At 39.9% G+C, this 240,255-nt stretch overlaps 3 protein-coding genes and 1 long non-coding RNA gene across 5 annotated transcripts; 2 read left to right on the top strand and 2 right to left on the bottom strand.

Moving 5' to 3' along the window:
* Window positions 1-83,787: 83,787 nt before the first annotated feature.
* LOC306814486 lies at window positions 83,788-94,211 on the bottom strand. 2 transcript variants are annotated; one of them, XR_013777178.1, is made up of 3 exons: window positions 93,936-94,211; window positions 91,729-91,927; window positions 83,788-83,845 (listed from the first exon to the last, which is right to left on the bottom strand). It is a non-coding gene; the product is annotated as an uncharacterized lncRNA (long non-coding RNA). The 2 variants fall into 2 exon arrangements; XR_013777179.1 differs by lacking the exon at window positions 83,788-83,845 and adding an exon at window positions 90,880-91,051.
* MAP1B (microtubule associated protein 1B) lies at window positions 93,630-162,560 on the top strand. The gene is made up of 7 exons (XM_079330575.1): window positions 93,630-94,005; window positions 98,632-98,733; window positions 138,017-138,099; window positions 141,645-141,785; window positions 147,901-154,447; window positions 156,548-156,786; window positions 157,783-162,560. Exons 1-7 carry the CDS (start codon window positions 93,828-93,830, stop codon window positions 157,936-157,938), a joined length of 7,446 nt encoding a protein of 2,481 aa, XP_079186701.1. The 5' UTR covers window positions 93,630-93,827; the 3' UTR covers window positions 157,939-162,560.
* Window positions 162,561-170,861: 8,301 nt separating this feature from the next.
* MRPS27 (mitochondrial ribosomal protein S27) lies at window positions 170,862-213,767 on the bottom strand. The gene is made up of 11 exons (XM_079330041.1): window positions 213,650-213,767; window positions 210,454-210,531; window positions 204,863-204,933; window positions 202,879-202,937; window positions 182,582-182,696; window positions 181,995-182,073; window positions 180,605-180,720; window positions 179,050-179,152; window positions 176,787-176,929; window positions 175,218-175,370; window positions 170,862-171,277 (listed from the first exon to the last, which is right to left on the bottom strand). Exons 1-11 carry the CDS (start codon window positions 213,711-213,713, stop codon window positions 171,038-171,040), a joined length of 1,221 nt encoding a protein of 406 aa, XP_079186167.1. The 5' UTR covers window positions 213,714-213,767; the 3' UTR covers window positions 170,862-171,037.
* Window positions 213,712-229,416, top strand: PTCD2 (pentatricopeptide repeat domain 2; the record flags this gene model as incomplete). The annotated part of the gene is made up of 10 exons (XM_079330040.1): window positions 213,712-213,895; window positions 216,736-216,828; window positions 219,039-219,168; window positions 219,967-220,084; window positions 221,390-221,468; window positions 222,584-222,675; window positions 225,287-225,400; window positions 226,814-226,888; window positions 227,656-227,769; window positions 229,112-229,416. The coding sequence occupies 10 exons, from the start codon at window positions 213,712-213,714 to the stop codon at window positions 229,334-229,336; spliced, it is 1,224 nt and encodes a 407-aa protein (XP_079186166.1). The 3' UTR covers window positions 229,337-229,416.
* Between the last annotated feature and the right edge of the window lie 10,839 nt (window positions 229,417-240,255).

Genomic DNA, 240,255 nt, shown 5'->3' on the forward strand with positions numbered 1-240,255 from the left:
TTCCAGGGGATACAGGAGCTGGTAGCTGTTGTGTGGGAATATTCACTGAAGTGCTGGACAGTACTGCAGCTCAAAATACAAGGGACACAACAAAAACAAAAACAAAAAACCACAAAAACAAAAACAAAAAACCCCAAACCCCCAGCTTATTCTTGGTTGTAGTTGTTGGATTTAGCTACAGTGATCTTCTTGTCCCTGGATTGTAGGGAAAAATAACAGAGGTGAAAAGCCCTCAGCATCAAGAGCCCTCCACCTCTTGTTTCAGAAGTATATTTTATCTGTAAACTACAATTTTCATTTAGATACCTCTGAGGAAAAGAATTTATTGATATATTGTGTGCTTCTGCCAGGAAAAGAGCAGCTTTTCCAAAATAGCAAATTCCAAAATACCTAAAGGAAAGGAAGGCCTGGATTTCTGCTTTAACTTTAGAGAAAGCAAATGAGACAACTGCTACATCAGCTGTGGTCCTTGCTAAACTGTTTGCTGATAAGTGAGGGCAGATGTTTGAATATCACAATTAAATATCTCTCTCAAATATCATGACATCCATGGCTTTTCTTTGAGTGAAGAAGTCTGCAGAAACACAGTCATTGCAGACTTGCTGACTCAAGCCCTCCATGTTCCAGTGTCAAAAGAGAGTTGCTAAATACAACTGTGACTAAGCTATTCAAAGACATCCCCCTCAGGGACTTGTTCTTAAAATTCAGTCTGGGATAATACATGACTGACTGTGGCTGTGATTGCTGTGGCAGTGAGAATCAGTGCTGGCCCACTGGAAGCAATCTCCTAAAGGATGGGAGGAAAGAGCCTGTCATAAGATTTGCTTAGGAAAATGTTCCCTTGTCTCTAAAATTCACAAATTAATGCATTATGTCTGATAGCAACAAGCAGTTTCTCTCTTGTGTTCTGTCCAGAAGATGTGTAGAACAGTGTCCACCTCTTCCTCTGACAAGTGCATGGTTTTGCCTTTGGAAAGATCACAGTTAAAGGAAAAATTGTGGCAAGACGCAAGGAGTAAAGTTTGCAGATGGTACAGTTTTACTGATTCTTCCTGTGGGAGAAAAACCTAGGTGCCAGCTGAGCACTGGCAAGGTGTTCAAAGCCCACAAACCAGGTCCACAACTGTAGTTAAAAGTCTATTAAGGTCTCTTTTAGGTAAGCACAGGGCAATACTTTTTACCAGTTCCAGTTACTGGAAACCAGTCATTGCCCAGTACAGTGTCTGCACAACCAGTGCAGCATTTTTCATTGCAGAGCAAGGTGTTTAGGAGGAAAGTGAGAACATGCCATCTGCTGCAGAGAAGATTTGTACAGACAATGAGATATTCCAAGACGAGAGTTTGCAAACATCCCAGCAATTCCAGGCCTTCCAGCAGGGTGTACTAGGAGAGAAGTGGGAAGCATCCACATCCGAGGTGGATGGAGCTGTTGGTGGAGCCTGTGTGGATGCAGTGTGCTGTGGGGAGGAAAGCCATGTACCCCAGCCACAGAAAAGGGGTAAAACCTGATGCTTCTAGGGGAAAAAGGTCATCACAGCCTGGCCCCTTTACAATGTGGAGAGGGAATTTCACTTTCCTACTGTGGACTGATGGAATTCAGACTGTCCTAGGCATTGGGTACAGAAGGTGATAGAGGAACAGTCTGTAATGTTGAGTGCATGTATTTTATATGTGGCTGGTTCTAATGTGAATTCTTAATTCTTCTTTGCTGCCTGCTCTAAAATACATATTTGCCAAAATATAATTTCTGTTCTTCAAAAATGGAAGTTCAATAATTGTAATTTCCATATTACTATTTCAAATGGTACTTTGATGGATACAAATGGTGCAAAGGTCTTAAAAGATGCATACACAAGCAAACTGTGTTTCTCACAATATTATGGATACAATATTATGGCTACAATATTATGGACATAAACAAGTGGTACCAAACCTCACGGCAAACTTGAGACATTGAAAGGCCATAAACTTTTCCTACAAAATAAAAAATAGGATAGCATAAAGAAAGATTAACCTGTTTTGATTGCTAACTGTTCATAAAGTGCAATCAGGCCTGACACTGGATATATGATGGAGTGAAATCACTTTCCCGTTCTCCACCTGATGACAAGATGTTTGCTCTCAGACAAATACTTTCTCAACTCTAGAACAAATCAATGTGCTGAAGCAATTTTTGGGCCCCAACTTTTTCTTCAAGGAATGCATTGTATGTGTATGTTAATGCTTGTAAAGTCAGATTTCTAATTTACCTGGTATTCAGAAGTAAAATATAATAGCTGATAGACATGCTTAGCCTTTCAGCAGCAGGTTGAAGCCATAACTGTCTTGTGAGAGGATGCTTTGGTATTCAGGCATGTTCACATTTGATAAAATGAATTTTTTATCACTCTGAAACCCTTTTGGCAGATGAAAAAAAAAAAATCAGAATATGTTATAGTCTTGAGGATTAAATTATGACTATCTATGGTGTATTTTGCTGCATAGTTTATCATCTAAATGGAACAATTATGTAGAAGTAAATTTCACCCTACTTTTCCATTAATCTCTAAATAGATAGCATTTCTCATGCTGTGTTCCAAAATCATCTGCAGCACATAATCTGTTGTCAAGATTCAAGCTGTTTGGCCGTAGCACACTCTTTACAGATAAAAAAGTTCATAATGCAGCACTTTTGTTCTCAAAAAACCCCAAAGCAGCAGTCAAAAACCCTACCAGCTCCTGGGATTATTTATTTTTAATTCTGTAATAAAAACCAGATAAGCAAAAACTTGGTTATTTTTAGGGTTTCAGTGAAACTGTGCCCATATAGATAACTATGTACACCTGAGATTAGATCCCAGATTTATCCTCTTCTAAAAGAGGAAGTACTATATTGAGAGTAGGAATATAAATAGCATTATAATCCAGACTTCCTGCTTGAGTCACTTTGCCATCATCTTCTGCATTTTCACATTTCTTTGCAAGAACCCGTTCACAAGTTTTGCTAGAAGATAGGCTGGAATGTCTTTTATCACCTGCTCCATTTTCATGGTGCCTTATGGTCGAGAAGTTTCCATTAAGCCTTATGGCAGTTATTGTTATCTTCATAGACCTGTGCAGAATCACTTCTCCAAACCTTCTAGGTGTAGAATATCTTTTTTAAAGGGGCTGGTTTGAGCTGCTGTGACAGATTACTGACTGTCACACTCAAGATCTATGCTCAGATTAATTTGATCACTTGAAAATACATAAATAGAATTTATGCTTAACATTAGGTCATTCTCACTCTCTCTGTTCTCTACACTAAGCATTGCAGATTGGCTTGATGCAAGCAGTAAGTAAATCAGGATAAATATATGGGATATAACAAGCCTGAGATGCCAAAAGGTGGAATTACAGAGGTTAGTTCTCTGAGATTTCTTTTAGGCAGGCAGGAGCTATTTGGGAAATACTTTTCAGATATTGGGATGCTGTGGTTTTGGGTTTTGGTTTGGGTAGTTTGTTTTGTTTTTAGATAGAAGCTATTTCCCTACAAAAGAGAAAAAGGCCAAAAGGACAAAAGCATGTCCTCAGCTACTAAACCTCACCAGAGACCTCCACACAAACTACAAATCCATGCCCTCTGCTCCAGGTTTGCCTTTGCAGCCCAGCAGCATGACAGTGTAACAGGTGTGTGATGCAGTGCAGTAAGCCTCTGGGGCTCCAGCCTTCCCTTGCTCTCTGGCTGCTGCACCTGGGCAAGTATTTGCCCTGACTCTGGGAAAGTCTCTCTGGAAGATTGAGAGCCTGCTGCAGGCAGCTGGCTGCAGCAATGGTCACGTTCCTGCCCACTCCTGCCTGGCAGCCTTCTCTCTGAGTCATTTCCACTGAGGTGGAAATTTCCCTAGCAGTTCCCTAGCACCCACAGTGACCCAGCCTGTAAGTCTTGTCCTCTGCATACCTTTCCAATATGACCATTCAGATGCAACAGCGGAGGTACAATGCCTCCGTAGTCAAAACTTCAAATAGTGTTATTTAGCTCTGCTCTAAGGCTCAGTTTCTTTATAGTGAAGACTTTCCAGCCTAAGAAATTAATCAAAGAAATATAAGACAGTGATCTAAGACAAGGGGTGACTCATCTGCCAATTGAAGCTCAGCTCTAAATACTTCAGGCCAAGAAAAATATGAACTGAGAGAACTTTTATATTTTGGTTGTAGCACTAATGTCTTCAAATAGACTTTTTTGGTGGTTTACTTTTTAAAATTCAAAACCAGTTACATTTAGCATGTAGTAAAATAAGTAAGCAAAAATATTTCATTATAATTATGCCTGTACAAAAATAACGTGCTGCAGAAGTTAAAAAGTATCCTAAATATTTCACATCTGTAAGAACACTAATTAATTATTTGTATGGTAGAAATACTGAATGAATCACTAAGAAATGTTTATGAAGGAAGGCTTTATACAGAGGCTTTGTAGACAGAACCATATAGTCAGTTCAAGCATTTCTGTGTGATCAGATACATTAAAAATGGCAATCTGGGTTTTTTTAAGATAATCTGATAATTAGCCATTTTTGCCAGTAGGGTTGCTAGTGTTAAATTCTTAAATATTGAAGAAAGTGTGATTTTGTCAATGCACATTTTCATGAATGGCCAAGGCAAGCATCTTGCAGCAGCTGCATTGCCAGTACCAGGGCATGCCACTTGATTACCTGGGGAAGATCCTGAAGCAACTTCAATTGAAATGGATGTTTCAGTGTTGATTAATGTCTTGAAAGTAGTGACCTTGTTAGGCATCTTCATGCTGGGATGGACATGGTTTTGGGAAAAGAAGGGGAATTTATTGGCTGAGTATATATTTACTAATATGAGCATGTTAAATATATCTATATATCCAAAAGTCAGTCTCTTTAAGCAGAATCTAAGATGGTTTTGCATTCTTTTTTATTATACTTGTTTGGAATGGGAGCTTGAAAATTGAGATAGTGGATGAGTTTCTGATCTAAATCAGTATTCTGCAATGAATGATGCAGCTTTGAGACACACATGAAAAGGTTCTGATATGGGCAATCATAAATTAACCTTTCCAGAAAAGGTTTTTTTATAATCCTATTTAATGGGAAGCTGGTGTGTGCCATGAATAATAAGAGCTTATAACATTGCCAAAACTCATGGCTTTTTTAATTAAATGTTTTACCGTAATGATAGGTTTTATCTTTCACAATATAGTTCAGTTATTGTGATAACTGGATTCTGTGAAGCTCTTTCCCTTAATGGTGGAGGAGCATGTAGCTCCTGGATAATGCCTTTTCCCAGTAATTTTCAAAGCAGTTCTAAAGAAGGTCACTATAATTAAAATATTCTCTTTTTAAAACTTAAGCTGCATAATGAGTCTTATGAGATAAACTGCTTGAGAAATGGTTTCACAATTTAAAGTATGTCATTCTTTATGCATGCATAGGAGGGAATAAGCAGAAAATCTACCCTATCATCCATCACTTGTTTCCAGTTATTTTTCTCAGTATTTCCACTTGGACCTTACATAAAACATAGAGAATGAAATTACTGCCAGAAGCATTGGAGTCCATGTACTATCAGGAGGTTTGGGTCTCTCTTGTGAATGATCCCACTCTATATTTGGCTCTCTGATAATTTGAGCTCAGGTGAATATTGGCAGTATTTTGCTATACCTCAGTCTTGGGACACCAAGACTCCCTACAGCTCCCATCTGTGGGTCTGGCAGGTATCCCTCGAGCTGAGCATCTGTGCTTTGGGCTTTCCCGCTTTTTGGCAATGAGGAGCAGAAGTGTGTGTTATCCCTCCTTTCTGTGTCTGTCTGGTAAGCTTTGTGGTGCCTGCACAGGAAATCAGGTGGACAACACACAGCATTACACTGGGAAAACCATCCTTCTCCAGCTCCAGCTGTCCCACTGGCTCATCCAGTGGAGGTCCCCAAGGTGGGGGGCAGTGATAGACAGCCTGTGGGGCCTGAGATGAGCTGCTGTGGCTTCTGATTACTGGTTCTGAGCAGCACTTCTTGGCTCTGAAAATGGAGGTTATGCTCCGCACTGCAGATGTGCAAGGATTATGTCAGTAATTTGCAACAGTGTTGGGAAACTGCTTTTGAAATTATTAAACGGATGAATTTGCTACTGAGTCCAGCCCTCGCCATGACCAAAGCGGTGATTTGGGCTCATTAGCTGGATGAAACAGAGCAAAACAATTTTGAACAGCAGTTGTTACAAACTGTGAGTTATTTCTGAATAGCCTGCATTTTAGATGAGTCCTGGGTTTCTGGTCAACAGCATTAAAGAAAGGTGGTGTACTGAACAGCAGTAAAGAAAGCTGTTTGTAACCCACACAGCTGTGTGATTTATATGTTTTCAGACTGAAGGTGCTCCCTCCCATGCTTTTCTTCCTCCTTTTCCTCTTGGTATGATGAAACCTTAGTAGCAGGTGCCAAACAATTATACATTCCCTTCAAACATAGCTTTGTACTTCTCAATTCTTCTGTGTAACTGAGCCAGTGTTTAGGTATCTTCCTTGCCCTCATGGAACACTGAAGTACCAGAAAGCATAAACTCTTACCTTACATTTTTTAATAAGTTTCTAATCTTTACTTGGTGAACTTGCACAGGTCCATGGCAGTATACCAGCAATGAATAGCAGGAAAGAGGTGTTCTTGCATCGCTCACTGGGGAGGCAGCAGCTCCTGCACCCTGGCACAGACTGGCCCATCTGGCCCATCCCTGAACGTTTAGGGCACCTGGATGCTCCTGGGGACATGAGCCATGAGCAGCAAGGTTACTGGGCCATGCCTCACTCCTGTCGGGTCACCATGCCTGATCATGCAGTGATAGGTATGCGTTCTCTACTCCTTTGTCAGAGTGCAAGTTTGTGCACTAAAATAGCAGCAATGAGAGTATGAGACTGTTTTCCCACTAACAAAACTGCTGAATTAGGCAAACTGTGAACAAAAAGAGCAGTGCTGCAGAGAGAAATCTTCTGCAAAATCCATGTTCTACCCCAACAGTGATCAGATGTTTAGCTTGTATAATGTTTCACTCTCCAGACAGGATTGTTCCAGCACCATAATTCTGATTCAATGTCTGGCATCTAATGCTTTATTAATTTTTAATTTTCTTTACTCGCTTAAATGTAAATACCCAACTAGCACTAGAGACAAATAGAAAATTCTTACTGCTGCCTCACACATTTCATTAACCTTCCCTCTGCCACTTCTTCCTTAAAGAATTTCCTTCCAAGGCTTCACTGTAATGTCAGGAAACTATGTTTCTCCCTTTTATGGAGACAGGGGCGTATTTAAAACATGATGCTCCTGAAGTGCTCAGGCATGTCCAGCCAAGAGATGCCAGGCACCATGGCCTCATGTTAGGACAGTCTGGGAGATCATTAAGATGTAGCAGCCAAGACAAGCAATTATGTGTGATTTTAACCTTGTATGTGAGTAGCAGAAATTATTTTTGTAGCTGAGCTTAGGCATAAAAACTCTCCAATGGGCCAAATTTCAGGAAGCTAGCCTTTCCCCCTGCTTCTCCTTCCCTTTTTCTTTATCCTTGAGAAAGTAAAAAGGCGTAAGGACAGAGATAAAGGGATGAAAACAGGTACTACAGGATGAGAACAGGTACTACATTGTCCTCTTAGATGAAGGCCTAATCATATGGTTTCTGTCTGTCTGTGTGTTCTTATTATCAATCTGCTGTTGAAGGCCTCACATACAGAGGGAAATAAGTAGATGATTAATTTGCATGAAAAAGCTTAATACAGGTCATTGCATTTGACGGGAGAAAAATACCTTAATTTAGGATCTGTGAAGGCATCAATGGAAACAATAACCGAACACAACAAATTCGTCAGTGAAAACCTCTGTCTGTGTCTGCAGTGGGAAGCTTGCCTGTTCCACAGCTCTGGGAAGCTTGTCCAAAATGCAGTGGAGTGGATGAGGGGCTGATGGTCTGGGGTGGCAGCTGAGGAGGCCCTGGAAGAAGGTGGCTGTCTGTCCTTTGAGTCAGCCCAATGCCATGGTTTAGCCCCAGCCAGCAGCCAGGGCCCCACAGCCACTCACTCCTCCAGCAGCAGCACTGGGGAGAGGATCAGAAGGGTAAAAGCTGGAAAACATGGGTTGAGATAAAAAACAGCTTAATAGGGAAAACAAAAGCTGCACATGCAAGCGGAAAAAACCCAATAAATTAATTCAGTGCTTCCCATGAGCTGGCAGGTGTTCGGTCATTTCCAGGAAAGCAGGGCCCTATCACACGTAACAATTACTTGGAATGACAAAATTCTGTCACTCCAAATGTCTCCTCCTTTCTTCTTCTCCTCACTTTACACACTGAGATGATGTCACATGGTTTGGGTTATTCCTTTGGTCAGTTTGGGTCACCTGTCCTGGTTCTGTCTTCTCCCAGCCTTTCAAGCACCCCCAGCTTCCTTGCCAGAGTGGATTACAAAAAAAAAAAAGCCCACTGAGCAGGCTGAGCATTGCTCAGCAACAATAAAAACATTTCTATATTATTGACCTGTTTACAACACAAGACCAAAACATAGCCTCGTACCAGCCTCTGTGCAGAAAATTAACTCTACCCAAGACAAAACCAGCGTATCCAGGATCAACACACTATTTGTGTGACACTTTGGAGCTGTAACTCATAAAAAAAGATTTTGGGATGGGAAAATGGCAATACAAGTTTCATACAGTGCATGAAATGTTTTCCATGGCTCTACAGCAGTTTTCTAACTTTGCCCCCTAGCTACTGATTGAACATCCTTGTGTCAAGAGGCCCTTGTGTCATTCACTCCCTCCTTCCTCCAGCAGCCCCAGCATCATGCTATGATAGGGACCTGCTCCTATCCCGGACCTGCTCCTATCCCAAGCCTGCTGTTGCTAATGGCTCCAGCAAGGGTCCCACAGCAGAGTCCTTAATTTGCAGAGAAGCTGTGGGAATAGAACAGGGCCAGATAGTCTTTACTTTCACAGCCAAATCAATGCTGAAAGGTGTGGAGATTGGATTAGAAACATTATTATTACAGACAATAAAAACTAGCATTCCTCTACCCCAGGAGCATCGTCCCAGAGTACTGAGTAAATTGAAGCCTTGGCCTTGCAGGTGTGCATGGGTGAACAACAGATGTCTTCTGTTTTTCACATTGTGAATGCTCTGATCCTCCATTAGGACAGGCCAAAGATGGAATAAACCTGTGCTGAAGCACCACCATGGTCCACCCAAAAAACAATGTGCATTCCTGAGCAAGGGAAATGTCAAAGTTTCATGAAGGATAGAGAAAGCAACACTTTTGTGGAAATGTCTCTGAGGGAGTGAGTAATCCCTCTTGCCCCACTGGTAGCCTCCAGAAAGGCAGATCTAGTTGTCTTCTCACTGTCCCTTCTCAGCAACCTCCAACATCTACTTCTGGCCTCTCTATTTGGCCCAGGTGTCAGTACTCCTTTATTTGACTTCCTACTGCCACAGTGACTCTTGTGAGTTAACTTCTGAACATTTTGGAGCAGCTGTAATGTTTCATGTCTTTGGGGTTGCAAATATGACGCCTGGGGATAGGGTAAGGAAAGACAATATGGGAAGCTTATATGTGTAATTTTACATGGCAGGATTACTAAGTTTGTGGGAAGTAAATTGTATTGTAGCTGAGGGATATGACTATTCAATTTCTTCACTGGCAAAGCTTTCTGTCTCCCAGTAATTCACTGTGTCAAAACAGATCCTTGTTGTAAGCACTAAGCATCAAGATGAAGGTGAGTGGTGATGCAGGGGGTTGATGACAGGATTACAGGGTTCAAAAAGATAGAGACAATGACATTGGCTCTCAGGTGTTTTAGATGGTTTGAGCTGCTTGATTTTGTTTTGTATCAGTACAAGTTGTTTTTTAACACAATTTTTCTCCCAGAGCTATGCATTCAAGCAAGCGGGGAGCACTCATTGTTTGGGACTGTCTTGTCCAGAAACGATCTCACATTTCAGCTGAGGTCCACATTCCCTCCAAGTGCAGGCAAAGCAGGTCCCTGGTGAAGCCTGGCGAGGCAAACTCTCAGTGCACAGGGTGTTTGCTTTGGGACTTGTTGGGGTGGGGGCCGTGTGGGGGTCTGCAGTTGAGAGCACAGAGCAGGGGCTCACTACTAACTGGCAGGGAGCTGCGGCTGCTCCACAGTCCCCTGGCACGTATTCCAGCCCAGTTTTAATTGGGAGCAGCTTGAATTTGCATTCTGCCTTTTTTGACATTCATCATGTGGGTAATAGATGCACACACAGGCTGTCTCCTCGTACAACAAAGAAGGTGCAGAGCTAATTTAAAGGCGCTTGTGAAAATTCCAGCTTCAGAGGGCTTATTAAAACAAAAGACCCCAAACTGCTGGGTGTATTTCTCTGCAGTGAAACTGGTTATTGCTGAGATTCACCCCACCTTACCACAAGCTGATTTGTGTCTTTCTTCTTCAACACACATATGTGTGTAAGAGAAATACATATGCCATAGCATTGCCATAGAATTGCACTTTCCAAATGCTATGTTTACACACAAATAAATGTTTAGCATTTCAGATTTTAATACATTCTTTCATGCATTCATTTTTTCAGTTTTTTGGTATATTTTCCTCACAGCAATACAATTGGTTCTTTTTTTTTTTTTTTTTTTTTTTTTCCTCTCAGCTTGTGGGTTATTTGTGTCTCTGCTTTTATCTGCAAAAGTCAATACAGTGGGCCAAGCTCAACTTTGGTGTAACTATATTGAATTAAATGTGCATCACTGACACAGTTCTATATTGCATTTCAATATTAATTTTTAATGTGTGTACCTAGTACATTGATTTAAAGGACACTGTATAAGTTAAATGCTCGTCCATAAGATTAAAACCATTCCTGGCCACACTGAGTGACACTGCAGAAGTATTCAGCTGCTCTCACCAGAATCCTTGCCAATTGCAACACTGTTTGTCAGACACCGACGCAAAAAACCTGCAAAACCATAGTCAACAGACAGCAGTGTGAAGAAATTCAGCTTTCCTGGAGCTCTGCGACTTGCTCTGTGTGTGTAAGTATCACATGCAGTGGGGAGAAAATGATGAGACACATACAGACAGAAATGTATATTTTCAAATATAAAATTACATACTTCAATGTACATTTTTACTTGGATGGCACTTCTCACTTACCCTATCTGATTTTATAATCTTCAGAAAAACAATTGCATAGAATCAAAGAAGAGCTTGGATTGGCAGGGAACTTAAAGATCACCTTGTTCCAATCCCTATCATGGACAGGGGCCTCTTCCACTAGACCAGGTTGCTCAGAGTTCCATCCAACCTGGCCTTGAACACTTCAAGGGATGGAGCATCCACAACTTCCCTGGGCAACCAGTTCCAGTGTCTCACCACTCTCACAATAAAGATTTTTTTCTGTAATATCCAATCTAAAACTCCCCTTCTTTCAGTTTGAAACCATTCTGCCTTGTTCTGTAACTACCTGCCCTTATAAAAAAATCCCTCTCCAGCTCTTTTATAGCCCTTTTTAGGTACTGGAAGGCTGTTAAAAAGTCTCTTCAGAACCTGTTCTCCTCAAGGAACAACCCCAAGTCTCTCAGTCTGTCCTCCCAGGAGAGCTGGTCCATGCCTCTGATCATCTTGGTGGCCTCCTCTGGACTCCTTCCAACAGTTCCATGTCATTCCTGTGCTGGGACCCCAGAGCTGGGTGCAGCACTGCAGGTGGGGTCTCACCAGAGCAGAGGGGCAGAATCCCCTCCCTGGCCCTGCTGCCCACACTGCTCTGGATGCAGCTGAGGATGAATTTGGCTTTCTAGTATAGACAAACTTTTACAGTTTTGAGAAACCTGCATGTTCAGGAGAGGGTTTTTTTCCCCACATGTGTTTCATTAAGGGGTGCATGGTAAATGCTTGAGCCCAATCCCTTGCTTTACTCCAGCTTCACTGTGTTCCCAGCCATTATTGCTCCCCAGGGGTCACACAGCTCCCAGGCCAGCCTTTCTGAAGGCTGTTCTACAAGGTGTGGTATTCCCTCTCTGTGTTTCGGTGACAGACTCTGAGAGCAGGCAATTAAATATCCTGAGAGGGAAAAGGGCATTAATCCCTCAGTGAAATGTTGTGGCAGTGTTGGCAGCTCTTGGTGTAGCAACCCTGGAGGAGCAATGCCTCTATCCCTTGTGTCAGTTTCAGGATCCTGAGTTATATCTTTTAGCAATCTGTGGTCATCCTAGCAATTTGTTGTCAGCATTAATTATGTCTGAGATGATCATCCCCTTTTTGATGCAGGCACATATATTAATAATAGAGATATTGTCACTGGCATTAAAAATCAATATTATTGGGGAATTCTTGTTTGTGTTTATCGGTGAAGTGAAATGATACAGCTTAGTCCAACAGTATAAATGTTGTGCTTCTCAGAACAGCTGAAAAAATAAGCTATGAGTAAAATAAAACTGCTGGTAATTTTTTCTATTTCTAGACCTAAAAAACCTATAGAATAAAGAGTTGGTTTAACACTGTCCTTTAACATGGTTTTTAAACCATTATTTAGCAATTCACTGATATATCACAGGTCACAGAATATTCTGACTTGGAAGGGACCCACAGCTCTTAAGGGAATGGGCCATATCAAACCTGCAATCTTGGTGCTGTTAGCACCATGCTTTAAACAACAGAGCTAATCTCTGTTTGCAACAAAATATAATCATGGCTGCATTTGTCAGCAAAAGCTTATTTTTCTTCTAAGTGGCACAAGATATGAGTGTCCTTTATATAGCTCAGCTGTAGGGGAGTGATGTTTTGCCTGGGTGCTTCAGCCTGTACAGTAACATGTGCAGAGTCCAAATCCTGTTCTCATAAATAGCAGCAGCTGGGGCTTGGGCCATTAAATCTGCATCTGATGGTTTGTGCTGTGTGATGTTGGGAAAAGCCCCTTTTGCAGATGAAAAAGCCATGTGTTGGGCTGGTGCAGGACTCCATGGAGTTTCTGTGTAGCAACTTCTCCCCAGGGTTTTATATGCAGAATATAGTTGTGCTGGTGAGAGAAAATAAAGATATGAAATGCCCTCTGGTTGTATGTTGTGTGAGACAGTAAAAAAAAAAAAACATTCACACTTCGTGTTGATGCTGTGCTTTTCCTTTTCCTTTGCTGCATTGCCATATTTTTTTCCACGTTCAGTTTTCAAAGAGAAAGAGTATATTTACACATTCTTCTTTGATGGATAAAAAATACAAAGAGAAAGACTGTATTTACATTTTCCTTTGTGATGAATAAAAACCCAAAAGCCAATACTTCCCGTCACAGAGACTCTAATTTATACCAGATGGATTGATCTACAGGAACACAGAAGATTTGCTATGCATAAAATATGGGACTGTCACAGCTTGTGCTCTATCAGAAAGGAACTGGTCTACAGATTATATGGTGTGCAGCAGAAAATGTTTTTAAGTTCTGTGCAGATGGCTGACCAGTTAAAACAGCTCTTTAGCTCTCTGAAAAACTGCCAGAGATACCACAGCATGTTTTACTGACCAAATTGCTTGGGATTCTTTAATGCCATTTTTCTCTTTCTTATAGGCCTGTGTACTATAGCATCATTATACATAAGATATTTTTCAACTGCTCCTGCACAAGAATATAAAAAGCAAAACTTCTGAAGCTGATGAAGAGAAATAAGATTTATTTTGCATACATGGACATGGAAAGTTTGGCCTCCAACCTGTGCTGAACCTGTACATGCATTTACCTTGTTGCACAAATGTGCTTTCCAATGCGTGTTTAGGTAAGAGGTAACAGCCATGCAGACATACATACTCTTTATGTGTGGATATGAATATAGGGCAATGTGCCCTTTAGCTGCCAGAATATCTTCAACACATTGCCTGATTCATCAGAGCAGAGTATAAATTTCATACTTTTTCATGTAGGTTTTCTGAACAGGATGGGCAAAAAGAAACCCCAGTTATACTGCTAGGTACTCTTGCTCTTTATAGCATTAATTTTATTTCAGCAAATTTTAGAATGGCATTAACAGCTTTGCGTGCCATTAGTGGCTTCATCCAAGAGACTTTGAGTTCTTTATAATCAATTACATTTCTAAACAAGGCATCAAGTACAATACTTGCATTTCAGTACAAGGCATAAAATATTTTGGAGAGGTCAGGCTCCTGTCTGCAGTCTTGGTTCAATGCAGTGACCCAAGGATGAACCGAGCTGGAGCATTCTGACCCTTAGGCAATTTTCAGCCATTAAACCTTAGTCCGAAGCGGAGACCTAAGCAAATGCTATCAGCTGGAAAGCAGGCTTTTGAAAAGAAAGGGAGGGGATGTCTGGAGTAAAGGGGTGTCCTGCACATTTAGTCACCTGCAGGTTCAAATAGCTGCTTCATGACTAATCTTCTACATCACTGCAAGCAAGGCACTAATGGCAACAATTTAAAACAATACCTGCATTTCCATTTCCCAAAGTGCTGACTTCCAATGAGACAGAGACCTAAGGATGTAACTCTGGATTTAAATCTGCTGTATGAAGTTCAAGCTTGGTACATGATATTCTCTTGTAAGTGAGGGTCTTCTGTTTCGCAGTTTCTGTGGTTGTAGAAGAGGATTGTGGTGACACAGTACTGCAAGTGTCACCATTTATCATGGTGACAGTGCATGCACCTTAAGCAGGAAGAGAACATGTGTGTGGTTATCTTCAGCACAGGGAGGACATGAACCTGTTGGAGCAAGTCCAGAGGAGAGTCAACAAGTTGATTAAGGAAGAAGCTGCTACAAAAGGCTGAGGGAATTTTATTTTTCCAGCCTGGAAAAGAAAAGGCTCAGGATGACCAAACTATGGCCTTCTAGTGCCTGAAGAGAGCCTGTAAGGAAGCTGGGGAGAGTCTATTTACATGGACAGGTAATGACAGAACAAGGTGGAATAGTTTCAAACTGAAAGAAGAGGAGGTTTAGATTGGATATGATGGAAAAAAATCTTTATTGTGAGAGTGGTGAGACACTGGAACTGGTTGCCCAGGGAAGTTGTGGATGTTCCATCCCTTGAAGTGTTCAAGGCCAGGTTGGATGGAACTCTGAGCAACCTGGTCTAGTGGAAGAGGTCCCTGCCCATGGCAGTGGGATTGAAACTAAATGACCTTTAAGGCCTCTCATTCTATCATTCTCTGATTCTTTTATTCTGTGATTTAGAAGAGAGGTGGCTAACACTGTTCCTCGCATAACATTGGCTGTGATGAACCACCTTGATGAGAATTTCTATGCTGTTGACTTAACAGAAAGATCATAAAGTATTTTAAAATATACTAACCCAACAGGCTGAGAATCCATCAAAGCACTGGTCTTATCCAAATAAATAATACTCTCAAATGGCCTTCACTTTCACCTCAATGAGATAAGGCTTGCAATTTGCCTACCTTGGTCTGTTCTATTGGTATAGTAGCCTGTCAATAAAAGGGAAAGCAACTGTTTCCTGCACTGAACCTCAGCCCTTCCTGAATTACCAAAAAATCAATGTAACTACTGTCCTTCACTGCTGCTACACTGCACAGCATGTCTTCTGAAGGGCATAGAGATGTTTGAATTATCTACATTTAATGCAGAATGATTTCCAGATATTGTTTTTCTAAGGCATGTCCTTGAACAAGGGCATCCTGTCTAGGATTTCTCTTGTTTTGAGAGTGGGACAGTTGTGTACATCCAAAGATCTTAAAGGTCTCTGCCCAGTTCCCAGGTGGCACATGGGTTTTCTGGATGACATGAAGATGCTAAATCTGTTCAGAAATCTGTGTGCTTCAGCCTAGCATTGGTTAGGGAAATCTGTGCTTAGACATGCTTGGGCATTAGCCTCATCCATTTTCTCTTTTCCAAGAACAAATATTAACAGCAAATCCCCTTCTATGAAAACATTCACTTATCGTTACAGAAAAGCAACACAAAGACAATTTTGCCTGTGTTTATGATCCATACTGGTGAGACACACAAGGAGCTGTGCAGACACCTTTACCAAGGTAATATTCACATGGAAGGCTACTGTGGAGCTACTGTGAATAGGGATGGGGACCTCAGCTCCCCACAGGCTTAGCCTGGAGCCTGATGAACAGAACTGCAGGGAAGCAGCTGGAGCTCTGCCTTGGGAAGGATGAGGAGCAAGGTGACATTTTATGGATTGGGAGTAAAGGGCAGGCTAACAAAGGTGACACTGCAGTGAGTGTTTGCTGCAGGCCCTCTGATGAGGAGGAGGAAGTGGATGAGCTCTTTCACAGGCATTTGGAAGTAGCTTCACAGCCATGAGTCCTGGTTCTTGTGGGGAACTTCAACCACTCTAATGTCTGTGAAAGGAAAAGCACAGCAAGGCTGTGATAACAACCCCTGAGGCTCCTTTCAGGTCACCGCTGATGTTAACTTTCTCCTAGAGGCTGTGAAGGCTCCAGCAAGGAAAGATGTATTGCTGGGCCTTATCCTAATTAACAAAAAAGGCTGGAGGCAGCCTTGTGCAGGGACTATGGAGTTCAATATCCTGCAAGGATGAACAACATCAGATTGCAACCCTAGACTTCAGGGGAACTAATTGCAGCCTCTTTCAGAGAACTTCATGGAAGAATGCCATGGGAGTGGCCTTGCAGGAAAGTGAGTCCAACAAGTTGGTCAGTATTTCAAGATTTCTTCCTCCAGATGCAAGGAAGGTATATCCATCCCCATGGGTTAGCAAGTGAGAAAAAGGGACAGGAGACCTGCATGGATGAACAAGAGAAAACCCAAACATGGGGTGAAGCAGGGACACGACCCGAAGGATAAATACACGGATATAGACAGTGTTTGCAGAATTGCAGTAAGGAAGGCCAAGGCATAGCTGGAATTAAATCTGACTAAGGACAGGAAGAAGAGCTTCTTCAAATAGAAAGTAATGAAAAAAATGGTAGGGAAATTGTATGTCTGCTACTGAATGAAACTCACAATCAAAGTTTTAGGGAAGGCTGAGATACCGAATGCTTCTTTGCTCCATTCTTGACTGCCAAGCCCATCCCTTAAGGAAACTCAGACCCGGGGGACCAGGAAGAAGACCTGGAGAAAGAAAAGATCTCCTTTGGCTGAGAATAATTGGTTTAGAGACCATTAAGTCAAATTTGACATCCACAGGTTTGGACTTTTAGCTCTGATGGGGTGCATCCACAAGTGCTGAGGGAAGTGAGGCTTCATTGCTATTTCACTCACTATTATCTTTGAAATGTCATAAAGACATTTGTGATGCCTGAGAACTCAAACAACCCCAACCTTCAAAACTGGGAAGAAATAGGATCCAGGGATCTACTGGCCAGGCAGTCTCACCTTAATCCCTAGAAAGGTGAAGGAATGGCTCATCCTGGACACCATCTCTGAACAAGAAGACAAGAAGGTGGCCAGGAGCAGTCAGCATGGATTCATCAAAAGGAAATCATGCTTAACCAACTTGATTGCCTTCTATGATGAAGCAACTACATGAATGGATGAGGGGAAAGTAGTGGATGAATGTCCTGAACTTTGGAAAGTCTTTTCATTATGTTTCCCATGGACAAAGTCAGGGATGTGGGCTGAAAAGTGGACAGAGATGTGGAACAAGAACTGGCTGAACCACAGATCCCAGAAGGTCAAAATCAGGGGCACAGGTGGAGGCTTGTTCCCAGTGGTGTCCCCCAAAGTTCATTACTGGTAATTACTAACAATTACCAGTATTGTTAGAACTGCTTACTTGTTCATCCTTGACTGGTAAAAGGTGAAATGTTTCCCGTCAACAGATTCACCACAGAGCTGGGAAGAATGGCCAACACCCCAGAGTGCTGTGCATCCCTTCAGAAGGACCTCAGCAGGTTGGAGAGATGGACAAAGACCCTGTGACATTCAGCAAAGGCAAGAGCAGGGTCCTGCAGCTGGGGAGGAACAGCCCCAGGCACCAGCACAGCCTGGGGCTGACCTGCTGGGGAGCAGCTCTGCAGAGAAGGGCCTGGGGCTCCTGCTGGACAACAAGCTGCCCATGAGCCAGCAGCGTGTCCTGGTGGCCAAGAAATCCAATGGGATCCTGGGGGACATTGGCAGGAGCATTGCCAGCAGGGGAAGGGAGGTGATCCTGCCCCTGCACTCAGCTCTGGTGAGGCCTCACCTGGAGTGCTGTGTCCAGGTCTGGGCTCCTCAATATAAAGAGACTGGAACATCTTTCTTACAAAGAAAGTCTTGGGAAGCTGGGACTAATCACCCTGGACAAGACTGTGAGGATTTATTATCAGTGTGTGTAAGTGTCTGAAGAGGGGGTGTCAGAGGATGGAGCCAGTCCCTCTTTGATATTGCTGAGCAATAGGGTGAGAGGCAAAGGGCAGAAACTGATGCACACCTCAATATGAGGAAGAACTTCATTAAGCATGTGACTGAGCCCTGGAACAGATGGAGGAGAAGAGAGGCTGCAGATTCTCTTTCCCTGGATGCTCCAAAGCCACCTAAACACAGTCCAGAGTCCTGAGGACCCTGCTTGAGTAGGGAGGTTGGAGTATGGGACCTCCAGTGGTCCTTTCCAGCCTTAACCATTTTGTGTTTCTGTGACTCTGTGAATGGAAGCCCTAGCCCTTAACTCCTGCCTACCCCATCAGATAGATATCCTGACTCTGTGCCAGGTCTCAGCATGCAGCCTTTGGGTTTCTGTTGTTATTTGACATGTGTTCTGGTGCCTCACATGACAGTGCTGCCTACATCTCCCAGAGGAGCAAGACATAATTTCCTGGAAATCATTTAGGAGCATCACTGTGGGGATCTGCTGAACTGGACTGTTTTCCTCAGTGCAGCAGTTTTGAGGATTTGCAGCTAGTGAAGAAGATGTTGACAGCAGAGCCTGTATCTGTCTTTCAAAGGTTCCCACTGTGAGCCTGGCAGTTTCTTACCTTAAGGAAAAAATGTAGTCTTTGGATTTCACAGATTTTCAAAGGCTCAGTGTGCTTTAAGTACATCGTCTGAATGTGCAGAATGGCAAAATGGCAGCAATAGGTTTGAGGGACCATAAGGGTGAGTTTGGGTCCTGCATGCTGTCTTTGGATGAGATGTTCCATTGACAGGAGGCCTAGATATTTGCCTTGAAGAGTTAAGCTTTTAGGAGAGATGTAATGTATACTTTAGTGTGCCACTGTAAATAATTCACAAAATGTCAGCTGATGTCAAGAAATGGAAACTTTTGAATGCAACTGAGATGATCAGTCATGTTTTTGCTTCTAAAGCAAGGCTGGAATTATGCAGGAGCAATGCAAAGTACTTTAAATATGCAGACCTTATAAACTGCTCATCACACACATTAAATTGAAGAACATTCTCTTCCTTCTTCCCCTACCTTCAAGCAAATCCTTTGGCAGAACTTCTTGTCTTGGTATCACATACAGTTGGCAAAATCCTGGTGCTGTAAAAATTTGATAATGCAGGGAAAAAAATCAAAGGACAAAAACCACATAAAAGTGACTCTTTAAGCCTTCTGCCTGTTTTTAGAACAACACTGTCAGGCACTGATTCACACATTTGTCTTTCACCCAAGTGAAGAATTCTTTTTTTTTTTTAATTTTTTTTTAAACCTGGGAGAAGAAATCAGTTCCCAGCTTTCAGGCCTCTGCTTTCTCTCTTGGATGCCATATGGCTGGGTGCTCTAGCAGACTTGGGCCTGAAGCAGCACGAGCCAAGGCTCAGTGGTCAGAAACCATGGGGAATGATTCTGCAGTCAGCATAAACCCAGAATTGATCTGTTTTGTAATATGGCCACTTAGACTTTTGGCATATTTTACCAATCACATCCACACTAATTATAAACTCTTAAGCATTGTATTCTCTGCATTTCTCTGCCCCTGAAAACTATCAGCCCTCCAAATGGCTGATACCATAGGGGTTGGGCAGCAGATTTCATTCTGTCTGTTAATATCCCTTAGAGAACAAAGTAAAAATAGTTTTCAAAAATTTAGGTTATTTTCTTCCTTTCAGCATCAGAAGACAGTGGCAATTCTGTGAAGCAAGGATCATAAAGTAAGGCAATTTTAAAATACTGCAGCAAGAAGCAATATTTTCAGTCAGGCTCCTGCAACACCAACATAGAAGTGGGTTTTGTCAAATCTGTATTATGTGTCTCCCACATGCTTTGATAATCCACTCTGAATCTGTGCATTTAATTTCTGTAAACATTAAAATTCTGCAGGAGGCTTTCATATAACTAGGGTTGTGTTCTCATTCACCAAAAGGGCAAAACTGAACACATTCCTGGGCTCAGCTGTTTCAGCTTCTGCAGCATCTCCATGCCAGCTGCTGTGAGACCAGATCAAGGCTGTGCCAGGGTCTGTCCTCAGTCCTCCGGGAATGGTGGCACTGTCCTTGTCCTCCTCCCCTGGAGGGACAGGCATGCACGGGCTTCCCAGCCAGCAGAGGAACTGGGAGAGCCTTTGCCCCATCTTGCCCCTTGAGTTGTAAATGATTAATTGTAAATGAGCTGCTTGGGAGGACAAAAGGGCAGCTGACTTACTGACCCACTCAACCAGCGTTAGCAAACGCCTCCCAGGCGATGCATGGAGTCGTGATTGCCCTGAGAAAATGGACCCATCCTGCTTGTCTGAAGGCAAGCATGTTTGAGGTGAGCAGACACAGACTGGAGAGTCTGTGTTTCCCCCATCCTGACCTGCTGGATGGAGGTGGTGCAGATTCAGTGCGGAGGATTGGCTGCACAGCCTTCTGCAGGAGCCCTGGGGCAAAAAGGGAGCAGTCGAGGCAGAAACAAAACTCTGGTGGCTGCTAATGTGACATGAGGGAGTTTTTCTCAGAAGGAGGTGATTCATAAAACTCCCTGCAGCATAGTAGTGCAGAGAGAGGGTGAGGATGTGGCCCTGCAAACCTTGTGAGAAGTCAAGGGGCCAAAGGGGCCATCTAGATCTCACTGCCTACCCCAGGCAGGGAGCAGGAATCTTGCCATCACCACACACCCTCACAGCTCTTTAAGAAAGGCTTGTTTGCTGTGAGAGTGCATACGCTGCATCTGAAGCAGCAGCTGCAGGGCTAATGGAGTTACTGTACCAGAAGATGTTGCTCAATGATGCACGGCATTTTTTACCGCTCTGATCAATGGCTATCAAGAGAAACTGCAGAAGCTCTTTGAGGGAGGAAAAAAAAAAGGATCTGCATAGAAACATACAAATGAGAATTACTGGCCTGACAGTAAATTCAGAAATTCAGTAGAGTTTCTGAGAAACTCAATGCTGCTGGATTGCATTCTTATTATAATCTTGCAGGAGCTGCTAGAGCTAAACCTGGTTTCTGAAAATACTTAAAATGTTAAAATTGTGTATGGATTTAATAGTAATGAAGGAGCAGTGAAACAGTTTTTCACTGTGGCTTTTGTTTCTACTTATCAGAAAGGCACCAAATCCCTAAGAGCTACAGCCTGTGTAAGATCAGTTGCATTTCTGTATCTGTGTGATACATAATTGCCATCTGGAAGACAAATTACCTGCTATGTAGGTACTGTCAAGATAACTGAACAAAAATCAGCTATGTAATTGTTCTGTATTTTTCTGAAAATGACCTTTTGATATCACTTGAAAATTTGGCTCATTATGTTTAAAATGGAAAATATTAAATGATATTTTTTTGGATGTCTGGTATAGTAGAAGAAAGAATACAATACATTTCATGGACTTGCATTAACAGCACAGTAATCTTTCATTTGCTAAGATACATTAGAGCAAAGCAACACTTAAATCACATTTCAATTCTTTGTGGTTTAGGAGATCAAATAGTTTTTGTGATTTAACATTTGCTTCTAAAATTCTTCACACTAATTTGCTCTTACTTCATGCTCCACCTGTGTCTTTTCATACACTAGTGAGTGGTCTGTAATCTCAAGATGTGGTGGGACCAATATTAAAACCACTACATATCACCTACCATTTCCAGTTTCTACAGGAGTAATTGTTAATAAATACTGGTCATATACCAGAGGAAAGGTGCATCACAGTGACTGCACTAATGAACAAGCTGGCACTGAAGAGCACTGGGATACTTTTTAGTGACACATATTGTCTCACCCTTGGGAATGTACAGAAAAGGCTTGGAGACCACCCTACCACCATTCCAGTGGGCTTAGTGCTGTGCATTTACTGACTTATTTTTAATCCTGACAAAAGCCCAAGCTTTTAAGATTCCCACTTGTCTCAAAGGCTGAAAACAGAAAAACAAGGAAAATTTTTGCTGTGGAAAAATTGGAACAGTGGTAATACACTATGGTGCAACAAAATCCCTCTGCTACTTTGCTCTCTCCCTACAGTGCTTTCCTGATCCTTCTCTTTCCCACCCGACCAAACTGGTTACTTCCCTCCAGCCCTTTGGCAGCATTATCTTTTCTTCACCTTAAGTCCATAATTACCTTTTTTCTTAACTATTCTGGTGCAGCTTGGCTTATCTGGCCTCCTCTGGTGTATCTTTTGCTTGCTTCTTGCTGTTGTTCTGTGGGGTCTGGTCTGCCTTGTCTTACCCCCTTGCTATACCTGTGGGCAGCCTTCACTGTGTGTTACACCTGGAATATGCTGTGGGATGCTTATTTCTTCCTTAAAAGCAGTGCAAGCTTATCTGAAGGAACAGAGTCTTGGGATTCATTAACTGATGCAGCAAGTGTGTGTATAGGTGTGTGCCCTCTGAAGGATAAATACTTTAATGAATAAACAAGATAAATCAGTGCTCATGAAGCATGTAATCCTGTCTGTGGCCTTCTCTGACTGTTTTAGTTTTTTGATTTGCATTCTGCTAATTTATTCTAGCCTAAATCTGTGAATTAGGTTCATTGGCAAGAATAGCAATGATAATAAACACTGGCCTTCCAGCTAAGTTTTCCTCCCAGATTTTTACAGGCTTTTACCTGACTTCCCACTCAATTACTCTCTCCTTCTCACTCCCTGTTGCCCATCTGCCCCGCAACCCTATGGAGAAAGCAAGTTAGGGGTTGTTGAATGGAACAGGGTACATTCATGGCCAGCACTGACCACTAGCAATATGGGCTAGGGGCAGTGTCTGTGTCCATTTGCTGAGTTGTAGGATCATGCCATGGGAATCAGCCTGGTAGAGAGCTGGCCTGCAAAGACTGATGGTGGCAAGGCAGAGCATTATGGACTCATAAAATCCATTTAGAAGCCAAAATGTAAACTCTTGTTTAGAATCAGCTAAAAAAATTGGCTGACTTGTGATGATGAAGATAAATGTAGGTCAGAAACGGGTCTTAGCTCTCCCCCACCATTTTATAGTGAGGCATAAAACTAGTAATCCACAAGCATATGCATGGAGATCACAGATGGTTTCTATATGAGGTACCCCTAAAAGAGCCTTAGCACTGAAACCACTCTGGCTGCTCTCAGTGTGATATTTTGCCTCTAGTCCTGGGGCTTGGTCCAAGAACTAATGTTTTATCAGCACTAAGCAGCAACAGAAGAGATCTAGAAGGAGGACTCTGCATTTGCTGTGTTCTTCCAAGGACAGATGACAATAATTTATCACTTTTTTTATCCTCTTGATACACTAATAGAAGGGACATCAATATTCTATTACTTTTTCCAACAGTGTCACTGTTTTGAATCCATTTCAGTATATACTGTAGCTGGCTGACCTTTGAATCCTTTTTCTGTCAGCAAAATGCGGAATTTTGGAGTCGCAGTCAATTTTACATATGGCTGTGTTTTTTGTGCAAAGGACAAAGTAAGGAACAAATGGGAGAATAACATATTTCTCTACCTGAAGTCTTTTTGAAATATGTAGAATAAAATACCTCTAATGAAAGATTTCTAATGCAGATCCTTGTAAAACTAATCCCCTTTCAGAAACAAAGAAATTTGAAATTACTGTGATACACTGATTAATGAAAACCTAACAGGAAGCTCAAGTTCATGAGGAACATGCTCCATATAGTACAGATCCTCTACCATGGCAAAACATAACCAGAGACAGCTGGAAATTTCCACCCTTGGATTTTTATTTCTGCATAATAGGTCTGTAGGTAAATGTTTTTCATTTAAATGGTGTTTTTTTTAATTTTTAAAGAAGATACCATTTTAGAACAATAAAAGAAAATGGAAATAGCACTTGATAATTTGTCATCCTTGACCATTTTTGCATCTGTTTAATGTTTTGCTATTATAATTTATTTGTAAATGAAAAATAACTTTTAGAATTGCAACAAAAGTAGAAAAAAGATGCAGACTCTGCATGTAGCTTGTAAGGGGACTGGATTGATTGTCTGTGATTGTTTTAATTCCTTTGGTTCTCGTAATGTAAACTCATTATTTATGTGCATATCTAATTTAGAAAAGTGAATAATTTAATTTAGAGGACTACTCACACATTTAAAGTTAATCTTGTGACAGGGTATAATTTAGAATCAAAGAAGCAAATCTAAATGTGTGTATTTTTTCTCATTAATAATATTTTCAGTATTTTTTCAGTGGGGAAAAAAAAATACTTCTTTAATTCTATTGTTTGAATGACACATAAAAATTTGAAACAGAATTGCTGTTTTTATTTACAGAAACCATCTCAAAGAATTTGTTCTCATCTAATCTATCTAATCATTATTACAATGTAGGGAAGCTAGAATGTACCAAGGAAATAAAGCTTCAGTACTTCTGTATTTCCAGAAATAAGGAAAAAAATCCATTTACTTAAAAGAAGAAGTCAATTTTTTAATCAATGGTAGACAGAAGATTTGCATAAATATCCAAACTGACCATCCAAAGTTCCTGAGACAAGAATTGAATGGAACACGTCAAAACCCCGTTTTATTAAGCAAATTAATTATTTTCCTTTGCCTGGTTTCTAATGCTGTTGAAAGGACAGAACCTAGACCTGCAACAATAGCATGCTGCTCTATTCATTCTCTGGATTGCATGCATAATAAATCAAATAATGATTTTGTTAGTCGTGTATTTTTTTAAATCACAAAAATTTAGCACTTTAGTAATCCATTTTAGTAGTCCCACATGCAAGTTAATATCTATATTTACAGCCAAGGTACTTAGAAATGGTTATTTTTCTGCTACCTGTTCAGTTTGCACACTGTCTGCATGTGTCACACACAGACACAAGGTAAATAGCATTGTGAATATTCACTGCTTTGGCAATCTGGTGTAACTGTATTGACGAGTTACTACAAACTGAGTGACCACATGACTATGACCTTGCAGTATTTTCCTGATTTAAAAAATTCCTATTATCACAAAACTGTATTTTGAAATACTTCTTCATTATTTGCCGATGCTGACAAATGTCTTCAGGGTGATCTTGAAGTACTCTTCTAAGCTCCTAGCAACTGAGGAAATGTGTGGGATTAGATATAGCCAGATGTGTTCAAAGCTGATGGAGCGACTACCTTTTGATAACCCTGAAAGTACTGCAGAAAAAAAAGTTACAGATATTTGAATGCCTTTGCTACAAAATCTCTTTTGTAAACATTTTGTTTTCTTCAACATTTTATGCCCAAGATCCTAAAACATATGTTAGTACATTAACTGAAATTAAATACTGTACATTAATTGAAATTAAATGTTATCAGATGCTGTCTTCTGCACTATTTTCAATGTTGCCTGCAGTTCTTGGTTGCTCAGTTGGTTGTTCTTTGTCTGCTTTCACAAATTCAAACAGTTGTTTCTAGCTTTATCCCCTTCAGCTCATGTTTGCAGAAAATTATATGGTACATTGACTTATCTTGACTCTCTGACATATTTAAATTACCACTCCTTTGATTTTTCAAATAATGTTTTAATAGTCCCAGCTGCAGGAGGAAATATAAACTGTAGTGCAGTCCTGCCTGGATCACCTCTTACAGAGTATTTCAGACGCTCACACGCATCTTTGAGAAATTATTGCTCTTCATGTGTATTTGGTTTGTGTGGCAAGGATTTTGGTAGTAGGAGAGGGCTAAGAGGGGAATTGTGGGATGGTGACCAAGGAGCCAGGAAAGGGCTAAGGCATCCTATCTACAGCCTATGCTCTGTACCCTCTACTTTATCTTTGAAGACAGAGGTTTGCACAGTTTACGTTAAGAACTAGTCAACTGAAATTAATTCCTGTTTCTCATAGTGATGCATTTTTTCACAGCACTATTTGAAGTGCCTATCTATGCTGACACCAGTGGTGAGTTCTTACACCATCAGATGTTGGTATTTGCTTTCAGATGGAGAATAAAAAACAGTTCAGTGGAGGGATGCCATTGTCTTTCTTAGTATGGATTCTAACTTATGTAGTCTGTTTCAGTTGGCAGTCACTAAAAAGGGAAAAATATGATTGTTTTTTAATAGATGAGTATATTCTCTCTTTTAAACCAGAAAAATGCACTACCTGCTTTTCCTTGTTAAAAAAAATAAGACAGCAACATGGAGCTAGTAGATAATAGCTGTATTATTACTGGGATCTCACATTGTGCCCTAGATGTTTTGATGGCAGGAGCATTCTGTCAGGTACAGCTGCTGCTCCTTTGTCTTTTGCCCCTGCAACCCCTGCTCCTCCCAAGCAGCCCACACCCAGTGGGGCTGGGCTGCTCCCCATCTGGCATTCCTGCTGAGCATCTGGGCACCTTGGCAGCTCTGACAGGACGCAGAAACTAGGAGGAACTGGCAGTTGAAAGATTTCTGGCCTTCAAAAAATAAATGATGAGCTTTTCAATTGCTCTTTCTGGCTGGGATGCACTGGGGAACCAGGAACACATCAGGGGATGGGAGGATGCAGGAAGTGCCCGCATCTTTTCCCTCGTGTCCATTGCATTGTGAAATACCATCACTTTTGGTAGCAGCACTTAAGCCCAGCAGAGCTTTGGGTTTGCCTTTGGGGTCTGTTATTTTGATATATGAGCTGACTATCAGCCATTTTTTTTGCTACACTTATAATGACTGAATGACATTAGATGTTAAAAAATAACTGGAAATATGTTGTCATCATTGCAGTAGCTAATGTTTATGCTACCTCAGTGGAGAGTAGTTCTGCATTTGATGACATATCACTCTGATGATTTTTATTCTGGTTTTGTTACAGCATTTCTGATATGGTATCAGTAATCAACACTACATCTTTCTTGCCATTTAGTCTTTAAGTCTCTCGTGTGTAGGTGACTTTTATCTACAACATCCCTGGGATGTTTTCTCTTGGATTACTGAGTTACAGCCTACATACAAGTGAAGATAAAGTTATCTGTGAAAATAATTGTAAGTGAGGAAGGACATAGTATTTGTAGCATAGCTCTCAGAAAGAATTGAGCTAAGGGAGGTAAAATATTCCACTCACCTCTTAGGACAATAGGAGTGGTGTAGTTGTTGTTCTGCCTTGACAAGAATATTGCAATTGAAGCCTCACTGTTAAAAAAAATAAACTCAGTTTGTGTTTCTCACAGTTTTACATTAAATCTCCAGACTGAAGCACACACTTACTGTAAACAATCTCACCCAATGTCATCTACATGCCAGGCTTTCTTGCTTCATAACTTGTATGGGCAACTAATTGTCACAGTGGAAATCAATCCTTCATTAGTTTTGTGCCTTTTGGGATTTGTGCCAATCTTCTGTGTGAAATAAATCTAGGCAGAGTAAACAAGAGACTACAGAGATTCAGCAGCGCAGTTACACTGATGAGTATTTGAACAACTTAATGGTTAATACTGAACAAATAAATGAAGAGATAGTAAGGAAAGTTGTTAGAAGGTAAAGGCATTAAGATATCTGTGATACCTGTACACAAGAACCTAGCCTACTGGAATTATAAAGGCTTCTGAAAACTGCCATCAACAGTTTACCACAGGAAAGATGTCTGGGAGTGGTTGACCTTCTGCCCACATCTCTTGTTTCTGTCTAGATGCAGATACTGTGCAGGCAAATGAGTCAGCACTACTACAAACTCTATAAACAAAGGGTTTATGAGTTTGGGTGCCTCGAGCTGTCCAACTTCACAGATTGCAGAGATCTGATCTTGCATAGGACAGTGATGACTCATTTTTGAGAGAGATACCCAAAATGATGCCTGCTCCTAGAAGACCAAGGTGAGCATTCTGTATTCACTCAGAGAGATCAGATGTGGACTTGATGTCCCACAAAACAAATCCACCCAATGTCAGTGCCACAAAGTGCTAGGCAGGTGGGCTCCTGACACCCTGCCAGGCAGCATCATCCTTCTAAAGCACGAGGCCAAAAAACCACTGCAGGCCAAGGTGAGTGAGGGAAATCAGATTTCAAAAGATCGCAAATGCAAAAGCCAAAAAGAGGAACAGACATTTTCCTGCTGAACCACAAGGTATGTCTTATCCTCGGAGCTCTATACACCCATGTGATTAATAGCTGAGTGTTATAGCTAGTATGCCAATTACTTGAATTCCTCCTGTGTTGCCATTAAGAGTCCAGAGTGACAGATCTTTGGTGCTGGCATATGACCTGTTGTCTGGACAGCTGCTGAGTCAGACAGTCACATCTGATTGTGCCCAGCCAGCGAGCCTGTGGTGAGCACAGCAGAGATGCTACATTTTCTGAGGAAGCAAATGGTGCATCATTGCCATGACACAGCACTGCATCCTTTTGCCAGGATGTACACACAAATATATCTTGATAGCATCATTTTGAAGATCAATATCTGCAGCAGCTCTGGGCTCTTTCTGTTCAGGCACTGGAAACATTCTCTGTTAGATAAAATGTGCTATGATGCAGCATCTGAAGTTGGTGGGGATTCCCTCCAGAAGAGCACACTGCTGGCTGCCTGTGCACAAGTGATTCTCCCAGAGCACAAGGCTTTCAGCGTGTGTAGTATGATCTGCAGTGCTGGAGCTTGCAGCACACCCCCCTTTTCCTAGTGTACCTTACACACTGCATCCAATCTAGCTCAAGAATAGCCTTCCAGCTGAAATTGTCTGAAAAATGAGGCACTTAAATAATGATACCAGTGCTCAATTCTGAGCTGACCGCAGAGTGCTTGTATGTCCTCGGGTGAGAGATTCACTCTCCTTTCCTCAATGCTCTGCTTGCAAATCAATGCCTAATGTGCCTAATGTGCCCTAAGAGATTAAGAGGGTGCATCTGAGGTACATGGAAGCTATTGTCTTCAAACAAACAAACAAACAAACAAACAAAAAAATCTTCCATCAGCCCATCTGAGACCCAGATGTGTTAGGCCTTTTGCACAGAGACATGAGGATGCATAAAGGGTGCAAGGAGTTCCTGGGGGGATCAGGCTGGTAGATCCTGCCCTGAAGTCTGTGTCCTGCCACAGGGGTAGGAGAAGTTTATGAGGCACAAATGTAAGCCTCAGCCCTCCCTCTCTTCTCCTTCTGTGACTCTGTGACTCTTGTACCAACATATGTTGGTGAAGATATCTCTGAAACATCCTGTCTGTATCCTGTTGCAGAACTACAGTCTAAAACATTTCCCACCATGCTGATGCCTTCTATCCCAGATCCCCATGGCAGAAAATTACAGAAGTTACTAACTGTTTGGTGAGCTAGAAAAAAAGGACTGTGCTTCATGTGGTTTAGGCTTACCTACTACTGATGTTATTGCATGTTCCTTAATTGTCTGACTGCCTGACATTTGCAGGGAAAGGTGGGACCTGCCCACCAGAAAAGCAGGTCCCACAAATCAAATACCTCGGCCAAAGTTACCTCTGCCAACTTGAGTGTGGTTGAGGTCTTGTTGCCAGCAAATCCCCTCTGACCCTTGTGCAGGTGGGCTAAGGTACCTCCCAGGAGATCCAGCAGCTGTCTGATCTTCTTGGTGCCTCTCAGACAGTATTTATGCCAAGGCATACATAAATGCCCTGAAGATGCCTGGATGAGTAGAAAGCACAGGATAAGGTTTCCCATGGGCAAGGTGGTTTAGTTGTTTCACATCTCACATGGAAGAACTGAGAAGATTGGTGAACACTCCATGATCAAGACCCAGCTAGGAAATTCTAGTCAACACTTTCATTTTCAGGTTGTCATTTTAATTGGTCTCTTTATTTCATCTAAAACAGAGAGAATACCCTTAAATTGTTATCTCCATTTTCCCATTTGTTTTTATTTTCTTCTTTTTTCTTGCTTATTTCTTGTTCTTTTTTTTTTTCCTCTTTTCTCTCTCCCTCTCTTTTCTTTTCTTTTTTTTTTTTTTTTTTTTTTTTCTCTCTCTTTCCTATTTTCTCTTTTTATATTTTCTTTCTTTTTTTTTCCTTTTTCAGAAGCTTGGTCTTACTGAAGCATATAATGGAAGGGCTTGGCAAGACTTTCTAACCTGCTCATTTAGTGTCTTAGCCAGTACAAGAAACACAGTTTCCTTAAAGTACCAGACCATTCCTTGGGTATAGGTTCAATATGTCCAAGGTATCTCAAATGCTTACCTGAGGATTTTTTTCCGCACTGCCTAATACATCCTGTTCATTTCTAAAAACATGACTCTTCTTCTAATCAAATATTATTTTTACAGTCACTGGCCTCCCCCATCATGTAAATCTGCTTGTCAGATGATCCTTGCTGCCTCTGGAGATTTGGAGTAGGGAAACTGCTTTGTGCATCACTACCACAGGAAACTGGAAGTCCACCAAACCCAGCATGCTGTGGGAGGAGCAGATCTGCAATATGAAAAGGACAGCATCTGTGCTCCCAGTGCTCAGCAAGGAGGTAGGCCAAGAATCACCAGGTTACCCCTCTTCTTCCCTCTTCTAATCTGAGCAAATGAAAGGAAACATGAAAGCAAATTTGTCAAGCAACACTACATGAATTCTGCAAGCTTTGCAGATACTTGTTCTTCTCATCTCAGTTAAGTCATTTGAGGAAAACCACCTGAACTCAGAAGTGAGACTTACATAAAGTGTTGGCATCAGTCCAATTGTCATGGAATTTTGCTGACTCTACAGTCCTGGTGACACCAGAGGTTTAATTACTGCATTCCAGGAGGGGTTTCCTTGTGTTTTCATACTGTTTTACATTTGGCACAGTTTAAGCATATACTTGCTCTTATTTGAAACAGCTGCTTACATTCTGCTTTGCAAAGAACTCATAGTTGTAGCCATGGCTTTCCAACCTGTCTTTGCTGCTACAAGGATTTCTTGTAGTGCTACAGGGCTTGTGGTAGCACCACGAAACAAGAACACCATGACCTTAATGTGGAACCTGTATTTATAGGGCTGCTTCAGATTGCCCAGTGCCCCTGCCGTGCAATCACCTTGTTACTGGCAGTGGTAAACTGCATTTAAAGTACAATAAATTAGTGCAATTTTTTGAAGTACTGAACTCATTAGAAATCTGAAGAGAAAGCCTTGCTATCCTTGTTTCAAAATCATGGGTACTCAATTTGTGATATTTTCTGTTATGGAAGGAGGTTAAATTTTATGTGCTGATTCATAGAAAAGCAACTTATTTTCAAGATTGGGCTTTTACTAGTGTCCTGGTGATTTGGAGTTACCATAGTGTCAGTTCCAGATGGATTCACACCTGAAAAAATGTTTGTTTGAAGATGAAGGGCATAAGTGTGCTTTTGGAGGGTTGCTTTGCTCATGGACATTGATTCTGTGATGTGCCCCCATCCTGCAGTAAAAGCATTGGCTTGCTTGTCACAAACAGCTGGAGCTAAAGCAAGAGATGTCTGTACACTGCTGGGAAAAACTCCTTGAAACATACTATTGCAATGAGCTCTGCTCCCTCTAAAGAGAGGTGAACAGGGAAGCAAAAAACATAGAAGCGCTTGCTGTGCATCTCTAAATTGTAAAAAGGTTTTAAGGTCTGAGCAGATTTTAATTTTTTTTCTATGTAGAAGCAATTTATATGAATTCAACAGATAGTCCTGCTACTAATGTTTAATCTCTGACTGTTCTTAGGGCTAAGACTTCTTACATTCCTCAATCCTTATGGGTTTCAAGGGAATCTTCCTGTTACACTAAGCACCACAGAGTAAGAGCTGCTATTCCAAAGAAGTTTCCTTTACTGTAGATTGAACAGTGCATGTGCAAATTCCTCAGTCATGGAAGATTTGGTCCCTTGCATCCCAGAGGGCAGCAGCCTGAACTGTATTAATCAGCCTGATCCCTGACTCATGCACACAGATGATCAGTGGATTCTGCAAATTCTGCTTCTCCTAGAAGTGTGACTGCATCAGCAACAGCTAGATCACATATTAATAGAAAGCAATGTGCAGAAATCTGATCCCATGAAGGCTACAGTTATTTTGGTTGGATTAAGAAATGAATATTTTGCATAATTGCAGAGCAAACTCTAGCTGTTTTAAAAGATACTGAATCGTGTGAAATGCCTGACATGAAACAGATGAATAAGGCAATCACAGTAGATCAGGAATGAATGAAACTACAGACAGCAGTTGCAGCAGGGCTTTTACAAAGAGCTACAGTAGTATCTTTTAAACTGTTTTCTCAGTTTAAAACAAGCAGAATAATAGCCCTGAAAATCTACAGCAATAAAATTTGCATGAAAATTCTCAGCCACTCAGTAACTGTACCATGTTGCAAATAGACTTTTCATTATGTTTGGGTTAGAAACTCTCTCACACAACACTGAAGGTTACTGGGTGTCCCAAAGGAGATGTTCATGCACCCTCGTGTCTCACCATCAGGCAAAGGCAAAGGCTAGGGAAGAATGTCAGCTCTCAAGATTGGTCCTGGGGATTGCCTGGACTGAATCCACTTGGATGAAATGTATGGGAGCTATTGGTGGCAAACACATCTGTGCTAACACAAAGCAGTGCCAGGGCTGGGCAGCACATGGAGAGGGCAGATGTGTTTTTGTCTCTGCTACTTCTGAACAAGTCCTAAACTTTCCACCTCCATCTGGGGTGGTGTGGGAATGAACCAAGCTGGGATGCCTGATTTCTGTCTGTGTGGAGGGCACTGGTGCTGGCTGTAGACACAGACCTCTCAGCTTTAAATGCTACTCTAAATGCCCACTCCTTCCCTTCAGATGTTAAACAATAAAAAGTAATTCAAGCTTGAAGCCACAGATGATGGTAAGATAAGGGAAATTAAAGCACCCTTAATCAGCCAATCTGAACCAGGACTACTAACTCAAATAGTGTAAAATGGTAACCCCAAATTGTTCAGGAAGTTAAGGACAGCAATTCAGCTTGACTGCTTTGTGTGTGATTGCCATAAGCAAAGTAGGATGAGGTGCTGTAATTAATACCCATGTATGCAGAACTGAGAAATGTTGCAAGGACAAGCATCAGTGACATCCATTTGAAAATTCATGCTCAAACATTCCCTATTTCTCGTTCCAGATTTACTGATTAGTTAATAACCTGTTCTAAAGTTTACTGTTCAGCCAGAAAAAGGAAGCCAGGTCCTGTTACAACCATGATCAATCACATGTGAGAAAGTAATGGCCTGACTGATCTTGTACCCAGTACCAGAAGTGAACCTCTGGGACTTCAGAGAAGCAGTATTTGTTGGAGAGGACAGCTGGATGCTACCACAGGACTGCAAAATGTTAATGACCTCCACTGGTGCACTGGGGAGAGACCACAGAAAGGAGATCTCTGTGCTGTGTTCTCCTTTAGAAATGGTGTTTATCATCAATTTGTCAAGTGAAGAAAAAAAGTTTCTTTTTTATTTTAAAGCAGAGTCTCATTTGTTTTATTGCAGTTAAAAATGTAGAAGACAGCCAGAAATGAATATACAAAGTTAGAATAGGAAAAAGTTTCAGTTGACCTAGATAAAATTTTTTTCTGGAGTTATAGTTTGGGGAAGGCAATGAGGTTTTAATTTTTGTCTTGGAGAAAGCTATAGCATCATTAAAAGTTTAAAACTGGAGAAATTACTCCTTGTCCCATTGTTCTAGCACCCTATCCACCCAAGAGCAAAGATGGCTAGCTTTTATAGGACAGAAGAGAAATCAACTGAAATGCAATTTCTTTCTTGTTTGTCACTGGTGGCAAGATTTGTGCTATGTGGGAATGATGAGAACCAGAGCTGTTCCTTTGTGTGGTAGATCAACTTCATGTGGGAAGTGGATTTTTTCTGCACCCAGTTCAACACTGGCAAAACAACAGGGTGTTTGTTTAACAAGACTAAATCCATGTCTGTTCTCCTGCCCAAAAATATCTCTCACAACTTATCTTGTGACTGAGGTCAGCTTCAGATAACTGAGTCCTTGTCTGTGCCTCACTATGGTGCGAATGAGCAGGCAGGGAGGAAGGTTTGCATTTATTCCCCAAGTTCCCACTGGGGTCCCTGTGGCCTATGCAGAGCAAATATGTCATGTGCCCCTAAGCCCTGTGGTGAAATTCTTCACTATTCTTATTTATCTAAGCCCCCACTTCTTTTCAAACACCACTACTCTCACTGAATTCAATAAAAAACACAGGAAGCCTCTAGCTCTTACCTTCTAACAATGCTGCAGTAGTGCTGGGGTATTACAAGCATGGCAAAAAATAAGGCACCAGGAAAATACATCTGCTGCTTTAGCTGATAATTTTCAAGAAATTTCACCTTTGATTTTTTACATGGGCTTTTTATAGTCATACTGAGTAGCAAATAACTTCTGAGTACATGCTGCAGAGATGTGAAAGCACAATTTCTTTTTAAACACAACCCTTCAAGCAGAACACATATGTGGAAGGAGCTCCCTAATGAAATTCCTCTACTGAGCTACATAAGTAGATAATAATTGTGGAGTTATAAAGCTGCTACAACTGAATGGTGATTATCTTTTTTCATTTTGCATTAACAACAGCAGTATAGAATAAGTCAATGTAGAGATCTTGGCTCCTGTTTGAAGAAATCATGTTTCAGATAGCATGCTATGCCTAACTACAAAGTTTGCCCACTCAGAGGGGGATTGTAAGCAACTTGGTAGAGTGCTGTAAGTCTTTATAAGCTTGAAAATAGGATGAAAGACCACAGAGACTTTGGAACTCCATGCCTTTCTCATCCTTAATATCATGTCCAGTCATCTACTTGGATGGCAGTCACGTTTGCTAAGCCTTTGAGATAGTCAACTAAGACACTGTGTGGTATGCTTTACTTGCCTGTGCATTTTTGCTGGAGGTAACTGTGGAGAAAAGACATCTTAAGGATGGATAAATAGATGGGAAAAGGAAGTAATCAATTCACATCTTGGCATGTAGCCCTAAAAGGCAATGGCTGGGGAGGTCTTTGCCTCCATTACTAGCCCTTTCTAGTTGTAGAGGGACTTCAAATAATTGCAACAGAGATTCCCTGACACAATTTAGGCTCCTCTCCTCATTCACTTCTACATGTAGTTTATGGTATCTGCCTTTTGCTCACAGTGAAGGAAATGTAACTGCAACTTAGCATGAGCATAAACTGGTATGACATTGTTGGCCAGGATGCAGTTCTCAGGACCTAGACAGTCTGATTTTTCAGTTTAATGTCACCAAAATCCAATTAATGATTTCATATTGTCTGAAACACAAGTACAGTGCTGAGCTGGGTTCAGTGCTTGGTAACAAAAAGTGCAGGGTAGTTCCTATGAATAGCATGCAGGCTGATCTTCTGCTAACTAGCACACATGTTCAGACAATATGTTTGTCATGCTGCACGGGTCAGTTCGGTCCAGCTTCTGATGTGCTCATTTCTTTGATGATATTACATTCACTTGTACAAGGATGGAAATTTCTCAGAGGAAATGGGATTTATCAAAGATGACAAGGTTATTCCTGGGATTTAATGGGAGATCTAGAGCTCAGGCCATTCCCTTTCATTTCAGGAAAAAAACCCCAAACAATTACTGACTTTTATGAACCCATTTCTACCTTCTTTTTCAACCAATATATCTTTCGCATAGCAAAATGTTACATAACTTTCAATTCTGCAGAAGATTTCTGCTCTGAAATTCTTTAAATACCTCTATACCGGAATGTTCTTCCTCAAAAGTCTGCTGCAAGTGCTGAAGGCCTCAGGGTGGAAGCCCTCATTTCTTAATGCACTGGAAGTGATCAGCAGTGGACCTTTTAATGGACGAGAGGGAATGTTTCAAACCTCTCTCATTACTATTCACAGACTGTTTTGAAAGGTAAGTACAGAGTGGCTTGCTGTCCAGAAGGGCACATACCCTTATTCTCTTGCAAATCTGCCCAGGGAGCATTTCACAGGACACCAGCCTGAATTATATTGCTCCTGACAGTGATGTCAGAATGAGCAAACACTGAGGTCATCGACAAGAAATGCTGTCAGCATGGCACAGCAGTGTTCAGCTTGTAAACCCCTTCTTTCCTTGTCTTAAAAAATACAGACAGCAGAATAACTGCCTTTCAGCCTCACAGAGTAACTGCAGGAGCCTCTGGCTGCAAACAGGCAGGGCTCCCTGGATGCCTGCCTGGGCCTGGGGCTGCTTCCTCCTCTTGCTGCCAAAGAAGTCTGATGCCTGTGGGGACAAATGACAGGGTGGGGAGAGCCCATGACCCCTGGCAAGGCTGTCTACAGCCCTGCTGCCTTTCCTGGGGTTTCCTCCTGATACTATTGATATCTTATGTCTGCAGGAATTGAACCCACGTTTAGTATCTCCTCTGTTTCCTGAGTATTTTTGTTGCCCTGAATTTCAAAGAAATTGAGAAAGGATCTTCTTTGATTTTTCTTTGACATGGGACTCTGCTTTGTGAGTGACCACTGATTAAGGTGAAGTTTGCCCTCCAGGAAAGACATCAGTAATTTTAAAATCTCTTCATCACAGCACCATACTACATAAAGTACAGATCAAAAATACAGGTTCCAAACCCTGCACGTCCAGATGTTGCTGGGAAGCCTGGTATTGCAATGTTCAAAGCCCAATGAAGCAAAAACTACATGAGGCTGAACATCTGGGTACAGAGGTAGGGTCATGGGCATAGAATTGACTGTCACCCGTGAAACAATGGCTGTGCAACACAGCAAGGTGTATTGGCTCATAAAGCAGTAGTTCCCCTGAAACAAGCCATGCCCACATACAGAGATAAAAGGGGTTTGAGACTATACTGGAGAGGTAGAAAGAGGCAAGGAGAAACACCCTCTTAGGTCATGGTGAGAAGTGCCTTTCTCCCATAGGCCTGTGCAGGCACATGTTAATGTCTTGAGTTTGATTATTCTGCTTGTTGTTCCACCCCTGTTCCACCCCATCACCTTATGCGTACCCCTCCTAGAATGAGAGATCCCTCTCCTGACCCCCACTGTCTGTGCTCTGCTGCAGTGCTCCAGCCCTGTCTCTCCAATGGTTTCCTTGGTGGGGTGCCCCTCCTCTGCAGCACTTTTCCCTGTTCCCACTGGCCCTGGGCCCTCAGATCCACCGCTTCTTCCTTGTATGTATACCCTGTGCCCTCACTCTTTGCCCCAGACCCTCTTCAAGACCCAATAAAGCTTCCATTGGATTTCCATACAAAGACCTGCCCTTTGCCTTTTTCGTCAGCCAGCTTTCTCTTAAGCAAGTGTGCTCTGGGCTCTGAAATTGCAGGCTGCTCCCAGAGGAGACCCACTGAGGCTCAGTGCTTCACCCACAGTAGGAGCAGGAGCTCCAAGGCTGTTCTCCTGTCAGCTTCAGGGACAGCAGAGCAATGGAAGGGAGGCATTGTGCAAGAAGAGAGGAATGGGTTTCATCCCTTCTTCTCCTGCCTCTGCTTGATTTCATTCACAAGCAGAGCAAGCACGTTCTCTGCACAGATCTGGCCTGCTGGTGATGGGTAGATGTGTCTGCTAAATTTGGGTGTTTTGATTATTATCCCAAAAGGGAGAGGAATTTTCATCATAAATGCAAAGCCCCACTTTACTGCAGATCAGGGAGAGAAAGATCAGTGGACTTTATGGAAAGTGCATGGTAACCACCATTGGCATTTGACAACTGGTGAAAATCCTCAGCATCTCCGACTGAGCTGCTTTCCGTGTTTGAGGCTGCATGTCACAAAACCTACAACATGGAAATTTCAAGTACCCACTGCAGTGAACCCATTTATATATTTCCAATACTTTTTCACAGCTAGTTTTTATGCTGGAGAAATCTAGCCCACCTCTTGTTGTTCTTTGCTTTCCAGCATTCTTAACATTTCCTTGCTGCTTCTGTGGCGTGAAGACAAAGTTAATCCTTATTTTTCCTAATGCAAAGCTGGTCCCTGAGCATCCCTTTGTCTCTCCCTGCTTCTGCTGTGTGGTCCTGCTTCACAGCAGGGTACCACTGTTTTGATATAGAGGAAAGTTAAAGGCCTTGCCTTCCCTGATGAATCTGGCACGGTCTGTTGTAAATTTGAGATTGACCTAGGGATGCTCTGAAGGAGAAACTCCTCCAGATAATAAAAATTTACCCTTACTAAAGGGTAAATTTACAGGCAATAGAAAAATTACCCTTAGGGAAAATAATTGCTAGAATTTGTAGAAGAAACAGGAGTGGATGCATCTCAAGGTTTCTTTCATGTTCTCAGAGGAGTGGGAGCAAACAGGTCTAGAGATAAACTGTGGCCTGGTGAGGTCAGACATCCCTTACCGAAATGAGGGAGCAGCACTTAGCTCAGGACATGCTGTCTGCAGGACTCAGACTCTGCAGTTGAGAGAGGGTTTTCCTTCCCATGCTAAAAAGCACAGTGCTGTGAACACTTTAGTAAAAGCTCCAAAATTAAGCAGTTTATGTGTATCTACATGGAAGCATTCCTTACGTGGTGGTGGGACTTGCTTTTCTGGAGCTGCAAACTGCTGTCTCACTGGTGTCCCACTGCTGTCCTCTGCAAGAAGGCACTCACTACCTCCATCCTTAGGTGATTTAACAAACGCAGGCTTGGTAGTATTCTGTTTTACATGGGGAATTATTTTTCTGCCTTTGGCAAGAAAACAACACTACATTATTGAATATGCTCTCTAAATTTAGCACAGGCACCTGGAGTACTAGTGCTTTACATCTCTGAACTGATGCAAGTCATGTAACTGAGAAGTCATGCCAAACTGAATCTGCTGTTGAAGCTGACGAATTAAGTGTAACAAATACCCCCATATTCTGAAGGAACCAAGTCCACTGTCTTCCATTCTCCATGTTAGACATAAATTTAGAAAGTCATGGAGGAAAACATGCCATCCCTGCATATCTAAAGTGTTGCTTAATACTGCTTTTAAAATTAAAATTTTTAAAATTTTAAAATTAATTTTAAAATACCGTTTCAAATTCTTCAATGTAGATTGAGACAAGAGAAAGAATAGCATTATTTTTGTTTCTGTCAAGATACATCCTGACATTTCTCACGACATAGTGGGTCACTTGTGACCTCCAGCCAAGGCCAGGGTCTCTGTTTGCTACCTGTAGTACAAACACAGAGTAACAGCATTTGTTCTGATTAGTTTACATGTAGTGTAAATAAACAATGCAAATAAAAGATTTAGAATGAGAGCACAATTTTATGGCCAGCTATCTGAGGCACAGACAAGTTAGTTGCCCAAGGTTACATTGGAAGTCAGCTGGAAGGTGAGGACAAGTGCAGCTTTCAACAATACACATCTAAATCCTCTGGGGAGCACCCAGTGAAGGCAAGTGGCCTGTTTTGTCACATCTGCTGTCCTGAATATAATTAATGATTCTACATATGGAAACTGTTTATCAAATATATCATTTATAAGTACTGTGAACAGTCAATCTTTGGCTGTTTTGTGTGTTCTTGATTAGTTTGGAGGTTGGGGTTCTTTGTACTTTCATTCGAACTGCATGGTATGCAAACAAAATTCTTGGTTTTGCTTTCAGAGTCCAGAGACTAGCAGTGTAAAATCAGGGTTTATTTCTGTTGGTAACAGCAATGAGTCTGCGGTTATTGACGATCCTCAAAATCTCCTCACAGTCTTGGTGCTTGATGTTAGCAGCTCCCAGTCAGGGCCTTTCAGGTTAGTAGACAACTGCCCTTAGTGTTGCTAAGTTGCCCTAACCTGCAGAGAGTGCACAGCCCTTCACAAGCCAGCCACCTCTTTCTGACATGTTTGACACCTTCTGGGTGAAGAGCAGTCCGTTACTCAATTTCCTGGAGTCAAATGAAAGAAAATACTAAGTATGCTGTTTTCTATCAACAAGGCTCAAATATTATGCTGGCAATTACAGAGAAAGGTATGAAACCAGAAAACCATAGTTTTCTGTTCTTACTAAGAAGGGTCTTTTCTACCACCTTATTTACCCAAGGTGATAAAAGGTGACTCCCTGCCAGAGGAAGCCCAGGGGACTGGCATGTCCAGGGGGAGGGCAGGCAGCATCATTCATCCTGTGTTGCTTCCAGACAAGCTTCCTTCACTGAAAATGACATTTCTCATTCCTATTTTCCTTCTAATTTGTGCTGTTTGTGTGCTAGGACAGGCATTTCTGCTTCATGTCTTCATATTTGATTAGTGGATACCTCTATTCCTATGTTTACACCTTTTATTTCTCCCTGGCCTCTCCTAGCACTATGATCTGGTGGTGGAAGTCCCATTTGTACATTTAGTAATTTATTTTATAAATCCTGTGGGTTTCATTCTTAAACAAACTTCACATAAACATGTAATGTGAAATACCTGATGGTGAGTTTAGGTAGCTGCTGTATGCAAGGGGATTATACAGGGAGGCTTCCTCTGGAGCCCTCTCCCAGCACACTGAGGGAAGAAACTTTTAGTGGAAACATTTCTGTTCAGTGTGGAAGACTAGTTCTGAAGCATACCTAAAGCACGCTGACTGCAAACTATACCTATGAAGTTAATACCCCTCTCCCTCCTCACCAAGACTGAAGATTGGATGCCACAAAGGAGTCTGTTTATCAGCAGTGCAGCGAAACTTGGACCAATGCTTGGTGATCTTTTCCAAAATGGCATCAATTCAAAGCCAGCACTTCCATGTAGCTCCAAAGGACCTCAGGCTTCTGGGTAGTGAGGTGGGTTGCTAGACAATTGCTTTCCCTCTCTCTTTTCTTGGTGACATCTCCTCAAAAATTAACTGCTTTGTTCTGGATGTTCAAAGGGAGACTGAGAGCAGCCCTTCTTGCTCGTTGTGCTATAAGTCAATGTAATTGGCTACACAAAAGCAGATTCAATCACTGCTCTCCTTTCCACCATATGCTGCTTAAAGAAAGGGGGTAAATTGTCTGATTCCATCTGGTGTGGGTATTGCATTTTTTATTAAGCTTCACCATGTAAGATCAATGAAACATTTTAGGCAGTAAATGCAAAAAAATAGACCACTTCAAAATCATTTTGTTTTTCATCTTGGCTGTGTAGAGGACTATATGACCTGTGAACAAGTTCCTTAGGATCTAAGGTGAAGCCAGTTTTTACAAAATTTTCAGTGTCAGGCCCCATTTTGATGTTATGTGTACAGATTTTCTTCACCATCTTCACTTCACCGTTACTGCTTTGTCTTGCCCAATCTTTTGTACTACTATATGTCAGGAAGCATTTTGCTTAGTGATGTTACTATTACTAGTTTATAGAAACAGTAGACATCTCCAGACATCTAGCTGGAGCCGCCTAAGACCTAGAAAATCTTCCAGGTTAAGGTAAGAAAGCCAAGTCTAAGTGAATGATGCCCTCACTGAGCAGATCATATATATAGTGTTTCAGCTGGCACATTTCATGGATGAGTTCAGCTGAAAAGAAATACATGCTTGTGCTGAATAACATACACTCATTGGTACCGGCACATCAACTAACACTACCAAAGTGCACATTTCAAAGTGTTTAAAAATCACAATCAGGGAGATCTTACTGAAAACAAATTGTGCATTTCAGTCTGAGTTTAGCGAATAAATTGTCTGTCTGGGAGAAATTTAGCAAAGGTGGGTGGACTTCTTGCTGTACTCGTAAACAGGTGTGTATTCAGTGAAGTATAAATTAGACATACCAGATTACAGGATAAATATTGAAATGTCAATCTTTTTGGCCCCTCAAAGATAATGAAAGAAAGGTATTGCTGTCTCAGTTGATTAATTTGAATAAAGGTGACAAATCAAGGAAAACATGGGTGTCAAAAACATATGTAATACATGTGTTTTTAAGAATTGGTAGAATTTTTTATTCAGTTGACTTGATACTGGTACTGATACTTGATATTAAGTACTTACTTAATAAACTGTGTATTTTTTATCTCATGTGCTAGATTTCAAAATTGTGTTTAGATATGTAAAAGTACTTGTGTGAGCAGGATCACACACATGCACCTCAATATAAACACACATACAGACCTAGGTAGATAAATATATTATTTATAGTATTAGAAATTATTCCCAAATATAATATGGCAGAATGATGTTAATGGCAAACTATAACAGAAATATCCAATACACGTTATGAAACACAAATGTAGCAAAAATGTAAATGAGACATTATAGGAAAATCATTAATGCTTTCTATTTCTGTCTTCAGAATATGAATCCTGCCTTGCTCTGGGTCTGTTTTTCCCAAAGGTTAGTGAAGTGCTAATTACAAAGTGTGAAGAACAATCAATTTCCTAACAGATTTTATTTTGAAATCATTTTTACTCTGAGCTTCCTATCTACTGTCTCCACAGTTTACCCTCTTCAGTTGTTCCTTCATGTTTTTTTTGGAAACAGTCTTTTAAGATTAAGAAAGCTTTAGCAAAAGAAACATTCTGAAGTACTAAAGCAACAAAACATTTCTATCCAAAGAAAGAAAAAACTCAATCAATTAATGGACATGGAAAGCATAGTAAAAATAGCCTAGAAAATAAAAGTGCTTCAAATAAAACTTTCAGGGATTGAGCCCATAATTATTTGTTTAAGCAGTAGGTTTGGTGACTGAAAGAAGAGCAGAAACAGGCATAGAAATCAAATCATAAATATGAATCTATGATCTACAGATCTACAGATCTACAGTTTTTTGATTTTGTTTTGTTTTGTTTTTGTTTTTAATAGGTCATAGAATATAAACTGAAGTTAATAAACTGGGGACTTTGGTCTCATGGAGAATGTTACCTGGGGAGGGACAGTCTGAATTCTTCAGATACAGCAAGGACACACTCAGTAAAATGAAGGAAGAAACTCCAAGTCTTGAATCATAGTCCTACTTAAAACGCTGAATGCTGTAATTGTGTTGCCTATTGTTGCTAACGGTGGTGAACAGTGGCAGAAGATGTGACGATTCACACGTGAAGTGGAAAACAATGAGTAAGGGAGAGGAAAATTCCCACAGCATACAAACAGCAATGCAGCAATGAAAATGCATGTATGGAGTAAATCATGCTATCCCAAGGTTAATCAAGAAAACTGGAAATTACTGAAGATGTGTAACAAAACACTTTGGAAAGAAAAATTTAACTATTGAAGACGTTCTAAAAGAAGGCAGGATAATATCAAAAAGCTTTTTGATAATTTAGACTTTATCGCACTGAGTCTATAAGAGATGTGTCATCCTACCTGGGCTATGTAGAGAGAGCAACCACCAAAATAATACACTAGGAATTTGTCTCCCATCAAATGTATGGTTATACAGATCCCATTCCTCATTTACAAGTGACATTTCACACAGAAGTGACTTACTGAAAAGTAACCTCCTGGGAAAAAAGCTTCATGATCAGTGATCTGAGTGTGCATAGGCACAGCAGGCAGCTAAAAGGGTGTTATTCAGAAATATATACTACTATTTAAAAGAAATTAGCTTTGTGCCATCTTTGTCACTGTGAAATATAACAATATTTCTCTGACTTTTTGTTTTAAGTAGTATTCTGATATTAAGTAGTATTCTGATAGCTAGTTAGGCATTCAGACAAAATGTTTTATTTTTTTCTTACAGATAGCTCTCACACCTGCTCTTCCCCTTCTCCTCCACCAACTGTGAGGAAAACCTTACATAACTGCAGCATGTAGGGATGTTTGGCTTTGCACAGAGAATGGCAGCTCTCATTTCCTTTAAGGAGACTACACCCACTTTAATCATCTGCACTTTGCTGATATATTTATGTGTATGTTTAGATTAGACCAGAGAGCATATTTTATTCATTATGAAGAAATTAGAACCCAGGTGTGATATTTCAGTTCTTACCTGGAGTTACAGTGTGTCTCTTGGCTATTTTCTTCCAGTAAGGTGGATGCTTGCCTGGGGGAAATCTTGCTGAAAAGTCAGGACCTGCAGGTATTCTGCCTCCAGTCCTTTGGTCCCAACCAGATCTCAGGCCCCAGCCCTTCCATTTCCTGAAACCATTTTGGGGGTCATGTACCTTTACTGCCCTGATGGAGGCAGAGTACACAGAGTGTGCTTCTTGCACCTCGGTAGACCTTTCTCCAGGAACCCCAAATAGGAGTGCTGGTTCTTTCCTTGATAAAACAAAAATTTAAGTTTTTAGCTGAAAGTCTGGCAACAAAAATGTACTTATAAAATAAAATTTAAATCACAATTGTGATTCAAAATGGAAGATGTATTTAACAGTCTGTTAAATAATACTTGGCAATACATGAGGGGCTGAATCTTATAGCTGTCTGAGACTACAAATTGTTGCTCTATTATGAGTTCATCAGCAAGCTGTTCCCTGGCCTGACAACATAATGCTTGTCAGAGGAGCTAAAGGCTGCAATTATCCACATGGATTAGTAAAGCCATGATTTCTGATAGGTAACCTGTGTGATATGGAGTCCACAACTGACACATGAATGATGCTAAGGACAGTCTGATCAGCAATGTACTTTGCACCAGCATGTTGAATCTTCTAAGTTCAAAATACTGTAAATTCAGGACGAAGGTTTCACACAACTAATGCATGACTACATGGAATGCTCTTTTCAAAAAAGCAAAAATGTTGTAATTCCTTTTTTAAAAAAAAAATTAACCCTCCCAGAATCACAAAATCTAGAGTCTACTTGTCTGTTTCTCTTGAGCCATGAAAATCTCAGCCTTTTTTTAAAAGCCCTGGGACATTCTACTCTAATAATGCACTTCTTTCAAGCAAATCGTCACTTCCACACACCTCTAATTGTGTCTACAGAGAGGCAAGCACGAGCTGCCATCCCGTGTTCCTAATTTCCCACAGCAGGTGACAGTGGAAGTTCCTGAGCCCTGGCTGTGACTTGTGGATGTCCTTTTCTCATTGCTGCCCTTTTTTTTTTTTTTTTTTTTTTTTTTTCTTTCATGTTTTTCAGTGTCTTTTCCTTAGGGACAAATGCATTTATTTAATAAGCACTGGATTTAGGGAATCTTTTGTAACCTCCTCAAAGGGCCTGGAGCCTGATGCGTAAAAGAATTGATAATCCCTAGTTCATCCTCAATGACAAAGGCACATGCATCTTTTAGAACAGAAATTACAATCTAAGTTTAAGTGAACAGGAAAAATCATCTGAAGAGACTGTTTAAGTGTTGCAAACTCATTTTCTGAACTGTATGGGATCTTTCTAATATGTGTGGGGGAAAGAAAACCACTGATGAGATTCTGACCATGAAACATTCACAAAATTACATTTCATTCAGAAAGATGAAAACACACGAAGATGAGTGTTTCAAATGAAAGTGACTTGTTTTCTTTCTGCCCTGGAAACATTTCTGGTGAACTTAAAAACTCCATGTGTGCATGTATCCAGCTAGAGTTGGATATGTGTGCATACACACACTGCACACACTCACACACACCTGCTCAAATGAGTACCTGACAGCCTTTCCTTTCTGCCAGGTAATATCAAACTGGATACAGAGCAGTTGTGACATGCTCACATCTGGCATGTAGGTACAGGCAGCTGACATGATATTCTGCTGGAATGAAGAATGAAGTGGAGTTTTTCTGTCTTGAGGAACTGATTTTTTATGGGAAGGCTTTTCTCTCTTGGGATCATGTGTGCAGTCTGTAACATCTAGCATGAATTCATGCCTGAAAACTACTATCAAGGGTTTTGTATCTTGCTGTTGGTGCTCAGCTTTTCCATAGACACAAATACTATGATTACCTTTCCTTTGAACAGCACCTCTACGTTGATCAGGGCAGCTATTTCTGCCAAGCAAGCACAAAGATCAATGAGCAGTGTACAGGAATTGCACAATCATTAAAGAAATTTTCATGAGGTCTTCTTGAAAATAAAGAAACACCATGATCTTTTACTGTAATGTGTGCCATATTAGTTGGGAAGATGCTGAGATTTCACAAAGTTGTAAGCACATCCAGTGCATGCAGTAGCCTTTGAGAACAGCAGCCTCCTACACCTTCAGCAGCCCTGCAACTATGCATTTCAAAAAGTACTTTCCAAGCTCCCTTTAGTCTTCTCCAAACCTCCCAGGTTTTGAAACTGAAGTAGTTAATCAGTTAGTAAGTAATCACTCACTAGTAACATTTTATCAATACCTTCTCATACCAAATCTTCAAAACCAATTGTAAATGATAGCTTTGCTTCAGTCGTGGCTCTTGAAATGCCTGTGAAGTATGGACTCCCCTGAGCACTGCCTATGTTGGGTTGATGGGGCCAGATATATGTATTCTATCTGTTAAAACCAGGTGGGGCAGTGATTCCTTATCTCCGTGGCACATACTATCTGCTAATGGGCCATCTTTAAGACAAGATGGGGCAATAACCTTTATCTTCTCCACAGCCCATCCTCCCTCCAGGAAGATATAAGGCCCATTAAGTCCCACTGTATGACTGATAAAAATTACATCATCCCATTGGGAGATACTCCACCCAGGGGGAGGAACCAAACATTTCCTACCTAGATTAAAATGGAGCTGTGGGACAGCAAGTTACCCTTCTTTCCACTGGATTCCAGAAGAGAAGCTGGACCTGTCTACATCATCCCTGGACTTTTGGAGGAAGGCTGCACCCTTCTACAGGAGCACTGCTTCAGCTGAACCACATCTGCCACTGCAGCCACCATTTAATGGGACTGCTACCAACACCCTGACTGATGGGGTGTCAGGCTGTATTCTGACTCTGTCAGGGTTGGGATTGTTTTTTGTAATACTGTATTTTTATTTTAATTTTCCCAGTAAAAAACTGTTATTCCTAATTCCCATATCTTTGACTGAGAGCCACTTAATTTCAAATATATAATATTTTGGAGGGAGAGGGTTTACATTGTCCTTTTCAAAGAGAAGCTTCTGCCTTTATTGGCAGATAACAGTCCTTAAAAAGACAAGAGCAAGGTTGCTGTGAATGGTTTTATCTCTGTTACTAACAAGTTTTAGAGGACTGTGTGCACTCCCATGCTCCCAATCACTTCTGCAAAAGCATTTTTTTGTGTTTGTCCTGTGTCTGATGAACTTTTGGAAGAAAGTAAGTACCAGCAGCAGAAAACATGCTTGTCAGCAAATACTGCTTGTATGAAAATAACTCGTAATATAGATCCCATTCGCTCAGATGTTTCCTAGTGTCCTCTCCAGTGGCATTATATGATGAAGGCACATCACATACTGGATATTATAGCCACAGTACTATGAGGAGCTATGAATCTGTTTCTGGTGCTGGGTGAGGGTGCTGTGCAAGGAGATCAAGAGGCACTTCTGAGGGTCTAGCTGAGACTTCAGGTCCTAAGGCACATGGAAAGATGGAAGGAGATGAGGTGACTTGGTCTGCAAAGAGGAATCTGCAGTGCAGTCTAAGAATTGCCTGCAGTTGTGCAAAGGGTGACGGCCAAGGTGGAAGGGTACCACCAACCAGTGAGATGAGGCCCCAGTGTTGCAGTTTGCAAATTCAGGACAGGCATCCTACTCCCTAGGAGGGGATGCAGCACTTCACAGAGGGCTCTCCAACCTTACAGGCTTTAAAGGCTTCGCTAGGCAAAGCTCCACCAACCTGTCAGAGATATGGAGAAAGTCCTGCCTCAGACAATGTACCCTTTTTGGACAAGAGGAAAGACCTCCAGGGTGCCATCCCAGCCAACACTTCTGTGATTCTCTCTATGAACATATGAACCATGCCACTATGCTTCAGACCTTAAATGTACAAAGTATTTCACCTTCTTATTTAAAAGTTCAATTCATAAGCACTTTTTTGTGCTTAAATTCACAGATGTTTTCTCCAGTCCTCACTGCAGGAGGTGTACAGCAATCTGATCCTTCTGCCTCTCCTCAGGACTATTGTGTGTGTTCCACCAGATGACCCTGACAGAGAAACTTGCTGTCCTTTTAAGGTTCACCCTCTCTTTCTGATCTTTCAGATCTGTCATAGTTGTGGAGCTCTTTTAACACTCTAAATTTAAGCTGAAGATAAATAATGGTACAGCGTAGGTGTAACTTTTCTTCAGAGCAGTGAGGTACCTGCAGCTAAATCTCAGCAGCAGAATTCATCTGAGAGTTCATCAGGCTGACACAAGGTTCTCAAGCAGAAATGAATCTTTTTTGTGTACTAGGGAAGAGAGTAAGGAAGGAGGACATTATGAAATAGTAGAGAAGCACATCTCTAGCATCTCACAAACCAGATTGCACAAGATTTCTGAGATGCAGAAATTAATCTGCAGGGAAAGTGATGAAGCAAGATCACACCAAGCCACAAGTGGAAATACCACAAATATGAGCAGAGAGATATTTATCTATGCAGAGACATATTTATCTATTAACCATCTATACTTTCATAGTAACCTCAGAATTACAGTCCATCTAATGCCTGCACCTTGACTGCTAAAAATCACTCTTACTTCAGACAATTAGCTTTTGCAGCTACCACAGCACTTTAATATGAATAAGCCATGGTGGTTATCCACATAAGAATCCCTAAGTCTGCCTGCTTGTTCATTTCCTTTTATAATTTTTATGGGAGAAAATGGGAGAGTCCTCTGTGAAGACATGTTAGCTAGAGAGAGGGAAAATGAACATGTTAGAGAGAGGGAAAATGAGAATAATCACCAGTGGGCAGTATTTCAGTTTCTAAAGTTAAAGGGGATTAGTTAAATTAAATATAGGGCATACAAGAATAGCAACCAGGGTCAGTGACAGGAACAAAGTGATGGGAGGTGGCTTCTCATTAGCAAAGCAGTAATGAGAGAGGAGAAGAACATAGTGGCAAAGATATAAGAAGTGAAAGGCACCCCTTCAGAGAAGTGTTTGGGTCTAACCTGCCTTTAAAATTGTCACTATGCAACCTCCTAAAGTCATTTATTATCAGTTAAGAATGCCTAATCTTCCTTAGGTTCTATTTTTGATGATGATTTTCAGTTACTTCCCAAACTGATGTGATTATTTGCTGCCCTCCTTGTTTTCTAGTGTTTCCAGTTTACTTCATCATACTTCCTTTTTTAAAAATAATTTAAATAAACACAAAGTTTTCAAATTAAATCCAGGTGACTTATTGCCTTTCATCCTTTCTGGTAGGAGTACATTCAAATCCAGTACATGTTCTTTAGGACTTAACCTAAAAGCAGCAGGCATCTTGCAATGGAAGGTAGCGATAACCTATCATGATTAATATTTATGCATTTTTCATGTATAAGTTTTTCAACTCCATCTGCATTTAAACATGTAACACTCATCACAAATGTCAGCCAGTTCAAAAAAAAAAATTCCAGAAGAAAGAAAAGAAATTCCTCTTTTCCATGCTTTAGCTCTGTAAGAAGAGATTCTCTTGTCTGTTCCCTTCTTATTATTAGCTCTGAAACAAAGAAAATTCTAGGCTGATGCTTAGACCTCACACTTTTCTCAGAAAAGCCATCCTATTACCTTTCACAGATTGATATGTGTGCTCACAGCACCAGGCTTTTTTTACAAAACTTACAGCAATTTATTCCTAAGTAAAAGTACCCCACATATGAAACAATGACACCTTAGCTTTAACCTTGTTTTTTACCCTAAGTTACCAGTCACTACATAATTTTCTCTTTGAGTTTTGGTTATACTTCTTGTGTACCCTACCTTCATGGCAGGAGTCTGCACAGCTGTTACAGGGGTGTGATTGCAATGAGACACCTGCATTTTCTGCATAGTGTGTGCTCTTACGATGGAATTTCAATATGTTCCAGAAAACACCACCTCAGTTGAAGGGTATGGAAAAAACTCTCTTACTTTATAAGTGGATGGCTATTTTAGCTCTGGCTGCTGTCACTAAAAGGGTCCAGCAAATGTGCCTCTAAAAATACAGAGATTATTTTTCACCTATAAATAGATGCTTTGAGAAATGAATACAAACCTCAGGGAGATTTTAGCAGTCACAGGCACATGTAATGGCTTGCCTGTGGTAGCTGTAAGCCACCTTGCACTTAGAGCTAGCAGTAAGAATGTACAGCTGGGTGATGGATAGCCACTGATGAGCAGCGTGCTGGGCCCTTTTGCTCAGTATCCTTTGTGTATCTGGCCTGAGTCTTTTGAGCCAAACAGAGCTACAGGCTTCAGTCAAAGACAGCATTCAGCCCAGCCAGTGAGGGTGAGGGTTAACTCCTCCAGGCCATGAAGGCTCAGGCTCATAGTATACCCAGCCTTTCTGAACCTGCATGAAAGTCTGGAATAAGCACAAGGCCAGTGTTTGCCTGCTGGTCTATGACATCTCCTTTACAGAAAAGGTCAGATAAATCAACCAGTCACAACCTGAACTGTATTTTCATCTCTTGCTGTGGTTTAGAAGTATGCACAAATTTTCATAAGCATCTATCTCCAAGGTAATGAGCAGTGTTTTCTCCTGAGCAAGACACAGACTCCAAATCTCAGATTAGTATTTGAGAATCTCCTTTTTATTTCTCAAACAACAACAACAACAACAAAACTGCCAAGGAAGTAAATATGCTGCTCTTTACAGGAATTGAAATAACCAAAATTTTAAAAATAACCATGCTTTCTATTTTTACACAAAAATGCAGGTATGCCAGGAATTCTTGAGAGTGCATGAGAGATTTTGCTAGAACTTGTTGATTTATGTGGAAAGAAATGAAATGATAGAGCCTTACAAATGCCTCAGATCGATACCGAGCTTGGCTTGCTGAGGTCTACAAAGGAAGGTGGGGTTAGAAAAAACAGGAGCTGCTGAGTCCTCTCTCTGGTGCTAAAGTGCTAGCTCATGTGTTTCTATTAACATCAGTAGTATTTTTAGAAATGTTCCATGTTACTCTTTTCACTTACCCTTTCAAACATATTTGTTTTCTCTTGACCTATTGGCTAAACTGTAGTTACTGTTTTCACCTTTTACAGAAAAATTACTGAATTATAGAGACACTGCAGCTTTCCTCTTGATATCTCCTGACTGTAAACTCAGGGAAGCCTATAATAAAAACGGTGTCTGCTGTCTTTTCTTCTGATTATCACTGTTTTTTAGTCCTTAACTTTTACTAGGCCAATTAATTTTCAGTGTCATGTCTGATGCAGTGTGCTCAGAGAGGATGTTTTGTGCTTAGAAATATTTTAATTAAAGGTTAACTCAAATATCAGGGTTTAACAGCCTCTAGAACTCAATCTACAATATGTCTGACCTGACTAATCATGCTGTGGGCTAATTAGCAATATGACAGGCATAGTGCTAGTTGGAGGAATGATGGAAGAGGGAGAGGAGCTGTGCCCTGTGTAGGGAACCCAGTTTGCTCATCCCAGTTTGATAATGGGAGAAGCACGGCTTTGCTTGGGGTAGAAGTCAGTGTTGTGAAAGATCAGATGCAATGAAACTCATTGTTTAGCCTAGTGTCTGTGAAAGTTTCCTTCCTGAACCAGCTGGGATTTTCTTTCAGCAAAGCCTCCCCTTCTTTATGAACATCTTCTGGATTGATAAAAGTATGAGCTTTTTATAGGAAAGGGAAGATTTCCCTTAGTTTATGGACTGAAGACACTATTGCTATATCCACTAGGAAATGAAATGGTGGTTTTGGATTAGATCTTTGAAAGCATAAAAAACCAGATGCGGTCCAAAAAATGCAAATTTGCTTCAGATTGAAAATAGAATACTAGAAAGGAGGATAGGACATATCTGCTTGTGATGCTGTGTAATTCCTGATGCCCCCAAGTGCTGATTGTTTGTGGCATTCTGTTTCCATGTCTCAGCAGGGATATGGCAGAAATTAGAAAAGCCCATCAGAGGCAGGAGATGACCAGAGGAAGGGCAGCCACTTCCCAAGGAATGAGAGGGTTTTACCTTGGAGATGAGCTGACAGAACATCATTGAGAGGGCTCTGTAGACACTGAAAGACACAGGTGTGTGGGCAGAGAGAAAAGAGCTCAATGCCTTTTTCATCACATGCTGTGCCACAGGAATGTGGATCTTCTCAAGACCTGCAGCTGAGCGTGGGAACTCCTGGGCACAGGACTAGTAGCAGGTAGGTGCTAAATTCCCACAGTAATGTGAAAGGCAAAGCAATAGCCACTGGAAGTTGCTACCCAGCTGCCCTGGCTGACAACATCCTGTGCTGCCTGTTCCTCCCAGGACTGTGTTCAGGGGCAGCTCCTCCCCACTCTCCCTCTGCCTGCCCTGAGCACTGGATTTTGGCATCTGCCTATGATGGGACATGAGATGAAGATTTAGTCTAGTCCAGTACCCCATTTGCTATAAAATAACTTCTTGAAATTCTTTACCTGTTTTGTTTTGGTGTTTCTCAGCAGAAAATGTGCTCTCCAGAGAGAAAGGTTTTGTTCCGAAGAACAAGGCTGATTCAAAAATAAATAATAGCTGAAACCTCAGTGAATGTTCAGAATTTACTCTTAGCATATTTTTTCCCCAGCATCAGGGAGATGCTTTGAGCAGGGCAGTCATTGGGAGAGCCCTCATTGCCTGCTTAGTCAGGCAAGTGGGAGGTTTCTGAATTCCTAAACACTTATGTTGTAAAAGCCTATTAAAAACTGTTCTAACTCTTCTTAGTAAGAAAGGTTTTTCCACAAAGGACCACAGTTTTTTCAATGGGAAATGGAAACCAACCATTCTCCCTTTAAAGAGCTTTTTCAAAGTACTTAACTTTTTTCTACATACACAGTATTAAACTGCTACCAGCTGAACTGCACCTCAGACATGCAAATATAAGACACAATCAGCATTATATCAACAGCTGTGTAAAACATAGAATACAATGTCTGTATTTTTCTAAAAAAATTGAACTTATAGGATAGCCAGTCAAGAATTTTGCATTGATTGTAAAAGGGAAAAGAAATCTCTCAAGGTGGAAAATCCTGTATTCCCTATGGAGCCAAACCTTTTTTTGGAACTCAGCATACACAGAGAGGATAAGGCTCTAACTCCTGTTACAGTGGGTTGAAGACAGTTTTACTATATATTTACTATAAAGTAAATTACTTTTTAGTAATTAGTGTACATTTACTAAATTTAGTAATTTAGTATACATTTACTATAAAGAATATTAATGAAGCTATCAAAGATGCAGATCATAGAGTCATACCAGGCTACCTTTGTGGCAGTGGGCACAGCTCAGGATCTGGAATGAGCTACAATCAGGGAAGCTGTTGGAATAAGCTGTGGATACTCAAAAAGTGTAAGTTCCTAAATTTAGCTAAAGCTACTCTCAAATTGATGAGAGACAAGAGATGGGATCAGATGCTCATATCCTCATCAACATGTTTTCTACAGGCCTGGTTCAAGGAGGCTGCTATTTTCCTTTTGGAAAATTCCTAAGGGAGGGTGAGAATGGTAAACAGCACCTGCTTCAGCACAGGGACAGGCCAGGCAATCCCTGTGGAGTATAGCCTGCAATTAAAAGCCTCTGTGGCTGTTGAAGGGGAACTGAAATGGCTCTATCTGACTGTACAGAGTACCCTGCTTTCACAGCTTATAAGAAACAGAGCTGCACATCTTTTAAGGGCCAAAGGATACTGCAAGGTTTTTGACTGCAGGCATGCAAACTGTTGAGGCTCTCATTTCTTACTCATGTGAGATAGGCTCTGCTGGGAGTGCATTCTGTGCTGACAGTAGCAAAAGCCACGTGAGCAGGTATGGGCTGACCTAGGAGTCCAAATCTTCTGGGATTTGCTGCAGTGAGGTGATCTGTGGATAAGTCTTCTGCAAACACCACCAAGTTTGAATGCACAGATCAATGATGAAAATCTTGTTGGTGCATGACAAAATTCACTGATACTCTGAGGGCAGGTGGTCAGCTGCCCACAGAAGCACGAGGCTGTAGCCTTGTCACTGAGATTTATGGCATTAACATGATGGGTGTTTTTCTGAACCAGAAATAGATAGTTGCCAATTGCAAAGAGAAGGGAAAAGCCGTCCTTCCTAATAGAAGCAGAATTTTCTTCTGGTAACATTTTTGCAAGAATTAATGATGGTTTTCTAGACAAGTCTCTAGTTCAGTTACCTGCAATTTTGGGAGCCATGCAGAACACTTTGTTCCCCTGCTTAATGTCTCAGTACTGATGGTGTTTTATGTTTGCATGTGCGTAGTCTTTGCTCCAAAGAGCTGATGGGTTTATATGTGAAAAGTGCAAACATTTCGTTTTTCCAGTGAAGAAGGGCACTCAGCTATAACGTTTCCCAGATATGTTATATGACACCATCTGTAGTCCTGATAACTGCTACAGTCTTCTGGCTACCTACAACACCTGTTTTTCTTTTCTGATGTAAATCTGTTTTCCCTTTTGGTTTCCTTGTTGAACCTTTTTATTTGGAGGGATGGGGTGGTTTGTGGGGAGGGAGGGTTGGGTTTTTTTGTGGTTATTTTTTTTTGCTAACAAAGTTTTTCATATTTTACAGCACTGGATAATTTCTAGTTTCTTATTCCTGGCATTGACTACACTTTGTATATATTTCCAAGACATTTTTATGTTAGGCTTTTGGAAGCTCTGTGCTAGATTTTCACGTTTGCCAAAAGCCCCTGTTGGGAAGAGTCTGTTTGGAGACTACAGCTCCTTGAAGGAATGTGGCTTTTTCCAGCAAGTATCTACCTGTTCCTGGTGACCCCGCAACAGGGACAAATAGTGCTTGATTTGTATGCTGTACTCTTTGTACACTGCACATTGCTCATTGCTAAGAGGTGTGGGGGAAGGAGGAAAACTGGGAAGACAGTGATAATGAGCAGGAGGAGGCCTGACGAAGGAGAGCTGGCAGGTGATAATGACTGGCACCATTACAGTATGGATGAGGGAAAAGGAAGGAAATGAGGGAGCATCTGGAGGTGGTCTGGCACTTTTTTACAGCTGGGTGTCTGGAGCAATGCTAGTGTTTGTTGCCTGCAAACAAAGAGGCCCCAAGGGACCCCAGCAGCCACTGCTGGTCTTGAGGGCAGGTGGCCTCAGGGGAGGAGGAAAGTGGCTGAGCTCTGCAATGCCCTTGGCCCAAGGTCCCAGCAGGGAGGGTTCTCCTTCCCAGACTCTCACTGTCTGCTGAGCTTTCCTTAGGCTTTCTGGTTTGATCTTTCTCCTGGTGGTGTTTCTGTTTGCTGTCTGTTGCTGGCAGGTTGAGCCTCGTGCCTCTTGTTGTGGTGCACAGAGGGTAGCAGCCTGCTCCAGGGATCCAGCTCTCTTCAGGCTGGCTCCTGGCACTGTCAACAGAGGAGACTGGGGAGGCTGTCCTGTGGGAGCACCGTGCTGTGCCCAGCCTCTCTCGCAGCCTTCCCCAGGCACCCACACTGGCCTCTCCAAGAGTGTGTTACAGCACCTGGAAGTCACATCTGCACTGCTGTTGTCATGATTTTAAAGTAGGCCATAGGAATTAAATGAGTTGTTCCTACCTCAAGAGCTTAACTCCTGACACATCTTCAAAGAGAAAAAAAAAAAAAAAGGAGTTTTGATATAAAACACTGAAGTGAGAACATTGGCCCAGAAAATTGCTCTATTGGTTACTGTTTTTTAAACAGAAGGGGTTTTTTACTGTGAGTTCAGTAGGCTTCTGCTTCTAGCCATTTGATCTTGAAAAACCCTGCCTGCTGAAGGGCTCTCTGCTCATAGTAATTACCTGCCCATGCAGCAATTCCTGGACAGGGAGCAATTCGCCTCTCAACCTTTCCTTGGCTAAATTGACTAGACTGTGCTTCTTCAGTAAATAGCTTCTCCTGGGCTTCCTGTCATTCTCCTTGTTTTGCTCTGACCTCTTTTCAATGCTGTCATGTGTCCATCACTGTGGCTCCCAGCAGAGGTGTGGGACTCCAAAGTTTCTGCACAAACGCCACTCATAACTTTGAAGTAACACATCCCTGCTTCTTCTGCTGATAGTTCTGTGCTTATTGCTTGTTTTCCTAGGTATGCTGGCAGGGCAAGGTCTGTGAGTTAATCTGATTGACCCTGAACCTTTTTGAATCTCATGTTTCCAAACTATTCCTGTATTGGTGTGTCCTATAGCCTTCAATCCGAGATATGTTAGTATGAAATTGTCTTACTACTGGAATACAGATCTGACAATAGTCATGCCCTCATCTCTTCACCAGCCCACCCATTCTGCTTCAACTTCCAACTTTTCCAGCTGTATGTTTGTCATCATCTAAATGAAAATACATTAAATAGCATTGGACTGTGAACAGACTCCTTTGGCCCATTGGCATAGGAAATGCCTCCATTTATAATCTATCATTGCAACTTCAAGGTCTAACAGCAGGCAGACATCCAAATATGAATCTGCCAAGCTGATACACAAAAGCCATATGGACCAAGTTTATATTAGTGGGTAAGAATCCAGGATCTGCATACTTCTTAATTCATTCCAGTCTTCAGACCATGGTCAGTCAACTATGGTTGATTAACAGCAACTTTCCAGGAGTTAAACAAAGAAGTATGTCATGGAGGCATTATTAAAAAAAAAAAAAAAAAAAAAAAAAAAAAAAAACAGAAAAAGAAAAAAAAAAAAGAAAAAAAAGGAAATGCTAGCTTCCTAGGCTTCCATTTCTGTGCAAGACAGAGACACAGTTTAGGCCAGTTGGTCAGATGCCCTATTGATCTGACCTGCTTGCCCAGCTGCCGGGACGACTCACACCCAGATATCTGAGACCAGCAGTGGTGGTTAGTTCTGTCCCCTCTGCCCTCCAGCTCCATCATATGGTCATGAAGAATCAAACCTGGTCCCAGGAATACTTCTCCCTCCCCGCTGCTTTCTGCACTGTGCACAGAGGGTATAACAGGCAACATGCAACTTTGGGTGACAATAGAGGCTTGGTAGCTCTTGCAGGACTAAAAAGAAGGACATAAGAAGGACAGCTGGCGTACTGGAGAGTTTGAGGATGAAGAGGGGCTGGAAAAGATAAGCAAGCAGCAGTACACACAGAGACATTACTATTTCCTCTAACAGGCAAGGAGGCTTGAGCCTGTGTTGAGGAGCAGTAGGGCATGAGGCTGAGAGAGCAGGCTGGATTGGTGGAACAGGATGTTTTGAGATGGAGTGTTGAAGGAGTGGAAAACAACCAGAGAGTCTCATTAAAGAATCCTGTACTGCAGAACACGTAATTCTTTATTCATGCGCATGTCCGAAGAAACACTTGACAAAAAAAAAGGGCTTTCACTGTGGGAAAAGAGGCAGCCCAGACAGCATATAAGAAACTTCTGACAAAAGTTCTCCATTGCTTTCAGTGAAGAGAAATAAAAGAAAAAACAGATTCAGCTACTGAGAGGTGAAAATTTGAACAAAGGCGAAGTTCAGCGGGTTTGTGCCATTGAATGATTTATATCTGCTCAGATCTGTCATGGTGAAGATAATAAAATATAAATAGGTCACCATGGATTGCAGGGAAATTATCACTGGAAGGTTACATTTACTGTGTTTTTCTTAATGTATTTACTGAGTGCTTCACTGACTCAAGGGATTTTGCACATATCAGTGCTTCTTATGATGTTTTACCTTTTATGTGACAGCTCAATTACCAATAAAGTCAATGCAAACAGCTAGTGCTTTTTTCCTCTGTAGGCACTGAGTTTTGAATCACTGGTCACCAGACTGGGACCTGCTGGACTTTTATGCATGTGATCTCTTCACCTCTCCTTCCCAATGAGCTGTGGGCTGACAGCTATTTTTGTACTCAGTTTTACTACACCTATCCTTCAATGTAAGTTCTTCCACAGTGATAAGATATTGCTTCTGAAAATGAATTTCAAACAGAGATTCAAAGCTCAAATCTCTGAAATGACTGGTAATTTCTCACTTGAAACCAGTTTCCAAATAAACCCTACCCTTGTACTCCATTCAGTAATGGAAAAGCAGACTGAAGAAATAAAAAGAATTTTTAAAAAAAGCAACAAAATACAAAAAAAAACCCAAAAACCCAAAACCCAAACAAAAACTCAAAGAAAAAATCCCCAATAACAAAAAACTAACCAAACTTGCACACCCACACACAACAAAGCCCAGCTATTTATTGAACAGTGTATTCTAAAGGCAGGAAAAAATACAAATTTCTTATTAAAAGATATTCTGTGTCTCAGAAGCAACACAAACAGCCATATGATGGTAGTTTCTATAGTGACAGCTTGCTTTCCTTTGAAAGTTTGCTAAGCAATCAGACAAAACCAGAGCTACTGGCTGTGCTGCTGTGTAATTATTTCCCCTCATCGTCCCCCCCAAAATACTGAATACACAGCTTTTCTACCCTTGAATTGGAAATGCCCCTCCCTATGGAGCAGCCTTTGTTGCATGAGAGAAAGGAGGGGGAGGTATCAGAAACAGCTCAGCCGTGCTGTGGAGAGCAGAAAATCATTCATGTTGCTGAACTGGCTTCTGGCTCCTGGTTTGGGCATGTGGATGCTCCAGCGGGACCCTCGGTGGGAGCCTTTCCCTTCCCTTCCCTTCCCTTCCCTTCCCTTCCCTTCCCTTCCCTTCCCTTCCCTTCCCTTCCCTTCCCTTCCCTTCCCTTCCCTTCCCTTCCCTTCCCTTCCCTTCCCTTCCCTTCCCTTCCCTTCCCTTCCCTTCCCTTCCCTTCCCTTCCCTTCCCTTCCCTTCCCTTCCCTTCCCTTCCCTTCCCTTCCCTTCCCTTCCCTTCCCTTCCTTCCCTTCCCTTCCCTTCCCTTCCCTTCCCTTCCCTTCCCTTCCCTTCCCTTCCCTTCCCTTCCCTTCCCTTCCCTTCCCTTCCCTTCCCTTCCCTTCCCTTCCTTCCCTTCCCTTCCCTTCCCTTCCCTTCCCTTCCCTTCCCTTCCCTTCCCTGACACAGAGTGCAGTTGCAGACCTTGAGACACAGACACATTCTGGTAGTTTCATGGAGAAATAAAAGATGGTAGTTTATTGTGTTAGCTTGGGTTTTTTGTTTATTTTCTTTTTTCCCCCGTAAGCCCTTTGTTCTCTTCCAGCATGTTTGCCCTAGTTTAATTTGATAGGTGTTCAACAGCAATACTTTTCTGTTTTGTGATATGAGTGCTTCTACAGTAGAGCAGTGAGTGAACTCACATTCTCGACTCCTTCTGCCACTCCTTCTGACTTTTATGAATGCCTGGTTGAGCACTAATTCCTAGAGAACTGAGAATCAAAACCAGGCTCAGCAGAAGTTTAATTCTTTTCCCCCCACAGTGGCTGTCCTTTATTAGTAGTGTTCCCCTTGATGTTGTCACTTTACACTTCAAGACCCAGCAGACAATTCCCTGTGGCTGACTGACAGGAAACAAATATAATCACTTAAGTCATCAGGAAAATCTCAAACTACTTGGTCTCCAAAGAAATATGACTCACCTGACAGCACAGATTGCAGTAGCATTGAGTTTAACCTCCCATCTAAAGCAATACATTTCCAAATATGTTCTGGGTAGTAGAGTAAATAATTCAGCAGCACATTATTTATTTTATTTTTTTTTCAGTGCTCCTTCTTCTTCCAGAATGGTAGTGAGACAATCCTTATTTTCTGTCCTTGAGCTTCTCAGTAAAACTTCCCCCTTATTCCTGAACTCTGGATTTATGGCAAACGTTTGAGAACTCAGTGCTTAAGACTGAAATCTGTTGACTAGACCATCAGTCATGGGGCCCTGTTCCCTTGGGTTTAGAACTTCATGGCTTTTTTGAATAAATATAGTTTTGATTAAAAGCTTGGGAGATGATTTTGTTTGGAGAAAAGTGCTCTGGGTATCAAACCTGGGAATTTGACACTCGTTCTCTTTAAGTACCATAAAAAAATGAAATTGCTCCAATAATCATAGAAAATTAGCACAAAGGTAAAGACTGTACTCCAAGGAACCATCAGAGAAAAACATCTGCATACCTTTGTTAGTGGTACTTTAAAAAATAAGTTGGCACACTGACTGTGAACTGTTCTTGTAACAATTAGTTTTATTTTTGATGAATAATGTTCTGATACTGAAATGGAGTGCAATTATGCTGTGACTTTGGAAGGACACTCATGGTGTTGATGTATTAATATTGTAACACTGAGTAAGACAAAATCTTTGAAAAGGAAAGAATTATTGCAGGATGAGTTTTTGGCAAACATCAAAATTGTTATTCTTAACATACTCTGAATTTAGATAATGTTTTAATTAAAACTAAAAAAACATGCTAGCAAAGTAGAATTTAACTGCCTTTAAGTTGAGGAGATTGAGTTGTGGATGAGATTATGGTCTCAGTAATTCATCTTCAGTCTGATGTGATATTTTGCTTTTGCACCTGTGACAAATCCAGCTGTTCTAGACACACTTCATAAAGAAATACCATAAATTAACATGGTGTCCACACATAAATATTGAAGAATCGGCAGCAAGCTGATAATAATAGTGGTTGCAGCAATTAGGAAAGCCAGTTTTAATATCTCACTCTGCCATAGACTGTCTCTGAGACCTTGAAGAGGCCCTTTAAGCTGGGTCCACATGAAGTGATCTGTGGTACATGGGCTGCAGCACTCTCACTGATGTAGCCATCCATAGGGCAAGGTCCAAAGTTAGTCTGGCATAAGGTAATTTATATCTGAATGGCTTATTGCCTTCTCAGTGAGGAATATTCCTTATAGGTGAGAACAATCATGTTCATGGCTGAGATTCTCAGTATTTGTCAAAGCTGACCTCATTTCCTTCTGTGGGGTCAGAATCAAAAGTAATGCAAGCTGGCTTTGAAAGTCTAGCTTTACCATGTAATTTGAACACTATTGCATCAACTGGTTTGTTTGCAAGAGCAATAGAAAATGCCATACTCAATATTTATGTGATTTCTATATCATCGTTGTAAGAATTTTGGGAGAATAGAAATAAATTGTTTCATAGAAAATTTTATTGATTTACTACCAGGCAGGATTTGTTTACAGATTGTAAGTGGATATACTAAGGAAGAAGTCAGCCTTGTGATTTACTGAAATGTTTATCACCTCAACTGACTTCACCTTTGAGGACAGAAGTGCTTGTGAGATTTACATGCAGGCTGAAGAGAAACTTGGAGAATTTTTTTTCCTTTTTTGTTTTTTTTTTTTTTTTTTATGCACAGGCGGGTTTTGTGTTTGTTTCAGAGATCCCCATCCTGATACATATCCAGTCTTCTCAGGAGACAAGAGCAGTGGCAGACCTTGCTGCTGTGACTCATGTGAACAGCTCTGTAACCCCATGCTTTCCACAACCTTGAGTGAGCTGTCACTCCAGCATTTTCTGTGCTTGCAAGGAGTTGGGTTTCCTGGCATCTTTCCTCCCAAGCTGCAGCCTGAGTCCCTCATGCAGTGCACTGCTGTCACCTAGTAGTCCCAGGAAATGGTGGGTTGTGTTCATTTTTCTCTTGCTATTTCACCCTGGCTGTACTGATTAGAAATGCAACTACTTATTTCTAACATATAAGGGAGGAGCATCTCCCAGGGTCTCCCAGGGGTCTGCTTCATTCCACCCCAGGGTAATGACCCTTCCATTACATTTTCACATCTTTCATGCTTCATTTTGCACATACAAGTGCTCACTTTCAGTGAAAGCTCAGTTACTTCCCTGTTGTAGAATTGAATTTTAAATTGCCTGCAAGATTTTTTCTGTCTTCTGAAATCAGAAGAAAGGAAAATTATAACAAGATTTTTTTCAACTTATTAAATATGCCTCTGCATGTCACCCAGTGCAAGTATGGCCTTTCACCATGGGCAATAAGTTTGCAGCAACCTTACCAGAAGGTCATATGGGATGCAAAGCAGGCAGGGCTTGCTTCAGGCAAGGGCAAATTAAGGTTGTATATACTCTCTTGATGATTTATATCTGGCAGCAAGGAGGAGGATTCATTATAAGAATGCTTTCCTGAGATGCAGGTGAGCTGTTGGAGCTCTCTGAGGTAATTGCTGTACCATGTTGTATGTCACTAGAAGAAGCCTGAGGGCTAAGAGTCATCAAATGATAAACTGGTAAGAGACAGGAGGCACAGTCACTGCTATGAAAGTGTAGGCTGTAGGATATGGAACTGGCCTGCAGGTACAAGAGCCCTAAGGTATTATATCCCAAAGCTCTCTTTCCTGAAGTATCACAAGACAATCTGATACACCTGTTATTAAAGAGACACCCAAGACTATAAGATATTCTGTTTGCAATGACATTATCCTCATGCAAGTGATTAAAATGCCATATTCAGGAAAAAAAAAAATCTTAGCATCAGAAAACAGGAAAGCAGTAGTAATTTTCTTGGATTAGATGGAAAGATACAACTGAAAATTTCCTGGTAACTTAAGAAGGAGTTCCCAAATTCTTAATGAGACATTATTTGTCTCAGATGACAATACTGCCAAAAATTGTTAACACACTGAATTTGCAAGAGTATTTTATAGCTAACTGTTGCTCTCTGTTGATACCTAAACTTTCTTAACAATGATGCAATATTGTTAGTTGTTGTTGGAGACATAAAAAATTCACCTGGACATACTCCAGGCCAACATTCTGCCCCTTATCCTGCTGGGATCAGGGCTAGAAAACTTCCAGGGGTGCCAGACAGTCCGTAGAATTTTGTGATTCCTTTTTTGCTTGATGCTAAAGCTGCTATTAATTACTCTTGTTTCTCTCCTTTCCTTGTCTCCCCCTTCCCAAAGTAAAAGATTTGAAGAATCAGTGGCAAGCTGACAATAATAGTGGTTGCAGCAATTAGGAAAGCCAGTTTTAATATCTCACTCTATCATAGACTGTCTCTGAGACCTATCACATCTGTCTTCTGGGCTTAGTGAGCAATTATAAATTAAACAGGAATTTTGAAGAGGGATAAATAACATTTTCAACTTAAAAATATGGGGCCTGGAAAGAAAACCAAGGCTGAAAACAGTAGGTTTTTGCAAAAAGACTCAAAATTACATAATTTATTCATTGAAAAATGCATTAGAACATTTGAATGCTAAGTCAGGGTAAAATGAGACAGCCTGAGATGGGCCTGGTTGGTAAAGCTGAGGCCAGATGTTTGGGTTTTTTAAAGAAAGGCAATGTTCCCCTGTAGACAGAGGGCATCTCACAGAGCCCCACAGAGCCAGCTGCTTTGTTTGTTGCCATCCCAGCTTTTGAGATACTGACCTAACTGCATTGTTCTTTCTCACCAACTTGTCAAACTGGCCACATCCAGGTATGGGGGAAAACAGCATGGCATCAGGATTGCAGGGTAGGTCAACCTGGTTAGTCCTTGAACCAACAAAACTGCTGTTGGGTGCAGGGGTCTTCCCTCCAGTAATGCATTGTTGGGATGGCTGGAGAAAGGAAGGCTGAGTCCCACCATGCCATCCATTAATGTGAGTTAACTGCATTGCTGCTCTGCTCAGTGCTGCTGCCAATGCTGCAAGCAGTTAGGATTGTTGCAACTGTATTATTTCAAATTTTAGCCCATGTGATAAAGGCAACCTAAAGTCAAATCAAATACTGCCCTTAATTCAGCATTTAAAAAAAAAAAAAAAAAAAAAAGTATGGTTCCTTATATGTAGGTGCTTATTATAGGGCTTGCAAAGAAATAGATTGCACAGGAATTCTAAGGAATTTCCTGATTGCTAGAGAGACAAATTCTCATGGAACCACTTCTGAAGTTACTGGAGCCAAAGTAGCTGGGGTTAAATATTTGACTTCTTGCTGATGGTACCGGTAGTATGTGAGATTTGTCATTTTCCTTGCACTAAGAATAAAATACAAGGGGATTTAATAATCTTGATTAAAATCCCACCCAGAAGCAAGTTCAGACATTTGTGATTTCTTCCTGTTCAATCTCTCTGAAAGGCCACCTGCTCTTTTATAATTTCTCAGTTTTCCAGGACAACATTTTGTCTGTATTGGCCAAATGAGAAATGCCTTTGAATGACTCTTCTGTATACTGAGAAGAGGCAGAACTGAAGTAGCTGTAAGTAAATCCATGTGCTGGAATAAATGCTGCACAGAATAAAATTTCTGTGATAAGCTGTCCACAGCAAAACAGACAGCAACAAGTCTAATGCAGTAGCATTCCTTTCAATGAGATTTTGTTGTGGCCAGATGTCCCAGGAAGAGGACAAAAATAAAAATGGCATTCTGTTATTCTTGATATTTACAAGATATTTGCAAGGAAAAAAATATTCGTGGGAATTAAAATAGGAAACACTGAAATGCATCATAAAATTTTTAAAATCAATACTAATAAATAGAGGAATGCTAAAAGGGATCACACAAGTGGTTGATGCAGGCCTGGCACACCTCAATTCAATTCAGATAGCAAGATGACTAGTAGACCTGAAACATGCTGCCAACACCACTTTAATTAATTTGCCAAATCCAGCCCTTCTCTTGCTCTGGCATCTGTGCCCAGTCCAGTAGCCAGAGAGTGGATGCTGATGCCATGGGAAGAACAACACTGGAGGGCTTGGCTTGTGACCATTCCTCCTGCACAGCTAAAGTCTCTCTGAAGAGTGGCTGGAGAGTGGAGAGGAGGACAGTGAAAACTCTCATCTGTTCTGATAGCAAGATTTATTGATTCTTGAGAATATTGCATTTTACAGTGATCTGCCTTTTCCAGTTAATGCAACTTGAATCTGAACTGGGAAAATTTATTATGCTTTTTTAGATCAATGCAAGTCTGCCCAGAAGTATATCATTTACACGGTGACCAAAAAATTGAGAAAATACAAGTTATGTATTTCAGCTGCAGAACAAGGAATAATAAATATGCTTTGGAGATGAAGCCTGGTTTTGCTATGAAGTAATCCAGCTGTTTGAGACATAAAGAAGAGATCAAAAATATGCTATTGCCTACAAGAATTCTTGTGTAACTGCAGACAAAAATTTTGGGGATGGTGATGTGCAGCACCAGGAACTGGACTTGACAATCTTTGTGGGTTCCTTCCAATTCAGCATATTCTGTGATTCTGTGAAGAATTGTGTAGATGCAGCCCTTCAGTACTTAAAATGGGTTTATAAGAAAAGACAGAGAGACTTTTTGGTTTGTTTTTTTTTTTTTGGGTGGGGGGGGTTGTTTGTTTGTTTCTTTGTTTTTGTTTTTTCATGGGCAGATAGTGATAAGACAAAGAGGAATTAGTTTAAGCTAAAAGAATGGAGATTTGGTTTAGATTTTAGGGGGAAATTTTTTACTGTGAATATGGTGAAACATGGTGATAGGTTGCCCCAGGACATTGTAAGTGCTGCATCCCTGGTAGTGTTCAAGGCCAGGCTGGATGGAGCTCTGAGCACTCTGATCTACTTGAAGGTGAACCTGCCTGTTGCAGGGGTATTGGAATTAGATGATCTTAAAGGTCTACTCTAACTCAAACCATTCTAAAAATCTCAAGGGCTCCGTACTTTCCTTTGAGTTCAATTCTTTTGTTTCAGTAGAGTTTCTTCTGTCTCCCCACCCCTGCTTAATCTCGATCAGCTGGGTTGCTCAGGGCCTCTAGTAAACTCTGGTAAGCATGGATTGTATGTTTTCCTGGAGTGCCAACTTAACTCTAAGTTGTATGGATGACACATAAATGCCACTGTCACATCCTTCACTGTGGTTCTTGATTTTTTTTTTCTGCAGAAATGTGTTCCAAACATACTACCTCAAAGCCCTCTAACTTCAGGTACAATAAAGATGCTGTTGTTCTGACTGGTGCCAAGGTCATTAGAACTTGTATGAATCATCAGCAATTGACATAGAGCTAGCAGGACAACCTAAGTACCAGTTCAGTAGCCAGGTATATATAAAAAGGTCTGTGCCACTGACTTCTGGCCCATTTTTCATGTTTCAGCCCTTTGCCACTCTTGAAAGCTGTGCCCATGTAGGGGAAACCACCACAAGGTTCCCATTCTGCTGCACCCAGAGGAATGAAACTATCCATCTGTGGTCTGTGATGGGAGCAACTGCACAGGACCACTACACACTTGCAAAGTATTACCAGTGGGTAGTGGATAGTAGGCAGGAGATTTGCTTAACTGTGCTTGCCTTCCACAAATTATTTAATCCAGTTTCAGGTTCCATCTAAACCCCTAAAAAACCATGAAGTCCCCTAAGTGGTGCTATCAGGTAGAGCTTCTTTAGCTTCAAGTCTGGGTGCAAAGAGGCCCTCTTAGGAATATCTGCAGCAGTATCTGCAGCAGCAGCATACAAGCAGTCTCATCCAATCCTCCTGATAAATCATTCCCTTTGTCAAAGGCACTGGTGCAAAGCTCATCCTGCTCCTCTCTGAACACAAGATGCATGCATTTTTTAGACTGTAGCATTCTTTGGGCTGCTGGTAAACAATGCAGATGTTTAATGAGTTGTCAAAATTAAAGCAAAGTGGGGTTTTGCCTCTGTTTTGTAACATGCCGTGGCCCAGCTCTGCAGCGTGGACCTTGCTGCCAAACACTGCTGAGTTTTGGAACTCACCCAGTCCCCATCTGGATTCTGAAGCATTTCATGCAAGTACCTAGGGCTCACTGAGGAGAACAGTGAGATACTAAGAGCAGTAAAGATATGATGAAAATTGCAGAAACATTTATAGAAGAGACAACAAGAAATTGTATTAGGGAAGCATCAAGATAGTCATTCCTAACAGGCCTTTTTTTTTTCATTTCAGTGAATGAAATGTGCAATTCAAAGGCAAGTTAGGCTCACCCAGAATAAACTCCTCATCTCAGGCATTTTATAGTTTTCCATCACTACTTTCCCAATACAGTCGCAATGGATTGCAAAGCATTTCACAGATGCCAAGCCCCTGTGATTCAACCCTTTTGCCTGACATTCTGCAAACAAATGGTTCATTTTCAATAAAGGTCATAAGTTAAAGGGAAGCAGGAGAGCTATAAAATGAAAATGTATGCTATCTGAAACACTGTGACAGAAGCAATATAGTTCAGATATTGGAAGTGCAATGTAAGCATGGGATGTAAGTCCAGTAACAAAGCTAGAAAAACAGCATTTCAGCCAGAAAAACCCTGAAAGAAGAACTAGAAGTCTGAAAAGGGGTTTTAAGCTTGTCAGCCTCTGTTTTGCCCCAATGGTTTGAAATTACAGCAGCGGGGGTTCTTGTTTACAAAGGACATCTTTCATCTCCATGCTGCCAGAGACAGTGAAAGGCACAGCACACTCATTTTTTTTCATGGACACTTTGAACAGTGAGGCAAATCAGAAGGGAAGGTGTAGCAAGGGTCTTTGTAAAAGTAAGGGTGAAATGCTATGGGATAATAGGTAGTGAGCTGAAAATGAGCTTGCAGGCCACTCTTTACAGAGCCAAACCTGCTGCATTTGTTGCTGCATTGTGATGGAGTGGCATTTCCCCAGGGAATATCACATGTATGTGTATGCATGTGTGCGCTCTTGCTTTTCTCATTCAGCTTTCTCAGGAGTAGCCCACAGATGGCAGCTGAAAGGCCCTGGTGAAGATCCTGATTAGTGTCCCAATTTTAATTGAGGATGCTCATTTGCCAAGGCTAGCCTTTATTTAAAATATGATTGAGAGGTTACTTGTGTTTATTAGAAGTTATTTGATGTTTTTAAGGGTTAGACACAATGAAGTGTGCATTTAGACTCAGCTGAAAAAGTTTAGTGTAGAATTATTAGTTTCCTTGGTTTGTAAAAGAATGTTGGCAAATCTTCAGTTTTACTTCTCCAAATGAATGCTAATTGTGTTTGCTGTGTTTCAGTTTGGATTAGTAATACTTTGTGTTTTCATCCCAAATCAATCTGAATTAGCTTCATTCTCTCAGTGATTAAACAATTGCCTCATTTCAATAGCATCAGTTATTGCTTATATATTGGATGAAAATAGAGACTTCCCCCCTTCTTATTTCTGCCCCTGAGTCTGAGCTGGTGAGTGGAAAACATCAAAATGCCAGCAAGATTCAAACTAGTATTTGAGTTCACGTGTATGTATGCCGAACCTTCCTTTATATCTGTTTTCAGAATGGGGATTTTTGTATGTATACAAGGCCAATCTGGCAATGAATGCATGAATTTGAATGAACGAATGAATGAATGAATGAATTAATTAATTAATTAATACCCACTTGCATTCAAAAAACATGCCTGTATGTGAAACATACAGTTTTAGAGGAAGGAGTTTAAAAACTAGTAGTGGGAAAAGAACCTTAAGGTAGGTGGAAGTAGCAAAAAGATGGAGGCAGCTTGATGTGATGACTAAAAAGAACTGCAGAACTGTCATGAAGAAATATCTATGGTACAAAAGTTGACTTGAATCAGGGTGAGTGATAGCAAAATTACCATGGGTGGTTCAGTGTAATGAATTTCAGGTTTTTAATGCTGTGTCGGTGATGGAGTACATTATTACATGGCCAAAGGAGGTTGATATGAACACTTATTAAGTCTTATGACCCTTCAAGCAAATTCAATATTAGAGCTGCAGCGTGCCAAATCTGTCACTGAGTGTTACGCTAATCTCCCATTGACTTTTGTGGCAGTTTCCTTTTCAAAGTGATGGCAAGAAGCCAAGGGCTCTGAGGAAGGTGGCAATGTCCCAAAAAACAATGTAAGTGGAAAAACAAGAAAATTTTGTTATCAATGAACTTTAGGCATGTTGGGATACAAACTGCTCTGCTATCTTTCAATGTGTCTTTATGAAGCATACTCTTGAAAATACAGTTGTAAGACTCTCCAACAAGGAAAGTGAGCAAATCAAAGTTTTTGGGAGATGATACAAAATATATTGATATATTGATGGAAAAAAAAATTAGGACACCAAAAGTTAAGTACAGTGCTTCTGAATAAGAGGGAGAAGCATCTGAGAGGGTAGGGCAAGAAATAGGAATCACTTGCTGCATCCAGGCACTGAGTGAAAACTGCCCAAGCAGTGTCTGCTCTGAACTTTTACAGTACAAATCCTTTGCCTTGGAAAATGCTGCAGCATCAGGCTTAAGATCCTCCCTTTTCATTAATTTGTTTTTGAAGCTTGTCCTGAGATACTAGTTTGTTTCAAGCAACTAGAGCCTCCATTGTCTTGATTAGTTGATTCAGTAGAGTCGAGATTGTTATGGATTTATATCTTCAAAGGCAAAGGCAGCTGCTGGTTGCTCTAAGGTTGTTTATTGTAAAGGCACATCAGTCTCAAAAGACAAAGAGTCCCAAGTGTTAAAGTCCATGCTGGAAACTTTCTGGTATAGAGTCCCAAATAGAAGCAGCTCCCTGGTATAAAGTCCTGGGCAGAGGCAGAAGCTGCAGCCTGGTAGAGTCCTGACCAGAGGCAGAACTTCTGTGGTCTTTCTTCTTCTGTTCTTCTCTTCTTGTTCTTCCTCTTCTTCTCTCATGTAGTGATAATGATGGTGATTGTGGAGGGAGAGAGTGAGAGAGCTCTCACTTGAATATATGGATTTTTATTTACAAATTACCCAATGAACTAAAAACAAACCTGAAGCATTTCTTCTAAACCCATTAGAGTTCTATTTTATAATATGAAAGTTTAAGCATAACTTGAGCATATAGCCTGTCTGTTCTATCTGAGTAATATAAGCAATATTCTTACTGTTTTTTTATGTCTAAAACTATGTTTTTGAGCTCTCAGTGAAACTTGATTTGAAGCTTGTTTTTTACATTAGATTCTAAGGCTTTTGCTCTTTAAGGCACTTAAAACATATTTTTACTTAAACTTACATAAATTTACATTTCTATTTCATGTATGAGTAGCTTAACATATTTTAATTTCTCTGAAGGTTTTCAATTCAGCCCCTGCATTCTGTTCTCTGTCTGAGGGACTCGGAGAGGCCTCTGTTTTCACACTTCAGCAAGTAGAGTTCAGGTGCTCCTCACACACATCATGCTTGGGTGGAGGGCATTGTTTCATTACAGCTCCACTGTGAAAGACTTCCAGTTTCCTATTTTCTTGCATTTCTTCTGAGGGCTGTGTAGCTGATTATTTAAGGGCCTTCTTATTAGCAATTATTCTCTTGTGTTAAGCAAACAGACTTTATTAGATATAAATTGCTCTATAAGTTTTGATAATTAGAAAGCCATTAGAAAGCATAGACAGAAAAAAAAAAGTATGTTAAAAAGCTCATTTAGCAAAATGGGAATATTATAACAATCATTACAAAATGAGGAGAAGAGGTTTGATCAATTTTGAAAGTCCCCGATTGACTGGAAACTGATGTTTTTGTGGTCACTTTCTCCCTAGAGTAAACATGCAAAGAAATAGATAATGGCTGGAAATTATGGTGAAGACACTTAAAAGCATCTAGTTAGGAAACAGAACAGAGTGAACAGAGGAACATAGTGCTGAGAGGATATGAAAAATGGATTGAACAAAATTTAAAAATCGAGCACAGAAGTAAACAGCAGAGATGAGGAAAACCTGAGGCTTTCCTGCAGGCAGAGACAATCTAGGAGGCTGCTGGAGCAGAGGGGGTGGTCCCTGCAATGCATCACAGAGCTCACCTACTTATTTATATGCAAGTGATGAACTCTGCTCCTCTCTGTTGTCAAGTGATGAACAAGGAGACCAGCTCTCACCTGAAACCCACACAGGCCTGTGCAGATATGGTGCCTCCTGTAGCCTTTCAGATCTTAATATTTTTCCCACTCAGGATTTTAAATGGGATTTTTTTTGGACATGGATGAATACCTTAGGGAATGAATAGTGTAAGAGGCAATAAAAAAAATAAATTAAAAAAAAAAAAGCAATCTCTGATTGCTTATAACAGAAGAATTTGAGGCAGTATCTTTGTGACCTTGTGTTTTGTGGGACCTTTGTGTAGACAAAACGGTTCTTGTGGAGTATAAATTAGCAGTGAAACCTATAGATGGGGCCATTTCTGAAACATAATAAAACTAGGGAGCCTGAATTGCTCAGCTCTGTGTTTTTCTTTTGAAGCTCATTGCAATGCATCATGTTTGCTTATGAAAACCCTAAAGCTATGAAAATACAAATATAGAGCTGGGATACCACAGTGCTCTTGAAGACCATTCACTTTCACTGCTTATCAGCCAATGCAATTGGAAACAAATCTGGGTTATCTGCAGGACTGAGAGATCCTAACATGCTTGTGATCCTTCCAGCTCATTAATGTTTTAGGTTTACAGGATGCTTCTCTGTACTTGGGAAAGAATAGCCTTCATAGAAGCTTGGTGGGGTGATAGAGATGTGGGTTGGCAGAGGGCAAACTGACTGTTCAGGGCAGGAAAAGCCCTTTCCTCTGGAAGCCAGCTGCCCAAGAAGCCACAGGCCTAGCTCCTCCTGGGAGAGTAGTGTGAGTCCAGTTCTGAAGTCTGAAAACAATAGCAATAGGAGGAAAAATGGCATAGTCTGTTACCTTTTTAGTCATAATTTTATTTTAAGCAGCAACTAGCAAATATAATTTGAGGTCTTTGTCAGTGTAGTTGTTTTCTTCTAATACAAATCCAAATAAGTAACTCGTGCATTAAATTATATTAAGACGTTTAAATTTTTCATTAATCTTGTGAAATTCTATTTTCCCTATGGGCAAGCTGCTTATTGTAATAGTTAATAGTAAAGGTGCTGAAACCTGAGTTTGGATTTCTATTACTCTCTTTCTCATGAATGTCCAGATATACACTTCTAACATACTTCTCAAATACTGTTATTCCTATGGAACTTTTAGATGAATACATTTAGAAAAATATGTAGTGTGTGTGTGTGTACTTGTGCACACATGTAAAGATAGCATGTGCATGCAGATGCACCTATTCATTTTTCTGTGTGGCACATATGTAAAAATATACACATAAAGAACCACTGCATAGCTCATGCTTTTGTAGGAAGAGCCAAGAGAAGGATATTTTCATCTGTGTGAAGTAGTTACTGTTGTTTTCTTTCAGATTTCTGCCACATCTGTCACCAAATCGTTCACCCTGGAAGTGAACTAGTGGCCAATGAAACAACACAAATGAATAGTGATAGTAATCATAAAGTATACCTGAGTGTAAATGAAGCAAAACTGAATAATTCAACAAGAAGTACTTTTTCCCAAGGAAGGTACATGCTTCTAGCCAGGTGGTAAGTAAACAAAGGCCTGTGACCTCTGTGTGAGAGTTTCCCTTCTCTACATAGCACAATGTGCTTGTTTCTTACATTAGTAAAACATATTTTCTTTATCCTGGCAGACTTTCTTGAAGACTGGGAAATTAAGAGGCTTAGGATTTTTGTGTGGCTATAAATTTCACAAAAATTTTTTATTCCCAGTTTTTTTGCAATAGATATATTCTCTGAATTTTCCCAGATCATGGGGTGGGCAGCATCCCCACAAATATACACATTAGACTAGGAGCTGGCCTCATGCCCTCAAAAAAAACCAAGGAAACACTGCCTGGAAGTGTCAGACTTCCAAATGCCCAGTGACTCCTGGGTGCACAGTCCAGGGAGCCTGCAATACATGATGGATCAGGCATCACCTCGTGTCATACCTGGCACTCTGTTTTTCACACTATTGGAGCTTCAGCATGGGTCATGGTGGAGGGAAAATGGCTATTGTCCAGGCTGGCTGCAGCTGCAGGATGAGTACAGGGGGATGGACAGGGGCCACTGGGGTCTCCTGTGCTCCCAGACGTGCCTGGGGCTTGTGTGCATGGATCTGTGATAACACAGAGCATGTTTCCATACCTCCCCCTCCTCAGTCTGTACAACAAAGCACAAGCCTGACTGCAGATACATAGCAACTCAGAGGTGAGGGGAAAGGGATAATCTTGAAAGGCTGTAGTGTAAAATGTGTCTGATACAGAAGATGGATATGGTGTGGCAAAAAAGTGAATATAGGACAGCTATTTTTAAGTCTTTAGAATCACACTGGAGCTATTAGAAGTAGGCATACTGTATATAAGATGCAGGCAAATGATCTCAGTTCTGAAGGGTTTTTTTTATTTGTTTGTTTTGGGTGTGTTTTTTTGTAAATGAGATGGTTTCTGTGCTAGAAAGGCCCTTTGAAGTTAATCAAACTGTATATAAAAGGCTGACACATATTTCATCTTAATATGTTATCCTATTCTGTATTTACAACACTTCCCACATAGCAGGCAGGATGCTGATTTCCTCCCTACCTGTACACATCCAGAATAACTCCACCAGCTTTGGTGTCAATACATGGCAATGGCTATCTGACAGTGCAGCGCACTCATTTATTTGCCAGCCATCACCTACTAATCTTTGGCCACTTCTAAAATATTGTGTAGCCTTAAGAGCAGCAGGCCCATTCCAGTCAGTTCTGTGTCCTTGGGTCCAGGATTTGCATATGTGCAATGTGTACACATGCTGTACACCCCTGATGGACCTCTGTGCCTACACAGAAGGGCTCTGCCAGCTTCTCAGTGAGAACTGCTTCTGGGCACCACCTCAGCCTGAGCTGCTCTACCCATACCAGGCTCACTGACCCTGCCTGCTCTGGGACATGCAGCCATCATCAAAGCAAAAACTAAGCACATGCTGTAGTGTAACCTACAAACTGATGGGTGGGGGTTTTTGGGGGGAGGGTATGCATGGAAATAAGATGGCACAGAGTAGAAGAGGCTCCTTACCAAAGAAGAAGAGATTTAAACATAGCAGATAGCTAAATGCATATTATCTTGGTTCAAAAGGCCATTATTGTCTGAAGCCCTTAAATTCTGAAAAGCAGGGTTCAGTCACCTCTTCAGAAATCTCAGTTCAGAGCCCCCTTTATAAAAATTCTGGCAGATGGATTTTCTCTGCCCTGTATACTAGGTTTTTCTGAACCTCTTCTGGCAGCTCAATGTAGTCTCAGAATAGCATCATGAAGTGGAAACTCAGCACTGTTTCTTATTTCATGAATAAAGATTTGACAAGTGATCTAGATATTAAGATCAAATCCAGTTTCATCATGATTCTTTCATGAATTTTCTGACCCGACTGCTACTAAACTTTGTTTGAGTATGCAATTAAATAATGCCTGCGCAAGGAATAGGATTAGTAAATAAGTATCTATCAGTGCAATAAAGAAAAAGCAGTGGCCAGTCTTACGCTGATGTGATTGGCTGTGGACAATAAGACAGTGGCAGTGTTTTTTCTGAGAGAAGAAAGACTCCTTTGTAAATTGGTTCCATTCTAGTGCATCCAAATGCTCCCTGCCTCCTCTTGCATCAACTGAAAAGCAAGTTCTTTTACATAACTTAATAAATAAAAGATCTGGCCAGTATTTTGGAATCCAAACATTTCATTTATTTTCTATTACTTTAATCCAAACACATGTCACAGAAGCTGTAGTTGCTGTGAATCAGCGTGTTACTAGAGACATGAAGCATATGTGCCTGTGCCTTGAAAGAAAGCACCACTCCTTTGTAGATGTTTTAATTTTGTGAGTTAAAAAACTTTTAAAAAATGCATTAAATCTAAAAGGTAAACACTATTTATCAGTAAAACACAATATGATCATCCATTTTGATAGCTGAGTGATATATCTTATTTACAGGCGGATCAGTGTATGCATCCAACCTCTTTTTTTTATTATTGTATTTCCAGCATTGCCAGCTGAGGTAGGAATGTGAAACCCAGGGAAATGAAGACCTCTGAGTTTTGGCAAACTACATGAAAGGCTTTACTACATTGGTACTGAATAATGAATCATACCACTGAAGAGTCTGTTAATGGCCTCCTTTTCAGAAAAAAAAAAAGTCCATAAAACAGTGATTAAAGAAATAAGGAAAAAAGACAAGTATTATGGTCTCATAATGGTTCAAATTTATAATGAAAAATAAACAAATAGTCTGACTTTTTTCTTAAAAGAAAAGGAAAAAAGGCACTTGTAAAGGCAGAAGTATGAAAGTGTTCCTTTCTGTGACCTCAGTTGATAAGAGTGTGACTGCTGGGTATAAAAATCAAAACTGCAAGGAGCGTCATGCCACAAACAAGAAATTCCATCACCAGCCTCCTGGGATATCATTACACTGATGGACAACAAAATCAAAGTGGTCTGGGTAGTTTTTTTCAGAGTTGTACTCATGGCATCCATCCAACAGCTCCAGTATTACCCAGGATGCAAACAAAAGGGGAGCTGTCAAATATCTTATGGAATCTTAAGTCATTGTTTTGTGTTAAAAGTCTGTAACTATACAAAGTACAGTGCATTTCACTTAATTTTTTAAAAATGTTGTACACATATATCAAGCATGCAGACAGCCTTAAACCACATTTTAGCTAGTGCATCCATCACCTGCTTTTGGTCTTTTGGGTTTTTGTTTGTTTGTTTTTGGGTGGGGGGAGTGGAGTTGGTTCAGTTGAAAAGAAGGAATAATAGTTATGAAGGCTTTAAGTGAAAGCAAAGGCATATGCCCCTTGTTTGTAATGAAAGAATAGAATATTTCTTCAATATTTATATTGTTACTGTAATATAAGTTCTATATTCTCTTCTATAACTGCATTAACAGAAAGAGGGCTAAGGAGAATCTCCATCCTTTTTTGGAAGCAGAGAAAACAGCTCGAATCCTGTGTACAGTTTTGGGCAACTCACTATAAGAAAAGAGGTGCATGTCCAGAGAAGGGCATGAAGCTGGGGAAGAGTCTGGAACACCAGTTCTGTGAGGAGCAGCCGAGGGGGCTGGGGGTGTTTAGCCTGGAGAAGAGGAGGCTCTGGGCTGGGTGGGTGTGAAATGTGACTTACCACACTCTACAACTACCTAAAAGCACTTTTCAGGGACACGAGGGCCAGCCTCTTCTCCTGAGAAAAGAGTGATAGGACAAGAGGAAATGGCATCAAGTTTCACCAGGGGAGATTTAGATTGTACACTAGGAAGAATTGAAAGGGCTGTCAGGCATTGGAACAGGCTCCCCAGGGTAGAGGATGAGTCACTATCCCTGGAGGTATTTAAGATGTGTAGATGTGGCACTTAGAGAGGGATTTGGCTTAGCTGAAGGTTGTAGCATTGGACTTAATCCTCCTTAAGGTCTTTTTCAACCAAACTTTCTATGATCATTCTATGTATTTTCCAGTTTCAGGTGTGATTTTCAGGAATTAAAACTAAACTGCTTTTCTGTATATCATGTGTTCTGATTACCAAATACTATGCTGGACGTGCTTGAATTATAAATTTACAGGATTACAGATTACACTGGAAAATACAAGTAACCAAACATGCGTTTAAAACAACATAGGAACCATCTTCATAATTTATCTAATAAAGCAAAAAATCAGTTAATGTCCCTTTGCAATGTCTCTGCCAAACCATTTCCATCCGAGGCAAAATATTGTATTGATCACCATGGCATCACTCTTATTCTCTAATGGGCCTGGAAATAGCTCTGGTCCTCATCTTGGGTAAAATGTGCTTACCCAAGCCTGCAGTAACTGTTTCAGAAATTCAAATCTGTTACTTCACCAAAACTGATTCTTTGTTGAAAGTTAATCCATGAAAGAAATTGTTGTGCTTTTATTAGGAATAAATAATACCCAGTTACTGAAATAATCCAGGATAAGAGATCAGAGTTAGAGATATTATTCCTTCTCTTTTGGGGATGAAAGAGTCCATGACAATACAAAACAAAGAAGCTGTATGGCTCCTACTTTATTTGTGTCTTGCCTCTTTTTCCTGTTCATTTTGGTGGAATTTGGAATGTAGTTATCTTTTAAGTTCAAGATGCTACAAGAACATTACCAAAAAGAGATATATGTTCCCAAAGAGAGTATTCCCAAGTGAAGGTCTGGGGCTTTATGCACTTGGTTTTTGGATGGGAGTGCACAGATTTGACATTTTTTAGCATGTTGAGGGAACTGTATGTAACCCGAGGCTTTGTCTGGAATATTAACCATTACAGAATGATTTGGTTTGGGAAAGATCTTAAGGATCAAACTTAGTTCCAACCCTTCTACTATGAGCAGAGACACGTTTTTGCTAGACCAGGTTGGTCAAAGCCCCATCCAGCCTGGCCATGAACACTTCTTGAACACACATTTTTATTGCTGCTGAGTAGCAATGCAGTCATGCCATGTCAAAGCTGTGCCATGCCTCCTTAGGTGTAGAGTGAGGGTCACATCCTCCTGTGGGGCTGCTCCATTCCAAGGCCAGTTATATTCCTGTGTGCATCGTACAGGCTGTGTGTTTCACAAATGAGATGTTGTAATGATTCTTTCTGTTCTAGCTGCAATAATCCAAATTAGAGCATTCAGTCTAAAAGTGAATGTGAGCTGTGAAGATGCATGATATTGGGTTTAAGTGAGTAATATAACAGTGTTGGGCTAGAAATTCTAATTTTAACAGGGGACTGTTTAAAATTAGAGGGTAAACTATTTCCAGTGTGCAGTAAATTGTGAGAAGTGTTCTAGCTATAGAGAAAACAAGGAACAAACTACTATCAGGTTCTGTGAATGTTCTTTGTGTCTGTGAATGTTCTTTGCCAGAACTCATGGTTTGTATTTCTTTTTATGGTGACCTCAATGTCAGGATTGCTTTGATTTTTCTCAGGTGTTGAAATAAACAGATAATATTCCTTTCTGCTAGTAACTACAGGGAAGCTCTTAGCTCCTTTTATCAGGCTTCTCAAAAATCCCTTTGTCCAAGCTCTGCCCTAGAAAGATGATACTTAATTTTTAAAAAAAGTTTTTTTTAAGATTTGGTCATCTTTACTCTTTCCTAAAATTTATTCGGCTAATTACTCGGCTTTTATTATTTCTTTGTCACTCTGAACAGAGTATTTCTGTTCTCAACTTATTGGTGACCTTACCCTTAGTCTGATTTCTATTTTACCAGTTTGACACTGCTATGTTCAGAAGTAATTGGGGCTACTGTCCAGTCTCAGATCAAAACTCTGCTGGAGGCAATAAAATTTACCACTGTTGTAGCACTTCTAGGAGATTTTTTTTCAATGTTGAATTCAGATAATAGCACTCAAAAGTTATGATATTTGAAAAATCCAAGGGAAATTGCTAAAGAAATTGGCTCTTGCAGGAGAAAATCTCTAACTCATGGCAAAATCTTTTTGTCATCTGAAATATAAGTTAATAGCATTTAAATTATCATCTGGGGTACACCTAGATGCATTCATTTTAACAATTTATTTTACAGGGGTGGATACATGATCTTTGTGTGGACATGGATTTTAAGTTGGATCCTGTGTAAAAAATACAGTGCAGAAAAAAGGACTGGGAGACAACGACAGTCTGCAGCTCATCAAATATTTATATTTTTCAGAACTACAAAACCAGTGATTCACTGTGTGGTGGATCAGAAAAGAGCTGGGGCTTGGCTCGTTACACCTTCCAGGCAGTAAGTGGATGCTGACAGTAATCAGCAATTGGTGGGGAGCTTCTGAGCATGCCTAGTGGAGAGGCTTATTGTTTTCAAAGCCCAGTTTCTATCTTGAGAGAAGGAGGGAGCTGAGTTGTGCTGCATCACTCTCCTTGCAATCTGTTCTGGCACAACTCCCTGTGTGTGTGAGGGAGTTTAGCCATCCTCCAGCATTGCCTTTGGATAAGAGATAGGACTAAAAGAGTCTGAGGACTCAAAGCACCACAGCAGAAAAAAAGTGAGAATATTGATGAATATTTAGGTGGTGAAGAAATAGAATTTTGTAATAGACAGTATTCTGTTTTGTACAAGACTGAAGCTGGAATGCAATACTAACCTATTTTCTTAACAAGGTATGCATTAGAAGTCTCAAGGTCCCCCATTTCTCTGGTTCAGGTAAAATGCAAGAAAAATGAGCAATGCAAAGGAAACCTTGAATACTGCTGTTTGAGAAAAGCAATTTTCCTTAGCTACATCAGAGAGACTACTCTTTGTCTAGCTGAGCTGACTGTTAGCTTTGCTTTATCATCACTGCTGAGCCTTCAGTTGGATGGGGTCCTAGTGCTAAAAGCCTGAAACTTGCAGAGAAGGAGCACATTTGGCAGCAGTTGCTGATGGTATAGCACCTTTCAAGGCAACTTGCTTATAATCAATCAAAGTGGAAATTTCTTTAGAGCCAGGTGGTACAGACTGTGCTTGTCATCTGCAGCCACCTGCACAACTCTGGTTTTAACCAGCTCTTAAGCCTATCACACCACCAAGGAGAGTAGCACAGCAGGAAAATCTGCAGTTGTCTTTTCTTTCCCTAACCCATTCTCATAATATGTTTCATGGAAAACTTCATGGATAGCATTTTCCTTTAGGTTTCCAACAGCAAATTAAAACTTAAAGCAGGGAGTTTTCCCTGTGCTCTCCAGTGTTACTCATTGTGGCAAATGTTTTGATAACAAAGAGAAGCCACACTGGGCTGGCACCAGGCTGCATTTCTTTTAAGCTGTCAGGGAAGCAAGAAGCAGCATAGCTATTCATGACAGGTCTAGAGCTGCAAAAAGCAGAGTTGTGATAGCTACACTTACTGTGTCCAGCTCTGCTCTTGGGAGCACAGTTCATGAGCCTCTGATGGTGGTGTTTCTACAGAGATAATGCCCTTTGCCATTCCTCCTTTCACTTTGCTGTCAGAAACTTCCATGAATGAAGTTTGCCCACAGATTTCTGCTAAGTGTTTTCTCCAAGATGGAGAGTGTATATGGCATTTAATGCACATTCAGACACCCTTCTTACTAATAATTACACTGAAGTTTTCCAGGTTTATGATTTCCCAAACATATTCTATAAGTTTTCTCTCACACAATTGATTTAAGCAAGAGGTTAATACTTTACACCTCCAACCTGTGTACAGGCTCACAAACTCTATGCCTGCAGCACTTACCTATTTTTATCATCCCAGATCCTGATCAGTTATCCCATTTTTTTGTTGTTTGTTTGTTTAAAATTTATTTTATAGTAATCCACCAGACCAAGGCCTGTGCAAGAGAAAGCCATTGGTTAGACAGCTCCTAAACTGGCCTACCAGGCAGCCAGGCAACTGAAATTACAGGCAACTGCATGTTACAAATTCCCTTTTGTGTTAGAAAATGGCAAAGACTTGTGGAATTTGAGCTCCCTTTCCAGATGGGTTTCAAAGTGCGTGGGACTGTCATGATCACACTGTCTGTCTGAATTTTGTGTTTAACACATTTTCTGAATTGTCATTCTGGAATGTTGAGAATGTAGTACAAAATGATGTTCCAGAGGCAACACTCAAAGCACAACTGCTTAAAGGCCCATCACGTACGAAGAAGAGAAAATTGATTTTCCTTCAAACACGTCATTGGACAGTTAAGTTTAGATGAAACTCAGCAATGAAACCACCGAACAAGTGACAAACTGTTCGTTTTCTTCAGTTCAGTTACTGTTCTAGTTCCAGCCAGGACAGGGTTAATTTTTCCAGTAACCAGGAGGAGGCATGTCTAGGAATTGGAGGTTATTCTAGACCACTTCACATCATAGCCAGGGGTGGGGAAGAGGGACTCTCTTCTGAGGAGGAGGGGTTCTTTCCTGATAAGGAACATGGCAGAGGAACAGTGGAGTAGTGCTGGCTCCAGGACAGACGGAGCAGCTGAGTGGCACCGGTTTGGAGCTGGGTGGAGCAGTCGAGGTGGTGTGGCTGTGCTCAGGACCAGCTCTACAGTGAGCATTCTGCAAGTGAATCACTCTCTCTTTTGTACAGTTTTGTTATTAATATTGTTTCTCTCAGTGTTTGTTTTCTTATCTCATTGCTGTTTCCAATAAGTTGTTCTTATCTCAACTCTTTATTTTTTTGTCTTCAGTTCTCCTCTCCATCCAGTGCAGAAGAGAGGGAGGAGGTAGGGGAGCAAGAAAGGAGCAACATAGTTTGGAAAATCTCAGTGGAAGCACTAAACTGGGGAGTATTATTCCTGACTCATGACATGTACCAACAACATTCAGTATCTTCTAAGAAAAAATGAGTTGTCATCAGCTGAGCAACCAAACCTACTTCAGCCCTCATACAAAACTAGTAACTCAGTTACCTTCCATATACAACATAAAATTTAATATAAGCTTAAATTATTTTTTTTCAAGTAATTTTATTTTTGCATTTTATTTAGTGTCCTGAATGATTCAGCATCCTCAATTCCCACTATAACAAGTGGAAGAAAAGGGATGCTCCTGCTCTGTGCTTCTTACAGCATCCCAGTTAGGCTTTTTGCTCTGAACACCATCTTCTTCTCTCCTGACAATACAGAGAACAGAAATTAGGGAGAATTTATCAGGAATATATAAAAAAATTTCCTTCCTAATTAGAAGCCGAGGTTTAGTGCCTTTCTTAGAGAACATGACAATTCCTAATATTCATGGTGCATTTCAAAGTTAGCCTGTCATGGCTGTTGTTGGGAAATCCTGGCATCCTTGTTACCTAATGTACATGTATGCAATATTAAATAGCAATACAAAAGGACTGATCATTGTATTCTTACAATGAAGACAAGAAATTAAGTTGTGATCTGGACTAAAGAAATACTACAAATTTTAACCTGGCAGTATCTCGAAGATGCAAAACACAATAATTATAATTCCAGTAAAATAACTGTGATTTTTGCTGTGACTTCATCATACTACAGATTAGTCGCAGAGTGAGCAAAGGCTTGGAAAAGTACACAAATAAATTATAAAATCAAGACAATAATTGATTAAACTGGTCATGGAGGATGAAGTATCCAGACTGAGGATATTTAATTTTCTGGAAATGTAACCTATTAAGATAGTTTAAGTTATTTGACTGAAAAAAAAAAAAAATACTAGAAGCTACTCAGATAAATTTACACATATTTACAGCTATGAAATGTTAAGAACATTTACAACTTGTGACTCATGCACACCTTATCCCTTAGGCATAGCCTGTGCCTGTACAAAAATTCTGCTTTTTTCTTCCTCTTCCTTCTGAAACCTGAAACACCTGCAGCCAGTCTTAGCTTAAAACAACCCCCACAGCTGCATCTGGGGCTCTGCCTGCTGATTAAGGGCCTGTTGTTAAGCCTTGGGCCATGTGTTTAGCTCCATCAGTCATTAAGGCAGCAGCAATATTCACCCCTGGTCATTATCACTTAAGTCAATATCAGTTTAGTTACTCAGGAGATGAAATCTCACCAGCATGATTAGTGTGTGATAACAGCAGAACTGCAGGCCCATCAGACCATTCCCTAACACTACCCATGATAGGTGTAAAAACAGTTCTTCCAGGTGGTTCAAAGCAGTTGGCTCTGTGCCTAACAACTCACTGAGGCATTGTGGGATTGCATAATAAAGTACTGCTTGTCATGTAGTGTTTTAATTATTGTTATCAGCTTCCAGAATTTCAGTAAACTGGGCGTGCTGCATAATGACTTTATACTATGCTGGAGGCATTGTATCACCAGTAAAAAGGGAGCTATGCTGTTATATTTTACTGGATATACGATTATACCAACAGAGTAAACTTCTACTGTCTCAGGAAAATATACAAAAACCTGAGTTTAAGGTAGTCTTTTCTTTAGCATGCCTGCATCTTATAGTCCCTGTGAATGATTAACTCTCAATATGATAAACTCGTTTTGTTAATGTTATCACAGCCTGCTCTAGAATTTATCTGGAGAGTAGATAAGATGACTCCTCAGGTTAGGAGACTGCAAAAGGAGGACAACCTTTTCATGTTACATAATTTCACCTTCACTCCCTTGCATATGGACATCTATTTTTTTCAATCAATGACATAAAGAGCATAAATGCTTAAGGTAAAACCCTCAAAAAACTGAGTAACACTAGCAGAAAATTCCTTCAAATCAAGATACACACAAAGGAAATTGGGCAGCAAAAAATTAGTACAAACAAAAACCCAAAGAAGAAACACTTCTTGGCTGTTCTGGAAGAATTTACATCCACCTTTTCAAACAGCTTTCCAAAGCCAAGAAAATCTGTGGTTTATAAATGAGAAAACAGAAGAACAATGAAGACCAACTATATGATTTAATATAAATACATCTTTATGACAAAGGTAAAATACATGGTTTCCCTTGGTTTCCTTTGAATATTTTAGAATTATTTAAGCTTACATTGCACACTAAAATAATATTTTATTAATTTTTACTGCCAAGAACAGCAGAGGGCAAATTCAGTTATTGGAAGATCAGCTGGTTTTATTCTGGTTTATTTATCATAAAAAGAACTGTTAATTAAATACTCAGTGCAAAATATCAGTATAGATGCATCAACCCAAAATAGCACAGGTTGGCTTTCAGTATTTATTAGATTCTGGTGTATGTTTTCCTGCTCATGCTCAGAAAAAAACAAACAATTCAACCAGAACAAACCAACAAATCCCTAAAAACACAACCAACAAACCAACCAAGAATAAAAAACCCAAGCAAAACAGAGCACAAACACTAGGAAAAACTTCTAAATGGGATTTATGCTGAAGACACTGAAAAGAATTCTCATGGAATGAAAATGTTAGCAAGGCAGCACCAATTTGGAGATATGCTGGACACCAGCCATTAGTCCCTCTGCACTTGCAGCTGTTGCTAACAGTAGATGCACAGGCCAAGCCACCAGTGGCACAATGCAGAGATAGAGGGAGGCAGGGGTCTGCAAGCAATTTTGAGAAATTCCTCTCCAAAGATGTGCAATTCATGAAGATCACAGTGCACTCCAGAATCCAGAAATGCTTACTCACAGAAGCACGCCCATTAGCTTCTGGCCTTGGACCCAGAGCATGCTGGCACTGCTGGAAGAGAAGCTGACGGGCAGCACTCTGTATAGCAATCCTGCAACATGATGCCACGTCCTTGCTTCAGACAGCCCATTCTGTTGGTTACAGCAAGGGCTGCTGAGTCCTCTGTAGGTGCATGGGAACCTTTAGGTGTCCTCTCAGTGCTGGCTGCATGGCCAGTGCTCTGCTCCATGGGGAACATGGACAACCATGGCTGCAAGAAATCATTCTACTTGGAGGGGATGCCAGCGCACACCTTGACTTACCCTTTGTGCAATGCCCTGGGTTTTGCAGGGCTGAAGGGAGATTGGGCCAGAACCAACCTTCTTCCTCTTCTTCCCCAAATGATGAATTCCTACTCTGTTACTTGCAAGAAGAATGCATAGGAAGAGAAGTGATCATGTTTAGTGTTTGTTTCAATACCTACTGTATCTGCCCGAGTCTTTTCCTACATCATCTCATCTTTATTTTTGTAATTACTTTCCAATTTCGATTGACATTATCATAGCCCCCTTGCTAGTCACCTCTTGGCTCTTATTCTACTTTTTCTACAGTGCTGACAGCCTGGAAGGAGGCACTAATATATATTATAACATTAGGCTGCACAGCATCTGGGGCATCTTCTTCAGCCAAAATAAACATGACTCTTTCTTGATTTTATGTTGTTCTTATTCAGAAACTTTTTCTTCTAAAAGTACTTCACAGTCTTAGTATTTGCCCCTTTTATATGCTGGATGCTAGCAGAACATGGGCTTAGTCTGCCAGCAATTCCCTTTGGAGCCAGACTGCCATGCTAGCCTCCTAACTAGCAAAGCCAATGGCAAAAAAATCTTACCATCAACCCTGATCATCCTTAAAAGAATCCAAAAAAACCAGGGCATTACACCAAAACCTAGACTTCAGAAAAATATTCTAAGGAAGAAAATAATTCCCTGTCCATTTTATTATTACTTCACCAGTGTTCTTTGCACTTCATCTCTGTCAGGTTTCATCCCAGCTGGCAACAAAGCCCCACACACTTGCTCATTCACTCCCTCACCAGCATGATGGGGGAGAGAATTAGAAGGGTAAAAGCAAGAAAATTCATGGATTGAGATAAAGACAATTTAATATGTAAAGCAAAAGCCTCATGAACAAGCAAAGCAAACCAAGCAATTAATTCACTGCTTTCCATGGGCACAGTGTCTTCAAGGAAAAGCAGGGCTTCATCATGGAAAAACAGTGACTCAGGAAGACAAATGCCATGGTTTTGAACATACCCCCATTCCTTCGTCTTCCCCCGGCTTTATATCCTGAGCATGATGCCATATGGCCTGGGATATCCCTGTGGTCAGTGGGGGTCAGCTTTTCCAGCTGTGTCCCCTCCCAGCTCCTGTACCTCCCAGCCCTTTCACTGGTGGAGTGGTGTGAGGAGCAGAAAAGGCTTTGGCAGAAAGCACTGCTCAGCAATAATGAAAATATCTCTACATTATCAACACCATTTTCAGCACAAATCCAAAACACAACCCCATAGAAGCTACTGTGAAAAAAGAAACCGAACCTCTATCCCTGCCAAACCAGCAGCCTCCCAGTTTTCTCTTCCATTAATTCCTCAGTACTTTGCACCATAAGGTGATGGCTTTAGCAGTTTTCTTCTAGATGGAGATTTACTCATCCTTCTACCACAGCTTTAATTTATTTTTCTATAAAAAAGGCCATTGACAGCTACTTTATGCTCTCCACTGAATTCATTACTATCAAATCAGACTAAGACTTTAACTGAACCCAAGGAAAATGATGTGACCAAACTGGAAGATTGAGCCTATAGCTTTAGATCTTGAAAAAGCAAGAAGCAATCAGAGATTTCTTTGGAGATAAACAAACATTTTCATTGAATGAATCATCTATAATGACTTTAATGATGTTAAAAATACAATGTATAAATGTAGGAATATAGCAGTGAACAATTTCATGACCCATGGGTCACGGGGATTTGTGTGAGTGCTTTCTCTCAGTGATGACTGTATCTACTGTCTACTGTGGCTGACTACTTAACACAATACCTCCAAAGAAAACATACAGAGCTGGTAAGGATATCCAGATAAAAAACTGTTTTCTCAATTTATTAGTAAACCTATTTCCTAATACAGAGTTGACACTTGGTGGTTTGTGGAACCGGGATTTTCTCAGAGAAATATGGAAAAACAGTTCTGACCATGTATTGCCAAAATACAGTGCCTTTATATTACTCAAAAGTGGAGATTACATTCTATCTATGCAATATATATCCATTACTTTGCTTGGAAAAGATATATTCATTCATGCATTTTCACAAAACTGAGTGCAACAGCACTTTGTGTTATCCCAGAAATAGCAATATTTCTGTGCAGCTATGGAAGAAGATATTCCTGCATGTAAAAAGTAGTATTTCCAGTATTACTGGGAGGAGAAAGAGGTTTTTCTTGTATCATTTACGTGATATACACAAGTATATACTATCGTCCCACCTAATGACAATATAATAGCTATTTTCTCATAAGTATGCCTGCAGTAAAATAAGTTAGGCTGATACGATTTTGCCTTCCTTGAGTGTTGAAAAACTGGAATTCAAGATGGTTTTGGAATCAGCATAAGGAGAAGCTGGACAAAACCCCACAGTTAAAGAAGCTCATGCCATCTTAGGGAAAACTAAACAGAATATTTAATGGAACCATAGGATAACCTAACTTGGAAAGGACCCACAAGAATCATTTGGTCCAATTCCTGACCCTACACAGAACAACTCCAAAAACCAGACTACAAATATTTGGAAAAGAGTATTTTAAAAAATGCTTATTTTCTGCATTTTGTAATGTACTTGGTCATGGATCTATATTATTGCATTTGTAATCATACTTTTCAGCAATGGCTTTTAACATTGTTGCTCTACTGCCTTTGCAAATAATGAGAAATAACAAAATTTCTCAGTATATCAGAAATATAACACCGCTCTAGAATTGCCCAAAGAGGTTATAATGCAATTTCTGACAAGAAAATTGCATTACAACCTGACAAAATTCGGGACAATTTTTAGGAGGAAATCATGGCAGACCCTGTCTATCCCAAAGCATGCTTCCAGCTCCACAAGGACTCTTGGGGTACTGCCATGGCAGGACTCAAGGCACACTCTTGGGCACAAAGCAAACACTGATGGTGAACTTTGTATCAGAATGCCCAGTGGTGGTTGTCTCTGCCAAATCTCAAAACACAGGACCTTTAGTAAAATGCTCAGCTTACTGAGCTCTCTGGGCACTCTACTGTACACCCTTCACTCAGGCCCTTCAGTAAATTCTGCAGAGCAACTCTTAGTCAGCACATCCCAACCTACAGCAAAATGCCAATGACTAGGAATGACTTATTAATTTAAAGAGCACCCTTAAATCATCTTTGCTTTGTGTCAGCCTATTGGAGTGCCTGGGGCAGACAAATAAATAAATCAGAAAACAAAGGGAAACAAACAAACAAACAAACAAAAAAGCCAAAATGATGCTGCAAAATCTACAAATGCTAACATTGCCAATAAGTCAAAATAACAAAGTGTACAAAAGGAGAAACAAACCAGATGGTCAGTCATGTAGGCGGTCTGAATGAACAACTCTGGAATTTGTTTTGAGATACATATAAAATTAAGTTAACCATTTCTATCATTTATGCTGTTTGAGTATCAAGTTCTATGGAAAAAGTATGAGGCTTTCTGGTAGCTGAAACACTTAAAGGACTGGATGATTGTAACACTAAGACTAAAGGCTACATCAGTAGAATGGCTAAACACTTTAGGCAGTATCAGAGTCACAAACCACTATTTCAGGAAGAGGACTCATTGTAACTTTCTGCGTAGTAAGAGCGCTAGAATGAAAGGCTGCATCAAGATCTTTGCATGCACACAAAGTCCTGGGCAAGGGTGCAAAATGATGCACTACTCTGGTTGCAGCTATGCAATACATTAAATGCTGTAGCCTTGAAGAGTTGTGATGCCTGGAGTGTAGGACCAGGACCTTTCCAGTAGGAAGATGGAGCATTTCCCCAGATTCTGTGTTCAGAAGCCTGTCAGCACACTGTATGAAATGATGCTTCCTATTCTCTTTGCTGTATCAATTTGCCATTTCTATTATAGTGTGCTTGAGAGAACAGGACCCTAGTAAAATAATAATAAAAAGCAGCTTCAAATCCTACAGAACTAACAGAGCTAGCATGTAACCTCTGAAAAGTATTGTAAGGCACATCTTAAAACTACATGAAAATATTATTTGTTCTTTGGTTCCCAGAGGCAGTTTTAGACAATTCAGCTTGGAGAGAAAACAACAAAAACAACCAACCCACCCTTTTCTTTAGAGCACCTCCAAGTGCTTTTGCCACCTGAGCATCAGCATGTGGCCAAGAGCCCTTTGGTACTTTTCTCCTTTGTGCCTGTAGTGAGTTGGGGCACTAGCACCTTGGCTGATGGTTCTCCTGATGGGCACGGGCAGGGTATGCTGCCAGGGCAGGCAGGGTTTGGGCAGCCAGGCTGAACATGAGTGTCACAGCAGCCAACAGCCCAGTGCAGGAACTCAGCTTCCAGCTACCCCAAACTAGGCCAGTGATAGTGTACTTACTCATCCTAAACCCATAGTTTGATTTGTCTCCTCTCCTAAGTCAAGATTAAGCTCTAAAACTGGCTTGAAAGGAAGTAGATATGGGCACTCTAGACCACTGGGTTCTTCAGGTTGCTGTGATAGGAGATAAATTGTATTTACCCCCAGCACCCAAATGAAATTAACTTGAATGTAACTTGCAGTCCTTCAGTAAGAATTAGAACCCTGACAAACTCATCTCCTGAAACCCTATGTCCTATATCAACAGACCATTCTGTCTCTTGTTCAGAAGGGTTGACAATTGAGCCCTGAGCTCAAAGGATGCTCAAAACTACTGCTTGATGCCAACAACTTTGTCTTACCATTGTTTTTGCAGCTGATGATGTTTTAATTATCCATCCAGCTTTGTAGTACAATGGGTACCATTGCCTTCAATGCTTTTATTATCATTTATTGCTGAATTTTAAGTATCATCCTAATTAGTAAACATGATCTAATTACCTAAAACTGCTGTATTTTCCCTCCAACAGTGGAGAAACAATAATTTTATTTTCACGAAAAGCTACATGTTCTTTTCAGAGCAAATGTCAGGATAAAATTATGCAAAAGAATTATTTTTTAATTTGTCTCTTTTTAATAGTCCAGTGGAGGATCTTTTTCTCTTCATTTAATTCTCATTGCAGTTAAATAAAGTTTTTTTTTTTCTTTTTTTACTTCTATTTTTTTTCCACTAAAGAGGGAAATTACTCTGATAAAAAATAATAAACGTTTCTACTGGGAACTAAGGCAAAATGTTACTTGGTGTTATTTTATTCTCACTTCAAGACAGAAAGCTAAAAGTGAGAGAAAATGTTATTTTTAAAAGCAATAGTGTTGCTTTCTTCACTTTTTTTTTTTTTTTTTTTTTTTTTTTTTTTTGTGAAACTTAACTTATTTTCTGTGGAGAACGTGGAAGGAGTAAGAAACAGGTGAAATACCAATTGAACTGGATATTTCACCATGAGCAAATAAAAGCTTTCTCTCCTTTGCAATTTAAAAAGTAATCAATAAAATTCAAGTAATACATTTAAAATACCTGAAATTAATGTTGGTCAAGTAATTTTTATTTTCCGTGTAGTTAAAGACTACCATCATAAAATGTAAAGTATTTCCCCAGAGTCAGCTCTCTGGTGACCCTGGCTATTGCAATGTCACTGCTTCAGGAGGAGCTTCTCTGGCAGTGCCAGCTTGAGGATGTTGGAGCTGAAGATGCTTCCCTGCCTAAAAAGTGGGGGAAGGCAGGAGGAGCTGTCTTCATGAACCACACATCTGGGTGTTGGCAGGGAAGGGCTCGTTCCTAATCACACCATGGCCAGCAGCTGCAGGGTGACACTTCTGCCCTTCTGGGGTCAGGGTGATGTGCTGGCTGTCCCTCTGCACCTGTGCTGCTGCTGCTGCATGCTCTCCAAGTTGTCCCAAAGGAGCAATGCCCTGAGGAGGCTCTGGGAGATAAAGCATGGACCACTTGGGGATGGTAGAGCTTCTGATTGCAGGAAATGGGGGGTGAGGTGGAGTGGGGTATTGAGAATGATGGTCACATTGAGAAGGCATCTGGTAAGGTACACAGTGTTACAGGTATTATCTGCTATAGTATTGGCTGCACATTCATGATTCATCATGCATCAGAAGTAGCCCAGAATGGGGGTGGTCTCCATCCATGGAGATATTCAAACCCTGCTGAACACTGCTCTCAGAAATCTACTCCAGGTGGCTCTGCTTGAGCAGGAGAATTAGACAAAATTACTTTAGAGTTCCCTTCCAACCTGTCATTGTGTAAATCTGTGACCTCAGGTCTAGGCTGGCAAATCTCCATCTCTAGAAGTTAGGTCTTCCTGCTTATCCTTAAGAAATTCTACCCACCTGAGGAATGCCCTTCATGACACATTGTGCAGTCCTCAGACTGGCATTTCTCTGAAATAACAGCCTTCTGAGATGCTTCAGTTTCAGTAAAGTTCTTAAATTCAAAAAAATCAAAACATATTCTGAGTTTGAAGGGATCCAAGGGGATTACTGAAATCCAAATCCTGGCCCTGCACAGGACACGCCATGAATTACACCATATGTTTGGGAGCATTGTACAAATGCTCCTTGAACTCTGTCAGGCTTGATGCTGTGACTGCTTCCCTGGGAGCCTCTTCCAATGCTCAGCCACCCTCTGCTTTTCCTGATATCTAACTTAAACCTCTCCTGACACAAATTCAGTCCATTCCCTCTGTGGTCACCTCACTGGTGACCACAGAGAGATCAGTGCCTGCCCCTCCTCTTCCCCTCACAAGGAGAGGATGTAGGCTGCAGTGAGGTCCCCTCAGTGTTCTCCAGGCTGAACAGACCAAGTGACCTCAGGTGTTCCTCACACAGTTCCCCTCAAGGCCCTTCACCATCCTCATGGCCCTCCTCTGGGCATCCTCCAATAGTTCTATATCTCTCTTTTATTGTAGCAGCCAAGACTGCCCCCAGCACTCAAGATGAGTGCAATCTGAAGCAATCCACATGGACATGTATTTATTTTATGCTAGGGATTGACCTGAGACAAAGGGCCAACCTAAGGGCTTATACATAACTGAAGCTTCATTTAAAATTTGAAGTTTGGACTTGAATGAAGCTTGAATATTAGTGAGCAACAAATGGCACATATTACTAAGAAACATGTTTAAAAATTCAAGCACTTTATTTAAATTGCCTCTTTAAAAAAAACCTCAACATCTAAAAAAATACAGCTCTACATATAGTATTTGACTATATTCAACTCTGGGACTCCATTTTGGTATTGAACATAATAAAACCACAAAATCAAACCAAAACAATAAAAAAGGTGTGGGTCTCAATCACTGTCTCTTTGAAACAGTAAGATATATTCCATGGTCCATTCCATGAATGCTGCTGTTTCTTCTACTGAAGGGGCATATCTGTGTGATTAAGCTGCAGATAGGCAGGTGGTATCACTCTAAAACAGTGAAGGTCACAGGACACTAAGTCAGTTTTATGCAGCATATCACCACCTTTTACTCAGCAGTGAACCTGATGCTTTATATTGCAGAATATAAATTCGTTTTCAGGCAGGGTCAAATCTACCTGACTGAAGTACTGACAGAGCAAGTCACAGTGTGAACAGTGGCTGTAGAGCTGGGGTCCTGCAGCTTCCTCAGAGGTATGTTCAGGAGGATAAAGAGTCTTTCTTGTCCACCTTCCATCTCAGATGATGCAGCATATGCCTGTGAATAGACAAGGCCAGAGGTCTGCATCCTTTGAAGAGTTTAGCACAAAACCATTTTTCTCTAAAGAAAACCTCTTGTCCTTAGAGTTTTAATGTGTGACACATCACCCAACACAAGACAGTTTGACTGTAACAATTCATCTTTCACCATGCCATGTTCTAATTGCATGTTGCTTTACAGTGCAGTATAAAATAGAGGACTATCCGAGCAGGCTATTTCACATGTAACTGTATTACCTACATGAAGGTAAGCATTTTATTCTCTGATAAAATTCATTCTTTTCAGGTCTTACTTTTCAAATTCATAGGCATCTTTTCAGCTACTGATTTCTTCACTTTTCCTTAAACTAAGAAAGTGCTTAAAAGCACATACAGTGCTGTGCTTGTGAGGCAAGTAATTGTTTTACCTTTATGTCCAGGACCCAGATTCTGTCTATTCTGCAAACAACTGGCAAGTCCCTTAGGCAAATCCTTTCCATGCTTGAGAGACTAGCTGCTCTTGGTGGTGATTGAAATAAAGGCATATCCCAAAACTATAGTTTGCAGTGATGGAGGCCTGCAGCCTGCTTTCTCCAGTGGGCACCATGTGGCATATCTTGAAGGTATCTACAATTATAATAAATTATTAGGAAGGGGATCATATAGGAAAAGGCAACAGGGGATGGACATTACTTCTAAGTAGGCACCTTCACCATCCCTGGGAAACTGACAGGATTAGCAAGGAAACAGCAAAGTGGGGCCAGATGAACAGGAGTATCCAAAGAGCAACATGCGACACCTTTGAATACCTTGCAAACCTTAAAACTGCTGCTAGTTCTTCTGCATCTATGCCATGGTATTTATTCTATCAGCAGTGTCAGCTCTAGTGAAGAATGAGCACTGCTGCCCTTTACCGCTGTGTCATCTCAGCCACCTGACATGGATGTGAAAACTCTTGCCTGCACTCTACAACCTTCAGAATAACAGCAGTTCAGAAAATGTCTGCTTTGGATGCAACATCCAAACACACCACACTATGTAAGCCAAGACTCTGAGAGCTGTATTTATGCAGAGGAACTATTCATATCAAAACCACTAGCTGCTATAGACAGATACAACACTATGGGCCAGCACTTATAAAGATCCTGTTCTAACTTTGTGGGTTAAAACTGTACCCTCTAGGCTAGTAAGACAAAAAAAAAAAACTTAGTAGTGACAACCTGAAATGCCTGCAAATTAGTCCACTGTGCCTTGGAACAAAATACAAAGAAGACAAGGGTTATGTACTGGTTCAACTAGACAAGCACTCTGCTCCTGAGCAGTAAGCAGAGAATTTGCACACCCAGCACTGTAAGAAGCTGCAGACAGTGGAAATGTTTTCTCAGTTAGAGACAAGAGATTGTCTTAAAAACAAGCTATAAAAGTTTATATTCTTTCCTGTGACACAGTGATATTCATCCCACATCACTTGAGCCATATAAACAAGAGGCTTAGTGGAAATGAGTGGCTTACTTATGTCAGTAAAGCAAGAGGAAGATATCAGACAGATTTGACTTCCCTATCCTCTATTAGGAGGGAGTAACACACTTTTCAGAGGTGGTTATCACTGAGCATTGGGGTGTAGATTAGTATCTATGAGAAGAGAAATTAAACCTTTGGTTCTGTCATTGTGTAAGTTTTTTGCTATCATTGCTCTCTGGAGTTGCTTGAGCCTGGTCAACATTACTTACCAAAGCCCTTTGAACTTCATCTTTGAACAAGCTAAGAATAGGGGTTTCAGCACGTTGTCCAAAACCAGTGTTTTTCTGGTGTTTTATCTCCATGGACATTGAACATGTGCAGAAAGGCTATATGTGAAATATCTTATTAAATGAACTGCTTTCAAATAAAAAAAAAAAATAGCATGAATATTTAGACTGCTAGGTGAGGGTGTGTGCTTAAGTATGACTCAAATTTTGCTGCAGTGCTACAGCAAGATGTAGGAGAAGACAACTGGCTTTGGGCAGTGGCACCGCTTTTTCATCCGCGTCTGGAGTGATGCTGGAGTCCCGATGCCGGCTTTCCCTCATGAGCCGCCCGGGTCTGCCAGGCCACGGTCACCTGCGGCTCCTCGCAGGTTTCGGGGCAGGGAGCCGGACGGGGCTGGGTGCCCCGCGGCGGGGTGACGCCCCGAGGGCACGGAGAACCAGGGGGGCGCGGGGCGCGGCGCAGGGTCCGCGGCCGGGGCAGAGCCGGGCGCGGGGCGCGCTGCTCCGCGTCCCCTCGGGGCGTTGTTCGCCCCCCGCGTCCTTCCTGCTTCCGGGGGCCGCCGCGGGGAGGATTTGCCGCAGATGACATCAGCTGTGGATGCTGGAAAGGCGGCGGCGGTGCGGAGGATGCGCCGGCTCCCCCCCTTCCTCCTCCTCCTCCTCACCAGGTCCCTGCCCTGCACCGTCTCCGTATAAAAGCGCCGCCGCCTCCCTACCCGCCCTCACTCCCTCCCTGCCGCCTGCGGAGCTCAGCGCCCCGGAGCCGCGGGGCGGAGGCGATGGCCACCGTAGTGGTGGAAGTGGATTCGGAGCCCTCCTGCAGCATCCCCAACCCGACCTCCACCTCGCCTAGTCTCTCCCACCGCTTCCTAGACAGCAAGTTTTACCTGCTGGTGGTCATCGGCGAGCTGGTGACTGAGGAGCACCTGCGGCGGGCCATAGCCAACATCGAGCGAGGTGAGGCGGCGGGAGCCGGGGCGCCGCCAGCAGCGCCGCGACACCCCCCGCCGGCGCCCTGTCCCCGCTGGGCGCGGCCGGGAGCCGGGATTGCCCCCGCACCCATCCCGCCGAGCCGCGCTCTGCGGCTCCCTATTCCCCGGGGGTCCCGCCGCCGCCGCCCCCCGTGACCTTGCCCCGCGGGGTGCGGGCGCTGCGGAGCGGGGCTGGAGAGTCGCGGGCAGCCCCTCCCGCCGCGCGGGGCGGAGGGGCCGCGGGGAGCGCAGCGCCCGCCGCCGAGCCCGTCTGCCCGGAGACACCGGCGGGTGGGCGTGGCACGGTCCGCACTGCGGTCCCGATGGCAGCCCGGGGCGGACAAAGGGCGGCTGGCGGTGCGGTGGATGGGCTGGGCTGGGGCTGCGGGGCGGCTGCCGCCCGCATCCCCCGTCCCCCAGCGCCGCGCCGAGCCGGCGGGGCTCGGGGCGTTTTCCCTCTGGGCGGCAGAGGCTGCGCGGGCGGGAGCGCAGCCGCGCCTTTGTGTCTAACTTGGGGCGCTGGGACTTTTCTGTCGTCTGGACAATTTTTCAGGACCCAAGTTATATACGTGTATATGTGTTCCAATAAAGAAAACCCGTATGAGTAACAAGGCTGTTAAACCGAGCGCTCAGCCTCGTTATTGTCCGTCTGCGGGCTGCTCTGACTCGGCGTTTATTTGTCCTTTTCTTAAGACGGCGATCCAGGGTGGTATTGCAAGCGAAATGACAGTTTTATAAGTTTTCCTTCTGGTCTCTGATACAATAGATTGCAGTCTATATGCGGAGAGGTGGGGAAAGAAATAAAAAAAAAAAAAGCCAAGCTGTTGCGGTATTAGTGGAATAAAGCACAAATAAAATTATTGCCGGACCTTACAGTTAGCTAAACTCAGTTGATACCTGATTTTATAACATGTATTTTTTGTTCTGAGCTGGTGAAAACAAAGATTTTAGGAACTGCCATTGTTAAGAGTGGAGAAGAGATCCCAGAACGGGGAATTGGTAGCAGCCTTGTCATGTAGGTGTGGTTCAGCAGTCCAGCTAGGACTTCGTCTGTCTCTATTGTTGATTTCTCAACCATTGTTGCTTTGATTTGGTTATTTCTCTGAATTCTTTTTCATTACTGCTTGAGGTAAAAGGCATCCTCATCTCAGCTAACTAGTTTCATCATAACCTGTTCATCTTTATTGCTACCATTGTCTCTTGGGGGAGAGCTGCTGAGGCAGGTGCTTTGTCATTCAAAGCTTCTTCAGCATTGCATTTCCTTAACTCTATCTAATTTTTAGTTGTGTTAGAAGAGAACTGGCTGCATTTTAATTAAATTGTCAAAGATTATAAAGCAAATTGGTAAAATTTCTTCCCTCAAGACAGCTAATATCCTTCCTCTGAAGAAAGGCTCTTCAGTTTCTTCTTGAATCTCCTATTGTACAGTTGCTGCTGCATAGCTCAGTTGCTGCTATCTCCTGCCACTAAGCATAACACCCACTTACAGGTTTAGGTGTTCAGAGGGAATGCTTTCGCATTTTAATTCATCATTTTGGATTAGAAGTCACCTTGCTGCTTCTAGTATCAGACCATCTGATTGAGATTTTTGCCTCCTAAGAAAACTCCTCGATGAAATTGAGGTGCATTGTTCTGGATGAATACATTGGGAGTCTGATGCTCTATCTACGTGAGGCAATTGTGGGCTCAGCTAATATTCTCTTTGGAAAGTCTGGGAAAAAAACCACTTCTTACTGCCTTTATTCTCAATAGAGCTTTAAATATGTTTTGGTTCTTAATAACTCTGCCTCACTGTCTTCTCTGGTACATCTCCTGAGTACCATCACTGAAAACTGTGGATTCATGCGTCAAACTGCAGAGCAACGTGTCAAAGAAAACATCTGCTGATAACACATCAGTGGCGTGATGCTACGCAACCTGGTGGAATGCAGAGTCATTTCTTAATATATCGTGGGGAGGGAATGGCGTGGCAAGACGCATTTTCAGTAATTACATTTTGGATGTGACTTTGCTAAGGGGGCAATCCTCCAACCCACCATCCACTAAAAGCGAAGAGGGGAGTGAAGAGAAAGCTTCAAGACTTTTCCACTGATTTAGCAGATGCTACTGGGTGTGCCCTGCCTGCTGTCTGATTAGTCCTGTGTCTAGTGGCATTGCACTCCAAAGGCTGCAGAAAGAAAGAAAGAGCTCCAGTTCAGCCATGTTTACAGCAGTTATGTGCACACCCATCATTATGTGCACAATCCATCATTGGATTGACCTTGGATTTTAGTTCCACGTCTACCTTTGTTCCGCCCAAAATCTGATTTAGTGATATCGTTCATTTAATACTCTCTGCTATGCTATAATATGGATGCATAATTTTTGCATCCAGATTGCTGAATCATGCAGTTCCAAATTTTGCATAGTCTACCTAAATTCCAGCTTCAGGTTCTGTGTTCATAAAACATACAGGCTTTTTCCCTTGGCTTTGTTTATTTTTTCCTATTTATTTTGTGTTGAGTCCTGCATTTTGGACCTTGCCTGGCTCAATCAGTCAATGATTGAGCAATATTGACTACATCTAATCAGAATCTTATCTCTACAGCAAATTAGGATTGCACCAAAGGCAGCTAGGGATGGTGGCTAAGTCCTACCATTAGCAGCATTGATGAATCGTAGGCAGGTTGTTTAACTGACCTCCAGAAACCATTGCAGCTTCTCCACCCAGCTTGGTGTCATAGGCCAGGGGAACTGTTTATCTTCAAGCTTCTTGAAGTTCAACACTCATTCATCCAGTGTACTTCAGCTTTGTGATCAACATCAGTTTAATAGTTATTGTTTTCATATGTGCGCTATGCGTATGGTATTATATCATCTTGGTGTTCCTTGCTCTCAAATATTCCAACACCTGGAAAATATTAAAGCCTGTTTAGATGTATTTGCCTGCCAAAATTTGTCCCAAAGATGTACCATATGGCCAAGAGCTTTCTGAGAAAACCAAGTAAGGAGACTTGCAGAAGAGTCTTGTCTCTGAACAATGATGCGTCAGTCAGGAAGTGGAGGTGGCTGGTTATAGCTCAGTTATTTTTCTCAAGTGGTTATGGAACACAGGCAATACTGTATTTTCAAATTTTTCTAGAGATTCAAATGGCAGCTACTTAGTTGTTGGTAGCACACTGCAGTAAGCTTGCTACTGCCTTTACTTGGATGCTGACAAGGATGCATTCTTCTTGCAGAAGCTCCAGGCTCTTGAAATGCAGATGTTCATATTTGCATGGAGAACCTACTCAGAGCTGCAATGGGAGACTGACACTGCAGATCTGGTTTCACTGCTAGTCCTTCTTTTCTCCTCATGCTTCATCCCTGCAACATGGCTTCTGCCAGTCTAAGTTCTGATATTTCTGCTGCCCTGGAACAGAAAATACGTATAGCATGAGAAGTGGCATTGACATCCACAGCCTGAAACCCTGACAGAGTTAACAGCAGTGATAATTCTAGACTCATTCTGAGGGGTTGGACAGACACCTCCTCAGGCATCTTGTTTCAAACCCCAAAGTGGTCTAACCCAATAATTTTATGCAAAGGCATGGTCGTGTGGGGAGGGGCCACAAGACACTTCCTCACCAGCCATCCATTTTATGTTTGCCAGTCCATTTGTGTAGATGAAATGATGGTTTTTTAGGACAAAAAAATGAGTGCAGTTTTGGTTTTCAAAATTGCAGCAGTGCCTAGACTTATTTGTAGTGTTACTGCCTACTTATTATTTCAATACTAGAACATTTTTTAGAACAATTTAAAAATAAAAATTATAGAAAAATCTGAAGTATATTATACTTTTTTTTTCCCCCCAAAAAATTATTCATCAAAATCTTATTAAAAAAAAGCTTGTCTTTTGGCTGCAATGACTTTTTTTATTCCTGGTCAAATTTCAGTCTTTAAAAATCTACATTGGAATAATATATTTTTGGTTCTATAAGTATAACATGTCTCACTTTTTAAGTAGCTGGGGGGAAAACAGTAGGGAACAGAGATGTGCGGTTTGGTTTTTAAAAAAAAGATCAAGCACAGCATTTTCAAATCTCAAAACTAGAGTTCTGACACTTCATAAATAAAAGATCACTTAAATTTTAATTTAAAATATGGTATCCTTCAAAGATACTGAATGAAGAAGTCAGCAATTTAATACTTTGTATTTAAATATTAATTAGCAACATACTAGGTAATGCTGCTTTTTTCTTCTCAAAAGGGCAACATGACTTGTTTTCTTCTCAAAAGGGCAACATGCAAATTGTCCTCTGAGTGATTCACTCTTCTGTTTTTGTAAAACTCTGTATTGCCATTCTAACGTCATGTCAGGGACATTGGTAACTTACTGTGAAGTGGCTACTACTGCATTTCTAAAGCTGGAGCCTTAAAGAATGGTCACCCTTAGGAAAGGCAGATTGGCTTTTTCTGATTCCTGTCAGAATACTTCCAAAAGCGTTTTTAAAAATAGCTGTGTGCCTTGGAAGGATGCGAGGCTGGGCTTGGAATTTAGAAATATGCAAATAGATTGAATGCAAATAGAGTAATTCTCTGTTAAAACTTCCCGTGCTCCTAAGCTCGATGTGTTTTGTATTTCGAATTTTAGGAATCCGGTCATGGGACACAAACTTGGTCGAATGCAACTTGGATCAAGAACTGAAACTTTTTGTGTCTCGCCATTCAGCTCGATTCTCTCCTGAAGTTCGAGGTGAGTTTAAGAGCAGAACTGCTAAACTACACTCTGAAGCTGCCTGGCCCATTAGTTTGAGGGCCTTTTATAGAGTTAAGAAAACTCACTTTTTGATTGGTGCTATATGAAGAAGCTGTTCAGTCTAGTAGTGCAGTGACAGAAGCTTATTGTGGTAGGTAGAGTACATACCAAGCAATAACTGGAAAGGTTAGCTCTGTAGTTTGACAGAACCAAAACTGATGTCACAGTGGTTGCACAACTGCAGCTCAAGCCCGTGTTTCTTCCCAAAGGACTTCAGCTTAGCTGTCTTTCTTGGTATGAGAAACTGAGTTATGGTGAGTCTACCTTCACTCATTGGAACTTTGTTTGGCTTATATGAGGAAATCAGAAATGCATAGGTCTAATAAGACTAAATCTCTTTTGCTGCCTGTTTTCCAAGCCCATTCTTCCTTAAGAGGATTCATTCAATAAAGTGAAACATTTGTTTACCAGTTGTGAAGTGCAAAGTTTGGGTTTGTTCTGGTTTCTTGAGAATCAAGTGTTTGGTAAGTTTTCTTAGATTTCATTACTTTTAATACCATTGCTGAATGAGTGTGGATGAATTTAATCAGGTTTCTCATGTGAACATACATGACCTTTTCAAAGTAGTAGAGGTTTCTGTCATTGGTGTAATCATTGTGGTCATGTGCATGTTGAGTGCTGTTGTGCAGTACAACCCAGTACTGAGGAGTGCTGGAAAGTACAGCTGCTGAAACATCTCTCATGTGTGGAGTAAAAGGGCTATGAAATTTTGTATCACACTGCTAAATGAACTTCCTGAGGTCAGTTGCTATTCATTGTTGACAAAGAGACCCTGATGCCTTGCTAGCATGGCAGCACTGACCTGATGTTTTTGAATAATGTACAAAAATGTCTTGTGTAACTAACTTTTTCTTCTTATGTTAAAGCAGTTTTTGCTGTATCTTCCCATATCTAGAGAGAGTAAAGCACTGCCAGAGTTAAGAAAAAATTATATACTTCTATCATTTGTCCTCTGGTTTGAAAACGAACAGAGCTAATAAAACAATACACAGCACGAAGATTTGAGTAAAGACATGCAGCCCTTTATTTATGTGGATGTAAAATGGGGCCTAGAATACTTGTCTTTAATTTCATTTTAAATGTCATGACGCCTATTCAACTTCACAGTGACATTTGTTGCTTTGCTTTACAGAGAGGAAATTTATCTTAAGGAAATGCAAAATGCAATGAATCCCATTTTTGATTACTTTAAAACCTAAAGATCCTGTGTTACTCCTGTAGCAAAAATAATACAGCATGAGTAGCATTTTCACTGTCTTTTTAGATGATACAGCCTAATACCACTGTGTGAATTAAAATAAAGCAAATACTCTACTTTCATATAATAAGATTGTGCACCCCTTTTTCAACGAAACAATGTAGAATTGTTCAGGAATTTTTCTCTGGGAATTGTATTTTTGATTGATTTTTTTCCCCCCCCTTGTTTGTCTAGACTTTGCTGTTTAATCTGCCATTGTGTTGAATTCCAGCTTAATTGCATGTGACTGGAATTCATCAACATCTCTGACAAGCAGGAATGAATGTGTTTTTCACTACTGCTCAATCTTCAGACAATAAACTGCCAAAATCTCTGCTTAAAGAGCATTAAGGGAGCCTGAAACTTGAATAAAGGCGATATCAAGGGATAAAGCTATCTGCTTTGACCAACTTCTTGTCTAAAATTTTGTGGAGAAGTACATTTGTACCTCCAGAATCCCACTGTACAGATCAGAATTATTTTCTTTCTGCTTTTCTCTGATGTTGAATTCTGCTTGAGGCTCCTTTGTATCTTTTTTGCTTTTTGGCAGAGAGAAGGCTTCTTTGTTACTACATTCTAATAACATATCGGAACATGTAATTTCTGTTACAGCACCTAAATATTAAATTTTGGGTGTTCAACCACTGAAAAAGTCAACTTTGATACTAAAGATATGATTGTAAGTATGTATGCCTTTATGGTCCCAAACTCAGAAATGGAATTTAGGTAACTAGGTGACCTTTTGTCCAAGGGAAGTATTCATCCAAGGTGGTGGGGTTGCCTGTGGAATGTAATTAAACAAGTTTTTTTTTTTTTTTTCCCAGCCCTTTGAGTCTGAAGTCTGTGCAGCTCACATATAGAGACAGTTTACTCTTGAGGAAAACCCTGTTTTTTTCAGGTCCGACTGCTGGCTGGCTGGAGGCTGTTTGATTACCATGTTTAATTATGGTAATTGCAGTGCTGGCTCAGTATATGTTTGTGTGCTTCTCAGAACACTTGAGGATATGGACAGCAGCAATGTGAAGGGTAGGAATCTTTCTGAAGAAGGGAGCTTGGAGGAAATGGGGCCAATCCAGTCCCCATGCTATCTGCCTATGATCTCAAAGGAGAGACTGTCAAAGCATTTGGGTGTTTTCACTTAAAGAATTTAAGGTCTGATTCCCCCTCTCTGTGTAGTGAATAGCAATGCATATACTAGTACTGCAGGGAGCATGATCAGATCCCAGGACTTTTTTTGTGTTCTTTTCAAGGGAATGGGTTCTCACGGTGGTATTTGTGCACATTGTATTCAGATGTTGGGTAATTTATGAGTGATTTATGATTCCCAAAAAATAACATTCAGAATGGAAGTGCCAACAGATCTTTTCTGCTACCTTGTAAAGCAGCTGAGTTAGCAGACTCCTTAATAATAACAGATCATTGATTGGTGATGTTGCCAGGTGCTGGTGAAAAATGAGTAATGCAACTAATTAAGTGGTTGCCACAACAACAGGCAGCATCACTTTAAAGGGGTACTCCAGTGGTGCCTCTGTTTTCTTTGTCATGTACTGATAACTTCCATCTTATGGTAATATGAAAAGGACCAAAAAAATGCAAACAATGTGCAAGCTGGAAAAGGAAATGTGCAGCTGGCAGTGAGGCAGAACAAGTGGAGAGTCTTGGAAGGAGCTCATTTGAAATTGCAGCTGTACCTACCAATCTTTGCTTAATTAGCAAGAAAGTTTCAGCTGCATAAAGCAGCTTCACAAAAGACCCATGTTTTTGGATGGGGGAGGGTGAAGCTGTTGAGGGCCCTTCTGTAAGACTGTACACTCGTATTTTATCCCTTAGTTTCCATCTGGGGACACTTGACTGTTGCACTGGTGCATATTCAAGCCCTTTTCTAGTTAAAATCTATTTTATTTAAATAGGTGCTCACCTCCAACATTCTAATAAATACTGCTCAAGCTATGTATTGTGGCTACTTTTTACTTTGTTCTATGATTATCAAGAACATATAAATGTATTTCCTATCTAGATAATACCTCCTGTTGCCCATCAGCCAGTGCACACACCAACTGCTTATTTGAGTTCTTCTTTACCTGTACCTAAGACTTTTTTATTGCCAACCTGCCTGCAGCCAGAGGGGATCTTGACAAAGTGCAAGACATGTTTTATTCCCTCTTGGCAGCCACCTGCATCATCAGCAGCAGTGAGTTTGCCTCTTTCAGGCTTCCTAAAAAGCCTTTGCTCTATGATACTGTAATTTCCTGTGTCAAAGCAGATCTAAAAGCAGTTAACACTACACCTAGTAGCTTGCCATGTGAGATTGTGGAGTCAGTAATAAAATCCTGAACAGCATGGGTTTTGTGCTGATTTACCTGAAAACTGCACTTCATCAAAATTCCTCGAGTCAGGACATAGGGCTAAACCTATAATTTGAAATGAAACAAAGGGAAAAGAGACAAGAAGTCAAGACCAGATTTGTCAGGGACTATTAGAGTGCCATAACTGCCTAGGAATTAATTTTGCTTAAGGTCTCAGGTAGCCTGGTATATTTAGGTACATGCTTCAAATATGATTCTTCAGGTATTTAGAGACTGTGCTGGTAGCTGGAGTAGCTATTGAGTAGAATCATTTTAGCACATTATATGTTTGGAGAAGTTAATTTTATTTGGCTCCTAGTCTTGGCTTTGTGTCTGTAAGTGTTTGCGCATTGAAAGCAGGAAGATGGAGGCAGACTGGCAGAGACAATTGAGCTGACTCACGCTGCAGTGGCTGCGAATGGTGTCCCTGCAGGGTGACCTGCAGCTGCCACTGGGCCAGTGCTGCACCGGGGAGCTGCCCAGCAGCACAAAGCCAGCAGCCCCTGGGTCCTGGTGGAGCATGTTGATGGCAGCAAATGCTCCTGAGCTTTTGTGGGGAAATGCTAGGATTTCTGTGGTTCAGCCTACAGTGTAATAGCCTGTGTGTTGTCAAAGCCTTCTTTTCTTAGTACTATTTGAAATTTCAGAGTTGGGCTAATAAGTCTTTATCATCTTTTTTACAGTGAGTAAGGTGTTGATGTGACAATCATTCTGGCATTGCCTTCCATTTCTGCTTTTTTTTAGGAAAGATCTCAAAGAAAATTAGCATGAATTTGCATTGCTTCCAAAACACCAGTACCTGCTAATGCTAAGCTGTTAGTATGAATCAGCAATATTAGTGAGAGGTTATTTTTAAATGCCTTGTATCAAAATTAAATGCAGTAATTGTTTTAGAATGGCCCATGTTTTATCAGAACAGGTTTTGGCCTGTGTAACGCAGCTACCAGAGGCACAGGATTAAGTTAGTTATGAATAATGATAGAATTCTAACTGCATTATGAAATTTGAATCCTCATTCCTCTTTATTAAAATGAAAACTAAGCATACCTAATGGTATATTCACAAATATATATTCATGTTGTTAGGGGTTATCTGATAGAATTATAATTCTTAATATGTTGCTTGTGAGATTCCTCAATCTTTTTCATAATAATTTTGTTTATGAGGGATTTCTGAAACTGAAAACTTCAATATTTTATTTCTGACTGCTATATCATTTACAGATGATCTACCTGTTATCTCTTCCATTATGGATTTATGATAAATGCTTAAGCAGAAACTAACTTCTTTTTGTCATGTGCAACGTTTTGTCAGATGTCTGTTTTTCTTAATTTTGTTAAGACTTATGTGCTTCACTTCTGTGGAATTCGTTACCTACTCATCTAATTTATCTGTTTTTCTAGAGAAACATTAAAGGTATTAATTGGATTTTATAATGAGAAGAGGCTTGATCCAAAGGCCTATGAAATGATTGGATTGGATTTTGGATTAGAAAAAGTACTATCTAGTATTTTGAAGTTAGAACAAAGACAAAAATACCCCCATAATTAGCAAAAAAGTGAACATTTTATCTTCTTTCTTGAAAGACAAAACGAATACTTTTTTTGAAGTGAATTGCCTACCACTTTATTCAGGACTAGAACTAGGCCCAGTAAGAGGAGTTGAGACACTCCCTGTCTCCAGACTGGGTGGAATGGGGAGCTCATGTTTGTTCCACTGCCATCTGTAGAATAAGCATTGCCACTGTGGCTACTGATACCAACCTTGCAGGAGCATGAAGTGCTCCAGCTGTCTTCTGCCTTGTAGAGACAGGTACAAGAGGTACCTTTTGCTGGCTGCAAATCCATGTGATCCTGACTGCCAGGAGTATCCCACAGTACCTCACAGTTCCTATGAGCAGGGGAGTTAAACACTGCAGTCAGTAGTAGTCACAAACAGAAAGCTGGATAGTCCTGTAACAAAGGTGCATGGTTTTACATCAACCCCCACAAAAAGATAAGATAGTTTGGGGTTGTAGTTGCTGGTGGTAACCTGTTCCTAGAGCTGAGGAGAAGTGCTCCTGGTGACCTGGATTTGCAGATTTTAATCTGTTAATGATTCAAAACCAATTCCTGGTAAAATAAAAAATTGAGTGTAAAAAATTGTAATAAAATAATAACCAATTTATAAACAAACTTGTGTGAATTTCAGTATTGTTTTGGTGTTGAAATTTTATGTATTTTAGTACTTGAAAGCTTGTCTGTAATGGTGAGATGGTCACAATCCTGTGTCTCTCTGCCCCTGTCTCGAGCATAGCTTGGTGTGGGACATTATGTCCATCTGTAACTCTGGAAAGCTTGAGGTTTTATTTAAAACAAGAAATCAGCCCCACAAAAGACAACCCTGCCCCCAAAGCAAAACAAAATAAATTCTCTTGCAAAAGATTAGCCATATTCTTGGATTTTGTAATCTGAGTGATTCTAAGGAACCACACAGACTTTCACATGGAAGTCAACTCCCTGCTCTCAAAGGCTGCCTTTGAGAGCAGGACAAGTTGTATGGCAGCTGTAGCTCTTCTGGAGAGCAGACTGATCCTGGCTTTGGCTCCCATGTCCTGAGTCATAGATAAGTTTTCCTACACCTTGTAAGCTTGTCATGGTTGAGGATCTCCCACACCCCTGAGAGACTGGAAAGGGCAAAAGTAAGATAACTCATGGTTCCAGATAAAGGTGAAGACAAAACCACGAAAACAACTGAAACCAAACTAATTAGCACAGTGAAGGAAATGGCTCAGCATGTCATGCAGGCAGAATAATGCCCAGCCATCTCTGAATAGCCCCCACCTCAGTAACTAAACATGCCACCTTCCTCCTCTACTTTTGCTTTTGTTGCTGTGCATGATATTGCATTCAGGTAGTTTTGTTCTGGTCAATTTTTTTTTGCTGACACCATTGTTGAGCTTCTCAAAGTAAAGGGGATGAAGTTTGACAGAGCCCTGTGAGTCCAACTGCAGGAGTCTTGCTTCTGGTCTTAAGGCTTGGAAACGGCTCACATCCTCTCATGAGTTTTATGTCCCTCCAACATGCTTTCTTAACCTCAGACTGTGTCCTGTAGTTTTTCTGGTCTTGTAGAACTTGCACAGCACTAAGACAAACTTTAAAAAAAAATAAATTTTTATGTGGCCATTACTTTAAATAGAAAGCAAGCCTTCAAGAATATCTTGGGATAGGATTTCATGCTTGTCGCGAACTAATAATTTAATGGCATTGCTCATAATAATTTTTATAGTGCTATTGATTTTTTCAAACCTATCATTACTAGCTGCAAAGCTCAAATTCTAAAAGTTCATTAGGCATGGAAGATTTAAATATTTTTCAATACTAATTAGGCTTTTGTACACTTACCATTTCTAAGCAACTTTACATATTTTAATCCTCCTGTCCACTGTTTCTGTAATTCTGTTCTTTTTATGTTTCAATCTGCTGTTTTATCTAGCTAGCTAGCTATCTAAAACCTGCTTGAACTTGTGTGAGGTGTCTTTTTTATTGTGTCCTACAGTGTGAATTGCTGAATCAGATCAAAAACATTTCACCTTTCAACATAACACATGAAAAACATCAAAGTTACTCAAAAGAAATATAAATTGAGATGCCATATTACTTAAGTGACCCTTTAAAAAGTAGGGACAGGCATCTTTGACCATAGCACCATCTCAATGGCCTAAATAGTTTGGCTGTACTGATTGTATTCTTGAAGTGAGAATACTTGCTCTGCACCTATCAACCCTCTGTACCTATTAAAGCCTGTAATTATAACAAGAATCACATTTTGTCTTCAGCTTTGGTGGGATAGTGTCATTGCATGTCAAGCAGTGGATTATCTGTGAAAGGAGACTTTGCCAACATACTCATTTTGTGATGAATAGCAGGATCTGATAGTATTAATCTGTTAGGAGCTCTTGAGTGGGGGAAGCCCATTTACTGGGTGTGGGTCATGGGCTCTCCAGACATTTGTAGACACTAATCAGAAGGAGACCAAGGATAACAAGATAGTAGATTTCCTTAAACATTATAGACTTACTATTCAGCCTCTTGAACAGTATAATACAACCATTCATTAGACCCCTACATATCTAAAAAGGTATTGTTTTCATTTCTGGACTGTTTCATGAGGTGTGTGCTCCCTTTGTAATTCAATTGCTTTAAATTGAAAGTGTATTCTGGGCCAAGGAATCAGCTTCTTGCAGAGAATCTGGAAAACACTTACAGATTCACTTTATTTTATGCATCTCTACTTTTTTGTTTTTCACACAGCATATTACATACTTGAAGAGTTGATGCTCCTCTGACTTTCATTCCTAACTGGAGTATGTTTTCATGCAGTGTTGGAGTCAGCTGGGCATCTGTGAAATTACCTCATGCACTCCTGAGAGTGCTCTGAGAATAAAGTGAGTTTTTAACACAGTGCCTGCTGCTTTTCAGATTAGCAGTAGTGCATTGTATTCAGTGTGGTGTATTCAGGGCAATATTCTAATCCTGGCAGATTTAAAACGTTTTGCCTTCTTGTCTTTTTAGTCACAAAAAAACCCCCAAGGATGATGTAAAAGAAGGGGCCACCATAAAATCTTTCTTTCACAATTGGAAGTGAGAGAGTGGCATGCAGGGCAGTCCTGTGTAGAGCTACCCTGACAGCCACAGATGGGCTGCTGCCCACCCAGGAGAGTGCAGTCCTTGGAGAAGAATGGTCTCACCAGCCTCTCAAGGAAGACCCATCAGGAGAGTCTCACCACACCAGCATTTACCTTCAGCACAGCTCTGAGTTAACAGGGTTCTACCTTGTTTCAGAGACAGCTTTGGTATCCCTGCAAGGGACACAGCAGAAATCAAAGGCTTTATTCTGACACTAACATTTAAAACTACTTTTCCTATGTTCCTTTTTTTTTTTTTTTTTTTTTCTTCATTTCTTGAGCTTATTTTAAACCTTATATCCTGTTCCCTTCTTTCCTGAAATGGGTGAAATGCTGTTTTCAATTAGCAGATGTTTACAAGATTTGAGAGAAGCTCGTATGATGACACTTTTCTTCCTTTACCCATGCTCTTCCTCCTGGAGCCTTCCTATATGTCAGAGTAAGTCACAGTAGAATGTGAATGGCATCTTGTCAGCATTGGATCTTCCAGGTGCCTTTCTTGGAGCCACACCACAGCTGACAATAAATAAATGTGTATTTTGTAACAGATGAGTTTAGGAAAACCTGTGGCCAGGGGCAACTCTGCTCACGAATTATGTTTTGTAGTTTTTTCTTTTGTTTCTGTTTTCCCTCTGCTGTTAAATATGTTGGAGTTGACATCTGGCACTTCCTACTTTTTTGTTGGTTTTCCTTTTGAGCAGATGGACATCTCATTGTCAGTGATTTTTAACTTAGTCTAAGCAATAATCACATTATATTTAAACCAAAGTCCTTGCTGAATCCCACAAAATATTACTCCCATGTACTGTCCCATGTCTTGCAAAGATGGGACACTCTCAGAAAACACTAGGGCAATATTAGACCGGTTGTTTTTTGTTAGATAGTTTAGGTAACTTGGTTGGTTGTTGGCTGTGGAACTGGACACAATTAAACACTTCATCAGTAATCACTGAGGGGAAGAAAAATAGAAAGACAAGGTGTTTTCAACCCAGCAGAAACAGTTCTGAAACCAGCAGAGATGTGGATCTGTCTGGCTGTAGTCCTATGGCAACAGTCACATTTTTGTAAGAGGAGTTACCAGACAAGGTATTGTCTACAACTTGTGGTCAAATTGCAAACTGGCAGCAAAAAGCTTGGAATCACAGTTGCTCTAGGTGATGGCACAATAACAAGCAGATTCACTGCTCAGTTTGATTGTGTTTTTTTCAATTTCTACTGCAGATATTTAGACTTTGAATGTTTGCACCAAATAGTTAATGAAATCAGGAGAATTACTTTTGAGATCCTGTGAAATAGGAGAATTGCAGAATCATAGAACTTCATGAGTTGGAAGGGAACTACAAGGATCACCGAGTCCATCTCTTGGCCCTGCACAGGCACCCAAGGAATCAGACACATCAATGTCTGAGAGCATTGTCCAAACACTCCTTGAAAACCATCAGGCTTGGTGCTGTGACCACTTCCCTGAGAAGTATGGTAGACCCTGTTCCAGTGTCCAGCCACAGCCTAGGTGAAGATCCTTTTTCCTGATATTCAGACTAAACCTTCCCTGACTCAGCCTTCTGCTGTTACCTCAAATGCTGTCACTGGTCATGAGAGTGAGGAGATCAAGACCTGCCCCTCTGCTTCCCCTTGTGAGGATGTTAAAGACCACAGTGAGGTCTCCCCTCAGTCTCACCTTCTCCAGGCTGAACAGCCAAGTGTCCTCAGCTGCTCCTCATATGGCTTCCCCTCCAGAAGAACATGAAAGTACAAGCAATCTCAGTCTTTCAGCTCTATTTGTATTTCCTCGTTAGACATGATGTCCTTTAAGTCATTGATATTTTCAAAAGCTAGTCTTCACCAGTGCAAAATCTTCTTTTGGTTCCAAATCCATTCCTACCAGGTTTCTACATAAAATTCATCACATCATGCAGGTAAAACTACTTTATTGAAATAAACTTCACTAATACTATTTCTTGAAAAAATTAGCGGTTAAAACAAACAAACTAACAAGCACATACCAAAGAATGAATCCACATCATGTTTCTTAACCTTTCTGATTTTCGGAAGTTGCCTTACAAGGAATTGTGCTCCCTCATGCTGCTTTTACCAGCAGATGGCATTCTCAATGCCCATGCTCACTGCTGTGCAGTAAATGATCACATTCTAAAGCCAGTATGAATACTTATGTAACGTTTTTAGGTCTCAGTTCTTAATGTGAGACATATGTTTCTATTTTTCTCTGAGATCTTGCTTCGAGTTTAAATTTCAGAGACTTCAGCTCTGTTGGCTGTGAAAAATCCCTCAGTGTGAAATGAGCTCAGCAAACTTCAGATCTCTCACTGTCAATGAAGGAAAAGCTCATTCAGGTCAAGAATTTTCTCAGGTTGAAGACCACAAATAGTATTCATTTTATGAAAATACTTAATGTTAACTTGGCAGAGCTAGCAGGGATAAAAACATTACACACAGCTAGATTTGTGCATAAATTAACACATCTCTAGATACAGATAAGAAAATTAGTCTGACATGTATTCTCTGTATTTTCTGGATATATCCAATAGGCCTGAGCTTCTCTTATTTAGAAGCTGCATATAAACCACAGTAAGAACTGGAGTAGTGCCTCTCTCTCTCTCAGAGCACAGCATGGAATAAAAGACGTAAGTGAGTAGAGTCTGACTCACTTGTCAGGTTTAGTATATCAGTTTTTTCCCTGTCTCAGTCTGTGCTATGACTGCCTGTTAGGAATATAGGAGTACAGTAGCAGGTAGTTTGACAAAGCAAATCAGTATTATCTGTCTAAAAATACCTGTAAATGTTCATACAAGTTAAGTCCCAGTGTGGCATTTTTCCTTTCTCAGAGATGGAAAAAAAAATCACAGCTTTCTAAGTGACTGTAGAACATATGGTGTGAAATAAATCAAGAGCCCTGAAGTTTACATCTTAATTTTTCCCCTGAACTGTGCAAAGACTGACTGGCAGTCATACTCAGATGCTGTGGACAATCCATGATTGGGTTATTTAATGGGAGTAATGCGATAGCATTTAATTCTTTTTGTGTTCTTCAGTTTTCTATCAAGACCAAGTGTGCTGATAGGAAATCTAATGTCAGTGATTTATGCAGTGTGGTTTTCATTAAAATTCAAAATGATGCCACAAACTCTCTTCAAGTAAGCTAGTAAGATACTAGCCAGATGTTAATGTAAACACTAAAGGGATCACTCAAATTTATTTGAAAATAACAGTAATAGAGATGAAAAGCTGAGATGAGCCATTCATGAAATTGTGTAACTCCTTCAGATTTCTGAATTGTATTTAAAAAAAGAAAATGTGAGGATCTTTTTGTTAAACAAACACCTGCATGCATCTGCATGGGCAAAATCTTCTCATATATGCAAATACTGGTAAATGGACAATCAAACACTTTTCATCTCATTTAATTGTGGTGGAGTAGTAGGGCTTTTGATGCTTACTGAAAGCAGTTTTTCGTTACCACTCATTAAAAAAAAAACCACAACCCAAACAACAAAAAAACAGAAAATGCCCAAAACCCTAGACAGCAGTTTGTCTTATTGTGATTACTAAAAAACACTTTGGCAAATTCTGCTTTGAATGAGTGTAAATTACAGGGAATTTTACTAAAAAAACAGGTCTCTCCAGATCTATCCTCTTATATGTTAGGGCAGCATTGGAGTGCTGTTGAAGAATTGCAATTTGTAGATCCAAGGGATGCTGGTGAAGAGCTGCAATTTGTAGATCGTATCTCCAGAGTCTGAGGGAAATGGAGTGGTTTTTAATGGGTTTCTACATATAGTAATATGCAACACTGCTGGGTTGCTGTGACACCTCCTGAAATAAACTATAACAATTCTCTTCTATGTTATCCTTGCAAGTCTGCATGATGCTGGAGCTAGAAATAAATTGTCTTCTATAAGACTTCAGCCTCTGTAGGAAGCTGAGTGTCTCAACAAAAAGTGTAAGCCAAGCTGGTGAAATACTGCCTGCCATCTTTAACAAAGCTCCTTGTCAAGTGGGAGTGAAATGCTTGTAAGTGCTGCCACGTGGCTGTGGAAGTGTGTGTTTTATGAATGCCAGAACATTTTTGCCAGTCCTAAATCCAGGACTGCTTATAATGTAAAAGTTAAAATGTCATGGGGAAATTAAGTAAATGACATTTTGATTGCCCCTCTGAGTTTTGCTTAATGATTGACACAACCTTCAAATCCTGAGGAGAGAGAAGTGGCAAGGAGTAGTCTTTTGTTACCTCAGTTGAGCCATCCCCCCCCCTCTGCATGCCTGCTTATCTCATGGCTGCGGGTTAATTAGAAGAATTTGAGGTTGAGGATGTGGAAGGGAATTTAAATTGCATCTGTATGGATTATGATCTGGTGGAGTTCATTAGCATGCAGGCACAGTTCCTTTCTGCCTCTGCCCAGAGCTTGCAACTTCCAGGCGTTTCCACACTCACTCAGATCTGTTGTGCCTTATGGGCCTGGCCTGCATTTTCATATTAGCACAGTTTAATTAGGCAAGGAGAAATTACTGTGACTCCAGAACGATCTATGGTTATGATAGATCAATATTTATTACTGAGATTTTTTTTTTTTCAAATAAATATCTGCTTTGTTGGATAGGTTTGCTCATTCAGAGGCCCTAGAGTCATTTAGGAAACAATTAAATCCTCTCTGGCATGATGTGGAATATTAAAAAGGATTAACACTGCCATGTGTCCTCTCTAGCATGTATTAAAACCATTCTCTCTTGTTTCATCTGCATTCCTCTGTTTTGCTGTTCTTACCTGGTAGGTAGGTTTGATAGAGGGAGTGGTTCAGGGGCTGCTGCCCTTTCCTTGCAGCAGTGCAGAGCCTCGTGCAAGGATGTCAAATGGGTCAAGGCACTGGCTGAAAATTGTAAAGCCCAGATGTAAATATGTGGCTGTAGAGTAATTTGCAAGCATTGTGCTGGGAAAAATTTCTGTAGTGTAATTCTATTAAACTTATTCTGATTATCCAAATTTGATGTGAAAGGTAAGTGTGACATAGTCTAGTATTCCAAACACTTATGTGAGTGGCTGGGTGTATAGAGCCCATCCATTAAATATCAAATGAGGAGAGCTTGCATGGCCAGGTCATTGTTAGGGTTTTTTTTGGGTGACTTTTCTTCTCAAATTAATTTTAGTGTTTTCTACAAGGGAAGAAGTTTTCCCTTTTGGGAACATGTTAGAACAAGATACAAATTCTACTTATTTATGAGCATTCACAAAGGTCTTGGAACAGAAGCCATAAATCCAAATTTTTCATTGAAAAAGTCAAAGACTTAAAGTTTAGTGCATTTCCTTATGTATGGCATTATTTAATGTATGTTTTAATATATACTGTAAATATTTCTATTGTTCAATTTGCATTTTTCAGGTTATTGAGTTATGAATATTGAGTAATGTAATTTTTTTGAGGTGTAGCCATTTCCAAAAAATACAGCAAAGATCATAATAATAAAGTTAAAAAGTATACTCAATCTGGCTGATACATCTGACTTAACCAGTACAGCATACATGAATCTGCCTCTTTCATTAGCTGGAGCCTTCAAATATGAACTCAATTCGTAGCAAGTAGTGTACGTAAAAAATTTCATTTTGGAAATCAGTCAGAAATTTGTACTTGATCCTGATGAAGGCTGGGTCAACCCTTCTATTGTTTATTTCTCTCCTCCATAGGTAAGTACCTTTGTCTTAAATTAAGACAGAATATTTGTGCACCTCTACAACTTAGAACTACCAACAGGCAAGTCCATACATTAATTCTAGTAAGAATTCTCCTTTAAAGTGTACTTTCCTTAGAAAATTAAGTGTGCCAGACTTAAAATGTATTGTGATTCATATGTAAAAAATTAAAATACTGCAACTCTGCCTATAATACACAAAAGCAGAAGTTTCCAGTGAACTAATGGCAACATTCATATTTGTTTAGTCAAGAGAAAATTATAAAAGTAATGAGATTTCAAAGAAGGAGAGAAAAAATACTGCACTCTTTTATGAATCTTTGGGGGAAAAAATACAACTATGTTGTTACTCTGTTCCTTAAGCATGTCTCTGTTTTGTTTAGTTTTGCTTTGTTTTGTTTTTTTCAGATGATGATGGTGATTCTAAAAGTGTACTTGAATTCTGTTTATTTAATACTGGGAGGATTAAATGTCTCACCAGTGCCAACACTTTGTCATTATAATGAAGTACAGTTCACAAGTGCCTGTAATTACTGTGTGCAGTCAGCAAGATTTCTAAAGGGAGTCTATCACATCTAAAATAACACTTTCTTCATTGCACAGTCTTAATTTCACCTGACATTTTGCCAGCCAGGGCACAAACTTTCTACAGAAAGCAGGACAGTATCCCTGGTCTCCTTTAGCTAAAAAAGGTGGGAAATCAAGTTATTATAAATCTGATTCTAATTATGTTAGTGGATTATTACATCATGTAGATGAACCTGCTGTAGATCTTAGATATTTCTTTTGTTGTTTTAGCAATTTGCTCTATTTGTTGTGCATGAAAAATGTTTTTGATAACCCATATTGATCATACTTGCTAATGAACCAATGCCTACAATTACTGCACTTAAGAATATATCTTCAGAACATACAATGTTAGATAGCTGCTAATGAGCTCAACAGTAGTTGAAGAAACTAATTAATTTAATCAGGGTTGTTTTGCCTGCTAAAGCATAGCAGGATGAATGCTGCCACTGAAAAATGCCTGAGCATTTAACCTGTGGCTGTGTTTTTAAGGAAAAAAATTCTGTCTGCTTCAGAAACACTAGTAATGCAAAATGTTTTCTCAGTTATAAAGGCAGTAGATATTTAGTACCTTACTCAGATCAATTTATTATGAAGCACCATTACACTTTATGCTGTGAATCTTAATAATGCCCAGAGGCCATCACATGAAAATTGCTCATTTAATTTTCACTGGATTACTTTTTTCATATAAAAAACAACAATAATATAAAGTGAAGTGCAGAGCTCAAATAACTTACAAGGGTCCTTTCCCAATTATCTTAAACTATTTTGAAGTATTTATATTTTGAAATGCAGATTCATATTTCAAAGATAAATTTAATTTTATTTTTTGTGGGCCTTACGCGGAAAGTTGGATGTTATTAGTTCTCTTAGTCCAGTCAGAGCACCACCAAAGTATATATAGAATGTCTTTTAAGGAAAAATTTCTGTCAATCCAGCAGCTTGAAAGAACAAGGGCAATAAACACAACTTGAACTATGTCAAAAAAAGGCACCCAGAATAACACTTATATCTATGTGGTTGGAAACCAGACACGTAAAAGATGTACTTTGTCATTGAGATATTGGGTATTGCTAATGGAATTGCCTGTGAGAGTGTTGTCTGCCAGATAATGAACAGATGAGCTCTAGCACAGCCTCTCAGGCTGCAGACACCATCCTCTCAGGCAGAGTGGGAGTGATGTGTTAGTGACAGCAGTTCTCAGGGGAGCAAGACGATAGAGACTGAGGAATATATCAAGGGGGAGATCAGTGGTAAACAGACAGACTAGATGGCTTTTGCTCACCTTCTTGCAATCTCTGGATGTCCCCTCTGGCTATAAAAGAATAAAATGGCAGAAATTTACTGTCATATCATTCACTTCTACATGGGCTGAAAGAATGTCCTTCAGTTCCTAAGGGTTTAATTATGTCCAGGCTCAAGCACTGAATGAGAATGGCCAACCCCTAAGTTGGGGATGGCCAGAGACCCCCTCAATTTTCACAGCTACCAGCTGCTGTCTTGCTCTCCCAGTTATAAGTATACAACATAGAAGCCAAAGTAGACACATGCATTAAAATGATAGCCAAGGTTTCTGCATTTACTGATTGAAAATTGCCAAAGCAAGGCTGCAAGAAAAGAGCTCCAGAATAACTCTGGATGTTGCAAAAAATGCTTGGATTTGTTTCTTGTGCAGCGTTGTTTTGAGATGGCTTTTGAAACAAGACCACCCCAAAGTGCTGGACTTGGTACATCCATCCACCCTGCAGCCAGCCCTAGAAGAGAATGGGTGTAATGCTGAGAGGAGGAGAAGCAGGTGATGCAGGAGACTAGAGGAAACTGTCTTTTCCCTGATGTTACTCAAAGGCTCACTGATAGGGCTTTATTCATTACTAGCAAAAATGGTTAATTGACTACATCGAAGTGCAGTGCAACTAGTATTGCCTTAATTTTGCTTTTTTAAAAATTTATTTAAACTTTTAAAAAGCCCATTATTTTCTGTATGATATATGTCATATATCAGCCCAAAGGAAATCTTGCTGTCTCCAAAGTAATATATTTTTTCCTCTGGAGACAATTCTTATTAATAGCCTATCCTGAAATTCAGACTCGGAAATAGCTTTTGTGTTTCCATGAAAAGAAAAAAGTGCATTATACACTTCATGTTACATGTGCTCTTCATAGATAATTCTGAGGAGAATTTTTATGAAGCTTAAACATTCAGAATTTTACCAGGTGAGTGGCTCCTCACAAGTCAAACAACCTCAGATCAGTCATCAGCATAAAAATATTTGAGGATGGAAAGAGGTTCATAATTATTGTGTTTCTTTGTTGTTGGGTTTGGGGTTTTTTTTGTTAGCTCATTCCTTTGTTAACAGCTCCCTTTTATGGCATGTAGCTGATAACAGAGGACAAATTGCAGGAAATCTTAACATGGTCACATACTTCAGAACACTAAATAGTCTGTTTAATTACAAAGATATTTGCATTTGCTAACAAAGTAATAAAATGCACAAATACCAAATCAGTCCCCAAGAGGGGGACCATGTGTGCACAGGAATGCTTAGTCTGCATAAAGATTTAGCAGTTTATATGTGTATGTATAATTTGTGTAAATTATATAGAGGCCAAAGTTGACATAAGACCCTTGTGAAAAATATTTTCAGTATTAAATTTTCTTCCTTTTTAATGAAACACAGGGGATGGAAAGCCATGCCTCTGTTCTTTATATTAATGGATTTCAATTCTGAATTTCTGCAGAAAGCTGAAAAAATTCTCATAAATATCAGAGGAACTCGTATAGTCTATGCATTATCAAATATGACTAGTCAGTGCTGCTGCACTGACTTGTATATCTGAATATAATTCTCCTGCTGCCACACTGATTGTATGGCCCATATATTTATGGTGCACACAGTGTGGTGCACACTAACAGAAATGAAGGCATAGACAACTTCCCCCACGGATCATCCAGGTGTGTCCTTGTTCTGGATGCACAGGTCAGGGAGTCAGAGCCCCTAGTGTATGTTTGACCTGCTGGAAACCCTTGTTCTCTTTGTCACACTTGCCTGGACTTGCTCACATGTTTCTTATGCTACTCCACATCTTTTGAGTGTTTCCCATCTAGTTAGATTCTAAGCCCATCAGCATAGGAAATACACAATTGTCATAAAAGATCATGGGATTACTCTAAAGGCCAGAACTAGATGATTCACAGGAAAATTTTAAGCTGAGAAGGGTAATTTTAAATGAGATTTTGTGTTTTATTGTATTTATAGAAGAAACAAAAGTAATTTGAGTGCTAGAAATGTAACTGAAAATCAGTGTTTTTGTGGACTTTAATTATTAATTTGAAAATGGTACTGTAGACTTCTAACTTCCCATACTTTTTTCCTAAGGGAAGCAAATTACTATTGTGAAATTATGAAACACTCAGAACAACCTTATGAATAAAACCCCTGAAAATATCATACTTGTGTATGAAATCCTGGGCCATCCCCATGATATGGTTATGACCTAGCTTTGAAAGATACACTACAAATGGTCTTAGAATGTCAGATGAATTTGAATTAGAAATATAGCCAGATCCCAGGAGGAAATAAAAAAATTTTTTTTTTTTGGTCAGGAAATTATATCATGTTTGTATCCTTTCTGTTGATTTCCTTTGCTAGACCAGTTCACCCATATTGCCATGGATCCAGATGTTGTCTTATAGTTTGTTCCTGCTCCACACAGAAAGCAGAGATGGAAGCTCATGACAGGCCTGTGTGCAAGCCTTATTCAAACTATTTGATGTATTGTTATAGAAGGTAGCCAGGATTTTTTTTTTAAGAATCTGGCAGATGTTATACTGAGTGAACATGAGATAACAAGGTAGGAAACTCAGCTACTTCTCATCAGACTTGAGCTCCACACCCTTCCCCAGCTCTGTTGCCCTTCTCTGGACCTGCACCAGCACCTCAGTGTCTTTCTCACAGGTGAGAACACAGGATTTGAGCTGTGGCCTCACCAGTGCCCAGTCCAGGGGGACAATCCCTGCTCTGCTCCTGCTGCCCACACTATTGCTGGGACAGGCCAGGATGCCATTGGCCTTCTTGGCCACCTGGGCACTGCTGGCTCATGTTCAGCTGCTCTCAGCAGCACCCCCAGGTCCTTCGCCTGGCATTCTGCCCCAGCCTGTAGAGCTTCCTGCAGTTGTTGTGACTGAAAAAGAGTACCTGGCAATTTGTCTTGTTGAACTTCACACCATGGCCTCAGCACATAAGTCCAGACATGTTTATCGAGCTTTCACATCCTCCTGTGAAACAAAACTCCCACCCAGCCTGGAGTCATCCACAAACTGACTGAGGCTGCACTCAATGCTCCATGCAGGTCATTGATGAAGATATTAAACAGAACTGGCCCCAGTACTGAGCCCTGGGGAGCACCACTGGTCCCTGGCCACCAGCTGGATGTAACTCCATGCACCACCACTCTCTGAGTCTGGTTCTTTATCCAGTGAACATTGTACCCATCCAAGCTGTGAGCAGACAGTTTCTTCAGAAGAATTCTGTGGGAAATGATGTCAGAAGATTTGCTGAAGTCCAGGTAGACAACATCCACGGCCTTTCCTTTATCCAGTAATTGGGACGCTGTCACAGAAGGAGATCAAGTTAGACAAGCACATTCCTTGGGGCACATTCCTTGGTTGGCTCCCTCACCCCCTGTGCCAGAACATTATTTTCCACCCATCCAGGAACTCCTAGGCTATTTTGTCTCTGCAGACATCCATTAATTTGATGTTCCCCACAAAAACAAGGGTCAGTGATTTTTGTTGCTGCTTATAGAATATTTTGTCTGCTTAATCCTGGCTGGATGGTCTATAACAGACTCTCACCAAGATACCTGCTGTGTTAGCCTTCCCCCTGATTCTTACCTATAAATACTGAACCCTGTTTTGACCATCATTAAGCTCAGGATAATCAAAACTCTTCCCACCCAAAAGCCTCTCCTTCCTTGCCTATCCCTTCTGAAGTGTCAATAGTCAACCATTGCAACATTCCAGTTTCACAAGTTGATTTTAAGGTAACCTGTAGGACTTGTTGCCTTTTTTTCCTCTAGTAACCCTCAAAGTGTCTGAGAACGAGACTAATCACTGGTTGCCAGAAGCACTTGAAATGGTATTGGAAGAACTTGAGAGATGTCAGAAGCAACAGTATTCACCCTTAGGGATAAGAGTAGAAGTCTGACCAGGCAGCATCTTTATATTTAGCAAATCCCTTTGTCTGGTCTTGTAAAGTATTTGTTATGCATTTATTTTTGTGTCAGTTGATAAGCTCTGTGTGGTACGAAAGGAGATCACAAAAGACAGGCATGAATAAAATCAGACATGCTAGCAGGTAAGAGAGGGAAGTGAAATAACTTTCCTTTTCATCTTTCACTTGCCCTTAAGTTGTCACTGGATAAGTATCTGATATGATTGGATTTGTCTTCAACAGCAGAGGAGAGCACAGACTAGAAGGTAGTGTTTGTGGAGCAAAGAAGGGTGCAAATCTGGGTTCTGATTCGCACGTACACTTAGAGAAATAAGATGTGAGAGTTTAAGGTGGTGTTTTAAAATAATTTGCACTTTCACAAACATTTTTCCTTAAAGCACATTTTCAACAGTAACCTAAGGCACAAAAAAAACCTAATATATGCGATGAATAGGTATGAAATCAAGAGATTGTCTTCTGAAATTTTTATAATAACTTTAATATTATAAAAACTATAACTATAAAATTCTGCTACAACATAGTTGGATCTACTTCTGAACTTCTTACTCAGGTGATTAATTCCATGGTCATAGAAATTTGGCTGGATGCTGTCCTTCAAAGATGTAAATGCTTACCTCTATTTTCATGTTTGGGTTGGGTTTTTTTACAAAGATGTAAAAAATAGCTCCTTTAAGTGTTCGGTTTTTTTAACTTTATCTCTGCCTTCCAGTTTGTCTTGTTAAGTCTTATTTCATTGAGAAGAGCTTGAATGTTGAATGAAGAGGTTGAAAAGGACATACACATCAGCAGCTGCCTGGACCTAAATTACTGGAATTAGACCTAGGCCTTTAATTTAACTTGCCTTTAAGCATTCTACCAAAATAGTGTTTCTTCTTTCAACTGTTTGCAACTGCTCTTAATCCATCTGGTAGTATAGCCAGAGAGGTTACTGGGACCACTGCTGTACACACAGGCTGTAGAGCTCAGTCCACAGGGGCTGTTTAGTTGCTAAAGACATTCACAAGCAGAATTTTTTGAAGCTTTTGCTAAGTGCAGGCTAAACATAGGATGTGAACCTACTGATACTGTGCCAGTTTACATGAGATGGATTCTGTGCATGGGGGCAATTTCCATGTAACTTGCAATGGGAGTATACAAGAGAGGATTAGTAATTTATGTTTAAGTTCACAGTATTAGACCAAGAAATAAATCACAACTAACTTAAAGTCAAAAGAAAATTCACATTGTGGTGCACAGTGAGTATATTAATTCGTTTAACATCTATCACTTTTAAGTTTCTTTGGGCTTGCTAAGCAGTGAGTTAAAATACTTTTGGCAGTGTGAAAAGCCTGTATTTTTATCTTGTAAGACACATTTCCTAGACTGCTTTTAATTAATCAAGTGAGTTTGTCCAGTTCACTGAAGTCAGTGAAGAAAACATCTGCTGTTGAAAGGCCAGTTAAATCTGCCTTTATTCTGCAATTTAGGATGTTCCTTTGGTTTCTGGCATGTGATAGATGGTGCATGAGAAAAAAATATTTCTGTATAAATCTGTATAAATGTTGAAGGGGGGAATTGTGCCCATTTGCTCCACTCTGGTGAGATTCCATGTGAAGTACTGCATCCAGCTCTGAGGTGCTCCTTACAAGAAGGGCATTTATTGACAATTTTTATTGGAACAACCTTTTGGGCGCAAGTCCAGAGGAGGTCACCAAGGTGACCAGAGGGTTGGAGCACCTCTCCTGTGAGGAAGGGTTGAGTAAATTTGATTTGTTCAGCCTGGAAAAGAGAAGACATCGGGATGACCTAATTGAGGCCTCCCAGTACCTGCAAGAAGGATGAAGAGGGACTTTTCACAAAAGCATGGGAAATGCAAGGGCACAAGACAGTGGGAAAGAGAGAGTAGGTTTAGTTAAATATTGGCATGAAGTTCTTTGCTGTGAGAATAGAACAGGTTGCCCAGAGAAGTTGTGGATGCCACATCGTTGGAGCTGTTCAAGGCTGGACTGGATGGAGCCCTGAGCACCTGGTCTAACAAAAGGTGTCCCTGCCCATTGCAGAGAGATTGGGAAGAAATGATCACTAGGGTAACTTCCAACCCAAACCGTTCTATAATCTTATATTCTTCAATGATTGTATAATCTTATCTTTGTAGCTCTTCTATTTTTATTGCAAATAATGTAGAATTGTTATAACTGGAGCAAAGATCCAGTGGCATAGCAAGTTATAAAATGCAAATAATTCCTAAATGCTCATTAAACAACTTTACAAACTGAAAAGCAAATAGTAAGCAGACATTGACTTATTTATAGTGAAGCTGTTTGACTTTTTTCACAGCACCCAGAAAATGATAACAAAAGCTAGCAAATACATTAGCCAGGGAGATTTTAAGTAGGCAGAAGACAAATTGCTTCTGGGTAGGAATTAATTTGTGACAAATCTTCTGCACAATGTCAAGAGATGCTCTATGGATAGAACCTTGATTTTGTGTCTTGCTGAGTCACCACAGTTCCAAGTGCATCCAGACATCTTTGTAAGACATTTGTAGAGATGAGATGAGTAACACAGGATGTGCTACTGGACTGGAAGGTAAAACAGCAACCTTGGTACTGCTACTTTCTGCAAAGATCATCTAGCACTATGTCAGCTCTGAAGAGATGGAAAACAAGGAAGGAATCAAGGGAAGCACCAATGCTGAACTATTTGTAGAACCTGTAGGTGTGCTGTAGAACGCAGAGTTCCATTAGAAACGAAGTACTCTTGCTATTTAGTGTCCCAGCCATCAGCTTTAGAGGTGTCATACCCATAGGATCAATGTGGCCAATTCAAATCCCAGTGCTCCTTCCCTGCCCTGTTCACCAGGGAATAGTGGTGGTTTGTGGTTTTTTGTCAGAAATGTTCTTCAGTATTTAGACATGATATATGTCATTTGGAGGTGCAGCAGGGCATGGATGACAGCACTGCTTGAAAGTAGAGGAGAAAGAAGAACAGATTAAATGTTAGACACTTGAGAGTGTTGCAGGGTGTTCCCTCTGACTTTCCTGCCTTTTCCATTTCCCTGCAGAACCTGTGCTTAAAACTGTCTGGAGTTTCTCTGTTTTATCTGACACTAGCCTCCTAAGCAAGTTTTCAAATTGTGGATCAATGCAAGTGAGAAATGACCTAAAGGATGTGACAGTAGGGCTGAGATGGGTATTAGTCTGGGAACTGCAAATCAAATTTCCAGGCAGGAAATGCAGACTTTTATAGCATGTGAAACATGGAGCAGCATTAGATAGAGGGGCAAGAAGATCCAAAGAGTTATTTAGCCTCAATTTCTTTTCTATTATACTATTTTTGGAATAATAATTTAAAGTATTTAAGCTAGGCTTTAATCACATAGGTGATTACCTATTTAAAACTAGGTTACCACCAGCTGTAGAAGTTTTTAAATTACGGTTTTTGACAGATAAGTTCTATTGGTCCCACCTGATACGGTACTCAGTATTAGGGATTGTGCGGTCTTACCAAGTTTTCAGTCTTTCAGTATTCCAGCAGCTGATTCAGAATTTAAAAAAGAAAAAAAAAAAAAGTATTCATTTTCTCTGTAGAACTTCAGTTTGTTTTGTAGTTCATTGCTTCCATTGATTCTGTTTGTAATGCAAATAATGACAGAAAGGATAGGCCAGCAGGTGCAGCTGTGAAACCCTCACTCCAAATGTAAATGTGGCACATACTGGGACTAGCCTCCTGTCCTTGTGGCCTGGAGAGGTTTTGTCAGGAATAAAGCAAGCAAGTGTTCCCAGGAGCTCAGGGAGTGAGCTGGAAGGCACTCCAGCTCACTTGAAGGAAACCAAAAGTATAATTTTGACCTTTGTTACTGAAAATAAAGATTGCAAAGCTGCTCAGAGGTTTTAGCTAAACGCATTTTAATTGAAAATGCCCTTTCAATAGAATTCACATTTTGATAAAATGTCCCATTTTTCTTTATATGCAGGATTTTTCAGATGCAAGCAAATACACAAAATCTTACGTCTTTTTTGTTGCCCCCACAATTTCCAAAAAAGACCTGTGGGGATGTACTGTAATCCATAATTTAAGCGAACCTATTGTTTAATATCTGATGGTGAGATAAGAAATGAATGTTTTTTGGAGATGAAAATAACAGAAAGAAGGGCACTGTAGAAACTCTAAGCATGCATATGGATGAAGAATGGCATATACAGTAAGTCTGATAGTAGTGGAGTAGATAGTACACAGATACTTGGAATGGGTAGAAAACATCTGGGCATAGTAATGTTGGCATAGATCAATGTTCAGAGAAAGTGAGAATGAAGCACCATCTCACAGGTATGTTAATACATAAGAATGTTAATACACAGAAGTCAAATGAGGGAAAAGAGATCTTCGTCAGTGTAATTAGAACTTAAGGTCAGACCTACTAAGTGATTTTTTGCTCATGAATATCTTTCCCGTGCACTTGGTGTGCATATACAATTCATGTGCCTTGAAAACTGACATAGGCCCTGAAGAAAAAAATGAGCCCTTAAGAACTCTCACTTGATTTAGTTAAATATTAAAAGGTGTTTGTGAGAGTTTCTTGCATTAAATGAAATATTGCAATTCCAGTTGAATTAAGTAAATGAAAGCAATTGATAGCAATTGATAGAATTCAAAGGACAGTTGCATAGGATGTTTTATAAATATTTTGAAATAAGAACAAACATACTGTGTCTTGATGATACAAAGTATAAGTCCCCATGCTTTCCCCTCAGTAGGGGATAGTGAACAGTAGGGAGTTGTTTAAAGTTGTAGATCAAGATCTAATACTCACAAACAGCAAGTAGATTAAATCTTTAAACAATGACAGCTATGCCAAAGAGCACATGGTTTTGTTTTATAACAACCAGTCCAAGGACAGTTTGCAATTAAGTCTGCCAGTTTTCTGGAGATTCTTTCCTATTAGTTTTTTATGATTTGGCATTTAAAAGAGGAACCTTTCCTTCAGATGCAAATATCACTATCAGGCTTTTATTGATGAACAAATCAAATATTAGTGTCAGAGTCTAATACTCATACTGGACAATATATTTGCTTAGAATTTGACTGGATTCTACCCCGTGCTTCCTTGTCATCTAAAATAAAAACAAAAGCACAGGCACTGTCTTACATTATTTGCAGAAAAGAGGCCGAAGAAGACCTGTTGGAAATTCAGCAATCTTGCTGAGACCCCCAAAGTGTGAATTAAGAGTACCAAAGCCATCTCTTGTCTGGGTGGTACCTGCTGTCCTTAAGGGTGATCTTAATCCATTTCTAAAAACCCCATGACATGCAGATGAATAAATGGGTCTTCTAGCTCTATGCTTTTAACTGTATACAAACAGCTTTAGCATAAGCACTGGATGTTTCCAGCACTGCAGTCCTAGTGAATGGATAAACATAGATATTTTTTCATTTTGACTTTCTTAGCTATGTGTAGAGAATATATAAACCTCTTTATGGAAGTATATAGTCTCCTACCCCATGCCTACCAGCAATCATATTCAGTTTTAACTTTAGTATTCATAGAAAAAAGAATGAAATTTTGCCCAGTGATCTATTAAAAACTGAGTAGCAGAATATGGGATTTAGCCACATAGTTAGGCTTACATGGGGACAGCCACTGTAACCAATGGCTCTTTTTATAATCACTGGGGATTTACTTTTTCTGGTTATTTAAAAATCAGCTATTTCAGTGCTAGTTAATTTGCAAATGAGGAAGGCACAGGTGTTCTGGGTTGGGTGAGGTTTTCATCACCCTAGGTAGAACTGCATAGTAATGACAGAGTGGGACGTGGAGCACATCCTGTGGTAGAATGCCAGCTAGAAGCTGAACGACAGTAATTTTATGTATCAGCTAAGGAAAAAACAAAACCTGAATAAAAACCTGTGCAGTGGCTGTACTTTGAAGGCCATTCCAGAAATGGCCTTTATCTTAAGAAATGCAGGCAGTATAGAACACTCAGATAACAAAGTGGAATCCCACCCTTTGAGCAAAGGAGATGTTTCCTTGTGCCCTGCCACCTATGCAGACCTAGTGCATATTCTTCACTGTGAGACAGAGAGAGCTTGAGAGCTTGAGGCACATTCAAGTGAGCACTGTACATAATGCTTGACTGCTCTAATGCTACTTTTAGACTTGACTTATTTTATTTACTGTGGGTACATCTGTTCTTGGAAAACAATGGTGCATTATCATATCTGAATCAGGAAGATTTTTTCTCTTGGTTTTCCTAGAGGTCTCCTTCAAAGTATGTTGAAATGGACCTCCTTTTGTGCATGCCTGTCCAAGGGCACACTATTAAACCTCTTAATATCCTGATGGAGTCTTGCCAAATGCTACAAAATTCCTACTTCTGCGGGTTTAGATTCTGCAGAATTTTTGAGGGGAAAGCCTGCAGGAATTTTTTAGACTTAGATAAATCAAAATGTAGATATTGGTTATTGATAGATAATTTATACTTTAAATTTTTCCACAAAACTACCATTTATCTACTGAATTTACCACAGTCCCTCATTCTCAACTATGCAAGAGCAGACACTTTTTCAGTGTTATCTTGGATTTTGTCCTTTAAGGAGCTTCCAAGACATGTTCTTTTTTTCTGGCTCTTGTGTTCCCCAATTTATTTTTTTTTTTTTTAATCAGGGGAGATACAGCATCAAGAGGATTTCAACAGTATGACCCTTGGGGCTACAGGTGAGAATTCAGGAGCACATTTCCACATGCAGTCTGTGCACAGAGGCAAAGGCAAAGGCTCTAGCTTGCTGGGGAGAGGGGCCAAAAACTGTTCTAAATCCTCTGATTTAAAAAGAACCTTTCTATCTCTAATATCCACTCTGTATTGCTCAAGAGATACCACTTAGATAAATTGTCAGTATCCTTATGAAATCCCTAGGTGGAATACAGGTACAAGACATCTTTTAAAAACACATAAAATGAAAGAACTGTATTTTTATTGTGGTCCTCGTTGCTGCATGGCCATATCAGCACATCAGCTCTTTAAAAGTACTCTCCAACGCATTTCTAGATTTTAGTTTTGGCACTTAGAAATGTGGCGTCTTGGCAGTCGTTTGCTGGAAGCTACTTGGTATCAATTGCCAGATGTAATTAGAAATCTGAAATTTGTTTAAAAGGTTGGTGATCACCATTCTTTGTGCTTTAACCCTAAGTTTTTTTAGGTTTCAGATACAGAAACAGGAGTTGCCAGAGGTAATTTTTTTCACAGCATGATGTGTCATCTGTATAATGAAACCAGCATTAATAATTCAGTTGGTGCCTGCAAACAGTTGTTTAGTTATTCTGTCCTTTCTGTTCAAATCTGCAGTAAAACTCATTTGTGTGCTAGGTCACTAGCTGTTTTAAGTCAGCATGACCCTGCTGATTTAGTTGCTATACATTTGTAAATTTAATTATTATCTTCTTTAATACTTACAGACAAGACAATGCTGACAAATAAAAGAGATATCTCATGTGTTTACAGTATCCTAGTTTCTCTTAGACAGATGTCTTTATTTTCACTGATGGTTCTCCTTAAGAGTACTTAAATCAGCCCTGCAGCAATTTTGCTTTTGAAAAGGGCTGGGTGAAGCTGATCATGTAATCATTTGGTAACTCAAGAAGACAAGCCTACATAAACTTTACCCTGGAAAGGATCAAGATATATTAATTCATAACTAAAAATCCTTGTATTTGAACCCATGATTCTTTTAAAAATCCCCACTTTTTTCACAAAGCTCTGTTATTCGCTTAAAAATATTCAAACTGAAAATAAAGACACATGTTGTTCTCAGGGGAGAGAAAGTGTCAGGAGAATGGAGCCATAGCAGCTTACAGATTAGTCTCTCAAGAAGAGCCTGGTCTGTGCATGTGTTATGGAAGCAGCTTTCTAGTTACCAGGCACCAGGTGGTCACCTATGGTTGATCTAAGAAGCAAACACTGCCACAAATGCTATTAGTAGTGTGAAATGAGATTAACTCCCAATAGTATTTGCAATATCCTTGAGGGGTTTTTTCACTGAAGCAGCACAGGGCTGATAGCACCCCCTAGACAATGAAAGAGTTTAATCTTTTATTTGTTTTATGCACATAATTCCCATCGGCATTAATAGGAGTTAAGCATGAGCAAACAAAGAAGAATAAAGCTCAGAAATTTAAGCAATCATACTATGCTCGAGTTTTCCAAGAGTTTCACAAAAAACCAGGCCAAAATTGTAGAGACTCTTCCTACTGAGTGATGTTAAGTATTTTCAGAGATTTGCCAGATTTTGCTGTCACACTTGCTAGTTCATTGATTTTTGGTTTCAAGTTCTCTGACTTCTGTTGATGGGTATTTTTTTCTTGTATCAGTTGATATGGGCTATAACTGCTTTTTGTTTATGCACTGCTTTTTGTTATTCCAATTTCAACCACTAATAAGAGTAATTGGTTTGTGAAATTTGCTTGAATATGGGTTTGTATTTCCTGAAGATAATGCTGTCTTTTTCCCCTCTCCCTGTTTTTGATAATCTACTTAAAGCATAGCATTGTCTTTTTCTGCTTTATAATACAGTCCAACTGGTTGTGCTATCATCCAAAGCACATAATTCAAAAATTAAAGGCCAAAGACTGTAGGGACTAGTTTATGGCTTATTTTAATTCCAGAACTGAAGCCTAGAAGAATGTTCCCTTTGTGCAGAAACTGGTGTGCCTTCTCATTTTCTTCTCTGTAACATCTAGAATTAATTAATAGTATTTGCCTCTATTGTACACAGAGGCAATTGATTTCATATTACATTTGCAGTTTGTATAAAACCATCACAGTGCAGAATTGTACACATGTAGTAAAGAATCAGTGGAGGAAAGTGTTTTGAGGCTTTTAAGAGGCTCTGCCTTGGGGTGGAAGAGTTGCTCTGCTCTTTCAGGCCAGGAAAGCAGTTGCTTCTAGAGAGGGACAGTGAATTTAATCCAGAAATTGATTAGCAACACTGTTTATATGTAAAGCAGAATAAAAGCTTTGGGCAAGTATTGCTATGAAGCCAGGAAGCCAGGTGGCTGCCAGGGGAAAAGCTTATACCTGCTCTCATTAATGGCTTACAAACAGAGCATCTTGCTGTATTTTGTAGTGCTTGCAGAGACCCAGGGATATTCCACAGCTGATGAATTAGTTGATACTAATACCACATTCAGCAGAATGCCAGTTTCCTAAAATGCACAAAAATAAACCCAAGTATTAAAAAATACAGCTTTTCCACTCTAATAGACCTGTGATGATTCTATGATTAGTTTGGAAAATAACAATAAAGCTGTGATGTTACTTGAGAAAGAAGAACTTCACAGTTCTTCAAAGAGACCCACTATGTAAAATATGTTTAAGGAGATACTTTGACTAACAACACAGGGGGTTTCTGGTATATAATAAGCATTTTACAGTAGAGGGATCAAGGGTGGATTATTAACTGTGTAGTTTTTTCCCTAGAAAAATACGCTGATTCCCAGACTATAGGAAGATTCAAATGTAAGTAAATTTAAAATACTGCAAAGTAAAATGTCTAATCTGCAGTGCAAGGCTCCTGGAACAGTCTTAGTGCTTGCAAACATATCTGTCATTCATTATTCGTGAGCTGCCAAGGTGAGGAAATCCTGTCTAATTTGAGCTAGGAGGAAGAATAAAAATTGTATCTAAACTGAGAAATTTTAATAAATACATGGAAAGAAAACCTGCTTTAGGGAGAGAACAGATTCCCTACATGTGAAGCCCTTATAGGTTGTATTGACTTGACAGATTTTCAACAGGAATGGCAGATTAACTTGAAATTTAATTGCATGTAAGGTAATGATACCAAGAGCAGAAATATCCTCCAGAGGATTTTAATTGGAGCTTTGGGTTTGGCTTCAGCTGCCATAGTGATAAAAATCCATTAATAAGAAGGCTTTAGCAATTTAGAAACATTAACAGAAACCTTCTGAAGTGATCAAAATTCAGATACTTTTCCCTAAGGACATATAAAAGACTAAAAATTTATTCAGGTAAAGATGTCTGGGAAGACAAAAAGCAAACTTCTGAAATAATTTTTTTCTGAAATACTCCTTTCAGTATTTATTCCTTTGCACCACATTTTGAATTTACGTCATCATTTCCCTGATGCTGCTGTGCTCCATTTTCCTTATGAAAGTGGGAGTTGCAGTGAAGTGCAAGAAGCATCTGCAGAGTGTGCTGCAGAGGAAAGGAAAAAACTTTCCTCCCCAGGCAGTCAGGATGTTGTGGGCTGAACAGCACAGCCAGGCACTGCAGCACAGGGAGGTAAAGTGAAAGGATGTTAAAAAAAAGATTTTAGCTATGGCAACATTTTTAAGGAAATAAAATGAATTTAACTGAGGTTGTTGGGTATTCTTTTGAAATACAGGAAGGGTCTTGGCTACCTGGTTAAATGCCACTAAGGAGAACCATAATAGCTGATGTTTCCTATCTTGATTTCAGAAGCAGATCTTTATAATCAAAGAACCTTTTCCATTCCTCATTGACCTCAGTGGCAATATCCCTATGGAGTACTCTTATATTTGAGGTACATGCTAAGCTTGTTAATGGAGATTGGCAGAATCGTACTTTAAGAAATTGTAAAAATAAATCCAATAGTTTGGTTTGGTTTGGTTTTTTCCTCATGAAAAGCAGCCCTTGGAAAAAGTGCCAAGCATGTTTGGTGCAAAAATCTGCTAAGCATCTTTAACAGCCCAGTAAACAGTTTTGTCTGTAATGTGAATATACTGGTCACTTGGTATAACAAAAGAATGCTTAAGTTTCTAACCAGTCCTGTGAATTATGAAATATGATGTCTTCGATAAACCATGAATATGAGATAAGGATATTGAGAAAGAGGTAGCATTTTTCCCAAATAAGATTTTATTTGGCTATTTGACAGTTGAGATGTGAGAGACACCTTTTCTGAATAACTGACCAAAGTTAAAATGCAGGAACTATTTGAAATATATTATACTGGGAAATGGTCTGGTCTGCTCAGAATTATTTTAATTGCTGGGTCCAAGAAGTTTTCCAGAAGTAAAAGAAGAAATTGTCCTTCTTTCCAGACAGAGAGGGTTATTGAAGTGGTCTGATGTTGTGCAGCTCTCCTTCTCTCCTTGGTTAATTCCTCCCTCCTCACTGCAGTTTCAGTTGAGGACTTTTATTGACCTTCAGGATTCATGAGTCAGCTCTGCATTACTGCAGTCTCCCATGGTGGTGTGTGCTGGCTGCCAGCTTCTATGCAGTACTAGAACACTGTGCTGATGAAAAATAAATCCCCAGGTCTACGGACCAGTTCTGCAGTGCATCCTAGAGCAATGTTGTTTTCTATGTAATTCAGATTTAAGGATAGGAGGGAGGTTAATGAGGCACAATGAAAAAGCCTAAAAATATAGGGCTGACCATGGTATATATGTCATTAATTTACCATCTTGCTCTTAAGAGCTTCTTAAGATTATTACTTCTGTAATCTAGAGATATGTAACTCAAGACAAATATTTACAGAGAATTCTCACATTTACCTGTCTCAATTTTGTGACACGCAGAATCTGTGAGAGGAAAAGATGAAGTTGCTTGGTTCTGCCTAGATAGTCCCAGACAAATTCCTTGCAAAATTCACTGGATGTTGTTTTCCATTGCTTTTTAAAGCTAGGGGTTCAAGATCTGCAGTGATAACATTGTTAGTGTTAAATAATATTGATATCTTAACAGTCAGAGTATTAATTTATGAAAGAATTTCATCTCTGGGAAGTAGCTAACGGGTCCAGTAAAAAAAAATCTATCATGCACAGCTCAGCTTTTTAAATATTCAGTAGTCTCTAAAACACAAATGTGATGTACTTGTAAAACGAAAAGGATTGTCTAGCTACAGCACTCTAGGAGGCTTCTAAAGGCTCATGTTTCTGTTTCCATATGACCTTGGAAATTATTTCCATATATGTATTTTATAGGATTAAAATTCTGTCATACTTACCATATGTGTTCTAAACATAAAATAAATTGTGAATGTAGTTGTTTAGAGATCACAGTGTCTATAGAGTTTGATCTACAAAACCAGTATGTGGAAATATTCTACAACATGATTAAGAAACTTATTTCAGGAAGCCACTCAAACTGGGAGTATTTTGGCGGAAGATCTTAAATTTTAATTATCTGCAGCATTAATAAGCACTATAGGTTGCCTTTAAAATAATGGAAAATGCTATATAATTCATATAGAAAGGATTAAAGAGCAAGCCAATTGATGAAGTCCTCTAGCATCTCTGAAACTGCATTTTTCAAGGTTGGAGGAGTGATTCATCAGGGAGATAGTGGCTTCAGGTAATTGAATTGTTGGTGAAAGCCCATGTCAGAAATTGGAGTTGGAAAGAGGTGTTGTCTTCTCAAAGCTACACTGACTGCAGCCATGATGTTGGTTAAGGCAGTTCTCATGACTAGGAACATTGCATAGCCCTCTAATAAACACCCATCACTCTGCTCTTTCTGCCCTGATGTTAAACTACTCTGTTCTTTAAACACTCCTTTTTGTCCTCCTTCTGTAATCACAGAAGATTATTTATCATATGAGTAGGATCATAAAGCTGCACTTTCCTTTGGGAAAGCATAATTTCAGCTGCTGCAGTTCAGAGTTATGTCCTGTGCTTGCCATCCTCTTGCTGAAGTCACAGTGCTGCTAAATACTGGTGCACAAGGCTTCTGGGATTTAAGCTTTACTTGTCATGTGAATTGTAAATTACAGAGGTCAACGGAATAACAGAAATGACAAGAGTTCAGAGACAGCCATGCAAGGCTCTGGCATCATATGAGAAAGCAAAGACTGTTGCCAGGGGTCTGTTGTCTCTACAACTGGTTAGAATATTGTGTAGTTTCTCCAGAAGGATGGAATCTTATCTGTTGGGAATAATTGGTTGTCATAGGATATATGAGGAATGTTTGATTTCCTAATCCAAGAAGGACTCCAACAATCAAAGACTGTCACTATTTCACAAAAAGGCTGGTCTTTTTTCCCACTGGTAGTCAATTTTGGTGCTCCACAGCCATAACTCATAGCTGAAGTCATTGAACAAATTGATGCTGTTGACTGACTATTTGGTAGATTCTTTCTGAAGCAAAGTCAAGGGTGAACCCATATATTGAGAGCATTGGATTGCACTACTGCTGCAAGCTCAGCATATAAACAGCATTTGGAAGGTTTTTTTGGTTTTTTACTCTGATTTTATTGACATTTTCAGAAGTATTGGTTTTAAATTTAATCTGTCCAGAGACTCAGTGAATCAATAATTAAATCCATAGGCTACTTGGTTCAGTTTTTGCAGCATATTCCATCTTTTGGGAAGACAGATCTATTCTAGTAGATACTAAAATCATAATATGTAAGCTTTTCTTATTATTTTACCTTAGACTGAATTGCTTTAACTTTTCTTTTCAGGGTAGTCTTTGATTTTCAATGCTTTAGCAGCCCTTCATAATGTCCAGAAATTGTAAGGCTTTGTAAGAATCAAGAATTATGTGTGAAAGACAATTTTCTGAAGGTGAGAAATGCGAGTTGAGAGTACTAATTTGCTGGACACTAACAGATGGGAGTGAAAGGGCAGCAGTTTGCCTCTACTTGATGAATGGCTGTATTTTGACAGCAGATTATAAGTCACACAAAGTTGGCAAACATGCAAGAAATCAATATTTAGTTTGGAAAGATGATACAATTAGTCTTTTGATCAACAGTGTGAAAAAGGTGATGTAATGTCTTGAATTAACTTCAGGATATTTCGGGGTGAATGGTCACAAAGCAGTGAGGCCCCTGCAATCACTTCTAGTTCTTGCAACAGCTCCCAGCACAGCTCAGTTCATAAGTCTGCAAGTATTACAGATTAAAGTTTGAGGCAGAAAATATGAATCCAGCTATGAAAATTAGAGCAAACAGGTTGATTTGCATTCTCTTACTGCTGTCTAAGAGTCCTGAGAAAGGACTGGTGAACTGGGTTCATGTGCTGTAACTGGAGGCTGAATCTTGCAGTCACTGTTCAGACTGCATAATCATCCTCTGTCTAGCCTCCCACTTTCAGGGCTCTGTTATTATCTGGAGGTATAAACCCAAATGAGATCTGACAGATAAGGACTTACACAAAAACAAAAAATGAAATTGTATGCAATGGGTTTTATTTCATTAAGTAAATGTGAGCTTAAAAATGAAAAAAAAATACTATACAGGAGGATGCAGGACATTGCTTCTCAGGACTTGTAATTAATAAATTCAAAATCAGATGTAGGTAGGAAAAATGTTTAACTATCAGCAGGCTGCAGCTGAACCAAATGAAACTCAAATATCAATTGAATTTATGCGGGGAGAGGGAGATGATAAATTAGAGGTTTATGCTTTCTGGAGAGTCACAACATGGTTCAGTATTCCAGATGATCAGATGCAAGAACAATTAACTGATGATCAGATGCAAGAACAATTAATTGAACTTTGCAGAGATAACACATAAGTCCCTATAAAAAGCACGTAGCATTAGATATGAATCTGAATCTGCCATCATGTCCAGAGCAAGGAGGTTTAAATGATGGCAAGGAAAACCATCACACTTTGCAGTTAGTGTCATTCTTCCACATCTTTGTCTCCATCAGAGGGGTCAGCAATGGGAACTCATTATTAGATTTGTTCACAGCTGTCACATCAGCTTGGCATCGTAGCAGGATTTTATTTTCACCTAGAAATGTGTAAAATACTCTGATATTCCTACATATGTAGAAGTTATTGCTGGGAGAAAATTATTATACCTTCCATGTAGACAGCCAAAATTTAAGAAGCCATTGGGCTGAATTGAGCCCTGGAGGCAGTGAATCCATCTTCTCTGGCACAAACGAAATTATGCCTGTGTTATGCACGCCCCATTGTGTCAGCTAGTTACAAGACTGAATGATTACCCTCCCTGGCATCACCTGCAGGGCTTTCAGACCTTTCCTGGAAGGCTCTTTCTTAAGTCCTGTTCTTGCAGTCCAGTGCCTGGAATTTAGACAGCCATTTCTCCATCAGGTCTGCAAATCATTTTATTCTTACTTGCAGATACAGAATTCTGGAGTTTTACAACATCAGAATTTGCTTCGGTGAGTCTGTAAAATCACTACCTTGCTCAGTGCTGGACACTTAGCTACTTCTCCAGCTTGCAGTTTAGTTCAGCAGGAAGCTTAGAATGCTTTGGTATCCCTTTCTCAGCAAAGAAGGTGGAGAGGATGGAGTGCTCCATATAATTTATGCAGGATTTCTTTAGATAATTGATAGTCTGCTATAAAAGGGGGGGGGTCTCGTTCCTTTCTCTATGGCCTGGAATTGTTGTTGCAATGTAGTGCCTCCAGGCAGACAAGGTATTTGGGACTGATCACTATTGCATATTATTTGACAATCTATACCCATTGATCTTTGTATTGAAAACAAGGAGAAATGTATTTATTCAACTAGTACAACACATAGCAACCATCAGATGACCAGTTATCCAGACTCTGAGTATAATATAGAGCAACGATTAAGAACCCAAAGTTAACACATCTGGTTTTGGAGGATGAATTTGAAGTCCACACTAGAAATAGCAGATGAAATAGTGAGCAGTTTGAAGTTACTTAAAATGGTTATTAGATTACTGTTGGCTATGGGAAAAGCTTTTTTCCAAAGAAATGTATTGGTTTCAATGTATCATGTGCAAGGGATATGATAGCCTTCCAACAACCTTCATCAGACTTGTTAAATCTGAAACAGAGTGTGGTTGAGATGATTCTTGAACATCACTTATTACTTCCCAGCACAGTGGCTGACAAGATCCAATTACTGTCCTTCAAGAGTCTAAGCATCCCTTACAACTTTAGGGATGGATGTTTTATGGTTCATTTTGGAGGATTTTTCCCTCAGTGTCTGGAAATTCCTGGAGCAGCTGGGGGGATGTGGGCATTGAAGCTACTTTAGAGTGCAGAGCAGTGGAGGTTCCTAGCTGCAGAGGGATCATTGCATATTCATGGTGTGTGGGAAGGGTCATTAGCCAGCCTTGCAAGCTGTGCCATCTGTTAATACCACCCAGCAGGGTGGCTGGTGTAACACAGCCCTCACACAGTCCTGGCAGTGAAATGAGACTCATAAGTTCTTTACCACGAAAAATGAGAGGTGTTTGAAGTTGCCAGAGAAATGTGTTTGAATGCCAGATCAGGTGTCAAACAGTTACCATCTTCAGGAAGAAGGTGTACTTCAGAGAGAGTACTTCTTTCACCCTTTCTGCTAAGAATGACCACAGGAAGAATTTGCCTGCTTCCTCTGTGCTTACTTTGTGTAAGAATTGCATTGATAGGGAGCAAGTGAATGTTGATGTCTTCCTGGAGTGACAGGAGAAGCTGGTGGAAGCCCATCTTGAGTAGCCTGTTACAGCAGGCACACCCATGGGCTGGGTTGCACAGGCATGCCCAGGAAAAAGTGTGTCAGTAGTGATGCTTTGTTAAACAAAACTTGAATGACCGCTTGGTTTCTTTCCCTTGCCATTCATTTTAATTTTCTGTGTGCACAAATTTAACATAGTCCCTGTTAGAAGTGCCCCTGATGTTCATGTTGCTTGACTGGGCTGAAAAAATTACCTGTGTAAGTTAAGAAAACTGTTCTGTTCCTTTTGTAGGAAGTGGGATTAACACCATCCCCATCTCAATAGTCACACAATAAATATCATTGATATTTGGATGAGTAGGGGGGCATTAGGATCCTATGGCCATAGCAAGTGGGTTGATGAGTGCAATTTTAAGCAATTTTCACATGCTGTTTACTTCTCTCTGTTCTTGTTCTGAATCAAACATCTACCAGACTCGTTGCTCATATATGTTTTTAATTTGAAGCTTTAATTAATAAAGTCAAAATAGGAGGAAATTTGATTTCTTCAAAGCATAAATCATATTTATAAATTAGTCTTTAAAAGGCACTTTGACTTGTTTCCTACAAGCAGGTAAAATCTGTCCACTCAATCACTTCCATGCAATGTGGAAGTTTCTTCCTTTCTTCCTGTGTCAAACCACAGAAATATCACATGTACAGAGAGGCTGCAAAAATCCAGTAAAGCAACCCCAGATGTACACAAGTCTCAGGTCTCCCACTCCCATCTGTAATAAAATAAAAAGTTTAAAAAAAACCTGTAAGTCACAGTCTCTTGCCAATTTATGAGGTGCTGTTGCTGCTTTCTGCTCCCACACTGTGATACTTAATTTCTGTCTGATAAAACTGTTCCCATGGGAGACTTTCCTTCATTCCAGCTGAGCGTCTCAGGATATCAATCTGGGCAGCAAGCCTGCATTACTCTTACAAAATTGCAAAAAGCCTTTCATATTTCTCCAGTGGTGACATGGGACCGTGTTACTGACATCAGCAAGTAGCTGCAAACTTCCCAGGTGTACCATGGGATGGGAGCCCTCACAGTGACTCACACCCTGCCAGGGCTGGGTCCCCACCCTGCCTGCTAATCCAGAACATGTTTATGCTGAAGAGGGAGACAGTCACACATGCATCTTTGGGTGGGCACCATGTACACAATGCAGACAACTTTCCTGTCTCTGGAGATCAGCCTCAGGGCTCATGGACCCCCACAACCACTGCAGCAGGGTTTCTGGTGGGATGTAACCACTGCTGTGTTGGCCAGTAGGAGCTGTGACTCTTAGGGTCCAATCCTTCCCAGTTACACAGACAGACAACTTGGAACAGCTTCAGTAAGTCCAGAGTATGTGCTTTGAGCCCAATGAAAGCTGAGCATCTTTGTCTGACTTTGCATGTGGCTAATTGCATTTCTTTTCTACCTGTGTTTAATGTGTTCATGTCTAATGATACATGAGGCTTAGTCTAGCCTGAAGCGAAGTATGTGCTCAGTGTCCAACTATTAAGTAAGAAATGTCAGGGTCCGCTAAAGGGTGATGATTCCTTTCATTTCCTTAACAATAAGATTCAATAAACTCTGTCTAATCTCTTAATTTAAGGGAATCTTACAAGCAACTAAAATATCAGAGCATCTTCTGAAGGAGTCTGTGGTAACAGAGCCATCTGGATGTTTTATTGACTGCAGCTTTATATGAGCATTTCTGATAGGCAAGAAAGAAAACCTGTAAAAATAAATTGAACTGCAAAGGGTAATATCAGAACTGGATGTTGCAGAGAGATTAGACCTGCCCTCTTCCCCTTCTGTAATATAAAATCTGTATCCTTCTTTCAAGGAAGTATAGCAGAAAGAATTTAAATTAAGAAAACTAGTTTCTCCAAACTAAGTAGATATTATCCCTAAGTTTCTAGGCACTGTCATGCACAAGAGAATGGACTACAACCCTATCTCACATTTTACTTGAAAGCACTCTTTTCCTTCTCCATCACTTTCCATCATTTGGTTGTCAGCTCACATGCTTTTAAGTGTAGAGGTTCCCCAGAGCAGCAGCAACAGATGCAGCACTGTGGGGGCTCAGGGGGCAAGGAGGAGGAATAAGGTGTGACTGGTGCAGGCAGGGCAGTGAGGAAGGAAGAGGGCATTGCTGGGGCAGGTAGGGCAGCACTGAGCCTGCCCCAGGCAGGGACACTGTGGGAATGGCTGGCTGCCCTTCCTCTCACACCATGCTCTCAGGCATGTGGAGCTCCTTTCAGCCTGACTGTCCTCAGCCTTGTTACTTTATGTCTCTTTACAGGGGAGGTTTTCTAAGTTGGCAAATAGGTCTGTGTCCCGTACTCCCTTTTAAGCCTAATTAATTATTTTAATTGATTAATATTGCGCCAAGCAGTTTGCTCGGAAGGGACAGCTCTTCTGGTTTTTTAGACTAATTACCAGTCTGGATTTCTGAATGACAATCCAATGCCAATTAATCTCACTGCAGTTCTCACAGAAAGAGACCCTGATAAGAACTTGCCAATTAACATAAGGGGGGGAAGAAAAAATCAACAGTCCTGTTTTGTTTTTCTGGCATCCACTCCTAGTCAGATGAATATCACTATTTAGTACAGAGACAGACTAAGTATGAAAGCCAGTAGGCTGCAAGGCTGCTCCAAACTTGCCCAGACTTTACTAATTCAGTATCTAGATGTTATTTGTATGCCCTGTCTCTCTTGTTGCTTGACACTGCTTGTATATAGCTCTTGTAAGCAGGAGTGAGATAAAGTAGGGCAGCATGGCAAGTGTCTAACTATCCCTCCAGGGAACTTTTTGCAGTGTCCCAATGCTAATCAATACCAGTGGAAGGCTGAAGGGAGCATTGAGGTAGCGTGGGTTCTAGTTTTCACTGGGTTTGTTAGGGCCAGATGCTCAGCTGGTGGTTGTTACTCCCTTGCCTGCCCCAGCTCTGTGAGACCAAGGTGAGTTATGGGTACTTCCAGACAGGTCAGCCAGAGGGCTGTCACACGAGGCATGCAGCAAACTCATGGAAAGTCCTGGTTCATACCATGATGGTTGAATTTAATTTTTCTTTCTTGCTCTCTGCACTTGCAGGTCAGAAGATTCTTCACCACAGAAGTGATGTCTTAGAAACTGTAGTCCTCATCAATCCCTCAGATGAAGCAGTTAGTACTGAGGTAAGTAAGAAATACTTTGTTGGACATGTCATAAAATCTCCATTAATTGGACATGATGAGGGCACTGAAGCAGATGTGGTTGAGGTGATTATGGAGCACCAGTCACTGCCTGCCAGCTTAGAAACTGACTAACTCAAATTCAATTTTCCAAGTCTTAGCAGACACAGGGAGCAGGTCCTGACTATGAATGAAAGGATGTATTTGGAATAAATATAATGAAAAATGTCACCCATCCCTTGATTTGTTCCCTGGTTTCCCAGACTCCTGACAAATTGTCAAAAGCATAGAAATACACCTCTGATCTCAGCATTCCTTTTCTCATAATACATTAAATTCTCTTCTTGATAGAGTGGAGGTAGCTCTGGTTAAACTGCTTCTGCTTTGCCATTGTTTGGTAGCTCTAGATGCCTGCTTTACTTATGAAGAAAGTGTCTGAAGGTGCCCAGAGACAAATTTGCGTCTGAGAGGAATTAACAGCTATGTGGTGGTGACTCTAGGTTGATTTGTGTGTCCCTCAAAAAGTATGTGATGTGATTAGTGAACCCTGGAGAGTGCCCATAAGAAGACTGCCAATTCCTTATGAGCTCAGTGGAGTCAAAGAATAAAAGCTCAAACAAAAAATTGATTTATTTAGCGAGTGAGACTGAAGGTTGAAATAATAGGGATAATTGCATTGCTGGTCTGTGCTGGGAAGAACTGGCAGTCTCATTTCTCTTGGGAGATAAAGCAGTTCTGCTGGTGGTCACTGGTGAAAAAGCTATTTTGGCATCAAGAGCTAAATTATGTTGAACACAAACAGAAGAAAGGACTCCAAAACAAATGAAATTTCTGAACATAGAAGTTTAAAAGCCACCTTGGTCAATAGGAACTTACTAAAATACAGTGTGTGAAAGTATCTTACAAGCCATTAGAGGTTCTTGAAAATGATAAGGGACTCACTAGGGTAGCAGCTCTATGCATTCATTCTGAGTAAAAAGTCATGAAGTGTGTGCATGTGTGAAGGGGTGGAAGAGACAAAAAACCGCCAAAAGCAAGGAAATGCTATTTCTGTTGCTTGTCGTTCCTTTGATGGATGACTACGTGGAAGAACATGTTCTGACACCCATTAATGATTTCTGAACCCTAGGCTTACTCGTTTGGCTCTAGAAAATGTTTGGCTGTGTTACTGTAAATTCCATCTCACAAGACTGTGGGAGGCAATCTTTACTTTGCTTCCATCCTGCCAAACTAGTCACAGTCAGACAGATGAGATTTAACTTGGCTGGCTAAGCAAGGCTCTGAATAGACATAATTCAGAAAGAGATGATCAGAAAGCGGTGGCAGAATTAAGTCACAGGTTAAATCTGCTTACTGTGGCAAATATAAAACTGAATTTCATATATCGGAGATTTCCAGGGTGCATCTGGGGGAGACAGAGAGATACCATGAAGCTCTGACTTCACCAGAAGAGGAACTGGAATCTATTCACTCAGAAAACAACAACAACAACAACAACAACAAAAACAACAAAGTAAAACAATAGCTAAAAAAAAGAAAACCAAGCCAAAGAAACAAACAAGCAAACAAAAACAAAACTGAAAGAAATGCAAAATACCTGGTAACTTTTCCCTTTATAGCCTTACCTGGTGATAGTCCACACATGATTGTGCCTGAAGCTCCTGTCATATCCTGTCAAATGCCAAGCACCTTCCTTAAGAAGGAGGCCCCAAAGGAGAGAGATTGTTGTTTCCTGAAGAAAACCCCAATGAACATTTACTTCCTTTTTAGGACATCCCCATTCCATTACTGTAATATTCCTGTGACTGTACCATAGCTTGGGAAACCAGCAATCTGTTAGTCTCTGTTCTCACTCCATCTTAAACTCTGTTTTGACTGAGCCTGCATCTTGCTGTGAACTTCCTTCAACCAATTCTGAGCTTCAACCAACAATTAAAACTGAATGGAATCATCAACTTGCAATATTTCTTCTAAAACTGAGTGGTCTTGAAATCATGAGACAAATTTCTGATAGTCCTTCAAAAAACTTTATTTGTACTCAGACACAGAATTATGTGTCTCTTAAGGCCTTCAATGTATTCACACTATGATCTGTAATCTGCAAACATTTATTTATTTTTCTGTCATAGGTTGCTAACTCTGCAGAATGTATTTTATTGTCAATTAATAAAATAGGTTGAAGGGGAATTATATGGCAGTCAAATATCAATGATTCACAAGTCAGGAAGTTGTTTTACTGTTGGAAAACCTGATGAGTTTACACAAAAGTTGATGACCACTGCTGGCAGCAACAAAAGAAAACTTAGAAAAGGAAGCCAGTTCAGAAACAGGTTTTTTTACAGTTTTTAGTGAAAACAGGGGATATTTGAGTAATGCACGTCAGACAAATGTTTGAACTTATCTATATTTTTGTCTGAAATAGAAATAAATACACTTAATCTATACATGATATTTCTGAATTTTTAATTATTAAGAGCAATTAATGACAGACCAGCATTAGTCCTACATTTAATTAAAGGAACTTTCTGCTGCTTAGTATCAGGGTCACTTATTAAATAAAATAACAGTGAAGACATAGTAGAGTTGGGATCTTCTTTGAGATACTTACACTCCAGTGTGTGTTTTCCACTTGTACTGGAAACATGAGTTCTTCAGCAGAGATTCAGGTTAGCCTTCCTGGCTCAGCCTCCCAGCATTTGTAAGAGTTATTTAGAAAAATTGATTGCTGAACAATCAATATAAACCTTGGAAAGAATATGCTAGGAGAGCTGAGTTGATTGTGTCATCTCCATGGAGATGGAGCTCAGATGCAATATCATGTGGAGTTGTCCCAGATGGACTCTGTTCGTTTGCTCAATTAGTTTAATATGTGGATTGTTCTGAAATCACTGTTCTGGTTTGATTTAATTCCTCTTTAATAGGGGAATTAGTGCATTTGAAATTCATAGCTTACTATAGACTGAGTTGTTTTTTCGGTGTTGGGTAAGATTTTTAAGTATTTGCAAAGCATTTACTCAACAGTATAGAATCTTACACAGGTTTTGTTTCATTTTGTTCCTAAATTTACAATATATTACTTTATCTTAGCATGCACATAAGTCTCTCCCTTGGGAGTGGTAAACAAGAATAAGTAATGGTTGTAGTGAGGGTCAAGTAAAGTAAAAAGCATGTGCTCTTAAATAGTTTACCAAGCTTGTCCTGATACAATTCTGTAAAAGTATACCAAGAACTATACTAAAAATAAGTTTGTTGCTAAAAAAAAAATATTTCTCCATTCCAGTTGTATTCTATTCTGCTTCTTGTTGTTTTTTCCATGTTATTAGTATGGTTTCTTCTTCAGACCTTCTTTCTAACTGCATCTTGCCCCTCATTTTTTTCATGTTTTCCCCTTTCTCAGTGTCTTTTTTAAACAGTACTATAAGTCCATAATGTTTTGGGAGTCCTGTTCCAGAGGCTGGTTTTAAATTAGGAGAGATAAACTGTGTGTTCTCAGTGGACTATTGAAGCAGTGGTTACTCCCATTCTTGATGTATTTCTCTTCACTCTAGGTGCGCTTAATGATCACTGATGCTGCAAGGCACAAGCTCCTTGTTCTAACTGGCCAGTGCTTTGAAAACACAGGAGAACTCATTCTTCAGTCAGGATCCTTCTCCTTCCAGAACTTCATTGAGATCTTCACAGATCAAGAGGTATGTTTAGAAAAGTGTCTTCTATGCATTGTTATGTGGTGGCAGAGATTCCTAGAAGACTAACAAGACTCTGTCTTAGAGTTACCAACAGGCAGCCTGGTGCTGCTGCTCTTTACTCTTCATTATAGGCTTTCTTGCAAAACATTTTTAAATTTTACTTTAGATTTCATGTAAATTGCCTATAATTAAATATTAATTTTGGAAATTAAATTACAACTTGTGGAAAGAGAAAATCAAGGAACCCTCCACAATGGAAAGAGATAGTGGTCGTTTAAAATTTGCAGGTTGTTAATCTAAGGTGCACATACAAAGCAGTTGAACTGGACTTGACACCAGACTCTTGCCTATGGCTAACAGAGAGTGGCTGTTAGAATAACTGTATTTTTTGCATCATCTACCTGCTTAACTTTTTTATAGTAGTGTCTAAAATATGGCCAGTGAATCTGTAAAACTTGTGGCTTTTACATACCAAAAAGATAAGCATGAAATATACCAGTATTTAATGTCATTTGTTTCATGACTTGTTACTTTGCTCTCTTCCTTAATGTACTGTGTCTGAAAGCTCCCATAGGGCAGGAATCCATAGTAAACAAGCTGTCATACTTAATTTAGCTGCCATGTAAAGTATATATTTAAATACACTGTATGGCTGGATCCATACGAGTTTAGTTTCCACTATTCATTAGGAGCATGTAAGTAAACTGAGATTTGAAAGTTCAGTACTGAAATAGCATAGTTTGGATGAGCTCTAGTTTGACCTTATTGTATCCATATCAACTATTCTCAAAGCCCCTTTGCTCAGCAAATGGCTGGGGAAAGATCTGGATTCCTTCTCTCTGAGAGTCCTGGCACCTAAAATTCACTGGCATTTCTCAGAGTTGCTTTTCTATGAAATTACAAACATAAGTTCCATATATCTCTGTCTATTTAATGACATTTAATTACTTTATAACTACATGCAAAACTAGGGGCAAATGCTACCATTACCATTAGGAAACAAAATTATTGCTTAGAAAGTGGAAGGATGGGGGTTGGCCACAAGTTGCAGATGCTGTGGGATTGCTGCAGTAGTGGGTGTTCAGGGCACACTCCCATGGGCTATAAGTAAGACTCATTTGGCTCATCTCTGTGGCTGGCAGTGTGCTCACCAACCAGCTGGCTTGGCTCTCAGCAAGTGTTGGCTTCCAGCCTGTTGTTTCTGAAGCCTCAGGGTCTCAGTGTGCCTCCAAGCCTTCACAAAACCAAAGAAAGATCATATTTGTCATGCTGCAGTTCACATGTGCAACATTTTGTAAAAATTGAAAAAAATAATTAGAAAAGAAGGTCTAGAAAAAGTGGTTAGTGGTTTTCTAGGTGGTGAAGAGATGAAAGAATTACTGTGCTGTCCTGATCCTAGTAGACTTGGCAGCGCCAGATTTACAGTTGGACTCAATGGTCTTTGGCACCCTAGACAATTCTACGATTCTGTAACTATGTAAGATGGAACTGTTTATGGCCTCTGCCTATTTTTACTTCACTGGGCCAAAAAGGAACTAAGGTCAAGAATGTGCATGCAAAAAAGTGAGTACACAAGTCTAATTCAGAAATCCATCTCTAGCATGCAGAACTCTCTTCAGGCAAAGCCTGAAAGCAGGATTTTCAATTTCTCCTATGTGGGAAGGTGTGAAATGCCCCATTTCCCTGCTCCTGCAACAACAGCTAGGACAGGAAAATCCCTTTGCACCTTGGTGATTCAGGATATAAGTAATGATTGCATGTTCTCTGAGTAGCCAACTTACGTTTGTCTTCACTAGCTGTGACACCTTTAAAACTTAAGCATGCCTCAACAGATGTCTCTCAATGTTTAAAAAGACATTCAGGTTTACAAGTTTAAAAAGACATTCACGTTTATTTATTTTCTCACACAATGGTTTTGAATTTGGAGGAGGACATGATGTTTGGCTACATCTTTGTTTTACTGTCTATCCCAAGTGTCACCATTTGAAATTCAAATCCATTGATACTTTTTCTGAGGCATGACTGAATTTGCTATTCCTAACAGATACAATCTGTGCCTGGAATAAACTTTCTTTAATTTTTCATTAGCCTGGGCTTCCAGTGGCTTAACACTGTCTGCATTATGCATGCTGACTTTAAGGAGCAAAAAAGTCAGAATTTAGAAGTATGAAGCAGAAATCCAAAGATGGTATAATATAAACTGGAAAGGACTCAACCCAAACCTTGACACAGTATATTCATTAGCCCATTATGTTACCATATGATTTTTTTATCTAGGCAGAGAATCAGGCCTTTATGAAAAACAGTCTGTACTCCAGTTTTATTTCCTTATGTATGCAGCAGACTTGGATTTGTTTATTCAGAAGAAATTATATTTTATTACATTTGACACTCCCTAATAATGTGTTTTCAGCCCTGATCAGAGACATATCATAAGGAGTACTCTTGAGATTCTAAATCAATTTCAAAGCTGTCATCCATGCTGCCCCTCTTTTCTAAATTCTGCAGTAAACAATAGCAATGGTTCCCCTATTGTCTTTATCAGCATTTTCAGCCTTTTCTCCATTTATTCTTTCTGCTTTGTTTTGTAATTTATTGTCATTCAGACAGGGCAATGTCTGACATACATGTGAGATTTATCTATACTCCTGTCAAATGGTTAAGTACTCAGTAACAATGATACAGGAAGGTAGAAAATACTTATTTTGGGCTTTATTTATCTCTTGGTTGGAATGTTTTTTTTAAAAAACAACCACTGCATCTTTGTTGAGTTCTATGTTTGGTAAATGCTAAAAATAAGTTATGTAACACAAAGAAAAAAGTGAGATCTACACACAGAGAGGCCCAAAGAGATATAACATAATCAAATATCATTAATCTTTTATTTATTCATTTCCTCTGTTGATACAGCTTGTGGTCCAAGAATTTCCAATTATTCAGCTGTAGTGTTATCTATATCAGTCTTATGAAAACTGTTCTTAAAGCTTGAACTGACAACTGAGTCCCTGCAAAGAAGGTTATGGCAGTTTGCATGATGATGTGCTGGCATGTTTTCCACTGACATTTTATTCCTATTTTATGAATTACTTCTTTATAGAAGTTTAGTGGTCTCTTTGTTAAGGGAAAATAGAACAGAAATTAGCTACATTAAACGGAATTGTCAGTTTTAAAAAGTCAAATGACAGTATCTGTGGAACTGAGATAAGATAAAATATCTTTTTCATTTTTGTCTACTCATCTGGGACCATCAAATACTGCCTTTTTGTTTTAGAATGTTAACTAATACTTTCAAAATAATGGAATTATTCTAGATTTTAAATTTTGTGGTCCATGACTATTAAGTGAAATTAGTGGCAAGAGTATTTTAACCCTTTTTTTCCCTTAATCTTTCTTTGGCTCTGGACTTTGGAATTTCAGAAGTACAAAACTTACAATAATATATTCATTGAATTGTTCAGGTTGGAAAAGACAAATTCAAAGAGTTTGAAAACAAAGAATAGTTTGGTTTGGAAAAGATCTCAAAGATCAAGTCCAACTCTTACCCAACACTACCAAATTCAACACTAAACTATGCCTCCAAGCACCACCACATCTACACATCTTAAATACCTGCAAGGATGGTGACTGAATCACTTCCCTGGGCAGCCTGATTCAGTGTGTGAAAACACATTTGAGGAATACATTTTCCTTCATACCAATCTCAACTTGCCCTGGTGGAATTTGAGGTAATTTCTTGTCATCCTGTCATTTCTAATTTGTGAGAAGAGACCCCACCTGGCTACACCCTCTTTTCAAGCAGTTGCAGAGAGCAATAAGTTCCTCCCTCCAGCCTCCTTTTTTCCAGGTTAAACATCCTCAGCTCACTCAGCCACTCCATGTCAGACTTGTGCTCCAGGCCCTCTGTTGCCTTTCTCTCAACATGCTTAAGCACCACAGTGTCTTCCTGGGAGAGAGGGGGCCTGAAAACTTACAGTTGTTTCTGTTTCTGAAGTATTAACTCATTTCTCAATCACAGATCCACAGAATCATTAGGGTTGGAAGGGATGTCTGGAGATAATCCAGTCCAAACCCCCTGCCAGGGCAGGGTCACCCAGAGCAGCTGATGCAGAAGCATGTCCAAGTAGATTTTGAGCATCTCCAGAGAGGGATGCTCCACAGCCTCCCAGGGCAGCCTTTTCCAGTGGTCTGCCATCCTCAACATAAAGAAGTTCTTCCTCATTTTGCAGTGGAACTTGTGTTTTAGCTTATGGCCATTGCTCCTTGTCCTGACACTGGCCACCACAGAAGAGAATCTGGCACCATCCTTGTGACCCCTGCCTTTGAGATATTTATATGTATTCACAAGAACCCCTCTCAGACTTCTCTGGACTAAACAGGCTCAGCTCCCACATTTTCGTCTCTGAAGAGAGATGTTCCAGCTCCCTCATCATCTCTGTGGCTTCTGCTGGACCCTTGTAGCTCTTTGTCTTTTGTGATCTATGGAGACCAGAACAGAACACAGCACCACATATGTGTTCTCACTAAGGCTGAGTAGAGATCATCTCCCTCAGCCTGCTGGTTACACTTCTGATGGAAGGGATGGGGCTGGCTTTTCAGGAATGGTATTCCCTAGAGGTACAATTGACCATCTTGGCCACATCTGTTCCATCACCTTTCAAGGGTGGAGATGAGGCTGACTCGCCAGTAGTTTTCTGGGTCCTTTTTCTTGCCCTTTTTGAAGACAGGAGTAACACTGACTCTCCTCCAGTCATCAGTCATCATACACCTCTCCTTTTCTCCATGATTTTTCAAAGCAACATAGGCCAGCTACCCCAGCACCTGTGGGTGCATCTCATCAGGACCCATGGATTTATGGATGTTAAATCTGCCCAGCTGATCTCTAATGCAACCCCCTACAACTAAGAAAATTCTTCCTTTCTCCAGGCTCCCTTATCTCCAAGGTCTGAGGGCTGGTCTCAGCAATAAAGACTGAGGCAAAGAGGGCATTCAGTAATTCCACCTTCTCTAAGTCTTCCATTACCAGTACACCAATCTGATTTGTCTGTGACCCCACATTTTCCTTAGTCTTCCTTTTGATGCCCATGTACATGTAGAAATCCTTCTTGTTATCCTTGATAGCCCTTACTAGACTCTGTTCTAGGTGGGCCTTGACCTTTCTTGTTACATCCCTGAATATTCTGACAATGTTCCTGTAGTCCTTCCATGTGGTCTGTGCCTTTTTCAACATCCCATACATTTCTTCCTTCCATTTGAGATTTACTTGAAGCTCCCTGCTTATCCATGCAGATCTTTGGCCAACCCCTTTGGCTGATTTGTTGCTCATGGGAATACACTGGAGCTTGAAGGAAGGATCCTTGAATACTGACCAACTCTATTGGACACCCATGTTTTCTAGAACCCTAAACCATGGGATTCCTCCAAATGGAGGAAGAGGTCTGAATTCAGAATTCTAGTCCTGTTTACTGCTTTGCTTCCTCCTTACAGGATTCTGAGTTACACCATCTCATGGTCACTGTTCTGAAAAACTCTCCTGAAGCCAATCTTGATGAACATGGGAGCAATACTGGCTTTTCAGGAGCCAGCCCAGAGAAAGACCTGCACAAACAGTGGTGTGAGAGAAGGAGAAAGGATGGCAGCTGCCCCTGGGAGGATGCTGGCCTCCTCTGTGTTGCAGTTGCTGCCTGTTAAGAGGTTGTACTTTGTCCTTTGGATACTTGGCTGTCTCTTCTGGAAGGACCAACAGGCAGACTCATGAGCCCATGGTAGACATACAGTGGTAGCTCAGGCTGCATTATCCCCACAGTCGTCATACACTCTCAGTAGAATAGTTAGTACCATCCTTCTATAAAGTATGGAGGAGGGAAGGGGGAACCTTGAATCCTTTGTCCTTTTGGCAATAGTGACCAGAAATAAGTTCCTCCTTTGTATTTTAAAAAATACAGCAGTAAACTAATTATGACACCAGGTTACTTTAATGTCTAGGATGGGGATTCACCAGTGCAGAACCAAATGAAAAAGGTTTTCTCTATCTGATCAGGAAATATTATGTGTTGACATTAATTGTCATTAAAAACTGAATTAGTGTGCATCTTCTTGTGTTTTTGTTTTATAACTCTAGATTGGTGAACTGTTGAGCACCACACACCCTGCCAACAAAGCCAGCCTAACTCTTTTCTGTCCTGAGGAAGGGGACTGGAAAAATTCCAACCTTGACAGACACAACCTTCAAGACTTCATTAACATTAAACTCAACTCAGCATCCATATTACCCGAGATGGAAGGACTCTCTGAATTCACAGAGTATCTGTCAGAATCAGTAGAAGTGCCATCACCTTTTGACATTTTGGAACCTCCAACCTCAGGAGGTTTCTTGAAGCTCTCCAAACCCTGCTGTTACATTTTCCCAGGGGGAAGAGGGGACTCCGCGTTGTTCGCAGTGAATGGATTCAATATGCTTATCAATGGAGGATCTGAAAGAAAATCTTGTTTCTGGAAACTAATCCGGCACTTGGACAGGGTAGATTCCATTCTGCTCACTCACATTGGAGATGACAATCTGCCAGGAATCAATAGCATGCTTCAGAGAAAGATAGCTGAACTAGAAGAGGAACAGTCTCAAGGGTCTACTACCAACAGTGACTGGATGAAAAATCTGATCTCACCTGATTTAGGAGTTGTGTTCCTTAATGTACCTGAGAACCTGAAGAACCTGGATCCTAATCTTAGAGTAAAAAGGAGTGTAGAAGAAGCTTGTTTTACTCTCCAGTATTTAAATAAATTGTCTATGAAGCCAGAACCTCTTTTCAGAAATACTGGAAATACCATTGACCCTATCATTTTATTTCAGAAAATGGGAGTTGGCAAACTTGAGATGTATGTGCTTAATCCTGTCAAAAATAGCAAAGAGATGCAATATTTTCTGCAGCAGTGGAGTGGTACTAACAAAGATAAAGCTGAATTCCTCCTTCCAAATGGCCAAGAACTAGACATTCCATTATCCTATTTCACCTCAGTCTCATCTCTGATTGTGTGGCATCCAGCTAATCCTGCAGAAAAAATAATCCGAGTTCTCTTTCCTGGAAACAGCACTCAGTATAATATTCTAGAGGGACTAGAAAAACTCAAACACTTAGACTTCCTTAAACAACCAATGGTTACACAAAAAGACCTAACTGGGAACATTGCTAGTCCGGCTGTGAAACAAACAAAATTGAAACAGCGAACAGATAGCAAGGAGAGCCTGAAGCCTGCTGCAAAGACACCACCAAATAAACCTATCAGAAAGGAATCTAAGGAAGAAACACCAGAGCCTGTGAAGCCTAGTCCAGCACCAGAAAAGCCTCAGAAGCTGGAAGGCAAAGAAAAAGTTCCAGTTAAAAAAGAAAAACCAGCAAAAGTAGAGACCAAACCAACAGTGGTGGAAAAGGACATAGCAAGTAAGGAAGATCAACTAGTGAAATCTGAAACTCCTGAAAAACAAAGTACAGATGTAAAACCGAAAATGTCTAAGGAGAAGACAGTGAAAAAGGAAGTCAAAGCAAAACCTGAAGAAAAGAAAGAGGACAAAGAAAAGCCAAAGAAAGAGGTTTCTAAGAGAGAGGAGAAAACACCCATCAAAAAAGAGGAAAAACCAAAAAAAGAAGAGATCAAGAAAGAAGTTAAAAAAGAGGTGAAAAAGGAAGAGAAGAAGGAAACTAAGAAGGAAATAAAGAAAGAAGCTTCAACGAAGGAAGCCAAAAAAGAAGCTAAAAAAGAAGAGAAGAAGGAAATCAAAAAGGAAGACAAAGAAGCCAAAAAGGACATCAAGAAGGTTCCTAAAGAAACAAAGAAGACAGCTACTCCTTCAAATGAAGCAAAAAAGCCAGCAGCAAAGCCTAAACCACAGAAGAAGGAGGAACCTGCTAAAAAAGAAGCAGTACCTGCTGGAAAGCCAAAGGAAAAAGGAAAAGTTAAGAGTGTGAAGAAGGACCTCAAAGTCAGTGGAGCACAAGCTGCCCTTGCAGCAGTTGGAGCTGCAACTGTAGCAGCTGCAGAGATTACAGCCGGTGGAAAGGAGCTGGAAGCAGAGAGATCCCTTATGTCTTCACCAGAGGATTTAACAAAGGATTTTGAGGAATTAAAAGCTGAAGAAGTAGAAACAATAAAAGAAACAAAATCTCAAGTTGCACTTATAAAGGATGATCTGAAACTCACCGGCACAGTGCAAAAAGATGCCTTTGAAGCACAAAAAGAGAAATTGGATAATGAGGGACCTGCTGAGTCATCTGATGAAGGCATAACTACCACAGAGGCTGAGGGTGAGTGTGAGCAGACACCTGAAGAATTGGAACCTGTGGAAAAACACAAGGTTGATGACAATGAAAAGTTTGAAGATGAGGGAACTGGTTTGGAAGAATCATCTGAAGCAGATTATGAAGAAAAGGCAGAGACAGAAGAAGCTGAAGAACGAGATGAAAATGAAGTAGAAAAAACACGACTGGATGCCACAAAAACATATATGGAAGAATCAAGAAAAATTACAGGTGGCTCAGAAAAAGTAATGACTCAAGTAGATGCTAACATTAAAGATGAAAAGTATATTGAAAAGGCAGATTATGAGGCATCTGATGAACGAGCTGAAGAAGACAGAGAAGAAGCAATAGAAAAGGCAGAAACTGAAGAGACTGAAGAAGATGAGGAAGACAAAGCAGAAGACATCAGAGATGAAGAGGAAACTGAAAAAACAGAAGCCGAAGAAGACTATGTGATGGCTGTGGTAGACAAAGCTGCAGAATCTGGCGAAGCGGAGGATAAGTATGGCTTGCTCATAATCACACCCACTAAACGCTCGGAGTCTCAGTCTCCAGTGATTGAACCAGCTTCTTCTATCCATGACGAGACACTGCCTGGAGGTTCAGAAAGTGAAGCCACTGTTTCTGATGAAGAAAATAGAGAAGATCAACCTGAGGAATTCACTGCTACTTCAGGTTACACACAGTCCACCATTGAAATATCCAGTGAACCAACCCCAATGGATGAAATGTCAACGCCCCGAGATGTCATGAGTGATGAAACTAACAATGAGGAAAGTGAGTCACCCTCTCAGGAGTATGTGAACATTACCAAATATGAGACATCACTGTACTCTCAAGAGTTCAGCAGACCTAAACTTTCTCCACTTCCAGATGCTTTTAATGGGTTATCTGAAGGATCCAAAACAGAGGCCACAGAAGGTAAGGATTATAATGCCTCAGCTTCCACCATCTCACCACCCTCTTCATTAGAGGAAGACAAATTCTGCAAATCTGCGTTCCAAGATGTATACCGGCAAAGAGAAGTTGAAATCCAAGGCACTGACAAATTAGAAATCAAAGAACCCTACCAAGAATATGGTGGAAAACACAGTCCAGCCAAGAGTCCAGCTGACAGTTTGTCCCCTCCATCACCTGTTGCCAAAACACCGCTGAGTGAACGTAGTGTGAACTTTTCACTCACTCCTAATGAGATCAAGGTTCCGTCTGAGTCTGTCCCCACTGCTAAATTGCCTGATGTACACCAAGAAGTTGCTGAAGAGCACTGCGCAAGCCCCGAAGATAAAACATTAGAAGTAGCGTCTCCCTCACAGTCTGCTGCTGGTAGTGCTGGCCACACACCTTATTATCAGTCTCCCACTGATGAAAAGTCCAGTCAGCTTCCCTCTGAAACCAGTGAAAAGTCAACAGAAGCTCCTGTTAGCTTTGAGTTCAGTGAAGACAAAGATGAGTCTGCAAAATGCAGAATAAGCCCTATGGATGAGCCTGTGCCAGATTCAGAATCTCCTATTGAAAAGGTTCTCTCGCCTCTGCGGAGTCCCCCACTGATAGGTTCAGAGACCCCTTATGATACATTTTTGAGTGCTGATGTAAAGTCTCCCACCAGAGATTATGGAAGTCCTTCTGAGAGGAAACCTGAAAAAGACAAATCACCTGTTCAGATGAGCCCAGCTTCTGAAGCAAGCTCTGCGGGCCTCTTCCAAGAAAAACAAGATGAAAAAAGCATGGAATTTATGGTAATTAAGGAAGGCTTCAGCCTGGAAAGGAAAATGGAAGATACAGAACCCAGCAGCTCTCAGTCTTCACTGGTCTTGGATGAGCGGAAGTTAGCGGGTGATCTCTCACCGACTCAAATAGATATCAGTCAGTTTGGCTCTTTAAAAGAGGATACCAAAATGTCAATTTCTGAAGGCACTGTCTCTGACAAGTCTGCAACTCCCGTAGATGAGGTTGTTGCAGAAGACACCTATTCCCATATAGAAGGAGTAGCTTCTGTCTCTACAGCATCTGTTGCCACTAGTTCATTTCCAGAACCAACTACTGATGACGTGTCTCCTTCTTTGCATGCTGAGGTTGGTTCTCCCCACTCTACTGAAGTTGATGATTCCCTCTCAGTGTCAGTTGTACAAACACCAACAACTTTTCAGGAAACAGAAATGTCTCCATCTAAAGAAGAATGCCCAAGGCCTATGTCAATTTCTCCACCAGATTTCTCACCTAAAACTGCAAAATCAAGAACACCAGTGCTTGATCACAGATCTCCTGAGCAGTCAGCAATGTCAGTAGAATACGGTCGGGAGTCACCTGAGCAGTCTTTAGCAATGGATTTCAGTAGGCAGTCTCCAGAATATCCTGCTGTAGGCTCTAGTATACACCATATATCTGAAAACGGGCCAACGGAAGTAGATTATAGCCCTTCAGATATACAGGAGTCTCCTTTTGCACGGAAGATTTCACCTGTGGAACAGTCATATTACTCTCAAGAGAAAGATATTTCAGAAATCATTTCAGTTTCTCAAATTGAAGCTTCATCCTCAACTTCATCAGCTCATACACCTTCCCAGGTAGCTTCACCACTGCCAGAGGAAACTTTTTCAGGTGATGTTCCACCCAGAGAGATGTCACTGCATTCTTCTTTTACCTCGGAAAAGGTGCAGAGCCTAGGAGAAAAGCTGTCACCGAAATCTGACCTATCTCCATTAACTCCAAGGGAATCTTCTCCCCTGTACTCTCCTACTTTCCCAGATTCACCTCCTGCAATCACAGAAGCAGTGTCAGCTAGTCACACACCTTTGCTGTCACAGCGAATGTCTTCTGTCAAAGCCTTTGGTTATCAGGAGCCCCTATCAAAGCACAGTCCAGAGCCTTTACTCAGCCCAGATAAAGAAGATTCAGAGAAAAGCAGCAGGTCACCAGAAGAACTTAGTTATTCGTATGAGGCCAGAGAGAAAACTACTAGGTCACCAGAGAATATTAGTTATTCCTATGAGGCAGTTGGAAAATCTACTAGGTCACCTCAAGACTTGGATTATTCCTATGAGTCAAGCAGAAAAACTACTAGGTCTCCTGAGACCACAGATTATTCCTATGAGATAACCAGAAACACTACTAGGTCACCCAAGAGTACAGACTATTCGTATGAGATAATTGCAAAAAATATGAGGTCATCTGAAGTCACAGATTATTCTTATCAGATAACAGGGAAAACCAGTTTGTCACCAGGGGCCACAGATTATTCCTATGAGATAGCTGGGAAAACCACCAAATCACCTGAAGCCAGAGATTATTCCTATGAACTAAGTGGGAAAGCTACCAGATCACCTGATACTATGGATTACTCCTATGAGACAACAAGAAAAGCTTCAAAGTCACCAGAAGCCGTTGGCTACTGCTATGAGACAATTGGGAGTTCCACCAGGTCATCAGAGGCCATGACTTACTCTTATGAGACAACTGGGAAAGCCTCCAGTTCACCTGAAGCCACAGATTACTCGTTTGAGACAGCTGGGAGAGGCAGCACTGGGAGGTCACCTGAAGCTAGCAGCTATTCCTATGAAGCAAGCGCACATTTCACTCCAACTAAATCGTTAGCAGAATCCCGTCAAGATGTTGACTTATGCCTTGTGTCCTCTTGTGAATACAAACATCCCAAAACCGAACTTTCGCCCTCATTTATCAACCCAAACCCCCTTGAGTGGTTTGCAAGTGAAGAGCAGTCTCAAGACCAAGAGAAGCCGCTCACTCAGTCTGGGGGAGCTCAGCCTCCTTCTGGGGGCAAGCAGCAAGGGCGGCAGTGTGATGAAACCCCTCCCACATCCGTGAGCGAGTCTGCCCCGTCTCAGACCGACTCCGATGTCCCCCCGGAGACTGAGGAATGCCCTTCCATCACTGCAGATGCTAACATTGACTCGGAAGACGAGTCGGAAACCATTCCAACGGACAAGACAATTACGTACAAACACATTGACCCACCACCTGTCCCAATGCAGGATCGCAGCCCTTCCCCCAGGCACCCTGATGTTACCATGGTTGATCCAGAGGCTCTACCAGTTGAACAGAATTTAGGTAAACCTTTGAAGAAGGACCTCAAAGAAAAGACAAAGACAAAAAAGCCGGGTACGAAGACCAAGTCATCTTCTCCTGTTAAAAAAAGTGATGGTAAATCAAAACAAGTGGCTTCACCAAAGCCAGCTACGAAAGAATCTTTAGACAAAATTTCCAGAACAGCTTCTCCAAAAAAGAAGGAATCTGTGGAGAAGGCAACCAAAAATATCTCTAATCCAGAGGTAAAGTCTCGAGCAGAAGAGAAAGATAAGGATACCAAGAATGCAGCAAATACAACAACATCCAAGTCGGCAAAGACTGCAACCACAGGTAAACAAAAATAGCAATGCCCTAGGGTTACGATTTTTGTAGTTGTTGCAGTGTAGTTAGTTTGCCATTATATCAGCTGAGAGTGTGGTTTGTGGCATATCCTCAAAGAAAGCTCAAGTATAAATCCAGCATGTAAATGCCACATTTAAATGCATGAAATTCACTAGTTTTACTTCTATAATCTGAGAAAATTGATATCAGTTTGCCCAGAGAGTACATTGAATAGAAAGAATTTAATACAAACTGTCTAAGCAGTTAATCACCTAATAGAATTAAAAGTACCACTTTTGTAGGTGAAGTAAAATCAGTAGCAAAGAGCACCCCTTTATTCATTGTGAGAAATAAGTAGATACATTTCTCTTCAACATAAATTAATACAATTTAATATTGTGGGAGGCAAAGTCACTATCTCTTTGGATTCTCTCATTACTTTGCTGGATTGATTTTAAAAGCAGCATTTAAAAAATTTAACATTAGTAGAAGGATTTTGAGTGAACTAAGCATGTTCATCACATAATATGGTCTTATGACATCAGTGATGACTAAACATACAGAAAGTTAATGTAATTTTGAATGTCTGTCATACATTCTAAGTAGCAGTAAAATATGAATTAGATTACTGAAGGAGATACTGTGCTAATCTGTTGTTTCTGGCAGACCTTGTTAGGAGGATATGTATTTGGAGGATACTTTGATTTTTCTTGTGTGAGGACTGATGTTTTATTGAAAACATCATTACAAGGAGCAGTTCTAGGATTCAGCACAAACAAACCAACATTCAACTGTCCTTAGCTTTCTTGGTTTTGGTAGTCCACTGTTCTTTTTTCATACCATCTTTGAGTCTCTCTGTTAGAAGATATATTTCAAAGCAGCAATGTAGTTATTCATGCTGTGCATTTCTGCAGCACTTCAGCTCTGCCTTAGAGTCATTAGGCATATTTCTCAGGTATGTGCTGGAATAATTTGTAATGACATAAAATTTTAAAGATGTAGTAACAAATGTCTTAATCAGCATTGGTATGCCCAACTAAAAAGACATCAGAGATTTTTTTTATCATCAAAGATCCTAAAATATTTTCTAACAAAACCAATAGCAAAAGCTCTCTGAATCAGGAAATGTTATCACTTCATTTGGCATTTTGCCCTATGGTGAGTGTCAGGACATACCAGACAACTGTAAGGGAGTTTGCTGGCCTCACACTGTTTGACCCAATTTGATAGTATTGCTCAGATAATTGTTTACCAAGCTTAATCAACATGAGAAAGCTAATAAACCATAAATGTTGATCATCTGGGTAAAATTACTGGTTGAAGCCCGATTTTTAGTTTAGGTTCAGTTTAGAGCAAAAGATGCTTTTTTTTTTTTTTGTGTGTAATATTTTAAATGTGCTTACATGTTGCACTTCATTTTGAATTAAGTTCTTCTTAGAACAAGTACTATATACATACACTATGTACAGCAGCAAGGAAACACTTCCCCCTACTTTTTGTGATAAGGGGCTAGTTTGTGTATGCAAATAAGGATACAGCAGGCAGACAAATACTTGACCTGAGCTGATTTGCAACTTTCTCCTTCCAAGCTCCTCCTTGATCCTCTTTGTGCTCACATGTAGTAGCTTCCTGATGCATCTGTAAGGCAGCCTGAGCTTATCAATTGCTATCGTGTCTAGCTATGTGCTCAGATTTTAGGACTACTTCAAATTTTCAGGGCTTCCTGTGTGATACTAGATTTTATATCATTCATACACTAGACTTTCAAAAAGCTACACTTCTTCATCAGGAAAATAATAACACCATTTACTGAATGGTAATTCGCTAATCACAGCCCTGCATAGTAATTGCTGGGTAATAGTAGTATTTCTGGAAAAGGTGCAGCCAACTTTTTGTTACATGGTAGTGATTTTTTATTGTGTTATATTGTTCCAGTTTTTCAGGTTTTTCCTCCCATTACAATCATAATTGGGGTACAAGAAAGCCATTATATGTAGGAGGGCAGTTCCATAATTGGACACATCTCACCTCAGTGGTTATAGCAGCAATTACTTTTAAAGTGCTTTTAACCAGCCTGTGATACATTCATTTGTTGTTTCATTTCCAAAGGACCTGGGAACACTAAGGTGACAAAATCTACAGCAGTGCCTCCAGGACCTCCAGTGTATTTGGATCTGGTGTACATTCCCAACCACAGCAATAGCAAGAATGTTGATGTTGAGTTTTTCAAGAGGGTGCGGTCATCCTACTATGTGGTGAGCGGGAATGATGCTGCAGCCGAGGAGCCAAGCAGGGCTGTCCTGGACTCCCTGCTGGAGGGCAAGGCGCAGTGGGAGAGTAACATGCAGGTAGGCTCTTCACTCCTGTCTCTGCCTGGAAATCTGACCTTTCTCAGCTGAGAGCACCTCTTGAGTGGATGGCAGCTGCCAGCAAATGGGGCCCTGTCTTGGTTTGAAAGACAGGTGTTTGCCAAGGCAGGCAGGAACCTCCTTTGGATTGGAGAATGTGATGAAGGGAAGAGAGAGCTAGGACCTGCACCAAACACCTTTAAACCAAACCAATACTCCCGGTATCTCTGCCCTTCCCAGAGAAACCCTGAGGTAAAGAGTAGCTAGCTGCACTCCTCCCCAAGGTATGGCAACTTCTTTTGCCTCTGAAGTACCCGGTTATTGTCTCCTAGCAACATATATGGGAGAAAATTCCCTGAGGAAAAGAAACAGAAGGAAGAATCCTAAACCCCATCAGGGCCTCTGACAAGGCACCAGTGAAACCACTGATGATGTGTGAAGCATGGAGATGCACAGCACTCAGCTGCTCCCACATCCCTGACCCTTCTGACCAGTTCCTGGTTTTTAAAACAGCTGAGAGCTGGCTTATAGGCCAGTTGGCTGTTTCATAATTTTACTGCACCACTTACATTATTTTGGCATATATGAGTTTGGTATTATTGCAGTTTTAAGTAAAGATGTTTCACACTTTATAGAGTAATTACATGCATTTGGAAACTTATTGTGCCTTTCCTTATGATGAATAAGTAAACAAAATATTTGTCTATAATCTGAAGTTATCAGTGCAGATTACAACCTGATGCTTCTCTCAAAAGTGGCATCTCAGCACCTTACAAAACCAACATTTTATTTTGATAAACTACTTATTTGCAGCCATTCTACCTTAGCTACATGTTGATTTCCTTTTTTCCATCTATTTATTCAAGTATTTATTGCATAAAAATCCACTCTTTTCATAAAGGGAAACATACTTGTTGGCTGAGGCTTCTCGAAAAACATTTTGCATACCAACTGTTTCTGTGGTCTATTTAACAGGACTTTTATTTTGTGTTGCAGGTGACTTTAATCCCAACCCATGACTCAGAAGTGATGAGGGAATGGTATCAAGAGACCCATGAGAAACAGCAGGATCTCAACATCATGGTTTTGGCAAGCAGCAGCACTGTTGTTATGCAAGATGAATCTTTTCCTGCATGCAAGATTGAGCTGTAAGAACGAGACGTGCATCACAAGATTAAAATTTGTATCCAGAAATTCTTCAATTTGAAAACACCTTTTCTGAAAATTCGACTCATCTATTTCAACTGCTGAACTATATACCTGCCAAATGCTATACTGTGTCACAGTGATGCAAGTCACTAATATTTTTCAGTCTTTGTTGGTTGCTAAGGGAAATAACAGTCTTCCCATAGTAGAGTACAAATTACTGCGAAAATACAGAACCAGTTGCATCTCCACTGAACATTTTGAAACCATGCACTAGCAACCCCAATTGACTTTTGCCAGGTAGAGGCCTTTGCCCTCTAAAGATACACAAAGAGAGAAAGAGAGAGGGGTAGGAGGAGAAAGTAGTAAATTATTAGGTCTGCATTAGTCTCATGGCAATAGATGTATCGCTTACTACAGCCTGCTTATGTTCTCTCATGAGAAGAAAGTTTTAAATTTTTATCAATATGAGCTATCACTATGGGGATCCTTTTTTTAAAGAATTATGTTAGCTCAAAAATAAAGAGAACATGGCTAGGAAGGGATGTATGACCTAATCACTCATCAGCAGCTTTCCACTTTAATTTGAACTCTGCATACTGACACACTGTAACAATCATAGGCCAAATATGCATGTAGTCCGCACCCCATCCAGAAGTCTAAAACCTTTCTTATAACATGCTGAATTGTTGCTCTAAGGCATGCTTCCAGTGAAAGCCCACTCACTCCAGAACTGACCAGTCCACATGCTTGAACACCCATGTCCACTGTCGATTACCTGAAGCAAAATACCAAAGCGGTCGGGAGTACATACAGTAGACAATTTGCCTTAGAAAGTGACTTGAATGTACAAAGAAACTTGATGCACTTATTTTTTAATGCTGAGACAGCAAATTTATAAAACATCTGTGTAGGATCATAGTTACACCAGTAAAGAAGTGTGAGTGTACATGTGTGGTATTAGGAAATTACCTGACTGGTCAAAAGGTTTGGTGCTATGAATTACATGTATTAGTTATGTGAACACTTCATTGATGCACCTGGACAGCTCAACAAGGCAAGATGAGCTTTTCTTTGAAGGCTCCTTTCGTACTGTAGAAGCAAGATTGAAGTGGTGTCCAGTATCAGAGTTGCAAAACTTAGTGAAACACTCAGAATGATGGAAAAGGTTACCTGTGAGCCTGTACAGTGTTCAGCTTTCCTTTGTCTTGCCTGATTTTATTTGTTTAATTTAAAAGTGAACATGGGAACAAATGTACAGAAGCCTTTCTTTTTAGTGCTGTGTGAACTTTTAATACATGATTTGTAACAAACATTTTCATTTACAGGTAAAAACAAAGAAAAATTTTTCAGGTGAAGGCATTCTTTTTAGTAGTTTTGTGAGATAAATGAGTAGTGTTGTTTAAGATTCTAGTGAGAAATGGATATTGAGGTAAAATTTATTGCAAACAGTCAACTGTCAGTACCTTTTTGGGGAGAGGGGTATGGAAGGATACCCTCATTGTAAAATTATTCTGTTGATGATGACAGAAAATGGGATTTGAGAAGTTGATTGCCCAATACTTAAAAGGTTGAAACCCACATTCTCAACCCTCTTGAAAAAGGATAGAACAAGCAATAAGCTAAAATAAGTCCCTTCTCTTCCCTTTTTCTTCCCTTCCTTTCCCTTCTCTTCCCCTTCCCTTCCCTCTTTGCTCAATTCTTCCCTTTCCTTCTTTCCTTTTCTTTCCTTTACTGCTCTCTTCTTCTCTCATTTCCTCTTTTTTTACTCTTTCCCTTCCTTTCCTCTTCCTTTCCTTGCCTCTTCCTTTACTGCTCCTTTTTCCTTCCTTTCCTTCTTCATGTCTCCTTTCTTTTCATTCTCTAGACTGGTTGCAGAGGAACACCACCACTGCTCTGTGATTTAAGACAGTTTGGATTTTTTAGTCTCAGAAGTTTTACCCCCTTTTTAAAAATCCTGTTGCATTGCAGAAGGTCTACAAATCTGAATTTAAGAAGGTGTAAAGGCCTCCAGCACGGAGTTATGTGCTGGCTGAATGAAATCACGATTATGTCTGGTATCAAGTTTTACAATGTAGTGAACTATGACCTCATTTTATTTTCTTTACTTATAATTTATTTCAATTTTACATTGTTAGGATGTTCTTGTTTAATAGATGTATGTTTGCACTCCTAATTTTTATGAGGGTTTTTTAATACTGGTTTAGGGTCTTGTAAATGTGGGCTTCTCATGCCCATTTAATGCTGTGAATTACTGTTTGTCAGTGGTTGGGGTTTTGATTTATTTTTAATGTCTTCTCTTTTTTTTAGGTTTCTCTAGCTATGCTGTTTTATTTATTGCTATACCTTTTAAGTAGTTAAGAATAACTCAGAGTGACTATGGCACAAAAGGCAGATGGAAATGTATTGTGAAAACAAGCATGTTTGCTGGGCTCATGTCATTCACTTAAAAATGCTTTTGTAATACATAGTCTACAAAGATACGGGCAAAATTTTTGGCAGAATAATTGTACTATTTCTACAATTCTTTCTGATTTGTCTACTTTATTATATAGGTCAGAATTCAAACCTTTTGAGTGGGTGGGAACAGATTTTCTGCTTTTCTGACAACACCTGAAATGATTTCTATCTCTGCTTTGGTAGAAAATTGTTTTAAATACAGCAGTGGTCTTGTGACTAATCTCACTTATGCCACTTCCTCCTGTGAATGGGGAGCATTTCACTACTGTCAGGGAAGTTACAGTCATCTGATCCTACTGTAAATTAAATTGGAATCAAGCCTTAAATATGCCCAAGCAAGTTTATGATGGCTGAAGCATTTGTTTTACTTCTGAAATAATAATGATAATTAGACAGTTACAGTTAACCTTAACATGTACATTTGCTTTTTTTGCTGCTACAAGAATAATTAAATGCTGGTCTGGCTATTCTGAGGTATTGTAATGCCTGTTCCATCCACTCCCTTCCAAATGGCAATGGCACCTAGGTTCAACACTGCGATGAGCTCCTCCGTTAGCTCCTCTTGCCCTTAATGACTTTCTTGCCTGTGGAACTAATCTACCTGTGCTAATCCTAGTACTACACAACTAGTTTAGTGTAACAGTCATCAAAATGTACTGTGTACATTAACGATGAGTGCTGTTGATCAGCATAGATTTCTAGGAGCATGGTTTGTTATTGATTACTCTAATTGTAAAGATTCAATATCTGAGTGCTAAGAACACTCCATTTCAATGATGGTATTACCCATAACAGCATTCCCAGTCATGATCTTTATGCTATTAATATAATGCTTCATATAATTCAATGAAGAATTAACTTTGGGGATCCCATCCCACTCTTGTACTTGGACAGGGCCTCTCTTGCATGCCTTTTCAAAGTCCTGTGGTGGGCCTGACTCATTGACCTCTATTTTCACCCCATCTTTCATAGAAATCACTTTTGATTTTTTTTTACTTATTTTACATACTGTGGTGAATGGAGATAACTGTGTATATGAATGTTGGGGTTTTTTTAATTGTCTATGATAGCTTATGCATTTTAGGAGAGTTCTGGTACTCTTTTACTAAGATTTAATAAATTTGTTAATTGAATTTTCAATCCCTCCCAACACAAGCAAATGAGCTCCAAAGAGCACTTGCTGTGCATTTGGAACATTTCTGTCATGCGCTTCTCTTTGTTCATCTGTCGCCAGAGGTTCTTGCTCAGTAATGATGTTTTTGAGAGAAATAGTAATTTTCTTGGTCTGGATTTACTAGAATATGAAAAAAAATATAATGTTTACACTTGAAAGAAAAGCTTTCATCTTTTCACTTAATAATTGAATAAAATACTCAAATCAGCTAGGGATAAGAATTTCTTAGAAGGCAATTATATTCGTCACCTGGTTTAAAAATGTTTACTATTTAAAATTTAAAAAAAAAAGTAAAATCTCTTGTTTGTTGTGACTTTACAAAAAAAAATAAAAAATTAGTAACTAAATGGCAAAAACAATGGCATAAAATATAGAAAGAAAAAAAATTAAGAAGCAGCTTCTCTCTACTAGGCTAACTAAGAGCTCCAGATGGCAGGAGCACCTCTTCAAGACTGGGCTGTAATCTCAATGTAAAAGACAAAATCTGAAATATGCTTTCACGCATTTGCATGCAGCCATTATCTTCCAAACTATGGAAAGAAAGTCTTGTGGCTGGCTGAGAAGCACCTCACACACCTCCTCTCTCTTGTTCTGAATGGTGTTTGTGTCAGTCTGCAGCTGTGTATGGTATTATGTCTTATAATCCTGCATCACTTCTATTCTATCCAGTCATATCTAATGTAGAAAATTAGTTTCCAGTGAAAGTAATATGTAGTGCTTTTATGATATTTGTGTGCAATATCCCCTCTTCCATTGAGGATATTTGATGTAAAGGAATCAAACTCAGTTCCACAATAAAATACAAAAGTGGCAAAGTGGTGTTGACATGTTTCTTGTCTTTGTGTATGTATGTATTTTTAAGTTCTCCCTTTCTCTTAGTCATGATTACCTAGTACATGGGGGTTTTTTCTGAAGATCAGTGATTATTTGAATGCCACACAAATCCCAATCTCTCTTTAGAAACTGGAAAATAAATGTGGAAGAATACTTCTATCTTGTGGTGTAAAACATTACTGTGATGTACCATGGCATGGCTTCTCTTTGTTGTTCTCATTTCTGTACTCCTCAGCAGAATGAGAAAACACCTCATTTTTAGTAAGTACACAGTCACAGATAATACCAAATAAAGTTACATCAAACTGAGCCCACCCTGAGGTATTTTCCAAAGTTGTAGCAGTTCAACAAGAGTGCAGCTTGTCTCCAGTAGTCATGGACCCTTCCTGACCATCACTGCCCATTCATCTAGGTTAGTAGAGGGGACAGAACATTTGGGGAAGCTGAGCCCTCAGTTCAGTTTTTAACTCTGTAAGCATTAGAATTCCTCTACTGCTGAACCTCAGTTCAGTTTTTAACTCTGTAAGCATTAGAATTCCTCTACTGCTGAACCTCAGTTCAGTTTTTAACTCTGTAAGCATTAGAATTCCTCTACGGCTGTTGAGGGATGCTGTAAGATAAGCCTTTCTGCCTTTGTGGTTGCTTGCTGCTACAATGTCTGCTGTACACTCAGGTGCAGCAGTCAATGGTGATGGCATAAAAGCAGGTTAAGGCTGGGGCAGCAAAATGCAAAGGGTGCTCAGTCCCAGAAGAAGCAGAGATCCTGTGGGATTTCCTTCACCCTCAGACAGCAGTGTTCCTTTGCAGGCCCTTATTCATCTCCAAAGTTGTAGCTTCTTATGACAATAAGAAATACTGTACTTGGCTTGAATTGGGCTGAGCATGGAGAAATAGAGAAAAATGATGACTAGATGAGGGAAGCCAAGTGCTGCAAATCTTATATCCTAAGTATAATTCTGCATATGTGTGCATCAAGGTTTTCTAAGCTGAAAAGTTGCAGTATTGCAGTAACTAATGCTAGATAAAATATATCAAAATGATTGTGCAAAAGAGACCAGGTCAAGCTTCAATCCCAGTTATTTATTTGCAGCTGCACAGCGAAGTTCTGGATTTGCATAGGTGTAACAGGGGCCGGCCAGCCTGCTGTGTGGTGTTTGGCTTGGTGCTGGAGATGCCACATGAAAGGTCCTTTCTTCAACACAGCTTAACAAATTCAGTCAATTTATGAGGTATTTCAGACTGCATGGGAACACGAAGGTTCCTCAGATCTTTTCAGTCTATCAGAAATGGGGGATCTGTCTTGGGACATCCTAGACTGGTAGACTGTTCATTCTTGATTTCTAGTGTTCTGTGGATGGGGGGAAATTTTAGCTTTTCATTGTTCCCAGGTTGTGGCAAAAAAGAGGTATTGAGGGGTCTCTGATTAACAGCTGCAGTGACAAAAATCCAGCTTATGCCCAACATTGCAACAAAACTCCTTGGCTTTCTAAAGCATCTCTGGGCCCATAAGCATTGCCCATGTCTTTCATTCAGCAAGCAATTCTTGACCACTGCCTGCTGTTGTAGTCACTACTCATCTTTCACAGATGTGACTAGGTCTGCACTAGCCTTCACCATCCTCTGTTGTACCGTGTACCTTCTTCGACATCATCTCCCATAGCACACTCCTGGAAAAGCTGGCAGCCTGCAGCTTGGACAGGTCACCCTTTGCTAAGAACTGGCCAGATGCCAGGGCCAGAGAGTGATTGTGAATTGTGCTGCATCCAGTTGTGCTGTACTAGTGTCCCACAGGAATCAGTGTTGGGTCCAGTTCTGTTTGGTACTTTTACTGATGATCTTGATGAGGGGATCAAGTCTACCATGATCCAATTTGTAGATGTTACCAAGCTGAGAGTGAGCGTCAATCAGTTGGAGGTAGGAGGGCTCTGAAGAAAGACCTGGACAGGCTAGATTGATGGGCAGAAGCCAACAATATGAGGTTTAACAAGATCAAGTTCTGGGTCTTGCACTTTGGCCACAACAGCCCCAGGCAGAGGTCCAGGCTGGGGTGGAGTGGCTGGACAGTGGCCAGGCAGAAAGGAACTTGGGGATCCTGACTGACAGCAGCTGAACATGAGCCAGCAGTGCCCAGGTGGCCAAGAAGGCCAATGGCATCCTGGCCTGTTCCAGCAATAGTGTGGCCAGCAGGAGCAGGGCAGGGATTGTCCCCTGGACTGATTGAGTACCCACTGGAGAAACCACACTGCCAGTTGTGTCCAGTTCTGGGTCCCTCACTTGAAGAAGGACATTGAGGTGCTGGAGCCTGTCCAGAGAAGGGCAGTGGAGCTGATGAAGGGTCTGGAGCACAGGTCCTAGAGGAGCAGCTGAGGGAACTAGGGTTGCTTAGCCTGGAGGAGGGTGAGGGGTGAGCTGATGACTCTACAGCTCCCTGAAGGGAGGGTGTAGCCAAGTGGGGTTTGGGCTCTTTTAACAGGCAACCAGTGACAGGCAAGAGGACACAGTCCTAAACTGCATCAGGGGCAGTTTAGGTTGCACATGAAAAGACATTCCTTCTCTGAAGGGGTGATTGGGCATTGGAATGGCTGCCCAGGAGGTGGTGGAGTTACTGTCTCCAGAGGTGTTTAAGAAAAGACTGGATGTGGTACATAGTGCCATTGTCCAGGGGACAAGGTAGTGTTATGTCATCATTGGACTTGCTATTCTCAAAGCCTATTTCTCAAATCTTTTCCAGCCTAGTCAGTTCTGTGATTCTGTGATTCAGAACCAGGAGATTTGCTGGGTTTTGACTGTTGTGTTCAGCATCATTTCCTTGAGATATGAAATCCAGAAGAAAACTACAGAACTAAATCAGCAGATGCACAAGCATTTTTCACTGGTCCTCACAGATACTTACCACCTGATATAGCTGCTTCTCTGCACTTACACAATTCCAGCATTACCAGCTCCAGCATGAACTGCTGGCAAGGTGAAGCATAACTGCCTCTGGTGCCAGCTTCACTGCCAAAACAATTGCATGCAATGATTTACACATCATACTGCAGATTGGTCCATCACCTGGGCTAGTAAATCACACAGAAAAGATAACTGAAATATCTGGAGCTTATGCCCTAATATAAACAAGGCTAAACATACATAATAATGCATATATGCACTCAAGGTACATCCTCTATACCTGTAAAGTCCAGAAAACAATTTTGATTGCACTTTTACAAACCTCATGCTGTTTTACTGCAGCTTACCTGTGTTACTTTTTTAACAGCTGAAGGTAAACAGAACCACTGAGCCAAATAAACAGTATGAACTCTCCTCAAGAGTTTACAGTTTCCAAAAATGAAATAATACCAGCACTTACCCTGTGCAAAGATCAGAACAGGCTTGAAAATTTCTTTGCCCAAATCACTTAAGGGAGAAATTGTCAAGTTTTGCCATAACCAAGATACAATGAGAGCTGGATTTTGTCCTGTGCTTTCACTGGGGCTTTAATTCTAAGGCTATTTCTGTGCCTGGGACATTTGCAATTTGGAATGGGTAGAGTGGACTTGAGTTAATCAAAAAGGTTTAAGAGTAGCTAAACAGTACTATACAATTCCTAGTTGAGTTCAGTGACAACTTTGATTTCTGTGGGGACACCAATGTAGAGTAGGTGACACAGTTTTCTACCATGTTTAGCATCTAAAGTTGCTTTTGAATTAATGTATTGTCACTAATTCTTGACTTACACTTCATTCTCCAGATTTTTTTTTTTTTAAAGAGTCCCAAATTCAGGTTGTCAGCAGTATAGCAGTAGCTTCTCTTCTACAGTTGAAGTCTCCTCATCTCAACAGCTCCTATCATTAAATTATCATTAAATTTCTGGAAAAGTAACTTTAACTTTGCTCTCCACAGATGTGCTCAAACATTCAAACATACTTTGCAGGGCTGAATTGTAGTTTGCATATAAACCCAGGAACCTCAGTAAAACTGGATGCTGTTTAGCAGACCACATCTCACATCCATCTAAATCAGTGGTGCTACTCCCTTTTGTAATTGTTGACTCCAGCTTCTTGAGAAGGCAGAGGAAGAGAGGACACTTGCTAACCTGTGTTCCAGGCTGTCTTCTGTCTGTCTCAACAGCACAGTAATGACTGCTCAAGTAAGAAATCCCCCTGTATACCAGCCAACCTTCCCCCAAACCTGGCAAGCATCCTTGTCCTAGTTCTATAGTTTAAGGGTGACCAGAGAACCCTGGGATGGGCAGGCAAGCAGCTGGGACAGGCCACTTAGAGAGGGAACAGGTGCTTGACACCAGCACTGTGTGTAGGACACAGCATATGACCAGGTCTGAAAGCATCTTGTAACCTTATCTTGGCAAGGTCAGGTGTTACCATAAATAGGGCCCATCTGTGCAAGGCTTCTGGCAACACTTATTTGAGCTGCAAGGGTATAAATATGTAATTTTCTTCTTGTGAATAATGGATAAGGACCTTCAGTCCTTTGCTGGAACTGTTTGGCCAGTAACACTCAAGGGAGGCAGAGTTACATATTTGCTTGCCTCAGCAGCAGCATATTTGGTGTCTGCCATGGGTTTGATTCGGGATGCTGCTTTTTATCTTTTTAGAGCAGCCAAATCCTTACCAATGTACCAAGTGGGCTTTGCATTTGTACTGGCCTCTGTTTTTTTTTTTGCTAGTATTGCTGAAGGGTCTCTCCTAGACTTGGAAAAACACGGGAGAGCTGTTAATACTCTTTGGCATGTACAAGTCTGGCAGTGCTGTACCACACACTCTTAACACACCACACACAATAATACCTACCACAGTCAGGTATTATTTGGGCTGCTCGTCAGAGCTCAGTGACTATGTATGCCAATGTACTACTGCTTACAGCAAGATTTTCCCCTGCCTTTAGCTACAAAAACACCAGGAGAGTAAGTAGGGAAATTATTCAAAAACTAAGATGCACTCCCATGACTTAGAAATATTTAGAAATATACAAGGGAAAAACTACAATAGCTTTAATCTTAATAACAGCTGTAGTCAAATAAAAACAGGATGTGAAGGAACATTCTAGGAGAGGTGTTCCAAAAATATGAGCTAGGGTTTTTACTAGAAAAGATTTTGGTCTGTCCCCTCCAGGAAATATTTAGCCCATCCTATTTATGTATAGAAAGGTCTAGACAGCTGTCTGAAACAAGACAGCAAGAAGCAGAAATGTTTCAAAAAACTTGAGAGCATCCTAATGAAAAAGTGCTTATCAGGTTGTGAGCTTGCATTAAACATCAAATCAAGTACCAGGGAGCAGAGCTGGATGAACACAGAACTTTTTGTTTTTGCAGAGCACACAGCTATTTTTTCTATATGCATATATATATATATTTATGCCTCCACATTCTTCCCTTAGCATTAGAGCTCACATTTAAGCAGAAGCAGATCAAAAGCTGCTGTATGACTGCCCTGCCCCTCCTCCTAACTGTGGAAAGCTGCATCACAGCAGGCGATGGCAAACACAGCAGAGCACACATGGCTGCAGGCATCTGGACAGAAGGGCTTTTCACTACTTGGGGCCCAGTTTCACCCCTAGGTACTGCTTCAAACTTCTTTAAGCAAGCAGGTAAAAAACAGGTTCTGTGTGCAACATGATTTATGCAACGGGTCAAATAATCAAGTCTTAGATTTCCTGGAGTGGGAAGGAGAAAAGCAGGTAAATTAAGCCAAGTTAGCTGATATTCTGTTGATTTTTCATGCTGTTGCGTTCGCTACAGAGCTACTGTATGGTCTTCCTAGGGAAGATGAGCATATGCCTGAAGAGCACTGGTCTCTGAATTGGCTGTCTCACAATTTGTCTTACTATTATTGACCTTGCTCATAACCAGCAGGGAGGAGAGAGCACCAAAGAGGAGAGTAACTTTCCTCCTCTCCCTCCAGCTTCATTTGTTAATTCAAACATATTTTGACCACCTTGAGATTCAGCTGTATCCACGGTCCTCAAACCTCAGGATGCCCAAGCACTTGGTACCCCAAGCTGCTTACACCACTGAGATGGTGGATGCAGGGCAGAGACAAGGCTAGCCTCCTTGGAGAACAAATAAACCTGAAATGATAAAAGGAGGAACATGAAGGCAATCACAGGTGAGATCAAAAAGGAAGCAGCAATAAGGATTGCTGGAGAATTCAGGATGGTGCAGTAACACATATTGGACATGTAAGGATTTGCTAGGTGTGAAAACAGTTTGACTAGACAAAACATTATAAACTGGTTGCTGTTGAGACCATGGTAAAATCTGTGGCGGGGAGGAGCAGGACAGTAGCTACTGACCATGGAGAAATACTTAGCTGGGCCTAAGTGGAATAAGGTCCCTGGTGTGCAGTTGGTCCAGCTGGCCGAAGTGTCAAAAGTGGCTTCTCACTCAGGATGATACCAAGGGGACAGATAAATGAGAGGGCTTGGCTTTTGGTTTATGTCATAAATAATCTGGATCCTCTGCTGCAAGCCTTGGGTTTGGTGTCCTTCATCTGGCCCCATCAATCTGATTTTCTGCCTGCAAAGCATTTTGCAAAGAAATCCCCTTCTCCCCAGGGCAGAGAGAGATATGGGAGGAGACTGGGGAAAAGGCAGAGAAAGGCTGTATCCACTGGCTTAAGTTAATGTTTTGAACTGCAGTCAGAGGATTCCAACCCACATGACTGGAGTAAAGTAAAGAGGTAATCTATTATATTCATTAACAGGCTACTCAACTCACAGGAGAATTTTTTTCTCATATTGCTGTAATAGTTAAGTCTAAATAAATGGAAAAGAGGAGGGGTAGTTATGGGGGAAGTGAAGCCAAACCTGTGAGACAGCAGGGACACAGCAGCTGGCAGCTTACTGGAGCTCAATTAGCATTAGCAGCCTGGTGTATCTACCAGCAGGCTGAGGAAGGGAGGATAGAGTGCCCCCAGAAACAGGCTCCTTGTGCTGCCAAGAGGCCAACAATAACTAGGGAGAAATGTGTAAAATTGTAGTGTAGTGAAGATCCCAACAGCTGATACCTGTAGAGAGAAGTTCTCTATGAACTTTGGATGCAGGAGTATTGCAAAACCTTTGGAGCTATAGCCCATGTTCTGAAACTGAAGAACTGAAATATGTGTTCAGGGAAGGAACACTACATTCTCATGTATCTCAGTTAGGAGGTATTGTGACCTCTTTAAAGTCACCAGTTTTAAGGAAATTGTTCTTAGCAGTATATTTGGCCTTCTACCCTTCCTTAAAGCTCTCTAACTTCTCCTAGTAATCAGAAAGAGAAAAAAAATTACAGGAGACTTTTCTCAAAAGTACAGGAAACTCCACTGTTAGACAAGCCACAAAGTCATCCACTTATTTGGCTGGAGACGGCACTCTTTATTGCTCTATGGGAGAAACTACAGGACTTGTTGAGAAGATGGGGTCAAGGACCTTAGTATCAAGTTTCTTTGACATGAAAGAGCAATCAGGCCCTGAGTGTGTTTGCTGCGAATTCTAAGAAAGGCATCTGGTGTATCATGAATGCTTTCCTACCCTTTAAACAAGTTCACAGGTCTGCAGCATGTTCTCACTGGATGCACAGTGGGTTTTCAGTGATAAAACTGCAAAAATAGACAGATGCATATAAAAACCTGAAATGCTTCTTTACACCCTGTGGTAAAACACAGTGAGACAACAGTGCTGTTGCTTAACAAACTGCAATTACAGCAGGGCTGTTGCTCAGGTCTCCCTATTTTAAAGGACCTTGCCCCACTACACGCTACAAAAAGTTTCTGGCTGCAGCTGACAGGATTCAGTGGGAATGCTGGATGCTGATGCATCACAGCCACAATCAATGCACTATGATTCTTTCCTCTTCTGCCATTTTCCTGTGCTCTTGTGAATAGTTACATTGTTTTACTGACCTGAAGAATGGGGCATGGGACCGTGAAGGGAATTAGGTCAAAAACCCCACGAAACAGTGCCCAGAATATAAAAAGAAAGTGCACTGCAGTATGAGCCTTCTTGGTGTGTGCTGAGGCGATTGCACGTTTCTCTAGTGACTAGAAAAGGAGCAAAACAGTTCTAGTAAATGCAGAAATTTCTAACATTCTTACAGTAAAGACATATCTGAATGTATCTACAAGTGCTAACTCACTAGGCTGAAAGTCCTCGTAGTTTTAAAAAGAGCCTGAAGTTAGGCTTCCAGTTCCATGCACAGTAGCATGAATTTTCCAAATGAGTTGGGAAAAAGAAAAAAATGCAATCAATATATGTTAATCCTCTTAGTGTCTGCAGTTCAGAGTAGCAAAGGCATTCTTTTCCTGTGAGAAACCCCTACTGAAACAACTTGTGTTTGAAATTCTTCTCTTTTCTTTCGTTCCTTCCACCCTCTAGACCTTTCATCACAGGCAAGCTACCCCTTATGCCTTTGTTTCTTTGTGTTGTCTATATCCCATCTCTTGCCTGGCTGATGTAGAAGGAAAACATCATACACATCATATACAGGACAAAGATTTCTAAATCACATGTGCTTTACTTCAGGAAACAGACAAAATGGGATGTTTAATTTGCAATACAGCAGTCACACCTGCAGCATGATTGAAGTGAAATAATAATGATGAGCACTTCAGTTCACTTGACAGAGGAGTGCATACCACTGCATTCCTAGTACCAGTACTAAGCAGATGCTTTAGCTAGCTTCCTAGCTTCCATTTCCTGCTTAGCTTGTTCTCTCATCTCTCTTTCTCTCTCAGTGAGAAGTATTTGTAGTTCTTCCCACTTCTTCAGGTTCTGCTCATGCTTTGCAATGTCTTCCGCTTCACATTCTGGCAGTTTTTCCTTGACAAGTTGGGTGGTCAGGGTTAACAGGCTTTCAGATTCAACCTTGCCAAGTGAATGCAGTTTGGAGTACAGCTCCTGCCAGAAAAAAGAGACAACATTCTTATTATGTTGTTGTTGTTATTATTATTAATGCTGCTGCTGCTATACAGGCCAGGTAACTACCAGAGAAAAGTGTTTCAATTGTGGTAGTTGTTATCATTTCTTGAAATGTTAACCTCTAGAGTATTTGTCTTTTTAGCAAAGAAACTGAATCAACGAAATTTCATTTTCATTAACTACTCAAATTCTGTTCTTTTTCCAAGTTCAGTTATCTGGTATTAACAAAGATCAGCTGACCAGTCAACGACAATAAAATACAATTTAGACATTTTGGTTTTGTGTCTTGCCTCAAAACCAACTGCATTATTTTATCCACACTGCCTATATCAGCATCCCTCCCAACAGGTGCACATCACTTCAAACGTTCTCTTTCTAAAAGCATATTAAGTAACTCCCACAATTTTTCTTCCAAACTTACTGTGTCTGAGGTGTGACTACATTCACACAGATTATACAACACTGTTAAAGCAAGGAATATTTTTTCAGGATATTCTACACTGAAGCAGAGCAATGCCTTGGTAAGGAACTCTGGTTTTCTTTCTTAAGCTTTACTTACCTAGATTTCCTGCAGCATAAAAGGTTAACTCACGTAAGATGATGAATCATCCAGTGATTCTATTCCTGGCTTTCTGTAATCTTTAGCCTGATGGCTCCTTAACATTCTGATAAATGCCTTGAAAGTGCAGATACACAACCAAGGAGAGGATGATAGAATTTTCCAGTGCTGTTTCTCCCTTTTTCACTCATGAAGTAAAAATAATTTTTCCCAACTCTTCTTTTAAATACATTTTACTCCACCCAGCACTTGGAAAAATGTTTAAATTATGTGTTCAAATGAAAGGCACATCCATATTTTCTTCATTTGAATGAAAGTTGTTTTGCATTGCAGTACAATGGGATCATTCTCCTCCAAACAAAATGGCAGTTCTAGAGCCATGAAGACATCCAGACTACCAGTTATCACTGAAAGTTTATGCAGCTGATCCACAGTGTTCCTCTCACCTGAGCTCACTCTGGCAATAACCTGCAAATGCACGCCCCCTCAGCTCCTGTCTATGCCTTATTCTTAGGCAGGAAACTATTATGCCTCCTCTTAAGTCCTCTCCACTTCTCTCTCCCTTAACCAACAAACTGCAGGCTTTGTTGTGTTTGGCCTTGGAGATTTGAACTGGACAGACAGCAGACTAAAGACTCTAAAATGCTAGACAAAGAGGTCTGAGGAGCTTGCATAATTTGGTTCTGTCTCTTTTTTGATTTTATGATAAAGAATGAAGACAAAGCCAATGTACTCAAAGATAATGTACTAAAACCAAGCTCCATAAACTTGTTTAGGAGTGTTAGTCTCTATTTTGTTTGAGATGTCTGTAAAAACATAAGGTATCAGTAAGAAAACTGAAGAGACGGTATAGCTTGGATTTGAGAAAGAAACTGACAACTATGCCCATAGATTTGACACACATTTAAATTTAACTAGTTTAGACCATTCACACTCTTCCCATTAAACTCTCCTAAGCATGTGCCAAAAACGGGCTGAAACTCAGGAAACAGAATTACAGAAAGGCAATAAACTGTAAACTAGCAGTCTTGTCTCCTAAGCCATTACTGGTATCACTGGTATTCCTTCTCTTCTCTTATACATTAGTAATACTGATTCAGGAAAGCAGCAGGCTGTATGTCTCAGAGGTACCAAAAGGCACATTCTTAAATGAGTAATCATGATTTTTTTAAGCAGTCTCCAGGGCTCTGCATGCAGACAAGTTGGAGAAGAAGGTGAATAGCTCTTGGAGAAGGTGTTCCCAGCATATATGTGATAAAATGTTTGCTGCCTACTGATCATTGACACAGATGGAAAGCATTGCCTGAAGAACACTACAGTGAGCAGCAAGCCTCAGCATACAGGATATGAAAACAGGTAATTACAACACAAATGAGTCTCAGAGTCTAGATTACAGCTCTAACAGCTTTTTCTGGAAAGAGCCAAATGCCCTCAGGTCCTCTTTGTTTTAGTGGAAGCAAAGGACAAGTATCTGTATCTGTTAGACTTCCATGCCTTTTCAGGTACTTCACAAAAAGCTCTTCTGAAGGTTGATGTGAGACACAGAGGCCATTCCATGGACTACAGTGGAGGACTATATGTATGTCTGGAGCAAATCCATATGCTTTTCCTTGCATTCCAAGGTGTATGATTTGTGAAACAGAACTGTGTGTGCAGGAGGCAGAAGCAGTTGGTTTTGAGCTCAAGGAGAAAGACTTGGACGTGCTGGCTAATTAATGCAGGGCTGCACAAAGTGCAACTGAATTGTTTTCAGCAGCAGAAGTGCAAACCCTCTGCTGGGGTTACACAGAAGGGGCAGATGATCTGTGCTGAGACAGCAGCTGGGAATGCACACATCACCACGTTGACTCAGAGCTGCCCTCATTCCTGTATGGATTTCTAGTGGACTACTCCATCCTGTGAAGTACACCTGTAAGTGTCCCAGGGCTCAACTGGGAAGAGCCACTACTGCTGGCCTAATGGATTTGAGAGATGAATCTAGGAACTCCTTCAAGCTTAGCTGAAATGGCATTCTAACTCAAGAGCTCCCTTTCTTATTCACACAACCAGAAACTATGACTTATTACTGTGGGAAGCCTAGATGGTGGCTACGTGTTTCTCATATTCACACTATTCTGGTCAGATTTTAAACACTGGGACTAGGTTTTTTGGCCAAAAGTCACTCACTGCTACACCAGGGAATGACTAATTGGGACTAATTATGGAATTTGTGGAAAGGTTGAGCTGAGAGGAAAATTACGTTCTCGGCACTAGTCCCCAGTTTGACATTTAGACCTCATTTTGAGTACTCTGCATTATTTTCTTCAAGGCTAGACAATGGATAGACAGTAAGAGACACATAAAAATGTCTCGTTCCTTCCTTCAAAGGACACTTGTGTTTACGTAATTCACTGTAATTCATCCAGGCATTAATTACCATATGGTGAGCACCCACTGATTCCCAAACACTTCAATTAAAAAGTTTTAACTGCCTACAACACAAATTTAGAATCTGAAGATTAGTGGCAAAGTTATGTAAGTAAAAATTGAAGCAACGAAAAGTGTGTGTGTGTGAGCTGTAATCATAGCATACTAATCTTTTAACTTCTGAAATTTCTTCAGAACAGTCTGTATCCAGAACAACTATCCAAGGTCACAGCCATCCAGCAGAAACAATGGAAACTGATGGACTATGGAAAAAGCACTGCTCCTGGAACTATAAGCCAGGTAAATTTCAACCTGAAGTACTTGATTTTTACCACAGCACAAATCAATGACAACAAAATAACATTAGCTCATTTAACTGATTCATAGCTATGAGATGATCAAATAAAACGGACTTATTATAGATGAAGAAAAATTTTCTCTATTTCTTAATGTTATCATCAGCATGATTATATGAAGACAAAAGGAAGCTGTTATGAACCTGACTTAATTCTCCAGTCTGAAAGTACAGGATACAATATTCCTACATAATTATAAGGTACACAAATGGACAATAAATTCAGAGTAGTCTCACACCCATTACAATTTATTTTAATGACCAAGAGCCCACAAAAGGTCAGATAATGGGTGTCTAACAACATACCACTTTTGTAAACAGGACTGGAGTTATCAGTTTGATGTATGAAAAGTAAAGATAAAATTCCACTAGACAGACTAAAGACAAGTGGCCTTGAGCACTTATGTCTTTGTAGGCTGTTGCTTCCTGTCTGGAGAAGTGAAAATGTAAGGTGACATTATTTTTAAAAATGCCAAATGGAACTCCTGATGCACTGAAGGTGTGTCAGTCTACCAGCCATAGTAAGTCAGCATCTGTATTTTCAAGTATGTATCACAGAGATCCACCACAGCTTAGAATATTTAGATAAACTGTTTTACCTTGAATTTGCTGTAATACTCTGGCACTTTAGACTGCTCTGTTTCTGACTCCACACATTGTGACTTCTGCTCTAATTTCTTGGCTTCTTCAGCAGATTCTGAATCAGGTTTGGCTTCAAGGACAGACTGCAAAATGGTCTCCAAGGCATCAATCTGAACAATTACATTTGTCATGGTTAGCATCAAGAGTTTGGAAATACCATCTAAGTAACACAAATGTCATGTATTCAAACAACTTCATTAATAACACCCTGCATTTTGAGATGACTTCTGTATATGCTAAAGAGAAAACCAAATTCTAAAAAGAAATGAGAATCTTGGAAGAATTTTGTCCTGTGCTTGGGATCTTGAAGTGTGTGGCTCCCACAGTCAACGCACGGCTTTTTGGGCTCTACCACTGGATATGTACCGAGATGCAGCATTAGTAAAGAATCAGCAATAATCTTCTTTTACAAGTTCTTAGTTATTCACTGAAGAAATAAAAAGTATCTCTACAGAGACAGCATACCTAGGAATTAATAGCACTACTATTGGTAGATATCAGTATGCAGACAGATAGGATCTTCTATTCCCCTACAGTACCAGACAGATACAACCTTGTTACAACACCAGGATGGTTATCTACAACCACAGCAAGTTCTTTAATTTGTCTAGGGTTTGTAAACAGAAAAAAAATCACAAGTGTATTAAGCTGCACTCTTCAGACTTGAAGTAAGAAAAATCCCTCCAAAACCAAACACCTGAAGAGGTAATTCAAAATGGTGGAAGTCTGTGTGACCTGTCTTGGACTGTCCAGTATTACACTGGAGAAGCTTCAGAAAACAGAGCAATAGGCAGGAATACCTGCCGAGCAGTGCCCTAACTAGGGACACCTTCAGGAAAAAGTTCCAGGAAGAGGAGGAGAGACCACAGTGACATTTTTATGCTCCAACCCATGTGGCAGTGACACCTTAAGTTACTCCTAAGCTGTCACCAGGATTCCAGGATCAGCCTGATTCCTCACAGCACTCCTAAACTCCCTTAGTGACGACCTCATAAACGGACTACATCTACTCATCCTCCCTGACTGAGGGCAGTAAAAACCTTCTAGAAATCACTGTTGGCTTTTTGCACCATTACCACTCAGGACATCATCTGAGAGCACAGAACACACACAATTAGCCATGAGAGCAAGAAGATGTGATAATTAATCCTTGCTGCTAAGAAGTATGTCTCTGAGTGGTTTCAAAAACTTGAGAAATAAAGATGTCTTTCCATCCCTGTAGACACATGTTTCCTGTGACACAGACGCAGGTGTCTCTAAAAGGGAGGGCAAGGCTTAGAAAACAAACTTAAATGGTCTGTGGCAGTAACACACACTCATTGCCAAGGACATGCCAGTAGACATTATCACTGGCTCATCAACTTAAGCAGTGATTCTGTTCTAAACATTACTTCTCCTGTCTTGTAAAGACCTCTTAAGTTTGCAGGGCATTTTTCCATTAAAAAGGCACAGAACTCAATGGTTTTACTGAAGTTTGTTTTATACTAAATTCCCCTTGTTCAGTGGGGTAGAGCCTTTATACTTACAGCCTCTTTACAGATTTTGATGTCCCCTGACAATGAAGTCACATTTTCCATCACTTGCAAGGCTCTATTCAAGTATCCAGGTGTCCACATCAATGGCATTAGATTGTATACAGCTCTTAATCCTTTTGTCAACTCCACCTTCCCTGTGATAAAAACACACTTTCATTGTTAGTGCTTCAACCTCTGAATCTTTAATGGAACCTGTATAGGTTGGCTCTCCTATCTAGCAGTGACACTAAGTGTCTTGGCTTCAGTAGTAAAAACAACACACTTGACAAAGTTGCTCTGACAGAACTTCCGTTGCCTTATTTTATTAAGGTGCTTTCTCATTGCTCAACTTCATCTAATTATGTGCATGTTTCTGGTACCTCCTCATTCCCCCTTACTCAGAAATTTTGCCCAGATGGAAATCAGAGTAAGTGGCCAAGTTTTCTGGTTGTCTGGCTTTGTAACAGCAGCTTGTAGAAGGATGCCTGAAGATCTCAGGCAAGTGTCTCCTTAGTTTTCAGATGTCTGTGGAGCATGTATGCACTAAATCTGATTCTCCGAATTTACCTCTGGCCTCTAGGGTTTACTCACCCATAACAACACATGTTATGGCTAAGTAGTCAGCTTACTACCCCTCCTTCTGCTGAGGCTTCCTAAGAGAAAATACGGGACACCTGCCAAAAAGGAAATTTTGATTCTTGAGATAAGACAATTTGTGCAATGAGGTGTTCATTGATTTTAGCAGGACCTGTGATGTACTGCACCACTTACAACATGGCTTTTCTTCTGATAGTAATTACTTGGGACCATGAAACTCCTGCATAATAGAGGAAAAGCACATCACACTGTAGTTGATGCAGTTTACAATGACTGTCACTCTTGGGCTTTGACTTTGTTACTGTCAGCACAACAGAAAATACATCTTCAAGTGTAGCTTGTGTGTCCAAGTTCTCAATCCCATTTGCACCTATGGCTATAATGATACAAAACCATGGACACTCTCTGTACATGGAAGAGAGCAATTTAGAAAAAGTAAGGGAGTACGTGCACAGACAAAGCCTGTGGACTGTGGCTAAATTAAAATATCTGAGGTGCTTGAGGCCACTCTGTGCCCGTAGACATCTTTAACTCTCTCAGAGGTCAGTTCCATCACTGTTGGCAAGACTTTGGAATGTGTGACATAACAGTAAATAGCTTCTGATCCACTGAATGTGTATGTCATGGACAAAGCACTATTGCTCTCAGAAAAGAGTGAAATGCATTTTTGAAATACAGCCACTACTCCACCAATCTATATGACATTTAAAACTCTCCAAACAGAATGCCAACTGGATAGCAAAGTCCCTGTTTGTAGCATTACAAACCACAGCACTATGAAAAATCCTGCTCTCAAATTAGTTTTCACATTTATCCTCCTTTTCGATGAGTTTTTGTTTTACAGTCATGATAAATACAAATCAGCATCCTAACTCTCCCACTAGACATCATATTTGGAGATGACATTTGAAGAACAAATTCGCTTTTTATTACTCTCAATAATGCAGTAATGAAACAAAAATTTACTTACTTTCTAGTAAATAATCACTTTGTAGAGAAGAACAAAAGCTATCTGCACTATATTCCACTAAAGATTCAGAGGAAATTTAAGAATTGTTTGCTCACTCTCCTTCTCCTCAATTCTGAATATACTCTGATCTAACTTCTCTTTAACACTATATAGCAAGTTATTAACAATGAAGACTTCTTAACAGATAGAGCATAAACGCACTGCTGTTCACAACACCAACATTCACTTTACAGTGACTAGTAAAAGTCCTAAATACAGTGCTTTCTAGGCTGTGCTCTCTCTTCTCTTAAGGTTTAAAGATTATTTTTAGATGCTCATTAACCAGAAAAATAGTCTGTTGTCCATAAACTTGTAGAGTGTGTCATAGAAATATTTATTTTAGGGTATTTTTTTAAAATTTGTTGGTCAACCAACCAAGCAATCCCACTGCTATTTAAGAATATCTTCTCTCTTTCAGTATCTAAACCAAACCTGCAGGGAACCCTAAAATTTGTTCTGAAGCTGTCTGATGAATCAAATTCAAATCAATTCTACCCTCCAGGCCTACAAAACAGATTCACTTGGAACTCTGAAATTGCCCTTCAACTATTTCCTTTTTTTTTCCCTTTGCCTCCTCCTTGATTACATTTCCGTAAAGCAAAGAAGCCAATGTAATTCAGTCACTGAAGACAAGAGGGGAAAGCTGACAATGAGGGAGGCAAAACTTACCAAGGAATGCATAGCCATAGAGCTGGGAACTAAAACCAACAGTGTTACTTTGCTTCAGACCCGTAAGCAACAGCGATGCTCCAATATTTCTCTCTTCTTCCCACTGCAAATAATATATCAACTAAGTAAATGTTCCTTAACAAACACAAATATAATGGCAGCAAAGATAGTGTGCATGGCTTTCATCACATCTTGGCAATAAAGAAAAGAATCATTAAATCTGTCCAGTGTTCAGTTACAGCATATCTGTCCTGAGGAACAGTAGGAATTATACTGAGGAACAACACTCTTTGCAGAAGACTCTAAAATGCGAGTGGTTGAGCTTTGCAAGAAAGTTCTCCTTCCTATGTCTACTTCTACCTCTTAAACCAAACAGAAAATTGATGCTGAACATTATGAGGTGTTGAATGGTACTCTGAATGGTATACTCAAATAAAAATAATCTTTTGTTGCTATCTTTGGATGGGATTACTTCAAAATGCATATTAAGTAAATAACAGCTATATAAATACGCTTGCCTAAACATGTCTTATGTTCATACCACCCCTGCTTGCACATTTAGCTATCACAAAACACGAAACATATTGACAAATGCTTATCTACACAGCACAGACATGCAAACATGGACAAACACAATGGAAAAATGAGATATTCATCCCTTTGTTTTTCACATACAAGTGCCTCAGCATACTTGATTTCTAAGGAAAGAGAAGAATAACCAATAGGGAAAATGCGTTTTTCTCTTCTTCGGTGAAAACTCAAATTACAACTCAGCTGGATAAAACCTAAAGGCACCTGTAAAATGCACTCTGGGTGATGTTTCACGTAACACAGATGGAAGTTTCAAGCACTTGCCATATAGATGACAACATGCTATGAAGGCATGTGCCAAACTACACTAAAAATATCTGCCTACAGAGATCATGGCAGAGCCCTTTACTGACTAAGCCCCTTCTGCAAACAGAATAATGCAACTTCCAAGACCCTGCACTGCCATTTTGGCCTTATGCAAGCAAGCTGTAAATAATAAATCTGTAATCCTTGGAGACAGGAGAAATGTAACAAATTTAATTTTAAAACAGGTAAGTAATAAGAAGCAATACACCCAAAGCCAAATGGAATACTAAAAAACCTAGTAAAAATGCTTTCTAATTCTGCAACATCACCATTATCAAGCTCTAATGGTGAGCAATACTCAGCTTAACAGGGTCCTACACAATAGGTGACACATTTCTTTTGGTGGTAATTGACAGAGTCTGCTTTGATCTGAAGGATCAATTCACATTCTTCAAATGGGCATACATTACATCTGAAAATGCCGACACACCCTCCCTTTCAGAGAAAGCAACAAAAGGGGTGACAAGTGATTTGATGGTTTTCATACTTGGTTGTTTCTTTTTTCCTTTTTTTTCTTTCTTTCTTCTTCAGTTGCAAAAACAATGAGAAACTAAACTTAGGGAAAATAAAATATATTCATGACCGAATATCTAACTGACTGCACCACAGCACTTGCACGCAGAGGCTCTGTGTATCATTCTGAGTGTGGTCAGCTTACCGTATGTTCAGATTTGGTTGCCAGGTACTGGGATAAAACATACAGAGAAAGAAGCTGTGTTGATAATTCATCAAAACTTTCTTGGAGCATGATCTCTGTTACTACTGACATAGCATCTGTGGAGGAAAACAATACTTAATTAGCACAGCTTCCAATACATAACTTCCTTTTGCACTCATGTTCACTGATGTTTCATTGCTGTAGAATGCTTTGAAATAGTTGAAGAGAAAGTTAAACATTTCTTGCAACTAGAATACACCTATAAAATTAGTCTTATTCCTTTGGGTTGCTCAAACTCACTCAAGAAGGAAGAATGGGTTTAATAGAATAGAACTACAGCTAAGAACCGCTTAAAATCATCTTAGCTCTACAGACTTCAGTTGGCTTTTCTTTCCTCAGCTCTTCAGTCATTAAAAAAAATTTTAAAAATTATTTCCTTGTCATTGTAATTTGACTACAAACAAGAGAAGACTGCCTTAACTTTATTAACCTTAGGGTGACAAGAGAGTATGAAGGAGCAGAAATGCTGGCACAGATCACCCACAGTGGTCTCTATTCAGCATACAATGCTCTAAAAGACTTCTACACAGAGCTCCAGTGACACTCACTGTGAGGAAGGACAGTTTAAAAAGGCCTTCAGTTTCACACAGAAAAAAAATACAGACAAAAAAGGGGGGAATTCAAAGATAGAGGGGATGTCTCAAAACAAAAAAATACATGCATTAATTTGTTGTTTAGCAAAATATTTCAGTTCCTTTCAGTTATCTGTTTTATAAGAACTTTATGCAAAGGAAAGCTTACTGCAAGTTTACAGTACTGGAAAACCTGAAGTGAAATTAGAATCAGTCATCAAAATTAGTATGTGTCATCAAACATGAGAATTATTTATCCAAACACTTAAACAGTCAAAAATGAAAGGTGGCCCCAGTATGGCAATTCAGCATAGCTGTCTTGCTCCAGTAACAGACAGAAAGCCTACACAAATAGTGTAGATACACAGCTTTTTGAACAGCTAAATGTATGGAAGAATACCAACATGGATTTTGATTCTGGTAATACTCTAATTGTCACTAATAAGTCCTATCGTATCATTAGCACATACATCAGACTTGTAACTGAAGAAGATGGTTTACACTCACAACAGGATTCATAACACTAGAAACTGTCAATCACACAAGTTTCAAAACTGTGAATTTAATAAAATCAAAAGAAATTTTAAAAAAACCCAAACGCATAAAAATCCCATAAAATGGAAAAATATTCAAGGGAAGTCAAAGCTGAGTTTCATGATGAATTCAGAAAAATATGGCTACACGTTTTTAGTACAAAGAAAGACCATACATCTATGAGTATAAAACTAAAGACACAGTATGGATATGTATTTTCTTACCTTCATATTTCTTCTGCTTTATAAAGCAATCCAACAAAATATTGAATGTAAAATTATCTGGAAAAATTCCATACTGAACCTGAAGAAAAGAAGGAAAAAATGTTCAGCGTGCAAAATGTGTTGTTCAAATCATCCCAATTACAGTGCTGCAGCTACCAGAAAGAGCAGAACCATGACACTATACACTGATGAATGTACAGTCAAGCAACATAAGAGATTAGCATGGCTCCTGTGATGTAGGCCCTCCAATTTTTCATGCAATGGATTTGTTTTAGCATTTTATCTATGCCTTTCAGATCAGGAGTGGCACTGTCTATCACATTATTATGCCTCCCCTGCATTTAACATGTTTTGGACACCAAACCTACTTAAAATGAAAAAGCTTTCTGAAAAAAAGAGAGGATTTAAAAGCTGTAAAAAGGCTATCGCTAAAATTCAAGTGCAACAGTAATTTGTATTTTGATTAAGAAATCCGAACTTAAAACCTCACTCTACAGGACCCGGCTGCAACAGGAATTCCTGTCAAGTCACACTCAAATCAAAAAGCTAACCAAACACTTTTGTGTCTCTTCCTTGGTAAAACTCACCTTGTTCTGTATTGTGTATAAGGCTTTGTCTTGAGCACCATATTTTAAGCACTGTCTGATCCAGCTGTGAATGGTCCAGTCTCTCAAGTACCAGGAATTTGGGCTATGCCGAAACCTAAAGATGAAAAAAAGTTCTGGTGACAATACGACACTGCTATCACAGAAACAAATTCTGTAATCAATCAACTATGAGTTTCAAAACCTCACCATTCATGAACTCAGACACAAATTTCTCTATGTTTGACTCTCCAGTCAACCACTGCTCTCTAAAGAGCTCCAGACAGCCCTTTCAAGTAAGAGAAACATTTCACACATTATTAGTAAGTACAAAGGGGAATCTGACCTTTTCACAAATGCATAATACTTAAACTTCTCCCTTTCCAGAAAGCCTGTTGTTTCTTACCTGAAAAAAGAATACCAAAAAGTAACACTCTGGTATATTTATGAAGGCCAACTGAGACTGGTAGAAATACTGTAGAATTTTCTGACCTTATCCTTGTGATTGTGTAAGATTGTATTGTGTAGCATTTTGATGTACAATATTGCTGCTCTTGTCAAAGAGCTACAACTAATGACATCAGCAAGTATCAGAATTACAGCAAAATATAATTGCATCGGAAACTTTGGAGCTTGTGTAATCTGGTACCTCTCACCCTCTCTAAATCATGCCTCACTTCACTAGTTAAGAATTCACTATGCCTCAGCACAGGTCACCCCTGGGCTGCTGTATGCTCCATTTGCCTTAGAAACGCTTCACCAGTGAGGCATATCCCATGCATGGGGAAACTGCTGGAAAGCCTTTCCCTGCCCCTCTGCACTGGTTTAATCAATTCTGAAACTACTCACATCATGCCTTCAGCAGACTTCCAAGGCAACCCACTCCAGTGCTCAAGCAGTTTGTAAAATTAAATACTTTTTATTTTATTTCATCCTTATTCAGACACATGCACTTTGATCTGTATTTGAAGAAATGGTGGCAAAAAGCACGTGGAACTTTAGCTTTGGCAAACATTAAAACATAAATTAAAAGTTCAGTGGTAGGAGCTGGTGCCTTGATCCTGAGCTGAATTTCACACTCCCATGTGAAGAGATGCATGCAGTCTTTCTCAATTCAAATGAAAACCGATCTCAGTCCCCAGCACAGAAGTGACTGCCACTTTCTGTAAAGAACACCAATGACCGAGCTGGGCTCATGTGCAGATGCTTGCAGCCCCAAGCTAAGCTGCAGCACCATTTACAGGCAGAGCTGACTGTTCCATCTGAGTGAGCATGCTTTCCAGAACGTTTATCAGATTAATGCGGCCACCAACCCTCTCTGCCCCTCAGTAAATCTCTTGTCTATCACTGAGGGCTACACAGATGACCAAGCATGGAAAAGTACTACAGCCTAGAGAGCCTTCAGAATGAAGAAGACAGCAATGCCAAAAGTGGAGCTAAACAACAGAGTCTAAATATATGAAATCGCCCAATTAAATTAGAATTTAACAGAAAAAGAAAAGCATGCTTTGAATATTAAATTACAAACATCCTTTCTATTGCTATAATTGCTTTCCATCTTCTTTTCTCTGGAATTCAAATACTGAGAGTAGCAAGAATATGTATTTACTTTCATTAAAGCTCTGCGTCATGAACAAATGCTTTCATGAAGTATCAATTACAGGAATTTTGATTTAAACATATTTTGATGAAAAATTATCTAATTGCTACAGACTCTTTCCCCAGCCATTTAAGTAGAGTCAAGCTGGAACACCAGCACCCAGCAGTAATGCTGCCAGCATCTTTTATAATTTCATTAAATGGTTAATATTGTTTCACAAGTCTTTCAAAAAGTGTGACACTGATGCTCTCAAATACTTTCTTTCTATTGATACAATCTTTGCAAATGAAAAGCAAGTATTCAAAAAACAACAACAACAACCAAAAAACCCTCAACCAGCTGTTTTTAATGCATTTGAATATTCAACTTTTTCCACAGCTTTGTTCATTCTCTTGAGTATACCACTGTGAGAGAGAGCACTTTGGGATTGCTGAAGCTTACTGTAATAAAAGCTTCTAAGTTTCAAAGCAAAATTGGACTTGGACAGCAAAAGGCCTTAACACAGATGCAATATGGCCTAGAAACAGAATGCAGCTGATCCTCAATCAACACTCATTGCTGGAATCAGTAGGCACAAAATCCAGAGGCATGTTGTAAAAAACTTTATGTTATGAAAAATCTGCATATCAGCTTTTATAGGGCTGGGACAGATTTTCCCACACACGTGCATGTGTATGTATATGGCAAACACAGGATCTTTCAGCCATTACTATATGATAATAGTATGTTACTATTAAGATTTTTATGCTGAACTTTATGCTCAAATCAAGTCTTGCCTGCCCTAGGTGCTATGCAAATGAAAAGCAAACTGCTTCCCAAAAAAGTAATTTTCTAGTTAATTCTAACAATTAATTACAAGTCAGTTGCATGGAAATGAAGAGAGGGGACTGGTGCATGAGTGCAATATATATGCAGGTACAAGATCCCTCAACACTGGACACTTCTGTTAATCCATGATGTGGTAGGAGAATTGGAAGTGAAAGGGAAACAACTACACTGCAATCTTTATTTGTTTCTGATCCATATAATGCTGGGATAAGCTCTGTCTTTATTGTACTAGCTAAGAAGAGAAGCCAACAGAGTATCTGTTTTTATAGTTACCCTAGACAAATCAACCAAATGTTGTGGCAGGGACTTGTATTTGAAATGGAATCAGGAAAGAGAGGAGGTTGCTCATCATTTTGACAAGCATTAACATCTTCCTCCTTCCCTTTGTCCACCAAACAGGATATAATTAAGCAAGGCAATATGTCAGGGACAGATGAAAAGACAGAAGGAAGTTAAAACTACTTAAAAAAAGAGGATTCAGAACGAATTAAATAAAGGAAGCCTCTAACAACTGCTGCATGTTTAACAGAAAGACCAGAAGGTTATCTTGCAGATGCCTGGTGCTGAAACTAATTTTTCTGAGAACTAATAAAAACCTTAGAAGCCTAAGATTCTTATAATGTGTTCAGAAAAGACAAGAAGCAACTGTAACAGTATTAGAGAAGCTCTCTGTTGGTACACTTTAATGTTAATGGCTAAAGAATCAATATGGTCATCTTTCCAGTCATTCAACTGAGAACATCTGCCTCCACGGGGAATAAAACCAGAAATATCTGTAATACAGGTAATAATATCCTGAAATATCAAGGTCATTGTCAATCTAACAGCACACAATGTAATACTCTAGAATTCTCTTTGTTTTCAAAAGTTATTCAAATTATGCAGTCTAGAAACTTCATTTTCACTAACTGCTGCTTAGTACTTGAAAAGTGATCATAACTTGGAAGAGATACAAGGAGTGTACAGTCTCAGCACAAGGCAACCAGATCACTTTTAGCCAAGCAAGTACACTTTATTCCTCACAAACAGGCCAGCACATTGGACTACACTGTCAGTTTACTAAGTTACTGCGTAAAGCCCTACTGCTCATTATTTTCAACAGTGCTGGGGTATTCACACTCTGTGAAAGAAACCAAACAACAAAAGTTTAACAGATGCTGAAAGTGCTTCATGGGGTGCTGTACTACTACAGCAAGCATGACATTGGTGCCCTCATACACTGCAAAAAGGCTGAATTCCTTCCCTACTCATTTATTTCAGTCTTTGTGCAATTCTGTTTGTGCCATCAAGTGGTGATGCATTCTAGCTGCTTTCACACATGCTGTCTACTCAGTAATGCAGTAAACCTGAAAGTGAACAGAAAAATCCCTTGCTGGTCTGGATTCTTTTCCCTAGGTTGATAGAGGGGACTTTATTGCTTTGGGGACAGTCACAAATGAGGAAGAGAGTGAAGGAAAACTTGCTGCATTACAGAAGAGAAAGCACTGCAGAAGTAACATACCATGAGGAAAGCTCTCTTTGCTCTTCCTGGTAGTACAGAGGGAAAACCATCTCAGCATATTGGTTACCATTCTTTGTTGATCACAATTTCCACTTTGTACTCTGTGGCTTTCTTAAGGGCCAGTCCAATTCCTGGTAATCGCAGAAGCTATCCTTGTGCAAGACCCTATTCTTCTTCTTCCCCATTCTCCTTTGATCTGTGAAACAGAAAGGAGACACCGCTCCTTTCCCCACCTTTACCTGACCTAAAGAGAAACCATCTTGTAATGAACCACACATCCTACACCTTCTCTTCATTCTTTTAGAAGTAGAGAGAAACATGCATGTTCATATCCTTCCAACAGAAAGAGAGAGTACCAGATTTCTTCTCATCCACTTAAAATTCTACAAAGTCCCAAAGCAAAATGTAAAGAGACTTAAAATGAATAAATATAGTAGGAAGTATCTCCAAAAACCAGGAAGAAGCTATTCCAATAGAATGAATCTAAAGCAACTCCACATTTTACAGCAGCCATACAGGGCTGAGAATCATCTTAGCAGTGCCATGTTTTTTCCTTCCCAGGCACATTTTTTCAGCTACAGTGCATAATGATCAAATGGATTCCAGGCAGGCTTAGCTTGGAAACTGGAAGGCTGTCACCCAAAACTCTCCCTTTGTTTGTCATTTCAAGCCACAAGCCCCAGGGAATTTCATCTACATTTTAAATGGACCCAGAGGCTTTGCTCATATGTCAGTGTCAAAGAAAACAATCCTGGAAAAGCAATCATTATTGACAGAAATTTCCTTTTAAACATGAACAGAACTTTATTTTTCCACTTCCTCCATGCCTGCCATTTTAGCATTCATCTTTCTTTTGTATAAATACTTTAAAAATTTCATGTATAAGCCTACCAGTCCCACAGGAAATACCTCACATATTAACTGTGTGCACTCAAAAACAGAGGGAACACATTGCTTTTGTATTGAAATAAAAAATGCGAGGAGTATGTGTACTATAAGAAATCGATTATCAAAAGCAGTAATTGGACACATTAAAAAATCAGACATGATAACTGTAACAGAGCATAGTCTAAGGCTGAGGCAGAATCTTACACAAGCAGAAAATTGGTTTGCAGACTCCCTGAAAGTAAACCCACATTCAGCCCCTATTCTGTTTTAATTTTTATTGACTTTCCCCATCTTTTATTTTCAACTAATTTAACTTGATTACTTTGATGCTAAAATTAATTCTTCGAAATTAAGTTCTCTCCACCTCCACATGAATTCCTATTTCATCCACAACATTTTTTGTTCAAGATTTGCACAAAGCTCTTACACCATTGATGCATGTCTGCTGATGGTCCCAAAACAGACCATGGTCAGATACAGAGAAACTACAGTACAGAACCACAGTCAAACATGAAGGCTCAGCAGGAGACTTCAAGGATATTTTTAGCATCATGTCTTGTTTCATGTTATACCACTTTTAGCTTTTATTTCTGTTCACTTCAACATTACAAGTTCAGCTTCTTCTTAACCTTTCAGCTTAGTAATAAGACTAGACTTGGAAAAGGAGATATTTTGGCTAGAAGTACCTACTACACAGTTATTTAGGAAGATTTGGGATATCACCTGGATAACCTCTCCCCTCCAACACCTGAAGTGAGAAAATTCACCATTCAGTAGTTTCAGGGTAGCTATTATATTGCTCAAAACCACATTGATGCACAGAAAGCTCAGCTTCAGAAAGTCTCTTTCTAACAGTTAACTATCACCAGCTAGGATGTAGTTTATTCTTCACTGACCTAGCTACTTGACAGCTTTAGCTGATTATCAAATGACAAACTGATTTTCTGATACAACAAGCATTTCTGCCCATTGTTGTCAGCCTGTTATCACTAAATAGTCTTCCTCCTTTTGATGAATTTAAGGCACCTTCGAAACTAGAACATAAGGAACAAGCCTTAACACATTAAAAGAATAAACAATATGATCAAAGAGTGGCAAAATCACAGATAAATTTTATAGATTTCAAAATAATGTATGAATGGACAAGCAATTTATCACAGCATGAAAGAAATTGTTTCCTCATACATAAATAGACGCAAGAGCCATGACAAAAGTAATAGCAATACAACAGATAAGGAGCCAATGGCAAAGTTTGAAGCAATTTATTGGTATTCCTGGTATTGAAATATTTTAAACAACTACTGGTATTTCTGAAAAATATCTGAATTATTTAGCAATCCTTCCATCCAGCGGGAGTCAACATAACAGACCTGCAGTGGAGCTTCTTTTCCAGCCTTCTGCCACCAGGTTACACCAAGCAGCCTTAAACCACTTCAGAAATATTTGCAAAGCACAAAGCAGCAGTCCTTCAGACAACCTGATTGATATCCCACAGACTCACCTAAATGCCTCAAACCTTTATTCTAATTAGTTCTGACTGAAAAAGCAAAGCTAAGGCTCAAACAACATACACTCCATACATTCTTCGGCTATGGGAAAACTCATTAAGGCTGCTAAATGTGTCTCCTAAAAAGCTCCTGTAGTCATGTAGACTCAAAGTGCTTCAGAATTATGCATTTCCTGGCAGAACTTCTAAAAGGAATGTGAACTAGTCTGTGTCAGTTTGGCTGGACATGCTCTGTATGCCTAACCTGAAACAGGATGACATCAGTCACAGGCCTCATCAAGCTAGAAGCTGAAGACCTTAAAAATCCAGTAACAACATGATTCCTTCTTCTAGGCCAAAGGGAATGTCACCAGCTATCCCACTAGAAATGGACATTTGGGGATCCTCAGTATGACTTGTACATGAAAGAACACTGCTACCAAGAAAAGGTGGTGATGCTTGCTTTAGTTTCATGAAGAAAGTTAATTCATCACATTCATTTTCATTTCAAATGCAAACATGAATAAAGCAACTTCTCTCTTTGACTTAACAAAATGATGAGGTGAACTGCAATGAAGGAACCCAAATAACAGATTTTACAGAAAACAGAAAATAGTACTTGTATTTTTCTCCTCTTCTCAGGATAACAGTTATTCACCACCTTTCACCGCTTTCATTCATTTTCAAAAAATGAAGAAAAATCCAGTTTTCTTCTCACACACATGAAGAATCTATACTGCTTTCACCATAAAGATTAAATTCATTCAAGAAGAAACAATTAAGAAGAAAAGGTTGTGTCATAATAATAACAATAATAAAAAGCCAAACATCTCCTCAAACTATTGACTGCAAAAGACACAGCTCTCTATGACAAATACATCTGGAGTTATAACTGAAATTATTGGTTTTGAATATAAATGTCACTAATACAGTATAGAAAATATCACAGGCTGAGAAAATACACAGGGAATAATGAAGTGAGCTGTTGCTATAGTGATTCTGATAAGATTCTCTCAAGTGCCTTTCCTTTTCCCCATGCAATCATAATAAAGTCTAATTTAAAACCAGCTCTTCCATTAATTATATCTTTTTCCGGTATCCTGGCATACAAAACCAGACAAATTAAGAACCATACAAGATACTACATTTCTTGCTTCAGGGATTTTTTTTTTAATCTCAGCATTTTCAGAGTGCACCAGGATAAAACTTCCTGTTTCAAATCTTAGCAAAGGGTCAGTTCTGCTTGATTCTTCGACTTGGATCTCTGAAAACCGATTAACATGAGGCTGTAAAAAAGGTACATAGGAGTAAAGCACTGATTTGACTGCTACCATTTTACTAACTCAGCTATGCTTGTCATTACTTCAACAAATCAAACCTGACTGAAAGTTAGGACACAAGTTATCCACTTATTTCTCAAAATGAAAAACAAATAAATGTTTGCAAAAGCCTGCTCACAATTTGTAGTTACTGTTACCACCTTTGTGCCCCCTTCCCTTGCCAAGTGACTGCCTACTAAAGGCTGCCACAAAGTCAGTTTCCAGCAGAAAGGTAGCTCCCACTAGCCCTATTTCAAGAGTAAGTTTAAAATCTTTTGTTTACCAAAGAGAACTTACAAGACTTTTTTCAACCACAGATAACTTTATGTCATTTGAGTGACTAAATTGCATATCGGACTTTTTTTTTTTTAAAACAAATTAGTATAGATGTTTTAGAAAAACCTCCATCTCCTGACTACCAACTACTGCAGGGATGTCGCAGTGAAGCTTACTTTCCAGTAATCATTAATTGAACAGAGATATAGCACCAAGGGCTTTCCATGCAGACAAAACAGTGACTCTAAGTTCTGTGATAGCTCAGAGGGAAGTGTATCACACATTAAGATACTTCTGCCTTTTAGCACTAAGCCTCAGCTATGAAAGAATACCCCCTTCACGCAATATTAAATAGGCATCCTTCATGCATATACATAAAAAATGCAAGAAAAGCAAATAATGGTTTCTTGATTTTATGTCATGAAAAAAAATCTCAGCCTGTAACAGACATTACTGTTATTGTATTTGCAAGCAGCAACTTTTTAATAATGCCTAATATTCAGTGTAAATATAACCTGCAGTAAAATTAGCATAATTTTGTTAGAGACTTCATCACTGAGAGCCACCATCTACATTGGAACAATGTTGCATTTTCCATTTATTTGACTCAAATTCTTTATGGTTCACAAAATAGCTCCCAGAAATAGATCACACATTAGCTTCAAACTACTGTAACATTACACCAACTGACATAACCCTGGACACTTTTCAGTTTGATCACAGCTGAACTTGCAGAGATCATAAATGATGTATTTCTGTCTTAAGTATGTCAAACGCTGCAACACAGAAGTGTACCAGCCAAACTGTTTATTCTGCAGTTACTCAGCCTCACACCACATGCAATTAGAGCAAAAAAAATGTGCTGGGAAGAGAGTGCTTCAGGAATACAAATACTAAATGGATCTCAGTAACCAACTTGAGCAGGGGAAAAGCCAAACCTTACATTTGCTGCAAAACACTGCACACACTGGATCTGCACATTTCAGGTTTTACTTTTTCAGATCTGCTGCGACAGGCACACAATTCAAGTTAGCCTAATTTTGACCTAATACCTGTGCTCTTTACATTTTGCCTGGCTACAAGTCTGATGTCCTTGTATACTGTTTTCCCTTTACATTGCCCATTGGTGAATAGGCTGACCTTAGCTACCAGGCAGTTTATCATTATTCTGTTTACTTTTCATATCCTATCTCAATGACCAACATTTACTGCTATTTCTTTTTTCTTCCAACCATGCATTTTCCTAATAAAATACTTACAGCAATGAGTAACAAGAAGTCTCTTACACATTTTTAACTGTTCTCTAACCACAGTATCCAATCAGAGTACTTATGAGACATCTAGCTAGCATACCTTAGTGTATCTAACTTCTGAGACCAGTGAGACCAAAACGTCCTTTGCCTCATTGCATATGTCAAAGGAACAGCAAGTACATCAAGGACAACCATGGCATACTGGATTCAAGATTTTGTAAGGCAGTTTGAAATTTGTGGGCTCTTACCAGCTATATGACGGTTTTACTTTTACTTTTTTCAGAAAAAAGCTGTGGCATCAGATCTGTTATTTGGAGACAGCAGGAACCTCTCTTAAAGCACTGCATGTACTGTATGACAAATGCTCCCTTGCGTAGGTAGCTGCAAGCTGCACAGTAAAATAAGATCACACTACCAAAACAAGCAGAGGATTTCATAACGCAAAAAGGAGTATCGTAGTTTCTCCTCTCTTGAGACAGGAACACATTCAAGATTGCCAGTTATAAATAGTGGACACAGCAGCAAGCCTCCCAGAGTGCAGTAAGCATTTGGACAACGCTCTCAAGGTATGAGTCTTGGGGGGATTCTGCGCAGAGTCAGGAGTTGGGCTCAGTGACCGGTCCCTTCCAACTCAGTATATTCTATGATAACTCACTAGTGCCTTTGGTTCTGCTAATGACTGGACCACAATGAAAGGCCAGGACGACTTGCTACTTTGCCCTTTTACAAGGGCCTGCTCAGACCTCGTACTTGGGCTCCAAGTTGCCCGAATTTATAGCACTAGTTCCCCAGGACATGGTATAGAGTTCTTATATACATCTTATTGCTCACTGCACATGAGAACAGAGGAGACAGAAGAGCAGGAGAAACACTACAGCTATGTGCACTTATGTGCATGCATTTCAGTCTAGCTTTATTTCTCCAATGCATCATGACTTTCTAATCACAATAGCACCTTATGTAAGACAAACCTGTTGCTTTATGACTTAATTTGGGCAAGGAAAATCACAAAAAGAAGCAATCACTGACAGACAGTAACTTCAATAAAAACAAAAAAATGCATCATTTTCCTAATAAAGTGGACTGTACTACTTCCGCTGCAAAATGCTCTGCTGTCATGGTCTCATAGTAGCAGCTACACTGTGTCCATCCCCAGTCAGACACACCAACAGCCAGTCTGGTTTGTCAACTTTGGCACAGGCAACGTAGACAAGGGGGAGGGAGATGGTGCCCATTTTACACCCAGCTGTCTGCTGCCAGAGGCCATCTACTTAGCTTGTAGCTCAATTTAGTCCAGCTCTGCTCACTCCCCAGTGGAACTTTGCAAAAAATTTTCCCCTTTTTAAAATGAAAACAATAGTTACAGAAGAGAGAGCAAAATAATTGTCGACAAAAAGAGGATCATCATAAAGTTGACTTTGGAGATTAAAAGCAGCTTTGTATCCACACCAATTCTTGAACAACAGATATTACTCGTAAAGGTGAAAATTTGCCTGCAAATCCAGATGCCAAAATATGTGTGCTTTCAGCCTGACAAGTTCTAGACTGAAGGGAGTGGGGTGGGGCCGGGGGGGGGGGGGGGAGGGGGGGAAATAACCAAAACCCCGGTTCATTTTTCAGCATGAGAAAGGAATTATTATTAGGTCTACATTTACAGCTGAGCAAACAGGCATTTCTCTAAACTGCTCTCTTCTATAACCCTTTTCAATCTTAACAATAAATCCAAGAAAGCATTCCTTGTTGCTGCTTAGATCCTGGGTCTAATCCTCACCTGGTCCAAAGAGAAAACACAACAGTTCCTCCAAGCTACGACAAATCTGCCTCAATCAGCCAAGGACCTGGCACACCCCAGATGCACATGATCATTAATTAGACAAAAGCTAGGAGGCAATGACAACCCCAGCACCTTTCAAAGATCTACAGTCCAGCATCCCACAGAGATGCATCAGTGGCAAAGATGGAAACCAACTGCTGAAAGCAGCCACAGTATTATTTCTGAAACAACCAACTCCACATTTAATTAAGTCCCTCAGGCTTTCAAACTGATGTAGCAACGAAGAGACAAGAGAGGCAGCTGAAAAGCCTGGGAACATTCTCCTTCAGGGACAGGGACACATCAGGATTTTAGGAAATAGGCAAGGGGATAAAATCGAATGACAAGTGAGGCTCAGACTTCTATCTAAGCACCAATATTGTTCTTCCACCCCACAATGCCTGCCACAAAAAATCCAAAAGAAAGATAAGGAAGGGACTATTAAGGTATTAGTTAGTAACCAAGGATTTCACCAAGTAAATCTCAGAAACAGAAAGGGGCTACCACCAACTATGGCAGAAGGAACAGTTGCAGGTAGCTCAGCAGAGTGCTTGGTGCAGAAAAGTAAAGAAAATGCACCTGGACTCATTCCAGTAGACAATTCAGATATGTTATCTGGAGCATGTAGCTTTAAAAATAGCTCACTATTAAAGCAGCATTTAAACAACAAAAAAAAAAAAAACCTCCAACTAACCAAGCAAACAGCCGACCAAGCAACCAACATAGCAATCAAACAACAAAAAGCCAACCCTGAATGACAGTTTTAGTTCGGTTTTGTAGTTTTTTCATTTTGCTACTGAGCACCTTCCATTCAGAAATTTGCATCTTAAATTAACTTTTCTGGTAAACAATAAGTGTAATAACCATGACCTTTGCTTACCTACTGATTCAATACTCCCCTATTCAATTACAGCTAAGCATTGTTTTGTGGGTCTGTCTGCAATCAAGCTTTTGCCCTTAGGGAGAACACTTTTTCACAGGCACAAATGTATATGCAAAAATAAGCAGATACGAAAGACAAATATATGTACCCACTTGTTTTCATCTTTGTTCTGCACTCTATACTTTTTGGACATTTATGAGGATGGAATTACTTAGAAAAAAATGGAACCATTGGAATACAGTAACATAATTGACGTTTCAAAATTCTTTATTACTCAGGCCAAAAAGAAACCTACAGTCTTCCACAATCTGTTGGATGTAATCACGTAATTTTCTAGATGTCTTGATAACTGAATGTTGACATAACATTTTCAATCCTACAAAAGCATAAACGTCAACTTCTTTAAAATAAAAGGCAGCTACTTGAAAATTAACATGACCAAATATTTACAAGCTAAAGAAAGATGCATGCTAATGTAAATCTACCTCCTCCCCATCATAATAACTTTCATTTGGCTACAAAACCATTTTGTCTATAAAACCGTTTTGTCTAAAATGGAGTATACCAGAACAAAGTAAGAGCAGATTTGTTACTGTGGTGCATTACTCCATCTTTTAACACTATCATCTTAGATGTTCTTTTCATTTCCAAAGGCTTTCACCTTCTGGAACCTGTATCACACCTGCCATCAGTTACCACACACTGTGCAAGCAATGTGCATCAAAAATACAGATAGTCTGAGCACAAGAGATTACTGTATCTACTCTATCCCCTCTACTGTATCATATTACTAAGATGAACATCTTCCCTGTTACTAACAAAGCTTAGAACACTTTTCTAGACTATGAAGTCTAGTTAGATGGTATAGCTCATTTTTATGTGCTTGATCACACCATAGACATCTTAAAAGCCTGTAAAATAAACCAAGATTTTATGTAACAATTATTTAAAACTAAGATCATACAGACTTTTCATTACATATAGCAAAATGAAAGGATGTCCTCACTGAAATATTGCATAAGCCTCACAGGCTCTAAATACTCATCCTGTTCTTAAAAATTGACTTTCAATAAAATTATTGCTCTCATAAGAAGCTCATCCACAGGTGCTTGCAGAGTCCATTTAAGTCAGGAACGCCCTGATTCACTCCTTGGAAAACCACCTTTAATGGCAACAAAATAACATCTCAACTTACCTCAGAAACAATCTTTATTCTTTCTTCTACTACTGATTGAAGTAAAAGAATCTTAATCACTGACATTCTTAAGACACTTTCTGCCTGGTCTGGAAACCTTTTGACTTTGTACTTGGCCCTCTGTTTATGACATTTAAATTGCTCAGCATTTTGAGTATGTTGTTTGCAGTAGCACAAAAAACCTGAATTTCCCAACGTATAGGACAAACGTCCTCCCCTTTCTAGTCTATTTTATTCTTTCATATCTGCTGAGTAAAAAAAAAAATGAACATAAAATGGCCTAATATTTTCATTTCAATTGCCATCCCACATTCCAGTGCTACTCAGCATCAAAGCTAACAAAAAAAAAAATCAACAGAATTCTTATTTGAAAAAAAATAAACCAGCTCACATGCCCCACAAATAAAAATCTGTCTTAATTGTGTTTGTTTCCTCAAGAAACATATACTGTACAGCTAGCTCTACAAGCAGCATAATACAAACTAGAGGAGGTTACTAGTTAAGCAACTGAAAACAGAATTTTTAATAACTATGGCCCCTTCTACAGCTGCAGACAAAATATAGTCCTTACTTTTATATGTTATGTTTAGTTTAGCCCCAAAATGAGTATATATGACTCAAAACAGCAGGAATGGATGCTTACCACATGTACATTAATATAGGAATAAAAATCAGCACCTACAAATACAAAAATCCTGACATACTGAGAGTCTTATTTCACCAAATAAGAAACAAGATTTCCTAAATTGCTGCATTTGAAATATAAAACATTTTCTTAATTCTTTCCATGTTGTATTTAATATATTTAATGTTTACATACTCATTAAAAAGGTGAACACTTGCAGAAAAGTTGTACTTTCATTTACGGTTCTTTCTCAAAGGTAGCTGTCCACATCAGGAAAAACAGCATTCTGGTAAATATTTATCTCTTTTTTAAAAGTAAAATCAAATATAGAAAACAAAGCTGTAAAGAAATAACTGCAAACCATGGAAGTATCTACACAAGACTGTCTCTTTGCTCAGTAACAAAATGGTTTCAAAATGGGTATACAAGCCTTCCAAAGAAATGAAACTGGTTTCAAGAACTTGTTTTCTGCTGCCAGAAAACAGCAGTAAGGCTTTCTTTAAAAAGATAATTTAAATTATAAACATGAAATATTATTAAAATATTTTATTTAAATTAAGGTTTCTCCCTTCCTTATTTAAACTAAGATCAAGTCAACAGTTCAGATAATTCTAATTCTAATCAATCTATCTGCAATAAGACAGTCCTGGCCTACATCATGTGAAGATTATCCCATAGCAAATAGTTCATAGTTATTTTTTCTGCTGTATTTATTTTAATCCAAATAGTAAATACTTGCACCACACAGAACAATTATTTAGGCTGATACAATAATCAAAAAGTTAATAATTTTTAAGGAAGGAACCATGGCAGATCTGGTAATGGCTGTAAACCAAAAAAAAAATTTAACACAATTTATGGTTTATGCTAGTAGCTGCTGTTTCAACATAACTGAAATCAAAAAGACTGCTGTAACATTTAACACAATTTAGGATAGTTAAAGGACAAGGAACTAAAAAATATTACTTCATATGCTTTTTTTTTTTTCCGTTTACATAGGACTGGAGACTGGCTTTGACTGCTGCTGCTACTCACGGGCTGCAGTGGAACCAGGAATTCCTTGCAGGGGAAGCCAGCTGGAGTTAATTCTCCAGTATATCTTCACTATTATTAATCATATTAGTCATTAACTAAAGCTAGCAATGGAACAGATCTTTGCTTGTGCTTGTTTTAAAGATTTTAGTCTCTCCTAGCCATTTATATTCATATAAATGGTTCACTCTCTACATTTTTGGCTGCATTTAACCTCTCTTTGGACTTTCATTATTTCTAAAACATAATGCAAGATCTGCCCCCAGACTGGCTTTGTGCTGATGCAGGGGTGTACTACACAACTTCTGGAACACCAATGAATATAGCAAAATTGACCTTTAAGGATGAGCGTGGGTCAAACTCTGAGATAAAACTGCCCTTTCTCCTACAATATACGAGTGCAACAGTTGAGATCTGTTCACATTGTACCTTTAGACTATTTCCAGTAAAAGCTACTAGACAGAAAGCTTTGAGCTGTTGGCAAGAAAGATGCTGGGTGAAAGATACAGAAATTCTGCTTGTATCTTCCGAGAATCGTAATGAAATCCTGTCTTCCAATACTAAATTAAAAATATATCTACATGGAGTGTGGACCAAGTAATTTCAATCCATTTCTGGATCTGATTGGCTTCGTCCTTCTATTGACTCCAGAAATACTGTGGATGAGGAGGACAGATTACCTCCAACACTAATATTGCACTCTGTTTGTAGAAGAATCCTTCTTTTACTCTTGTTTAAAATATAAAGCTTTTAAAATCCAAATGCTTACCCTTCCAGCATTGGCAACACACAAAAAAACATTAATGTTGATGAAAAGCCTTCTAACTTTTTGTGCTTTTGTATGCAGTGCCTAGAAAATTATTGACCAGTTTCTGCCAAGTTTAAAGAAAACCATATATATAAAAGGACAGATGAAGTATGAAAAGCAGACAACTGAAAAGGCATGTATTACAGGAAAAGATCCTTCTAAGTGCTCTTCAATGTTTTATCTTTACTGATGGTTCTCCTGCACATCACAGCACATTACAACTAATGTTTTTTTCCAAAGCTTCTGATAGTTCAGGCTGTGACAAAACACGGACAGATGAAGACAACACTTGTACTTCTGTGATTCACGTGAAAATAAATAAATACTATAATGAAGTGTATCTCTCCGGTGCTTCCTTTCCTTGTGCTTCCCTACCTTCTAAAAAGCTTCTCAAATCTTTTGCAAATGAACTTATTTTAGAGCACTTAGCCTAGGCAGGTGTCCAAACTGATAAAACGTACCATTCTGCCAACAAAGTATATTTTTCTCTTTAGATGCTTCCACCACTTCTCAATATCATCTCAAAATATAACTGCTGCATAACTTGAGTAGCAGGCAGCTATTTCCAACTCATTTATTTTTATACTTTTTAACCCATATACTTCTCTGGAAGCACTGAAAACCAGGATTTGATCAGTTAATAAAGTCTATTTCACCTACAGACTTTAGAGAATGAAAACATCTCAAAGTAAGAATTAAATATGTTATAGGACTCTGTCTACATCTCTTCTCTTTGTGCTTGATGGTATTCATTATGTACTGTAGATTTATATACAGAAACAAAGCAGCATATTAGTGAGAATGAATGCTATGCATATATCATTCAGAAATACATTTCTTAGTCCATTATGAAAATTTATTATAAACAATACTTTAGAGTAACAACAACTTCAGAGAGTAAGCTGCTTGAAAAGTAAGCTGGTATGAAAAGTAAAAGTGCAACCTCTGCACTCATAGAACAAACACGCAAATACAGAGAGTGCAGGTGAAACATCTTGCACGTAATGTTTCCCTAAGCAATGACACACAGATATTATTAGGAAAAAGCACAATTTCATACGTACAGAGATCACAGCACCAAAATTATTTAAAGGTTGAAATCTGGCCTCCAATTGTAGCTTACTACCATCCAACCTAAACAATTCTATGATTCTACAAAAGATAGCACATCTAAGAATAACTTCTAATCATTTGCTATTGTCCCATTTTGTCATTATAATCAAGTACAGATCCTAGGTAATAAATCCTGAAGTGTGCAGAAACAGCTCTGTTTTCAAAAAAAGATTACTGATCACAGAAAGTGCTGCAGAAAGGTAGCACGAAGATCTGCGCAGACTGTGCAAGAATTTGATGAGCATATGCACATACGAACACATTCTCCAGACACTGTATACTCTTTTCTACACTGTGGGTCATGGGTTTAATGCAATTAAAATTTCTCTTGAGGAGTCCAAAAAACTGCACCAATTCTTTTCACACACATTGAAAAAAATCTTTGTTGGCATAAAACCTACATACAAAATCAGCAGTTACCTCATCACAAAACCTCTCCTCATTATGCTAATGTTTCAATCATATAAAAAAACACCCTGATGTGTGAAATACTGACATCTCAGTGAGACAGGACAAAGTACAGCGAACTGCAGATCTTTGATCTGGCTGAAAGTGCTCTGCATTCTGATGAGAATTTCTGTTGGGATCCTAGGAGATGAAAGGATTTTTTAGAAGTCTGACAGTTAACAGAGGGAGTGAGGTATTCAGAAGAGAACAAAAAGAGGAGCACTGAAAGCAGATGACATCATGCCTCAAACTGGCCTTTACTATCTTACTGACATGTTCCACAATGTAGCATAGCTGTTTCCACAAAGCTATTCTTGAGAGCTCAAGATCCTCTGTCGAGACAGTACGGCTGGAGATCTACTGCTTTAAAAGGATAGAAAATTTAAACAGGTCTAAATATAACATATATATTTTATTTTGGGATCCTAAATACATTATGGTAATGCTTCAGAACACTACTTTTTGAGACTACGTTCTGCCTCACATTACAGATGGAAAGTCTCCAATCTACAAAGCTAACAAACACAAGATCTGCCACTCCTGTCTCCAGGAAAATACAATACTGCAAGCATGGAAATGCCATTACCTCCCTCTGACTCCTCCCACAGGCAGTTTGCCTTTTGTACCAGGAACATCTTCCAATCTTGTAGGGTTGTTGGAACTGATTACCCTACCCCTCAGGTTACTATAGGCTCAAAACACTAGGGGAGAGGTATCAAATTCCCCTCTTTATACACTGCAAGCAGCTAAGGGGAAAACCACAGGACTGTGGAAACTGACTGATTATTCATGTTCAGGCAAACACACATACAGTCAATTTACCAGGCCATGTACACATTTGTTTACAACTTGTATACCTCAGAAGACATAAAATATAAAAAACTGACATAAAACCAGCTCTTCTCTGATACTGCCTTTCTCATGTTTAGAAGTTTCATCTCCTTAAATAGAAGAAAAGTTGTACTTGGAACTTTTGCATTAAGACAGAAAAAGAGAGATTTCTTGTCAAAGCTTCTCTGCTTCTTAACTCTACCACACTCATTTATGTTTCATGGTGTGGCCATTTACACGGGACATTTTCCAGTGTCAAACATCCTCACAGCTGCAAACAGCTATCTTTATAAAAATGTTTTTCATTTTACTTTCAGCTCAAGTGTAAAATGCAAAGACAAACCAAAGGGTCTTGCAAATACCCACATCTCCTATGTCCTGGAGTTAGAACACTTATTTTCACTTGACAGAGAAAATACTGTTATAATTAGGATTTTTACATGAATTGCAGACCTCTCAATGCTGTTTCACTACTTGCATACACATCCATTCTGAGAATAGTTTCATAGATCAATGCTGGAACGAAGTCTCCTTGAAAATCGATGCTAATATCACCAAAAGACTGCTTTGCTGGTTTGGAACACCAAATCAAAGCAGCATCACAGGGACAAACAGGAAAAAAACTCCAGCCAGAGCATGTCTGTGATATGCCATGTGACACATCAGTACTTTTCTATTCTCTCCATATGGATGACTAAATTCTGTATCAATGACAAATGATTATATTTGATATGTACATAGCTATACTCTCACCACCTACACTGTAATTTTATCTAAAGAAAATAGTAAATAACCATTATAGGTTCTGAACTGTAATTCTCTCTAACAGAATGTGTTCTTAAGGACAGAAATCTTGTGGTTTTACCAGAGGCACTAAACAGGCACATATTAAGACTAAGAAGGACATTTACATGTTAGAGATTCCCAAAATGGACCATTTTTTATGCATCTAAATTTTTGTCACTCCTTCTGAACTTCTTTTTTCAAGAAGAAAGAACCTGTAAGATACATTACAGACACCTCACTATCTGGATTTTATCTGTGCCATTTTGCAACTTGCAGTCAAAACTACCCCACTTTCCCTTCCATGTCAGGAAAGTCAAAGGTCTCTTGAAATCCCTGACCCTAGAGAGTCTGACTCCATCAGAGAGGACTTAAGGACATGTGGCATAATACAACACATTCAAGAATGTTACTCAAAGGTATTAAATGGCTTGCATTAAACTCGCTTTACCTCCTCCTGTTTCCATCTCTGCAGTTGCAGGATGGAAAACTGATTTCTGACCACAGATTCTGATAAGACTAGTGAAATCTTTAACAAAAGGAATGAAAACTCCACTAACCACTCCTTCGTGAGATATTATTTTTCCTACTTTTATTTTTTTTAAATTACAGGATATTGCTAGTACTAACCAATTTCTATTGTTTCCATCTTGAAATTCCAAGGTTTGGATATTGTCTCGATAGTACTACAGAATCAAGGACATCTGAAGTCCAATGCAGTCATGTACTTAAAACTGTACATAGCCTTAAACCAGCTATCTAGAAAACACCTTAACTAAAAAAAAAGCCCCCAACCATTATTATTTATGAGTAACAATCTGGCATTATTTGTAAGGATGCTCTCATGCGCATTGACAGGATCTGTCTTCATCATAAAACAGCTCCATCATAAAATTTAGTTCTCAAAATATGTGTGCAACTGTGATAAAAGAATTAATTTATTACAGTGATCAGCAATAATTGCTACCCTCTATAGTCAATATTGGGAGATATTGACTTAAAGCAATAAGCATTCAACCTGACACTACCAGAAAAGGTACCCTGTACACTTTAACCAGCACAAAAAATACTGTAACAACCAACGCATAAAATGAAGTACACCACTTATCTGAGAAACATACAAGTACTAAGGGGATAATATACTTCATTCACCTTTGACTTGATCATCACCACATTTTCATTCTTCCATGTTCTAAGGAAACAAGCTTCCTTGAGTCCTACACTTAGACACCCAAATATCATGTACCAAATTTAGATAAATAATTACTCAGAGAACAAAAAAAAATATCAGAAGGAAAAACTGTGAACAAACACTGTTCCTTACAATTTCAGCACCTCTGACATAAACTACAGCTGGAGGGTGCATTAGTTGCTAGTTCAGTATCTCAGATTAACATGCTTGACAGGAAACAATGCCAGAAATCCAGAGAAGGCACCCATAACCGTAGAGAAGCTGGCAAGAAAGTTCTTGGCTGTGAGTTGTAAGACAAGTAGATAGGCATACTTTTCAAGGGAGAAATCACAGCCAAGAAGCTGGAAAAGGTCAGGCTTCAAAGGACAAGGCTTCATGGTATTTACTCGTATGACTCAAACTTCATGTTAGGGGAAAAGATGCTTACTTGTAAAGGTAGTATTCAGCTTGATCCACTTCTTCTCGTGAAGAAATGTTGTCAACAAACTGATTAAAAAAATAAGAAATAAAAGTTTAAAAAGGAAGCACTCACATAAAGCATATTTGAAGAAAATACAATTACAAAATACATTTGTCTGGAATATTTAGGTGTCTGACACTACTGGAACTCTTCTGGAAATTTTTGCTTGCTCCTAATTCTGGTTTCTTCTAGACTGCTGAAATTCAAACCTTTTTAAACTAAGGAAACTCCCTTCCTTAATTCTAAGAAACTTTATACATCTTGAAAAGCATCTGAGGATTAAACAACTATAGTCAGTATCCTATATTTTTGCTGTTCCTCTAAGCCTTTTTCTCTTCAATTTTACCCCTTATTTTAAGCATATATTCAGTTCCTTACATTTTTTGCGACAACTGAATGAGTCTTGACATACCTCATTGCTTTTTAAAAAAAGGATTATTTTTCCTGTTGTTTGCCTGTTGTGCTTATTCATAGTATACAAATATATTCTGAAGCACAGGGACAGAAGAATTTTGAATTTCACTATACTTCATAATGGTAGGGAAAAAATCACCCCCTGATGCTGTACAGCACAACTGTCCTCTCATTTACAATCCTGTCTTCTTACAGAGCTGCTAGTACTATCAATTACTTAAATTCCAACCAAGTTTTCAATCAGACTTTGTCTTATGGTAACAGTGAATCCTGTTTTCCTGTATGTTTTACTAACATAAGCATAAAGATGCTGGAACACTACAGCACCTTTATAACATAATACTTTTAGTTGAGAATAAACAAACATGTCCTCAAGGTCACTACTTCTCTTTACCCTAAGACTAAGTTAAAAACAATTTCAGCTGACTGGTATTTGGTCTCCCATTTCTTAATTCTCTTTGCATGCTATACACATAGAGATCTCATTTCCTGAACATGACAATAGCATGCCTATGTGCTTTACCTACATTTCAGAAAATAAGAATCTGATGTTATCTCCAGGTATGGAAAAGTGAGGCTGTTTAACAATCTGAAAATGCCATTTCTCCAGGGAGGTCAGCCCAAAGCAGGAAAGGAATAAATCTGATTCATAACAAGGAGAGGAACATCCATTTCCCATGTGGACAGTTTCATAAGCCATGGTCAAGAATGCCTGGTCTGTATAAATGCTTGCTCTTGTAAATGAACAAAGCATTCTGTGACTCCTCAGTTAGGGGTGCAAATTATCCTAGTTAATGATATCACTGAGATAACTCAGCCTCTCTGGATAATTTTGAAACAGAAATTAGCTTGTTGTTTTGTTTTTTAAACAAATGACATAATTATTCTCCTCCCTCATTACAAACACTCATTTACATAGGGAATTTAAAAAAATATATCTCTGCTTTTTTGTTCCCTTTCCAGATTAACTCATCCAGAGGAGGGAACTGGTTATTAATCCCAGTAAAAATAATGGCTTTGCTTAACCCATGTCAGCATTTATTCTGCCTCAGTCTGCTGCAACGAAAGAAGGCTATAAATGCAAAATATGCCCACCTCCACCTCACTCTGAAAGAAGCCAGGTACTGGAGGAAGACAGATAGTGCAAGATAGTGCAATTTATGCTAATTCAATGCATTTCCGTAGCTGTCTGGGTTCTTATACAGGGCCTAAGGAGGTTTTAAAGCTCTCACAAAGACAGAAACCACAGGAAGGCAGAAAACACATATTAGGGAAATACTCAACCCAGTAACAGTGAAGCCCAATGTTACTGAGAAAAAAAAAATCTGTTTTGAAGACCCTATGGTCTGGGTACTAACCAATGCATACAAAGCATCAATAAGACAGCCTTATACAGCAATTTAACAGTGTAACAAGGCATTTACAATCCTAGAACTCCTAACAGAGGTGTTATCATTTATTGCCTCTCAGCTCACTTAACTACACAAGCATTCCACAGTTACTTTTACCAGTTCATGATTGGGATTTGTTTCCTTACCCGGGCAACAGTCAAAGAGCTGACAGGCAGTTTTCTTTCATAAGTTCTGTCCATTAGGTGGGCTAAATCAGCTGGAGAAAGTAGAAAAAGCATGTGTTTAATCAACTGACACAACAGGAAAATCTGAACAACCATCATATAACCTAGAATATAACCTATGTCCATGAAATCAAATTCTGGGCTCTTAACATACCATTTTAAAATTGGATGAAAACAGTAGTTTCAGTTATTGTTGAACACTTTAACAGAAAGTAATACATGAGAAAGTTCTCAACATGATGATCCTAACTTATTAGAAAAGACGGTAAAAAACCTACTCTATGAAGTACTAGATAAAATTAGTATAAATATGTCATCTAAAACAAAAAAAAATAGCAGATGTCCTTGCTTTCAAGCCTAGCACATGCTGGATAGTGCTTTAGGCATGGATTTTTATTTTAGAAACACAGAAACAGGTAGCAGCATACTGATAAACCTTACAGTCACAAACAGCAATCCAAAGAAATCCTGGTAATCAAATGGGGCATTGTGCCAGTAACTGAGTAGCTTTATAGCATTCTGCTTCAGCAGTCATATAACAATATTAATCTGACCATGCAGAAGTTAAACTTCTGACTGTAGACAGGCAGCCATTGTATGTAATGAATTAACTGGAAGTTAAATTCATTTAATTTGGAGTTTTAGTTTTGTACTGTTCCTGGAAAATAAAGACTACTCAGAAAGAATAAGCTGTTCAATGTATGCTTAATGTCATCTGTTTCACCATGAACTGATATCAAATCTATAAGATTTGGAAACTTCAATCACACTCTTTCTTACTATTCTCTCGCATCTCGAGGACCAGAAACCTAACACATTCCCTCTGCAACATCTGGAACTTGCTTCCTCTTTTGCAGCTGTTACTCAGTGAGTCACCCCTTTGACACCTCTCTGTAAGGTCTGCTGGCCATCCCTGGAGAGCTGATGCGTTGGCCCATTTTACAGTTCATTTTCTGGAAAGGCCAACCTGCCTCCACATCTGTCAGTGAAATGTGAGTTAAGCCAATGGCAGCACTACAGCAGAATGGAGTAACCCTTCTACTCCTGCAAAGTCCTCAGGGGCAGGAAACAGCACTGCATCAGTAACATGCTCTGTCTCTGAAGGATGCTGCCCACAAAACAAGAAACATCACTATTTATTTCTTTAAAAACACCTGTACCACCGTGAACACTGGAGGGTACAGTTTTAACAAAACAAATGAGATTCATTGCCACTCTGACCTTACAGGCAATTTGTCAAATTACACCACATGACTGAAGTTTCTAATAAAATGATAGAGCCCTGACTTGGAGTAAAACAGTTGACTCCTGGTCTGTACAATGCTGCTGTCTGCCACATAGCAGCATTCCTTGTTTACATAATAACTTTCCTCCTGAGGAGTTCTTTAGAACACAAAATGAGCATTTATCCTCTGGCTGAGGGAAGGCAAACTATTTATAACCATGAAAGCAAAGGGAAATTTGTGGCAAAGTCAGTAAGGCCAGTATCAGCTCCTATAAAAGACAGTGCAAGAGGCTGAGGTGTTGTGGGCTATCAAGGCCATGCTATACAAGACAACCAATAAAAATCAGATGCAATTTTCTTAAAGGTTAAAAAATCTATATGGGTATATCCTTACAAGTGCCTTTGACTCTGCATTACTCATCTCTCCAGAAGTCACAAGGGTCATGATGAAGCACATATATAAAGGCACAGGGAGCAATCCCAGGTAGTGCCAAAAATCAGACAGAAGGGATGCTGTATCCAACTCAGCTTATCCAGATCAAAGCATCGAGTAGGTCCTTGACTAAATTAAGTCAATTGTCATCCACCACTCTTAATCTCCATTTTGAGACATCTGGAAAGAAGTGTTTGCTTCAAAATCTATTATCTTTGATGATACAACAATGTGGAACTGAGACTGAGAGCTCATTTATCTATTCTAGAACTGGTTTGGTTATGCATCAATCACCCTTCTGAAATCAGGTGATCCCTACGACCATTCCAGGCCACTCTCAAGACCTGAGCTTGAAAATTCTTTCGTCAAGGTGCTCATGAGATGAAGAGCACACTCTAGAAAATGTTGACTACTTTAGCAGAATATAAATCAAATTAACACAATGCCATGAATACAAGATCACAAGACTGTAAGCCATTGTACAACAGCATCCTCAGAGATTTCACACATAAAATTTTAACGACTGACATTTATTCCTGTCTACAAAGCTGAAACTCTCCATTAGATCTACAGTATGGAAAGCACTTATCTGTGAACTCCATATATACATCAAACACTTATCTGCCATCTCCATGTAAGTGTCACAACAAAATGTGGGCTGGTTAAAAGAATAGCAAAGACAATGGGAAATTTAGCTTTGTTTTCAGACAAATTGCAATTCTGCAGTAGTCATATTACAGGAATTCATTGCAATGAGAAATTATTTCCTAGCTTGTTTTCTGTGAAGACAACCTAAAGCCAAACTTTTTCTCAAATGCATAATTTGAAATAATTCAGCCACCTTTTGTAAATCAAATTTGCTTCATAAGCTGCTACTCGACAATCAAGATTAAAGTTTCTTCTTAGTTAAAGCATCCTGATAGCAGTACTAGAATGGAAGCATGTGAATGCCCAAGTCTGCTAGCATTGGTGGTGGTAAAACCTGAATGCTTACATTGGTGTATAAACCAATATTTTAATAGTCAAATCAAAATTCTAGGCACATTTTAATAGATACATACTGCAAATGCTTTTATCTGACTCATTAAAAAAAACTGAACAGTATTCTATACAATCTCTCATATATGCTGCCTAAAAATACATTTCTACAAGATTAACTTCATAAATTTCATTTCTCTAAAAATGCATTACTGCATACTCAAGAATTAATGAAATGAATGAAACAAACCATTAATATAAGCTTAGGTCATTTAATTTCAGGCCATGACTTCAGGGAGGTCTCTGTAACACTGGTATATGAGATACCACGTTCACTTCTATTTTTATTTGTTCATAGAAACTCATCTTGTTGCCTGCAACAGGGTGGTTCAGGACAATGATTTGAAAAATACTGACCCTTACCTTCCACACCAGTGGTTAAAACTTCTAATAGGAGTTTGCTGGCCTAGGAAATCATCATAGTTTCCGTTTGATTCACAATGTGTACCCATTCACAGAATGTAGCCACATCAACAAGTGGCACATTATCAATAGGTGGCATTTGGCCACCATATCAGGTCACTTTTATTCTACTTACACCCTTGTATTCTTAGAAGTGGCTCATTCAAGACGGAGTTCTGATCCAGTGGTGGGAAATGGTAACACAACTGAGACACAAATTTCACCTGTCCTGGGAGTGATGGACAGAACTAATACCTTAATTCACAGGCTAACTAGTGCTATAAAGAAATCATTGTTTTATTTTAAAGACTCAACTAAAATATAAAGGCCGAGGCAAGTATTTTGCCTTACTAATTTATCTGTTCCACATTTATATCTATTTCCACATAACCAGAAAGAACAACAGCTTTGTACTGAATAATGCTTTGAATGGAAATCATTCATGTCTGTAAAGGCAGCACCGCCACCTGGTGTTGCAGATGAGCCAATTTAGGTACTGTGAGTCTTTCTAACAATAAAAAGAAATTTCCTATCTCACCTGGATTTTGCTATACCCTAGGAATCTGGTTTCCTTGGTACTTCAGTTTTAGTAAGTGGAAATCCAAATTACTTCTAGGTAGGTATGTTCCTACCAACAAGAAATTTGCAAATTCCAAATTAACACATTTTCAATTCCTATCTTCTTGAACAAAGGCTTTCCGATACACAAAATACAGTCTTGCTCTTTCCCATATTTTTTTCAGTAGTGAAGTTTGCTAAACTCATTCATACCTCCATTCTAAACTGAGGTTATGCAGAGGACAATAAAGCATGTCTTACATGGACACAGTAAATGAGTTTGTGTCTGAGATAGCACATCATTGCAGCAGAGACATGAAACTGGCTTTAAATCAAAAAGTATTTCTTTTTCCTTTAAAAGTATCCTTACAACATAGTTTTACATAACAACAGTTCTGAAAAAGCATTTGAAACACACAGATAAAAGATCATTTCCTCAGCACAAAGAACTCACTCTAGCTATAATCATCAGTTAGTACACATAAGATTTTATGTGGAACCATACAATTGACAGCAACAGAGCAGACGTCTGCAGGGCTGTCTCCCCTCTGAATATGCTAATACAGCTGACACCATGTTAACTTGTTTTCTCTCTTCTGTGAATACAAAATGAAAATGCAAAGCAGTTCTTTGAAAATTGTGGAATAGACATCTGCTTTGGCTCAAGACCATCACCAGAGGAGCAGCAAGAACTGTGCCTGCCAAACAGTCACAGAAGGTCTTGCCAGGCCTGGAGAAAGCCAAACACGGACTGTACCAGCACCAGCACATCGTTTCCTTCTCTGCAGATTTCTGCTGGCTTTGATGCTTGCCAAAATAAGAACTCATTTCCACCTGGAAGTGATTAGTTCAAATGCATCCCAGGACACAAACACGTGGCTCCAGCCCAAAATACACTGTATGAGCAGTCCTATTGACAGCAAAGTGTAACAAGGTATTATCAACAGTCTCTGCAGGATCCAAGTTACAGACATGAGGATCCACTCATTGGCTGTTTCTCATCCATGTTGACAATTCCCACCTAAATGCTCATAGGCAAATAAAAGCAACAAATTAGTGCACAAAACACATCAGCCTGATCATTTCTCTGTCCTTCTGACTGACAAAAGCCCCTGAGTTACACCAGTGATTCTTCTTTCAGCCTCATAATCTGTTTTACAAGTAACAACCACATTTCAGGGGCCCAGCAATGAAAAGACTATGAATTAAGGAGTCTCCAAAACACCTATAGTACAAAATTTAAAAAAAAAAAAAAATCTACTTTTAGCATGGAAAAATGCTTTGCAAAAGACTTTGTATTTAACATAGTCACCAAAAAGATAGTGGATTGTTATTTCAAATATAATCTAGATAAATAATTTAGCAATAAAATCTGCACTGGACATCTCAGTACTACGTGCAGATACAGTTTAACATGCAACTTCTTGAAAATAAAATGGTAAGCCTCTTTCTCCACCCCTCCTAAAAAAATCTGTAATTCAAGAAGAAACTGCAAAACCCTGAGGAAAACATCCTCCTTAAGAAATGTTCTTAAATATGACTGCCTGTAATACCTAGAGAATAGCTGTTTTCCACACAGCAGTACTGTTAAAACAATGTCAAAGAAGATATTAGATAGAAACAGCCATATACTTTGGATTTTGGGGAAAAAAAAAATCAGCTAATGGAAACTGAACATTAAGTACACAGGTAAATTTTAACTTGTTCCTGCACTATGATTTTGAATATATATGACAATTTTTTAACATGTTGAGCGTTTTCTGACATAGAAACTCAGAAGCATATTGTTTCACAGCCTTTTTTATTTTGAAGGATTTACAGATAATAAGGTAACAAAAATGTCCTCAGGGTGTAATTAATTAGACAAAGTAGAGAGAAGAAACAAACTTTTCTCACCCGTGTTATGCTCCTCTTTTTTTCTCTTTTCCCATTTTGAGCTATCCACATAGGCTGAAGAAAGAAGAGACCTTCGACCTAATGAAGAGAGAAATCACTATGTAAGCTGGGTTTCTTAAATAGCTCTAAACAAACATTTTATTAGGTACCACCTTTTTCTGTCATATTTATCAAGTGGGATGCATTAAACTGTCTTTATGTCAGTAGCTACTGATGTAACAATTCAGATTTTTACATGTGCATCAGCTTTGTAATATTTAAAACTGAAAAGCTTTCCCCAAAACTTTTTTTTTCAGCATGAAACAAGTATTTCCAAACCAAAAGTCCATATTAAAGAAAATAGCAAATTTGTAAAGGTAAACAAGACCCTCAACAATAAAAGCAACTTCTTTGTGCACAAAAACCATTTCCATCACATTAGCAATTACCTAAATATAGGTTAAAAATACAAGAAAAAAAAAAAAAAAAAGAAGGCTCCACATAAAAAGGATTTTCTGTTGTTGCAGAATGGTTATTATTTCCACCTATAAAAGCATGCCTCACTGAAAATACTTTCATTTTTATAATCTCCATTCTTCCATCTCCACTCAATGAAACATTTCTGAAAGCTTTTTCCAAACACTCTTTGTACCACCAAAATCGCTCAAGATGCTGTACTAGCTTTTGAAATAAAACAAAAAATGCTTCAACTGGAAGAACTTATGTATCAGTACTAGATGATGAGGTCCTGAAAAGGCATGAGGAACAACTGGACAAAATTTGTTGAAAGAAGATTCAGAAATACTTGCAGAAGGTTGCAGAAAACAAAGTTATGAAATATTTTTAAAATAGACACTACACTGCTAAGAAGTCTTAGCAACCACCTCAAAGCCTCTATCTAAATATCTATCTGCTAGCACTGAAAGTTTCGTTTGATTGTGAAACAGTTTTCCTTATCACCCTTCTGACACACAATTATACCCACACATTATACCCATACCAGCACTGAACACCTCAGGTAACTATCGTCAAAAAGATTCAGAACATAGGAGTCCACAGTTAGATTTCAAAAATATGAAAACATGTACAACAACTTTACCAAACAGTTAGAAAACTTAAAAAAAAAAAAAAAAATGGGGGAAAAAAAACCCCAACAAAAAATTTGGGGGGCTTGGTGTGGCGGGTTCTGTATCTTTTATTGTCGGGTTTTTCCTTCAGCATAAACAAAAAGCCATTCATTCAGTCATTCATTCTCGGCTAAGGAGGCCACTAGGAAGCACGAGGATTTGCGGGGCTGTTTCCGCAGCACAGGCCCCGCCCGTGCGAGCGCTGCGCCGAGGCCAGAGCCAGAGCCAGAGCCAGAGCCAGAGCCGGAGCCAGAGCCAGAGCCAGGGCCAGAGCCAGAGCCAGAGCCATGGATTGAGCCAGGGCCATGGACTGAGCCAGGGCCAGAGCCAGAGCCATGGACTGAGCCAGGGCCAGAGCCATGGATTGAGCCAGGGCCATGGACTGAGCCAGGGCCAGAGCCGGAGCCAGAGCCAGGGCCAGAGCCATGGATTGAGCCAGGGCCAGAGCCGGAGCCAGAGCCAGAGCCAGGGCCAGGGCCATGGACTGAGCCAGGGCCAGAGCCAGGGCCAGAGCCAGGGCCATGGACTGAGCCAGGGCCAGAGCCAGAGCCATGGATTGAGCCAGGGCCAGAGCCAGAGCCAGAGCCAGGGCCAGGGCCATGGACTGAGCCAGGGCCAGAGCCAGGGCCAGAGCCAGGGCCATGGACTGAGCCAGGGCCAGAGCCAGGGCCATGGACTGAGCCAGGGCCAGAGCCAGAGGCATGGACTGAGCCAGGGCCAGAGCCAGAGCCAGAGCCATGGACTGAGCCAGGGCCAGAGCCAGAGCCAGAGCCATGGATTGAGCCAGGGCCAGAGCCAGAGCCAGCGTCAAGGCCAGGGCCAGAGCCAGAGCCATGGACTGAGCCAGAGCCAGGGCTGGGGCCAGGGCAAGAGCCATGGACTGAGCCAGAGCCAGGGCCAGGGCCCGAGCCATGGACTGAGCCAGGGCCAGAGCCAGAGCCATGGACTGAGCCAGGGCCAGAGCCTGAGCCATGGACTGAGCCAGGGCCAGGGCCAAAGCCATGGATTGAGCCAGGGCAGGGCCAGAGCCAGGGCCAGAGCCATGGACTGAGCCAGGGCCAGAGCCAGAGCCAGGGCCAGAGCCAGAGCCATGGACTGAGCCAGGGCCAGAGCCGGGGCCGGGGCCAGAGCCATGGGCTGAGCCTGAGCCAGAGCCAGGGCCAGGGCCAGAGCCAGAGCCAGGGCCAGGGCCGGGGCCAGGGCCAGGGCCAGGGCCAGAGCCAGGGCTGGGGCCAGGGCCAGAGCCATGGACTGAGCCAGGGCCAGAGCCGGGGCCGGGGCCAGAGCCATGGGCTGAGCCTGAGCCAGAGCCAGGGCCAGGGCCAGAGCCAGAGCCAGGGCCAGGGCCAGAGCCGGGGCCAGGGCCAGGGCCCGGGCCAGGGCCATGGACTGAGCCAGAGCCAGAGCCAGAGCCAGGGCCAGGGCCAGAGCCAGAGCCAGAGCCAGGGCCAGGGCCAGGGCCAGGGCCAGGGCCAGGGCCAGGGCCAGGGCTGGGGCCAGGGCCAGAGCCAGAGCCAGGGCCATGGACAGAGCCAGAGCCAGGGCCGGGGCCATGGCCAGGGCACGGCCGAGCCCCGCGGCCCCAGCCGCCAGCAAGCAGCACCGACATAGGCGTGCTCGGCGAGCGCGGCAGGCGCAGCAGCCGCTCATCGCCACCACACTGCGCCCATCGACACCGGGCTCAGTTCTTCCCAAAGGTCAGATCTTTGGCTCTCCCCAAACATCAGCCTTGGTGGCGCCTCTGTCGCCGCCGGTACCAGTTCTGCTGAAAAACTGCCGCAGGTTTGGCGGCCTCCCGTACAATTCCGCGTGGCTTCCACTAATCCAAAAAGGCAAGTCCTACCACGTCGAGCTATGAAATCGGCACGGGGGATTCTCTGTTAAAATAACAAATTGCCAACAGTCTCCTGCACTACGTGCTAGTCATTAAACGTCTTCTGAGCTACCTCCAATTCCACACATGCACACAGAGGGAGAGGAAGAGGGAAAGTGAGCAAAGTCCCTACGCAGCATCCCGTCCCTGCTCATGCTCCCCACCGCATCCGGCTGCAGCCACAACAACCAGCACCGCGCCCCCGCCCCGCACCGACCTGGGGCCGCGCGGAGGGCGCTCCCGCTGCAGAGCACGGCGCGCCGGAGCACGGGGGCGGCCATGGCGCCGAGGCCGGAGGAGGCGGGCGGCGGCGCGGGGGAGGCTGCGAGCGCCCCGCCCCGCGGGCCCGGCCGTGAGATGGCGGCGGTGCTGGCGGGCGGCTCCGGGCGGGCGGTGCGGGAGGCGGTGCGGCGCTCGGCGGTCCGCCCGCCAGCCCCGGGCGGCTGGGGCTGCGCGCCCGCAGGTACCGCGGGTTGTGCGGCGGGGGTGGGCGCCGGGATGGCCGGCCGGGGCGCGAGGCTGGGGAGGACCGGGGTACTGCAGCTCCCGGCAGGCCCGGCGGCCGCTGCCAGCTGTGTGCCTGATGGGAGCTGTAGTTCCTGCGGGATTGCCCCTCGGCGCGGGCGTCGTGGCGGGGAGCTCCGCGGTTTGCGCTGCGGTGCACAGGCCGGGCAGAGGTGCCCCGCGGGGAGAGTCGGCGTCACAGAATCGGTGAAGCAGTCATATAATGGGTTGGAAGGGACCTTAAATATCGTGCACTGCGAGCCCCGCGCCGTGGGGACACCTTCCGCTAGACCGCATTGCTCAGAGCCCTGTAAGGGAAATTAACCCACAAACACCAGAGGTTTATGTCCAAAAAGGAGACAGAGGAGTCCTTTTTGCTTTATTCGAATAAAGGGAGAGGCCATGGGGCATTCCCCTGGGATCTCTCAAATTTTTGGAGGACGCAGCCTCCCTTTTTATCCTATTTTCCCGGCCGCTTTTCCCTCTCTCTTTCCCCATTGGCTGAGGTACTCGAGAGGCACAGACTTCCCGGAACGCCTGACACCTGACATTCCCCTCTAATGTATAACCCTCCCTTTTAATTTTTAATTCTTGTAGAATTCAGTTTTCCCCCTCCCCGTTGCTTCTTTCATCTTCTGTTACCCAATTTTATTTACCAGCAAACCTACAGTTTGTTTGTAAAGGCAAATCTCTTTTTCCATTCATCAATCAGTGTAATCCCTCCCATTGTTTCTTTTATCTATAGGTGCTAACTTTACCTACCAACAGATCTACAGTTTGTTTGTAAAGACAAATGTAACATTCCTCTCAGCCCCATCCAGCCTGGCCCTGAGAAGGTCCAGGAACGCTATCCACAGCTTCCCTGAGCAACTTATCCCACTGTCTCAGCACCCTCCCCGTAAAGAATTTTTTCCTCATATCTTACCTAAACCTATTCTCTAGTCAAAGCCTCCGACTCCAGTCCAAGGCCATTCCCACGTGTCCTAGCACTACACGCCCTTGTGCATGTTCCACTCCAGCTCTCTTGTAGGCCCCACCGAAAGGCTGCAATAAGGTCACCCCAGAGGTCAGTGTCAGTCCGCATGTCCCCTGCTCGCTGCTGTCAGCATATGACATTTAAAAAAAAAAAACCAACCGAACAAATTCACATGCAGCTTCATAAACATGTATTTATTTTGAGAGGACGACAGGCTTATCCAGACCCTGGGATTCAGAGGTAAGGAAAAAGGAACACATGGAAAAGAGATGTATGGCAGAGAGCTCCCCAGCCTAGGCCCTAGCTGGGCTCGTGGCCCACTGTGCCAGCAGTGCTGAACATTTGGCTCAGGTTACACCTCTGTCATACCCCTCAGAGACATGGAGACCCTCTGTCTGAGTGGTGCTCTGCCCATCCCCTTCAGGGGCTGGCCATGCAGAGGATTGCAGTGTGCCTGACACTGAACAGGTTGGCTGGTTGACTTCTCTGGGATAGCCTGCACCACCTGCCAGCTCTCATATCCATCTCCCTCATTTTTCTTGGTGGTCCCTTTGGTTTTGAAACCTTTCTGTAACACTGTAAGGTATGAATCTAAGGAAGCAGTACCATTCAGCAAATTGAATTCAAGAAGGATAAAATTCTGCTGCCCTACTCTCTGTTGGCACTGTGACCACTAATTCCCACCCCAGGCACCAGCATGATTTCTGCACCAGCTTTGGAGACGCCCACAACAAGGGTGGTCTTTCAGTGCTAGACCAGCAGAGGTCTGTGGGAAGGAAATGACAGTGTAATACAGGTCAATTTCATGCTGAATAAAATGTATTTGTTTATCCATTGGAACTGTTTCAATTAAATTTAATGGATAAATGTGCCATTTAATGGATTTTTTTTCTTCAGGTTTTATGAAGCGTGTCATTATCATGTTTCACTTGCTTAGAAAACAAGTGGTTTTATTTACATGGCCAGTGATGTTTTCCTAGAGATATGCAGAATAAACAACCTAACTCAGCTCAATATTTGCTCCTGCCCTTTCATGATTAGAATAATTCTTTATAAGCCAAAACCATAAGATGTTAGACTGTAACAGTGTAAGCTGTTATTGTGACTCTCTGTTACAACATCAGCAGTTGCAAATAAAAATTCTCTGGACACCTGTTTTTGTGACAGCAAAAACCTGTCAAATAGCTTTTGCATGATGCTTATTTTAAAGAAGCTTCCAATACAGTGCAGTTAAAGTCAGCACCCAGAGTTAATTTTGACATTCTAGACTTACCTCTGATGTCTGTACAGACAGAACATTACTACGTCTCCCGAGTGTTTCTGCAATCCAAATAATGCACTTGTTGTTTTTATAAATTAAAAAAATAAGCTTTTTGTGTCTTCCTATTGCATATGGAACTTTCAGAATGATTCATTTTATAGTAGCAAGGACAGCATTTGTGGGGTAGGAAGGTTGTGCCCCTAGTGAATTATATAAACCAAAGAAAAACACGACAGATCCTTACAAAAGTAAAGGAGGGGGCAGGAATTTTGTGCAGAATCTTCTTGTACCTTGGCTTAGTGAAATGTAACTTCTAGTTTTTCTTATGCACAATAACTAGGTACTTCTTCATCCTTGTGCACATAAGTTCTGGAAAGCTGTGACACATTATTTGGGTTCTTTTGTTAGTGATGTAACTGCAGTTTTTGCATCTGTTTTTTAGTGTCATCTCAATGGTCTGTCATAACACAGTTGTCAGTAATTCATACATGCCAGGTTCCATGCTATTAAATCATACAATATAACATAAAACTCAACCTTCCAATTTTTTTTCCTATGGCAGGGAAGCGGTATCTGCTAACAGAAGAAGATATAAAGTTACAAGAATTTCAGCAGATGAAAGTGGCAATTAGAAGTGGGCTTCATGGTAATAAAGGTATACCATTTATTTCAGTCACCACTTTAGCATGTCTTAGGAAACAGTCAACGTCATAATATGACACCAGTTGACCTAATTTAAAGAAACAAATTATGTCTTCCTCTTGCAAGTATTTTGTACTTAATGTTATTGGAAGATCTGAAGCTTTGTAGAATGAAATGTAGTATTAATTATGCTGTGTTGAGGATACATGTTAAGAAACTTTCATGTATGTAAGGTGTTTACATAAGACCTGAAATGTTTTTTGTCCTCACTTTTCCAAATTTGTTAGGTAGTCTAATACAAAAAACTGTTTCAAATCTTGCTTCAAGTATAAGATCAGCACAGAAAGTTAGCACAAAGCTGAGTAGTTACCTTACTATCCAGGAAATGGCTTTCACAGATCTATTTTTTAAATTTACTTTTTACATTTGCTCCCTAAATTTTGTTAGCATATTTTTTAGATTTTTTTTCTGCCTAATGTGAGTTCTCAGTTTTATATTCAATTCCAAATTATATATGCTACTCAGAATATGAAAAACAAATTAATGTTTTCCAAATTTATGTAGGATCAAGATCAATGGATTCTTTTCTGATTTTATCATGCTATTTAAAATGTATACAAATTCCTTGCTTTAATAAAGCTGCCCTTATTATTTAAGAAAAGCAAGGTAAAGCTCCTGATTTATCATGCATGTGTGTGCTAGTAATACAAACTGACAACTGCTCCAAAGGTCGCAGTTAATTTTAAGGCAATAAGAGAGAAATTGTCAGATCTAGTTTTATATAAACCACTTTTCTCAGAGAGGAAAGTAAAATAATCCTGGTGTTTTATCTATATTAAATGTAATTTAAGTTGTGCAGTTTTAAGTCATAATAATATTATGCTTTGTTGGGACGATATACTCATATTGTAATTTATTCATCCTGTATTTGAGAAATTCAGTTTTACTGCTGGGGTTCAATCATTCCTGCCCAAGCAGGTTAGTAGAAGCCAAGTATTTTGCTTTATGGATCGCAGTTCTCCTTCTGGTTTTGTGCAAACTGTATCCTTTGAAAACTAATGAAAACATTGTTCCAAACACCTATTTGTCTGTATGTGTGTGCAGTTTCTGTATTGAGTGTTTAATGTTACACTTGAAGGATGAAAAGAAGTAACTATGGCTAGTAATAAACTTGATTTAGAAAGTTTAGGGAAAAACGGTAATAACTGTTATACAGAATATATAATTACTGTTGTTTATTGTTGTTATGAGGCAAGTACTAATTACAATTATTTTACAGTAGTTACAATAGTTATATTAGCCACAGCAGTTACACAGTTAGCTAGAATAATGTAAATACAGTTCGGATCCCAGATATTTTTGACATTTTTGCACACTTTTGAACACACTTGTTCATATGCATTTGTCTGACTTCAGAGGCGTCAATTCTGCACCTCGGTCTTGAGTAAGGGCTTCTATTTGCATGTTGCAATAGGTTTGTATTAAGTAACTGTACACATTGTTCTCTGGGATGCCTACTTTGCTTCTCTTGTACAGGTTACTAGCTTGAGAGGAGCAGTGACCCAGCAGCTGCTACAAAAAAGTTAATTTCCCAGCCCAGGAGGAACAGAGCTGCCAAGTGTTATGTATGATTTTAATCACTTGAAATTAGGCTTGGAATTACCAACTGAAGAACTAGTCTTTGTGCTTGCCTTGTCATGGGAAAATGTGCTGGATAGAGAACCTTCTGTTTTGTAGCAGAAGGGTAGCAACTCCAAGTTTATGGCTATTTAAAGAAATAGGTAGATTATGTATGAAAGTGTTTGTGTATTCATCAGCTGTGAAGGAATTTAAATCTTCTTTATGAACAGTGTTGAGTAGAAGTTCTTACAGTCATTTGAATGCTGAGTGGAAATGGTTTTGTTTGCTTGCTTGCTTATATTTTAGAAAAAGAACAAAAAATGTTACAAAACTTTGTTCCTTGTTAAAACTTCTGCACTAGTTGATATATTCTGTAACATATATAGTGAAATTAAATTCACAATAAGTATCTCCTTGGTTTTCTAAGTCTGGCATGACTTCGTGGGAACACATTTACATGCTTGCCTGTTAGAAGATTTTTGCAGTTTTCTTGGTGAAAAAGACGAGTTCTGTTTCATTGAATCTCCATGTTTCAGGTACCAAGTATGTAACTCAGATAATAGAATTGTCTCTAAACTGCTGCTGTATGTGTTTTATTTTCAGATCAATATTTTAAAAATATTAAAGAAAAACTTAAGAAAAATGGAATAATTCTCAAAAATGAATTAAAAAATTTGCTGCATTTATGTCAGACTTCATCTGATGTGGAACTAGCCAGAAAAGTTATTTACAGGTACTTTTAACAACCCAGGTAACACCCTTTTCTGTCTTTATCATTTTGCTTTTATTAGATCATCCCAGGTTATATCTACAGTTGAGGTCTTGACCTTAATTCAGTTACAACACGCATGGTTAATCCCTTAATTTAAAGCTATATTTTTATTTAAGTACTTTGGATCTTCAACCCTTTAGAGATTCTCAGGTCAGAGAAAAGTTAAGCTATGGGAGCAAAGTGGTGTCCTTTTGACACAAAGTGGTTTGCTGAACCAGAGAGAAAAATTATCTCACAGCTGTGAGGCAGAGGTGTTCTGGGGCATTCCAGCCAATACATGCCTGGTTATAAACTGGCCTGCAACCAGTAGTCAATAGCAGGAGGTGTTCTGAATGGAAACATTCCCAGAAAATACAATACAGGGACTACAAAGAAAAAAGTGAAATGCTTTATCTTTTTGTTGAGGTATTTTAGCAGGTACTGTTGCTAGAATAAACTGCTGCAACTTCCTTTGCTGATGTTCCATGAATAGAAGGTAAAGTAGCTTGGAATTTTCAAGGCAGAGACCCATTCTATTATTTATCAAAAAAAGGCTACCTTATTGGTAATAAAATATATTATTTATTACCAGTTAATTTATTTGTTTGATCAAAACAATTATTTTTCTTAGAATAAATTACCTGTTATCTGAATATCTTTGGCTGGTGCAGCTAGGAAAGTCTCTGTCATTGTGCCTATATATCTTGCTGTCTATTTAAAGCTGTTCTCCCTTGGCAAATTCCATGCCCTGTGTGATTAATTTTTTAACCTTTCCCATAGGTACCATGAACAGAATGGAATCACAGCCTTACATAGTTTTAAATTTGGGCCACTCTTTATGAGGCTGTGTTATGAGCTAGACCTTGAAAGACCTGCAGTAGAGCTTATTAAAGATCAGGTAATTCCTCTGTATGTATTAAAAATATTGTTGTTCTTATTATTAGTCAAATATAAGTAATGGCATACATGAGCCTTGCTGAGCTGGTAGACTTGAAGATGTGTTTCAGTAACAAGGATGTCTGTGACATTTATGGCTTTTGTTTTAACACAGTAATTAAAAGGAAATTAAATATTAGTTTGGTTATTTTATTTCTGTATGATTGTATCATTTGAATAAAAATTGAATTTAAGGTATTGATAAAAGAATAATTACTTAAATAAACATAGCTAATGCATGTTTTCCTGCATCCTGTGTTGCACTAAACCTTGGAAATGAGCACTTCTGAGTTTTTCTGTGGTAGTCCTCTGAAATTCCTTGGATTACTTGCACCAATTATGTTTACCATGTTGCTCTGTACTTCAGTCTCTCTGAACCCTGTAGAGGTGGTATGATACTCATCAGCACGGGAATGTGACCATTTTAGAGCTGAAGAAACTGAAGGACTTGTTTCTGAGCAACTCTAAAATTCTATATGCACTATTATGGGAAGATAATAGTCAGGTCCAGTGTGTGCAATGTTGTGACCTCAAAAACCTCTGACAGCCAGAGAAAAATCTCACTGATACTAATTCGTTAAGGCATGAGATATGTCTAGCCAGAAGTGGGAGAAGTCTTGCTACTATTCTTAAGTTAGGCATGTGTAAGAAAGGATATGTGTAGTTTTTATTTTGGTTTTTAATTTGGATCTGTATCATTAAGGCAGGAACTGCTGTACTTCTAGTACCTAGTATCTGGTGGATGGTAAGGTACAATAATATTTCTCCAGATTCTGCTGAAACTCAATACCTCTGATCTTTTATTTGTCTGTTCCCAGCACACAGTTTGGTTGAAGTGAAACATAAAATTTAATTCCTCTCTTCTGCTACTCTTAACACCATCACTCAAGCTCTTGTGCTGATCTTTTGATGTTGTGATTAGCAAAAAATTAATGCAATTTCATGGTGGTGGTACTTTCCCCGAAGATACTGTTCATCAGCTGCAAGCTGTCAGTGACTTCTTCTTCCATTGACATAGAGGTCATTAAAAAAAGTTATAGTGAGACTCGCTGGGAAATTTATTTTAATTTTAGTGAGCTTTTTGCCATAATGAGTCGCTGGTACTTTAGATGTCGTTTGACAGAGAGATAGACGGGTAACCCAGAGAGTTAAATGCTGAACTTGTAAAGATGAGACTTATTCCAGTAGGAAGAGCTGCTAAATGCTTTGTGCAGTAAGACTCTTCACTGTCCTGACTTTTTTAATGCTTGCTGTATTTCCTCTCCAGAATTTGCATGGTTTTTTCTCAGACAGTACATCATTCCATATTTTGATGACTATGTTGTTTAAAAAAGGCTATTTTGAAAGTAAGTACTGTATTTGCTAAGGCAAATTAATTTTGGGGAGGATGCTTCTCACTGTAAGTGGTGTGTGGGTGGATATATATATATATTTGCTGATTGGCTATGACTTTAGATGGCCAAAGATGGTGTAAATAACTATAGATGTGAATGAGTTCCACTGTAGTGTGTAATAAAAATGGAGGTGTCTATTTGTTTCATACTTCCCACAGAATACTTGCCATTCAAGTTCCACAGAACTGTTGTTAACCAAGAGAGCTTTTCTCCCAAACCCTCTTCACTAAAGTGTTACTTTCCTTTACTTCGTAATTTCCCATTGCATTTTTTTATTCTCTATTCAAAATCTGGTTTATGTTAATGGAATGTTAATTTCCTCAACAATTTTTTTTCTCCATTCTACATTTGTGTCAGAGCAAGGAAGAATACCTTTTTTCCCAAAATCATATTATATTCTTCTCTTGGTTTGTCTTACTTGTGTCCTCACACATGGTTATTGCAATATAGAAGTCCAATGCTTCTAATCAGTTTGGCCCTTTGTGAAGACAAGGGGAAATCATCTGACCTAACTTAAAAGAGTTTCCATGAGAAAACCTTAAACCTTGTCTAGCAAATCCCTTTATTTGATAATTGTTGAACACATAATGGCTGGTCCCTTAATGTTTGGCAAATTTAAGTCCAGCAGTCCTAAAAGTTGACAGTGAGCCACTGTAAAAGAAACCTAGATCAGTGCCTAAATGCAGCATTGTGGAATGGGCCATGTGATTTAATGAGGACATGCTATGTGATTTGCCTACAGTGGTGGAAGCTTTCTGGGCAGTTAGGAACAATGAGGGTGGCTTTGTCAAGCATATAGAATTTAGTTTTTGATTTTCATATAAAAATAATAGAGGAATAAAGCCATGTGCTTTTTGTAAACTGAAAACCTCCTTGCTAAGTTGAAAGAAATCAAAATGATCCTGAGTTAAACTTTTTGAATTTTTCAAATAACAGATTTCAGTGCGCATTCATATCTTCAAGTAAACTTACTGAACTCATACCTTACTGAATTGTTTCCTCTACTCAGTTATGAGAGGTACAGCCTTAAATTTGTGAAGTGAGTAACACTAATATATTTTTGATAGGTGCTTTGGAAGTTCTGGTAGAAATGAAAAAACAAGGTATACCTTTCAACAAAGAAACCTATCTACTTGCAGTTGCAATATGCTATAAACTGGTAAGTATCATGAATGCTAAAGTGTTGGAAATGCCTTCTCTAGCTCTTCCTTTTTAGCATTTTAGATTTTGGATTTTTTTGAAGGTTTCCTTATTTTCCCTGTCAGAATTTTGTATCTAGTGCAGGTATTTTAAACATATGTAAGTCCTAAGGTACTTCATAGTATGTTATATGGTGCACATACACTGACATGAGCATTAAGGAACAGCCTTTGATTACCTTAGAATATTTTTCTCTGTCTGCATCTCTTCAGCCTCAGGATTGGTTTTATAGTCTCTTTTCCTTAAGGCATATATAAGGTATGTTCTGCTTGCCAGACATCCTCCATCCATTTCTCCCCTCTCCCTACAAGCAGTCTTGAACCATTTCTGTAATTGTACACAAATTCTACAAAGAATAGAGTTGTAATCTCTTCCTTATACACCTGATGAATACAAGCAGCTGAAAAGAAACATAAATTAATGCCTTTAGGTAAACAAGCAGCCCATTGAGCTTATCTGTATGTTTAGCTTGAAGAAAATGAGCATAAGCATGGTAAGAAACTAGAATATGTCAATTCTAATGAGTGTTTTCTTAGAACTGTTTCATTTCATAGCAAAGTGAGATCCCAAAACTTTTTTATTTTGATTTTTCTCTCCAGATTTGAGTCAGTTCTGCACTTTGAAATTTTAATGTGAACCTTTCCCAAACTCATTTGAAAACATATTCTCATCTTCTATAAAGACACTAGCTAGGGAAAAAAGTTATACTACTGGACTAAACTTCTTCAGGTTTCTCAGCTAACCATACAATGAAACTGGTGATATGTGATAGCAAGGAGTTACCTAAAAATGGTACCATAGCAGTAGTTTATGTTTTTTTTCTTAAATTCTCAGTTCTAATGAATTAAGTTGCCTTTGGGTCTGCCGTAGCTTCTTTCTTAAAAATCTTTATAAGTTTTTTTAGCACAGTCTGCAGTTAGAAGCCTGGAGTCCAAGCATGTGCAACAGAAATAGGTTCCCAAGTCTTCTTTTTCTTCTACTTCTGGCCCTACTTATGTTTTCAATAAGAATCTGTCCCATTATTACTATTGATAAAAAGAGAAGTGGAGATGATTCTGCACTGCCACCTAGTTGGTTTGAATAGTCACAATAAATCTGTGGGGCTTTTTCACTAAGGTAAAATTCTATCAATGGGGAAATAAGTAGTAACCCTTTATGCACTAAAGAGGATTAAGTGGAGCTCTTCTAAAATTTTAATCTGTTGATTCATCTCTTAGGAGGACGAGAAAAACATGAAGCTCGAAGTTGCTTTTTCTCATGATGCAAGATAAGACATGTCAGGAAAAAATTGAAATAAAGTATTTTCAAGATGCAATACTCAAATAATAGAAATAATGGTACTGGTATCATTAAAAGTTTTGCTGGATTTTTACCATCCTTGATTTCTTTTGAATAACCTTGCCAGAGACCAGTACAGAAAAATGTACAAGGCTTAAAGCTCAGATTATTTCCTGTGGATAAACAAAGGAATTGATGTTTAAGCTTTGCACAGAGATAATTTTGAGGTCAACTCTGAAATACTTCTGGGATGATTTAAGTCACTATAAGGCATTGCCATGCTCTGAGGTAACAGATGGTCTTTCTTTTAGTGCAGGAAAGAGCTATAGACCTTTTGATGATAACAAAGTATTTATGTAATAGTAATCAGTCTTCCAGTGGTCAAAATGTTTCTAAATTTTTGAGGAACGTATTTTAAACCATATTTTGCAGGAATGACACTTTGAATACTAGGAACAGAAATCAGCACCAAATCTGAGGACTCTTATCCATGGTGGTGGTACCAATTGTTACAAAACCTTCCTGCTGCCAGCTTTTAGGTTTGACAGATATTATTTTGCTTGGGATCTAGTCAGTTCCACTCATAATTTTGAGGCTGAGCAGCATTGATTTGGAGAGTTGATTGTTCAATAGCTAGGACACAGCTAAACTCATTGCCTTTTACTATTGTCTGTTGAAAATTCCCAATAATAACGGAAGCCTTCTGTGTTGGAAAAAGGAAATTGTCTAAGCTGTAATATTAGAATATATATTTTGGAAACATTTTTCAATAATTAGTCCTTAAGAGAGGCTGAATGTTCAAATTCATACGTACACAGATTTCTTTAGTGGAATGATACTTAATAGTTCAAAGCTTAGAAAGTGTTGTTTTTCAGTAACTATCTAATGTAGGTTTTAGAACAAAGTAACAACAAAAAAATAAAACTTTCCTTCCTGATTTAGAAATTATTTGGAAGTGAAAATATAAATGTTGGTTTGTTTAGTATACTGCTGGGGCTGTTTCATCTATTGCAGAAACCCAAGTAGTTAGGGCAAGGTATCGGTGTTAAGATAATATAATTATATTATTTTTTTTTTTACCTTCCTGTGACCTCTGTGACTTCGAATATCATATGTTGATGTTGTGTTTCTCAAAAAGTGCTGCACTGAATCTGCTGTATTGGGTTCAGATACATATAGCCTTTGTACAGTATGTTGATTTTTGAATACCTTCTGAGCAGGATTGCAGGTGCTTGTAGTTCTTCCAGGTAACCAGAACAACAAGCACAACTTCCTCTGATATTTCTATGCAGGGCAGCCCAGAGTCTTCCAAAATCTCTGCAAGACTGCTTGAAGAAGCACAGCTAAGAGGTGACACGGTACCTCTGCGAGCATACTGCTTTGCAGTGGCAACTGCTCTCAAGCAGGTACAGTCTCTTGGTTTTCAGTTGTGCCTGGGTCTCTGTAGACAGAGGGATACTCTCTAGTTTTGTTGTAGGCAGATAGTGAAAGGAAGTTGACATTGAGAAAGCATAACTATGTAATAGCGTCAAGTGTTGGAACTTTAGGTTCCTGAAACAGTAGGATTATAGACAATGCCCACAGAAATTGAATATGGAAGTTTGTAAATCTATAACGTCTTGATTCTAATGCACATGTATTTTGTGACAATACCATCTAGAATATTAAAAAACTAGAGAGTTAGGCCAGCAGGTTAGGTGTCACCATGGATCTAGTCCTGCGGATACTGCTATTTAGTGGTGATTTCCTTTAAATAGAATTAAAATGATAATTTAAAGTGTTTGTGCAATCATCTCTTTTGAATGTTTGTCTTGGGAGGCAGACTCCAAAGCTTTCATATGTATTTCCCCACTACTGGAGAGATGGACTTTCTCACAGCATGTTTCTACCTGGAGGGGTTTTGCTATACTTCATATGCCTAGGTACTGACATGAAGATGCTCTGAGGCAGCACAGGGTGAAAAATGGAGCAGGAAAATAACTACTAGGAAATCCCAAACTTTGAGATAAAGTTTGGATTTCCTCTGCCATTAATTCATGTAAACAAGTTGGGTATGTCCTGAACCTTCTCTGTTTCATGTTTAAACAGAGATCAGAGACACTGGAAGTGCTACAAATTTGATCTTACTCACAAATTTGAATGAATGGAGTAGAATTGTAAGAGTTTCTATGCACTATGTAGTCTTTTTTGCTTTCTCTGTGAATGGAGACACTGAAAAATAGCATCATTGAAACAAATTTATTTGTGTGCACAATGGCATGATGAAATTCTTATTTTGCAAATGGAAAAATGCTCTACATTGCATTTGATTGTTCCTTAAGCTGAATTAATTTTGACAGGACTTTTTGCTGTAAGTAAGATCTTTCCTTATCCCAAGTAAATTGGTTGGTCTAGGAAATGTCAGGGTAACATTTACTGTCTGTACAAATCAATTGATGACATGTGTATTTCCAAAAGGTTAGAAGGGCTGGGCAGGATAAATATACAGAGTAATATATGCTTCACTTCATTACTCTGACATGTGTTGAACTAAGCATGTGTGTAAACTTTACATCTTTTAGGTGATCTCATGCTTAATGTTGGTTACATGTGACAGACATACACATGCATACTAAAGAGCCAGATGACATGGGATTTCCATCTTAGGATATTCCTTTGGCAGGCTGGGTGCTGTTTGGTGTCTCTGGGTCTTCGTAAAGGGATTCTAGATGCTGCTTTATGATTTATTGAAAAGTTGTGAAGGACTATTATTTTTCTTTTATTATGCAAGTTTTTGACTAATGTATGACTATTTTTTATTATTTATGATTCCTTCCCAGAATGATGTAGCACAAGCCAGATTTTACTGTTCCCAGATAATGAGAACAGAGAACAAACTCTACAATAATCTTAAAGTAAGTGTACTTGCCTTGTATTGAAATCTTGCAGAGTATGCTACACTGGCCAATAAACTCCCAGGTGCAAAGTAACAGAAGACTAGCCTCTTACTAGCACAGGATATGTTTGTGGTGTTACTGAGCTTGTTTTTGAGCCAACAGACAATTTCTGTCTGTTGGATTACTTGCATTCTGAACTGTTAGCAATCTCCACCTACTTTTTAAAGTCACTTTCTACCGTAGGTGGGAATGTGAAGTAGACCAATCCTACAGCTCTGAGCATAGACCCATGAACAATTTTTAGTTTGGATTTCTGCTTTCTAGCTCTAAAAGATTTTAAAAAAACAGCTCCAAGTAAATGCTCTGCCAACTACAGGCCTCCTTCAGCCCTGCAAACTGTATCCACATGTGTACATGCAACAGGTTTTTTTCTTTAGTTGTGCAGTCTACAATCTGGGAGGAAGTCTGTATGTGTCATATAAGTCACCTCTAAACTATGGTAAAAAACACTTTATTCAAGAGCAGGTAGTGCAGCTCCATTAGAGGAGCTCTGGCTCAAGCCTCACCCTTCCTTTCCAGGTCCCAGCTGGTAAAAACCCCCAGACATTTGAGCAAATTGATCATTCTGTCTCTTTCTTTGCAATGGATGGATTTTTCTCAGTGCATCATTTGGAAATGTATTTTGCCCTGCTTTGCTTCATGCCTTCCTCAAACACTTTTGTAAAAATTTGCTTTTTTTTATGATATGCACTATTTGTGTGGTGTGTTTTTATTGTATTTTTGAGGTCCTTGTCCAGCTCAGATCTGGTTTACTAAAAGAAGTAATAAATACATTGGAGGCAGCAGTGGAAGTAGATACTCCTCCTTTTGTGAAAAGAACTGAGTTTTCTGAGCAGGTGGTGAGTATACAGTCATGGTACTGGGCTGAGCTGTGACAATGGTGGTTCACCTACAGAACTTTAGGTGCCTGAGTTTGCCCTGCTGTAATTGTTTGGGCTCTGATGCATTCCAATACCAAAGCAGCTGGCTCGTTTCCTCTGCTCTTGAGCAAAACACTTAAGCTGTTTGCTTCATTTTTTGTTGTGGATCTTGCTTCTAGAAGCTTATATTGCATCTAAACATAGATGACACTGTCCCTAGTGGCATTAAATTATTTAATCCCTTGCCTCCTATGCTATTTTTATTTCATATGAAATGGGGATAAAGTTTCTAGTAACAGCAATGTTGTTAGGTTGGCAATATGTGAAAGACCTATGACACTATACAGGGAAGTGTGATATGAGAAATAGTAGCCTTTGCTATTTAACTGTATTTTACTGTGAAAACTGTTTTTTACAGTCTTGAACAATAAGAAGGCTTCCTTCAGAGCACATATGTAGCCCCTCTCAGTTTGTCAGTGTTGTTGCTGCTTTTCCTAAAGCTTGTTTAATATATTCATTTTGGATATGTCTGTAGAACAAGACATTTAAGATTGTGTTAATGATTAAATACTCAATCTTTCACTGCTGCCTATTAAATAACTGATACACAAAATAATAAATATTAGAAGGGGAGAGCCAACCTTTCAAAACCTGGCCCTTATATATTAACTGCCATGTTGAAAAAAATTCTTTAAGCAGTATTTCATTTTTGTAAAGTCATTGCAGTAAATGTTGCATGTGTTAGTGTTGTATTTTGACTTTATTTGGGAAATTTTTTGCTGCCAAAAGAAGACTAAGCATTAGTCCCAACTGTCCCTTTCCACAAAACTTCATTGATAATAATATTTTTAAGGGATTTACTTAACACATGAGCTCATACTCTTGTGGATGGCAAACAGAACTTCTCAGTCTTCTATAGCCTGAATTTTATGGATTTGTACTCCACTGTGCATTTACGAAGATACATAATAATAATTAGAATTGTGCTGATCTGGAAAGTAGATTCCAGGAAGCAATTATGTTTCCTGGATTTAAACTGAAAATAATTGTGTTTGTCTCTAGTAGGACTGAAAATAGGATTGTACAACTTCAAGGAAGTTTTAAATCTAATAAACTCTCTTTAATAGATAGCCAGTGCCTTTCCATCATTTTGTGGTGATGCATAATGTCCTCTTCCTAAAATCCTCATCTTATGACTCATTGCCTTAGCCACTTATCTTACACTGTGTACTTTTTTGAGTTACTGCTTTTCTTCAGTGTGGTGGTAGAATGAGAGCTCCACTTGCTGAACTGTAACAATTTGTCATTTTCTCTTCCTTAGCTGGCTACAGTCAGGGAAAAGATGGAAGAGAGTCCTGACCTTTCTGCTAAATTAAGAAATATTTATACTAAACTACAGGCTTCAGGACAGATAACCATGTGCACACTGGAAGACATGCTTTTCCAGATTCCTACTTCAAAGAAGACCACTGCAAAGCTTTCAAATCACAAACAGTTGGGCTATCAGGGTGCTAATCCACTTTGGTCAAGTCTGTTGTTAGAATAGTTCAGTATTTGATGCCAAACTGAACTGCTGATAGCATTTCGTAAAATCAAAATTCAAATAAAATGTCTTTCCCCTTTTTACACAGTGAGCAGTTTTAAGTTGTTTGTATAAAATTTCATTTTAAATACAGATCATGTGGCTTCTGTGTTTCAATTTTGATCCTAAAAACAAGCTGCCACAGTGGTATTTGTGTGTTGTTCAGAAATGGGAGTGTTAGAAAGGTTGGACTTTTTCCTTAGGCTCTTGTGTATGCTAAATGTTCTGGAAGTGAATGGATTGAAGCGAGCAAAGCAAGCAAAGTGATATGAGTGTCTGATCTGACTTCTGTGGTTCATGAGAATAAAATTTGGTGTTCATCGGATGTAATGTTCTACTGAAAGAAGCAGGCAAGAGTCCAGATAAAAGAGCATGAAATGCTTGAACTGTAAATTCAAAGTTTCAAGAATAGATCCCAAGAGAATCAGGAGGAAGCAAGCATCTTTTATTCACTTCAATATCTTTTTCTTCTAAAGAAATATATTAGTATTTTTGTCATATCAACTAGGATCATGGAAATGGGAATTAGCATGGTAACCAAGTGATTGCTCTCTCACTTGAAGGAAATCAAAAGTTACTCTGAGTGAGTGACTTCACAAATTGCTTCCTTCTGATTTTCTGATATCAAGATTCCTAGGATAAGCCAATCTTGATGTAAATTTGCAACTAAGTAATAAAAAGTTTCTTAGAGCAATTATGATCACATTTTAGCTATAATTACACCATCTGCATAGTTTACCCTATTTTTTTGATTGAAAAAAAACATAAAGAACCTTCACTTTGTTCAGCTTTAACAACAACTAAAACAAACGTGCATGACTCTAACCATAAAAAGTTGTTTGTGTCTTTGAGTCCTGTATACTCAAGAATCTGAACTTGCTCACTATCCAGAATAGAAGGAATTGGAAACAGGTATACCTTGGCTGGCATTCATGTGCCTTTGAGTGCCTTTGCATGTGAAATGATGAACATGTTGGTAAGAGAGCTTGGCAGTCTTGTGAGCACAAGACTAGGTAGAATCCAGCATGGTACTTGCTAAGTTGGGCTGCATTATCTCTCCTCTGCCTTCTGTTTATTTATTTTGCCTCTGCCCCACCCAAGCAAGCATCAGGACTCAGAGTATATTTTCTGTGAATAAATATCTGCATCTATATTACCGTAATCAGTGGGACAGGGAAGAAACCAGAACCCATCCACCTTTCAAAACAAATGTGGCTACAGCTGTTGCTATGTTGCCTTCTGAAGCTCTAACTCTGTAACTTATTTCTTTTGTCACAGTGTGTCCTGTTAATATTTAATATGTATATAAACTGTTACAAAGTAGATTGAATTTCATGCAAGTGAAGAATAATTTGAAGTGTGTCGCACTTCTGTGAACCGTGCGTACACTTTTTATGATTGGTGACATAGGCTGAAGTACTACATATATTAATCTAAGAACACAGCTATTTTTCTCTAATATTGTATAGTGTGTAATTCCACACATAATTTCCCATTCATTGAAAATTCTTCAACATTTCCAGTACTATGTGGACCCTTGAGAAGTTCCCAGTCTTTTCTCGCAAATAAATTTGATATGAGATTTGTAAAGGCTGCTTGCAGTGTGGCAAGGATCAGTGGCAAAAAATTTAAAGGAATTAAATACTATTCAGTTTACTCTGTTTGTATGGACAGGAAAACCATCTGGTGCCGTGCAGTGCAATCAGGACAATTGTTCAGTGTTAAACGTGTATAAATGCCATGTTTTTAAAGGCCATCAAGGACAGTTTGACCCATTTAGCCTTACACACCAAATACCTAAGGTCAGTTCTGTTTAATTTCCTAACTTGGCACTTTAAAACTTGTATTAATTGCAAGAAGTTGTTGCATCCTAGGACTGTGTATGTGTGTTTGTTCATTTAAATCAGAATTGTTTCAGTTCCTAACTAAGGGTGTATCCTACCTGCAACTGAAGTAATCATAACTTATATTAAAACTGTCAATATACTTGATGTTTTCTGTTCTTTTTTCTCTTGACTACTTGTTTCCTTGAGAAAACAAGTCTTTTTTACTCAAGACTACTAAGTTCATTTTTTTTAAACAAAGGAATAACGTCTTTTTCTTGAGAAAGAGAGCAGATGCACTTAACTAACACTACTTCAGTAGAAGAGGAAAGCAGGGACTTAAGATTAAAGGATAGGTTCAAAGAAATACAAAATTCAGACAATTAAAATTGCAATATTGACTGTTGCTCTAGAAGTGTGGTAGAAGACTGCTAACATTTTCCCTTAGGATAAAAAGCTGTGAGAAATAAGCAAGTTCTAATATTTATGTGGCTGACTTCCAACTAAGTCTAATTTGTCACAGAGGCTGTTATTTGGGTAATTTTGAATTTGGGTGGTTATTTATGGATACATCTTTTGGTGCAGCAAGATTCTAAGCACACTGGTTTTTGTGTTGAAGAGTCTTCAGTCTGATGCTTAGTTGAGTGTACTTAGGTGGTGCTGACTCCTGGTATGTCAGCACCCAAGATCAGTAACCCAAACCTGTCTAAAGATAAGGAAATACCTAGGGGCTTTGCTGGATTAGAGTGGCTGGAATGTCAAGGGCTAAGTTGCTAGACAACTCTCATGGAGACAGTCTCAGAGAATAGGATGTGCACTGTTACTGCAGTTGATGCTCAGTTTTTATCAATGTTGAACCTTGAACTCAAATTGATTCTTAAAATCAATTAGCTTTTATTTTAACAATCTGAAAAAAACCCTAAAGCATTTAAATTTCAAAGTGAATTGATGCATTTTTTTCCTGTTTTTTTCCCGTTTTTCCTTTAGGCTTCACAGTAAGAGATTCTGTAGGAAGTGCTGCTTAAAATTTTATATGTTGTAAGTATAGCTATGGTGAGGATATGAGAGCACTTTGGAGTATTCTCTTCTCATGTGGAATTCTCACTCTTTATCATACTCAAATGTTCTTCCTCCAGTAAAATGAAACATGAGTTTTGTGCGTGTCCTTGTACTGCAGCAGCTTTTGGAACAGTGATCCAGGCGACAGCAGGTGGCGTTTCTTGACCATACTCTCATGCCAACATTATTTCCAGGGATGGCCTGCAGTGTCACTTATGTAAGGGCACGGCAGAATTAATGATTTTTCCTATGTTTGATGTGTGCCATCTTAAAATGGGAAATCCAGGCAACAGGAAGCTGCCTCAAATTGTTAGTAATGGTTGGCAATGATCAAAAACCTAGAGATTTATAGCACTTACTTTGAAACTTACAGCATTTATTGAAATAACTCATCTCTGTCAATGATCACAGAACAGTGTTTACAGTATTCTCTGGAAATCCTTATCAGTTACTTACATGACTTAGGGTGTTGATGTTGCTTCTTGTACACCAATGACAATAACAAATTCTTATGTTGCTACTAGGAATTTACATTTCTTACATCACTATTAAGAGAAAGTTGGACCCCTTTTCTGACTTGAATTTTAAAAGCATTCATTTTTACAGTCAGATAGGATCTGGATTGTGTGCAGTCTTCAAAAGACTGACATTCCTCTGCTGTAGATGCTTCTGCTTTTCTCCATGAGTTAATACTTCATTGTTTTTCATATTTCTTTCCACAAGTATATTGAGTCTTGGTGAGGAAGGTTCACCTTTTTTTTGTGCTTCTCTCAGTTTTCTTCTTCAACACAATAAAAAGGAAGGTGAAGGGCTTAGTCGTTGCAGGAGAGCTTTCAGGCCTCAAGAAGAGCGTTCACATATTTAATGAACCTTCTAAGCAAGTCTAACATGAAACAAATATTTGTTAGAAGTTTGCAGCAGTATAGAAGGGAGGCAGACCTACCATGCATAGGTCTAAAGATACGTAACTTTGTTTTTCTTTTGGGCTTTTTTTCAAGGTTGCTTCAGGTTTCCATCCTTCTAAAAAATTGTGAAATAAGAGACTTGTTTGTTTTTAAGCTACACCTGTTGTGGCTCTTTGCATGGCCTCCTACTGTCACATTCTCCATAGAATAAGTTTTTGAAAGAAGACGTCATTCACCATCTTCATCTTCTCATTCTTTCAACCTTTTGCTTATGAACAGCATTCTGAACTTAGCAAATGTCTCATTGCCCACTAACAGACTACTTTTCAAGTAATTTCACTTTTATATGAATATTCCATTTAAGCAGCAAAGTGAACTAGGGAGACTTTAAAGTGTTACTAGTAGTTCCATGTTTTGTAACATGAAATACAGTGCTATTTTCTTGCCTATCTTTACTTCTGCTATTGAAGATAGCTGGCTGTAGACCTCCAGGGGCTTTTGTTGTGTCTTTATGCAGCTGTCTGGATCTCCTAATAATTCCAGCAGCATATGCAGTAAAAACTGAGATAGTCTGCAAGCAGAGATGCTGGTTTTCCAAGTACAGATGCTCTAACTACAAACTCTTGTGTATGGTACCATACAAATAAAGTCAGCTTCAAAGTTCTTGTGCCAAGCAGCAACTCTAAATAAATGCAGGAGCAGTGATATTAGAGGGAAGTTGAGTTAGGGGCCATGCATACAGATCAGATGTATGGGATCAAAGTCAGCTGGGCCTGAAACTTGTGTCTGCATGAAGGGTAAAAGTCCTTAGTTAAAGGAGACTCCTTCCTATGGAGATGAAGGCAGTGATCCAGCAGCCAGTCTGGAATGTGTGGAGCTGCTGCCTAGCCTTGTTTATCCTTTGGATTTTTACCTTTTGCTCCTGCGATGCTGCTGAGAATAATCTGGAGTGCATTAAGGATGGTTACAATCAAGAGGAGGGTAAAGGACAAGTGGAACAGATGATGTCCATCAGATCCTGACCAGAGAGGGAAAAGTTTAAGTGGACTAAGTGTGACAGAGTGTCAAAGCTTGGCTGCATGGCTTGACAGACAGGCCTTTGGCTTCTGCGACCACATCAGAGCGAGAATTGGTGGTTGGGTTGGAGCATGCTTGACAAAACAGGTCTTTGCAATCAAGCTTCCTAACCTAGTGAGGATGGGGTATGCCAGGAAGGATTTCCACAACATGGAGAGAACTGAAGACACAAGAGAGAAAGTGCATCTGAATGTGGCAAACAGCACGACAGGGAAGGCTCTCTCACTTCCCTGTGAAAGCAGTGCAACTTGGGGCCCATCTCGAATGCTTGTACACAAATCCGTGAGCATAAGGAATAAGCAGGAGAATTCACAACTAATTTGATCTAATCTAGATCAAATACCTTGTTATCTTGGTAGGATAGCTCTCATGACTGTAGTGCTACAGTGGAGGGATGCAGAAAAGACAGGGTGGGTAAGGATGGCAAAGAAGAGAGGTTGAGGTCTGTATAAAGCAGGTCCATGGATTTTGCCTTAGGACAGGTGATGAGTGAATAGGTGATGAGTTAGGCAAGGATCAGAGGACAGATGAGCACAGGGATGCTTCAATGCTTGTCTGCTACATCCTGCCTGATAAAGAAGGTGCACACACAAACACAAGTGAAGGATTCTTGAAGCAGCTGGAGAAAATCTCCCTCACAGATCCTAGTTCCTATCTGTGCCTTAGTCACTCTGCTGGAAGGACAGCATAGCTGGACACAATCAGTCTAGGAGATTTCTGGAATGTACTGAGGGTAATATCTTGGTGCATGTGACAGAGGAACAGGTAAGGGAAGATGCTCTCTTTGACCTGTGACTGATAAATGCTCAACAATTGCTAGATAGTGTAAAGGGCAGCATTGTTTGCTGCAGTAACAGTGATTCTTGTGGAGTCAAGAGTGTGAAATTTAAGATCCTGAGAGGAGTAATCTAGATCCAAAACTAAAGAAGAGTAGATTTTGGCATGTTCAGAGACTTACCAGCGGGTTCCTGTAGGAAACTGCTCCAGAAGGAAAATGTCTGGGGTGATTTGGTTGATCTTCAAAGTCAACATTCTCAGAGCACTGGAATGATCTATCTCAATGTGTTTATAGTTAAGCAATATGGCAAAGGTTCAGAAGGAAAACAGAGCTCCTGATTGAGTTCAAACACAAGAAAGATGCCCACAGAAGGTGGAAGCAGGGTAGGCTACCAAGGAGGAATGCAAAGACATTGCCTGTGCATTCAGAAATGAAGTCAGTAAAGCCAAGCTTAGTTGCACTTGAAACTAGCAAAGAATTTGCATCCTAGCAACAGATGGCAAGAAAAGTCTTTTCTGAGGATATTGGCAGCAAAAGAAAGCTTGAGGATAATGTGGCCCTGCTGGTCAATGGGACAGGGAAACTAGTGACAAATGGTTCAGAGAAAACTGAGACACTGCCTTTTTGCCACCAAGCTTGTCAGAGGAAAAGAGGTTGAGAGAAATGGATTTGCTCAGCCTTAAGAGAAGGCTTAGAGAAAACCTAATTCCTGTCTACAGCATCTTGATCAGATGACAAAGAGATGGTGGAGCTAGACTATTCTCAGAAAAGCATGATGATATGATTGGGCACAATAGCCACAAGTTGAAACATGGGGCATTCTAGTCAGGTACTGGGATAAAAGAAGTTATAACGAGGGAGATCAAATACTGAGAGAGTTTGTAAGAGGATGTGAATCTCCATTCTTGAAGGCCTTCAAACTCACCTGGAACCTGGACATGGCCCTAAGAAACTTGACCTGATTAGACCTTCTCTGAGCTGGAGTTTGGAGGTTCATTTAAAACTGAATTGTTCTGCTATACACCTGGATACATTCTGTTATACCTGAACCTACTGACTATCCTGTCTTGCGAGAAACAAATGAAGATTTCATATTCCCAGAGCACCATGATGTACCTCTCTTCTACACCACTTTTACAGAAAAGGTTCTCTTTTTAGTCACTGACACTCAGACTGGTGATTACCTATCCTGGCCCCAATGCTCACTTGAGATGTCAGGGTTATGAGTTACAAATGGAAGTTTTGGACTCAAACCTGGCCTCTCTGTTGCCCCTTTTCTACCCAGAATATAGCAGTGCAATTTCCCAAATCATGTGACAGCCATGTGATCTACAAATAGTCATGATGGTAGCTAGTCCAGCTAATTCCATCACAAGGTTTTCAAGGTTTGTATTCTAGATAGACTGTAAATTGAACTTTTTGTCTCCAGTTTCCTGAATGGTGAGCTAGTCCTTGTTGTCAGTTTCTATGAAGTTGAGGGAAGTTTGTGGAGTCTCCCTCCGCCTGACCTGTGTGAGGTGCTTGAGTAGAGATTAGAGCCTCACCTGTATCCAGCAGAAAATGCAACATCAAAATGAAATATAAATCACCAATCTTGTGGCTGCTAGGCAGTTTAGGCTAGAAAATGATCATGTCTACTTTAGGAACTGGACATGTCTTATAGCAGGAGACTTGGCAGCACCATGCTTGATGGAAAGTTCTAGAGAGGAATATTGGGAAAGATAACTTAATAGTAACACTTGAAACAGTTGAGTGAAAATTCCCATGGTTTAACCCCAGGCAGCAGCCAAGCCCCACACAGCTGCTCACTCACTTGGGGAGAAAATTGGAAGGATGAAAGCTGGAGAATTCATGGGCTGAGAAAAAGACAGTTTAATGGGGAAAACTAAGCAAAGCAAAGCAGGGAATCCACTCGCTGCTTCCCATGGGCTTGCAGTGCTGTGGCAGTTCTCTCGAACAGCAGGGCCCCACCATGCAAAATGGTTACTGGGGAAGGTAAACCCTCCAGGTGTGCCCCCACTCCTCCTTCTTCTCCCCACTTTATGCACTGAGCTTGGTGCCACATGGTCTGGAATATCCCCTTGGTCAGTTTGGGTCCTGGCTCTGTCTCCTCCCAACCTCCCAAGCAGCCCCAGTCCCCTCACTAGTGTGGCTGTACCAAAGCAGAAAAGGCCTTGGCTCTGTGCAAGCCCTGCTCAGCAATAACAAAAACATCTCTGTATTATCAACCCTGTATTCAGCACAAATCCAAAACACAGCCCCATGCCAGACACTGAGATGAGAATTAATTCTTCCTCAGCCTAAACCAGCACACCGAGTAACAACTTCCTTGCAGTTATTCCACCTGTAAGTACTTACAAGTGCTCTAACAGTTCTTTCAGCTTTATGACAGTAAATGAATCTTGATTTGGATTACAAGATTTTAATTTTTTTTCTTGTTGCTGCTGCTGATTTCACTGTTACAAAAAGTGGTTCTGCAGTCCTTTCAGATGCCATGTGCGGCAGTTCAGGAGACAGAGGGTCCAGCATAACTTGTTATAACAGGAAAGAGAATCAGTTCACAAATTCACTTTACATAATTTTAAAAGTCCTAAGTTTATGCTTAAACATGAGCAAAATTGTTTGGGAAACTTCTCATCCTCCTTCTCTATAATACATCACTTGGTGAGGGGTAAAGGGAAGGGAGGAATAAAAAGGAGAAATAAAAGGCAGAGACATTGTTGAGAACTTCTTCTTTATGTCAGAAGCTTTATCAGTTCTCATATCAGAATGACAGAAAAAGAGAACTGTGATGGAGAAAGGATGATACTTCTACAGAATTGCCATAGTGGTTAGGTACTTTCAGGGGAAATTCAGACCACAAAATTTGCTCTGCTGCACTTTTACTACCCCTTGGAAGGGTTTAAGATTTGTAAGCATTGGCAAATAAAAGCTTTGAAAAATTTCTCACAAAATCACTAAGAAAAGCATATACTTGAATTTAGGAAAGAGTCTGCAGTGTCTATTACCCTAATGCAGCTCTTTGTGGACAGTCACACAGATGAAAGCATCAGCATGTCAAATTTCAGGCCTGAGAGTTTACACCACCTGCACCTTTGCATGAACTGGCCAGAAATCAAGGCATTTCTCCCTTGAGTTGTCATATATCTCTATCTTCTGTGCATTTCCAGACAAAGTAGTTTCCTGCCTTGAAGAATGTGATGGGGGACAGTGTGGTGCCTTGTAATTTACGTTACCGAAGACAGTTTTTGATTTTTCCTTTTTTACATGTATTTGTAACTATCTGAGTGACACCTATATTTTGAGTTGATTTTTTTTTTAATGTAACTTACCAATGAAGAATTGAACTATAGAGTAACTTACAACAGGAGAGATTTCTGGAGGTCATCTTGTCCCACCCCGCATTTCATATCAGCAGAGAATAGCATGAAACATCATCAGAGAAAGGAAATAAGAAGCCTTGCCTGTGCAATTGTAGCCATGTGCATGTAGCTCCCTTTTTTACCAGTGAAATAAACCTTGTTCTTTCACTTTTTTATTCCTCTTAAGAAACATTAATTTTCAGCTCTTTCTTTGCACATGACTACAGGTAGCTCCTGTTCTTAGCCTACACCTAAAATGATTGTGAGTGTTTTAAGTACGGGCTGAGAACTACTCGAAATTAGGCCTAGCAATAGTAACTAGCTTTTATTGTTTGTCCCTAAGTCGGGGTGCCTAAAACTATCCTGTGATCTCCAGAGAGTGGAGCAAAGAGCTCTTCTTGTCCTGACAGGTGATTTTTAGTAACTTACCACTGCTCCATTCCATTCTGCCCTCAGATAATTTCTTACCTACTGGATAAATATAATCAGTCACCTTCTGCTACAGGCAAATCTCTACAAAACATAGTAAAGATTCAATAAAATTTTAAGTCCCACATACTTCATTAGTGTCCTTTTTATATTTATATTCTTATTTTAAAATATCTTTTCCTTAGTGTCAGAGTATATGTACAACTTCCTGAACCAAGTCAATACTTCCCACGCCAGTCATCTAATGCAATACTTACATAGTTAGCCACATTTTTTCCTTGAAGTCCTACTGGCTGGAGTGTTCATCATGTTTTTCTAAGGATATTCATCTGGTGAGCTTCTTCCAGATCCTGATGACATATCTAGAAATGTCTGGATCAAGAAAAGTCTTTTCACACTGCCAAAATAGCAGCAATAAGAAGCAATATCCCAGTATGTCTCTGATTATTGCTGTATAAGAGTATGTTGAAAGACTCATAAGTAATACTGGTCTTGTTGTGCTGTCTCTTCTCCTACACTCAGGTTTGGATGTCCAAACAAGTTGCTTTCTCTCCCAATCTGAGCAGTCATATATTTGCTCCAGTGCCAAGTTGGCATGTCAGTGCATTTCCTTTCTCTCATGCTCGCATAAAAAGCCAGATGTGATTATGTTCCTCCATTGTGCTATGCTTGGTCCTATTTCTGCCCTATAATTTAGCAAGAGGTCTGTCTTCAATTTGCCAATCATTATGTACATTGCTGTAACGTTCTGTTTGCCTACATGCTTAAAAGCTGAAAGTCTTCCTGTTGCTGCAGGGAATAATTTACACGTGTGGTTTTTGTCTTTCAAATATTCAAGGTCATTTCTATAAATAGTGAGTCAGACCATTAGTGGGTGTTTTGAGCAAGATTGCTTTCATAATTAGTCTAGACATTTATGTAGGCAGCCCGGGAACTGCAAGTTAGAGTCATACTGTTCTGTTCTTCTGTTTGGTTTCTTAACATTACTATTCTTAAGCTTGCACATTTAGAAAGGAGACTCATGAAAACAGGGTGTTGGGGGAGAGGAAACAAGACCTGCTTCTCCATGTGTCCTGGTCTTTCCAGAAGAAAAGTACATCACTGTGTGTTTACTTCAGAGCTGTTTTCCTATCCTGGCTGCAGTCCTAATTCCTGCTGTGAATCAGGGCAAATAAAAAAATTGAGGGAGGGTAATAATAAATCATCTCTTTTGTATTTATTCCAAGAATGTTTCCCATTTCTTTCAAAACCCAAGATACCCCACTAAATAGCCCAGCCTGCTTCCAATAAATACATACATTTAAAAGGAAACACATTGAAACTTTTTGTAATGCATAATAATTTAATCAGGTCTATTATGCAATACCTTTTCCTGTGAATAGCATGAGAGACTGCCACATCTCTCTGATTTTGAGTGCAAGTAGAGGTTTATTCTCAAAATGATGCTGTG

This window comes from Erithacus rubecula (assembly GCF_903797595.1).
Source record: "Erithacus rubecula genome assembly, chromosome: Z".
Taxonomy (NCBI): domain Eukaryota; kingdom Metazoa; phylum Chordata; class Aves; order Passeriformes; family Muscicapidae; genus Erithacus; species Erithacus rubecula.

Coding starts and splice junctions, on each gene's coding strand:
- MAP1B (XM_079330575.1), top strand. CDS start 93,828: ATGGCCACCGTAGTGGTGGAAGTGGATTCGGAGCCCTCCTGCAGCATC. Junction 154,448..156,547: donor GGCAAAGACTGCAACCACAG/GTAAACAAAAAT, acceptor TCATTTCCAAAG/GACCTGGGAACACTAAGGTG. Junction 156,787..157,782: donor AGTGGGAGAGTAACATGCAG/GTAGGCTCTTCA, acceptor TTTGTGTTGCAG/GTGACTTTAATCCCAACCCA.
- MRPS27 (XM_079330041.1), bottom strand. CDS start 213,713: ATGGCCGCCCCCGTGCTCCGGCGCGCCGTGCTCTGCAGCGGGAGCGCC. Junction 210,532..213,649: donor CGCCCTCCGCGCGGCCCCAG/GTCGGTGCGGGG, acceptor TCTCTTCATTAG/GTCGAAGGTCTCTTCTTTCT. Junction 175,371..176,786: donor TCAAAATCTGTAAAGAGGCT/GTAAGTATAAAG, acceptor GTAATTGTTCAG/ATTGATGCCTTGGAGACCAT.